Consider the following 288358-nt stretch of genomic DNA (forward strand, 5'->3'; position numbering starts at 1 on the left):
TAACTCTAAAATGAACCTTCATGTAGAAAATGAGAACATTTTGAGCTCGTATGACAAACTTACTAAAAATAGCAAGTTCCCATAAATAGTAACCACCCTGTCTACTAGTCCTTATTAAAATAGAAAAGACTGAAAATAAAATATTTTTGGGTGATGTAAGATTCCTCTTACACCTAAGATGCTCCTGCATCATAATGTCATGTAACAAATATTATAATTTCATCATACATGAAAATATTCATCTTCATAGATTAATAAATGGTATGAATTGATTTGATGAGATCTTATTTAAAAAGATTTGGTAATGAGACCTTATAGTTTACTTAATACATAACTTAACCAAGGCTCATTTTAGAGGGGCGCCTTTATGTTTTATAGACAACTGCCCATTTAATTTGGTTCCCTAGTATAACACAAGACATGCCCTTCGATCTTCCATAATGGGCCCCTTCACACAATCCTGACCCTAGATCAACCTCTCGGGTCACGCGTAAACTTTTCTCAGCATTTCTTTTTGAAATCTTTTGCCTATAGTAGCGATTGCATTAAATAAGTGATTTTATTCGCCCCCTTTTGAATGGTGGTTTGTAAGCTCTGAGGGTCAGTTTTAAGAACATAATTTTTTGGTACTAGGGTAACTTTGACATTTTTTGGAGATTTTTTTCTAATTTACATGTGTTTTTTAAACACAATTTTCGGAGAGCATTTTTGGGCACTCATTTATTTTACCAACTCCATCCTTATTTTTAGGCAATTTGGTTCTTTTTCTAGTGATGTTTTCCGGGTAGAGGATACTTTTCTGGCAAGGTTATTTTTCTAGCATTTTTTTTGCCTCGATGATCATTTGACCATCAAATATGGGCTCGTCACTTGCTGACATCAATGCCTACATCATCATCTAGTTGCTCTTTTGGCTCTATTTGGACCTACCTTCATATTTTTTCTCATATCCCGGGCATACGGAGTTTGTTTTCTGTAAACGAGATATCACTGAAAAGTTAGTTCCAAGCCTATTATAGTAGTACAAATATTTTTCAGTTGTGATGCTTTGTTGTTGGCTTTTTTGCTGTCAAGTCCATGATTTTTTGTTTGCACTCTAGGAGACATATCTTGAATATTTGATCTCCAATTTGGCAATTATTTATATCACTGGAAATATCTTTTATAGCTATTTCTAGTGACGTTGGTTGTTTTTCTAGACTATACTCCAAGCACATTCTATTCATTTTTTGCATTTTTGCATTCTGGTAGATATTTTGGTTTTTTCAAGTTCGGGGATCGATTTTGTTGCTTTAGATGACTTGTCATGGGTTGTACTATCTCTTGTATCAGCCTTATCTCTCTTTTGGTCTTTGTAGACATCTATTGTGTCTATTTTTGCAAATGAGATAAAGTATCATATTGCATCTGTATTTTTTGCTTTAGTTATTTTGTCTTATTATGCCTTCTAATTTGAGTAGTTTCATCTAAGGACATACACACATAGATTATTGTGTTCTTTAGATTCATCATATCTTGCGTCTTGTTATACATGCACTACTCTAATTAAGGTTCCATGGGGGGGTTGATGTTTTGCCTTTGTTTTCCATCTTCCTTTGTCAGTGAATATCCCTTATGTGACATTAGCCTCATGACGTGTCTGAGATTGATCACCTCAGTACACACATATTCTTTTGTGCATCTTGGTCGTGGCTCCTTGACATGTAGTTATTTTGGCTCACTTTTATAGTTGTCTATCACTTCACCCTTGTCTGCATCAGGTGGGATTCTTCTATTGATTCTTATGCTTCCTTGGTTTGATGGAGTGAGCTATGTATTCATTATTTGTTCCTATGTACTAGGCGGATGCAATGGCTGGGTACCTATGCATTTCAGTGAGATGAGCCATTTACCATATAGACACTCTTCTTTTTGTTCCTACTTTAGGATGCAACCTTTCATGTTTTGGTGTTTCATGCCATTTATATCTTTGAGTTTAGTTGTTTGCCTTGTTTGCCTCTTATTCTGAGATAAATCATGTAGATTATAGTCTTCTCTACCTGGTCAGGTTCTATTTCATTGGAGGTTCTTAAAATCAACAAATACTTTTTGACAAAGCTTTACAGATTCTACATGCTTCACTACTGTTCTTCATGATCATCCTTTTGTTCCTATCTTCTAGAACATTCTCTAGTTTGGAGGCTTCTTTAGTCCTTCACTAGTTATTTCAACATTCTTTACATCTCTTCTTGGAGTAGGGTTTTTCCCATGTGGTTTTCTCTATTTCTCCTCTTTTCATAGTTTTGGTTGTGCTTGGGTACCTCATCAGGTCTTGTTGTTGAGATCCAAATTTACTTTCAGTAACAATTCTAGGTTTTTAGCCACTCCCTAAGTTTATCTTAGGGGGGTGTTAGAGTAATAAAGTATTTTCTTACTAACTCTATTCTAATTAAATTAACCTTTAGGCACATAGTAATTAATTCTTTTATTAATTATTATCATGCAACCTAGGTTTTACCTTTTAGGGTTTTAATCTCCTTTTATAAGGATTGATCCCTCTTTGTAATTAACACATTGATTCACTTTTTGATTAATCGAAATTTCTCTTTTTTCTCATCAAGAATGTTTCATATATGGATCTATGAATTCCATCCTCCATAACTTTTGCTTCTCTTTCTATGACAGGTGTTTGCACGCAGGTGACTCTTGGGAGTTGTGGGGTTGATCTTTCCTCAACTTCACACTTTATTTTATGTTTGTCGATTCCAGACTGAATTTTTGTGGTGGTTATTATTATATCACATGTTCTAATTTATCCAAACTTTTTTTCTTAACAGGGACCTATCAGGAATCATCTTCAGAAGGTCACATGTCTTTAAGTTTCGTATGCATAGAGATCTAACTCATTGTTGTTGGATGTCGTGTTCTTTGTTGGCTTATCAGGTGATGTGTGGTAATTTTCTTATACAATGTTTGTCTTTGTTTGTGAGGTTTCATGGATTTTGTGTGGGTTCTTGGATCATGTGTGGACCTATATATAAGGTTGTTAGTTCTTTTAATGCTTAATTATGTATTTTCTCATTTAATGTAAGGGGAACGATCTTATATTGTGTAATATGTTTCCTGGTTTAGAAAATTCTGATCTTTGAGACAACATTCTTGTCTTGATGGCTATTTATGTAATGTAAGATGTATCTTGAGAGGGAGGTGGGGGTAACAATTGTGAGATATAAGGAAGAAGATAAAGATCATCAGGAAGAACCTTGTGAATAGAGTTGGTCAGAAATTGGATTCTTGTATTGGTCATAACCAAGAAGGCCTTACAACCCATCATGTTTGATTTAATTGAATATATTGTTAATAAATACATTATTTTAGTTGTATCTCTTGTTATTTTTGATGTGTGACTCTTCACTAGGGGTTTGGTTAGAGTGAGGAGCAATGGTAGATATGAATTGGTGTCTTGCCATGCCCTAAAATTCTTGGTCACAAGGTTGAAGATAGTGGTTTTGGATCACAATTGTGGAGGACTTGCACAAGTTGGATTTTCGAATCAATTACAAACCTAGTGAGTTGTTTTTTCCTATTGGTGAACATATCACCAAATTTGAGGTAGTTGCACCTAAGATTAAGTATGATGACTAGAAGAATGAATCCTAGGAGGTTTGAATACATGTTTGAGGAATTTAAACTTGAAATGAGAATTGAGATTTGTAATGTCCTAAATGGATTAAGAAGGAATCCTAAGAAAATGGATGAATATGAAGAAGTTGTTGAAGATCTTGAAGTACCTAAATAAGAGATCCTTGTAGAAGAGGAAAGATTATTGCGAGATGTGGCACAAGTTGGTAAGAGTCATAGAATAGATGTTTCAAATTACTTGATTTCATTACATCCCAAGGATTTGATTGATTAGATTGATGATCTTGAAGTTTATTTTGAGCTGGAAGATGTTAGAGATCCACAGAGGGTTAGGTTAGTGCAAATGAAGTCGAAGGGTCATTGCCTTATGGGGGAAATAATTATAGAAGGATAGAGAGGATGATGGTGGACCTAAGATCAGTGGATGGAAAGTTATGGTATCTAGACTTCAAGCTGAATTTATACCTAAAGACTATGAACTTGAACCTAAAGAATATTCTAAGGAAAATGTTTCAAGGTATGTAAATAGGTTGAGACTTAACATTCAAGATTAGTTACGTATGTTGAAGATTGGTTTCGTTGAAGGTGCTTATTAGTATACCTAAATGCAAAAGATAAGTTAAATAGAAAACAAGGTAACCTTAAGGGTAGAGATCAACAATTGGTTAATTTGGATGAAGGAAAGTAAATAACTACAATTGAATCTAATTAGAGAATTCCAAGGAGAAGGCCTGACAGTAAGGTATTAAAGGGTACTTGTTTCAAATGTGGCAATGAAGGACAATGACATGAAGAACTTGGTGGTGCAGGAGGACCAAGTTGTGAAGGAATATGAAGCTGATTTGGCTTAACCATAGACATGAGAATGTCTTATGCTAAGAAGTATCATATTGGCTAAGCATGAAGCAAAACCAATTTAGAGGAGAAAGTTTTTTAGAAGTATTTACAGGTTAGGAGGTAAATATTGTAAAGTCATCATGGATGGTGGTAGTATTGACAACCTTGTATCAGAAGAGATGGTGCATATACTTGGATTGCAGAGATTTGAGCATCCTTGTCCTTATTGTATCAGTTGGCTTGAAGATGATCATTGGGTATAAGTTAGAGAGAAATTTCTGGTTGATTTCAGTATTGGACCTTACAAAGATGAAGTGTTGTGTAATGTAGTTAACATGAGTGCTTGTCATGTTTTTCTTGGTTGACCTTGGAAATATGACAAGGGAGCTATTTGTGATTGTAGAAGGAACATTGTTACCATTGAGAAGGATGACAAGAAGTTTATTCTAATTCTTTTGAAGGACATGGAATGAAGAAGCACAAAGAACTTGAGTTTTTCTATGACTTTCAAAATAAATGTCATAGAGCCTGTAGATGAGATAGTTTCAGATGATAGTCACTCTAATTTTTTTTGCGTATGAAAAAATGACAAAGGTATCTACTACTTATACATTTTATATGAATTCATATCTTGTATACATTGTTACATCTTTTCATACATTGATAGGATTATGCTTTAAAGGAGACAAAAGAAGGTTACCAAAATGGATTTGCTTCATTTAATTGTCCATGGCCATAGGGGGACATTATTGTCATAGGCTCTAGTATGCCTTCTTTAGAAACTTCATGTGCTTGTTTGACAAAACACTTGAGAAAAAGAGGGTTTTAGAGGTAGCATGGAGAAATATAAATGAGTATGGGTGTATGTTTTTTAAAATTTTGAACTTTTACTTACATGATAGTGAGTTGCTTTGACCATCATCCTTATATGTTACCAAGATATCTAACTGATAAGATAGTCCTAATGAAATTGGGAAGGCAACTAATGTATGTGCATGCATGACATTCTACATCTCATAAGAATGGGTTTGAAATCTCCACTCAACATCCCTTGGTAACTAGTAGGTATTCATTCACTTCTTCTACAAAGGCTAAGGCAATGGTAATTGAACTGTATGAGATTAAGCTTAAAAAGTTAAAAATCGAGGGTGATTTTGACTATCAAAGCATGAAGGACAAATTCAAGTGATCTCTTATTCATGTCCAATATATTGAAGATGTATGTATAGATCTCCATGCAAATAATGCCATTAGAAGAATGGATTGTTGTAGGTTATTCCTAGAACAAATCATTGATATGGATCTTGCTAACATTTTAGAAGGAATAAAAGATGACATAGACATGCTAGATCTAGTGTACGAGGTAGTGAAAGTTGCATCTCATGACCTATCCTCAATATAATAGCCATTAAAATAAAATTGTCCCTTAACTGAAAAATTCCAAGCAATAATGGTTAATACTCATGCTTGGCTTAAAATTTATGGTATTAAAATGAGAAGACTTAAATCAGGGTCAAATAATGATACAATTGAACCTTTGGACCATAAATTAGAGGTAAGAGGTAAGAACAAAGATAATACCTCCATCTCTGGAACCATAGCAATGTTAAAGTTCAAATCAAAGAAAAATAAATAAGTGGCGACTCAAGAAATAGAAGATGATCAACAAGAGGAGGAAGTACATGTACTTTTAGAGGCTCTAGTCACACAACCTACCCCTGTTGAAACTACATAGGAATTTGTTCTTGTGGATGTATCTAGTTTCATGATTGATGTTGACATTGACTCATTCTCAACGGTCCTGACTCCAATAGAACCTCTTGCATCTTCTCAAGCTTCTGAACCTATCTAGGATACACCTTGTGAGAACTTAGCTAGTGTAGATATTAGTTTTCTACAATCTATAAGAAATATTTGTTGTATTACTTCTGGTCAAATTGTGTGATAATTTTTGCATCAACGTTTCGGATCACACTCTGTGATCCATCATTAGGATGAAAGAGCTAAAGGAATGATGGATCACAGAGTGTGATCTGAAACGTTGATGCAAAAATTATCACACAATCTGCCCATAAGTAATACAACAAAGATAACTTAGCTAGTGTTTTCTCCTATGGTTCTCATTTGCATTCACCCACATTTCCTTTTGTGGAAGGTTATTCTATACTTAGTGATTTTGATGGGTTCATGGCAAAATCAATGACTAATGCTACTACATGGACTACCCCATTACTGTCCAAATTTTAAACACCAACCATTATTTCTACCACGTAACATGTTCCCAACCCAACTCATTACGTAGTATAGCTAAAGAGCCTATCATTTCCCTATTTGAACCTCCTCCTTGGTTTAGTGTTGCTTCTCCTAAGACAAAGGAATAGGAAGTCTTGCCAAATGACTTCAACTTTGAGAAATTAAAATAGGTTAAGGCCAAGGGTGCTAAAAGAGCCAAAACAATTTCAAGGGTTCAGATAGATAAAAACAAAACCAAATATGTGGAGATAGTTGGACTCCTTACAAGAAAGCCTTGTGATTAGATGCAACTAGTTGATTTCAAAATCATCGGGTTAGACTTGGGAAAACACATACATGCTAGTCTAATTAATGATGCTCGAGGTTCTATTGCATTGCTAGCACAAGAGTGATGAGATTAAAAAGAAGAAAAAACAATTGGAGGCATACAATGACTTGCTCATGGAAGTAATTCAAAATATTACAAGAGTTTTTGAACAAGTTGATCCATTAGCATCCTCTATCACAAATGAGTCTATTAGGCAGGTTAAGAGGGCTAGAGAAATGGTTACAACCATTAACACATGGGTTGATCAAATGATGGCATAGGGGATATAGTTGATAAATAAAGAACTCCATGCACTTACATATGCAAGAATGGTGGTGTCCCATCTGAATGGAGTTATTGAAATGTTTAGTCAGAACTTGGAATCACTTGGAAAAGACTTGGAGATATGGAATAATTTTTCAGCTCTTAAATTGGAGGTGTTGTACGATAATGGGGTAATACCTTCCCATGGAAACTACATTAAATCTAGAGAGATTTTGGTGAATAGATGCCAAGTCATTGAGGGTCTAATTACAAATTTGAAGGTGGACATAAAAACATGTATTGGAAAAGAGAAGGAGGTCAAAATATAATTTATGAAAATTTGGTGGTGTCCCAATTGAATGGAAAGTGGACATAAAGTCAAGAGGTAATGATAAAAGATACCATAGTCTCAAAATTCTTGCTAATGGTCTACTTGGAGATTGAGGCAAAGCACTTCACACTAGCTTCAATTCACAAGATTTCAGATTATCAAACTTCACCCAATCTTCTTCAAACTATACTTGAAGACAATGATGCTATAATTTCTAGATGTTCAGTTAAAATCCTGAAGACAACTATGGTTGCAAAGAACACTATTATGCCAAATCCAAATGAAATCCAAGAGAGTATTAAGAGGTTTTAGGTTTTCATGGTGCTAGATGAAGAAGAGTGAAAAGTGCTTTAAGGAACTCAAATAATTTTTTCATTGCTTTCTAAAATTTTAGATATGCACTTTGTTTTCAACTTTGACAAGTGATATGCAAAGCATAAAATTGCAACTACATATGTAATGACACATGTAAAGTAAAAGTTTACAATTACACATCTTGCTACATGTAATTACATTATAGAGGATTGTAATGTTGAACAAGTCAATTCCAGGTAGTTAGTTTTTCATGTTGTTCTCATAACCTCTCTCCTATAAATACAAGAGGGATATTTATAGATTTTCTTTAAATCTTTATGCATTGCAAGAAAACTTTGGTGAAGTTGTGCAAGTTCAAACTTTGCTTTAATTTATGCGACTTGATTTTTGAATGAATAAAAAACAAGTATTTTCAATATTTGAGTAGAGGAGACTCGTGGAATGCTTTGTGCTATTATAAAGAGTCTCGAATCTGATTTTGTATAGACTTTGTGCTATAATTGTAAATTGGAGTTAGTTAAAAGTGAATGCATAGACTTTGAGTTGTGGTTCATAGTGATTTTAGAAGTAGACAAAAAGTTTCATGTGTTCAAGTCTTTGTGCTTATCATATTGTTGCTTCATAGTTTAAAACATTTTCATGATAATATATAAGTTTGTAAGCTTATATATTCCTTAGTCTATAAACAACTAGTATGCTTATGAATTAATCTTTCAATTAATTTTGTGTTTATTAGTATACTAGCACTTAGATGTGAAATTGTAAAAGGTCATCAATTTACAAAGTACTTTTTTTGTCAAAGTGAAATCCTTCTTGAAGAAAGAGGAAGTGATACGCAACACACCTAGTTTTAGATTAAATTTAAAGTTTCCTGTTAAGTTCTAGTTGAGTTAGTAGCTATAAGAAGGGTGCCTCCCCTAAGTCGAGAGGAGAGATTATTTCTCATACACTGCATCTAAATATCCCATTTTGTAAGTAGTGTGTCCACAACTACTGACAAAATATTTAGGCCGTAATTTACAATAGTTACCTATTTTTGTGGTACAGGATAAGGGCAAGGAGAAAAAAGATCGTAGATAATGATTATTTGGGAGTTTGGGACATAAGTAACTCATTTGAGTCACGTAGCAACAATAGATTTGTTGTTCACAATAAGAGAATGGGGAATTTACTTATTTTTTTATGCTAAAGATTTATGGGCTAAGAATGAACATGGGATTCATGTTTTGAGTCATGTTAGATGTTCATAAGTCCTTATGAAACATCTTCTTGTCACTTTGTGTGTTTGATGCAAGAGCATCCTTGGGTTGTTGGCAATCTTGCATCATAAAAAAAATAGTTTTCTTTATTTTTTGTTTCCCAATTCTAGTCTAAATGTTTGTGGTGGCGATAATTGGATCACTTCGTTTCAATTGATGTGAACTTGGTTTCTAAACCAATGACAAGTAACAAAGATCATCTTCCTAAGGCCAAATGTCTTTATGTTTCATACGCAGGGAGATCTAATTCATTGTCCTTAGACAATGTGTTCTTCATTGACTCATCAGGCGATGTGTGGTAATTTTCTTATGCAATGTTTGACTTTGCTTGCAAGGTTTCGTGGCTTTTTGTGCTAGTTCTTGGATCATGTGTGGATTTACATCTAAGGTCACTAGTTCCTTTATGCTTCATTATGTATTTTCTCATTTAATGTAAGGGGGTCAATCTTATATTGTGTAACATGTTTCTTGGTTTAGGAAATTGTGATACTTAAGACGACCTCTGTGTCTTGATGGCTATCTATGTAATGTACGATGTATCTTGAGAGGAGAGAGGGGGTAGCACTAGTGACATACAAGGAAGAAGACAAACCATTTGAAAGAAGCTCATGGATAGAGTTGATATGTAATTTAGATTCTTCTATTGGTTGTAACCAGAAAGGCCTTACAACCCAACATGTTTGATGTTTAGTTGATGTATTGTTAATAAAGAAGTTATTTCAGTTGTATCTCTTATTGTTATCGTTGTGTGACTCTTCTCTAAAAGTTTGGTCATCTCCTTCGAAGATTCACTAACCTTATACTACATTACGTACAACCTTAAAACAATTTCATTAATTATTTGTATGTACACACCTCAAGTACAATCCAAATTGCTCTAATAATAGGAAAATTGTACTCTTAAAATAGAAATTGCTCGAATAATAGAATACTTGTACTTTTAGAATAGAAGTGACAAAATTCAAATTCCACTCAAACATTTTTATTGGTGCCTCCCTAAGGAGTCCACATGGTAGACTCTAAAAAGACTTTCCTTTACGACAACATTTTAAAAAATAATAATAAATAAAAAAAAATTAACTGCGTTGTTTAGATAAATCGGTTTGAATGGAGGGAGGAGTTGCATCACGGAGGCTCTGTGACGAATGGCTGCAACAGTTCCATCTCCCGCTCTGGGAAGAGGGCAATCAATTTCGCACATTTCCTTAGTGCGTTCTTTTTCTTTTACTCAGGTATGGGGCTTCCATCGATAGTTTTTCTAAACCAAGATTCTCTTCCTTTTGTTTAAAAAGCCTAATCCGGCGAGATGATGAGCTTCATATCATGACAATGCTTGAGCAAATGTGATTTGGGGTACTGTCCTAATAGAACTTATTTAAGAAATTGAAAGAAAGTTTCTCATAGATATTGTTGGTTTAGCAAAATTCGAGAAGCGTGTGAAGCAGGCATTGGTTTACTATCAAACTATTTGAATATGTCTGTAGAGCATTGTCCAGAAAATCGTAAATAACACTTAAGAGTATATGGGGAATTTAGAATTCTGTTCTTTTTGGGAGAACTGTTTTTACATGTATTTTTGTTTTTTTAAACTCCTCTCATTAAGAAAATGTGGGTGGTAATCAGTTCTGCTGAAGCTGCACTTCATTCACATCCAACAACGTCCATTATAATGTCTTTGTGCAAATATTACAGGAAGAATGGAACCCTAGTGGATTCCTTAACTCTTTATCATTTAGTTCCTAAATTGGCATGCATGGCAAAAGTACGCGTCACATTGTGATTTTTGAACAGAGCTAGTGAATTGCAAAGTATTACATTATATCCTCGTGTTTTTAAACGTTCTCGTGTAATGATAACGATCATCAATGCAAACTCTAATTTATCCTCAAATTTCTATGTTTTTTTTTGGGTTTAGATGCGGTTTTCTTCGCTCTGTTGATCATGTTGTAATGTCCTTTTAGAAAAGTGGGATAATAATTTAAAAAAAAAACATTAAAACATCAAGTAAAAATAAAATATAAAATAAAAAAATAATAAAAATATTATGTTTAAAAGATAATATAATTTAAAATTGAATTATTAAACTTTTTTCTAATGATAATAATTTTTTTAAGGGCTCGAAGGAATGTGAAGATTTATAATCATAGGGGGAAAAGGGTATTTAAAAAAAAATAAAACATGGAGAAAGGATCACAGAGAACGATTTTATTATGTGGCTTTTCTCCTTCAGGAGCATGAATTATGGTTCAATTAACCTCAGGATAAAATTCCTCATAGCAGAATTTAAAGGATGAACACCCCTTGATTTCCATTGGAAACACCTGTTCAGCCAGAATCTACTACATTTCAAAGGCATTTAAATAAAGAATGATCACTACAGATCGAAGGAATATTTACAGCAGAGATAAGACTATAAATTTTATCTTTCTGAGAGTGTGCATAGCATTAAATCTGAAATATATAATTAACTGTTAAAACTGCAATCTCTAGGTCAATTGTATACGTTTAGTTAATTTTCCAAACATTATTATGAGTTGCTTTTCATTATTATAGAAAAAAATGAAACTATAAGAAGGAACATTGCAATCAATTCAGAGCTTTGATCTTGCCATCCTGTGGGATAATTCTAACATTTTGGATGCTTCAGCCAAAGAGATTTGAAGCTCCATGAAAAGGAAGAGGGGCATGGATCCTATTCAAGAGTTATTTTGCAAACTTGAGGCCCCAAAATTCTTGACAAGTACCTAAGGTTGTTAAAAGATTTAGAAGCTTATATTCCCCTTGATGAGTATTTTGAGGCACTTGGGTACCAAGATCCCAACAAAAGAGACCTTGGTGACCACATAAGGAGGTCAAACAAGGAAGGAGAACAGCTGATATGCAGTGTTGAAAATGTGCCAGTAAATTCTGATGATTTTTCAGGAAACATCCATCCAATTTTTAGGCTGGGAAGTGATTGAATTGTGTAGTTGTGAACTGTAATGTATGTAAATGATTGGATCATGTGATGATGATGTGCAAGATATTAGCTATGTTGTTGCAAAAAGTGATTTGTCTGAAATTAATTCCTATGAGGAGGAACTGAAAATTTATCAAGAAATTTCCGCGATGATACGTATTGACTACATGAAGGTTGACAAAGAAATACTCAAACTCTTTGGTTTCAAGAGTGCTGAGTTCATTGATGGTTGAGTTTGTAGTCATGCGAAAGAGATTTTTGACTTACACATGATGGGTCTAGCAGAGACCAATGTGGACATTGAAGGATAATGGATACATTCACCAAGTTGTCATTCCACTACACTTAAAGACAAAATGGAGATAGTTGACTTAGAAAGCTTGATCTAAATGAAGTGAAAGATACGACCTGTGGTAAAGGAAGCATAGATCGCTTTACTCAAATACAAAATTGCCTTTGCGTAAAGGATAGGATCCTGGTATTCGCAAGACTTTTGCAATTCATCATGACAGGGGATGCAACATTTTGCTGTTGTTTTGGATGTCAGCAATGACAATCAAGAGTTTGTATTCATTGCCCAGGTTCTGAGGTGAAAATGAAATGAGGGAGCAGAAGATAATGGCAATGTATGAGCTCATTCAACATGATCAGACCAATCTTTTTCTTTTTGGAGGCTAAAATCTACTTAGGAGAATATGTGGCTCTTATAGATGTTTTGTAAAGATAGTTAAAGGGCATACACAATGTTAAATATATGAATGAGCAAATTTTTAATAGCACTCTAGTTAAGCAGAGTATATTGCTTCCTAACATACATCTAACTATTACGAGGTAATTGGTAAATACTTGCTTGTTATTAACAGAGACCGAGAGGTCAATTTATACAAAAGAATGAACGAAGAGAATAGAAACATTCTATTCTAGAGAAAGCAAAAAACAAAAGCAAACTAAAGCTTAAGATATTTACAAGATAACCATTAACTAATAATAGACGACTTATCTATTATTGTAATACCCTCCCTTAATGGTTAATCTATCAAACACACCAAGCGGTCCTCTGAATTTGACAAACTTATCAAGACCAAGAGGCTTGGTGAGAATGTCTGTAGTCCGATCTGAGGTAGGAACATACTACAGATCTATAGTCTCGTCTTCAACCAGCTGTCATATGTAATGACAATGGACATCCACATGCTTGGTTCGTTCATGGAAGATTAGATTCCATGCTAATTTGATAACGCCTTCGTTATCAACAAACAGAGTAGTCGGTCCTGCTGGTGACATCTGCATATCCCCAAGCATCCGACGAAGCCAAACAACTTCACATCCTGCCTTAACAGTACCTTTGTATTCAGCCTCTGTAGAAGAGAGAGAAACTGCCTGTTGCTTCTTGTTGGTCCATGTGACTACACCGGATCCTAAATTGAACACATATCCAAATGTTGACTTTTTCTCATCAACAGAGCCTGCCCAATCTGAATCTGTGAACCCACTGAGTTTAGTATTAGAACTCTGAGAGTACAGAAGTCCATAATCTAAAGTGCCCTTCACATAACGAAGCACACGCTTTGCTGCCATCCAATGATCAGCCTTAGGAGCTGTCATAAAGCGTGAAATATAGATGACTGCGAAGCTGATATCAGGCCTAGTAGCAGAGAGGTAGATGAGGCTGCCTACTAGTTGCCTGTATGTAGTATCATCAATGGAAGGAGAATCAGACTTTGCTGATAACTTGAGACCTTTCTCCATAGGTGTAGATGCAGGTTTGCAATCCTGCATGTGGAATTTGTCTAACAGGGCCTTGGCATATTTGGACCGAGAGATGAATATACCAAAAAATTGTTGCCAAACTTCAACACCTAAGCAATAATGCATGAGCCCAAGGTTAGTCATATCAAAAGATTGGCATAAGTTCTGTTTGATTCCCTGAATCAAAGATGCCGAATTGCCAGTGATGATCGGATCATCCACATAGATAACCAGAAGGATGATGTCATTGTTAGTAGTCTTGATGTACAGATTTGAGTCTGAAAACTCCTCTTCAAGCCTTGATCACTGAGGTACTTATCAATCTTGATATACCATGCCCGAGGGGCCTGCTTCAAACCATAGAGAGCTTTTACCAATCTGAGAACTTGATGGTCTTTACTAGCAACCTTGATTACTAGCAACCTTGAAACCAGGAGGCTATGTCATGTAGACCTCTTCATGGAGATCACCATTTAGGAAAGCACTCTTGACGTCCCTCTGATGGACCTTCCAACCAAACTGTCCTGCCATGGCTAGGACTAATCTGATGGTGCTCATCTTTATAGTAGGAGCAAAGGTCTCCTCATAATCAATGCCCTGATGCTGAGAAAAGCCCTTCGCCACCAAAATTGTGTGTTTTAGCTGACGTTTTGCGGCGCCCTATAGACACAATTTGGAAGAAATCGCGTAGGTATCAGACGTTTGTCCAGTCGTGGGTAGTAGAAAATCGCGCGGGAGACCGCAGTTTTTTTTTGATGCAGGAAATTGCTCGGGATGAAGAAAATCCAGTGGCCGAAGTTGTCTCAAAACAACAGAAAAAACGCGATTTTCCAAAAAAAACTAGATGCAAAAACCCATGTTTTTCAAGAAATGGATGCATAAACTGAAACCCTAGCCATGATTGGGTGTTCAAATTCGAATAACTCCATGCAGAAAAACCCTAGGCGGGTTTTTGAGAAATTGACAGAAATAATTTCGAAAAAATTTAGACAAATAATTTCAAGAAAAAATTATAAAATTTTCCAAAAAAATTCAAGTATTCGCCCTGATACCATATTACGAGGTAATTGGTAAATACTTGCTTGTTATTAATAGACACCGAGAGGTCAATTTATACAAAAGAATGAACGAAGAGAATAGAAACATTCTATTCTAGAGAAAATAAAAACGAAAGCAAACTAAAGCTTAAGATATTTACAAGATAACCATTAACTAATAATAGATGACTTATCTATTATTGTAATACTAACATCAAAGAGACGATGGTGCATGAGAATAGATTTTAGTGATGAGTAACTTGGGAAAGCTCCCTAGCTGCTATAGGAAATGGCAATGACAGAAAATTTACCATCTTAACATGGATCTAATTGGATGGAACCTTTGTAACATCCACCCACAAAACTCACTCTAGTGCACATAAGCTAATGCAAAAGAGGGTGATTAGTTTATAGAATTACAATAAGAACATATTCCCACCACTTACCTATGAAGGGACTCTATTGCAGTGTGGTGATCCTTTTGTCATCAGTGGTAACGAAGAATAATTTATCTTCATGATGATTCCAAGGGAGCTAGTACCATCTGTAGCACATAACTAGAATAATCCTATGTCTTACATTTTGGATAAGTGGGGATGAAGCTAAGCGTTGGCAAAAAAGCACCACATTGTTTCATGCAAGAAGAGTCAATCATTAGCTGATCTGAAATTCACCTACAAGGTTGTTTGAGCAAATAAAAATCAAATGCCAAATATTCGGGCTAATAAAAATAAAATGGAAGCTATTTTTCAGCCTAACTGATCATAATCAACTAATGTCATGAGATTGCAATGGAATCTATAAAGACACCAAGAGAAATTAAGGAAAGTGAATCAAATTTTCATATACAATTCTGTATCTAGACTGATGTTAACTGCCCAATAGACAAATCTTTGTTTGAGTTCAGTTTAAAATTTGGATTTGGAGTTAAGGACATCCATACTATAGTTGATGGAAATATGGTTCTACTTCAAATACCCAGGTTAATTATTTTAAAGAACTATATTTAGAGTCTGGGAATACAACAAACAATATTACCAGAACAAGCAATAATTTTGATGGTAGCCATCCCAGGGATCTTGATTGTTCAATAAAATGAGAGATAAATTTGGGGATATTTTTGGAAACTCTCTAATTGGATCAGTCACCAATGTGAGAACCTCAAAAGTGGACTGAAAGAATATAAAACCGTTTTAGAAAAGGACATTGCATTAAGGTTGTAGAGGTATGTCATGCATCAAATTCTTATCTTAATATATGGAAAGCTCACTTTCTTGCTTTGACTGAGAGATATCCATGGAATCGTATGAAGGTTGGGCCAAACAAATCAGTTAATTGCAGATGCAGTTGGTTTCAAAAAGGAAATTGATCTTCAGATGGATGTTTCCTTCACTCAGTTTCAAACTATGCTATTGCTGTTGGAATTGTAGCATCAGTTGGATATATATTATCAGACTATGACTCGAGATGTGTTTAACAGACTAATATATGAATGCATACATATACTTGTAGATCTACATGTATATCCATCCATCCATCCATCCATCCATATATATATATGCAAACATACATTATTCTGATCGGCTGTCATATTGATTCGATCTGATTTAATCAATACTGATGTGCTGGTAATCCATTACATATTTCAGATTGCATGATCTCTGGATATCCATAATGATCATGTTGATGTTCAGACCACTATCATCATTGGCAAACAGATGTAATTCGGGATCACCGATTGTGATCAATATTGCATGTCTTGGTATTGCCGATCGGGGCAAATGAATATGTTAATGTTGTATTGGTTAAGACACGATTAGTTAAGGGTCATTCATTGTATAGACATGACCCTATGAGCCCAAAGGGCACGTAGAGTCATGTCTATACAATCAGACATGACTCCTTCCAATACTATATATATTGAAAGAGAAGATCGATGGAAAAGCATCAAGTCAATACATGTTATTACCTTCGGTGTGATATATATGCATTCACCTATTACATAAAATAGAGATCAGTATTATTGCTTGAAGTTTCAGAACAATACTATTTGGTTGAAGACTTAGAATCAAAGCCAACATTGAAATCAGAAAAACATTATATATATCTCTGCAACTGATTATAAAAGAAGATTTCATAAGCATCTGAATTCACAGTAAATAAATTATTAGAGCTAAAATAAAACTCTACCTCAGATCCAAGTTCCTTAACATGGTATTAGGGCCTAGTCGGTAGAACAAACCTTTGAACCGAGAACAAACCTTTGAACCGACTGTGATTTTTTCTTCAAGATCACTGAAATACTTCTTTACTCAAATCAATTATGGTGAACAATATCAGAGTTGAGGATAGATTGGAAGGTACCTCCAACTTCGTTTCATAGAAAATCCGAATCACAACAATACTCCAAGAACTTGAATTGGAGTCATTTATAGAGGAAAACAAGGAATTACCTAATGATGAAACTTTTGCCCCAGTTGCCTGGTACACATTTGTCAGATTATACTTGCAATAGCTGCATCCAAAGGTTGGAAAGTACATCAGTGTGATGTAAAGATGACATTCCTGAATGGAGTTATTAATGAAGAAGTATACTTGGAAGAGCTAGAAGGGTTTGTTATCCACAAGATAGAGTCACATGTATGCAAATTGAAGAAAGCCCTTTACGGTCTTAAACAAGCACCCAGGGCCTGGTATGAAAGAATAGATAGCTACCTTACCAAACTAGGGTACTCAAGAAATGAAGCAGATCCCAATATACACTTCAAGAAATCAGAGGGAGATATGTTAATACTAGTTCTCTATGTTGATGTTCTGATTATAGGTGAAGACCATCTCATTATCAAATGTAAGAAAGACCTCATAGCTGAATTTGAAATGAAAGACTTAGGGCTTCTACACTACTTCTTGGGATTCGAAGTAAGGCAAAAGAGAGAATACATCTTCCTAAATCAAGGGAAATATATCGTTGACATATTGAATAGATTTGGCATGATGGACTGGAAATCACTATCCATACCTATGGAGACAAATCTTCATAAACTCAAAACTGAAGCACATGAGTCTGAGGCCGTTGATCCTACATATTATAGACAAATAATTGGATCATTAATGTACTTATTGAACACTCGTCTGGATATTTGTTATGCCACAAATGCACCAAGATAGTTATGTGTGAACCTTAGAAGATTCACCTCATGGCAACAAAACACATCTTGAGGTACACGAGGCACTATTGGACTTGGGCTGAAATATGAAAGAGTTGAGTTACAACTTCATGGATATTCAGATTCTGATTGGGCCGGATGTTCAATTGATCAGAAGAGCACTACAAGATGTTGTTTTAGCCTTGGTCCTACAATGATATCCTGGTTTAGTAAGAAGCAATCTTCTGTTGCTCTAAGTTCCACCGAAGCAGAATACATAGCTGCATCCATCGGAGCACGAGAAGCAGTATGGTTAAGAAAGTTGCTGGTTGGGCTATTTGGGAAGCCTCTAAAACCTATAGTTTTTCTTTGTGATAATCAAATTTGTATCAAACTTTCCTCGAATCCTGTCTTCCATAACAGGTCAAAGCATATAGAGATACCTGTTCACTACATCAGAGATATGGTAGACAGATGTGTCATCAAGTTAGAATACATCAGCACTAAAGAGGAGTCTGTTGACATATTCATCAAACCTCTTGCAAAGTTGAAAGTTGAGTACTTTAGAGGGAAACTTGGTATGACCAAATTGTAATTGTAACTCCTGAGACGAACTCTAAATTGTATGTAATATATATATATATATATATATATATATTTGTGGTTATTATTGAAGAGTTACTAGTGTACATGTGTTTATGAAAGGTGACGATCTTTCACTTTATGAGATGTTAGGTCGCTAGTGTGAGGTGACGACCTCAGCAATAGATTTGCTTGTTATCATAGACTTCATTAAATTGTTGTCCCGGGATGTGCCAGATAGTATGATAACAAAAGTATCATGATTTACTACTCTTATTGTCTTGGAATGAGCTGGAAGCCGTGATACTATTTGTGTTGCTTTGAGTTCTTGAACATTGTCATGGTAAGACCTGTTATCTTGGTCTTTGTCAGTATTCATGACTATGAAATGAATTATGATATACTACCTTAGTCCCAGATTGACCCGGAGATCATGATTCTATGTTACATTAAGATCAAGATGGACATCTGTTATACTATACCCAGCTATTGTCTCGGAATGTGTCAGAGATCAGATGTCTAACATCCTTCTAGGATATATGTGTTGATCAACATTTTTAAAGATTGATAAAACCTAGATCGTCATGTTGTGAGACAGTCATATCCTCCCTCGCTAAGAGGGAGTGTTGAAATTGTAGCATCAGTTGGTTTTATATGATCGAACTATGACTCAAGATGTGTTTAATAGACTAATATATAAATGCATACATATACATGTAGATCTACCTGTATATATATATATATATATATATATATATATATATATATATATATATATATACATGCAAACATACATTACTCTGATCGATTGTCATAATCTGATTTAATCAATACTAATGTATTGATAATCCATTACAATTTCAGATTGCATGATGTCTGAATATCCATAACGATCATGTTGATGTTCAAACCACTATCATCATCGGCAAACAGATGTAATTCAGGATCACCGATTGTGATCAATATTGCATGTCTTGGTATCGCCGATCAGGGCAAATGAATATGTTAATGTTGTATTGGTTAAGACACGATTATTTTAGGGTCATTCATTGTATAGACACGACCCTATGAGCCCAAAGGGCACGTAGAGTCATGTCTATACAATCAGACATGACTCCTTCCAATACTATATATATTGAAAGAGAAGATCGATGGAAAGCATCAAGTCAACACATGTTATCACCTTTGGTCTGATATATATGCATTCACCTTTTACATATAATAGAGATCAGTATTATTGCTTGAAGTTTCAGAACTATACTATTTGGTTGAAGACTCAGAATCAAAGCCAACATTGAAATCAGAAAAAAATTATATATGTCTCTGCAACTGATTACAAAAGAAGATTTCATAAGCATCTGAATTCACAGTAAATAAATTATTAGAGCTAAAATAAAACTCTACCAGATCCAAGTTCATTAACAATTGCAAGGTGTCATTTTGTTTCTTTTCTTTGAGAATGAGACAACTTATCTTAAATTATGGACCTTGCAAATTTCCAGCTCTTGGCTATTATTTTGAGAGTTATTGGGATAACCCACTCTTTGAATTAAAGGCAGAAGATATCTGGGTTCAAGTTCCAAAACTTGTGATGGTACCAAAGTAGCAAAATGGAAGATGAATGGCGAGAAGGTTCTTTATAAAGAATGGCTCTCTAGAAAGGTGGAAGTTGTAGGGACATAGCAATTAATAAAGTTGGGTATGACATAGGAAACTTTATTACTTCATTTCATCAAAGTATCAACTTTTGACAACATTACTTTGCAGATCTATATTAATTTAGCCTGCAGACATCAAAATGAATAATGTTAACTAGTAAAGTAAATGAAAGAGAAATAGCATCCACAGCAGTATACACAAGGATACATCATATTTTCATTTTGGAAACCTGTCAGGATAAAAACACGAAGAGGGTACTCAATATATTTTAGTTAGTTGCAATAATTTTTCAAATGATGGTCACTGCAAGGCTCACCACCGGAGGGCTTATTCCCAATAAGGCTCACTGCCCAACAAAGATAAGTATACAAGAAAATGAACTGTTACAGTTGCATCTCACAAATGCATGAATTTAGTTCCATTGAAGCTCAGACAGATTCTGTACACTTCATTATTTTGCACTTCACATCTGATCTTAGTTGCAATATCTGATTCTGTATCTGTATTAATCTCTATCTATTGAACCACTATGTAGTACCCAAAAGATGTATCATAAATATTAATATATGAATCCAAACATATTTTAGATCTGCTCTGCACACTTTTTTAAAAATCAAATCGACTTCCAAAACGCTTCACATATTTTCTCTCACAACACATTTGATTGAAATAAGGTGACTTAGGCATGATGAAAATTGATGCCAACTGGAAAACACACGCTACAATCAATCCTTAGTCTAACCCCAAAACCACACAACAAAATACAATCTCCTGACAAATTGCTGACCTTTCATTAATTCTAGATTTACTTTGATTAGCTTTGGGTCCAAAACCATTGTTTGTATGACAGTAACCATGGAAAGATCCATAACCATTCATAATCTGACTTCTACATTGATTAGCTTTATGACCGAGTCTTTTAGAAATGAAGCACTTACGATTTTGATTCATCTTGCTTCTACATTTTGCAGCCTCATGTCCAAATCTGTTACAAGAAAAACAGCAACCATTAAAAGAAGGGTAGTTTTCAGTGTTTGGTTGTCCGATTGGTGGTTTCCTTGCTTGACTTTTTTGATTCTGGAGATGCTTCTCTTTGTTCATCTCTTTAGCAATTTGATCAATTTTTATTTTCTCCGCTTGACCAATATTTCCATTGTTGATCTTTTGAATTGAGCATTCACTTGTTTCAAACCCTAATCCATCTTTGCCTTTTGGAGTTTTTTCCATAGCCATCATCTCGTTAAACTTAAGAACACTTTCTCTAAATTTATCTTCCTGTCTCTTCATTTTCTCCAAATCTGATCTCAGGTTTACCACTTCTTGGTCCAGTCTTGTTCATTCCTTTGTTTAACCTTTAGTTATACCATTTAGATATTCCTCATTTTTTTTGTTCTCCTTAACTTGTACTTTAAAACTGACAATCTTTTCATTTGCTTGTTTTAAGTCTATGCTAAACTCCTTATGTCTTTCTCTGAATTTCTTGATGTGTTCCCTTTGTTCTTTGATGCGCTTATTTGCTTCTTTAGTATTTTCTTTCAAATCTTTGTTCTCACTTTCAACACTTCCAGATCTTTAAGAGCAGTTTGCAGTTCTCCGTCCATATGGATTTCTTCAGCATCTTTGTCTGGAGAGGACATTTTCTAGATGCCATCTGTTCAACCTTTGGAATCACCCTTAAGCAGTCAAGCTAAAACAATGGACCAAGCTCTAATACTAATTATTGAACAACCGGAATACTGAGAAAGGGAGGGGGTGAATCAATACTCCCAAAAATTTATAAGTTCATTACTTCACAGATCCATAATAACTTAACTTGCATGCATCAGAATGAAAGATATTAACCAATAAAGTAAATGAAAGAGAAATAACATCCACAACAGTACACACAAGGAGTTAGGGAAAACCATAGAGAGGGTTAACTCCCAATATATTATAACTAGTTATAGTATAATTGAAAAGATGCTCACTGCAAGGCTCATTTTCGGAGGGCTCATTGCCTAGAAAAGATATTAGAAAAGATGCCCACTGCAAGGTTTACTGTCGGAGGGTTCGTTGGCCAGAAAAGATAAGTATACAAAAACTGAACAGTAACAATAGCATCTCACATATGCATTAATTTAGTTCCATTGAAGCTCCAAATTCTGAACACGTCATTACTTTACACTTTATATCTGATCTTAGTCACAATCTCGGATTTTGTATCTATATTGGTTTCTATCTATCACACCACCACACATTACATAAAAGCTTTATCATATATATACCAATCCAAACATGTTTTAGGTCTGCTTCACTTGCTTAATTCAAAATCGAATCAACTTCCAAAACACTTCACACGTTTTCTCTCTAAACATATTTCATTCAAATAAGTCGGCTTAGGCATAATGAAAATTGAAGCAAACTGGAAACACAGACTAAAATCAATCCTTAGTCTTCCCCAGAACCACATGGCAAAATACAATCTCCTGACAAATCGTGGACATCCTGACTAACTTGTTCTATACCAAATATAACTGAGAAATTGCCAGATAGAACTTCTGAACGTTATAACTTCCATGCCATAGAGTCATATCATTTGAAAGCTTGAATGTATGCACTGCTATCATCCATACACATTCTATCAGAACCACAAGGCCATATATGTAGCTAGATAAATGTGGACCCAAAAACAAAAAAACACAGTATGAGTGCAGTTTCGTCATACTATTAATATCAAAGTCAACAACAAACATTTCATCAAGGAGCAACATGTTGACATCAATGAGAACCTTTATGAGTTATGCACAATATTCTTCTTCTCATATCACCAACAAAATTATCAATGACAAACTCCACCATATCTTATTTTGAATATTTTGTCATTTATGTCAAAGGTTGATCAAGGTCATATAAATTTTGGAGGATTACTCAAAGTAAGAATATTGGAATGAAATGCTCATCAAGGTGCTGATTATTTATCAGATCGTCATCAGCTGCATGGTTGTCTGTTTGAGCTACTTCGTTATTTGCTTCAGCTACTTTGTTGTGTGCTTGAGCTGCTTGGTCGTCTACTTGAGCTAGTTGCTTGTTCACTTCACCTACTTGCTGGATTGCCATGTCACTGTCAAATTTTAAAAAGGTCGATTTCTTTATAATTTAAATGTTGCACCTTCTTCAAAATTTTAAATATGATAGCCAAATAAATGAGTATACACTATTTATTTCTACATTTTGGATGTCGTTAGAAATTAAAGCTTGGTGGTTTGTTTTATTCATTTATTCTTTCATCCTTGTTTTGGTTTGATTCCTTTAGATTTTTTTTGTACCCTCTTCCTGAGTGGGGTGGCTTCACATTCTTGTAGCATTTTTTTTTTTGCATTAAAGGGATATTCAGAAGTAAAATGAAATATACTTCTTCAGCTATTGATTCCTGTGAGTTATGGGTGTTAAACATATTATTGGAGCCTTGTATATTATTTGAGTAGAGGATGTTATTGAGAAAACATGATGATATAGATTTGGTGGGTGATTTTTGGTAAGTAGTGTTACTTATTCTTAGTATAACTGGCGGTATGATTTTTTGAGACGGGGATTGTTATTAAGGAGTTATGAGCTGAGTATAAAATATTACGGTAATAGATAAATGTCTATTATTAGTTAATGGTAATCTATTTGTAATCTATTGTAAATATTAGAATGTTTCTAATACTTAGTTAGCTGTAGTTATCTGTCAGCTTTTTTAGCTTTCTTTTAGCTAGGATAGAATGTTTCTATTCTTTACGATTGTTTCCTAAGGAAACATCGCTTTATTCTTTTGTATATATAGACCTCTCGGTCTCTGTAAAAACATGCAAGTATTTTACCAATTACTTCGTACTATGGTATTAGAGTCAATACTTCAATTTTTTTCGAAAATTTTATAATTTCCTTCGAAATTATCTGCTACAAATTTTTGAAACTATTCCAGATTTTTTCTAATGCCGTCTAGGGTTTCGTTTTTTTGAGGAAATCATCTGTGCACACTCAGTTCTTGGCTAGGTCTGAAAATCTTGGTTTTTCTCCATATGATCTCTCTAAATCGTGGCATTAACGGCCGTCTCCAAATTGCAATTTATTGGACATTCTCCTGCAACTCATACAAGTTCAGATCGTTTTTTCCTTGGGCGTTTTTCTGCACATCAAGTTTCTCTACAAATTGCGGCATTCAAACCTTGGAAAAGCTGGTGTTTTTGCTCCGAAATTCGCGATTTTCTAAGGTCCGGCGTCTATTTATTCATGGTGTTTTTTTTTGGATGAAGAAATCTGTCTTTTTGCCTCCTATCTTCATTCTTTCTGCCGCCTCAGATAGATGCCTCTCTTTGCTATAAAAAACGCCCATTTTTTAGCATCTCAAACTCCAAAACATCGCTTTATTCTTTTGTATATATAGACCTCTCGGTCTCTGTTAATGACATGCAATTATTTTACCAATTACTTCGTAATATAAAAATGGGGCAGCATTAAAAGTTATTTTGGTTATTGGCCTTGACTAACAATGGTGGCATTTTTTCTTATCTCATGGTTTAGCAAAGGAGATCATGAGTTGGATATACTCACAAAATTATCTCAACACCTGAGTCTCATTTTGGCATTGCCGTGAATGAAGTAAGCATTGTTGTGCACTAAAATATCTCTCTGTGAAGATTATCTTGGATTGTGAGAAGCTTTTATTTGTGATTGGAAATTTTCTAAATTTTATTGCAAGTGTTTGTTTGGGGGTCAGCTAGTGCATTGTGCGAATTGGTGAATAGAAAAAGGTGAGAGAATATTTCTGGTTCAGTCTGCTGCAAGGTTATATTCATTGATGCCTTTACTGCTAAAAAAATAGGGGTGTCAGGTAATTTTTGGATAGTGATCAAAGTGCTGAGTGGATAGTGGAAGGTGTTATTATAGTTTCAAATTTTTTTGAGTTGATAAAAAGAAACTGAAGTTGATGCTTCAGCTGAACGAAGTTGGTGCTTCAAGGAAGATTAGTGCTCACTTATGTAATTTTGGTTGGTGCCCATTTCGTGAATGAAAGCTGTTGATCTGCTGTGATTTTTTACCTGAAAGGGCTTTCCTCGTGAGACTTCATGGTCTTTTTGTTGATGTTTGTTCTCTCCACTTTAATTCTCTGTTTTATGTGTTTAAAAGTTTCCACATCCTTCAGTATATTCTATGTGCTTTTCCTTATAGTCAAGCAATCTTGGGAAGGGTGGCTTGTAATGTTCCCTTTTTCTTAATGAGATAATAACAATACTAAATATTAAATAATACAAAATTGAAATATCAAGCAAATTTAAAAATAAAAAAATAAAAACAAAAAGATATATTAAAAAATTAAAATAGAAAAGATATATAATTATAAAATATTAAATTTTATATTAAAATTATAATATTTTTTCTCAAAGGTCATGAAGGAATGTGAGTTATGACCCGTGGAGGAAAAGGGTACTTAAAATAAAAAAGAAACCAAGCAAGGAGAATGGATTATAGAGAAACATTTTATTATCTGATTTTACTCCTTGTGGAGCAGGAAGTCTGAGTTCAGTTTTCCTAAAGGAGGAAAGCCCTCATGGCATAACTTAAGAGGATGACAACTCCTTGATTTCCATCCTAAGAGGATGACAACTCCTTAATTTCCAGCCCTAAGTGGAAGAGGTCCCCTGATTCAGTCAGACTGTAAGAGTCAAGACATTTGAAGGCATTTAATAAAGAATGATTGCTGCAGATTGGAGCAATATTTACAGCAGAGGTAAGAGTATAAATTTTATGTTTCTCCGAGATACATGCTAAGCATTAAATTTGAAATATATAAATTTCTGTCAAATCTGATTTCAGGACTTCAAAATTGATTTCACAATATTAAATTTCCAGATCTGCAATATACGAGTGCTTAGATTAATTCTGAAATTCCATTGTGCCTGTCAGTATTAGATTGAGGTTTAGTTTAAATTTCCATTTTCCATTTTCAGTTTCACATAATCAAAAAATACAAAAAGATTGCATATTTTTCCAGTCTTCCTGATTGGGGACTTTACAGTAATCAAAGATGGTCCTTTCTAATATAATATAGGTTCTAGTCTATCATCAACTTCAAACACTTCTATGAGGCGTTTTGGCAAGGATGTTGATAATAAAGGTGATGGACAGTTGTAGAGCCAGGTTTTGTTGTCACGAGTTGGCCTCATTATAAACAATCTTGAAAAAGAAAATTTGTTAAGGAAGAAATGGTTATACAGATCTAGTGCATTGTTGGCAAGGATGTTAACGTTGATGATGATGGGGAGGGATACATGTACAGCCAGATTTTGCTGTGATGTGAGTTGGCATCATTGTAAACAGTCATGAGAAAAACAAAGTCACTGACAAATAAATGCTCTATAGATCTCGTGCAATGTGTGTGATTTATCATGCCCTAACTCATATTAGACTTCAAAGTACAGCTGCATGTACTGTTGTTACCATTGATGACATCTATAACTACACTATCTCCTCAACCATTTTAAACAATCTTGAAAAAATCTCTACAGGTCTCATGAAATGTACTTGGTGTTATTTATTGAAGTTATATTAGACTGCAAAGTACAACTGCATGGACTGCTGTTAGCAGTAATCATATCTATAACTACCTTCTCTAACTGATTGTTGTAAACAATCATAAAAAATACAAAGTCACTAACAAAGAAAAGCCCTACAAATTTCATGCAGTGTACTGAGTTTGATTTGTCTAATCCTAATTTATACTAGACTTCAAAGTACAACTGCATGGACTATTGTTACCAGCAATCATATTGATAACTACCTTCTCTATTTGATGTTAAGGTTGACCTGCCTTAGAGATGAGGTGCATAAGTACTCCAATGATCAGTGAAGACACTCGCATTCCTATACTTTTTTCATAATGCTGATGATTGCATGGAAATACACTGAGATGCTTCTTTTGTTCTACTTATTGGTGAACATTCTGGTTTTGTTCTCATCTCTTATCCCATCTACAATGTCATAGTTCACACAAAATATCTCTCAGTAATTTGTGTTATGTGGTACTTTTATATATGTATTGTTTATATTCTTGTCAATACTCTTAGATAAAATACACATTTTCAACCATGTGGACTGTGGAATTTCTTTAATACTCCTACAAGTGAAATTTGCATAGTTTTGTGTTTGCCATATGTATTTTTCTTGACATTTGTTTGTTTTATTTTGGTGCAAGGTTTCTATCACCCATACTTTATCGATCAAGGGAAGAAGGTATTTAAACTAAGGACATCTCTTACTGATCTCTATTAGTTACATTGTTTAGGTAAACTCAAAATATTTAGATTGATATATGAAAATGAGATCCGAAATATTCTTTGGTACGTTAATTTTTTTGTAGCACAATTTATGGTTTTATATGTTTGTATTATAGAAATGAGATTCGGACTTGGCTCGGATTGGGCAAGGGTATGTTGACTTAGGACTCGACAAAAACTCGACAAGACTCAACAAAATGAAAAACCCAAGAAATTTAGAGATTCTTAAGGATTTAAAACTTGTTTCAGGCACCCTTTATTAAATAATTCTTAAAGATAGAATAGCATCATCAACTGTAGCTAATTTGACCACATACACAAGTATACAATGACCACATAAGTATAAACACAAATTGTAGCTGAAGGAAATAGCAAATGTAGGTATATAAATGTTGTCAAATATATGCAAAACTTGTAGAATATGAAATCATGACACCAAATATTCCAAATATATATCAAAACAAAAACTACAAGTCTATGGCTCAGAGAGTCTGCATCCCTCCTAGGAAGGTGTCTAAGGTAGGTCCTAGATGATTCAATGACCATAGTCTTTTCTTGTGACTCTTTGTTGTGTTCACCAACATCAATTGGACTTGTGTCTACTTGTGCTCTATGCTCCACCTTTTCCATGGCTACATCTTCAACTTCTCTATCTGCTTGGTCAATCCAATCAAGGTCCTTGTCACTAAATACAGGTTCTATAGTCTCAATGATCCACTCAGATTCTAGATTGACCTCCTCCAGTGTGATTATGGTGGAATCATGGTCCAAACCTATCTCTCTTTTGTAAAGTTTTATTATGCTGTGATCTTGATTGGTGTAAATCTCAATTTTTATTAGTCTTGAAAATGCAGACGTTAAGATACTGTTATTAATTTCTGGATGGTTATTGATGATTTTTCTAATTTATTGAAACAAAATATATATCCCTGATTTTTATGTATTATGATCTGCAAGTGTGAGAGTACGTTTACCACTGTGATTGATCTACTTCACACTGCAGATCATAATATATATAAGTATGTGCGCAGTGATAAGCTGTGATGAAAGGTCACGTCCAAAATAATCCAATGACCATGAGTCGGGTCGCGTTGGTTCACGGTGGAAGGCAGATTAGTTTATATTCTTTTTGTTAATGCTTCCACCCATGGTGGTAAGCAAGCACTATAATCGGCAATTATAATTGTGAGTATAATTTGCCATCGACAATATAAGACAATAATAGTCTATGTGTGCATTATATGGCAGAATATAATAATCAGTGCTATCGGTAGTATAAGATAATCATCAGTATTATAAACTGATTACATTACTTAGTCTAATCTTGAATATATATATATATATATATATATAAATATATATAAATACTGAAATCAGTTAATACAAAATTTATTTGAGAATAATCATAAAAATTACAGATTCAATTTCACACAAGCTAACATTCTTAACACTCCCTCTTTAGCAAGGGAAATTGAATTTAACTTACACAATAAGATGTAATCAACATTATGTTTTAAACTGAGGGAGAGAAAGAAGAAGGAAAACATAATGGATTTTCATGGTGTCCGGCTATCGCCCAAAAGACCCATGAAGGTTGTCAATGTGTCCGGCAAAATCAGGCCCAAAGAACAAGGATAACCCAAACTTTCAAAACAATGGGTTTTCATGTGTCCGGCTATCGCCCAAAAGATCCATGAAGGTTATCAATGTGTTCGAAAAAAATCCGGCCCAAAAGATAACAACAATTTCAACCATTATTTTGAAAATAGATCAACTAAAATAAAGTCATCACTTTATCATAGGATTAGAACACACAAAAGGTCATCACCTTTCTCAAGAAAAGTCGTCACTTTTCACAATACAAGCTTGCAAGCAAAAATAAGAAAATAATTTGTATTCATGAATAATAAATGCATTTACAATAATATCATACCAAATTTTTCTCGGAAGCACACAATTTTCAACTACGCAAGAGGTTTGGTGAAAATATCAGCATTCTATTCATTTGTATTGATATAACTCAAATTAATGATATCTCTGCCTGCCATGTCTCTTATGTAGTGATAGGGAGTCTCAATATGCTTTGATCGATTGTGGAAAACTGAATTTTCTGAAAGCTTGATACAACTTTGATTATCACAATGAATCACAGTTGGTTTTAAAGGTTTTCCAAATAGCCCAAATAGAAGTTTTCTTAACCAAACTGCTTCACGTGCTCCCATGGAAGCGGTTACATACTTGGCTTCAGTAGAACTTAAGGCAACAACTGGTTGTTTTCTGCTGAACCAAGATAACATCGCTGACCCAAGATTGAAGCAACAACCTGTGGTGCTCTTGTGGTTAGAGAAACATCCTACCCATCTGAGTCAGTATATCCTTCCAAATTTATCTCAACTTTTTCATACTTTAATCCAAAACCAATAGATCCTCGTAAATATCTTAATATATGTTTTGCAACCATAAGGTGGATCTTCTTAGGTTTACACATAAAATGACTAAGGACATTTGTAGCATAGCATATGTCAGGTCTAGAATTCACAAGATACATAAGAGATCCAATTATTTGTCTGAAGAGTGTAGGGTCAATGTCCTTAGATTTTGATGCTTCTTCTTTCAGCTTGTGTAAATTTGTTTCCATCGGAGTAGATAAGGGCTTACTATCCATCATTCCAAATTTGGTTAGAATATCTTGAGTGTACTTTCCTTGATGCAAGAAAATGTAGTCTTTCTTCTAATTAACTTCTAATCCCAAGAAGTAGTGTAGTAACCCTAAATTTTTCATTTCAAATTCAGCTATCAGATCTTGTTTACATTTTTCAATTAATTTATCATCACCTGTTATTAGCAAGTCATCAACATATAGAACAAGTATTACCATACCATCATCTATGGTTTTGAAGTATATGTTAGAGTCGGCTTCATTTTTTGAGTATCCAAGTTTGGAAAGTTAGTTATCTATCCTTTCATACTAAGCTTGAGGAGCCTATTTGAGACAATAGAGTGCTTTCTTGAGTTTACACACAATTTTTTTTATCTTTTATGGTGAACCCTTCAGGTTGTTCTATGTAGACTTCTTCATTAATGACCCCATTTAGGAAAGCAGTTTTTACATCCATTTGATGAATCTTCCATCCTTTTGATGCTGCAATTGCAATAATTGTTCTTATAGAAGTGTAATGAGCTATTGGTTCAAAGGTTTCTTCATAGTCTATGCCCGCTTTTTGGGAGAATCCTCGAGCAACAAATCTAGCTTTGTGTTTTTCAATACTTCCATCAGCGGCGTATTTGATTTTGTATAACCATTTTGAAGATACAACTGTTTTGTCTTTAGGCCTAGGTACAATGTCCCAAACGTCGTTTTGAATTATGGAATTGTATTATTCTACCATGGCATCTTTCCACTCTTGTGACTTTAGGGCTTCTTCAGCTATAGATGGTTCGATTTTGTTTATCTCAGTTATAAGAGCAGCATAACATGATTGATTTCGAGTTCTCTTGTTTTCTTTTGAGATCTCATCTGGTTCCACATTGTTTTCTTCAAGCATCTTCCTTGCCCATGATGGTCTTTTCTTCCCATTAGTTATATCTGGTTCTCTCTCTTCAAGTGTATGCTCCCTGTGATTTTCAGTTTGTCTAATTTCCTCATCATCTGAGATTGGTTCATCTTCTATGCCGGTTGAAAGTTTTAAAGCAGAATCCTCTTCAAAAATTACATCTCTACTTATTTCAACTGATCTTTGTCCAGGAATGTAAATTCTATAACCCTTGGAATTTTCACAGCATCCTATAAATATACCTTTCTTCCCAGAAGGTTCAAGTTTAGTCCTTTTTTCTTTGGGTATGTGAATGTATACTGGACATCCGAATATTCTAAGATGACTTAGATCTGGTTTGATCCCTGAGAAGACTTCTTCAGGTGTGGTATTCTTTAGAAATGAATGTGGACATCTGTTTTGAATGTATACTGTAGTCTTAGAAGCTTCTGCCCAAAATGAGACATGCATATTTTGATCATGTAACATAGCTTTTGCAGCTTCAATGATGGTTCTGTTTTTCCTTTCTGCGACTCCATTTTGTTGAGGATTATAAGGTACTGTATACTCCCTCTTAATTCCAACAGAATTACAAAAACTTTTGAAGATATCTGATGTATATTCTCCTCCATTGTCTGATCTTAATGTTTTAATCCTTTTACTTGTCTGATTTTCTACCAATGCTCTGAAGGTTTTGAATTTTGATAGAACTTCATTTGATTCTTTGACTTTCAAGAAATAGATCTAGGTCTTCCTAGAAAAATCATCAATGAAGGATATGTAATAAAGAAAACCTCCTAGAGAAGGTGTGGGCATGGGTCCACAAAGATCTGAATGGACTAGATCCAAAACTGATTTTGACTTATGTTCACTAGAGGGAAAAGGTTTTTTTATGATTTTCCCTAGAGCACACCCTTTGCAAGTTCCTTTATGAGATGAGTCTAGTTTAGGAGTACCAGAAGTTATCTTATCTAAATTAGGAAGTGAACTAAACCCAATGTGCCCAAGTCATCTATGCCATAATTCATTAACATTGGATGTTTCAAGACTAAGAGCTTGAGTTTGAATATTGCTTAATCTATATAATGTTCCAAATCTGGACCCTATGATAATAGCATTTTTCATATTTGAGTTATTAGGCCAATATAGTACTTTGCCTTTGTTGAAGGTGACATGTTATCCATCATCGGTTAGACTTGAGATAGAAATTAGGTTTTATGCCTGGTACAAATAAGACATCTTTAAGATTAAGTGTAGTTTCATCCTTCAATTTTATAGAACATGTCCCAATACCTTTTACAGGATAGGTAGAATTGTCTCCAATTGTAACTCCTTCAGTGATATGAGTTCCAAATGTATCAAACATATCTTTGAATCCAGAGATGTGACGGGATGCACCACTGTCTACAATCCAAGCTTCTTTATTTGAATTTACTTCACTTGAAAGTGCGGAATAGTATAGTTGATTTTCATCTTCCTTTGTTTCAATAAGGGAGGCTAGAATATTTTCTCTTTCTGGACAGTTTCTGAAGGTGTGTCCTATTTTCTCACACTTAAAACACTTAACATGAGAAAGAACTTTATTAAACTTATTATTATTATTATTATTATTAAATTTCCGTTTATTGAATTTCCTCTTTCTTTTGTTTGAGACAGTGTGAAGAGCCTGATTTTCTCCCTCTTGATTTGAAGTGATCCCTCTAGAGATTAGCCTTGATTCTTTTGCTATGCATTCATTTTTCAATTGATCAATAGTAGGAATTGAATTTCTGGTTACAACTTGTATGAAAGTATCCCAAGACATTGGAAGCCCTCTTAGAGCTATTAATGAGAGTTCTTGATCTTCGATTTTGTTTCCAATGGAAGATAATTGTTTCTTCATTTCATAAACTTTCTCAAAGTAAGAGTGAATAGAATCTCCTTTTTCCATTTTAGTATTCAGTAATTGGGATTTTAAGGTGATTAGTCTACTTGAGTTATTTGTCTCAAATGTGTTTTTTATTGTCTTGAATACTTCATATGCACTTTTGATCTCTGATATGGAAGGAAGGATGTGATCTTTAACTGAATTAACAATGATTTTCCTTGTTTTATTATTACGTCTTTTCTAGGTGAGTTTTTCGATTTCATCTTGAGGCATTGGGATATCTTTTTCAATGTATTCTTCAAGTTCCAGTTCTTCCAAAATCGTAATGATACGGGTTTTCCAAGAGAAGAAATTTGATGCACCTTCAAGTCTGTCCTCCACCCTGATGTTATTTGCCATTATTTCTTCCTTAAAAATTGAGATTTCTCTACCAATTTGGCTGTGATACCATGTAAAGTTTTATTACGTTGTGATCTTGATTGGTGTAAATCTCAATTTTTATTAGTCTTGAAAATGCAGACGTTAAGATACTGTTATTAATTTCTGGTTGGTTATTGATGATTTTTCTAATTTATTGAAACAAAATATAAATCCCTGATTTTTATGTATTATAATCTGCAAGTGTGAGAGTACAATTACCACTGTGATTGATCTACTTCACATTGCAGATCATAATATATATAAGTTTGTTCGTAGTGATAAGCTGTGATGAAAGGTCACGTCCAAAATAATCCAACGACCATGAGTCGGGTCACATTGGTTCGCGGTGGAAGGCAGATTAGTTTATATTCTTTTGGTTAACGCTTCCACCCATGGTGGTAAGCAAGCACTATAATCGGCGATTATAATTGTGAGTATAATTTGCCATCAACAATATAAGACAATAATAGTCTATGTGTGCATTATATGGCAGAATATAATAATCAGTGCTATTGGTAGTATAAGATAATCATCAGTATTATAAACTGATTACATTACTTAGTCTAATCTTGAATATATATATATATATATATATATATATATATATATATGTCTCATTATTACTATATATATATATATAATATTATATGTATATAAATATATATAATTACTGAAATTAGTTTATACAAAATTTATTTGAGAATAATTACAGATTCAATTTCACACAAGCTAACATTCTTAACATCTTTGAGATGGAGGTTGTAATTATTACGAAGTAATTGGTAAATACTTGCTTGTTATTAACAGAGACCGAAAGGTCATTATATACAAAAGAATAAAATGATGTTTCCCTAGGAAACAATCGTGAAGAATAGAAACATTCTATTCTAGTTGAGAAAGTTAAAAAAACTACAAGTAACTAAAGTTAACTAGATATTTACAATAAATTACCATTAACTAATAATAGACTACTATCTATTATTGTAGTACCCTCCCTTAATGTTTAATCTATCTAGAAAACCAAACTGTTCTTTGAATTTGACAAACTTATCAAGACCAAAAGACTTGGTGAGAATGTCTGCAGTTTGATTAGTGGTAGGAACATACTGCAAGTCTATTGTCTCGTCTTCAACCAATTGGCATATGTAGTGACAATGAACATCCACATGCTTTGTTCGTTCATGGAAGACTGGATTTCGGGCGAACTTGATAACACCTTTGTTATCAACAAATAGAGTAGTCGGTCCTGTTGGTGACATCTGCATATCCCCAAGCATTTGACGAAGCCAAACAACTTCGCATCTTGCCTTGACAATCCCTTTGTATTCGGCCTTTGTAGAGGAGACAGAAACTTCCTGTTGCTTCTTACTCGTCCATGTGACTGCATTAGATCCCAAATTGAACACATCCCAAAGTTGACTTTTTATCATCAACAAAGCTTGCCCAATCTGAATCTGTGAACCCATTGAGTTTAGGATTAGAACTTCTAGAGTATAGAAGTCCATAATCGGAAGTGCCCTTCACATAACGAAGCACACGCTTTGCTGCCATCCAATGATCAGCCTTAGGAGCTGTCGTAAATCGTGAGATAACTGCAAATCTAATATTGGGCCTAGTAGCAGATTGGTAGATGAGGCTACCTACTAGTTGCTTGTATGTAGTATCATCAACGGAAGGAGAATCAGAGTTTGCAGATAACTTGAGACCTTTCTCCATAGGTGTAGATGCAGGCTTGCAATCTTGCATACAAAATTTGTCCAACAAAGCCCTGACATATTTGGACTGAGAGATGAATATACTAGAAGTCTGTTACCAAATCTCAACACCTAGGCAATAATGCATGAGCCCAAGGTCAGTCATATCAAAAGACTGGCAAAATTGTGTTTAATTCCTTGAATCAAAGATGCCGAATTGCCAGTGATGATCAAATCATCCACATAAATAACTAGAAGGATGATGTCACTGTTAATAGTCTTGATGGGCAGATTTGAGCCTAAATAACTCTTGAGGCCTTGATCATTGAGGTACTTATCAATTTTTATATACCATGCCCGAGGGGCCTACTTCAAGCCATAGAGAGCTTTTGCCAATCTGAGAACTTGATGGTCTTTACTAGTAACCTTGAAACCAGGAGGTTGCGTCATGTAGACCTCTTCATGGAGATCACCATTCAGAAAAGCACTCTTGACATCCATCTGATGGACCTTCCAGCCAAATTGTGCTGCTATGGCCAGGACTAATCTGATGGTGCTCATCTTTGTAGTAGTAGAAAAGGTCTTCTCATAATCAATGCCCTGACATTGAGAAAAGCCCTTCGCAACTAAACGAGCTTTGTACTTATCCAAAGTATCATCCGATTTGTATTTGATTTTGTAAACCCATTTGTAGCCAATGGGTTTCTTCCCTGGTGGAAGATTAGAAAGGATCTAGGTGTTGTTCTTCAACAGGCTCTAGTGTTCAGATGTCATGGCCTGTTCCCACTCTGGAATTCCTTTAGCCTTGGAATATGTTTGAGGTTCAAACACATAGTGAATGTTGGCCATGAGAGCAAAGTTAACAGACTTTGTAGGTTTGCTCTTTTTCCGAGCAGTTCTCCCATCAATGAGCTCATCATCATGAAAATCAGCAAGTGTCTTAGCCCACCACTTAGGTCGGAGAGGAGAATGACCAATATTAGTATTAGGAGATGCTTGGTGATCAGGTTCCTCATCAGAAGAATCTGGATCAAACTCAGGTGAAACATCTACAAATCGAGGTGATGCTGTAGGAGAAGCTAGAGGTGTCTGTACAGGTATCACGGGTATAACTGGGGCATCAGGAGCTACTGGAGCCCTCCCATCAGGTGGACCTAATGGAAGCCGAACTCCCAAATCATGAGCCTTCATAGGTTGGTCAGCTGGATCAGGAACAAGAGAAACATGCATGAATGGTCCTCGCTGCTCATCAAAGACTCCATCACGACTGTAGATGAGATGAGATGTCTCAACATCTATCAGACGGTAGGCTTTGTGAAGACTGTTGTATCCAGCAAGCATGAGTTTCTGACTCTTGGCATCCAACTTGGTGCGTGACTCATCAGGGATCCAAACAAAAGCAAGGGAGCTAAAAACTTTCAGCTGACTGATTCTGGGCTTGTGACCTGACAAGGCCTCTTTCGGAGTTTTAGCTTTGACTGCAACTGTGGGTGACCGGTTCAACAGATAAATTGTAGTGTTAATTGCTTCTGCCCAAAACTTCTTTGGAACATGTTTGTGTTCAAGCATGGATCGAGCCATCTGGGTGATTGTCCGGTTCTGACGTTCAACTACACTGTTCTATTGTGGCATGTGGGGTGTGGTGAACTGGCGTTTGATGCCATGTGTATCCAAGAAGCTAGAGAAAACATTAGGACAAAATTCCCCCCATTCTCTGATCTAAGAGTAATAATAGATTTCCCAGACTCTTTCAACTAAAGGTTTAAACTTCTGAAATACAGGAAATGCATCTGATTTCTTTTTAAGGAAATATACCCACATTTTTTTACTGAAATCATCAACAAACACCAGAAAATACCTGGACCCAAGAACAAAAGGAGTGGCCATAGGACCCCAGATATCGGCATGAACAAGCTGAAGTACCTGACAAGCGCGCCATTAAATGCCACTGGTGAAAGGTGTGCGATGTTGCTTCCCAGCCTGGCATGCATCACAAACTCCAAGTTGTTGAGTCTGAATCTCTGGCAATCCAAGAACAAGCTCATCCCGAGCAAGCTATGAGAGATAATGCACATTTAACTACCCATATCACTGATGCCAAAGTGTGCTAACAGAAGACTGTCGAGCAGCCATAGCTAAGTCCCGAGAATTACTAGAATCAGTAAGTTTGAAAAGACCATGATCCTCAAGACCCATTGCAACAGTAGACTAAGTCACTTGATTAGTGATGGTGCACTGATCTGAACTGAAGGTGACATCCAAGTGTGGAGAATATCGCGGTTGCTGACTGACTGAGAGTAGATTTAGTTCCATCTTTGGAATGTAGTACACATCGAGAAAAATGAGATTCCTCCCAACAGACTGAATCTGAATGTTGCCTTTTCCGACAATCGTGTACTCTTCTTCGCCACAAAAAATAAAAGAGTCTGAATAAGGCTGGTAGTCAGTAAACTAGTCTCTGTGGTGAGTGAAATGATGAGATGCACCTGAATCAATGTACCAGGCAGACGACTTCACATGATTTGCAGGTCTTTTAGCCATGAAGGCGTAAAAGGCAGACTCTGTCTGCTCAGTGTGGTCTACACTGTTCGCTTTGGGTTGTAAACCTGATTGCTTAGATTGTGTAGCTAAGCGTTTCCGACATTCAACCTTTATGCGTCCAAACTTGTGGTAGTGTTTGCATTGAATGTTCGCCTTTCGGGAACCATCTGATGCTGGAGCAGAAGACTTCTCCTGAGATGGCTATTGAAACTTGCATTTATCCTTCTAAAAGGATTTAGCAGCAAAGAATTGCTCTGTGGAGGTGGAGGTGGAGCTGCTACTAAACCGTTGTTTCCATTGATCTTGCTGAAGCAGAAATGTGTAGAGATTAGTGAACTTCAAATCCACACCAGAAGACGTGATGTTGAGAGTCTCGATAAAATGCTCATAGGACTTTGGTAAACTCTGAAGAGTGATAACCACAATATCCTCTTCCTCCATCTTGCGATCGATGGCAAGCAACTGATCATGAATTTCCTGAATCTTATTCTGGTGTGCTTGGAGTGAGGTTCGCTCATCCATGACAATAGAAGACAGCGTGTTTTTCAGAAAGAAAGATTTGCTTTTGTCAGAAGTCTCATGAAGACCTTTGAGATGTGTCCAGATCTCGGGAGCTATATTACAGGATGGAATCTGAGAAAGCTCTTTATCAACCATAGAAAATTTGAGAAGCATCACCGCCTCTTGATTATTCGGATCCCATGTATCTTGATTAGGACCAGGAGTAGTCAGACACTTCGTTACACCTAGAACAAGTTAATCGGTGTTCCGATATTCAAAAATTGCAATGACTCGTTGCTTCCAAGAGCCATAATTTCGACCGTTGAATTTGGAGTTGTGCTTGAGCAGAATGTTTGTTAGAGATGCCATTGCACGTTTTTCAATGGAAAAACGTGAAAATCCGTGAAGACACGTTCTTCGAGGCAAAAAATTGACAACCCAGAAAAATTGGAGTGACCTAGAAGAGAGCTCAAAAATCTTAGAAGGAATATGTTGTCATTTTCTGGATCCGTTGGCTCGAAAATCGAGGCACCCAAAAAATCTGACGACAACCTAGTTGAGCTCTTGAAAAAATCAACAAGAATTTGAATTCAAAACAATTTTTCAAGCCCAAAAATTAGGGTTTCAAAGAAAACCCTAGTCGGCAGCAATGGAGGCAAAAAAAACGTTTGTAGGGAAAAAGATGCCCTATATTTTCCAGAATAGAGGTGTTTTTTGCAGGGATGACATAGAGGATGAAGATTTGACACAAAGAAAGGAGAATCTTTACCCTAAAATCACTATTTGTAGTAGATGCGCGACCTCAAAGAAAAACGTCTGAGAAATTGACTAGAAAATGGCAATATGCCATGTTTTGACAGGTAAGCCAAGCCCCAACAACTGCAGCACGAGCAGAGACAAAAACCCTTGATTTCTGAGATTGAAGTCGCGATTTTGCAAAAAAAATCGCGGGTTGCAGACGTGTCTAGTTCTGAGCTAGAAGAAAAAACTTGATTTTGCAGACATTGATTTCTGGAAAACCCTAGCCGATGTCAGGTATTTTGAAGTAGGTAAATTAGGGAAAACTAATTTCAAAAATAAAGATCCGAAAATTTTAATTAAGAAATTATTATTTTTGAAAAAAAATTCAACCACACTTTAATACCATATTAAAAAGTAATTGGTAAATACTTGCTTGTTATTAACAGAGACCGAAAGGTCATTATATATAAAAGAATACAATGATGTTTCCTTAGGAGATGATTGTAAAAAATAGAAACATTCTATTCTAGTTGAGAAAGCTAAAAAAGCTACAACTAACTAAAGCTAAGTAGATATTTACAATAGATTACCATTAACTAATAATAAACGATTATCTATTATCATAATAGTAATGAACAAAGACTAGATCATTCAACCTCTTCATAGACAATCTGTTGTTCCTCTTGGAGCGTATGTGATCAAACATGCTCCACTTTTGCTCACAATCGGAAGCACTACATGGTTGGCTCAAAATACGAATCGTTTATCCTTTGAAGATTTGGTGTTTTGGGATCAAATACTTGCCATCATCTATTTGAGATAAGAAAATGAAAAAAAAACTAGTCTCTTTTCCAACTTTAAGAAGTTATAAAATCAAATTACGCACTTAAAATATATTTTTACCTGGCTTGAAATTTTTAAAGAAATTACATTTTGACGAGAGAAGACCTCCCCTTGTGCACTAGAAAAGGCTTCTATATCATGGATGATAGTGTTGGTATGACCAAGAGACATTGGCTCTATCATTGAGTAGATTGCACCAAGAAACTCCTCATCTGCCTTGAATTCGAGGTGGAAATTGAATGTTAGATTGAGGTAATAAGCGGCTGCATGGATTGGCTTGTGAAGGCGGAGGTGCCACCCTTCCTGTTAATTATCTCTCAAATGGGACTATGGTTACTCTCATCTTCTCCATAGATGGTCCAATGGCCTCCTTGACCCTATCCATGTCCTCATATATGTAGCCAATTGTAGGCTTCTCCCTTTCAACAACTCATAGTAGAACTAGGCTTCGTGAACTGCAAATATTGTAAAACATTAAGAGTCAAGTGTGAATGAAAATAAGTAAAATTGCAAACAAAAGAAAGATATGAATAAAATCAAAAGTAAAACACAATGTAGAATTTATAAAAATAATACCTCCACAATCTTTTCACTAAGGACCCAAAAGATTGGCTCATCAAATACAATATTTGATGAGAAAGTCCACTCCTCCCCAACAAACATGTGCCTCAAACCTGCCTTTGATTGAACCAAGGATCATAATATGATGAAGTTGGTGGCGAATCTAGTGATTCCAACTCCTTCTGCCCTGTATATTGCCTAATTAGGCTAAGGACCCATGCTTGATTGTACACAAGTTTGCAAATGTTTTTGGCTTTGTCTACACATGTCTTGATCCATGGAAGCTTGCCAACATCCTCCAATATGGGGTCAAAGTAATGAGTGACAAATAGATACCAAAATATACTCAAGTGTCTCTGCATCAAAAGTTTACACTCAACAACATAATTTGCTGCATTGTCAGTCATTACTTGAACTACGTTTTCCTCACCTATGTGAAGTATCGCTTTCTCTTTAGCCTCACATAGGTATGTGGCTTTTTTGGGATGTACAAAAGCATCAATGGACATGAGGAATGTTGTGGCACCTGAAAATAAACCAAAATCAATGATTAATTGGTAAATCATAAAATATTTATCACTAAATCAATTCTAACTATTCATTGCCGTTAGGAGAGTAGAATGATTAATCACCTCTAGAAAAAAACAGAAACATTTAGGAGCGTCCTGTTTCTCCTATCACTCTGACCATTAGTCATGACGGTGTAACCCTTTTTGCTCAATAAATCATGCTGGTCTTGTAATTTCACTTTTACATCATCCACCATTTTCATCAAAATCCAGCCACTTAATAACAGTAGGGGCTTTGAACCGTATCCCAAAAATGGTTACATTATCTACCATGCTTTGCCAATATGGAGACCAATGACAAATAGATTAAATAAGATAAGTAGGTATAAAAAACATTCATTAGACAAAGCAAACTATAAAATTTAAAACAGTCAAATAAAAAGTAACTACTTGGCTGGAAAAAATGGATTGGTGCAATAGTAACAAAACTTTCCGATTGTACATCTAGCTGTATCATATAGCCTCTCCTTTTTTGTCCAAAAATATTTAGCATGCTTCCAAGATTTATCATTTTTACCTATGGTTATTTTAGGAGTAGACATTGTGAAAAAATATGAGTTGCAAAAGTTCAAGGCTGCTGCAATAAGACATAATTACAAAAAAAAAATCATTTGTGCACTCTCTTTTATAAACTATTACAAAAAAATGTTAAGTTTGTTCCATAAATAATGTAGGGTTTGTAACTTTCTTAAAGAAAAGTAGGGTTTGTTGATTGTTCTTTCATTCAAGCTTGAATGGAAAAGAACTGAAATGTTCTAAATCTTTATTAAAAAACAACGAAGCTTCTGTTTAGCAAAAAAAATCTAGAAAAATTCAACCCTACCTCTTAGTTAAAAACTTGAAAGAGATGCAACCTCTTCATAATCGCTGGTACAAAGCTTTTGATGCACCAAAATGCGAGTATTAATCTGCTCCAATGTGATTTGTTTATGAGTTTTTGATCTTCCTCCTTGCTGGTTGCCCTTCTATGCATTCATATCTTTCCTTACAAGCCACTATACTCCTTTTCGTCAATACAACGAAATGAACTCAAATTTAGGGTTGTAAAAGCCAATTAGATGAACAAAACAGCTTTGAAACAATGTTTCATATTAATTGCTTTTTATGACTGCCACCGGCCGAGTCTAACTATCCGGACTTGCTGGGACTGCGTTGAGTTTGCAAATCCTCCTTGACACTTGGGAAGTCTTGTCCAAGACATAGATGACCTTGAGCTTGGGCCTTGGGACTTGTCCAGGGTCACTCGACTTAGAACTCACCGAGTCATGGTGAGTCCTAGATCTATGGTTTGTATGTTTTTAGATGAGATCCATAGATTTAAATATTCATGTTTGACTTTGGGTAGAATATGTTTTTGAATTCAAGGCATTGAGGTAATTGTTTTTGAAACATGATGCATGAGTACCTTGGATTCAAAGTGATCTTGCATCAATCAAAAAATATTTTGTGTTTAGTTTTCTTTCTTTGGTATTTTTTCTAGTCTGGTGTAATGGTCCTCTCTATAAAGGCCACAGAAACCCTCAAACTGAACTTAGGAATTTTGTCAAACACTTGGCGTGTAACAGTAACAATATTCAGAATATGGTAATTTCAGATTTGATACTTTCAGAATATAATCACAGAATTACAATATATATAAAGCCATTGAACTATATTTCAATTACAATGCAATAAATTCTGAAATTATTTTTATTACCAATTCTGGACTGATTATTACAATGATTGTATGACATCAAATTTACCCAAAAATTGACATATATTTCAGAATGCAAGAACCTGGTTTGAAGAACTATGGAAGAACACCACGTTTTTGCTGCAGATCGTTGATGAAGACCTCCAACCGCACCCCCAAACTGTCCTTAATTTGCTGCTGCTGCCCAAACTAGCAGGGCCGTACCAGGCCGTACCTGTACAGCTGCTGAAATAAAATAATATTAGGGTTTTGGGACCCCCAAATGCAAGAAAAATGGGCGCCTAGGGTTAGGTAGTAACCCTGTAAAATCATAAAAAAATAACTCCAAGGGGTTGACGAGATATGAGCAATTATGTGGTTCCAAACCCTGCTTTGCCAATTCTGAAAATGCACTTATTCTGTCTTCAAACTCTTGTCAAATGCTTCTCCAATGATAGGGCAAATCTGAAATCCTTATTCCAACCAAAAACAAACCCTAACAACGAATTCTCAATAAGCTCCAATGAGATGGCTGAATACCAACTACAATTATGCAACAATTCAGGTGATATTTCACACCCTCAAAGTCGCCAATCCAAGGGAGTGATTCGTTCCCAAAGATCGAATAATTTGCAGATCCAAAGTCCACAAATGTCTTCACAATGAAGAAGTAGAAGAGTTCTCCAATCCAAGCATGTCCAAATGAGAGGCCCAGCCCTCTATTTATTCACTTTTCTAAGAAGTTGCTAGAACTTCTAGAAACATCCTTTATAATTTCTTATAATGCACTTTTTTTACAATAAAGTAATTTTATAAAATAAAAAGTGCAACTCAAATTAAAATTATAACATGTGGGCCCCAATATCACATAATGATAAAATATAACCTCTTAACACTTCTTCAAGAGCAAAATATGACTATCTGATCCGCAGAATTGACTCTCTTTCCACACCATTTGCCTACGAGAGTCCGGAATAGGCAAATCCATGATCAATGCCATGTCGAACTAAAGAGGGGACATTACATCTGGCGATAGTTTCAGCGATACTTTGTTGGATCAAGTCAACACTAAGTCTGATCTAGACCTAGTGTGGTTCCTATTCCTAGGTTCGCAACTCTTTTGGATCTTTGTTGCTCAATTTATGTTTCCTCTTCTCCCGGGTAGCATGTTCTTGCCCATTTTCATGTGTGTTGGTGGATTATGATTTTGCGATGGAAATCTACAATCGTGGATCTTTGGTGGCGCATTTGGCGATGCTTTTGGATCATGTGAGGATCTAAATTTGGGACTGCAAGCCTTCAAACATTTTATGCCACTTGTTCCTTATGATTTGGGATTGGACCTATTTGTTGTAATACATTTCCTATTCTTGGGGAATGTTCTAGATCTCAAAGTCGACCTGCATTTTGCCATGCCTATATATCATAATGCAATGTATCTCGTGAGGGATCAGTTCATGATATCAAGATTGTAATTGAATCTAAAGTCTTTGACCAAAGATTGTAAGCAAACAGTCATTTATGAGCCTAACATGTAAGAAGAGAATTGCCAAAGCTATGTACATCTGTTTATTCGTTAATGAATGCTGATCTTCATTGGTTCTCTTCGAATTCTTGTTGATTCCATTGTGTTTACTGTTGCTGCATGATTGGACTGATCTCCTTGAGTTCTCCTTGATCTGGGACTGTATAAAGTGGTATCAAAGTGAAGGTGTTGTTCCTTGTAAACTTTTGTTGCAAATGCAAAGTTATGAAGCCCTAATTGAGTTAGGTTGCAAGGTGGCAGAGTTGAGATATAACCTACAAATATAGAGGTCCACAAAGATGGTTTGATGAAGGAGAGATGCAGATCCAACAATAATGGATGCTGCGACAAATTTCGGCTAGACTTAAAGGGGTAGAGACTACCCAAAGAAGAGGAAGACCTATTGATGATGTGAGTAATGAGGAAGCTTAGGAAGCCATTGCAGTAAATGATGAACCTATATTGGACAAAGGAATAAAAGATTTCTAAGAACCCTAACTAGAGTGCATGCTAGACCACATTTCAATTTACCAGACTATGATGGCAAGCTAGATTATGACAAATTGCTTGATTGGGTTACCTAGATGGAAAACTATTTCTAAAATGATAGGACAAATGCAAATAAGAAGGTGAAAATTGCTAGCACTAAGTTGAAAGGACATGCATCATTATGGTGGGAACATTTGCAAATCGACAGCCAAAGAACAATAAAAGGAAAGATCAAATCTTGGGATAAGATGGTGAACAAGTTGAAAGGAAAGTTATTAGCTGGTGACTATCAGGTTAGTTTGTTGTGGAAAATGCAATATTTGAAGCAAAAGGAATCTTCTGTGAAGGAATATACCAAAGAATTGTATAGGTTGGATATTAGATCCAAAACTATGGATGATGAGGTGGAAAGAATTGCAAGATATCTAAATGGCTTGAGGATATATATTTAGGATGAGATTAGTTTGGTGAAAATAGAAAGTATTGAGGAAGCTTAATAGGTTGCCCTAAAGGCTGAAGAGAAATTGAAAAAAATATAGGAACATAGACAAAGAGGAAGAGAGGTGGCAAATTTCAAAGAGGTAGAACATTTACTAGAGGTGGAAGATCTTATTCAGATTTGAATAAAGGCAAATTAGAACGGAAAGAAGAAAATTCATACCAAGGAAGAGGAGGAGGTTACCCTAGAGGTAATTGTTTTAAAAGAAAAGATAATATTACGAAGTAATTGGAAAATATTTGCTTGTTATTAGCAGAGATTGAGAGGACCAAAACTTCTTCAAAACATGTCTGTGTTGAGCATAGAGCAAGCCATCTCGGTGATTGTTCTGTTCTAACATTCAACTACACTGTTCTGTTGTGGTGTGTGGCGTGTGGTTGATTGGCGTTTGATGCCATAAATATCCAAGAAGCTAGAGAATACATTAGAACAAAACTCCCCCCATTTTTTCACCTACGAGTAATAATAGATTTCCTAGACTCTTTTTCAACTAAAGGTTTAAACTTCTGAAAGACAGGAAATGCATTTGATTTCCTTTTAAGAAAATATACCCACATTTTTCTACTGAAATCATCAACGAACAACAAAAAATACCTAGACCCAAGAACAAAAGGAGTGGCCATAGGGCCGTAGATTTTGGCATGAATAAGCTGAAGTACCCAAGAAGCTTGCCATGAATCGCCACTGGTGAAAGGAGTGTGATGTTGCTTCCCATCCTGGCATGCATCACAAACTCCAAGTTGTTGAGTCTAAATCTCTGGCAAACTGAGGACAAGCTCTTCCGGAGCAAGTTGAGAGAGATAATGCACATTTAAGTGCTCGTACCGCTAATGCCAAAGTGTGCTAACAGAAGACCATTGAGCAGCCATAGCTAAGTCCTGAGAATCACCAAAATCAGTAAGTCGGAAAAGACCATGATCCTCAAGACCCACTGCAACAATAGACTGAGTTGCCCTATCAGCGATGGTACACTGATGTGAACTAAAGGTGACATCCAACTGTGGAGAATGTCGCAACAAATGACCGATTCAGAGTAGATTTAGTTCCATCCCTGGAACGTAGTAAACATCGAGGAAAATGAGATTCCTCCCAGTAAATTGAATCTGAATGTTGCTTTTACCGACAACGGTTTTCTCTTCACCACCAAAGATAACATAATTTGAATAAGGCTAGTAGTCAGTGAACCAGTCTCTGTAGTGGGTTAAATGATGAGAGGTACCTGAATCAATGTACCAGGCATACGACTTCACATGATCTGCAGGTCTTTTAGGCATCAAGGCGTAAAAGGCAGATTCCGTTTGCTTAGTGTGCTTTGCACTATTCGCTTTGGGTTGCGAACCTAATTGCTTAGATTGGACAACTAAGCATTTTTAATGTTCAACCTTCATGCAACCAAACTTGTGGCAATAGTTGCATTGAATGTTCTTCCAGGAGCCTTTTGAATCTAAAGCAGAGAATTTCTACTGAGACTTGCCTTTATCCTTATAAAAGGATTTCGCAACAAAGGCTTTCTCTGAGGAGGTGGAGCTGGAATTGCTACCGAACTGTTGTTTTCACCCATCTTGTTGAAGCAGGAGTGTGTAGAGGTCTATGAATTTCAAATCAACACCAGATGAGTTGATGTTGAGAGTCTCGATAAAATGCTCATAGGACTTGGGTAAACTTCCAAGAGTGATGATCACAATGTCCTCTTCCTCCATCTTGCGACCAATGGTAAGCAATTGATTACGGATTTCCTGAATCCTATTCAAGTGAGCTTGGAGCGATGTTTGCTCATCCATGATAATAGAAAACAGAGTGTTCTTCAAAAAGAAAGCTTTGCTTTTGTTAGAAGTCTCATGAAGATTTTTGAGATGTACTCATATCTCGATAGCAGTCTTGCCAGATGGAATCTGAGAGAGCTGACCATCAACTACGGATAATTTGAGAAGCATCACCGCCTCTCGAATATTCGGATCCCTCATATCCTGATCAGTACTAGGGGCAGTCGGATGCTGTGTAACACCCAGAACAATTTGATCAGTATTTCGATAGTCTAAAATTGCTATTATCCGTTGCTTCCAAGTGCCATAATTCCGACCATTGAATTTTGAATTGCTCTTGAGCAAAATATTAGTCAAAGATGCCATAGCATGTTTCTCAATGAAAAAGCATGAAAATTTGTGAAGGCACTTACTTTGAGGCAAAAAAATGGAAGACCTAGAAAATTTGAAGGGGAACCCAGAAGAGAGCTCAAGAAACCTAGAAAAACTATGTCAGTTTTTGGATCCGCTAGCTCGAAAATTGAGGCACAAAAATCAAGGCACCCAAAAAAAAAACAGATCACAACCCAGTTGAGATCTCGAAAAACCTACCAAGAATCTATAAATATTATTGATTTGGTGCAGAAAATTAGGGTTTTGAACAAAAATGACCTTGCTGCTAAAAAACACAAAAAATAGCTAAAATGTGCAGAAAAAACAGATGACAGTTGCAGAAAATTGGCCGTAAGAAGCAGATATCACAAAAAATAATTTTGAAAAATATTGCTCTAATAATTTCAAACAAGAAAAAATATTTTTCAAAAAAATTCAAAGAATATGCTCCGATACCATATTAGAAGTAATTGGAAAATATTTGCTTGTTATTAACAGAGACCTAGAGGTCAATATATATAAAAGAATTGAACGATGTTTCCTTAGGAATTGATCGTAAAGAATAGGAACATTCTATTCTAGCTAAAAGAAAGCTAAAGAAAGCTAACAAATAACTACAGGCTATCTAATATTAGAAACATTTACAATAGATTACAAATAGATAACCATTAACTAATAATAGAAGCTTATCTATTATCATAATAGATAGGAGTTTGTTTAAAGGCACTTGTTTTAAATGTGGAGAGAAAGGACATAGAGCATTTGAATGCATACATGGAAGTTCAAGGCAGTTGTGGAGAAAAATTACCTGAATCCTTGAGTCGACCAAAAACGGAGAAAACATGGTTATGGGAAGAGCATTATGTAATGAAGAATCTGATAAAAAACCAGTATTGAGGAAATGTATATTCAAAACCAGATGTAAAGTTATAGGAAAATGTTGCAAATTCATTATTGATAGTGGAAGTTCAAATAATTTGGCATCAAAAGAGTTAGTTATTAAGTTGTAGTTAGCAAGGTTGAAGCATTCAAAGCCCTAGCAGATTCCATGGATAGGGGATGATCATAAGGTATTGGCAAGTGAGCAATGTGTTGTAAAATGTAAGATTGGATCTTGTCATGATGAAGTTCTTTGTGATATTATGTCAATGGGGGGTTGTCATATCTTATTGGGAAGACCTTTGTAGTATGATAGACAAGCTATACATGATGGTAGATGGAATAGGTATACTTTAGTGGGAAATGAGATGAAGCAAGTATTCTTACCTCTTATTGGAGATTCTAAAAGTGAGAATTGCACCATAGTAATGATTTGTGTTGGGTAAGGTGGGAATTCTAAAATGCTATAAAGAAAGAAAGTATGTGGTGTGCATTAATTCCAATGAAACTTGATTTGGGTATAACTAAAGGTCATCTTGAGGAAATAACAGTTACTGATAGAGCTTGAGGTTATCATTTCAGATAATGTGCTTGATAGATTACCACCGGTTAGGAGTTTCAGTCATTGTATGGGTTTAGTTGTGGGAGTAAGTTTATTGAACAAAGTGCCACGCCGAATGACACCAACAGAGAATGAGGAATTGAATAGAAAAGTAGAAGATTTGTTAAGAAAGGGTCTAATCAGAAAAAGTTTGAGTCATGTGCACTACCTTCAGTATTAGCACCTAAGAAGAATGGAGAATGGCGAATGTGTACTAATTCTAGAGCTATCAACAAGATCACTATGAGGTATAGATTTCTTTTGCCTAGAATGAATGAATTAATGGACTGTTTGAATGGAACAAATTATTTGACCACGATTGATTTAAAGAGGGTGTATCATTAGATCAGAATTAGGGAAGGAGATGAACAGAAGACTGCATTTAAGACTAAGGAGAGTTTGTATGAATGGTTAGTCATGCCTTTTGGTTTTATTATTGTCCCTAGTACTTTCATGAGATTGATGAATGTGGTATTGAAGAAATTCTTGGGTAAATTTGTGATTGTGTACACGGATGACATTCTAATTTTCAGTAAGAGTAAAGAGGAATGTGTGTTGCATCTGAGACAACTATTGCAAAGATTGCAGGAAGCAACGTTGTCGATCAATATCAACAAATGTTATTTTATGAGAGAAGAAATAGTGTATTTGGGATTTCAATTTAAGGTTTGACGATGGATTTCGAAAAAGGTAAAGGTAATCTTGGAATGGCCTACACCAAAGAATGTTGGAGAAGTTAGATCATTTAATGAATTGGCCAGTTTTTATTGGAAGTTTATCAGAAATTTCAATTCAGTTTGTGATATTATGACAAAGACTATGAGAGGTGATCAGAAGAATTTCAAGTGGACACATGGAGCTGACTAGAGTTTTGAGTTATTGAATTAGAAAGTGGTTGAACAACTAGTTTTGGCCTTACTAGACTTTAATAAGGTATTTCAAGTGGGAATGCAGTTGAAGTTGTCTTAAGTTAAGAAGGTAGACCTATTGCTTTTTATAGTGAGAAATTGAATGATGCTATAAGAGGAAACATACGTTTATGATCAAGGGTTCTATGCCATAGTTCAAGCTTTGAAGAAGTGGAGACATTACTTGTTGCTAGAGGAATTTGTATTGTATACTAATTATAAAACATAGCAATATTTGACTAATAAAGGTTAGTTTAATCACAAACATGTGAGATTGGTTGAGTTCTTTCTGAATTATACTTTTATGTTGAAGCATTGAAGTGGACAGACAAATAGGGTAGCTGATGAACTGAGTAGGAGGAATTTATAGAAATGAGGATAAAAGTGTTTGGATTGATGAATTGAAGATTTTGTATGTGACAGATCCTAATTTTGCAGATGCATGGAAAGCTTGTAAGGAACTAATAGCAGTTGACTGAAGCAAATGGTTGGATTATTTTATTTAGGATGCCATGTTGTTCAAAGGAGTTTCGATATGCATACCTAGAGGATCAATAAGGGATAATTTGATTAAGGAGAAGCACCATGGAGAACTTGCCGGACATGTTGGTATTGACAAGACAATAAATTTGATAACTAAAAGGTATTACTGGCTAGAAATTCATAAGGATGTCGGGGAATTTGTTCAAAATAGCAGAATTTGTGAAGTTGCTAAAGAAAGTAGCCAAAATGTGGGATTGTATATTTCTTGTACCTAATAGACCTTGGGAGGACATTAATATGGATTTTGTTCATGGATTACCTAAGACACAAAGACTTATTCTTTAAATTATATGATTGCATGGGTTACCGAGGAGTATAGTTTCAGAAACTATACCGAGGAGTATAGTTTCTAGGATCATCTATCATGAGTGTACTTTCTACTTTGGTGTAGTTTTACGCCTTTCTCTGCTTTATGAGTGATTGCTTTTGCATAATGTACATGGGTACCTAACATAGCCTAGTAGCTGGGACCATCTTGCATTTTGTGAGGTTAAGTGCATTCCCCTAAGTTGCACTTAAGGGTGGGTGCTGGTATAATTAAATATTCACTAATTACACTTAAGTTTTCTTAGGATAATGCATTTTTTCATTAGTTATGTAGAAACATAGGAGTTTTCACTTCATTTTGTTTAGCCCATGGGTGAACAAGAAAGAAACATATACTTAATGCAAAATAGTATTCATTTATCAAATGCTTTCTGTACCCAACAATGATATTTCATACAATAGTAATGATGCCCAAATACATAACTGTTCGCGACATTTATAATGTCCGAAATGGTGCCAATGAAACGACACAACCGTGTCCACACCGATAACTGTCTAACTACCCTTTTTGTCAGACAACATCATCCCCCCCAAAAAAGAAAAGTCGCCTCTTGGCGACTCAAAAAACTAACAAAATTAGGAGACAACAAACATACAAACATAGAACAATTTAGACTAGGGAGGAGGTTGTGTCCCTGGAGTGCTCTGCTGTTGGCGCAACTCATAAACTTGGTCCATGCGGATGCGTAAATCCTTCTACATCCGTGTGTTAACCTCCATTGCCTCCTTCAGAAGAAGTGCTGCATCCATGGCCTCGGCCTTAGCTATCTGCAATTCTTGTTCGGCATTCTCCTTATCTCGCAAGAGTGCTGCGCGCTGGGCTGCCCATGCTGTCTGCTGACTAACAAGTTCAGCAACTAACTTCTCTCTAGTTTCCCTCTCAACTGTCACAGACCTCTCAGTTGCAATCCTCTCTGATGCCCTATCCACCTCCACACGCTTATGAGCATAACAGACACCTTTATATACCCCCGCAATCTAGTGTGCCAACTTCTCCATAGGAGTGTTGCACGGTCCAGGCTCTATAGCCCAATCAGCCAACATCTCTGGTGTTTCCACTGTTGGCCATCCTCTGGCCTCAAAGTAGGAGCGGAAACACTCAAGACAGACCCCCCGAATGTAAGCTCAGATCAAGTTTAGCTCCTTCCTATGAGTCAAAGCCTGATATGCAACGATGCGTCCTTTCTCCATCACAACCTGCATAGCTTTGATGTATGTCTTGCTTCTATCTTCATCCAACCCATAATCCTCTTTTCCCACATTGTCGATATTCCACTCCCCATCATTATCCATCTCTGTGCCTCCTGTGGTAGCCACGCCTCCTCTTCGGGTGCATCCTCGGATTGTGGTACTCCCACCTCCTGTGGCTTTAATATAGTAGCTGCTCTTGGGGATACCTCAACATGCCTCAGGGATTGAATGGAGGGATCGACCTCTGCAAGAATGAGTTGGAACTGTTGTCGTAGGAATGCACTGGCTCTGTCCATCACCTCAATCTTCTCAGGCTATGCTACCTGTGTCGGCTTAATGCTCTCAATTGGTTGTGTTGGCTGGGCTGGCTGGGCCTCGGCCAACAAGGAGGAAGATATGGTGACCACAACATCAAGGCCAATCACATCTAATAGAAACCGAGGTTCGAGCTCTGGCACTGACATCTCTACTATCTTTGTTGCTGGTGTTGTTGGTGCAACTGAATTTGGTGAAATACTTTGTGGAGTCATCACATTTGTCGTAGTTGTTTGTGGAGTCATAACATCTGTCGTGGCCGTCGGTGGAGTCATGACATCTGTCGTGGCCGTTGGTGGAGTGATGATAACTAGCGCATGTCGCTAGCCAAACGGAGGAATGAGCGAGGTAGTGGCTATCAAGTGTGCCGAAGTTGGCAACTGGGGAGGGCTCAAAAATGTGGACCTGTCGACCGTTGCGTCGCTGCCAACTTCTGCCGAGGTACTATCTTTCTCGGAATTGGCCCCATTGCTCTCTATAGTTTCCTCTCTTTCGCTGTCTGTGTCTCCTTATGCCTCCAATCCTTGCAATACTTTCTTCTGACCAGCCGGGGTTCCACCCTTATCTAAATGTCTCTAGTAGAATACTAGGGGTTCTCCTGGCACCAACTTCCCCCTCCATGGAACTTCAAAGTCGTCGACTGGAACTTGATGAAGGGCTGCTTCCAGAAAGAAGCCGATGGCATGATGTGGCATTAAAAATGTCCGATGCTGTAATGTCATAAACTCCATCCTATCGGTGAGGATCATGGCCCAATCATACACGGTACCATTCATGATGCCGTTCATGAATGCAATTTGTGGCAAGGGTTATATCTGAGGCCCTACTTGCCCCTGTCAACCTGCTTTTAATTACATCCATAATACATCTCCAATGGCCCTCTCGAATGAAATCTCTTCATAGTCCTCGGCTCTTGGCACCCTTCACCATAGACTCCATTTCTTCTTTTGTGAGATCGCTCCCCACCAATTTCACCCAATACTCCTTACGTTCTTGTGACAACTTGTGATTCTTGGCCTCCACTTTACGACTCCCTTGGCTAGGAATGCCAAAAATCCTACTGAAATCTCGCGGTTTGAAAGAGACTGTCATGTAGTGCTTCTTGTAAACAAATGTACTTGTTCTACTATTCTTGTTGTATGTTTCTATCATAGTTCTTAAGATTGATTCAAATAGCCGAATGGAAAATACCGGAAGTTGTATTGCCCAATGTACTTGTGCTCGTATCAGAATTTGTTTGATTAAATCTGCATCTGCAGTCTCTTGCCACCATTTCTGACACTTATTGCCATTCGGCCCTTCAAATTGAACTGTAAGGTGTGACTTGTCAACTGAATAGGTATGCCATACCATGTAATGATTTGTTCATACAAGAACTTAGTCGTATTGATTACAGAATTATCTGCTAGTGCTCATGCCTCTACCCACTTTGTTAAATGCTTCGTCGCTACCACTATGTATCAACAACGTCGGGCCCTACTCGCCTTTAGTGGACCGACGAAGTCTAGTTCCCAACGTTCAAACAACTCCTAGGCGTGGGATGGGTTTAATGGCATGAAGTCCCTCTTGAGTGGTTTGCTAGCTCTTTGGCATGTATTGCAACTCAACACCCATTCCCTTGCATTGTTGTAAAGTGTGGGCCACCATAACCTAGCAAATAGAACCTTCTGTGTTGTTGTGTCGGGTCCCATGTGACCACTTGCCGGACCTTCATGTGCTTCCCTTAGAACACTTTGCACTTCTTCCTCCATTATGTACTTGATCAGGACCCATCTTATAGAGAAGACCATTTATTAGTTGAAAAGTACGGCTTCTTAAAACTAGCTTCCGCCGTTTGCTTGGCGGCATCTCTCTCAGAAATTGAGATGTTGATAGATACTCACCTATAGACTTGTACCATTTTGGAAGAACGACGATTCTGAATAAATGCGCATCCGGAAAATCATCATTGACCCCTTCCGGCAGCTCCTCAGACCTGATTCGGGATAGCTGGTCGGCAATGACATGACTCTTCCTGGGTTGCACAATGATGGTGAAGGTGAATTCCTATCGTAGCAACAAACATCTACTAATTCTGCCTTGGATGATTGGTTTGTTCACCAGGTACATCAACGCCTGGTGATCCACGTAAAAGGTAAATGGTGTAGCCAATAGGTAATGTCTGAACTTTTGTATTGAGTACACCATCCCAAGGGCCTCCCTTTCAGTGGTGCTATAATTCCTCTCAGCTTTTGACAGTAGCCGACTTGCGAAATACACTTAGTGATCGAGACCATGATCACCAGTCTGTGCCAATGTTGCACCTATAGCGAAGTTCGATGCATCCATGTGGACATGGAACTCCCTGTCCCAGTTTGGATATGCCAATATGGGCATTCCCAACAATCTATTCTTCAATTCTGCAAAGGCGGTCTCCTACTTGGAAGTCCAGGTGTATGGTTCTTTTCGTGTCAACTTGTCCAGGGGCAGAGTAATTCGGGCATAGTTCTTTATAAACCATCTATAGTACCCAATGTGCCTGAGAAAGGACTTGACTCCATATACGTCCTTTGGGGCTTCCATTTCTACTATCACCCTTACTTTATCGAGGTCGATCTTTAATCTTGTCTTGCAAACAATATGCCCAAGTAGTTTTCCTTGAGGAACCATGAACCGACATTTCTTTAGATTCAATACCAGCCTCGTCCGTCGACACCTCTCCATACATTCCTGAAGTGCCTTCAAGTGGTTGTCTTGTCCACTGAAAATGGACTAATCATCCAGAAATGCATGGAAGTTGCCTATCGACATTTTGTCAAATATGTGCAAGATGATCCTCTGAAACGTGGCAGGTGCGTTACATAATTTGAAAGGCATTCGGTTATACACGTACACTCCATCCTCCACCACAAAAGTCGTTTTTAGTTTGTCTTCCTCAGCAACGAAGCTCTGGTTGTAGCCAAAAAATCCATCCATGAAGGAATACATCTTGTGTTCGGCCACTTCTTCCAGAATCAAGTCGGTGAACAGAATTGGGAAGGGATCTTTTACTGTGACCGTGTTGAGGCACCGGAAATCCACACATATCCGGATTTGGATCCTATCCTTCTTCATCGATATCACAATTGGTGATGCTTACTCACTTGTTTGAACTTTGAATATTATGCCGGCTTCCAACATTCGTTGTATTTCTTCATCTACGCAGGCTGCGTAGTTTTTGTTCATTCTGTACGGATGCTTCCACACAGGTATGGCTCCAGGTACCAATTGTATACGGTGGACACACATCTTCGGTGGGATTCCCTTTAAATCCTTGTAAGTCCATGCAAATGCATCTTTGTACTCCAAAAAGATTTTGAATGCCGCGGCCTTCAGTACCGTGTTCTAGTCATCTCCTATGAGTATGTTCCTCGGATTCTCTGCGTCTCCAAGATTAGTAACTTTTACAGACGACTTTTTTGTATATTATCTCTTTTCCTTCAAAGCAATGGTCAGGACTCTCATTGATCTCCGTGTTTCCTTCTCTGTATTCCACGAACTATGGTGGGAATACCTCCTCATCTTTGGGTTCCTCGACGCCAAGCATGCACGTATGGAAGAGTTCATAGTCTTCCATCTGCCAATGAAAAAGTCCATTTAGTGAATTGGTCTCGTCCTCTAAACACTCCTCCAATTCTAAAACGCCTTCGTTGTTCGGATTCATTATTCCTTCATCTCTTAGGTGCTCTCCGTTTGACTCAGACTCCGACGACGATGCCATTTTTTCACTTACCATTTGAGTTTGGAGATCAATCGCAAACTTCCACCCTCCACTTTCCATCAACAGGATGATTTACTTTTGCGGCCACCAACCACCCTCTTCCAAGAATGGCATCATATCCCTTTTTCTTCAAGGGGATAACTGCAAAATTCAACACAAATGGCTACGTCCCGACAGTTACTTGTTGAGCCACCAGGGTCCCCAAGGGTTTTATTCCCTGCTGGTCGACGCCGAGTAGGTTGAATGTGGACGGCCATAGGATAGGCTTTCCCAATTTCTTCCACATCTCCTCGGGAAGAACATTTACCCTGGACCCACCATCCACGATAGTGTTCGTTAGGATGGTTTTGAGGATTCCCATCTTGACCATTGCCGGATGTTGGCCATTGCTTACTATCAGCAACATGGGATCTATCGTGGATCCTCTTGGTACGGTTGGTTGTCCTTTCATCTTTGAAGTGTGTGCGTGGGTATAGTAATGCCATCCTTAGTTGTGGTACTGCTTGTAATAGGTCTTGAACTTTGACGAGCACCTCCATTTGTAGGATTTGATTGACCAAGTTGTTCTCTCCCTCCAATCGCTGAGGAATAGCATCTTTCATATCCTTCATAGCCTTCATTGCTTTTTCTACATCCTCCCGTGCCTCTCGTAGCCTTTGCTTCTCCATGTGAGGGTCAGCATAGGTGGCCTGCTTAGCTTGGTTGTGGGTGACAACCATAACTATTTCTTCGTTGATGTTAATGAGATTTACTCGTTTCGGGCAATTAGCATCTTCGTGGTTCCCTAGACCACACCATCGACATAATTTTTATGGAGTGTCGTTCTTTGGATACTCTCTGGCGAAGTGGCCCCATTGGTTACATGCTCGGCATTGGATTATGGGCCTTCCCTTGGAATCGTATTGTATTTGATTTCTATTGTCATTCCTGTCCTGTCCTCCTCGACGGTTGTTCCGGTAGCCGTCAGATGTGGCATTATTGTTGCCCTATGTCTCATTGTTTGTGCCAGAAGTGGATGGTTGTTTCTGTGTGAACAATATTTGTTGGCTTCTAGTCTTTATGTTGAACGAACATTCCTTTGTAGAATGACCTAGGACTTGACAGATATCACACATTGCCTTTTGGGGGCATGCTCCCTTTGAATGACCTTTTTCTTTGCAATCCGTACACCAGATTTCTCCTTCCTCCGTGTGGCCAGTGGTTCCCATCATGGATTTGAATTCCTTTCTCATCCGCTCTAAGTCTTTTTGAAGTGCTTGTACTTTCTTGCTAGGCCCCTCCCCGGTATCTACACTGCTTCCCTCGTTGGAGGATTCATCGCTCTCAAAGGAAGATGAAGATTTACTTCTTTTCTTCTTCTTCTTCTTCTTTGTTGTTTTGCTTTCACTTTTTAGATTTAGGGCACAGTCGTATGCATCAGTGTATGATGTGGGCGGAACTATCTTCATTTTTCTTCTCAATGCCCCACGGAGGCCTTCCACAAACCAACGTTTCTTTAGTTCATCTGCCGGTTGAGTACCTATCCAGCTAAGAAGATCTTTAAGCTTTTGATTGTAGGCTCGAACAGTGTCCTTCTTCCCTTGTTTATAGGTGTAGATTTTTGCTACAACCTTGTTGTCATCCTGGAGCAATCAAAATTCTGCTTGGAATTCTTTCTTCAGATTATCCCATGTGGAGATCTTTGCCTTGTCCATGTCAGAGAACCAATCCGGCCCCTCCCCGCTATCTACACTGCTTCCCTCGTTGGAGGATTCATCGCTCTCAGAGGAAGATGAAGATTTACTTCTCTTCTTCTTCTTCTTCTTCTTCTTTGCTGTTTTGCTTTCACTTTTTAGATTTAGGGCATAGTCGTATGCATCAGTGTATGATGTGGGCGGAACTATCTTCATTTTTCTTCTCAATGCCCCACGGAGGCCTTCCACAAACCAACGTTTCTTTAGTTCATCCGCCGGTTGAGTACCCATCCGGCTAAGAAGATCTTTAAGCTTTTGATTGTAGGCTCGAACAGTGCCCTTCTTCCTTTGTTTATAGTTGTAGATTTTTGCTACAACCTTGTTGTCATCCTGGAGCAATCAAAATTCTGCTTGGAATTCTTTCTTCAGATTATCCCATGTGGAGATCTTTGCCTTGTCCATGTTAGAGAACCAATCCACCGCCACTCCCCGTAGGCTGGTGAGAAATTGGTTCAACCATTCATCCGCATCTGTGACTGAGTTGGCGGTCCATATCGTTTCACAGTACGACAATGCCGCATGTGATCTTCCTTCTTGTCGCCTGTGAACTTCGGGAGTTTTTGCTTTTGAGACATTGTGCTTCTTGCCCGTTGATTACCACTAGATCATGTCGCTGAACTATTCGAAGTTGGTCTCAGCGGGTTACTCTAACCACTGTGCAATGTCGTTCTGGCACTTCCTCTTGCCCCAATGTCTTCTATTGGCCTCGCCTCCTCTCCTACTTCTTCACAGGTTCCGCCTCGTAGTGGTGTACATGATGAATGTAAAAATTGCTCCTTTGTCTCCTCAAGCACTGCTAATCTATGACATGTTTCCTCGAGCAACTCCTCATTGCTCCATCCTTGCCGTTGTGACGAACTGTGGCACCCTTCATTGGTTCCTGTGAACCTCGCTATGACCACCACACTAGGTGATTCCTCCGGCTGCCCCTCAGTTCGTTCCTCGGCAAGTTGTCTTATTCTCTGCTCTCTTTCGACTTCGCCACGCATAATTTGTGATTTGTCTATTTCTTCCCTCAAATTCCTATTCTTATTTAAAAGATTGGGCATTTGGCATATAGTACCATTATAAAACAAAATTAAAACAGAACACTCTTTTATTTATTTATTTCGTATACATCATGTGTCAACTTATGAGACAATTACAGATTTCTGAGTGCCCTTGACACCACGGCGCAATAGCTCATGGTTCAATTTTCTAACGCTATGTGACTCTTTCCTCATAGAGTTTCTTGAGGGTCTCTTGACGGTGTTCCTCGGGTTCTACTTCCTCCCGGCATCTCTTCTGTGCCATGTAGGCTTGTGTGATCAAACAGGGAAGTTGATCCAAAAATTTGTTCGTGGTTGGGCTTGCGTGCATAGCATCCCACGCATTGTCTGTCGTAACCCCGTTCTCAACGACTTCTCTCCGTACGAAAGTTTCTAGACCTACGCGAGACAAAATGTGAAAGTTCTATACTGCCTTGTGCTCTCCTTCAAAAAATTCTGTTTCGCCATCGTCATTCATCTTCTAGTTGTCTTGTAATGTTATTCTCATCTATCTCCGTCCTTCCATGCTACTCCGAATTCGAACTAGCAACGACGCCAAATGTTCAGCCTGTGGGTGAACAGGAAAGAAACATATACTCAATGCAAAATAGTATTCATTTATCAAATGCTTTCCATACACAACAATGATATTTCATACAATGGTAATAATGCCCAAATACATAAGTGTTCACGACATTTATAATGTCCGAAACGGTGCCAATGAAACGACACAACCGTGTTCATATTGGTAACTGTCTAACTACCCTTTTTGCCGGACAACACATTTTAGCACATGGTGTTGGAGAAATCCACTTGAGGTGGAGTTGGTTGTCATCTCATACCTCTTTGTGGGTGATCCACTTTTAGTGCTCCATCACGTTATCATCCTCTCATTGTTGCACATACTCTATTGTACAATGGAGGATGATCCACCGCTCGTGGGACATGTGATTACACCTTGTCTAGTTGATAGGTTATCATTTGCATATCTGCTAGTTATCATGCATTGCCTATAATAATATATTCGGGCATATTTGAAAATGAATGTGCATCTTATTCATTGTATTGTTGATCATTATTGACTTAATCAATTGATCATATGATTTTGCCTATCTCTCTTGTGCTATAATTTGAATTTCTAGATCTTGGCATTTTCATTCTTTCCCTTAGGAAAATTCTTACAAAGTAATTGCTTATTTTGTTCGATTTATCTCAAAAAATTGATCTGTATTAAAACTTGTGGAGGCTGTGGTGCCTAAAATATTCTATATATATTTCATTGTTTATTAGATATGCACTATACAAAACCATATTTCTTGTATTTTTTGTCAAAGGGTCGGGATGATGAGAGAGGGGGAAGGATGTAATGTAAAAGCATTGAATTTTACGAGAAAAGTAGTTAGATTTACTATTGGATATGTACTAGGTGCTTGGGTTTCTCACTATGCCCTTGATTATTATTTGGTACTTCATAGACAGATATATGGTGATCCGAAATGTGTCTGAAAGTCATGTGAACCATTGAGGTCATCTTGTTCATGCTTGTTGAAGTGCCATCCAAAAGCTAAGAAGAGGAATTCGTCATCATATTAGGAGCTGGGATTATGACTAAGGATGATCAAGAATGAATTGGGACACCTCCATGGAGTCTTTGTTCAAAGTTTGTAGACCTCTATTGCCCCAGAAAATTTATTTTGGCACGTTTGCCACTTGTAATGGGAGGCAAGCATGCTCACCATTGGAATTTGGAACACACTCACAACCGACGAAGTCTTCTCTATGCATACACACTCTATACAAACAAAAAAGCAGAACTCTGAATGTTTGGGCTTTTGATTTTCAATTTGGTTGTTTGATTTTCCATTTTGCATGTTTGGGAAGTTAGAAAGGTGTTAAGTTGTGTCTCCATGTTTGAAGAAGGGTTAGTTCTACATTAAATGGTGGTAGAAGTTCATTTTTGTGATAGTTACAAGTGCAAATGTTGCATTTTTTAAGTATGTTGGAAGTTCTGTATATGCTGTGTAAGTTACAAGTGCAAATGTTGCATTTTAAAAGTGTATTGGAAGTTCTGTACATGCTGTGTGAGCTCTTTGAAGCCATCTGTGCATTTTAAACATCTGTACCAGTCCCTTTGATAGAGGACTATATGCTATATTGCTCTCTGGAGCTGAAGTTTTCCACATACATGTCTGAACTCTGAGGACCTTGGTATTTTCTTAATTCACATCATTCCTTTTGTGTGACAAACCATGTCAGTGTTTTAAGAATGTTGATGTGTTTTGAATAGTTCTTTGCATTCAATTCTGTTTACTTGTAGTAGAGAAAGGTATAACCTCCTTGTTTATGGATCAAGTGGTATCAAAGAAGTTGTTTGCTTTTGTAAATTTGTATTTACAGGTTGTGCATCGATTTGCCAACTACAAATCAATTGGCAATAGATATTTGTTACCTCTTGAACCCAAAATTGGATTGAGAGAGTGGTTGGGTAGAACACAAATGGGAAGAGAAGATTATGGGGAAGTTAGGTTCAAGAAGCTTGAAGAATATGTTATTTGAAATTTTAATGTTGAGGAGAAGGTGGACAAGATATAAAGCATGGTGCTGGTTCTAATCTCTAAATTGGGAATTTTGATGAATTCACATAAGAAAAAGATTTAAAACAAATCCTCTAAGGGAAGGCTCCTCAAATCAGAGGAAAAAATTTATAGGCAACCATATATTGACAAGAATGGCATCAATAAGTTTGACCGATTGGTGCCTCTAATGGAGATATACTCTAATGACTAATCTTCATCAGCTGTCACCCACAGGTTATAACTTTTCGGGTATGCTCTTGCTTGGTATGAGAACTATGAACATTTGTTGTAAACAAGGAAAGTGCCTCCGATTTTGAAGCAGTTCACGAAGCTACCACATAAACAAATTTTATCCTATATGCTATGAAGGCGAGTGATGCAATCACATTGATTTAGACAAAAGGACAAATTGTCAAGCCTACACAAGCAAGTTTAGAAAGAGGTTAGTTGAAATGGACAAAAGTTGAGAAGTGCTCATGAAATATGTTGGTGGTATATTTGGTCACTTGAAGAGGCATGTTCTCATTGCCCAAGATATAGGCGAGCCATCTGCTTATGTGTACTACTTTGAGCTGGACAAAGAGGGGAAATCTGTTACTAAGAACAAGCATGATAATGAGAAACAGATTGGTAGTATGAAAAGTAAGCTAGTTGACAAAGGGATGAGAAAGAACAATGCCATGCCACTTAAAGGGAATAAGTAAGAGCTCATTCTGTTGCTCAAAAATTGCCATTCGGATGAGATGGTTTGGAAGTTACATCCCATGTCTCCCTTTTAACGAGTAGAAGGATAAAGATAAGGTGCTATGTACATGGAAAACGGCATAGGAGTCAACAAGAATTTCTTGGGTGAAGATTATCACCTATCTTCTACCATGTTCATGAAGGGAGTTTCCACAATAAAGCTCTACTAAATAAAGGGATATATTAAGCTGGAAACTGCAAGCATGAAATGAACCTATAATGCAAACACTAATGCTTCATAGAGATTTTGTATTAGCCATCAGATGTAAATATGACAATTATAAAATTCCTTATCTTATCTATCTTTGGAGGCTGTTATGTGAAAGAATCAAGGAAAATTCATCCAAATAGACTTCTGAACTTCTTTTATGTTAATATTTCATATGAATAGAAAACCTATACCGTTGACATCCTTTTTATTTGGTTTTATATGAACAGGAAATTTTTGAAATGTGCAGTTAGTGGAGGAGCAGAGAAATCCCTCCAAAGCACCATTGAAATGGATAGGTTGATAGATAAGCTAAGGACAGCTGATGACCGCAAGGTTTGTGGCAATATAGTCCACTTCTTTGCTCTTGAAAGTTGAAACTACCCTCCAATTGAAGTTTTCTAATTAGATCCACTAGAAATTGTATTGTACAATATCTATTGACCCTCCTTTGCTTTTCAAATTTTGAAAAACTAGATGCTGCTTGACTGTAGTAAATAGTGAGAGATTTATTCTTATGTTTCATTTTTTTTGAATAATGAATATTAGTTTTCATTCCATTAGCAAACATTGTAAGCATATAAGAAATGTAAATGAAACAATAGAAAGTCAGGTCTGGCAACAAGCAAAAATGTGGGGAGGTAGATGAGCTTATGTGAATCACATTTAATAGATATTGAAATACTACAGTAACAAGTTTTTGTTCTTACATAGGGACATGCAGGTGTGTGTTTGTGTTTAAAGTTATGTTTTTTTTTCTTCTACCAGATTCCTGAGATTGTTGCAGAAAACATTCTGGCTTTTAATTCAGCATTTTGGATGAGACTTGCAGCAAGAACTGAAATCTGCGAGTCCCAGGATGATCAGGTATATTTCTAATCTTAATAGAGTGATTTAATGAAATAAATTAAATCTTGGAAATCCCAACTAAGTACTATATTCATTTTTTTGGATATAAGAATTTTCTTGAGCAGGGACAACAAATGATACAAAAGTGTTTTAATGAGTATGCAGGATGATTTTAAGGATTTGGCATCCTCCCTTATGAGCATTGTGGACAGTGTTGTTCAGAAAACAGAGGTGTGCATACTTCACTTTATTCTATTGTGGAAGATTTTAAAGAAACTGTTTATTGTGGTTAGCAGTGGTCTGATGAATAATTACAGGAAATTTATTGGTCATAACTTTAATAAGTAAATTATTTTACAGCCATGACGATGTAGGGCAGTGCTAAATGGGCTCTGGGGGGCAGGGCAATGGCGGTACAGTGGAAAAATAGTCTCAATTGGCTATGGCGGGTCTTGGTACTTGAAATGCTAGTCATGAAAAGATGTATAACAGAAGTAAAATAGAAAAATTGCAAATGTTAAATACTAAATACTTGAACATTGAACAATGAGCAATGAGGCATCAAATATTGAATCACTAATTAGAATACTAAACAAAGTTGTCGAATTGGCTTATGGATGATTTATTTTATATAAAAAATATCATAAAGATGATTATGATGAGTAACATGATGCCAAAATAAGTACAAGATGTAGTAAATAGAGGCCTCTAATCATCCCCGAAGGCAAATTCCCACTAGAACTCAATAAAGTGGGTATAAAAACATCAACTTGGTTTGACGTGATTTCCCCATCAATTTCTTTTGTTTTTTAATTCAAAAGTGAGGGTTTGGAATCGACAAACCCAATGGGATTTGCTGATGAGGGATGTGCCAATGTCCACAAGATGGTTAAGGGACACTTGGGCAACCCAACATCCATTCGATGGACATTGTGCCATCTTGGTGACTTAGTGGTCGTAGAAAGGTAGTTGTGGGGGGAATCCATTGTTGTGATGTGGAGCCTAATCAGACTCGGAGGTTCATTTTTTCCCACTTCATTTGGTGCAGCTTCCCCCCATATTTTACTACAGGTGTTTGGGGGCAGTGCCCCTTGCGGGGTCTTGGGGTCAGCCGGTTCTCTCTCTTTGTTTGTTATAGAAGCATTCTTGTGTATACTTGTATATATAGATCATTCATGATCTCTATTTAATAAAACATTCATTATTTCGCCAATATATTGGGGATGTCATTCCCAAGTCTCTAGCTGTGCCACCCGTTAGTAGCCGATCACCTCTTGAGGGATGGTTAGGGGCCTCCTTCTCTACATTTTGACATTTTGTACTTGTTTTGATGTCATGCCACTCTATTTAGTATTACTTCTTAAAATTCTTATACATCTGTTCATAACTAGCATTTTAAGTACCTCACATATAGTATATTATATGGTATGTACACCCCTACTCATCGCTAGAATTGGCTTCTCTAGATTTTGCATCTTCATACTACTTGCATATGTAGATAGTGAAAACTCCTCATGGGTTATGAATTTGAATTAAGAATATTGGCATTGTGAATATTTCTGTTTGTACAAACTCACAGTCCATTAATACTACATTACAATGAGTCATCTTATTGGTATTATATTGTTTGTTTGAGACATACTGCACCATTGTGTGAGATCACGCGCAAACTCTCTAGGATGTTTGCTTTAACTGTTATTTCTATATATCCACTTTATACATTTTCCTCTTATGTAGTTGTCATATTAAATTTGTCATTCTTTTCATTGTACCTTTGACATTGATAGTATCTCTACTTAGTTTGTTCGTGCTCGTAAGTCCCTTTGGCATCAATGCTAATTCTTCCATCACATATATGCCATCATATGAGAGGGTGCCGATTTAACCTAGGAAGTACAAGGATTGAGACAAATTGGAATTATTTCCATGAACACTTAAGTGCTCTATAGGGTGTAAAAATGATAGTAAAAAGAAAAAGCTTACAAGAATCAAAGCTCAAAATCAAGAGTAAGAGGCGAATATTACAAAGAGTAAACCAACAAAATTCCTTATATAGGACAAGCCTGGTAATAAGAAAGGATCATTAAAAGTTTCGATAGACCAATAAAATGTGATATTCGTCATACTTAGCATCTAAGTTGCTGAATCAGATGTAGATGCAAGAATCGGGTGCATGGATGTGCGGATTTTTTTGGGGGGGGTTTTAGATGCGTGTGTGTACATGTGTGTGTGTGTGTGTGTGTGTATACAAATTACATGTATGCAAAGAAATGCAAGAAATATGCAAAACTAAATCATTTGATTGTATGATACTTCACCATTGATCAAGATATCTATTGTTTGATGGTTTACAAATATTCAAATTGAATAACTAATAAGCCATATCATATACGTCTATGTTCACGATTTCAATGCAAATCAGAAAATCATTACAATTACAAAATCAAAATTTAGTTCATGATTTAATGTTCATCAATCAAGATTCAAGATTCACTAATCAGATTCAAAATCATAATGATTCTCAAGATACTTCACATCCTCATCATCTACAAATGCTTATCTTAGATGCTTAATCATCCTTTGTGGAAACTCAATAGATACCCTACGAATGATCCTCTTTAAAACTAATGACCTTGCTTTCAAAATGCCACAATGGAGACCAAATGAGAAGAGATCCCAGCGGCAATGAATGGCCTCTTTTAGGGCCATTTTAGTGTTGTGAGGCAAATAGGAGAAAAAATGTAATTAAAAAAACCTATTAAAACACATGTTTTAATAAGTCACTTGAATGATTGGGCACTCAAAATAACTGGATGCTCATAGGATACGTTTGGATGCCAACCGATTCTCTCGAGATGCTCCCAAGCATCCCACGCACATCCACAGGAGGGAAGCATGATTCTTGGCAGCTTCCACGACGCATCCTACTGCCTCCGAGCATTAGAACGCATCTGCACCCGCATCTACCTTATTCCCAAAAGCATCGGTAACTTAGATGAAATCAATCCCAATATTCATAGAGTCAACTTCATCGATAGCCAACAACTCACACAACCAACAGATAGTACCCTTGTCCTCCTGATGACTATTGATTCAAATGCTCAACATGACTTAAAATTGTTCTAGCAGGCATAGCCTCCAATTAACAACTATTAATTGCCTCGATGAATATCAACATGTCGGAAAATCTTCAAGCTCTAAAGATTTGTCTTTGAAAGAGACTTCCACAAATTTGATGAACTCTAATAGTTTGAATCCACTATGAGTCCTTTGAATGAAAGATTCAACCATTGGTTGCGATAGATTAGTCTCACTACTGAATATAGCATACTTAGGGGTTTTTGTTCTAGAGTTTTCAGCTCCAAGAAGCTCTTCGAATCCCAAAAGGAAGAAAAATAATCAAGCCAATGAGAATGAGCCTTTGAAGAACCTTTTATAGCAATCATTGGAAGCCTTTAAAATTTTTTAAATTCTCACAGTTTTAATATTTTAATTAAACTTGGGAAATAAATTGACTGTATAATATCCTTTAATATTCCACTTATGTCACTTACTAAAGTTTATTAAACTAACTAAATAATATTACACATATATGTACATTTTCGGATAAAATTAATTATTCCTTTTTATTTGACTTTAGCCCATGAGAATCAAATAAGCCAATTAGTTGTTCTAGATTACTTTGCAGAAAAGTGACATTGAAGAACTCCCTTACCTAGATTGCTTGCCTCCAAGCAATTGCAAATTAGGATGTTGACAAATCTATTCACCCTCCTAGTGGCATCCTCCATAGGCAAGTCTCCATTTGATAAGATACTCCTTGAATGCTCTGCTCTTAAACATCCTATATCTCATTAGGCACCTAAACCAATCTTCCCTGCTCATCCAAAGGTGCAAGCTCTAATGATGATGTAATATGCTGCCCCAATGCCTTTTAGAGTCGCAATACATGAAACACAGTATGGATTATGCTATTCTTTGGCAGCTCAAGCTCATATTAGAAGCATATCTTTAACTTTTCTAGAAGTGAGTTTTTCTAAACTTTTCTAGATATGAGTTTTTATCTTTTCTACACCGCTGATCTTCAGGGAAGATTGCTTGTATGCTTGTAGGTGTAAGAAAGCCAAGTCTCTCCCCTCAAAGCTTTGCTCAACCTTTTGTTCATCTACGTAAATTTTCTACTGGTTATGGACACTTTGTAGATTACCCATAAGTGTCTTAAGTATCGTTGACTTTTCTCGATCCAATCCTTAGCTTTGTGAGACCTATTATCACCAAAAGTTAGAACTAAACATTATGAAGCGTCATATTAGTATAAGGTTGTGAAAGGAGTCATTCCAATTTACATGTACTAGGTGGAGTTGTAGCAGTGTTTGCCTAATCGCAACCACACTATCCAAGCCTTTTGCCGCCCCACTACATAGTTGCACAAAATACCTCTCAAACCATTTGTTCACAATTTGTCTGTCCATTTGTTTAAAGGTCTTAATTAGTGCTGTGGGTCAACTTGGTGTTAGCCATCCCAAATAGCTTCTACCAAAATCCATTGAGAAACCTGCCATCCTTGTCGCTGACTATATTATTATTTCTTAGAAACCTGTGGAGTTTGAACATTGCCCTGAAAAAACAGCTCTGCAATCTACAATGCCTTGTACTACAATGAGATGGCGAAGAATTGTGCAAAACTGGTCAATTAATGAACCACCACAGGAATACAATCTTTGCCTTTGACCTTTGGTAGACCAGTAATGAAATAAATAGGCATAGTCTCCCTATGCAACTCTGGAATAGGCAATGGTCAGAGTAGTCCAGTTGGGAAAGTATGTTATAACTTGTTCTATTGACAAGTCATCCATTTTAAACACGTCACAAGACATTTCCCTTGAGGCCCTTTCATGAGAATCTCTCTTGAACTTGCCTATAAGTTCCAAAATTTATTGGATGTCTTTCCGATTGTGTATTGTGGATGGCTCTCAATATCCTACTGAGCTTAGTGTTAGGAGCCAATTAAATTCTGTTATTGTAGGAAATAATATCACCTACTACCTTGTATCTATCATCCTGAGTTTTTTGGTCAACTGATCAACCACCACGAAAACACAGCCTCTTCCCTGTACTTTTGGTAGACCAGTAGTGAAGTCCATAGCCACTCCCATTTTTTTTCTTTTGAATAGGCAATGGCAGAAGTAGTCTGACGGGGAAAGAATGTTCTTACTTGTTTTGCTAACAAGTCATGCATTCGCAAACATGTCTCGAGACATCATCTATAATATCCCCAAATAGGGATAATATAAAACATCTCAAAAAATAGGGGACAAAAAATCTTGAATTTTTATTTGCATATGATAAATTCTTTAACAAGTTTAAATTTGCATTCAGATTATGGAACTGATCTTTTTGCTAATATAAATAAAATTTAGGATTTTAGAAGTACAGAAAATCACTCTAAATCTGCCTAGAAACATTAGAAATAATTCACATTGACTTGCTTTTATTTTCTTGAGATGAAGGTAATTAACACTATGTAGATTTAGACAGAAATATCTTAGAAATGTTTTGAAGCCCTAGCTGTCCTTGCCATAACTCTCAGAAATCAGAGCCAGGTTTATTTAACATGTTTCCACTTGTTCCTCCTTGTTGCTATTTTCAATGAAGCTTAGTAATATGGAGATGCTTTTTTGTAGTTAACCTAAATCCAAAACCGATGCTTGTATTTCACCTTCAAAAAATTGACTCCAAACCTGATATGGAATTTCTGCTCTAAAATCATGTGTTAGGGCATCATTGACTAAAGCCTTTCTATTGAAACACACCCTTTTGACCTGGGAGAGCCTATATGCCTCTATGAAACTAGGAATATTTTAGACATAATCAGTAGGAGATGGGGGTACTTGCAGACACTAGAGATTGGTATTGGTACGATATGGGTTATTTCTTAAAGTAGGCAGGGTAATTGGAAATGCCATTTTTTTAATATAGTTTAATAATTTCCAATCAATATCATAACATAAAATTTTGAAAACAAGAACAATGGCAAAGTTCAAAATTAACTTTAAAATTGAACAAAAATTGAAATTAAAATTGCTTATTCTACTGGTAAGATAATATAGGTGTTGATGCATTCAATATTGTTGGTTAAATAGTAAAGGAAATTTGTCTTTAGACCATTATAATGATAGGAAATTAGTCTAAAACTATTTATGCCCCACTCAAAAAGTCTACATTGTCAATAGATCCAATCACTATAAATTTGCATGGACTTTTTGTCTTCATGCAGTGGGGTTTCCATATTTCCCTTCAATTTTTATAGGTTTATCTAATTTATTTGCCTTCATTTTTTAACATATTGTGTTTTGAGATGTTGATTTTTTGGTTGCGAGACTTCATAGACAACAACCAAAAGCACCCTGTGCATTGGGATGTTTTTGGAGACATCTTCGATACCAGGCACATGTCTCAAGGGGAAGGAAATGTGTCTCTTGGTAATCACAGTATTAGACCTCAAGCCAAAGATTACAACAATAATAGATGAAAGAGTAATAACATAATGAGTCCAAAAAGATCTCTAGAATACTAAATAATAACTCCTCAAAAGTGTTAAGTTTGTAGTTACAGTCGGATTGATTCGATCATGAGATACATTGTTGATGGTAAATCATCATTAGATAAATATTCTTATATATTATATTGTATATATATTACATATATTATATTATATATATATATTATACATATGGTTATTTATATAATTAATATATTAACTAATGATGATTAACTATAGAGACATGTCTCTTCATGTCTCCTTGACTCATATTTAGGAGTCTTCAAATCGGCATTTGGAAGACATCAATTACAATGGTCATGTTAGTACATTTGCAGAAAATGATCCATGTTACTTCAACATGGTATCAGAGCAGGGCTGCAAATGTGAGAAAGAATAGAAATGATATGGAGAAGCATGCGTACAGGGAAAAGTAAATAAATCAGTTTATAGAGATATCAGTGAAAGATTATTATAAAATAATGTGGAAAATGGATTTCCAGTCAAGCTTGAAAGATATACACCCAAGATCTCATATGTCTTTGGCAAGTATGCAAATGGATCATCAATAGTGGATGAGCACATAAGAACATAGGATTCAGAAAATGTTTGAATCTATGAGCGATAGAAACAAATGAAACAAATAAAGCATATTAAGCAGGTTCATTTTTATCAAAAGACTACATTCGGGCAGAGGATATTTTGTCAGACATGAGCTTGTAAGGGCAAGAACAAATTGAAGAAGGCGAAACTACAAAATTCATTTCAATTTGAAATATATATATTTTGTCTGAGAAAACCTTAACTTCATCAAAATTTTTGGAGCAATATTAGCCCTGCCTGCATGGATATCGCCTAGTCAACTGAACAACATTCACAAGACGAGATAAGTAAATTGGGACAATACTACATTCGTTCCCCAGACTGCAACATTCGGTTCAAGGCCATTGTTGTCTCCAGTTGTTGACAGCTCAGAGAAAGCACCCTAGATAATGTCTGTATTTGACAAAGATGCATTAATAACAATAAACAAGAAAGATCTGTGTTGATCCCTTCAAATTTTACACTTATGGTAATAGAACCAGCGATGATAATTTTCTTTAAGAGGATAAAAACAAGTTATACATATAATGAGCAGTAGTGATCTATAACGCACAATAGCGATTCAACATATGAAAGATATGAAATTGTTACAATTGAGGATAAGAGAGTTCATGAATAATGATTCATTGTTAAAATTCCACAAATTATTTACCATAATACGCAGTGAAGTAATAAAAGGAACAGTATAGATTTTGCAAATACATGTACAGTGGGTTTCCATAAAGACAAATGTGAAAGTGAATGGTCAAAGCATATTAGAGAACCTTCAATGGTAGAGTTAAATCTATCGAAGATACTGCGGGGACTGTGGTATTTATAAATGAATCTGGGTGTCATTACTGAGACTGGTACTGGGCATGTAGACCTTGAATATACAAACAAATGTAATCAATCGATTCAGAATTGGTTGGAATTTATAAGAGAACCAAATGACTGAAAGAGGTAGTAGAGATCAAAGTTTATTATTCTGAGCAAAATCGCTATAGTTCGATGCAATACCTCGATGATTCCTCATTGACCATCATGATAATTACATTACAGAAAAAGAGAGGGCAGTTTATCTAAACACAATAATACTCAAATCCACGGGCCATGATAATATAGCTATTGCTTGAGTAGATTGCCACAACCGCTGTTTTCATCTAATAATGTTCTCTGATACAGTGATTGCAGACCTTAGAGAATATTACCCATAAGAGAATTCTGCAGATGGCTAACGGGTGAGAGACAATATGTTCCTTTGCAAAGGAAGATTGGGCATCTCCCATAAAATTTTGTCCATCCATAGCTGTTCTAGGAATTGTGTTTGGCCAAGCCATGAAGGAATCAGACCTCTCATTATACTGATAACAATTTCATCGGCCAAAATTCATGAATTTCTATCAAAGTGTACAAATTTGGTTTACCAGATTTCTCTGTTAACTACTTAACCAATGAATACCCAATCATCTTAGACATCTAACCCAACTACAAAATCTGGGTGTATTTGGAAATCATGTCTTTGGTACACCTGTGATCATCTCCAACCTGACTCAAATATTGAAGAGGCTTGTGACTTATCAAGCATATCCTTCTAGCTGTATCTAGACAATATATTTAGCAAAAACGTGCGTGCCTGCTGAATTCTATGACAACTTGCCTAACGTGTCAGCCTTGACTTTTGAAGCTACATCAAACACAAATCTTGTATTCTACATGAAGCTTTATAATCCACCTTAAAGCTTTGGCATATACATGCAAGGTTTAGAACAGATGATGATGTTTGCTAGAAAGAACTTCATTATTTTTTATATGATCGATGAAGGCTCTTCGTGGGTTCATCTTAAAACTAGTACTGTATTCCTAGATGTGATCCTACACAGATTTGAAGGTGCAGAAAGATAAACTAATAAAATAGCTTTGCAGTTGTATCTAGGGTAAGTTTAACTTCAAAAGTTGTTGGGTTAAAGACTAGCTGACCTCACACATGCCTCTTACAGAGCTGATAATAACATCATTGCGACATATGTAAGACAATGAAAACTGAGATTTTGCATCTGTTAAATAATGATCTGCAAAAGATGAGAGTTCAGACTAGTCAAATATTGTTATATTGGATGCATTTGCTGATAGCTAAAGATGCCAAATAACAAATCTATGTTATCATTCAAACCTGTTATAGTGGGGGTTGATATCCTTTAGAGATGAACCAGTTAGGGAAATTGACATATCAAACATTGGTGCCAATGATGCACAATATATATTGAAACAATATAGAATAAGAGTCAAGAGGGCAAGGACATGTCTATTTCCAAAGAGAACAAGGACTCTCAAGAAGGATGATTGTGTAACCTCAACAAATAAAGATCACATCCTCTTATTCTAATTGAAGGTCAATGTATCTATTAGAGAGTCTTGCAGATTATTTAGAGATACAAATTTAAGCATATGAAGTTAAATTAATCAAGAGGCAATCCAAGTCTTCTTCTTACACAAAAATCTAGGTAGTCTTGGTGACTAATTTTGTGTGCATGGATATCTACATTTGAAGCAATCCTTGATAATAATGAATAGTTGATTCACCATATGTCATCAATCAAAAGTGGAAACTTCACATTGTGGGGGGGAAATGATAAACAATGTTCCATTCCCACTTGAAACATCTTTAGAAAGGAGATGTTCCATCCTCAAATGTCTATGAACCATCATGTGCAGATAAGTATTCTTATCTTTCGCATTTATCTACTCATTGTTGTCTCTCAACTATTTGTAATTCTATACATGCTATAAGAGTTATATGCCTTGATTTTTTCCTTTATGTCTAAGGATGCTTTTGCAGGAAAAGAAGATTGGTACTTCACACATGCTACAAATATTGTGCAGACTCAATCTTATGATAGTAGCTCCAAAGATGCTAATGATCAAGATGGATAAAGTGAGGGTTTTGAAGCAAATATCTTTGATGATTGAGATTATGAGATCCTTTTACATTAAGAGAGAGTATGACACTTCTTCTAAGGCAATGCAGGAGCTTAGAAGATTGATACTTAGAGCAAGTCTAGAAATACATGTGTGTTATTGCTTGATTTTGATGGGCCTATTCCAATGTATATCATGAGGAAACAATGACTTATCACTAGAAAGTCAAAAGATTGATATAAGATTTATAGGGAGTTCGAAAGGAATCCTTGGGCGAAGAGAGCTTCTAATGGAGTAACTAAAGGACTTGACTTTCGAGGATCATTGTTCAGAGGGAGAATTTTGAGGTGCAATCCTTTGTGAATGATATCTTCTCTATGAGGAGAAGTTCTAAGTGAAATTTCTTGTAATGCATTCTTCTTTATGAGAGAGAATTGAGGTGAAAGCCTTTGTACCACCCTCAGAATTGGTTCACGGTGGTTACTATTTCGCATATGATATGTAATGAAAGGTGACAATCTTTCATTGACATATATAAACAGAAGGTAACCATTGTAAGGTAACGATCTTATAAATGGTAGACCTGTTATCATTACAAACTTCATTAAGTTGTTGTCCCAGAGTGCTGGAAGTCATGATAATGAACGTATCATGATCAGACAGACTGTAACCATCGTAGGGTGACAATATTATAAATGGTGGACTTGTTATCATGACATACTTCATTGAGTTGTTGTCCTAGAGTGCTGGAAGTCATGATAACGAACATATCATGATCAAACTTCATTAAGTTGTCTTGGAGTGCCGGAAATCAGATAACTCATATCCTTCTAGGATATAACATATTCTTTTGGTAGGTGTTGGTTCCCAAAACCGCAGATTGGAAATCCAAGAGCCTACAACTTCTTCGATAGGATTCCGCAATCAGTTCTGGCCAACGAACGGGAATACTTCTCGATTCCGCTGCACTTCAGGCTCCGCTACACCCAGGCGGGTAAACCTTCACCTCAAACGCTGACTATCTGGTTCAAGGCTTTTCTATAGCGAATTTAAACTTTTGGAGTTCTTCGGTTGGCAAGGTCCTCGAACTCAATTAAAATGAAAATTGAATAATGGTTGGATGTTTTGTATAATATTTGTAAATAATGGATTTGATGCTTGTAGAAGGAATATATAGATTTTTTGACTTCAATAATAAAAGACCAGTGCCTTTGCTCATTCGGGCAATAGAGTCAACTTCAGTGAATTTTCATGTACAACTTAATGAAGTTCTTATGCACTTATACTGCTAACAATTAAATAATCAAGATGCGACAGATCAAATATTTATGCAATCTTAAATTAGTCTAGATTGAATTTTAACTCCTCTGGGAGGGAGAGAAACTGGACACAGACGTGGAAACAATTATCTATTTCACAATATCTGTGATGATCAAATTTAAAATGCTAAATGACCATGTCCACTTATTCGACTTTTAAATTGTATACAAAATTCTAGAAAATAATTACAAAGGACGATTCGCCTGCAGTTTAATCTCCACACCTTTAATAATAAACAAAGAACATTTTATTTTATTATAAAAATAAAATAATTGAGTTTACATTATAAAGTCATAATATACTCCTTATCCCTCCGTTCAAGTAATATAAAAATACTTCTTCTGAGAATATGGATGTGTATGTTCGAATATGTCTTCCCTCTTTGGTTTGGTTTCTAACCTTATTTATATCTTAACGTTTAAAGGAACATGACTTTTCAAATTTAAAAGTCATTTCTTTTTACAAATATATCACACCCTTTTGATTTAACAAATGACATATCCTTTCTTAATCCCATATGGCATTACTTCATAAATAAAACAATTTAGCCAATAATCTTTCGAAATACTATATGATTTATTGTGCCATTGTATAAGGTGATTTGACAAAGATTTGCCCCTATTTCCCTTTGAAGATGTCTTTTGCAGTGTGCCAAGCTGCTCCCGATGCCATAGGAAGATTTATTGATAATCGATGGGGGCAATTTTTGCATTCTGCTGCCTTTGATTCCATCGCACGAACACACTGGAACGCCTGACTCACACGTAATCCACACGGGTATCTATAGATGGCGGTTATTGAATTTGGAGACCATTTGACCATATGCATTCCTGTAGTAGGCTTTAGATTCGTGTCATAGCAGTCACTTCTTCTGGCTTGCTGTAGCATCCGTAATCATCAAGAGTATGCAAACTCTTTGGCTATCATTCCAATATCCTTTTGCCCTTTATTATCGATGCTTCCCAGAACATTCCTTCTAAAGTCGAATTCATACTCTTTCAAAATGATGAGATTTCCACCGCTTGTGATAGGGGATTGAGTTCATACATTCCAATTGCAACCAAAGTTCTCTTTCCTGCAATAATTTTGGTGGAGCATCATCGGCATAGATTTGATTGATATATCCATCACTTTATAGTTGGAACTTTTCCTTGCCAAAATATGCACAGTGCATGTGAAAAACCTTCAAGGCATACATGCTTATGCGTTTCATCTTGATGTAGTAGGTTTGAGTTTGCATAAACATGCTCCTTCATTTGACTGAATATTGTGTTGTTCCATACATATGCGTGAGAACAGGGTCTCGATGAAATTACTGAGCCACACATGCCATTAAGTCTGCATTTATTTTTCTTGACAATCTTCAATTCTTAGTATGCTTCCATCTTATCTGTAGAATTTGTCCTGCATCTGCATATATCTCTGAGAGATTGCATTAGAGGTTGAATATGAACAGAGGACTGCAATAGATTGATGATAGTTGTTTTTCTCTTAGATTTACAATTTGAACATTGCTGTGAACTTATAATTTGTTGGAAAATGAAAATGGAAGGTATTGGTATGTTGTAATATGTTTTGGCTCAATAACTCAAAGATTTCAGAATAAACCATGTATATCATCTGACTTATCAAATGTCTCTTGAGACAACAAAAAAAATTCAGGATAATGCATCAATGGAGACCCAAAATTTTGGGCTCCATTAGTAGGCATCAAGGATTTGATGCCTGTGCACATACCAAAAGAATATACGTATGATGAATATCATATGATTGATATTTCTTGTTGAATCATACTTTAGATTATATTAAAAGATAACATCTAAGTTGATGGATTTATGTTGATATTCTTATTATGCCATTCCAAGAATATCATATTGAGATGATATCTCTTTATATGCATAATGTGTTCTATATCAATCCTCCCTAACTAAGAGGGAGTGTTAAGTTTGTAGTTGTAGTCAGATTGATTCGATCATGAGATACATTGTTGATGGTAAATCATAATTAGATAAATATTCTTATATATATATAATTACATATATTATATTATATATATAATAATATATATATATTATACATATGGTTATTTATATAATTAATATATTAACTAATGATTATTAACTATAGAGACACATCTCTTCATGAGACATGTCTCCTCTCATATTTATGGGTCTTCAAATCTGCATTTGGAAGACATCAATTACAATGGTCATGTTAGTACATTTGTAGAAAATGATCCATGTTACTTCAACAAAAAGATAATCCACTCCAAACTCAATCTATTGTTTTGCATTAAAACCTAAAAAATGAGCCAATAATCTCTTTTAAAACGAATGCCCTCTTGGCCATATTGTCACCTTCTTATTAAAGTTATGTAGACTACATGTAAAGGGGATAGCTTAAGTCTTTAGGCTATGAGTTACATAAAAAGATTTGCCCACAACTTAAGAATAGAGTAGAGTCCAAGCCAAAGACTTCACACTTACCTAATATTGTTCTTCGTCCTCTTCCTCTTGGGTAATTCAAGGAAAGGACAACCAATGCATTGTTAATCCTAAGGGTGTGAGTTGGGGACATCACATTATCCTGGAGGTCCTTCCATGAGAACCTTTGTTTGAGCCTGCTTGTAAGATTCAAAATATCTTGGATGTTTGCTAGTGGTGTATCGTTGGTGGTTATCAAAATCTTTTCCTTAGGATTAGACTTAAGAATCAAGTAAATTTTGCCCTTGTAGTATATAACATCATCTAATACCTTGTATCTATCGTCTCAAGTTTTCCCTTTCTTGATATCGCACACAAATGTTTTTCGGAATATTCTGCTAAAAAATGAGCCTTCCAAGCAGCTGAAATTTCTGCTAAGAAAGAAATAGCGGGCTTTGGGAAAGAGCATCAGCAACAGCATTCTTTTTACCCTTACTATATGCCTAAGTCATGTATTTGAAACTTGCTAACTCGCTTCTATGGTCTCTTGTTCAAATCTTTCTACTTTAAGAAGTGTTTCAACTTCAAGCTATCATGTAATAATTACCTCAAACTTCTCACCTAGCAAATACTGTCTAAATTTTTGAATGCAGGCATGATGGTTAACATTTCCTTATTGCGGATCGAATAGAACCTCTCTATGTCTTTCAGCTTCCGAGTGTCATAGGCGACGGGGTGCATGTTCTGCATTAAGACTGCTACTATCCTTCCAACCGAATCATCATTTTCTATCACAAAAGATTGAGTAAAGTTTGGTAGAAGTAACATGGGACAAAAGCTCGTCACGTCCTTAGGTTCATTAAATGGTTTTTGAACCTCATCCATCTAAAAGCCCCTTTGTTGGTAAGATATGTTACAAGTGCACTTAACCTTGAATGCCCCGTAACAAGCCGCCTGTAATAGCTACACAAACCAAAGAAACCCCACAACCATGTACGTGTCCTTGAGGGTGGCCAACTTGAAATTGCTCGTATCTTTTCTTGATGTACTTGAACACCTTGAGCATTGATCACATGACCAAAGTAGAGAATCTTTCATTGAAAACTCACATTTGGAACCCTTAGCTTGTAAAGATTGTGCCATGATTCCTAGATGCTCATCAGGATGTCTGAAGTGTTCCTCCCAAATCCTGCTGTATATGATTATGTCATTGAAAAATGCCGAAAGAAACTTTTGCTACTGTTCTTAAAATATATGGCTCATACAGAATTGGAAGGTGGTGGGAGCATTAGTCAAACAAAATGGCATGACTAGAAACTCGTATTGCCCATAGTGACATGTGAATATTGTCCTACAAATGTCCTGATCCTCAATCTGATCTGATGATACCCCAATTAAAGATCAATGTTTGAGAAGTACACTGCATTGTGCAACTCATCCAACAACTTATTGATCTTGAGAATGTGTTATTTATTACTAATGATTTTTTTGTGTAAGGCACGGTAATCTATACACATACTCCTAGTCCCATCTTTCACGAGGAGAACTGAAGAAGCAAAGGGACTCGAAGTAGGTCTAAGGTACCTCATATCTACTAACTCCTTAATGTATTTATCTTTCTCTTCAAACTTCTTAGGATGCTTGTAAGTAGTGATGACAAGTTTCGAGCTTTCCTCTAATTCAATAGTATACTCAGACCCTCTATTTAATTTTCTTCCTTGAGGAAACTCAATATCAAGTTGTGTTTGTCCCACATTGTTTGAATGCCTGCATGTTGTTGATCACTATCAACTTTAGGAACATTAGATGAAATCAAACACTGTGAAGCTCATGCTACATCACCATGTCTAAAGATACTTTCAGTTCTTTCCTCCAACTCAATAGTATGCTCAAACTCTCTATGCAACATTCTCACTTGAGGAAACTCACTAAATACCAATTTGTGTTTATCCATCATTGTTTGAATATCTGCATATTATTGATCATTATCAATTTTAGGAACATTGGATGAAATCAAACATTTTGAAGCCCATGCTACATCACCACATCTAAAGATACTTTCCATTCTTTCCTCCAACTCAATAGTTTGCTCAAACCCTCTATTCAATGTTCTCCCCTGAGGAAACTTAATATAAGTTGTGTTTGGCCAACATTGTTTGAATGTCTGCATGTTATTGATCACTATCAACACTAGGAACATTAGATGAATTCAAACGCTGTGAAGCTTATGCTACGCCAGTCACCATGTCTATAGACACTTTCCATTCTTTTTGTTGACACAACGCAAGGAGCACTTTTGGACATACCCCTTAACACAACCCCACAAACTTCTTTCCATCCACTCTGAATTGAAGCTCCATAGTCTGAAAATTTTAGTGAGTATTCCCCTATGGAATGAAGCCATTGTATGCCCAAAATCGTCTTAGCATTATCTCAGAGCACCATATAGAATTTATTAGTAACAGCATACCTACCAAGTGCAATACTCAACTGAGGTACCTGCTGGGTGCATGCCATATGAATTCCATTTGCTACCATAACATTGAATTCTTCAAAATCTTCCGTCTGCAAATCCCTCTTTGCTGCTACTGTTGAGTCTTATATTATTGGTTGCCCACAGTCTACCTAAACTGTCACTTGCTGGCCTTGTAAGAGTCCACACACACTAAAAGAATCAAACCTTGGTGTACTAGAGATGGTAACAATGGTTCCACTTGTCACTCCCTTAGATGCATGTTCCTCATTTCTCAACTACTTATCATCAGAATCTCTATGCTTGCTGCCTGGAGTTTGCTCTGCGCTCTCTTCTTCCTCATCGTCAAAGACCACCTCAATATAATGCATCTTACTTCTCCCTAACCTAGTTCTCAGGACTCCTTGAAGCTGACACACAATTTTTCTTTGTGCAATTCATTACGAGCGTCATCACCAATTTGTCCTTTTTGAGCCAGTCCTAAAAAGTTTTCTTATATTTATATTTCTTATGTGAGAAACTTCTAAAGTGTAATTTACTTTCTTGCAGTTGAGGATTCCATGTCCCTAACCTTTTTAATGATGTCTTGTAGTGTGGGTGGTAAGTCCCTTCATCCTTCCTCTCAACTGATCTGATAACCCATCCATTATGTAAGCTTGCTTTTAGTGCCTGAGTTTTTAAACTACGCAAATTGGTCCCGTGGAGAAATTGTTTCAGTTTCTTGTGAGTTTTATTACTAACGGTGCCTTTGTAAAGTTTGACCTATAAAGAATCAGTGTTCGAGGATTGTGTTGAACTTGAAGTTGAACCTCAAAGTTCAAGGTTCGAAGGTTCAGATGCATGGTTCGGGCTCCAGATTCAAAGTTCAAAGCTCGGATACTCATGGTTCAATGTTCAAAATTCGGAAAGCAATTCATTGTTTCAAGGATTCAGGTTTATAGTGACCCCATCATTGATTAAGATCTCAAAGTTCATATATTTAGAGGCGCGCATCGAAGTTCAGTTTTCAGGTTCAAGTGCTTCAAATTCAAATCCAAAACATTAAGTTTGGGTGTATAAACAGAGCAATCCGGCCATGTGATCTAATTGGTTAATGAAGAGAAAAGTTTCCTAATCAGTCAGCAACAACATGGTTATATATGGAACAGTAGAAAATCTAAATGCCTTGCTTTCGGTGTTACTAAAAGTAACTGTTGGTGCCATGTCTTATTACTTCACACCTCTAAAACACCTTGTGGGTATAAATAGGGAGATGTTAAAAGGGGCTTCCGACATCAGTCATCTTCTTTCATTCTACGTCCTCATATATCAGGAGGAAGTTTCCTACTCTAGGGAGCATTAGGTGATGTATTCAAAGTGAATGGTATCATATGGAAAGTTCAGACATAACACTGGATGTGATCTACAAGGGTTTCCAAGCCCTCAAATAGTTCCCCATGATCACTATATATTGATGAATGGGTCATGAATGGTAGCCACTCACTCATAAGTGCATAAGAATTCAGCTTGGGAGTATAGACAATGCATGTGATGCATTCAACTTGAATGCAAAGGAACAACAATGAAATCACAAGCGCCGATAGAAATGGTCAGCATATTGCCGAAGAGGTTTCAAAGCCGTTGTTGGTATAAATAGTCAGGGCATTGTTTGAACCCGAGCCCTTGATATGTAATTACATTGATCGTTGCTAGCTACTCTAGGCCTAGTACTCAATCGGACCTCATCCTTTAAAGGATTTCTTCGATATTCACTTATTCAAAAGCAAGCAAATGTTCGAATCACAAAACATAGGAAGCATAATGTGAACTGTTTGTCAGAATGCTCGAATACACCATGATAGTCTATGAAGGAGGATGAGCAATTAGAACAGATGGAGGCTGCAGACCAACACATTGGATCATGTCACAAAACCCATATGCAAATTAGAGGTGTATCTTCGATGGAACCATGTGGAAAAAAGATTGATAAGTAAAAGACCCGATTCCTCATCAAAGTTAAAAAAATATAAAATTCATGGGAGCGATTACTTGAATGGAGTATGAGGTGAAGATTTGTGGCTTTGACGGTCTTGAGAATGGGGATATTTCACAACTTGGTGCCATATATTCCCAGTACAAGTTTCCATGTAATGGAGCCCGTGACACTCTGTGATTGGGTGACTACTGAAAAGGGATTTCCTCACACCTTAATTGGGGCCTATGCATGGAGTCTTTAGTAAGTGCTGAGCCAGATTGACTGTGAGGGTCGCCACCTACTTTTTTTTCCTTAGTGGATTTGAATGTCAAATATGGAAGAGACATGACCATGAGACCAAGTTGGGTCACACATATGATAGCATGGCAAAAAAATTGGCATCTGCTGCAACTAAATAACAAGAAAGGCCAACCAAATCACAAAGTCGTCTTCATCTCAGTCATATCCTGAAATGGATATAAGTCTTGGGTGTGAAGAATATGAAGATTGTGATGCACAAGGATGTATGTGAAATGCTTGACAAAATGTCCGCAACAATTGGAGTAGAACATGTTTTGGTGACACTGATATGAGCATTTCGAGTGCGTGCTAAGCTCAATTTTGAACACAAATTCAACTTGGTTACAATGAAGGTAATGAATCGATTGGTACCCTCTACCACTGACCTCACAAGGAACCCATTTACATGAATGATCGAGTCAAATGGTAGAAGAAATGTGGTGATGCAAGCTCTGATGAAAGTATGAAGAGTTGGGAATCCACATTCACCATTCAAATTTCACACCCTTGTCGAGCATGAAGAGTGTGAACCGAATGTTTGATAGAATGCTCGAAGACATTCCCGAATATCTAGAGGTATAATGGTTAGTACAGGCATGGGTTAAAATAAAGTATCAAACACTCCAATAATATAGTAAGAGGCGAGTCCAAATACACAGTTGGGTTGCGCATCCAATCAGGGATCTTACATCTAATGGCTTGAAATACATAGCCCCTTCCTATTATCCTTGTTCGCAATAGACACATTTGGAAGGCAAAAAGACCCTAAGGTGTTCATGATTCAAATTCGAGGAAGATAATTGGGTGACAGCCGCATTGCTAACTATTTTACAAAATGCCAACGCAACAATAGTTTGACACATGAGAGTTATAAAGTTTCTCCAAATTCTGCTATAAATCAAACTGATATAATGCCTTTTTGATTGCTGAAGATGGTCTTGAATATATAGACCTGTATATGAAGTGTTAGATGAAGTATAATAATTATTCTGAAAATGTTTTTATCCCTGCTATAAAAAACGCATAAGGCAATAATGCTAGAGAAGCAGACTTAATTGCATTTTTTGTGTGTCCTTTATCCACATTCTTACCTTCCTTTATAGTAAACCCAAGGGACATGTCCTTACAAAGGACATGACCCTTTTTAGGTCAGCCCTCCATAAGACATTATTATGCCAAGATCAACGTCTCCATTTGCTGACTAATAGTTAGTTAAAATATCTACATTTAGTGTTCACAAAGGATTGCGGTTTGTATTATAGTTTAGTATATCTTAAAGGCTAATGCTATAAAGGAAATTCATGCTTAATCAGATCTGAATGATTTGTAGAATTAGACCAGTATGATGTCAGAGTTAGATAAATAACACTCCCTCTTAACTTGATAATCATACCGAGAGATAACATATCTAGTACCATCAATTAAGATGAATAGGCATAGATTGATACTCTATATCTATCTGAATCTTCTAACCGTGTGGTATCATTGAACACATGATACTATGTCATATGACTTATACATTTGATAACAGTATTGCACGAAATGCAATATACAAGATAAAATCCGGAGAATGTTTAAATTCATCATTTATCCAAGTTGTGACTCATAGGTATTGGCAGGCCTATATCACAATATGATCTTGAGTTAAGATCTACCAGTACACAGGATAAAATCTGGAGACTGATTAAATTCTACCTTTTTCCAAGTTGTGACTCATAGGCATAGAAATGTCTATATTACAATGTGGTCTTGAACTCATCTAGATCTGACAGTAGTTCTCCACTGTTTAGTACATTATCTTAGAGATCGTCATCTCTCATAATGTCTTTTATACAAGTGTTCATTATCTTAGAGACCGTCACCTCTTAGATAATGAATACAAATGGTGAAGCCCATCATAGTCAATAGCCTGACAATAATAATTTTAACTCAAAAGTTATTTTATTAATAATTAAGGAATACAAATGTATTATAATTCAACCATACCAAGTTTTTTTCTGAAGTGATCTATCTTCACTCGAGAGAAAGGTTTGGTTAGAATATCTACTGTCTGATCTGTAGTGCAAATGTATTCTAATTTTATAGTATTCCTGTCCAGTGTCTACAATATCTCTTCCATAATGGTAAGGAATTTCAATATGCTTGGACCTATCATGAAAAAACGGATTCATAGAAAGCTTGATGGAACTCTGATTATCACAGTGAATAATAGTAGGATTCATGGGTTGATCAAACAATCCCACAAGTAACTTTCTCAGCCAAACTGCCTCCTGAGAGGCCATTGCTGCTGCAATGTATTCAGCTTCTATGGAACTTTGTACTATTGATGCTTGCTTTCTACATATCCATGATACATTGCTGAGCCTAAACTGAAACAACATCCTGAAGTGCTTTTCCTATTAGTAACACTTCTGGCCCAATCTGAGTCTATGAAACCATGCAAGTCCAAGTCAACTTTCTCATACTTGAGCCCAAGGTTAAGAGTGCCTTGTAAGTATCTCATAATGTGTTTGACTACAACTAGTTGAATTTCCTTTGGCTCACACACAAACTGACTTAAAGTATTAACATCATAGCAAATATCTGGTCTTGTATTTACCAAGTACATAAGAGACCCAATCATCTGTCTGTAAAGAGTAGAATATATGGAGGATGATTTTTTTGCTACTTCCTTAAGTTTGTGTAGATTAGTCTCCATAGGAGAAGACATAGGTATGCAGTTCCACATTCCAAATCTCTTCAAGATGTCTAATGTCTATTTTCCTTGATTAAGTATGATGTTGTCAGAGCTCTGCTGGTTTGAAATATTGAAATCCTCATTTTCATTATCATCGGGTGCCTTTAGAGCAAACAAGCACATTGAAAAACATAATTTGGAAAACAACATTTCAAGTCCCTGCCTATTGCAAAATTTTGGCAAATCGCAATAACCACCTTTCGTGAAACGACGTGTCCACTTTAAGCTCAAATACCCACATCATGATTTGAATCATATTAATAATTCTTGCAATAGCGAAAGGGAATTTGTGTTGAATCTATATCAAGTCTAGTTCAACCTCATAGCATTTATATTATGGTATTCAGTGATGTTCGGAATGTCCTATAAGACCCGTACAATGTCTGGTTCATTGGCAAAGATCCATGTCATACTTTGGGAAATATTATTAATACTGATACATTGTAATAGCTAGCGAAAAGATCCATATAAAACTTGTATCATATTTGGCCAAAGAATATAATGTTCGGTGATATTGATATTAGGATCTAGTAGTCACGATTCTGTCAAGACCTTGCTTGCTTTACATTCTTATGGTCTTTGCCTTCGTCTAGTGGAAATTGCTGAGATTAGAATTTACGGCAACAGTATTCCTGTTCGACTAAAGGAACATATTCTGACTGATATCTATACTGGATCCATACTTCTTTACACATTTAAGTTTTCATTGTACAAGTCAACACATTCTTTCAACCTTCCACTAACCTATTAGAACTCTCGGTTCCGTCCAGTAGGAAGATATTTGTCTAGCTTTAGTAATAATACATAGGCATTGAAAATTTTAACTGCTACAGTCTATACATCACATCTAGTCAGCGCATAATTTAACACTTCCATTTGAAGCAATGTAACCCAAAGACTTGCACCCCCCTCCCAAACCTTGAAGTACTCGTCCTCAAGACATCCCTGCACTGGGTACTTGAGTACCTAGGCACCCCACCTTTGCCATTCCGCAACCATGCCGCCGCTGGGATGTGTACTTGAATTTCTATTTGAATTTTGATTTTTGAATGTTACTATTGGGTATGTAATACGTTACTATATTAAATGTCAATGGTTCTAATCCATGTTGCAATTTTTTCTACGTTCAAGTATTTTAATTTGGTATGTTCTATTGTACTAGTGAAACATCATTTCATAACTAGCATTTCAAGTTCTATATGTATACTATACAACACCTCTCTCTAGCCCGTCCTCCCCTGGCTAGCCATCCCCTGGCCATCCCCCTGCCGTCCCGAAAATGAGGCCCATTTTCTCCACCTCCCAGAAACTCGCTCCGGCGTCTCGACGTCCCGAAGTAACCTCGTACTGGTGTAACCGACGCAAGGAGGAATGGAATAACGAGGGCCTAAAGCACACCCAGCTATCCAGATCAACTTGCGAGAGTCAACACAGTGGAAAACACAACACCAATACAGCACCAAGGAGAGAGAACAAGTTATTTTATTGATTTAACAAGTAAACAACATACATGCCCAACTGTAAGGCCTTCTGGGTTATGCACAGGAAAGATCCAATTACAAACTTCGATGATCCTACTTCGCCTTCTCCTCTTCTAAAACTCAATCCTAGACCTCCTTAAACACTTGCGAAAATGGCTTACAAAAGATTCCAGAACATAGGAAAGCCACAAGTTGGCTCACAACAGATATTAACTACCTATACCAAAATTAAATGCGAGCAAAGTCGGCCCAAACTGGAACCAGACATAGAGAACTTGACAAATGAAAGCTTTTTCAAACTGGCACTCGGCATCAATACGAGCTCAGCATCCAAAGTTATCATTCGGCAACAATTGGGAACTCGACATCCAAAGAAATGACTCGGCATATAAAGAAGTCACTCAGCAGCCAAAGGAACTCGGCAACCAGATGAATTGACTAGGCATCCAAAGAAATCACTCAGCAACCAAAGGAACTCGGCAACCAAAGGGAATCGTTCGACACCCAAAGGATCACTCGTTATCAACTTAAGAACTCAACAACAACTGACAGAATGAACAAAAGTGCAGGATTGCAAGGAAACCCGGGATGCTCCTGCATTGGATAACCAAGGTTGGAGAAAAATGATTCTCCTGAATCATGTGAGTGTCACAACCTGAGCTGAATCCAACTCAGATTGAGAAATTCATGTGGCATCTTCAATAGGATTGTTCTTCCACTTTACCAAATATTCATAGTAATCTTTTCATCTTATGCTCTTACCAACTCTCTGATCCAATATCTGTTCAACTTCTTCAATTTGCTTTTGAGGATAATCTTCTGATACAACAACTTCATCATTTGACTCATGATACGTATACAAATAAGCAATATTGAATATAGGAGATATATCCATGTCATTAGGTAACTCAACTTCATAAGCATTACCATCGTCAAACTTTTTCAAGAACTTACAAGGGCCAAATTTCTTCACTTTAGCTTACTGTATGTTCCCTTAGGAAATCTTCCTTTCTTTAAGTGAACCATCAGCTCATCACCAACTTCAAAAACATGATGTCTTCTAGACTTATCAGCATTCTTCTTATACTTCTGATTACTTTGTTCCAACCTCAACTTCACTTCCTTATGCAAAGACTCCATAAAATCAGCAAATTCTTCTATTGCAACGCTTCTCTTTTCTTCACCAGCAACATCTCTCAAATCTGATATACCTCTAGGCTGCATTTCAGTAACAATCTCAAAAGGTGTTTTCCCTGTACTCCTATTCATAGAATTGTTAGATGCAAATTCAGCTTGTGCCAACACTACTTCCCAATTACTTGGCTTATCTCCAACTAAACATCTCAGCAAATTACGCAAACTTGTATTCACAATCTCTGTCTGTCCATCTGTTTGTGGATGAAATGTAGAACTAAACTTCAACTCAGTACCCATCTTCTTCCACAAAGTCTTCCAAAAATAACCAACAAACTTACTATCTCTGTCAGAAATAATACTTCTTGGTAATCCATGCAATCTCACAATCTCTTTAAAGAAAAGTTCAACAACATGCTTAGCATCTGATGTCTTCTTACATCGTATGAAATGAGCCATCTTAGAAAATCTGTCCACTACAACAAATATAGAATCATACCCCTTCATTGTCTTAGGTAATCCAAGAACAAAATCCATATTGATGTCATTCCAAGGTTTATCAGGAACAGTAATAGGTGTATACAAAGCAGTATTTTGACTTACTCCTTTTGCAATTTGACAAACTTCACAACTCTTTACAAATTTTTGAACATCATTATACATTTGTGGCCAATAATACGTTTCTTTCAACAAATTCCATGTCTTATCAATTCCAAAATGTCCAGCCAATCCACCACTATGCTTTTCCTTAATTACATTCAACCTCATAGAACTTCTAGGAATACACAACTGAATGCCTTTGAACAACATACCTTCTTGAATGAAATACTCATAATACTTGCTTCTGTGACCTGTCAGATTTGGTGCTTTGCACTCTCTCCATGCCTCAGAAAAATTAGGATCGACATCATACAACACTTTCATTTCATCAAAACCAAGAACTTCAACCTTCATTTCAGTCAACAAAGAACATCTTCTACTCAATGCATCAGCAACTTTGTTAGTAACTCCACTCTTACGCTTAATAACAAATGTAAAATTCTGAAAGTACTCAACCCACTTCATATGTCTCTGATTCAATTTATGTTAACTTCCCAAGTATTGTAAAGCTTTATGATTAGTATACAACACAAATTCCTTAGGAATCAAATAATGTCTCCACTTCTTCAATGCTTGGACAATAGCATAAAACTCTTGATCATACACATAATACTTCCTTTTAACATCATTCAACTTCTCACTAAAGAAAGCAACAGGTTTACCTTCTTGAGTTAATACAACTCCTATTGCACTACCTCTTGCATCACATTCAACTTGAAATACCTTATTGAAATAAGGTAAAACCAATACAAGTAATTCGACAACCTTTTGTTTCAAAGTCTCAAAACTCTTATCAGCTCCATGTGTCCACTTGAATTCCTTTTTATCTCCTCTCATTGTCTTAGTCATAGCATTACAAACAGAACTGAAATTCCTAATGAACTTTCTGTAAAAACTAGCCAAACGATGAAATGATCTTACCTCACCCACATTCTCAGGTGTAGGCCACTCCAAAATTGCTTTAACCTTCTCAAAATCCATCTTAAATCCATCAGCTGAAATCAAAAATCTCAAATACACAATCTCCTCTTGCATAAAAGAACACTTTTTCAGATTAATCAACAACTTTTTCTCTTTCAACCTCTGCAATATTTGTCTAATATGCTCAAGATGTTCTTCCTTAGTCTTACTGAATATCATAACATCATCCAAATAAACAATCACAAACTTACCCAAAAATCTTTTGAAAACTTCATTCATCAACTTCATGAAAGTACTAGGTGCATTAGTCAAACCAAAAGGCATAACTAACAATTCATACAAACCATCTTTTGTTTTGCAAGCAGTCTTCCATTCATCATCTTCTCTAATTCTGATCTAATGATAGCCACTCTTCAAATCAATCTTGGTAAAATACTTTGCTCCACTCAAACAATCCATTATGTCATCCATCCTCGGCATAGAAAACCTATATTTCACTGATATCTTGTTAATAGCTCTAAAATCAGTACACATTCTCCATTCTTTTTAGGTGCCAATACAACAGGTACATCACATGGACTCGAACTTTCTCTGATCAAACTTTTCTGCAACAACTCATGCACTTGTTTGTTAAGTTCTTCATTCTCTGAAGGTGTCAATCTATATGGTGCTTTGTTCGGCAAACTAGCTCCAAGAATCAGATCCATACAATGACTTATACTTCTCATTGGTGGTAAACCATCAGGAATATCCTCAGCAACAATATCCTTATTGAAGTATTCTGTAATTTCTACTGGTACTCGACTATCACATCTGCTGTCACTCGGTCATTACCAGCTTCTGCTGCTCGGTCATTATTACCAACACTCGGTCTTGTAGGAACTATGGCAAAACAGATCTGATTCTTCTTCACTTCCTTTTCAAATTGTTTCCCATTAACTATGCAAACTTTTATTGTAGTGCAACTAACCTCATCTGGACTTTCAATCAAAGGCAACAATATTTGCTTCTTCCCATTCACCCAAAGAGTATATTGATTCAATCTTCCATCATGCGTAGCATATTTATAATATTGCCAAGGTCTACCCAACAGAATATGACAACAATCCATAGGCATAATAACACACAAAACTTCATCAAAGTAATGTCCAATCTTGAACTTCACAAGGCATTGCGCACTTACCAATATCTTATGCTCATCTTTGTTCCATGAAACATGATAGGGTTTAGGATGCTTCAGCCTTTGCAATTGCAACTTTGTAACTAGCTCTTATGATGCCAAATTTGTAGAACTTCTATTGTTAATGATCACTTTGCAGCATTTTCTAGCCATCTTACATCTTGTATTGAAAAGACTTCTCCTTAAAACAGGTTCCTCATCACTTCCCCTTATTACATAAAGTTCTTCTCACCATCAGATTTTCTCCAGTCTCAGGTCCGCTTGGTGAACCCTCATCATCTCCTTGAATTACAGCATTTCTGTTACCTTGCCCACTTTCAGAGGATCTACATTCAAAAGATCTATGTCCCTCTTTACCACATCTAGAACAATTACCATGAAATCGACCTCTAGAATAAGAATTACCTCTTTCTCGGTAAGAATTAGTACCTCCTCAGTAAGAATTACCGCTTTTCCATTTGGTCTTGCCTTTGTCATCATTCTTCTATTTAGATTTGCCTTTTCTCTTACACAAAACTTTCAGATCTGCCACCTTCACCATAAGATCTACCTCTGCCTCTTTGGAAGCTATCACCTCTACCTCTTTGTCTTTGTTTATGCTTGTTTGTCAATATCTCAGCTTTCAAGGCATATTGGTATGCTTCTTCCACACTTTCCAACTTCACAAAACTTATTTCATCTTGAATTCTAGATCTTAATCCATTTATTTACTTTGCAATTTTCTCAACATCATCATCCACATGTCCATATTTGGTGTCCAATCTAGAGAATTCTTCAGTATACTCTTTCACAGTCATGCCCTTTCGTTTCAAATTTTTCATCTTTCTCAACAAGCTAAATTGGTAATCAACAGGAAGGAATTTGTTCTTTACCTTGTTCACCATCTTTGGCCAAGTTCTGATCTTCTTCTTTCCTCTCCTTTGTCTATTAGTTTGCAAATGTTCCCACCATAGTGATGCATGGCCTTTTAGCCTAGTAACTGCAATCTTCACCTTTCTATTATCAGGAGTGTTTTCGTACTCAAAGAACTTCTCCTTTTCAGAGATCCAATCCAACACAACATTGGTATCCAACTTTCCATCATAAGGAACAACTTCTACAACAGGCTTTGAATTTGCCTTAGACAACACTCGCAACAATCTTTCGTTATCTTGATCTTCTTCAGGTCTTGCATTATGGTTTGGTGTTACTACTTCATGATCACTTACATCATCAAGATGTGCTCCTTTCCTCTGGGCTATCTCAACAACATCTAATCTGGCTGCAATTTGTCTCAACTGATCCAATATGACATTATCAACATTTCCTCTACGACGAACCATCTTTACAAATTAGGTTCCTGCAAGATCGTAACCCTCTGCAAGTTATAGGTCAAATCTGCGGATCTGCCACCCTACAACTAAATCTGAATTAGGGTTGTACACAATGCAATCTCCACAAGGATGAACCTCAAGCTCTGATACCACTTGACGTAGGGAGGAACGAAATAATCAGGGCCTAAGGCACACCCAGCTATCCAGATTAACTTGCGAGATTCAACATAGCAGAAAACACAACACCAATACAACACCATGCAGAGAGAACAAGTTATTTTATTGATTCAACAAGTAAACATCATACATGCCCAGCTGTAAGGCCTTCTGGGTTACGGCCAGGAAAGATTCAATTACAAACTTCGATGATCCTACTTCGCCTTCTCCTCCCCTAAAACTTAATCCTAGTGATAGAAGATTCCAGAACATAAAAAAGCCACAAGTCGGCTCACAACAAATATTAACTACCTATACCAAAATTAAATGCAAGCAAAGTCAGCCCAAATTGGAACCAGACACAGAGAACTCGGCAAATGAAAGCTTTTCCAAATTGGCACTCGGCATCCATACGAGCTCGACATCCAAAGGAATCAGTCAGCAACAACTCGGAACTCAGCATCCAAAGAAATGACTCGACATCCAAAGAAGTCACTTGGCAACCAGATGAATTGACTCGGCATCCAAAGAAATCACTCGGCAACCAAAGGAACTCGGCAACCAAAGGAACTCGGCAACCAAAGGGAATCGCTCGACACCCAGAGGATCACTCAGCAGCCAAATGCTCGGTATCAACTTAAGAACTCGGCAACAATTGACAGAATGAACAAAAGTGCAGGAATCGCAGGGAAACTCAGGATGCTCTTGCATCAGTAACACTGGTTTGAAGTTAATGCCCTTGCTATGTGATTATTGCCACATTTTGTGAATCACTCTGCCAAACTTTTTGTCTTTGACATTGCCAAGATTTCTCCACGAAGAAGAGATATAGATTAAAACATTTTCCATTCATTTGGTAGCCTCTGAATATAAAGGCATAGTTACATTTGTTCGATTTTGCCCATGAATTTGAATAGATCTACCTTCAAGCGGTTAAGCTTCCCATGAAGGAACTAGGCTCTGATACCATGTAAATTTTCTGCAAATTCTGCTATAATTCAAACTGATATAATGCCTTTCTAAATGCTGAAGATGGTCTTGAATATACAGACCTGTATATGAAGTGTTACATGAAGTATAATAATTATTCTGAAAATGTTTTTATCCCTGCTATAAAAATCACATAAGGCAGTAATGTTAGAGGAGCAGACTTAATTGTATTTTTACTGTGTCCTCTATCTACATTCTTACCTTCCTTTATAGTAAACCTAAGGGACATGTCCTTGCAAAGGAGATGACCCTTTCTAGGTCGACCCTCCATAAGACATTATTATGCCAAGATCAGCGTCTCCATTTGCTGACTAATAGTTAGTTAAACTAACTACATTTAGTGTTCACAAAGGATTGCGATTGGTTTTATAGTTAGTATATCTTAAAGGCTAATGCTATAAAGAAAATTCATGCTTTATCAGATATGAACGATCTGTAGAATTAGACCACTATGATGTCAGAGTTACAAAATTAACAAGAGTAATTACTCGAGTGGAGCATGAGACGAAGAATTGTGGCTTTGTTGGTCTCAATGCAATATTTTATAAACTTGGTGCAATTCCTTCCAATTAGGTCCACAGGTGTGTTGACTGACCAAACTATAGGGTTGTGGCTCCATGATTGTTGCACAATGCACAATATTGAAACCAGTCCATCAGAAATATCTAATTGATAGCATTGACATTGCCAGCATCGCATAGCGACGTTCAATCCCCATTAGAGCTGGTTATAGACACTGTTAGCAGCAATGATACCTGGTATCACAAGAGATGATTGATTATAAATTAATGGACCAAGGACATAGAAGTAGTTCAAATCTTAAAGTTGAAAGGATATACTTGAAGACACACTCAGTTGTGGCCTTAATATGCCTAGAGGAATTCGTTGCTCAATCCAACTTTATCAACAAAGTCAGTTGATGAATTGGAGTTCTTGATAAGGATTAGAATGCCACCTGTTCAAAAGTGCATAGACTTGAACCCGACAAATATCCTTAATATTATGTTAATTAAACATTGAAACCCCGTAAAGTGATTAAGTGGGATAGCTGTAAAGAGTAAATAAAGAATTAGTTATTTTAACTGAAAATACCCATCGGGATTAAAGCCCAAGGTATGGTTCTTGCATCCAAATGGGTGTTGAAAGCATTATGGGGAGATGAGCCATGGAAAATTCTTTTTAGGAATAACCTTTTGAAATCTGTCATTAGGAAAGGCAAGAATTGGAAGGATGTTCCAGTGATTGACATTGTTTTAGGGGAGTTTAAGATGAGACTGTTTGGGTCAAAAATTTTTCAAACTTTTTGGAGGGCTTGGATTCAGGTGAGGAAGTTTATATAGGAAAGAGAAGTTGCAAGAGGACCTCCTTATTTCCTTGTGAGGGATAGATCCATTTGGTGGGGGCTTTCATATAATAATAAAGCGTTGGCCCTTACTTAGAGCTATTCTGCCAAAGCTTGGAACTTGAAGGGGATTTCATTGATTCAAGATATCTTGATAGGTGGGAGGAGTTAAACAACAGATTTAATATTCCGGATTCACAGAAAAAGATTTTCACTTTGATTAAGAAAGCGATCAAATTTAATAGCCCTTGTGATATTATTGATTCAAAGGTCTTTCTTGATAAAGCTAAATGGGTTGATGGTGTTTTGTTGAAAGATACTACTACTAAAGGACTATATCTGTGTATGAAGAATTATTCTGCTCTCATTGCTAGAACGGTCCAGTGCTGGGGGCAAATTAACCCATTCTTTGATTGGTCTTTCTTTTTTGATTTTCTTTGGAAGGGTAAAGTTGAGCCTAAAAAGATTTGTTTTAAATGGTTGTTGTTGTTAAAAAAGTTAGCTTTGGGTCAAATTCTTTCTTCTATTGGTTTATCCCTTGTGTCTTGTAGTTTGTGTAATGTGACTGAATCTTTTGAGCATTTATTTTTTGATTGTGTTTATGCCTATAAGTTGTGGTCTATTTTTCTTGGTTCCTTTAGTGTATGGAATTGTGCTGGTAGTGTCTCCTGGAGTGAAACTCTTGCTGGTTATGTAGAGAGATTTGATTCTAAACTTAACACCTTTTGGTTTGCTCTTTCTACTGAGATTTTATGGACTCTTTGGAAGGACAGGAACAAAGAAATCTTTCAGGAAGAGAGAAGGTTACTTACCGAGTTTAATTTTAACTCACCCATTTTCACGTTATGTCTCAGGTTGCTTTGGTGCTTCGTATCTCCAGGAGTGATTTCATGCTACTTATGCAAGAAGGCAGCTTGCTGATCAACAAAGATAATGTGCATTCAGCAAACTATATTGCTGAATACTAGAGTTTCTTAGCTCCTTCAGAGGCAGCAGAGTTAAACAATATAAGTAATGTGTTGTAAAGTAACAATGCAGCCAGTCAGGAGGAGGCAAATGCTGACGTGATTAAGAATCCTAATGAAGTTCTAGGGGCTCAACCCGATCTTGACAACCAGAATGATGGCTGGAGCTAGCTTGTTCCTTCATCTTGTTTTTTGTTTTGATAAATATATATAAAGATGTAATCAGTGTATGTAAATATAAAAGCTGACAGTACTTCGATCTTTTAAGGTTTTGTTTTCACGCCTCAAAATTTTTGTAACTGTATATGTATTTGGGGGTGTGATCTGCTGTTTTATCTCAGACTCTTGGATATACTTGTAAATGTTTAACCTATCTTAATAGAAAAAAAAATTCCCATCGGGGAATCAAGAATTTCATAGGGAGCTATTAAAGGTAGGGGTTTTAATGAAAAAGGGTTCTTCTTTCAGTAGTCCAGAGACTACCGGGGAGGACATATTTTAAGTGCTGATTGTAATAGGGGAGAGGGAGTTTTGTTTTATTTTCTGTACTCCATTTGTAATCGTGGGGATAGTTCATCATATGGTTTTCTGTTATGTGTTCATGCTAAAGATATGTTTATCAGATCTTGTGGTTGGATGATGTAATTTTTGGATCGTTGTTAATCGTATGGTCACTTCTTTCTTGTTTTGAACCCAGTCTTGTGGTTATTTTTAGTTGCAGAATAAAATAATGTTTTTCTCCATTTATCTGTGATGTAAAGAGGATTGAATGATTCGTCGTATGAATATTATCTATTCTTTCTCTCTTTATTCTATTCGTAAACCTTGTAATCGCATTCATTCCATGTTGATGGGTGAATGTTAGTAAACCTTCATGTCTTGAGGTTAAAGACAATCAATTTATTTATTTCATTGAATATCTTTTTATGAGGGAGTTGAACCTCTCAATTCAGAGGAGAGTTATCAATCAATGATAACTTTTCCAACTGTTAGTAGCTTTTTGTTCTTCTATTTGGGTGTTTTGAGTCATATTTTGCAATTCTTTTCGAAGGACAAATCTGCTTAATAACACATTAAAAGTACCATTAATCTCTTCGAATGTCAATGATCAAAATTGTAGTATTTGGAAAACAACATTGAGTGCGTCCTTTGAATTCCACTGTTTATGTTGCGCCAACTTCTTGAAATAAAGATGAAATTTCTTTTTTATTGAATCTATCAATAAGTTTCTTGGTGAACTTTGCATAAGGATTAATCTGATCATGGCCCAATGTGACCATTCTGTGATGCCACCATTCATGAGCACTACCATTTAGGTGAATTGCTGCATGCTTGATAGCTTCATCTTTTGGCATTGGGTTAAGTTGAAAACAAATGTCTAACATTTGTACTCACGCTCTACGCATGGCCTTCCCATGCAAATCATTGCTATATGGTTTACCACCCTTGTGAGGTTTATGTTTTAATATGAGATCCAATTGGTCATGGATAGACATTTTGGCTTTGAAATATGCACAGTGCACCTAAATCTCTTCAATCTTTTAAAATTTGATCCTGCAACTCTGTTGTGTAGGTTCATTTTCAGTTTGTGGATTCTGCCTAGGAGGAAAGTTGGCATAAGAGGCTTAGAGTCAGCTGTTCCAGCCATAGCACGTTCATTTGCAGCCTTCATCTTAACTTATCTATCTCCATAACCATTGTTTCCACCATTGTTATTATTATTATTATTTTTGTGAATATGTTGAGCCATCATGTTATGCATTTGAGCAATGTTTTTCTGTGACTCACGTTGTTCTCTAGCCGAATCATCAAGATTGTCTTTTGTGCTAGGTTTCTGTTGGTTTCTATGCTCCCTATCTTTGTGTTCTCCATCACACATGTTTACTTCTTTGTCACCTTTTGCAAATGGATTAGTTACCAGTGTCTCTTCGGCATTTGGGTTTGTTCTGAGGTTGTAATGGAGTGTATAAGGAAAGCATGTCTATAGATGCATTTCTCATAACCGATTCATGTCAACTATATATTTACACCATAGTTACACCGCCCTAGGGGACAAGTTTCCGGGACTGGGGGACAAAGGGGCCTCAATTTGGGGACGGTTGGGGGATGGCGGGGGAACGATGGTGAGGGACCGAGAGGGGGTTGTGTATATTGTACATATGGTACTTAAAATGCTAGTTATGAAAAGATGTATTTCAATATAAGATATAAAGATGTAAAAGAATAAATACTTGAACATTGCATTGAATTGGAATATCGAATATTGAACATAAATAGTCAAATCAGCATATAGTCAACACTGAGATGTTCCCCATCCTCGTTGGAGGTGGCGGAATTTGGTGGTGCCGCTGGGGATGGGGGACCGGTGCTCCCAAGTCCTTGGTGCGTCCAAGTCTCTAGAACGTGGGGCAAAAAGAGGGGGATGCATCCCCGTGTTACTATGATTTATGCTGAAGTTTGAACCATCCAGGCTGGTAGGATACACTGCTTTGATACGACTATAAAGTACCCTATGGGGTTTGACCCTGTTTTTTCCTTTCAATGCAGTTTGCTTGATAGTATGAATGTGTTGCCTTAGGATTTGCAGAAATAATGAATAGGATTGATGCTTATGAGCAGATGTATGTGTAGAGAGAAATAAGAAGGCACCTGTTGTATGATTAATGACAATTAACCTCTTTCCACGCAAGTAATTTGAAACAAGAGTATTTTTTATTGGAACAGCTAATAAAGCTTATAAGAGCCAAGGTATATTGTTGACCTTTATTATGGTATAAATCTGAATGTTACAACAGCAAATCCATATTCCAATCTGAATCATACAACATCATCTATGATCTAGAACAAACCTTCAAATAATTCTCTAAACCTGTTCATGTCCAGGTAAGAGATACTGGACCTTCCCACAAAGCCTTCACAACTCTAATCACTCAAGGAAAAGAGCCCACAAGGAGCACTAAAATCACCCCAAACTGTTCCTTTATCTTTGCACTCGGATTTTGAAGAAATATAGGAGAAAATTCTGCCTTGTAAGACCACGACCTGATCATAGTGCCGCACGCCTGTATTGAAGGATACTCACACAGTTATAGGTTAAACACATGCCATACCATAACCTCAAGCATAATTCAAACATAGAACTTACCCCAATAATCACAGAGTCCAACTTTAGTAGCAACCAACAAATCATAGGGCCAATAAATATTACCTATGTTCTCTCAATGGCTGTTGATTCAAAGTTCAAATACCCAACATAACCTCCAATCATTCCAACAAGCATAACCTCTAGTTAACAATTATTAGTGTTGTGATGTGGAGCCTAATCAAACTCGGAGGTCAAATTTCCCTACTTTGTTCGGCTTGTTTTCCTCCCATATTTTACTAAGAGGGTTTTGGGGCCCATGCTCTAGGGGTCAAGGGGCAACGCGCCTTGCGGGTACTTGTGTTCAACGACCCCAGGCAGGCTCCTTGTCACGATACAGGGCAAGGTTAAGGGATAGTGCCCTCGAAGCCAAAAATGAATTTACTATGGTAAAAGTCGTCAAAAGTTATTTTTTTCTATTGGTCGGCTTATTCTAGCCTTGATTTATAAGTGGCAAAAAGCTTGTATAAAATGGCTTAGGGTTAGGGATTTCATAATGTATGATGAGATTGTAGCTTCTTGCAGTGGTATTGAACTGCAGGGGATTATAGATTGTAATCACCGGATAATAAGAATATTGGACTCGCTATTTGGTGGACGTAGACCAGGGATTGGGTGAACCACGTTAAATCTTTGTGTCTTGTGTTAGTGTGACTTATTATTTTCTAATATTGGTTATATTTGAATGTAATTGTTATTTCTGTCTCATTAATCCTAACTATTGGTCGCTCAAATGATTATCAATACATTGATAAATCTTCAAGCTCTAAATGTCTTTGTAAGGCACTTTACAAATTTGATAAACTATAATAGTTTGAATCCACTATGAGACCTCTAAACTAAATCTCCAACCATTTGCTAGGATAGATTAGTCTCACTACCTAATCAAGCACCTTTATTGTGTTTGTCCAAGGGTTTCCAGCTCTGAGAAGCTCACCAAATCCCAAAAGGAAGGAAAATAATCCAAGTTTGTGAAAATTAGGCTCAAAATATCCTTTTATAACAACCCTTGGAAGCCTCTAGAAGAACTTTTCAAAGACCCGCTCTTTTAATAGTTTAATTGAACATGAAAAATAAAGTAACTTTATTAATCTCCTTTAATATTCCACTTAAATCACTTTTTAAAGCTTATTTAACTAATTAAATAATATTTCCCATAAAATATACTTTGTTGGATATTATTGAATAATTAATTTAAATTCTTCTCTTTTGTTTGACTATAGCCCTCCCTCAGGGGGGCATGTACGGGCTTCCTCGATTCTTGGACGTGACATATTATCTACCCTTCCCTAAGACTAGGTCAATCTTTGACACCGGTAACTGCAAGACCATCGTGATTGGGGACACCTTTGCCAAACTTTATGTCATTATGTTGAACACCATTTTATCCAAACTGCTTGATCGACTACACTACCAAGCCAGAGACCAGGCTGGCTTTAATGAGTCAGTTGTTGGCAACCATTGTTCCACTCACTCCTTTGTTTAGGGTTTTGCAGAGGTTCGAAAGAAAACTAAGGGACGAAATGACAAATTTTCTCCATTACCAATTCTGTGGCGACCTTTATTTCTTCCTAGAATCAACCCTGCTTCTAATTGATTCGACAATTTCATGAGATTTTCTTGGGTTTTACAACAATTTGTCACGTGTTTTCTTTCATTTTTTAGGGATTTAAAAATGATTTAAATGGCTTTAAATGCAAAAAGTCATTGAAAATTGGTTCAACAATTGGTCAATGGTTTTTCACAGATCGAGATTTTTTTAAGGGAAAAAGATGGTTGGCTTCAAGATTCACGATTAATTGGGTATAATCATGGTGTTTTACAAACTATTGCTTCTCTAGTTGAAATTAACAATTCAAGACTTTACTCAAATACCCAAATGGATGATTTTGGATAAACATTGTAGTGTAATAATGAACTATATATGTCTACTAGTTTGTCTCCAATACCAGTTGAAATCGATGAAGAGAGGACATTCAATTAGTTAGTTGTGCAAAAGATTGTCATTATTCAAGCAGTGTAAAAATTGCTAGCTGGGTGGTGCGGGGCACCCCTTTCTTTTTGGTTTTTTGAGTTGTTAAGGGTCAGTTAAGAGGTTGTGTGTGTTTAATAAGTTCCAATGGTCCTTGAAATTGAACTAGTCCCAATATGTTTGTAAAAGAGCCAAAATTGCTCATTAGGTCCTAGAGTTGTCAAAAGTTGCTCAATAGGTCCAAAGTTGCTAGGGATGGGCAACTAAGGTATTTGGGTAACTAATAGGTCCTAGGAATCCTAACTAGGGTTCTAGAATAGTCCTAGATGGACCCATTTGATCAAAAGATATAAAGAGCAAAAATTGCTCAAAAAGTTGCTTGAGCAAACTTTGCAATTTTTGCAAAAAGTTGCAAATGATAGTTTGGGAAGTTTTAACAACCCATGCTCAGGTATTTGAGCATGGGAAGCATATTTTGGAAGGTGAGAATGTTTCCAGTCAGATTACACACGTGTGAACTTGTTGTACGGACAATTTACTATCTTTTTCATTGTTTTTGTAGAGTTTAATGCCCTAGTACGGCTGTGTACGGATTGGGATAGATGATCCGTCTTCTGGTTTTTGTAGAGTAGTGTTTCATCTTTCTTTTGCATATACAAACTTAGTGTGAAGTTACAAGGTTGGTGAGTTGTGGAAGTTTTATTGGTGACTGGTCTGTGGTTTCCATTCATAGGGCTGCTGTCACATTAATGGCTCTAACCTGATCAGCCATAGTGGAAAATGTTTGAAACCTTGTGGGATGATAGGTTAGACTCTGTGCATATGGTTTTTGCTTTCCTTTGCATTTTTTTGACTGGTTTTCAAGTTATCAAGTGATGGCCTAGGATGACTGCTAGGAGTAGGTGAGCTAGGACAATGTGAAGATGTTGCTGCAGAGCACACCCATGATCAGACCAGGCCAATCGAATGGCATGTTGAAAAGCCCTAGGAAGTTACCTTGATAGAACAAGTGGTTGGAAAGGTTGATTTGAAGTTTGAAAGGATCTAGAGGTCTTTTGGTGAAAACTGGTCCAGAGGCCTAAAAGATAGCCTACAAACTAGGGCTTGAGGGTGAACAGGGTTGTGGGTGTTTTGAGGTTCTGTAAATTTGGATTCTAGAAGTGCTAGATGATAGCTTTCAGAATCCTAAGGTCTTTCATGGGGCTATTTGGAAGAATATGAAGAAATGGAATAAAATAGTGTTACTAGACCTAAAGCAAATAGGCCTAATTAGCCCTATTTGAAGATAGTGATTTTTAATGGTTGTTGATGTGACTAGAGGTGTTAGGCTAGGTCAAGAAGGATATGAAGGGTATCTACAACTTTAGTATAAACCAAGGAAGTGAAAGAAAGATCCTAAGCAAGGGTTAGGGTTCTGAAGGAAGGAAGGGCTAGTAGGACTAGTGCCTTAATAAGGGAGATTAAGTCTACACCAACCCAACTATACCTAGGAGGCAATTTGGGGTAAGAGTCTTGGAGGCTAAGATTGGTGGAAAGATCAAGAAAACAGGAGCCATTGGATGGTTCAAGAATTAGATCCTTAATTAGGAGTGGTTACGTGTTAGAGCCCTAGTCCCTCTGCATCACTGGGCCAATTCAAATGTTCAAGCCTGCATATTTTTTTGAGCTTGAATGATACCAGCAAGCAAATCTGTTCCATAAAATGAAAAAATTATCATTATAGAAAATAGAGCAATAATTAATTAGAATTGACCTTGACAAGCTTATAGCCGCTGTTACAAATGTGAGCTAAGAAATACATTCAAATTTAAAGCCCAATAAATGAACTTGGGTAATATTAAAATTTAAACCTAATGTAGTTTCTAATGATAAGTTGGACCATGCATGATCATGTATAGGAAAATGTGAACCTGCTAGAATTTTTTGGCATACACTCCAATAAGAATGATTTGAATGGTTTCAGAGCTTCTAAGGTTTATTTTAATTACTAGAATAAAATCTTATTTATTAACATGTGCATTGGAGTTTGTAACTTTTTTCTTCTTTAAATCCATTCAAATAGCCAATTTCATTGCAGAAAGCAGTCTTGTTGGCATAACCTTTAGATTAGGAGGACATTACAAGGATGTACTTTCTTTCTTGATTTGGTATTAACTATTTCTATCGTTGTTTTCCATAGGAATCTTTTTAATTTAATTTGCTTATGCAATCAGAATGATTTTGCTCAATTTCTTATTCTCTAAATTTTTTGGCAAAGTGCAACTTTTTGTGCAACCAAATGTAGTACAAAAATGGGCCTCACCGTTCCCCCTTATTGTGATTACCTCACCCCGATCATTACTTCCAAGATAGTGCCCTTGTATGATGACAGAATGTGTGTATTTTTACCTATAATTTCAAAGATAACCTGGATAAAGATTGAGAAAACAAATTAGTTATGTGGATATATGAAGCTTTGTGCAAACTAGACAAAATACTATATATGATTTAAAAGCATTTTAAGTGGATTTATTATATTTTTTCAGGAGAAAATAGAGTCAGCGACTGATGTTTTGAAGGCAATTCTAAAACCTATAACCAAAGGAGATGAAGAGATTGTTTGGCCTCCAAAGGACCCAGAAAGTATAATTTTGATGAAAAAGGTAGGCTTCAGGAGATGTACAAATATTGGACATTTAGTGGCATATAATTTTTTATGAAAAAGCTACAGAACAATGCATTTTACAGTAGCAATATTACTGGACACTTTGGGTATACTTTGCTTTTTTGGAAATATTCAAATAGGTAATTGTAATGTCTGATACTTAAATTTTATTTTCTAGTTTGAAATAATTTGATACAGTCCAACGAAGAATGACCAGATTTAATGTTGACTTCAATTAGTAAAAGTATATCAAAAATTCTGAAGACTATTCCTAAACTGATTTTCAATTTGTAATAATCAGCCTACTTTTGTTTGGAGATTTAACAACTAAAATAAAATACAGTTCAATATCCTTATCACTTTCTAATCACCCAGTTCTCAAGATGGGCAAGCTGAGGCCGTTCGGTATATAGGATCCCACTGTCTACAATGAAATAACACAAATGAAATATACTTGGCAGCAATCCTGACAAAAACATTAGTTATTTAGGGGTACGTGCTATGCAAGTACTAAAAGGAAAACACTTTTACACTTATTTAGCGGATTGCACAATTACAATGAGCATGAACACTTCACACTTATTCAACATAGTGCAATTACAATGCAAAAATACTTTTTGCTTATTTAGTGGAGTGTAATTATAAAGCACATACAGGTGTTATTTATTTAATAGAGTTCAGTTATAAAGCACAAGCACTGCACGCTTGTCAAGTGGAGTGCAATCACAAAACACAGTCACTTCTACTTGTTTAGTGCTAAGTGCCTTACAACAAGAACCAAAGTTGAGACCATTGGCGATACTGCCATCTTGGGTATTACAAGATTAGATCAAATGCATTACAAACATCATATAGAAACACTAACTGCCAAAGTGTTTTCCCATACCTTGTGCACTGATATGGAATGTTGGTGCAGGTCTGACTGCACTTTGTTGCTTCTGACAAACTGCCAAATCAGAACTGAATCCACTCAGAGCACACTATAAACCATTGAAGACAATACCTAGAAGCACCCAACACAAATTAGAATTGAAATATATGATAAATGAGAAAAACAACCCAAAATGACAAGGGACATGTTCCAAATACTTGTTAATACTGGATAATGGCTGGTAGCCATCATAAGATCATCCAAAATTTGCATTGTAACTCCTAAAGCTCTGAAACCCATCTCAAAAATCATGAAACTATATACATGAAATATAGCTTAAAATATAAGGAAGTAAATGTCCAGATGTAAATTTTACTTATAGTTGAATGATTATTTCATCCCTAAACATAAGACATCTCAATATAGAGTGATAGTCATATTGAAGTATGTGCATGTTTGAAACAACGTTTCACTGTTTGGCAGAACAAGTACAGTAACATGTAGAGCCCTTTCTTGAGCATGCAAACACCAAAAGATTTGGCTCAAATATGATAGGAATGAGAGTGCCTCGGTTGGCTGCCACCCAAGAGTCAATAGAATTAATTGTATGTATGGCCCTGAATTTAATAATATCTTCAAGGCCCTTTTTATTAAATAATTTAGTTTTAATCTTTTACGTTGTGTCCGCTCGTTTGTAACCCTTTGGGAAACTTGTTGGAACCTATTTATAAGGCAAGTTTGGCATTGTAGCAGGCATTGAGAATTTTTTGTTTCCTTTGTATTTGTGATTCCAGTTGAATTCTGCATTGCTCGCCATCCCGGAGGTAAGAGATCCTTCCTATTTTGACATTCACAGTTTTGCCGGGAGTCACTCCACACCCTATTCTTCCTGTTGGTCTAAATCTATGGTGTTTTCAGTTAATAACATACTTGATGTAAACCTAAGAAATATCTCCATAATCCGAGAATGCAATTATTTTGTTCCTGGTGATTGCATCCATCATTGAAGCATTTTTGTCTATTGCATGTGTTTAAGTCTTATCTATATAACACATAATACACAATAATTTATGTGCGATACCATTAAAGTGAGATAGTTAGTAACTTCTTTGCTTATCTTTTGACATTGTGAGCCTATACGAGCCACTTTTATGGAACAAAACAATCAACTTCATTACCCTTTTAAACAATTTGTATAACTTTTCAAAATGCCTGATTTGCTATGTCCATAGCAAAGTTTACTTGCTTTTTCAGAGTTTCCAACAGTTATCATGACTTTCCAATATCATCGATTGACATTACTAGAATTGGCTTCTTTGCAATCTTATAGAGATACTTGCATGAGCTCTCTTAATGTCCAGTCTTATCGGGTTTTTGAAAAAATACAATAACTTCTGCAATACACTGATGACAATTTTGCATTGGCCTCCTCATATTCTATCACCAGTTTCAGATACTTTTGAAATTTTTTAACTTGCCCAATATTGGCCAACTTTTGATCGCTCCATTTCATTTGGAATTTCCATCGAAGATTTTGAAAGCTTTCCTAAATCACCAAGCAAACTTATAATACTGTAAAAACCCCTAGCCGGCTCCAAATTTAATAAATGAATGCAGGGACTTTTATTTGCAAAATTTAGTTGTTCTCCAATTGATTTTTGAATTCTCCCAGGTTGAAAAGAGATAACAATTACAAGAAGTTTGGAAAAATGTTATAAATTCAGACTATATCTGGAATGAGATTCTTTGCATTTGATGAAAATCACAAATCAGAAATATATGTATTAATCATAGCACCGGGTTGCAGGTATTTTGCTAATTTATTAAGTTAAGACAAAGAGCAATTGCATATATATATTCTTAATACAATTCCAATTAGCAAACTGAACCTGGCTTGACTGGTTGTGGCAATGGCCGTCCCTGCTCGTATATGCTCACGGCTGAGAATGTGGATGCACAATCACCTACAGCAAAAGGGTGGTTCCAACTGAATTTCAATCAGCTGCTGTCAACAATTAAAAAGTCCACACATACCCACGGCCATGGCCCTCTGAAATACATGACGAACCAGTCTCCTGCAAACTCCAGGCAAGATGTGTTACTATTATTCTGAGTGCCACAGCTCAACGCAAAGGTGTAAAGGCTGATAACTTCACTAGGATATTGTCTTCTTTACACTCTACTGCTTACTTCCACCCACGTCTGTCAACATACAACGAAATTCACAGTCTCCAGCTAGCAATACGTCTAGCAACACAAATGTAGACTTTCAGCAATAAATCATAAGCCCACACTTTCCAAATCTCCAAGCCACAGGATTCACAGCAGGAGATTTCAACAAACATCAGATCCACTATACTTCAGCAGTGGAATAAAAACACTTCTCAGATACAGTGATGAATAGTAGAGAAGTTAGGCAATCTTAGCTATACCTCAGCAGCTAAATTGCAAGTGCAATTCTTAGAATTTCCAACCCTTATACATCAGCAAGGGCATACAGTTAAGAACCTAGGAAAAAGCCACAAAGGCACAAAATCAAATATATAATCAAGTGTGTCTTTCCCAATGAATGAGCTCTTATTTATAAGCTTTTTTTGGCCAAAAGTTTCCATAAAACTCCACTTCCGAAATCGTGGAAGTTTCCCAAAAGAACTCAACACTAGAAACTTTCCAACTTGCTTTTTAGAAATATCACTTAAAGTCATTATTATAATAATATAAACATTATTATAATAATGCAACTCAATGAATAATAAATAATTAAGAGCTTGTGCAATCATTAACCTGATTAACTGCAGGTGACGACCAAATGCCAAGCCATCCACTGCGTTGCCAAAAATAGTAAATCCACAATTAAGACCCCCAAAACACCCTGTCAGCTCACAAGGATCGCTATGGTGAACTAACTTGGCCAACTGCAAGAATCTACTAAAAATGGGGACATTACAGATAAACACTTCTTCATTCAATATTTCAGTATTGCATGAAGCTTGCTGAATCTCCCAATAAGCCTATATTTTGATCTTTGGAAGTCTTTTGATTCAAAATTATATGTTAAGATATGGTAGTGTCGATTAGGATTCAGGATAGACCTGGCAACTGCATGTGTGTGTGTGTGCATATCAATTCACATGGTGAACTGATATAGGTACATATCTACAGACATAACCTTTTTACTTGCCACCATCCTTGAAATTACCTACTGCCCATATTTTACTAAGGTGAAGACTGAACCTTCTCTTGAATCAAACATTGTAAGTTGTCTTTAATTCATTGTGCATTAAGATTTTGATTACGATCCTTGCAATATTAAGATCGGCGTCTAGAGTTATTTGTTAAACTAACTCAGATTAAGATCTGTGCTTATATTAGTTAGTTAAGTTTAACATATAACAACTGATTAGGATCAGGTTCTTAAAAATATAAACTGATCTTGCAATGGTATCTCTTCAGACCGAATAGACATATCCTCTCCTGATTGTCTATGGGCAAGTATATTTATGAGATCAAAATCAAGAGATATGAGCCATTGAAATGAATCAATAGTTCTCTCTTCTCACAGTCATCAGATCAAGTATCAGGAAAATCATAGAAACACTTGTCTCCACATTAGATTGTTATCTGATTAATATTTGCAGTGATTCATTATTACCTGGAAAATAAAATACAGATCAGTACTACTGCAGTCTAATATAAATATAGGTCAGAAATAACACAGTCTGATATAAGTTTACCAGTCTTTTATATGATATCAGAGCCAAGTTCGGAAATTCTAAGTTAAACTCGAGAAATCAGACTACCTAACTTGATAAGTATTGTCACACTTCCATCATTTAGAATGACAAATCCAATCAGATTTGAGGATTGCCTTGAGGGTACCAACAACTTCATAGCATGGAAATTGAATCGTGATGATATTAGATGAGAACAAAGTAGATTCATATGTATAAGATAAAAGGACAGAACTTGAGGATGAGCTGGAAAAATCCCAATGGATTGAAAATAACAAGAAAGCTATGAAATTGATAGTGGATTCTATGAGAGACCACATAGTACCTATACTAGCAAAGTAGACAACTGCATACCTCATGTTACAATCTCTAGAGAACAGCTTTGAGATAAATAATATAGGCATAACCCTTGCACTCAAAACACAGTTGAATCACGTAAGTATGAACAAAGGAGAATTTGTGAATGCCTTCTTTATGAGAATAATAGAATTAAGGTATCAATTATCAAACGTTGGGTATGAGATAGAAAACAAAGAATTATCCTTAATAGCTCTAAGAGGACTACCCAACTCATGGGAATCATTCAAACAAGGCATAAGTGCAAGGTCAAAACTCCCAAAATTAGACTGCCTAAGATCCGATTGTCTACAAGAAGTTAGTTAGTTACCAAAAGGAATCAAACAAATGTTCTCAAATGAAGACCTTGATGTTCTGAATACCAACCATCATAAGAAAGGAAAGAACTTTAAAAGGAAAAGAAATTTTTACAGAAAGGGCAAGCAAAGGAAAGACGCTTCACAAGTCCAATGTTTTAGATGTGATGAATATGGACATTATGCTACCAAATGCCCTGATAGACTTAAGAAACAAGTATCCTATGCTAAAGTTAGAAAAATAAACATAGAAGAGGATTCTAAGAAGTTCCTATTCTATTCAACACTATCAAATCACATTTCAAATAAATTCAATACTTGTGTGATTGATAGTCTATCATCTAGACATATCACCGGATTCCGAGAACATCTAGATACTATGGTTGAAGAAATTGAGGATGAGGTAACCATTGGAGATGACTCCGTACATCCTGTAAAAGGAGTGGGAACTTGTAACATAAAATTAGATTCATGCATCACTATTCAACTACAAGATGTACTATTTGTACCTGGAATCAAAAGAAACCTTGTATCTATATCGTCCCTAGAAGATAATGGATATAGAGTCAACTTCATGGATGGAAAAGTCTTGGCATGGCCAAAGAATGCTACATTGAAGAAAGCCAAAACTATAGGTGGAAGACATGGATACTTATACAAACTCTGCATGCAGTCAAAACAAGCACTCATTCATGAAACCTATGACTCCAATGAAATTGGGCATAGAAGATTAGGGCACATACACTTTCGAGCTCTAAAATGTATGGAAAAATCAATGACAAGACTTCCCAAACTAAACCCAATCCATAATGGGACATGCAAGGGATGTGCTTTAGGGAAAAACACTTAGGGATCATTTCAAAATAGTTTGAGCACAACCAAAAATGTATTGGAACTAGTCCACTTAGACTTTTGTGGACCTATGTCTACCCCCTCCATGGGAGGTTCCCTATACTATGTATTTTTTGTGGATGATTTTCTAGAAAGACTTGGATCTACTTCCTCAGATGTAAAGAGTCATAAGAGATTCTTAAGAGATTCAAAGAATTCAAAGCCCTAACAGAGAACCCATCTAGAAGGAAAATTAAAACCCTGAGAATTGACAATGGGAATGAATTCACTTCAGAAAGCTTTAAATAATATTGTATTAAGCCAAGACTAAGGGGGGGTTACTGCACCCTATATTCCTCAACAAAATGGAGTCGCTGAAAGGAAAAAAAAAACCATAGTCAAGGCTGCAAAGTCAATGATGTATGACCAAAACCTTGATACTTCATTTTGGGCAGAAGCGTCAAGAACAACCATCTCCATAGAAAATAGATGTCCCCATTCACATGTTGAAAATAAAACATCAGAAGAGGCTTTTATGGGGATAAAACTTGATATAAGTCATCTAAGGATATTTGGGTGTCCAATATACATACATGTACCTAAAAGAGAAAATGACAGAATTAGAATCTTATGGTAGAAAAGAAATTTTAGTAGGTTATAGTGAAACTTCTAAAGCCTGCAAAATATACCTTCTTGAATAAGGCCAAGTAGAGTTGAGCAAAGATGTTATCTTCAAGGAAAACATTGCCTACAAAAGATTAAAAAGTCTTAATTACTAGATTCTTCCTATATAGGCTGGATCTGGATCTGGATTCGTGCTTGGATCCTTGAGGATTCAAGTAGGATCCTTGATTCTGCCTGTGGATTTATCAAGATCCATGGCTTGCGGATCCAAATGGATCCACAGGCACAATCAAGGATCATGCCCGGATCCTCAAGGATCCACACCACAGCCCAAGGATCCTCAAGGATCATAATTTCATTTTTGTAATTCAATAATTCAATTTGAATGCGTTGATTTTCTTTATAATTGTGAAAATAAATCAATTATCAAGTATACTAGATTCGTAGATTCATGCTAGAATCATAGATTCATACTATGAAATGATGTAGTTTTATAATTATGTATATTTCTCTTATTTTTTAGTATATATATTTATATACACATGAATCATAATTAGGGAAAAAATCCCAAATCCACCGATCTGATTCACGTGCCCGAATCGAATTCGTTTTACGAATTGACAACTAAGCAAAAAACTCAAATGTGCTAAATTCAGAACTTACCTAAAAACATGGAGGAAGAACCTAATTTTTAGTCTCAGAGGGAGCAACCAGGAGAAACCTCTAATGAAATCCAAACTGATCTTGAGATTTAGAGGAAGCATTAAAAGGAAAATCAAAATATTAACAAGAGGAAACAACCACTTTGGGCCTAGAAGGTTGTTGAGGAAGCTGGAAACTTTGCGGCAGCCAAAGGCAATTTTAGAGAGAGCAAGAAGCCTAAATATTATCAAACTATGTGGCTCTAATGAACGATATTATAAACTTTGAACCCACGAGTGTAACTAAAGCCTTTAAACATCAATTATGGAAAGATGCCATGACAGAAGAGTATCAATCCATTCTGAAGAATGATGTATGAGATATAGTACCTAGACCTGAAGGGAAATCTATTGTCTCCTTTAAGTGGCTATTCAAAATTAACCATGCCACAGACAACAGTATAGAAAAACATAAGGCATGGTTTTTTGCAAGAGGATTTTCATAAAATGAAGGAATTGACTGAGAGGACATATTCGCACATGTTGCCAGATATACTTTCATTAGAGCACTTATAGCCATTGCTATAGCTAAGGGTTGGAAGGTACACCAGATGGAATGGGACTATCGAAGAGGAAGTCTACCTAGAACAACATGATGGTTTTGTGATTCATAGTGCAACATCCCATGTATGTAAACTAAAGAAAGCCCTTTACACACTCAAACAGGCTTCCAAAGCCTGGTATGAGAGAATTGACAATTATCTTATTGGGCTAGGCTTCTCTAAGAATGATGCAGATCCAAATCTCTACTTTAAATTTTTTAAAGGTGATATGTTAATATTAATCCAATATGTTGATGACCTATTGATTATAGGTGAAGATCACCTCAGTGTTTAATGCAAGAAATATTTGGCTTTAGAATTTGACATGAAGGACTTGGGTATTTTACACCACTTACTAGGAATGGAAGCTTGGCAGAAACCTGATAGTACTCTTCAGAGTCAAGGAAAATACATTGTTGATATTCTGAAAAGACTTGGAATGCTAAATTGCAGGCCTATGTCCACACCCATGGAAACAAACTTGCATAAGTTACTAGAGGCAGCAATAGAATCCAGATTTGTAAATCCTACCCTCTATAGATAGACTATCGGATCTTTGATGTACTTGGTTAACACACAACCTAACATTTGCTATGCAGTGAATGCATTAAGTCAGTTTATGTGTGGACCACGAGAGATACACCTTCTTGTTGCTAAACACATATTGAGGTACCTATAGCCTACATGGTACTATTGGATATGGGCTCAAATATAAGAATGTTGATTTAGGCTTACATGGATAGTCAGACTCAGATTGGGCTGGAATGTGACTGATTGAAAAAGCACGTTTGGGTATTGTTTCATCTTGGGATCAGTTGTGATTTCTTGGATAAGCAAGAAGCAATCTTCCGTATCACAAAGTTTTATTGAAGAGGAATATATTACAGCTGCCATGGGAACTAGAGAAGTGATATGGCTTTGACTGTTGATTGTGGGATTATTTGGGGAATCCCTGAGACCTACTACTGTCCACTGTGACAATCAAAATTGCGTCAAGCTCTCAGTGAATCTTGTTTTCTATGATCGACCCGAGCATATAGAGATCCCTTATCACTATGTGAGGGATATGGTTGGAAGGAAAGTAATCTCGTTGGAATATATTTGTACAAATGATCAAACAACTAACATTCTTACCAAGTCTCGCTCCAGAGTTGAAGTGGAGCACTTTAGAATGAAACTTGGTATGGTTGAAATGTGATTCATTGAGACTAAATATCAAGATTTGTTCTATTTGTACTAATATATATATATATATATATATATATTGAAGATGTTTAATGTGTAAACTCTTTTGTCATGTGTGTGACTCTGACTTTATGGGCCTTCCTTGTGTATATTACGGAAAGGTAACAATCTTTTTGATAATATGCTCTTGTATCCAACACTGTAAGGTGATGACCTTACGATGTTTACTATCATGACGAATATCATGGTGACTTGATACTCATGGAAATGTCTTGATAGTTAATATCTCCTGGACTAATTGATTGATATCATGGTGACTTGATATCTGTTGTGAATCAATATGCTCTTAATGAGATAATCATGGTGGACGTTATGTGACGTAATGTCTTTGGACATGCCATGACATGTTATGGTAGACATCATGTGAAGTGGTGTTAGTACAAATATTATAACTAGGATATGTAAATATCATGATGACTCGATACTTTGTATACTCCTTGATATCTCATTCTAGCTGATATCTAAACTGGTTCTCACATAGTTACCTTCCCTAGCTAAGAGGGAGTGTTAAGACACGGTAGCATTGGTCACGATTCAGGATAGACATGGCAACTGTATGTGTGTGTCCATATCAATTCACATGATGAACAAATATGCACACATATCTACAGACATAACCTTTATATTTGCCACCATCCTTGAAATTACCTACTGTCCATATTTTACTGAGTTGAAGACTGAACCTTCTCTTGAATCAAACATTATAGCTTTTCTTTAATTGATCATGCATTAAGAACGTTATTATGATCCTTGCAATAATAAGATCAACGTCTAGAGTTATCTGTTAAACTAACCCAGATTAAGATCTGTGCTTATATTAGTTTGTTAAGTTTAACATATAACGACCAATTAGGATCGGGTTCTTGGAAATATAAACTAATCTTGCAATGGTGTCTCTTTAGACTGAATAGACATATCCGCTCTTCATTGTCTATTGGCAAGTATATTTATGAGATCAAAATCAAGAGATATGAACCCTTGAAATCAATTAATAGTTCTATCTCTTCTCACAATCACCAGATCAAGTATCAAGGAAAATCACAGAAACACTTGTCTCCACATTGGATTGTTATCTAATTAATATTTGTAGTGATTGATTATTACCTGCAAAATAAAATACTTACCAGTACTAGTGCAGTCTAATATAAATATAGATAAGAATCAACACAGTCTGATAGGTGCCAGCTATTAGACAGACAAAATGCACTAAAAGTAAAAAAAAATTCTTCAAATTTCCAAAAATACAGTTATTTTTTCTCAATTTTTTTTGCTGTTTTCAATTACAAAACATACAAATCACAAATGCTGAAAATTTCGGGGAAATCTGTTGTGTTTACGATTTTTTCAATTTTTGTTAAAGGTGCATTTTGTCTGGAGGATAGTCGTGTCCCAGTCTGATATAAGTTTATCGGTCTTTTACATTATGAAACCTCCATTACTGATAGTGTCTTCTGTGGGTCACCTTCGTGTCATAATAATTGTCACCCTTTAGATTATCAACTTCTCCAAAAACTTCCACAACTTTACTATGCTTTTGATCAATGAAAACACATCCTTTGGTGATTTTGGGTACTTACTCAATTCTTAAAAGTTTTTGACAACATGGTGATTCTAAGTCTTATCGACATTTTAAGAGGTGACCCAAACATAGTATGTTTTGGAATAAGGGTACAAAATGAAAGTTCAAATTTTGGCTATTTCAGAATTGGGGCCAACAAGTTTGTACAATTGTTGAAGGATTTCATGAATGAATGTGAACCTGCAAACTTGAAAACTGGTGAAATCTAGATGATGATGTTACAACAGGTTATTGGTGGTATTTTATTAGATGAGTAACAAAATCTTGTTTATAGATTCAAAGTTGAGGAGATTTTGCATGATGACATGGTAAAGTCATGCAAGAAAAGTTGAAGCAGGTATTAGTTGGTAGTTGTAGAAATGACAGAGGCTGGAGCACTTATTACGGTAAGATTGACCAAACCGAAGGTTGTGGAATCAGTATAGTAAGATACCCGATGATGGAATGTATTCTTCTATATTTTTGGATTTGTAGATTCAATACAGTCCTTGTTCTTTTGATGAAGAAGACAAGTGGGTCAAGAATGAGGATCGGGTTTACGTTTCGAATCCTTTCAGATGCTCGTAAATTCGTTTTATGGAACATATTCTATTCTCTTGGGGTGTCTGATGTAGGTGCATCGTTTGGTCACTAGCAAACTTTTATCACCCAAAAAAGTTTCATTTCTGTTTATCTGTTTATTGTTCATTTGGACAATTTTTCTATTGATTTAGCTTGCGATCAATTTAGTTGGATTGCTTTCTTTGTTAATTCCATATAACTCTAATAATCATGACTGGTCTGAATTACAGATCATCAGATCTAGTAAAGTATGGAGATCCTTAGAAAGGATTGGTCTCTTGAATACATTATTTATATGACCTAATCGATGTCTTTAATGGGGCACTTATTATGTTTTATTTTGCATAGTATAGTTAGTACATTTACTTACTAATCATAATCTCCTTTAGACGCCAATCTTGGCAAGATAAATTAAGAGTTTACAGAGGGCCGACTTGGTAAGAGTCATGTCTTTTCTAAGGACATGCCTCTTTGTAACAACTGGATTTTCTACTAACTATTTTCATCATTATGCTAACTGATTTATATTTCATATTCACATGACATATAATTCAAAAATAACGATTTAAAAACTAAAATTAAGTCTACATTGCTTTTCTATTCGAACAAGTTTAACATTAACTATTAATTGATATAATCAGCCGAAAATAAATCTAAACTAATTATAGATTACTGGAAATGAAAATCTAATTAATATGCTCTTGAAAACAACTCACTAGATTTTCAGATAATTTCTAACCTTTCAGTAAAAGAACTACAGCTTGAAATAAAAATTACTAATTTTTCAGTTAAGAAAGAACATATTGCTTTTAGTTGAGAATCCTTCTAATTGGTTGTCCAAGCTTTAACTTTGGTGAGAGGAGAAGCATTATCATAGGCTTAACCTCCCAACTGCATACCTTTTTACTTATCCCCACAAGTTCTAATTAAATAGAACGGCCCTCCCTACCCCAAGGTCAAGCATGGGACGTTCATTGATCCAACCATCGGAGTATTCAAGTGGGTTGAGGTCCTAACAGTCATTTGGAGAATAACTAAAGCATCAGGACAACAACATGATCAATTTGCTGTGGCAAGTATGCCTTTTTCCACCCTGGCCAAAGATTTCAAGATGTGGGTTTATAACCCGATCTCCACCACTCAAGCTTGACAACTAATTTTGAAAGTGGATTTTGCATGAGCTAATTTCATTAGATTTTATTTATATAAAAAAAAATAGTTGCTGATTTCATTCATGTGTTTTCTTTTACAGATTCATCAACACCTCCTCACCATGATCAGGCCATCGGGCCGGTGACTCTTTGGTGCCTGAACATTTATCTTTATTTGCATATCCAACACCTTCATCACCTCATTCTGGCATTAGCCGGGTGATATCCTTGGTGTTCTCATTACTGATTATCAGCTATTGAATCATATCTTTCGGAGATTAATAGTATAGTTTTCAAATGAAGAATTCTTTAGGTATTATTGATAAAGATTGGTAAATTTAATTGTATTCTGCTCCTACAAGATATTCAACTGAATGAGACTGCTTGATAGATGACTAAACTTAAATAAAGTACTTGCTCGGTTTTCATTTCATGTAAGTGTAAATTCAGATTTTAAAGAAAAAGGGTTACAGACTTTCAATTGAGGACTACATGATTGTCACATAGCATGGAAAAGGTTAAATTATGATCTGATTTCGACTCATAGCTTGGAAAAGATTTTATCAAGGTTGATTCCATACAAAACATGGAAAGAATAGAAGTCGACTCAACATTTTGCATGATAAGATTTTATTAAAGTCGATTCAATACAAAACATGGAAAGAATAGAAGTTGATTCAGCATTTTGCATGATAAGATTTTATTATAGTCGATTCATTATATAGCATGAAAGAATAAAAAGCCGACTCTGCACTTTGCATGGAAAGATTTTAAAAAAATAGACTCATTTGTGCAAAGTATAAAGGAAAGAAGAATTTGAGGAACACCATCTTACATGACACACACTTGTTTTGCAGTTGTTTATGCTGTGACTGACCCAATGCTTCCTTCCTAGACTTCCACGGCTGTGTCACTGACTTTGGGATGCAAAATGATACTTTTCTGAGTGTTGTGGGCACCGTATCAAGCAAGGAGCTCAATGAAAAACTTGCAAGGAAATGAAGTTGGATGACGGAAAGAATGGTATCTCAGATCACGACAAGGCTTACATAGATATATTACTAGCTAACCTTACGGCTTCCTTGCCATTACAAGAATTCATTCGAATTCTTTTATCATTCAGTTTAAAAATATGAAATATGAAAAGAGGGAAAAATTGAAACGAAAAGGAAGATGAAAAGTTTATTATTTAATATTATTTTATCATCTTGGTTAAGTTATAAATACGTATTTGCTAGGTGGCATTATTGGATTAATAAGTCCAATGTAATAGTGCCACTTTGTATTTATTTATTTATGATTTTAATTCGAGAGAGTAAAATAATATTAAGTGATATTATTATTTATTAAATTCAATAAAGGTAAGAACTTTGTTTATTTAATAATTATGTTGTTTTTAATTTTTAATTTTAGCTCATGCGACTTCCACTAAGAAATTTATTGTCAAGCCCTAATAACCTTGCCATGGCGATTTTTAGGTCAAACCTGTCTTTCATGATGACTGAATCATATAATCATCCCATTTTGATGACCTTGTTTCGTAATGCTTCCCCTCTCTCTCCGGTCTTCATCCTGCAAACAATTTTAAAAAACATTCTTGCCAAAACATCAATTCAAGATTCATAATTTGTTAAGCAAAACCTTCAAGTGATCATTAGGAAATTCACTGTTTAATGGCTAGAATTAACTAATTCCATTTCACATGAACACAATGACTAGATTTAACTGATAATCAAATCGATGCAACAACTATAATAAACTGATTCAATTTCACATGAACATGAAGAATAAATAACGATTATAACTAACATGATATAACAACTATAATAAACTAATTCAATTTCACATGAACATGAAGAATGAATAACGATTATAACTAACATGATATAACAACGGCTATAATAAACTAACTGGATTTCACATGAACATGAAAATTTGGTTCAACAACTATAAACAACTTAAAAAATTTTAGGGCAAAAATTGGGATGTAACGCTCTTGATTGCCTTATAAATAAGGGTTAATAATGTGGATAAAGGACACATGAAAATTATATGGTCTGCTCCTTTAGCATCACTACCCTATCTGATTTGCAGCAAGTATAAAACATTTTGCAGAATAATTATTATACTTCAGATAACACTTCTTATACAGGTATGATATATTCAAGCTCATCTTCAGCAAGTAGAGAAAGGCATTATATCAGTTGTTTAGAATTTACAGAAACTTTACATGGTATCAGAGCTCTGGTAGTCGAACCTAGGCTCTGCAAATTGACAATTAGATTTAAAATATCTAGCAACTCCTTCTACCTTCAATGGCTAGCACAATCAGACCTGAAGATAGGTTTGATGGAAAAGAACACTTCGTTGATTGGAAATTCAGAATTTTGATGATTCTTGAAGACAATGATGTAATACAGTTTGTTGATAAAGAATCTAAGTGACCTAATGCTGATCCTCATGAAACTATCCGGATTAAAGGAAACAAGAAAGCCATGCAAATCATATTAGATAGGGTTAAAAATGAAATAGTGCCTATGCTAATGAAACATCAAACAACATTTAATATGATGAGTGCATTATTAAATGCATATGAGGTTAACTATGCGACTAAAACCCGTGCACTAAAAAGGCAACTAAATCATATACAAATAGAGAAAGGAGAATCTATGAATTCATACTTCCTAAGGGTGGCTAGTCTAAGAGATGAACTTCCAAGTATAGGGACAATAATTGAAGACAAAGAGCTAACACTTATGGCTATAAATGGGTTACCAGATTCATGGGAAACATTCTCTCAAGTAGTAAGTGCTAGAGACAATCTTCCAAACTTCAATACACTTAAAAGAGATTGCCTTCAAGAAGAATCTAGGAAACTTAAGAAAGGAGGAAAATTGGAAATTGAAGATGAAGAACTTCATGTTTTCAACACAAATTCCTATAAAAGTAAGAAGAAGCACTTCAAGAAGAAGGGTAATCAAAGAAATGACAAACCTAAGAAAGATTTATCCAAAATAAAATGCTTCAAATGTGAAAAATTTGGACACTATAGATCTAATTGCCCTGAGAATACAAAGCAACAAGTAAATTGCACAAACGTTACTAGGAATGAAGAAAACTATGATCCTCAGAAACTTGTATTGTATTCTGCACTAACAAATTAAGTATCAAGCATAGCATGGGTAATTGATAGTGGAACATCGTGACACATTACAGGATACAAAGAAGTACTAGACTCAATATCAAAAGAAGTTAATGGCGAAGTTACCATTGGTGATAATTCCAATCATTCAATCAAAGGAATTGGGAATTGCACCTTGAAACTGAAGTTAGGTATTTCTCTCCATCTCAAAAGAGTACTCTATGTACCAAGAATAAAGAGGAATCTAATCTTTGTTATAGCACTTGAAGATGATGGACATAATGTTGCATTCATGGACAGTAAAGTAATGACCTGGTCTAAGAACTCTTCATTTAAGAAATCAAAGTTGATTGGTTAAAGAAACAAATACTTGTATGAATTAAACATAGAACCTATTCAAGCCTTAATTCATGAAGCTGCTGATATAAACGAAATGTGGCGTAGAAGGTTAGAGCATATAAACTTCAAAGCCTTATCGATTATGGCGAAGATGGTTACTGGTTTACCTAAGTTGAATAAAGATCATTCAAGCATATGCAAAGGATGCACTCTAGGTAAGAACACCAAAAGTCCATTTCATGATAGCAGTAGAAAAACTAACAATGTTTTTGGAATTAGTCCACTTAGATTTATGTGGACCTATGTCTGTTCCTTCTCTTGGAGGATTTTGGTACTATATACTTTTTCTAGATGATTTCTCTAAGAAAATATGGATTTACTTCTTAAAATGTAAAGAATCAAAAGAAATCCTTAAGAGATTTAAAGAATTCAAAACCTTAACTGAAAACTTATCAGGACACAAAATTAAAACTCTTAGGATTGATAATGGAGGGGAATATACTTCAGACTTGTTTAAAGATATTTGTAAAGAAGCAGGAATTAAGAGGGAGTATATTATTCCTTATAAACCTCAACAAAACAGGGTAGCAGAAAGGAAGAATAGAACAATTATAGAAGCAACAAGAGCTATGATATTTTGATCAAAATTTAGAATATTATCTTTGGGCAGAAACCTCTTGTACTGCTGTTTATATTCAAAACAGAAGCCCTTACTCCCACCTTAGAGATAAAACTCTTGAAGAAGTCTTTTCTAAAGTTAAACCAAATATAAGCCATCTTAGGATATTTGGGTGCCCAATATACATACATGTTCCAAAAGAAAAGAGAACTAAGTTAGAACCCTTCGGGAGGAAAGGTATTTTTGTCAAGTATAGTGAAACGTCTAAGGCATATAGAGTTTTCATACCTGGTCAGAAGATTTAGCATTCAATAGAGCCCTTAGTTCTGAAGAAAATCATGAATCTGAGTTTCAGAGGGAGAACATTGAAGAAATTGAAGATGAAATTCAAAATCTTAATCTTGAGGAAACCCAAAATCTTAAGAAAAGACCACTTTGGGCTATTAAGACTGTAGAGGAAGCACAAGACTTTGCTGCACTATCTGAAACCTTCAGAGAAAGCAAAAGATCCAAAAGATTTTCTAGTTATGCAACAAACATGAGTGATTTATCTAAATCAAAACCAAACAATGTTTTAGTAGCTATTAAACATACAGTTTGGAAGGATGCTATGATGGAAGAATACCAATCCATAATTAAGAATGATGTTTGGGAAATTGTTCCAAGGCTTAAAGGAAAATCTTTTGTTTCTTCTAAGAGGATATTTAAAATCAAGCATGTTGCTGACGGTAGCATTGAAAAATATAAAGCTAGATTTGTAGCCAGGGGATTCTCTCAGAAGGAGGGATTTGATTATGAAGAAACCTTTGCTCCAGTTGTCAGATACACCTCTTTAAGGGCAGTCCTAGCTATTGCAGCATCAAAGGGATGGAAAATACATCAGATGGATATGAAAACAACATTTTTGAATGGAAAAATTACAGAAGAGGTATATTTGGAACAATTTGAAGGATTTGAAACTCATAACCCTAAAGTCTTTGTTTGCAAGCTCAAGAAAGCTCTCTATGGGCTTAAACAGGCTCCAAGGGCATGGTATGAAAGAATTGATAAGTATCTCTCCATTTTAGGATTTTCCAAGAATTAAGCTGATCCAAATCTCTATTATAAAAAGGATAAAGATGATATGATAATTTTGATACTATATGTTGATGATTTACTAATAACAGTTGATGATCATCTTATAGATCAATGCAAGAAAGATCTAATTAGAGAATTTGAAATGAAAGATTTAAGACTCCTTCATTACTTCCTAGGATTGGAAGTATGGCAAAACTTTGACAACATCATACTTAATCAAGGAAAGTATACATTAGACATCTTGACGAGATTTGGAATGTAGAATTGCAGACCTATGTCTTCTCCTATGGAGACTAATTTACATAAACTTAAGGAAGCAACAACAGAATCACCCTCCATAGATTCTACTCTTTACAAACAGATGATTGGGTCTCTTATGTATTTGGTAAACACAAGACCTGATATTTGCTATGTTGTAAATGCTTTGAGTCAGTTATGTGTGAGCCAAAGGAGATTCACCTAGTTGCAGTCAAACATATCATGAGATACTTACATGACACTCTTAACCTTCGGCTCAAGTATGAGAAAGTTGACTTGGACTTACATGGGTACACAGACTCAGATAGTGTTACTAATAGGAAACGCACTTCAGGATGTTTCAGTTTAAGCTCATCGATGATATCATGGATATGTAGAAAGCAGGCATCAGTAGCATAGAGTTCCACAGAAGTTGAATACATTGCCGCAACAATGACCTCTCGAGAAGCAGTTTGGCTTAGAAAGTTACTTGTGGGATTATTTGGTCAACCCATGAATCCTACTATTATCCATTGTGATAATTAGAGATCCATCAAGCTTTCTGTGAATCCATTTTTTCATGACAGGTGCAAGCATATTGAAATTTCTTACCATTATGTAAGAGATATGGTAGACAGGAATACTGTAAAATTAGAATAAATCTGTACTGTAGATTAGACAACAGATGTTCTTACAAAACCTTTCTCTCGAGTGAAGATAGATCACTTCAAGAAAAGACTTGGTATGGTTGAATTATAATACATTTGTATTCTTTAATTATTTATGAAATAATTTTGAATTATACTTCAGCAAGTAGAGAAAGGCATTATATCAGTTTGGTTGTTCAAAATTTGTAGAAACTTTACATTGTCATCCCTATGGCATGGTTGAGGCATGGTGGAGTTCCTATATCTCGCTTCGCATTGTGTTCCGATGTTTCCAAATGAAGTCAACTTAAGATTGTTTTGGTCCTATATTGGCTTTCCTGTTCAAACAGTTAGGGTGCTGAGTTGTGGCTTGCGGCGAAGATTACCGACATGCGATGCGAATTGACACATTGTGCTCTATTGTTACACGTTTGATTGACCGTCTTGTATGTTTGCATGATGAGATGCATTCATTTGGAGTTGTTCTTATGGTTTGGGTAATAACCTATTTGTTTGTAATAAGATTCGTTTGTCTTTGAAATTAATGATCGGATAAGGCAACTTGTGGCTGCCGATCTTGTATATATGCAGGGTACTAGTTCTTGTTTAGTAGTGCTAACTTGCTAAGTATGGCAAGAATGTTAGATGATTATGAGGTTGGCATTGGTTCGGATAAGAGATTGGGATAATTGGTGTCTGTTTGTCATTTCTTAATTTTGTGGATGATCAGCTGCCTAAGGCTGGAACATCTTATGACAGTTGTATATTAACAAGGGTGATGTAATATCTGCATGATAATACAATAATCTTTCTTCCATTTTGTCTTCCTTCTTGTAAGTTTGTTTGGGCATTTCTGTCGTGGTCTAATTTAGCTGTAAGGTCAGACATCTCCTTTGGGAATTCACTCTCCTTGACTGTGTCACCTAGTAATATCTTCATGAGACAAATCTGCTACAGTAACTTCCTCTTCAATTTCCAGTCATTCTGGTATATCATTTGGCCTTCTCGCAAAGTAACAGTTATGAGAACCACCTGGCTGCATCATAAATTCCTGCAACAAAAAAGTCTCAAATATCCATAGGTTACTAGGATACCCTGCTTTGATAATATTGTAACTACTACCCCAAATTTTTAAAACAATTTAGTGCAAGTTTGATAAGCTTTGGTGCACAGACATTTTGTTAAATGGTTTCGTTCCAGCTGTTCTGAGATTTGTTTAGTTGTTTTGGAAAGGAGATTGCAAATAACTATCATATAGAATTTACATATCAAAGTTATAATCTTAGAATTGCTGACGTGGACCATGAAAACATCAAAATCCAATCAGCAACCTTTTTTTCAACTTCATTGGTGCTCTATTTTTTCCTCCATATTCTGACACCCTATGTGAATGGTACAATAAATTACAAAATCAGAATGTAACATTCCTTAGGCTATGATACTCCTAATATGGATTCACCTCATTTAATGAAATTTTCCAAAGTTTGCGATGGGTGTTGGGGGGTCTTTGGGACCCCACATTATCCTTCACTCCTCCTTTAGTAGCTAGCACAGTTTCTTTTGAGATTTTAATAAGCATGGTTTCCTTGGGAAATATCAAGTGGGTATGGCTGGCTATTAACTCAGTAATATAATTTTTTTATTTCTTTTTTAACTAAACACACTGCGCATAATTTATAATCTTCCACTTTTGCACACACAATACTGTAATTTCTGGCTTTCACCTTTTGCACCCACCACAATAACAAAGTAATTATTTGTGGGCAAATCTCAATTAACTTGTGTCTTAAAAATTGAAATTGAATACTGAAAGCAAATTCTTGTTTCTCCAATCAATCCCAAATGAATCACGAACGAGTCCACCATATATCTGACAAGGAGGAAATCTTTCATCTCCAAAGCCAAATGCCACTAAGACTTTTGTCTTAGGGTTTGAAGTTGAACTCGTACTCTAAACTTGTAAATGAGAGAATCAAATGTCAAGGATCTGTAAATGAGTCTTTCATGCATCTTTTGTTACTTACCTGAGAACTTTTAATTTTAAATTCACCTTTAATAAAATGGTCATCTTTTGGCTCCATAAAATGACTTTATTTAAGCATTGTTAATGTTATATTTTGTCGGATAAATTATATTATATATATGAGATATATAAATAATATATGGCAAATATTATATAGGGAATAAATATTTTTGTTAAGAGTGTGTATATATATATATAAATATATATGTATGTATGTATGTATGTATGTATGTATATCTTGTTATATAACCATTATAATATATTGAGGATATATTACTTGTGTTATAACTATAATTAATGTAAGTTAGTATATATTAAAGATACATGTCTCTTCAAGAGACATGCCTCTTTATATCATATATATATTCATTCTTATAGTAACTTGGAAAACACATAAAATATCCACAAGTGCTATTACAAGTTGCAGAATAGATTAATGGATCCTATCATTAACATGGTATCAGAGCAAGTTTCAATCTTAGGGAAGAAATTTGACTGTAGAGTTCAGAGATTTGCATTCACCATATTTGCACTCACCATATCTCCAGCAGTCCTTCAGACTGACCAATAAATAATGATTGAAGGCATGAAGCCTAATCTGATTGTAATTGAATCTAGCACAACATTGTTTCTTTACAAATTGTGGATGCTCATCAACAGTCTTACACTGAAGCCTGTGATCTAATACGTAGTCCTGTTCCACTGTCGTTGAACCCTCCAACCACCCTTTGGTGATTCATCATGGCAGATTCAACGCAGATGCGAGAAGAGAGAAAACCCAACACTGCAGGAAATCTACAACAAGGTTGACATTGAGCAAGTTGAGAATTTTGTTGTGGGGGAGCTTACAACCACAATATGACTACCTCACCTGCTACGACTATCCACATGGACACCACATGATAGGGAAGAATCACTAGTGTATGCATCCCAAGTCACCACCCTTAATTATGTATCAATTGGGTGAAACAAAAATGAAGGTGATATATTATTAACAAATAAGAAAATACATAAACATGCAAAGTTAAGACCACCATTTGTTATATAGACCATTCATACATATTAAATATGGACGATGCATATGGATACAAGAGGTTGAGTCATCAGACACTAAGTATAGATAAGATAATGATATTAATGCTTGACAAAAGACCAAAAAGAGGTCTATGGGACTGCAAGATTACAAAAGTGAGGCTAACACTAGTAGGAACACACAAAGGTGTCTGAAAGAACAAGATAAAACCAAAACAACAAGCAAAGAAGAGAGATAGAAAGAACACTAAGAGAGACTAGTAGTCTTTCTTAGGTGAAAAGAAATCAGTCATAGAATGTTGTCTTTGGCTACTTGCGGAGGAGTGTCGCTGGAGCAAATAACCGAACAGCGATCTGACACATCTGGAAGGCCTGGTAGATCTAGTGGAGCTAGAAGGCCTTTTCACATCACGCAAAGGAGATAATGGTGTAAAGAAGGTAGTGATAGGCTGAGTAGACGATTGCCGGCGAGGAAGCAGTGATTGGATCATGCTTTCATGAAGCATAGTGGCCTCATGAAGATAAAGTGCAAGACATCGCTGATCATAATAGCTGAAGAAGTCATAGATAGAGAAGCACTCCCGAAATAGACAGAAAAATCTGCCTCTGATCTCATAATAAATAGGGCATCGGAAAAAGAAATGAGCCTCAGACTCCACCTCCCCTAAAGTGCAGAGCATACAGAGCTGCTCCTCCCTATCAATATGGTGATCAGTCTGAGCCCGAAGGTGGTGAGAGCCAAATCTAAAAGAACCCAAAGAGATGCGTAGGGCATGAGACCACCGCCGGGAGAGGTAGCTAGGTCGAACAATAATCCCATTAGAGATCTCCAAAAAGTGCTTCGCATAAAAGGACATCCGTTGGCATAACCCTCCAGGAGGATTAACCCAGGTAGTGGCAATGTATCGTCTATAAATGTTAACTTGGACATGCTCATTCAACTGCTAACGAGAGGGGAGAAGATGAACCGGAGCATCCAATGAGAATTGAAAAGGGGGGAGACGATCAATGTCAATCCCAATCAAACCCAGCAAAGAAGCCTGTGCATACCAACATCGTGCACGAGAACCAGACTCAACACTCGCAGTGGAGACAGATGAACAATATGCTAAATAGGAGTAACGGTCACGACCACCCGCATTGTCCACAAAACCCCGAAGTCGATGGAGGAATCACACCAAATCAAAAATGACCGCGAGACTAAAAGGATGAGCACCGAACTCAGCAAGAATGATACTCTGAGGAGTGAACCTATGACATTTGATGATGCGTCTTAAGAACAAAGTCTAAACCCGCTCTTTCGAGGCCCAATCAGAGCTAAGAAGAGAAGGACCCCAAACCACAGACCCATAAAGAACAGTTGGCCGCACAAGGGAGTCAAAAAGAGATAACTTGGACAAGGTATCCTGGAAGTGATGTTTGAAACACTGTTTCTCAAGCAGAGCAAGAGAACCCATACCCTTATTAACTCTGGGTTGAATAGCTGGTCTCATACTGAAATGTGGACCGGAAAACATAATCCCCAGATACGTGTAAGATGAAGTGATCTCAATCTCCTGGCCCTAGAAAATAAAGTGAAGATGAAAAGTCTTTAAACAATTAAAGACCATGACTCGAGTCTTACCTAGGTTAACCACAACCTATCGCAGATCGCAAAAGGAAGCTAAGCCATCAAGAAGTCTCTGTAATCTGTCTAGAGAGGAAGCAAGGAGAACCACATCGTCCGCAAAAAAAAGGATGGAGATCAAAACCTGGTGAAGATAGCATCCATCCTCAGGGAGCGAAGACTTCAGGAGGAAGTCCTCAAGCTCATTAATATATAACCCGAACAAAGTAGGGGAGAGAGGGCATCCCTGCTTAACCCCAATGGTACTATGAAATTCGAGAAACCCTCAGGAGTCTTGAATCTGCCAAACATAGTCTCATAAAGTCTCATAATAGTGGTATGCAACATCTTAGAAATACCAACCTCTCTAAGTCTCTCAAACAGGGCCACCCTAGGAACAGAATCCAAAGCTTTGCGAAAGTCAACAAAGCAACATTAGACCTTCTCCGATCTGTGCTTGTCCTCGTCAATAATAGCCCATAAGGTGAAGATGTGATCCATAGTCTGATAATCTGCCTGAAAACCAGCCTGTTCTCTAGGCCTACAACCTATCCTGTCCAGCTCCTCAGAGAGCATAGCATAGAGGTAAGTTGTATAATTTACGATGTGATTCTTAGGTGGGAATGAATGTCTCTGTTGGACAATGTCTATTCTCAGGCAAGACCATTTATTATGAGGCTTAGAACTTCGTACAACAAATAGAGATTAAAGTTTCTTGTGGCATATAGTACCATCTTCGATGACAATACAAATATATAGAACATGAAAAGAATCGCAGCGAAAGGTGGCTAAGGTCTATGAACCATCGACAATCACCATATATTCCATCTTGAGCAACATTCAAAGGAGAATACACAAGAAAGGAATTACTGGTGATCAATATACTTTTCAAGTGTTGTGAGTGGTATTTCGGCATCAAAACTTAAGGGACTATAACCCCTTACATAGATGAATATCACTAGAGTTGGAGTGATTCATCAAAGGGTTGTTGATTATTAATGTCGTATCTCTTACTGGGCATCAAGAAACCTATCTATTAATTTTATTGGTTGAATCTACATATCCCGTGAATGCTATCTCAACAGTTCTTTGGTGACAGATAAGTTTCTCCAGGTCATAAATTTAACTGTTTACTGGGTGCGCAAATTCCTATGTCTGCGAATGAGAGAACTGATAAACCTACTGTGGGAATGGTGAGATGCTTGAAGACTCCCAAATGTTCATATCCAGAGAAAATTTATTGGTTCCTATTTAGGAGATGGTATATCATGCGAGTGAGAAGGGTGAAAACTTGTTGCCTTGAGAGTGTGTTTAAGGGATGTAGCATGAAAATCATATGAATAGGCCCTTCCCAAAATGATATCTAAGAAGTGGAAGTTTCTAGTGGTGTCATGTCATCGAATCTATAGAGGTTTGACTAAAATCAAAAGAGCTCAAGACTGCATGTACGTTGCACTATACAATGTTGTTGTGCTTAACATTATTTGAATTTGTTATTGAAACTTAAAGTAGCGATGACTCTTGAAAATTTAGAAGATCAAAAGGAGGAAATTATATGAAGTTAAGGGTTTAGATAGGGTATAATAACATAATATATACTACCAACCACAATTACAATAGGGATGATATTAGAAAAGCTCACACAACAAAGGTAGATATGGTTGAACAAGGAATGAACAATAGTTTAGATTAATATACAATCTACTATTACTAGAATGGGAAAAGCATGAAGATTAAATTACAATCTACTATTTTGAATAACCATTGAAAGTTCTTAGTGCCATCGAAGATTATAGAGAAGATAACAGGTGACAATATAATGGAGCATTTTTTATAGAGCAGCTAGCGAGCATGTAGATGAAATTCAACCATTAGATATACCCAATGGTCTCCTTGCTATAGAGGACACTGAGGAAATTCTTTAGACGATGGTTTATAAAGCCTCCTCAAGGCACAATGTACAAATATGTGAATCAGACTTAAGGAAGCAACAAATCATTGATTAGACATAATAGAGAAGAAAATTGTAACAGATTGGATGTACCAGAGGGTAGAATACATTCTCCTAGATTATTGGTCGATAGCAACATACACATGTTTTTAAGTTAATTAGACCAAGGAGATGCATTTAAAAGAGTGTCATTCCATATTAACTAATCAAGCTAAAATCAACCCAGAAGGAGGGATAGAAAACCTTGTATGTTTATCATTGGTATATCCGTGTGGGATAGTTAGTTGAACTATTTGAAATCTCTCTGAAATGCCTTTAAGATGGATCGAGAAGCATAAGAGATTGCATTAAAGAAAGAACTTGATAATTTCTACTATGAGACTTGAGTTTATGACTAACATAGTTAGAAGGTGATATCATTCATACATGACTGTCTCTCATTGAACTTGATAGTGACTGGCAAATGGAGAAAGTGGGAATTTTACATTGTAGGGGGGAATATAACCAATGTAGCCTTCCCATTGTTTGACAAATTCTTATATGAAGGCATTTTCTTATTGGAGAAACTTGTATCAAGGAAGTTGATGTGTAAGCTAAGTATTTTTATCCTTGAGTATTACTTTAGTCTCTATCTTATTTGTATTTCTATATGTACTATACGAAGCTATTTGCCTTGATCTTTTATGTTTTCTCTTGGATGTTCTTGTAGGAAAAGAAGATTGAAGCACTTGTCATTTAATGATCATGCTAGATAAAGTGAGGCTCCCTGAAGTGAATATATTTGATTATTGAGATTATGAGTAACCTTCTATATCAAGAGGGAGTTTTGGCAATTTGTTAGAGGCTATCTTGGACAAAGAGAGGGAGCAGATAGAAAGTATGCTTCAGTCAGAAGACCTTATGCTATTAGGACACCTCTTGAACTAGGAAAGCATGACATGACTTGTTGCTAGACGGTTAGAAGGATGATAACATGTTCAAAGGAACTCTAAAAAGTTGATATCAGGGGTCATAAGGTTAATATTTCTTTGTGAAGAAGAAGTTCCAAGTGCAATCCCTTGTAATACACTCTTATCTATGAGAGATAAGTTTAAGGTTAAAACCTTATTCTCTGATATGGTTCATGGTGGATGTTATGATAACACCACATGATAATATCCGTGGTGACTTCATGTGAACTTTTCTTGTAATGTGTGTATGGGCCTGCCCCCTGTGTACATCATGAGGAAGTGATGACTTTCAAATGATGTTAGTTGTATTTGGAGAAGTTATTGAGAGGTGACGACCTTACAAAAACTTGTATCATGATATACATTTTGTTTAAATGTTGAAATAAATCATGAAAGGCTTTATCGTATAAATCAACAACTAGGTGTTAGATGTCATTAATTTGACTATCTACAAGTTGTTTGTATAGATATATTTTAGGTACTTGGTGAATATCTTGCCTTGATATTCTGATAGGCCATTACCACATTGAGTACTTGGTGAATATCATTTGGTTGATGTTCTGATGGGCCATTACTCAGAGTACTTGGTGAATATCATTTGATTGATGTTCTGATAGGCCAATGCTTATGTTACCTAATATGATATCAAATAGTAATTGGTGAATATCATGTGTTGATATTTTGATAGGTCAATACTTATATGATATCATTTTCTAGAAATCTTCTGATCAAAGATTTCCTATATGTATTATTCTTGAAATATTACTTATGGTGTAATATCTATGTATTTTATCCTTTTTCATTAAGAGGGAGTGTTAATGTTATAATTCTATCATATAAATTAAATTATATATATGAGATATATAAGTAATATATGGAAAATATTATATATGGAATAAATATTTGTGTTAGGAGTGTATATATATATATATATATATCTTGTTATATAACCATTATAATATATTGAGGATATATTACTTGTGTTATAACTAATGTAAGTTAATATATATTAAAGATACATGTCTCTTCAAGAGACATGCCTCTTTATATCACATATATATTCATTTGTATAGTAACTTGGAAAACACATAAAATATCCATAAGTGCTATTACAAGTTGCAGAACAGATTAATGGATCCTATCATTAACAAGCCTTTTAACTCATTGTTGGAAAACTCTCACTCTGCTGAGTTGCCAAGTCCCCGCAAAAAAAATTGGGAAAAACTCGTTTAGGTTTTCAAACAAACTCCGGAACCTAGAAAACCGTTTAAATTAAATTAAAAATACATTTTTTTGCAAAATTCAATGAGAAGATGCATGTAACGAGTTAATTAAGAGAACACAAAAGAAACAAGCAGAGTATATATATATATATAGGGGGTTCAAAATCGCATTCTCATGTGGAATGCTGATGGCAGGAAGCAAAATAATAAATAGTTAGTGTCAAACTAGAAGTAAATACATCTTTACAATCACATCTTCCTCTTCCCAGCTCTACTATCATACTGTAATTCTCATTTTATATAATAATAATAATACAAATAGGCTTTTTGCCTTTTTTTTTTTAACAATTTGTTTTTTTTTAAAACTCAAATTATTCCCTTAATTCTGCAAATTAGCCTATGGCAATCAAATAGGCTAATGACATTTTTCCAAACATTTAAGACCGAAAAGGGGAACATTACAATTACATATCTAGTGCTATTAAGTTTTTAGACTGACCTCTAAACTTATTTGGAAAGAGATCATCATAAATTCAATTCCCATACCTTGAGTACAATAATGTGATGGAAATTTGATCCTAATTAAAAGAGCGGTCTATAAATTAAATTGCTTTATGGGAATCTGAGATTAAATTGAGAGAAGTTTATATAACTTGGATGAGATTGACACATTTGTTTTAAAATGTAAACATTGTGAGATTTCTATGATGTATTAGAAACATTATTTTCAATCAAGGGTAGAGCTCAACTTGAAATTAATTTTTCTTAATGAGCTTAAGTTTCAGAACTGCTATTTACGGTCAATAGCCTTATTTTGGGCTAAAGGTAGACAACAAATGTCAAAAACTGCTCTAGTCTGAAATTAAGTTGCAATAGAACTTGGTCAAAGTAGATTGTGGTCAATTTTCTCTGCTGCTGCTGATGAAAGCTAGCTAGGATGATAGTGTGGAATATATAAATATATATGATTTGTAACAAGATTTGCATTTAACCGAACTTCTGTTTTGATTTAACTGTTTTGGCCATAATTAATGTGTTTAGCTTCAACGGTTTTAAAAAATAATCTTGTTTCTCTGACTCCTGGTTGATAGGAATTAGTTGAGAGGGACCAAGAAGGACAGTTGGATGAAACTTTTCTTTCAGAGGTCAATGCGCAACTAGGACAGGTAAGTTCATTAATGGAATCATTTCTGAAACATAAATTTTATTTTCTGAATGTTATTGCACAGTTTATTGTTATATTCGTTTCACAAACATATTTTTATTGTAAATTATTAAAAAATAGATTCTATTGTCAGATAATCTACCATTAAAAGTTGTAATGTTGATAAAGATTAATAGGGAATGACATTGTTTAGATTCTAGAATCTGATGACTGATTTTTACATTTGAGTTATTTGATCACTTAAACAGTAAATTGTTAAACACAACAAATTGCAGCCCTCCTACTAAGTGTAAGTGCTTTTTAGTTTCCCTTTTAAAATTGTACTTATTAGTTTATTTACACCATAATTCATTTATTTACATTTATTTATATTGATACGAAAATTTTACATTTAGCTGATATATGTCAAGCTTTGGGCTAAATTAAACCATCCCATAGTATATAGCAAGTTGAAATGTCGGGAGTGGGAAACACAGTTCACGCTCTAGTAAGAGTGACAGAAAAATTTGAACCATAGCCAATGACAAAATTACTTTTTATGCCTGGGCAATAATCTTGCTCAAAACTTTGCCGTATCTCCTCTGTGCCTTAAGTTGTGTAGGGATCATTATCTGAGAATGACTGTACCAAAACCAAAATGGACAAGTAATTTGCGACGTTAATAGCTGTAGATAGAAGGGAAACATGATTTGGAAGTATTTTGTGACGAGTACCTCTTTACCCTATTCAACCATTTGCTTTCTAGAAGGATCATCTGAGGCAAGCCCAACTCTAACAGCAACAAGAGCATTAAAAAATATCAGGAAAATAAAAGACTATTAGCACTGTCATGAAACTATTAATTATTTATATACCTAATACTGCAAAGGTATGTCCCATGATACAAATACCTCTTAAGAATCCTAATAACAATACCCTATATGTTGCTATAACATTATTGTGTACATTTTTAAATATTGAATAAAATACATGTTTTCTTCTATATGAAATATATCAGAGAAGAATTAATCCAGCCACTGTTTTGCAGCAATGTAGAAATCATCCTGCTGCATATGAAATCTTAAACCAGTCATTCAAAAAATCGGAATTGCAACAAGCCAATAATGATCCATGGCTTACACAATTTCCTTTTTTTGTGAAGATGAAGAAAATCACCATGGCTGATTAAGTGCATTTGTCAAGGCTGAACAGGGGAGGTTGTATTCAAATTATCAAGTTAAACATGGCCTATGAAACTCGCAGATAGATTAGGTGAGAAAGGCCTGTTACTGCATTCTTGAGCTGTAGGTCTTATGGCTGTCATCTAGTTGGCTGTTTGGTACAATATTCTGATGAATACCAAAAATCTAGTATATCAGTTTGGCAGGGGCATACTTTTGTAACTCCAGCTCAAGGTGATCCTTTTCAGAAAGTGTTGAAATCTCAGGCTGTACGCAACATGATTCAAGGGTGTTGATTTCATCTGTAAGTGTCTCATCCTTAAAAATGGCAATGAAAGGCCTGAAATTTTCACAAAGCAGAAGTCTAATTTTTATAGAAGATTTACTAAAACCAACAAAGCATTTTGATGAGTTTCATGTCAGGACAAATGTTCTCAACTTCTTAGGCAAGAAATTGTCATATGGTGCTTCAACTCAAGTTGGATAACTTTAATTTCTATTTCTAGAAAATCTTATTTCTTGTTAGAAATAGCTAACGAGGAATTATAATGCAGAAGAAATTGTAAAAGCGAATAGACAAAAGAGATGAATCTAGTAGCTTTGCATCTCTTCTCAGAGACTGCTGCCAATGTCATACTAATCAGAGAGTTGGTAGCTTCACATCTCTTAAATTCTGCCACCTTTTGTACAGACCAGAGAATAATGATTGAGATCTATTCTTGGAGACAGTTGTACACAATTCTCAAATTGAGGAATCAGTCATCCAAATAATAAAACAATAAATCTGAATCTCCGATGAACTCCCACAATATCTCCCGCAGTGATCTTTCCGCCTGCCGTGACCATCTTCGCTCCTGCGTGTTTACATTTGGTGTTGCAGGCTATGCATGGCTCCTTCTCTGATCTCTCTTCCCCTCCACACTCGGATGCCCTTCGTGCCCTTCGTCCTCTATCTTCTGTCTTTCTTATTTCTCGTTGGAGCTTGATCTATTCTTCATGGGATCAGGCATCTCTCACGAGTTCAAACTGTTCTCTCATCGGGCTGGTGGTGTTTGCTGCATATGATAGAGCTCAACGTCGTTGGTATATCTACTATGCCTCTCGTTTGTGCTCGGACTGGAGATTGTTCTCACATTTCTTTGTTTGTTATTCTCCATTCCCCGTGTGTGATCGTTTCCAGGCTTTGTCAGGTTGCTTGGTTCTGATTCCCACTGTTCACGTGATCATCTTTTATTTGCTTCGACCTTACTCTGTTGGGCCTGCATGTTTCTGCCTCATATCAACTCAGGTTTGTTGTGTGTGCTCTCTTACGTCCAAGGTATAAGGGCATATTGCTTCATTCTTAGATTTGTTGTGTGTGTTCTCTGTTCTGCCTCACATCGACTCAGGTTTTTTGTTTGTACTCTCTGCTACGTCCAGGGAATAAGGGTTTGCTTGGTTTTATACATACACAACTCCAAATTTTGGTTTAACTAGTTGTTGCAATGACCACAGGCGATAACTATCCTCCACAGAATCAACCTCTAACCTACCAGAGGTTATGTGATCGAGTGCTTACACTGGAGACTGACAACACTTTTCTTAGAGAACAGGTTGGTGCATTGACAGTAGAAATTTCAGAGCTCAAACAGTCTACAGAACTGAACACCTCACATTTCAAACAATTTTCCGATACATTCATCTCTAAAACAACAGGACTAAAATCCAATTTAGAAGCTGTTATTGAACAATTGGATGGGCTGGAAAAATCAAGGGACAACAAACCGATATGGCTACAATACACTCTTCTCTGATTGCGGAAACTAAATAGAAGGTGAAATCATGGGCCTCTCTTTGCACTAACACAGATACTACTGCACCCCGGCTGAACTTAAACAACATTGTCTAGGGAAAGATTGATGATGAGCGTGTGCGACACGCATGTGAGCTCAACTTGCGTGTTTGTGGTCTCTCACCCACTTCTGACCCTCTTGCTGCTGGACATTCTTTTCTCTCTGACTAGCTCAGTATCTTCGATATCAACTTGGTAAGTGTTGGTTTGGTATGGGAGATACCCTTTTCATCAGGTTTTTCTCTTTTTCTTATAGGCTTCGTGCCCTTAGAGCGAAGAGAAAGTTGTTCTCTCTGCCCTCTAAAATTTATCTGAATGAAGATCTCACGAAGGCATAGGTCATAGAGCTGAAGCATGCTCGGGGAATTGTGGCAATTGCTAGGCGGGCTGGAAAGTGGGCTGTTATTAGGAATCTTAGAGTTATGGTTCGTGATTCTCCTCCTACTAGATGGGTAGCGAGGACGACCTCCAAAACCGCATGACGGTTTCGACAGAAGTCTAACAAGAGGAAGTCCCCTTCTCTTCTTGTCAATTGCTGGAATGGTAATGGCTCTTTATGGTCATTACTTGGTCTCTTTCACGATGCGATGGGGTCCACCGATATTTTGGCCATCACAAAGAGTACTGTTGTCACATAGGTTTGCACCCTTGTCCATGGCCTATGCGCGAGGACAACCTAGTGAAACATGGAAACAACCTCCAAGCTGTGGGACTTGAACTGCGAGGTTGAGTCTCCGGAGAAAGCCGGCTTCCTCTTATTGTCATGGCGCACCTATCTATTCTCAGAAGGGAAAGGGAGAAAGAGAGCACTAAAGAAAATCTACCTAGTCTAATCTAAGGCGGTGATGCACCAAAACAGAGTGTTCAGGCTCATTTCTGCCCATATATGCACTACGGAACTAGGGTAACATTCAAGGTCATACATTCATTCAGACTTATATCGACCAATAACCACATACAGATCAGGAGACCAATTGAATAACACCAGGAACAGAAGATTTCACTTGTATATTATTCCATAGGCCAAAGATAAATACAGTATGCAGACCACTGATCTCAACAATACATCAATGAGAGGCAAAATGCTACACATAAATGTTGATGGCTGAAAGAGATGATACAGGATGTTTTATCTAGCTCAGAGACAAAGGGATTTTTACACTGCAAGTCTGCAAGCAGCAACAGAGAAAATCAGGAAGAGTCGACCTTAAGAACAGACACCAAATTTCCTTTATAGATTAGGCATCACTGAAGATTTTTGCATTACATTCACTTCTCACCTACTGGCATTAACTTTCTATCCTGAGAATCCAATCAAAGATCTGATTGAACATGGCCTGCATACCAAGAAATCTGATATCCCTTTGAGAAAGAGCCTGGAGAAGACAGGAACGGCGCCACAACATTCTCTGACATGGTAGATGGATCTCCCGGATGGATGGAGTGTCTTCTTGCGCTTGGCATTCATTCCGAGTTGGTAGCAATTAATCCCACTATCAGATTGTGGCAAAACCCGGATTTCTCATCACTCATGATTTGTGTACCCATCAGAATCGATCAGTCAAACAGGCTCGACGAGCCAATTGGGCCATGCAGGCCAATCACACCTTTGATCTCGCCACCCTGGCAGTCTCTTATGTTTGACTGGGCGCTTACCACCTTTTCCGTGCGACTGGGCGCTATGTCGCTATCGGAAAAGTCTTCGAAGATCTCGATAGCGCCATAGTGCCTAAGGGTTTCATCCTTACTGCGCCACCTTTCATCATCTTGCCGTAACCTTACGTTAACCGTCACGTCGACTGCGACGATTGCAATGACTGCCAACCGCCAACCGCCAACCGTTCTACTTACTGAGCTTCCAAATCCAGGCCCACGAGGACACGCGGCACACGGGCGCTAACCCGCTATCATAAAACTCGCGGAGCTTCTCCATGGCGAGATAGCGCCCGCCGCTGATCTCCGTAGATCTGACGGTCACAAAACTTGACCTCCCGCGACCCTCTATTGATTCGCCGGGCCTGCTGATACGTGGCGTCTCCTTGTTGTTCTGTTGGTCACTTAAATCTGACTGCACCGGCGGCATGAAATGTGGCCCCGCTAGGACACGTGGCGCACGGGCGCTATGTCGCCGACATTAACTCCCGGGCAGTTCTCGATAGCAAGACAACGCCAGTCGTAGATCCCTGCGGATCCGACGATCGTGAAGACTCGCCATTCGTGCTGAGACTACTGGGCCCGCTGTACGCTATGCACTGACTCATACACATGGCACCTCCCTGTTTGGTTCGACGAAACACTAGCTGGCAACCCAAGACCTGATCCGCAGAGCGACCACGTGTCAGCTAGGCGCCATGTCGCTATGCGGAAATCGAGACCAAATTCCCATAGCGCCATAGCTCCCACTGACAGCATGCTCTGAGATTTACACGTGTCCCCATCTGATTCGCCACGTCGATTGCGCTTGCACGGCACCCGCTGGGACCTATCCGTCTGATCATTCCTCGCCACGGTGAACTTTCCGTTTGGGCGCTATGTCGCCATCGGAAAACGCATGGGTTTTCCGTTGGCGCCATGGCGCCTCGCCGTTTTTTGAAACCTCCGGGCCATGAAACTTGTTTGCCCGCCGCCATGAAACTTCTGACCTGCCGTACTCTGCGATTTGCGACCGGACCCATCCCACTCGGCGCCATATCTGTGACTGCACCACACTTTGGATGACACCTGGCAATCCTTGGTGAGACTTGGTCCTGTCGATCCATGTGGCGGATGGTCGCTATGTCGCCATGATAAAATCCGTGCATCTCCGCCATAGCGAGATGGCGCCATCCGTTGATGCGACCCAATCCGACGATCGTGAGGACTCGTCGTACCTCGTGCTTCCGCCCCCCATGTCAATACACCTGGCATCACCTTGAGACACGGCCCCACCTGACACGTGTCACCAGGGCACGATGTCGCTATCATAACCCTTGCACAACTCCTCCATAGCGCGATGGCGCTTACCGTTGATCCGAGCTGATTCGACGGTGGTGAACGTAAGCCCCGACTGTGTTAGCCGTGCCGACAGGAACTCTGACCTGGCACACGTGGTTCCTTCTGATTTGTCGCTGCAACACCTGATTCTGCCGGTCATTGAAACTCGCCGCCGTGACTATTTCCGCCGGGTGCTATGTCACTATGGAGATTTTCCGGCCGATATGCGATAGCGACATAGTGCCAAGGGCGTGAAGAACCTTTTCCGATCCGTCGAACGTCGGACGCACCCCTGCAATGTGTCGTCAGGGCGTCATCGCGCTATAATAAATATTGTGCATTTCCCTTATAGCGCGATGGCCCCAACCGTCGATACCGCTTAGATCTGACGGCCAGAAACTTGCAGGTCGAAACATTAAAATACTAATTCGGGACTAACCGTTGCACGAGCCCCGCTTTCAAAATTTAAATCCTTGGCGGTAAAACCAGAGGTAACACTTCTGGCGACTCGCAGGGGGCATGAGCTTGCTCAATGCATGACCAATGCCTGAGAATGATCCATTGGGCCATGGAGTTGGAAAGGAGGGCTTGGAAGGTACGAAACTGAGAGTTGCAAGAAACCCTAACCCCTAATGAGGAAATCAAAACATTAAAGAACCCTTGAACTCTGGCTCTGTCTCTGCGACTTGGAAACAAAAACAGGACCTCCTCAGCAACCCGAGACTTGTCAAAACTTCGAGAACTGGCGACTCAAGAAGTGAGCCATATGCACGCGCACTTATTGCAAAACAGGAACAAACAGGAAGCAACTAAACTAACTATGTACATGTATTCACAACTTTTTTCAGAAACAGGGTTTCAGGTGGATCCCATTGACTGGAACGGGCAGAATTTCACCATTTGGCCTGCTTAGCTGGAACGCATTGGCCTGTTTGCAACTGGAGATCAGATAAGGGCCACTCCATAGTGGATCAAATTTGGAGTGCCTTCCTGGTTTTTCTCTGTCTGAGTCCCACTTGAGAACTAAATCTCCCTCTCTGAAGATTCTGGCCCTTGCCTTTTTATCAAAACTCTTCTTCATCTGCTGCTGGTGTATCTCCAGGGTTTGCATAGCTTTGTTTTTCTTTTCTTCCAGTTCAATCAACTCTGCCATTCTTACTGACATGGAACTATTTTCAACCAATTCCAGCTGATGAGCCAACTCCAAGGATGGGAATTCCAACGAGATTGGAAGTCTGGCCTCCCTACCATATACCAGCACAAAAGGTGAATTCCCAATAGATCTCTTGGGTGTTATCCTATCAGCCCACAGAGGAGTCCTTAATTTTTTATGCCAGACCCTCTAATTGTCTTCTATTGTTCTCCTTATGATTCTGATCAGATTTTTGTTGGAAGATTCAGCTGAACCATTACCCTGGGGGTAGTAATTTGATGATGTGCTCAGATAAATATTGTGACTCATTGCCCATGCACAAATCTGGGTTCCAACAAAAGATTTGGCATTATCTGAGATGATAGTAGAAGGAGCTCCAAACCTAGATACAATTCCATCAAGGAATTCAACAACTGATGGCTCTGTAGCATCCTTCAAGGCAACTGCCTCTGTCCACCTAGTGAAATAATCAGTGGCAGCCAAGATCCATTTATGACCTGCACTAGATGGAGGATTAATGGGGCCTATAAAATCCAACCCCCACTGAGTGAAGGGCTGATCCACCTGAATAGGATGAAGAGGAAGAGCTGCAAGTCTCTGTTTGCCTGAGAAAAAAGCACATTTCTCACATTTTCTCACATACCTATAACAATCATGGAACAGAGATGGCCAATAATATCCAGCCCTCATGATCTTCATGGCGGTTGTTCTTGCAGAGAAGTGGCCACCATCAGGGCCATCATGAAGTTCTTTAATCATCCTCTCAACCTTATCCTCTTCAATACATCTCAACAGGGTCCCATTAAAATCCCTCCTGAATAGGATATCATCAATCACAACATAGGGAATGCACTGCAGTCTATATTGTCTTCTTTTAGCTCTGTCCAATCCCTGAGGGTATCCATTCCCTGATAAAAAGTTCCTCATGTCATCCATCCAGCTCCTTGGGGCATTAACATTTCTTTCCTCCTGCTGCTCTGCAATTACCATAGCAGTCCCTTTATCTGAATCCTGACCTGATAACATTTCTTTGCATAATCCTCTCCCTCTTACCAATTTGGTAATCTGAATATCAACATCATATTCCATTTTCCTAGTGATCCATCCAGCTCTCTTTTCATTGATGTCCTTGCTTAACAGAAAGTCTTTTACACTCGCATGGGGCACCAACAAATGGATCCTATTGTGGGATAAGAGGTGTCTAAATTTCTTCAAGGCTCTAATGACTGCAAGGGCTTGCTTCTCAACAAAGCTATACTTATCTTCATATTCCTTGAGTCCTTCCCTAAAGAAGGCTATGGGCTGCTCCTCATTCTTGTCATTTGTCTGAGTCAATACAGCAGAAACACTTGACTCACCACCTAAAGTGTAGAGGATGAAATCTTTCTCAAAATTTGGGTTCATGAGAGTGGGGGCTGAGGCTATGGCTGCCTTGATTTCTTCAAAACTCCCCTTCCCCTCCTTGGTCCATGAGAAGACCATATCTTTCTTAAGCATGGCTGTGAGGGGTTTCACCATGATGGCAAGATTAGGAATAAACCTTCTTACAAAATTTATCATACCAAGGAAACTTTGCAGCCCTTTCTTGTGTTTAGGGAGAGGAAGGGCAAGTATTGCTTTTGTTCTTTCTGGATCAATGGTCAACCCATCCTTAGATACAATGTGTCCCAGTAAGTTTCCTTGGCTTGTAGCAAAGACACACTTGGCTGGGTTGAGGGAAACCCCAAACTCTCTACATCTTAGAAATACCTGTCTCAAATGATCAAGATGATCTTTTACATTCTCGGAATATACAGTTATATCATCAAGGTATACTAAGACAAACTTGTCGATTAATCTATTGAAAGCCACCTCCATTGCCTTTTGGAATGTGGCACCTGCATTTGTTAGTCCAAATGGCATCTTGCAATAAGCATAGGTGCCCCATTTAGTAGTAAATGCTGTCTTATATCTGTCAGATTCTTTAACCAACACTTGGTTATAACCAGAAAATCCATCAAGAAAAGAGAACCTCCTTGACCCACTGACCTTGGACAGAATTTGCTCCATAGAAGGGAGAGGATGGTGATCCTTAAGGGAAGCTTGATTAAGATCCCTAAAGTCCACACACAATCTGATTTCTCCATTCTTCTTCCTTACAGGGACAAGGTTAGCCACCCATGATGAGTGTTTGATAGGAAAGATTATGTTAGCTTCAATCAACTTGGATAGTTCCTTCCTCATTAAGGGTTCAATCTTGGGATTCACTGGCCTCTGTTTTTGCCTTACTGGTTTGACCCTATCAACTAAATCTATGGTATGCTGAAACAAACTAGGGTCAAACCCCTTTAAGTCATCATATGTCCAAGCAAACACATCATTAAATTCTTGACATAGATGAATGAAATTTTCTTGCTCAGCCTCAGAACATACCTTCCCCATGTTAAGAGATTTTCCATCAGCAATTCTAACTGGGGCATGATCATCTTTTTCTGCAGCTAGATTCATTCCTTTGCCTCTTGACTGATCATCAGGATTAAAGACACTCTCCAAGGTAATCAGACCCTTGGGCAACTTGTTGGAACTGAGGTGAATGATCTGATCAACCATACTGATCTTGTAGTCTTGACTGATTTTTTTCTGAAAATTCTGCTTCATTCTGGTTTTTCGTTGGACATTAATATTATTATCTTATCTTATCTTATCTATCACTATGCTACGATTGTTGTAATGAATTACTTCTGATTATAATGCTTCTAAGTTCTAACAATTAATTGCATCATCCACTGGAGTTAAGATTAAATCTAAAGTAGGCTATGGAGAAACCACACCATGTTCAATGTGTTATAGAAACAATGATTGACTGATGGGAAAGCTTGAAAGAGTTGCAAGGGTTCCTATTGAACAATGTATGGAAGATTTATGGAATTTAAACTTCAAGATAAAAGCTTGCAAACATGTAACTGCATCAAAGGGGAGTTGTTGAGCAGTAACGGCCCTCTGGTTTACAAGTTCAAAGTCTGTTGAATATTTGGGGTTGAGAGGAAGGTCGAAATGCTATGAAATATGGTCCTTTGTTCAGAGCTTCAAAGCAGGCCACTATGGAGGTAAAGATGTGTAGTAGGAAGGATCTAACCTTTGGATGAGCAGTTGATTGCTTTGCTTATCTCAAGATGAGTTTCAAACCATCTTTCGGGTCATTTTGTTGCAAACCCTCTCCTCAAGCATTTGGCACAGATCAGTTCATTGATGGCCTCCTTTGAGAAAGGAATAGACAAAATATTGGCATACAGTGTTTAAAAATGCAGCATGAAATCTGAAGTATGATCACAGAATTGTTCCAGACATAAAGTGACAGAAGTCCAAATCAAAATGTAATCCTGTAGCAGCATTAAAGACCTGAGTTCTTGATGAGCACAATCTATATAATACTCAATAAGCAGTCTCATAGCACAAAGGACTGTCTTCAAAGGTGTCAAAAGTAAGATCAAGGTAATGCCACCGAAGAATCATGTAGACAAGTTCACAGAAGAGGAAGACAAAGTAGAGATTAGAACTTCAAGAAAATAACAACGTTCAATAATGCAAACACGGTAAGCAATAGTACAAAATAATGAAATGACTCTGATGGTAGAGATGACAGTGACCATTCAAAGATACAAGGATTCCTGAAATAGGCATGCATATAGATCAAAGAAAAATGGGATCACTGACATAAAGAGACAATGAAGAACCGTGTAAATGAGTCACTGTAGAACAAAATGTAATGACAATGAGGAAGTGAAGAGCTGACATGCTGAAGAGATTAGAGAGGATAATGCTCCCATAAAGAGAAGATATTATCAATGTAATGAACAGTCAAGGCATGGGTGTTATAAAGACATTAGATATCATAAGTACTGCTATGTAAAGCAGAAGTTTGATTAGATTGCATGTTAGAAACACAATAGAAAAGCACAAAACAGTGGTATACAAAAAATAAAGAGAAATTGAAACACGATGATGGCAGATACAATACTTCATCGTGACAACTTGATATATATTAGAATCAAGAAGAGTTACAAATATGTGACATTCATGGTCGCAGTGATCTGTAAAGACAAAACACTAAATGATGAGAAGATTAACAATAAAAAAGGATAATATAGATGAAAAAGAACAGTGACAAGGTATAAATGATCAGTCACTGCTTGCAGAGCTTGCAGCACAGCAACAAGCTATTAAGGACGAGTCACTGTTCTCAAAACAGTTGTGACTAACCAAGGAACTGTCCTATTTCATAAGTGATCAAATCACAGTGGTGTGTTCAAGAAATACCAGCAGTAAAACAAGAACAAAAGAAAAGTGCATTCCTTGGAGTGAAAAGTATTACATATCAAAACATTGGGGACATATAAAACCAAGGTCTGTGTTCATGTTTTGAAGATAGTGTTCATGTGGTGAAGATAGTGTTTCGGGGCATTAAAAACAGTGACCAATTCGTGACTTTAAATTTGCATGTCATAAGCAAGTATCAGAGATGCTGCCAAAACAGAGGTGTAGCATGATCAGAATAGTGAAGATCAAAAGGTTTTTGCATCAATGCTTTCAGAAGAATAATGAGAAATGATAACTGCGTTCTTCTGCCAAAGTCAAGGACAGAGACAATGTTCTGAACAGTGTTGAAGTAGAAAACATGTGGTCACTGTCACAAAGAATGCATGAAGATATAATCAACAATGATATAAGATCATAATCAGGGGTAATAATATGATCAAAACAGTCTTTTCGAGATGTTTCTATTCATTAGGCACTTAGCTTTATAACCTATGTTACCCCAGGTTTCTGGGAGGGATTTGTTTCTTCCCAGAGCGAGGAACGACTATATATATAGGGAAATCTGAAATCTGAAATATTCATGAATAGTATAACATTGTTACAACCACTATAGCAACGTAATAACATTGATAAATCAGAAATCAATGATCATTCATCCAATCATCATTGAACATAGCATAAAATGAATCAAACAAGGGCATTGTTTGGGCAATTCCTAAGATGGATCCATAGTGTATCCATGCCATGTCCCTGACATGAAGAATACCTAAGAAAACATCATTTATCAGAAACTCGTCCTATTTATAAGACCTTGCGATTTTTTGAGAATAGTGACCCAGGAAATTAGGAATGCATTTTGTGCTGCAATATCAAAGGACATTGCACACGCACAGACATCTATATGTCTTGTAGCTTGTTTGATATCTGTAATAAGAAGAAACATATGGTGGAACAATGATAGATGGCTTGATAGAAGGTATGGCATATAGTAGTTACGGCTTCCAGAGGATAGGTGCAACGATAGTTAGTAGGGCTGATATTTCTGCGAAAAATAAGGGTGAGACTAGGTATTTCTGTTATAGGGCGTCCTCACAAAAATTGGTAACATGATATGGAAAGGACCAATGTTAAAGATATTATTAATTTATTTACATTCAGCATTACCAAATATTTGAGGAAGTTGATTCGATTAAAGGCTATTATCGACAATTAAGTAAAATTTACCGGCAACTCAAACTAGATCATGATTAAAATACTTTACAAATAAATTGTAAAAATTGATTTGCTTTATGCTTCCTGCTGCCGGGAAAGGTTGTCTGTCCCCAGCTATCCAGGGGACGGGCAACAGTTTCTGGGACTAGTCCTAACCTTTTTGAGTTTCTGAGATGATTCCTGAATTAGTTTGTTTTGAAGACAAAATGCAATGTCAACAAGGCAGTCTTTGTAGAACAAAATGGAATGACTATGAATGCTATTGAAATGAATATTTGTTATGATGATTAACATTGTATGGTACTGCTAATACTCTCTGCAAATGATATGAGTACTTGCCAATATGACAAAAGCATTTGGCTGCCAATTTGTCAAGTCCTTCGTTGATATGTCATGGAGGAGGAAGTCTGAAGTGTACTTCGGGAAGCACATGAAGGTCCCGCAGGAGGACACATGGGACTAGACACAACGTCTCGAAAGGTGTTATTGGCCAGATTGTGGTGGCTAACGGTCTACAATGATGCACAAGAGTGGGTAGTAAGTTGTAATACGTGTCAGACAGAAGGGAAGCCTTTGAAATGAGACTTTATGCCTTTGAACCCTTCCCATGCATAGGAATTGTTTGAATGATGGGGATCGGACTTTGTGGGGCTGCTCAAGGCAAGTAGAGAATGATAGTGTACGTACATTTACGTAGCGACAAAGTGCCATACGAAGTGGGTTGAAGCCCGAGCTTTACCAGATCACTCGGCCTTGAGTACATCAATATTCCTAAGTTGCCGATTCGGGTTCGGGGACGGGTTCGGGTTCGGGGTTCGGTTCGTGGATTCGAGCAATTTTTTATTTCCCCATTTGGGTTCGTGGGTGGGTTCGTGAGTGTGTGTATATATATATATATAGACACACACACACACACACACAAGAGAAACATGCATAGTTGCAAAAAAAAGTCATTTCACAATATGAACAATTGTTGCTTGATCATTGATCAATGCCAAATGCCAAAGGGTTTCAAGTCCCTTCAAAACCTGTTTTTACCTGAATCTAAAAGCATTAAATACTCGCTCATTAATCTATCTTCATGATTGTAAAGAAAATTATACATTGAATTACTAAATTGCAAAACATAGACTAGTTCATCAAATAATACATTGAATTGCTAAATTGCAAAAGAAAGACTAGTTCATCAAGTAATAAAGATTGAAACATGATGATAGATGACAAGTTTTTAGTAGTTTATCAATAATCATAGTATCAAATGCCCTTCAAGGTTCAAATGGATCATCACAAAATGAGGGATCAATGGCTTCATCCCCAACTGCAACTATATCTAGATCTTCATCATTGGAACCCAAACAGGTTCCGCTAGTCCCATAAGCTGCTATATCATCGTCCTCCTCCTTGACATAAGGGATTAGATGAGTGAAATGTTTTTTATTAAATTCCTTTGAGAGTTGCATAAGAAAACAATTTAAAAAAACACTCTTTTATGTTGTTTTAGCCTTGGGTTCGCTGTGGGTTCATCTGGGTTCGCTTCAGCAAGGACCCAGACGAATCCACAGTCAAAACTAAGGACCCTGCCCGGACCCGAACCGAACCCAGGGACGAACCCGGACCCGTATGGACCCGAACCCGAATCCAGGCAGCAAGGGACGAATCCGGCAACTAAGCAAAATTCATATATGAACAGATAATCACGCAATATGACATCCCCATCCAAATTACAAGTGATTGAGAGGGAACATTTTGTCAACCATGTGATCAAACCGCTCACCACACAATTTAAGATTTTTCAATCTTTTTTGAGTCCGTACCACCCAAGAGCAAATGGCCAAGCCAAAGCCACCAACAAGATTTTGGTGTCCGTGATATACAGGTCATGTGAGGGGAGGAGGATTGGGAAGAAAAGTTGTCATCTATATTGTGGGCCTATCAAACTACTTATAAGGTCACTACGGGACACATCTCCTTTCGGTTGATATACAGATAGGAGGTTGTCGTACCAATTGAATTCATGGTCCCAAGTCTGTGGACCCCCATTGACTAGAAGTTGGGAGATATGGAGAGCTTGAGAGAAAGATTGTATAATCTCAACACATTAGACAAATGACGACTTTGCCATCAAATAAAAACCCTACCCAAATATAAGCTTGGGTAGAAAATTCTTAAACTTCTCCACCATATCGAACGATGTTTTCCTATGGATGCTTATGCAAACAATAATTATCTCCACCATTAATTATTGCCGCCCACAAATATGGAGTGTCGTTTAAAAAAAAAACCCACACACAAAATACATGCTTGGCTCAAATAAATATTTAGTCTCCAAACGTTAATGTGCTAGTTATTTAAACTATTTAAATCACTTCGTACAATACAAAATCCGTTTCCAATATTATTTTCTTGATCAAATATTTAATCCATCAAATGCTCCGATTGTTTACCGAATTGGGTAAAGAAATCAATGCGTACAGACAATAGATGAGAACAACAGAACTTCTTCCTTTATTCACATATGCCAAAACATTACATTATGCTTGATAAGATGATTACAATGCTTTTCGAAGGGGGTATATATTCTCACCGAAGGGCCTTTCGGAAGGTTCCCGAAGGAACCCGTCAGGCACAAGTCGGCTACATAAAAAATAATTCATACTAACCTACTCGTTAGCTCATTTACATTATTGACCGACTACATCATCCACCATAAAAAGAACAGTCTTCTCCGGACGACAATACAACAAAATTTGACCTTAAGCCAGAAACAAGATAGTAGGGAGGGGGACAGGTCCATGCTTTGAGATCGCTCAGCTCAGCCTGAAGCTTGTAGACCTGCTCCTTCCAAACCTTCAACTCGGCCTCCGCTTCAATCTGAAGGTCCAATGCGGACTGCATCATCGCTCCAACTTCTCGCATTTCTTTCTCGTTTTCTGTTGCTGCTTGCACCTTCTCTGCTGCCAATTGACTTTGTTTGCCTAATAGGGCTTCCCTCTCGGATTGCCAAGCCGCCCTCCTAGATTCCCAGGCTGCCCTCTCTGAAGCCAACCTGGCAGCTGACTCCTCCCGAGCTCTCTCAGCTGCTACCTGATTCGCCTAACCCCTCTGAAGAGTGTAGTATGCCTCCCTGTGCAACTTCACTATCTCCTGGAGTAGAACCTCAACTCGGCTGTCCACACAAAAATCTGCCGTGGTGGCCTAGTCCTGACGCATCTCATCGGTCTCTACCTCTGGCCATCCCTGCTCCTCAAAATAGACTGTGAAGGCAGCTGGGCATCCTAGTCGCATAAACGAGATGACTCCCTCCAGCTCCTTCACAATCAAATCCAATGCTTGAGTCTCTGTCAAATCCAACACATGGCGAGCCTAGGATGCTAGAGCTGTGAAGTTGGCAAGAAATGCCTCCTTCATTCCTGTCCCCTGTGCTAATGGGTGTTCTTGCCCACCCATAGCCATCTCCACGGCGTCCGCCATACGCTCTACAATACTGTGCAACGGTCCAATGTCCTGAGCTGGCTCTGTTATCTGTGCTTGAGTGTCTATCTCTAGAATATCATCTCGTGTAGGAGTCTGCAAATAGGCCATCCGGGGAGCCGGAGCACAACGGAACCGCGTGCTTAAAAAAGTACTGACCTCCTGAACTCGACTCTCCCTATCATGCTTAAGTGATATCAAAAGTGCAGCATCCACCGTCACCACTGCATCAGATCCTACAACATCCAAGTGAACACCCGACGTACTCTGTCTCTCGGGTACTGGGAGGTTAGGTACCTCCATGGCCGTCTCCTCTCCTCCGTCTGGTACGCTTTCTTCTGTCAGTACCTCAACTCTTGCTGGTTGAGCCACGACAACTTCCTCCGCTGGCTGTGCTTCGGCAACTCCCACTGCTGGCTGTGCTACAACAACTCCTGCTGCTGACTGTGCTATGGAAGGGGCTGGCAAAGTCTCTCGGCGGATGGGTGCTGTCGCTCGTGCAAACCCTACAGCAAACCCAACTTCCGGTCAGACAGGAGAAGGCCTTATCCTGTGCTGCTACTGTAACTGCTTGCTGTGGTGCACTGGTCATTAGTATCGGCTACCTTGTTTGTCCAAAGCCTAGAATGTGAGCCATGTGCAAACCTACTGGCACCAAACAGGGAGTAACGGGTAGTGTAGTGCGCGGAAACAGCAAGGGGGTACCTGTGACAATCTGAACCTCCTCATCATCATCTTCTTCCCCTTCTTCGTCCCCCACACTGTTCTCCTCCGAAGATGTCTCCTGTCGGCCGCTGTCTGTATCATCTCTCGTGTCCATCCGAGGTCTCTTCTGCCCTGTAGAACCCTTCTGGCCAGTGGCTATATCCAAGTGCTTCCACTGCATGATAGGAGGTTCCCCGGGAGCAAGTGGTCTAGGTTTTGCCTCCAAGTTGTCTTCTGGGATCATTTGTGCTGCTGCATCGAGGAAGAGACCAATGGTGTAGTGTGGCATATAGAATGTCTTATGCTGGAGAGTCATGAACTCATGCATACGCTCAACCAGCGCAGACACGCAATTATACACTTTTTCGTTCATTATTCCATTCATCAAAGACACCTGCGAAAATGAGATATCGGATGCCCTAGATGATCCCGTAAGCCTGCTCTTGACCAAGTCCATCAGGCATCGCCATGGTCCTTCCTGAATGTCAATTTTCTTTAAACCTCTTCCCTTCGATGTCTCAGCCAATGCCACCTGCTCTGCTTTAGTCATATCTCCACATACCAATCTAATAAAAAATAGCTTTACCTCCTTAGCAATTTTCTTAGGTTGACCCTTTTTGCCCTGTGGCCCTGGTATGCCAAAGACTCGTGTGAAATCAGCTGCCTTGAATGAAACCACCAAGTCTCTGTCCAAGTACTCAAATGTGCTCCTCTGAGAAGCTCTGCCATAGGTCTCAATCATGGCGCGCAGGAAACCTTCATAATCCTGAATGCAAAAAACAGGTATCCGAATGGCCCATTCCACCTGTGCTCTTCTGATACTTGCTTTTATTGGATGCGTATCAGGGGTTTCTTGCCACCATTTTCTGCAGTCCATTCCACTCAACCCCTCGAATTGTATAGTTTGTGGTGTGATTTCAGCTGTTTCAGGTGTCAGAGGCTTATGGTTCTGCTTGCTGTTGGTGCCTTCATTCTGATTTCCTACACTAGACATGTTCATGCCCTACTCAACTTCAGACTGTTCTAGTTGCTTTTTCCACTTACGTTTTCCTGTAGACTCCATATACCATTAGGGCAGTTATTATACTTTCCTTGTCCCTTCCTAATGGCCGTACGAATCCGTACAGCTACCAGGCTATAGGAGAAGTGGACGTATCAATTATTCCTCACAACTTGAAGCCTTAATCAATACTTTAATCAGTCCATACAACAAGCAATCTCTTCTTCAAAATTTTAATCTTGTATAGCAATAACTTGAAATGTTATTAAATCTGAATGCCATATCCTATAGAAGCCGTACACCCAGACCTGTACAATCCATACACCATAAAAACCTGTGCAACATTTTATGCAAAACTCAAACCCCACGGGGCAAAATCCGTATAGCAAAATATTTCAAGCATATAATGAAATCTGTACACCAAATTTTGGAAGGCTCTTCCTTACGCCAAGCCCTGAGAATATTAAAATAGAACTTTAATCTTTCAATTTCGTATGCCAAGTCTTTCAGTCTTCAAAAATCCGTACACAATTCCCTTCTGCAAAATTCGTACGCAACTGGAAGCTTTAAATTTGCAAATTCATACTGAAGCACATAGGGGACTTATCCATTGAAATCCATATTGTGGCAATATCCTTCCTCATCCTTCAAAATCCGTACGTCTGCAATCATATAATGAAAACCTATTAAATTTCAATCGAAATCTATACGGCTTCAATGTTTCAGCCCACACCCAAAATCGGTACCCTCTCAAAGCTTAGTAAGAATTCCATACAGTGACCATAAAAGAAACCTACAAAAACCATACGCCAAGTGAAATTAAAGGAATCCGTACAGTGCAGGTTCTAATATCTTCAATAATCTGTAGTCAGCTTTCAAATCTATACAATGCATATTTTATTGAAATCCGTACGGTACTTAGGCTTAAGAAGCCGTACGGTGGTGCTAGAAGAATTTAAGACCATATGGGAAACACTATATCCTCTTGAATCCGTACACCAACTCTCATTATGCAAGAAAATTAATTACTAAAATCCGTACACTGAGAGATTACTATTTTCTGGAACTTTGTTTGAAATCCGTACTTGTTGCTCTGCAAAGGAAAAGCCGTACGGTGTGTGTTCCTTAGAAATGTTGTACGGTGAGTAGCCTTTAAGAATCCATACGGTGGTTGGGCTTCAAAAATCCGTACGGTGACTTTGTTCTTTTTTTTTTTCAAAAAATATACAATAGACTTAATTTTCCACCCAGACTTCGCCATCCTGCAACGACGGAGGGGTCGTTCAAACTTCATTCTGTGATGAGGTAGTCTTTCGGCCATGGTATATCTTCAATTTCAAGCCGTTCACTGCTTGAGGCACTTCTTGTGCATCCAAAGTCCACAATTTTATTGCTCCATTGTCCCCTATCTCGCGGATCTGATATGGCCCAACCCATCTGACTTTGAATTTGCCTAGTTTAACTTCGTTCCTTCCGTCATATTTCAACACCCACTGACCTGGTTGGAACCTGTTCAGTTTCAGGTGTTTATCGTGCCACGCCTTATGCCTGTTCTGTGTTACCTCTGTCGCCCACTGTGCCAACATCGCTTCTCCTCGAGCTTGTTCAATTTATACAGCTGCTCCCTTAATCTTTCCATGTTGCCTAGCTTGTTTTCCAGTGCTATCCTAAGGCTTAGAATCATGAATTTCGTTGGTACTTCTGCCTCCTGGCCGAACATCAATTGAAACAGTGTGTGCCTCGTTGTCACCTTGTATGCCGTGTGGTAAGCCCAAAGAGCAGAGGGTAATTTTTCTTCGCAATGCTCCCCTTCGACAGCACAAGATTTGTAGATAATGGACACCAAGATTTTGTTGGTAGCCTTGGCCTGTCTGTTCGCTCTTGGATAGAACGTGCTTAATAATAAATGATAAATCTTGAATTCCGTGGTGAGCAGTCGGATAACATGGTTTACAAAATGTCCACCTCTATTACTTGTTAACTGCAACGAAATACTGTACTTGGTAATAATTTGCTCATAAATAAATTTTGCTATGCTTACCGCCGAGTTATCTGGTAGTGCGTGTGCCTCCACCCATTTGGTTAGGTACTCTGTCGCTACGATAATGTATCAACACCTCCTAATTCTGCTCACCTTCAGAGTTTCGATGAAATCCAGCCCCCATCTTTCAAAAAGTTCTTGAGCGTGGGATGGGTACAGTGGCATGAAGTCTCTCTTGAGCAGCTTCCCGGCCTGTTGGCAAGTGTCACACGAGACGACCCATTCCCATGCATTGTTGTACACTGTTGGCCACCACAGTCCTGCGAGCAATATCTTTCGCGCGGGGATATCAGGTCCCATGTGTCCTCCTGTTGGACCCTCATGTGCTTCCTTTAGTACTCGTGGTATTTCTTCTTCTAATACACATCGTCGTAGAATGTGATCCAGCCCCATTTTGTAGAGTAATCCATTGATCAACTGGAAGGTACGGCTCCTGATTATCAACTTACGCCTTTCATTTGGTGGCATTTCACTTGGGAACTGGCTTGTCGAAAGGTACTCTCCAATGCTTTTGTACCATTTCGGCAGTACCGCAATCTAAGACAGCTGTGCATCAGGAAAGTCATCGTTCATTCCTTCCGCCGGTTCCCCTGTTTTGATTCTCGACAAGTGGTCTGGGCTGACATGTTTCTTCTCCGGCCGGAGAATGATCTTGAAGGTAAACTCCTGGAACAAAAGTAACCAGCGGCTGATTCTTCCCTAGATGACAAGTTTATTTATCATATATAGTAGAGCTTGATGGTCGACATAGAACACGAACAGAGTGACCAGCAAGTAATGACGGAATTTCTGCACTGCGTAGACCATTCCCAGAGCTTCCCGTTTAGTCGTACTATAATTCTGTTCGGCTTTTGATAGCAGGCGACTGGCAAAGTAGATCGGGTGATCCAGCCCGTGGGTACCTATCTGCGTCAAGGTTGCTCCAATTGCATAGTTCGACGCATCGAATTGTACATGAAACTCTTTGTTCCAATCCGGATACACCAAAATGGGTGCCGTAGCCAATCGTACTTTGAGCCCTTCAAATGCTTTATCCTGTTCCTTCTCCCATCGGAACGATTCTCCTTTGCATGTTAACTTGTCCAGCGGGTATGCTATCTTGGCAAAATTTTTGATGAAGCGTCTGTAATAGCCTATATGCTCGAGGAAAGATTTTACCTCCGATACATTGGTGGACGGCTGCATCTCCAATATGACTCTCACCTTATCCGGATCTGTCTTCAATCCCTCCTTATAGACTATGTGTCTGAGCAACCTTCCTTGCAGAACCATAAATCTGCACTTCTTCGGGTTCAGGGCTAGGCATGCACGTCGGCATCTTTCCATACACTCACCCAGAGTTGCTAGATGTTTGTCCTCGGCACTGAATATCGACCAGTCATCCAGAAATGCCTTGAAGTTTCCGATGGACATCTTGTCAAAGATGTGTAGTATGATCCGCTGGAATGTCGCAAGCGCATTGCACAGGCCGAACGGTGTTCGGTTATATGCGTATACTCCATCTTCTACGACAAATGTTGTCTTTAGTTTATCCTCCTCTACGATTGAAATTTGTTTGTATCCGGATAATCCATCCATGAATGAGTAGATCTCGTGTCTGGCTACCTCCTCCAAGATGCTGTCTGTAAATGGAATTGGAAACGGATCCTTGATGTTGACTGCATTTAGGCATATAAAATCGATGCATATCCGGATCTGGGTGGTGTCCTTCAATGAGATTACTATAGGCGACACCCATTCACTGGTCTGTACCTTGAAGATAATGTTGGCCTCCAGCATCCGGTTGATTTCCTTCGTAACTCGTGCCGCGTAGTTCTTGTTCATCATGCAGGGTTGCTTCCATACAGGTACTGCTCCTTCGATTAACGGGATGCGGTGCACACACAACTCCGGGGGTACTTCTTTTAGGTCCTTGTATGTCCATGCAAACACATCCTTATATTCCAAAAATATCTTGAATGTTGCCGCCTTCAATACTGGGTCCCAGTTATCTCCCACCAGTATGTTTTGTTGTTCGGCTTCGTCTCCCAAATTCATAGTTTGCAGCGTGGCTTCATTATATTTGATGGGTTCCCCCTCAATGAACGTATGAGTGGGTGTCAGATCAAGTGGTGCATCCCCTTCCTTTAACTCCGTGAATTCCCTTGGAAATTCTTTTGGGCTTCGTCCTTCCTCAATTGTCAAGACGTTGCAATTCTAGAACAGCTCGTAGTCCTCCATCTGCCAATGGTAGAGACCGCTCACCGAATCCAAGTTGTCGTTTGTTGATCCCCCTTCCAATCGCAGGACTCCCTCCTGATCTGGTTCCAGACATTGCCTTGCTTCATCCTCTTCACCTTTGGAGTCTGATGACAGAGCTTCTTCCCCGACCATTTGAGTGTGCAGATCAATGACGAATTTCCGCCCTTTGCTTTCAAGTGATAAGGTATTCATCTTCCAATTGTGTTTCACCTTGGCTTGTATCAGCCAACCCTGGCCCAGAATAGCATCATATCCTTTTTGCTTCAGTGGAATCACGACAAAGTCGAGCAAGAACAACTGTGTTCCGATAGTAACTGGTTGTGCTGTTAGGACTCCCAATGGTTTGATTCCATGTTGATCAGTCGTTAGCAGCTAGAATGTAGGTGGCCATAATGTTGGCTGTCCCAACCTTTTCTAGGTATCTCTGGTAGCATGTTGACACTAGAGCCTTCGTCCACAATCGTGTCCATCAGCACGGTCCTGAGAATGCCCATTTCGACAACTGCCGGATGGTGTTCAGATGAAAGTGCTAATAGCATCGGATCTTCCGTAGTTGCGCAACCTTCCTTCTCCCTTCTTTGCTCAGCTAGTTGCTTAGCAATTGGAGCTATATTCGTGAGTGCTGTACGCAGTTGAGTAATAGTGAGCAACAAATCATTTATCCTGATGGGTACCTTAGTTTGTAAAATTTGCCGTACGATGTTTTGTTCTGCGCAGTTCCGTGCAGAGGTACTAGTCGTGTCCTTCAGGCGTGTCGTCTCTGCCTGCATTGCTTTCTGGATCTCTACCTACGCTTCCTCTAGTCTCTTCTTTTCCTCCGTTGGGTTAGGGTATACTTTCGCTTGCTTCTGAGTGATTGCCAGAACTTGTTCTTCGTCCGTCCCGATGGTGATCAAGTTTACTCCCGACTTCGGGCACTTAGCATCTTCATGATCGCTGGGTCTGCACCATCTGCATAACAATTTTGGTGTGTTCGCCATTGTGCACTCTTGGGCGAAGTGGTCCCACAAATTGCATGCGCGGCATTGAACTATCGGCCGACCGTTTGCATCATACTGAATTCGACTCCTCCCGCCATTATTGTTGTTGCCACTGTTGTTGTTGTTGTTGCTATTTTGACCGCGTCGATTATTTCTGTATCCTCCCGACGTGGCACCCTTCGTACTGGTGTTTCTGCTTCCTCTTGAAGCAGACGCCTCTTGCTTAAAGAACATTTGCTGCGGTGCTCTTGTTTTCAGGTTGAAAGGGCATTCCTTTATCGAATGTCCCATAATCTGGCAAATCTCACAAAATTGACCTTTCGGGCAAGATCCCTTCATATGGCCTTCTTTCTTGCACTCCGTGCACCATAGCTCATTGCCCTTAGTCTCCTTGTGCATGTTCTTGAACTCTTTCATCATCCCAATCATGTCCTTTTGGAGGGCGCGAACCTTCTTGCTGCTGCCTTCATCATTGCTGCTATCTTCTTCTGAAGGTGCGTTGTCATCTGAATCAGATGAACTATTCTCCTTCTTTTTGGTCTTCTGTTCACTTTCTCGATTCATTGCCTGGTTGTACGCTTCAGTGTATGTTGATGGTGGCACGATCTTCATCTTCTTTCGCAGCTTCGGGTGAAGGCCTTCAATGAACCATCGTTTCTAAAGCCCATCAATTGGCTTATTCTCCATTTTATTGATCAGGTCCTTCAACCGCCTGGCCAAGACTCAAACTGTTTCATTCTTCTCTTGCTTAGTATTGAATATCTTCGCTACAATCTCATTATCGTTGCGCAGTAGTTGAAATTCTGCGATAAACTCCTTTTTAATGGTATCCCAACTGTTTAACTTTTGTGGATCTGTATCGGTGAACCAATCAATCGCAACACCTCGTAGGGTAGCCCAAAATTGTCGGACCCATTCATTTGTATCTGTTATGCCATTCGCCCTCCAGATTGTTTCACATGTTTTATAATGTCGAATCGGATCGGTGGTTTCATCACCATCAAATTTAGGCAACTTTTCTTTTGGTCCTGCCATTATTTGTGGGTTTTGTTGTGTACCTGCGTTGTTTTGCACTCCCACACTGTTTTGCACACCCACGTTGTTCTAAATACCTGCGTTGTTTTGCACACCCGTGCTGTTTTCAACATTCGCTTTGGTGAAGAAGCGTTTTCGTCAACTGAAGCTATTTGTTCCGGAAGTATATCTTGGACAAAGAGTTCACTCCACGCTCATGCTCCCTCGGCACTTCGAGCCGTGTGAGTCGATCCCCTTCCATCTGGATTCTCTTCCCTTGGCGTATGCAAGTTTAGAAACTCCTCCCTTGCTTCTTCCACCAAATCGAGCAGCTATCGAGTCTCTTCCAACAATTTTTCAGTGCTTCTGTATCCGTCGGTAACTTGCTGAAATCTCCGTCTGCGTTCAGCTTGTTGTGCCAAAATTAAATTTTCCTACACGGCGTGTATTTTGTCTTTTTCCTTCAGCTTATTCTTGTTCAACTGATTTGGCATTTAGTCTTCATTTGCCTGCCTTTGTACCAGGTCCATCGGGCAACGATGCCAAATGTTTACCGTACTGGGTAAAGAAATCAATGCATATAGACAATAGATGAGAACAACAGAACTTCTTCCTTTATTCGCATATGCCAAAACATTACATTATGCTTGATAAGATGATTACAATGCTTCCCGAAGGGGGTATATAAATACTCACCGAAGGACCTTTTGGAAGGTTCTCGAAGAAACCCGTCGGGCACAAGTCGGCTACATAACAAATAATTCATACTAACCTACCCATCAGCTCATTTACATTATTTACCAACTACACCCATTATTTCCCAAATGCTTCTGACAATGAGAAGGATACTTTGCGGTAACTGTGGTTGGGTTCGGCTCTTTTAATATGAATATCGCTGGTAACTATTGATGCCAAATAAATATAAACTTTTGTTTAGTGGATATTATATTTTTGAGTATTATAATTTTGTTAACAGACAAGGAATATATTTCGACTTCGAAACAAGCTATTGATCCTTCTTAATTTTTCCCTTTCGAATCTCATAGATTGATTGGCAGGAGAACTTGCTCTGGTGCCATGTTTTTTATGCGCTTGTTTAACCATGGGCAATGATTTTCCCTCCCTACCTCCAACAATACATGATTGTCTCCTGTGAGCACTGCTTCTTCTCAATTAGTAGATTGTATGTATTCATTTCGTATCTGAGAGAGGAAGATGCATTCTTCCTTTGTACCAATCAGAGGTGCTCCTTCACCAAGGACGTGACTTTTCCAAGATGGCCAAATATATAAAGCACAAACCACTGTCATTTTTTCTTTTGCTGTCCAATTATAAAGCTTTCTTTTCTGATTTCATCTTCTTGTTTAAAACTGAGTTTCCACATTGCCAAAAGGGGTCTCTATTACTAAATGTACGTTTATTTTCAAAAGGCCATGACTGTCAATGAAAAAGCATGACTCTTTAATTAGCATTGGCAAAACTTAACTACTTTTAGCCTATAAAAGGTGCTTCCATATGAACTTACATGCTCTTTGGTGAAACTTATGTTCTATTTTTAATAGGCATGCACTTACATGTGCAGATGCATGTTTCCAAAACTTTAATTTGTGATCACCTTTATTTGATGTGTGCTAGATAACTGCAACCTTTTGACTTTGAAAATTCATCTTCACAATCAAAGACATGCACTTAGCATATGAAATAGCGAATTTCATCTTTTGGAAAAATTTGCTCCGTTGTTATGAGGTGCAAGACGCAATGGTTGCCAAGAGGAATACAATTGTCAACTAGGCGATGCTTATAGCTACCCAGTGTTAACAAACACTTCATACGCAGTCAAAAAACCAATATTATTGAAACATAATAATAACTACTATACACTAAATACACGATGAAGAATCAAGTTGAGTGCCATTCAAATGATGACAAACCTAACAAAAGGTAGTACGAAAGTTGAGTATGGGTACAATAAATACCTAAGTTACTGGATTCGTGCATCTGCCTGTGGGCCGAATCTGAGTTTGCATCAGGCTTAAATTTGTGAACTGGTACATACCAGATTCTTGCAGGGTATGCAAATGACCATGTGGATTTGCGGTCCATGAATCCAGACAGATCCACGGGGTCATTTATGGACTCTGCTCGGATCTGACATGGAGCTGGGGTGAATCTGCACGGATCCGGGCAAATCCAACGTGGACCTAGGTGAATCTGCATGGACCCACAGACCAAGTAAGTCTATAAGTATTTTCATGAATTCGATATGATGATTTTCTTTTGAATCATAATGTTTATTTTTGACATTTAGCATTGATCAATGGTCAAGCATTGTAGATTCATAGTATGAAATGATTTAGTTTTACAATTATGTATATTTCTCTTATTGTTTGAATATACACACACACTCATGAATCATAATGGGATTTTTTTCACGAATCGACTAATCCGATCCTCGGATGCGAATCTGTCCGCAAGCCTGAATCGAGAACTTCGATAAATACTGATAGAGCAATAGCATTTAGTAAGTTTAACAGGAAATTCTTCTTACTGGATTCAGAATGCTTTCTACATTCCAAATTGCATTTTGACACATCTCCACCATTTGAATTATGGATCAATGGAACGTGGCAAATTTCCACATTAGCTTAAAATCTCACAAAATCATATTACTGACCAGACTCTGATAATAATAGATCTATTTTAATGACTGGTAAACTATCTTTCAAGTTTCAAAAGATGTGACATGATTACCAAGGATTTTATCAGCTCATCCTGCAATGAGGGTATGAAAACAGTCTATTCGAACCTATCAAATTGCTACATCGTTAACCTACGGTATGCATAGAGACACGTTGCTGACTTGTGGGTAGCATAAACCTTAATTAAGCTATTAGATCATTTATACAGTCATGTATAGGTAGTTAGGTTTTCCTAGGTGGCATCCATCACATAAGTATGGTATATATAGGAGGCAGTGGTTATTTTCATATCATATGGTGTATTCTTTTCTTATTGAAGACTACTGTAGATAAGCCCCTCAAAGTGACTTTTATTATCAATTATTTGCTTCATATTTCCTATTATTCTCTTCTCTTGTGCAAGTGATTTCATTACACGTGTTTGCTGGTAAAATAGTAAAATTACAAAAAAATGCCTTGTATAAGAATATTTAAGACATCATTTAAGGTCTTGCAGATCTGAAACAAGAGGAAACAAAATTAACCTAGACAATAGCTGATAATCAGAAAACAAAGAGAATTTGTGGAGCCAATAACCAAGAATTCTTAAATTCGCAGAACGAAAATAAAACACAAAGTTCTTTAGAAGAAATTATCACATAGACCTAAATCGACAAGAAACAAAGTTAACCTAGAAGATAGCAAGAAAAAAAAGAAAGACTTCATGGTGCCAAAATTTAAGATTTCTAAGATTGGCAAAATGCAAATGAAACACAATATCCTTTTGTAGGAGTGCATTCAAGCAGAACTGTAATGCCCCCACTACTAGGGTCAGCAAAATAATTGTTAGAATCATAATAATAACAAAACTAATTATATTATTTTACCTTCTATCCTAACCCCAACCTTAAAGATGTCTTTAGATTGGGTTTCCTAAACCTTAGTTATTCGACCGTCTTCTCCAAAGTGCATCCCTTAGGTTCACATATGCATATCTTGACATCGTTAGAATATTCTGGCCATTATCTAATTCTCATCTAAGCATTCATACAGGGTTACTCATCTCTTGCACTGGCACGATGGCCATTCATACAAGGATCTCGCTTCCTGTACTAGCACTATGAGGTTCCTTTTATTACTCATCTAGCCATTCATACAGGGTTGTACTAATGTCTTGCACTGACACCATAGCCATTCATACAAGGATTGTACTAACCTATCGCATTGGCACTATGTGATTCCATCTAGCCATTCATATAAGGACATCTTCAAACCCTACACTGACACAAAGCCATTCATATAGAGATGAATGTGGCCCCTATATTGGCACTGTAGAAGTTTAACCCATTACTTAGATCCATAAAGAAATATCTCATAACAATATACTAAATGTGGATTTAAATGAATATTTATTTCAGATATAATAATACATGTAAATACAAATATATATATAATTATCATATTCTTATATAATAATGTATATCAAATATTGAAGAGAGTATTTAACATAGTATACGTCATAACCTTACCTTAATAGAATCGAGTGGGGGCGATTGGTGTGTTTGCCTTTCTAGGTTGCTTTGTATATTGCACCTGCCAAGTGTACGTGGCTCTCCTCCTTTTGCAAATTCTAATAATTGTTTGATCCTTCCTTTAAACTTCACCCGATCCTTTAATTTTGTTGTTTCCTATCCTTGTGAACTCCTCTCAACCCGGGGATGGGTGCTATTTGCATCAGGTTTTGATCTCCATTCTCCTTTTTGCTGATGATGTGGTTCTCTTAGCCTCTTCTCTCGATAGCTTGTAGAGACTTTTGGATGGTCTGGCTTCTTTTTGTGATCAGCGACAGCTTGTGGTCAATTTATCAAAGACTCAGGTTATGGTCTTTAACTATTTAAAGACCTCTCATCTTCATTTCTTCTTTCAGGGTCATGAGGTTGAGATGACTTCCTCTTATATGTATCTCGGTGTGAAGTTTTTAGGGCCGCGCTTTAGCTTGACACCAGCTATTCAGTCTAGAGTTAATAAGGGCATGGGTTCTCTGGCTTTGCTAGAAAGATAGTGCTTCAGGTATCATTTCCAGGATATTTCGTCCAAGTTGTCCCTTTTTGATTCCTTGGTTCATCCGACAGTTCTCTATGGCTCGGTGGTGCGGAGGTCTTCTCTTATTGCTTTATTGCTTCTAATTGGGCTTCTATAGAGAGGGTTTAGACATTGATGTTACGATGTATCATTAGAGGCCACAAACTCATCCCTCATAGCATTGTTTTAGCCGAGTTTGGAGCTCATCCTCTCACACTTGCCACCATTTTTGACTTGATTTGGTTCCTTCATTGGCTTCGTGGTTTTATGGATTCGGGTGTTGACCGACACAGATACTCTCATTTGACATATTGTTCTTTGTTGAGATTTTGAGATCTGACACCTCTATTAGGTCTTGTTGTTGGTACACCCATGCTAGCTCTTTGTTGAGTTCGATTGGAATTGATATAGATCGTCTTCCTCCATACCAATTTTCACTTGATGGTTTTTGTCATCTTCTCCCCTCACGTCAGGATTTGAATGAGCATGTTAGATAGGATATTTACAGACAATACATTACCACTACCTGGAGTAATCCCTTGGGAGGTCTGCGACCTAGGATGGCCTTCTATGCTGAGCATTTTCTTGTGATTCAGGATGGTATTATTGTTCACCCTGCTTATCTCTATTGGCGCTGGAATCATGCCTTACATTTTTCTTTAGGCTCATTCAGAGTTGGTTCTCACTGCTTCAGGGCTCAGACTGATCACCATATGGATCGGGCTGATAGGGTTTGTCAGTTGTGTACTTTGGCAGAGGTTGAGACTAGGATCCACTTCATATTTCAATGTCCTCTTTACTATGAGATCAGAGGGTGATTTTACTGCCTTTTCAGAGAGTGTTCTTCTCTTTCGATGTTCTTCAACTATATTGATCAGCGATGTCTTGCACTTTATCTTTAGGAGGCCACCCATCTTCGAGAGATTACCCTATAGTCTTTTATACCTCAGGGGCGTACTTCGGACCAGCTCATTATTGCCTTTTTCTCTCCCTTGTCTCCTCCACAGGGTTTGAAAAGGCCTTCCAGTACTTCTCATTCTAGATCGGTTAGACACTACACCAGTCTCTTTGTAGCGATAGTTTTATAGCGGTTCTACATGGCATTCTAAGACTATGGATAGTTCATGGGTTTACCCGTCTATTACTGATTTCTTTGTGACAAGGAAGGACCATTAGTCCTTTCGTTGTCTTCTTTCTTGTTTTTTGTATTGCTTTCGTTTCTTCTTTGCCACCGTTTGGTGCTTCTGCTTTGGCCGGCTCTTCTGTTTGTATGCTCATTCCCATAAACCTTGTTGGTTTTTTGTGGATATTAATATTATCTTATCTTATCTTATCTATGCATGCATGTGGTGGGGTCCTTGCTTAGGTTACAGGTAAGTTAGGACTGTTCGCTCGGTCTCTTTTTATATTCGTCCCTCTTTATTCCTCCGATTTAGATCTTGTTTGTATACTTTGTCTAGCAATGGAAAGTCCAGTCCCTCCTACGCGATGTCTAGCTTTGGATCCACGCGGCGGTTTATCGATCTTGGCGCAAGGTGTACATTAGCAAGGATAAGGTGAATATGTAAACAATAAGTGTACAAAAGCACGATGCTCTCCTACTTGCTTCCTCACTCATTTTTATGAGTGGGTCCCAGTGGTCGTGTTTGTTCATTGGATTTAGTAATCTGAGGGGTCCTTTAATTACTTGGTTATTTTTTTAAATTTGTTTCGCCCTTTTTAAAAGTCTTATTCAATTTATCTATATTAGTTGGATAATTAATATTATATTGACATAGTTCATTTAATTACTTTGTCTGATATTTGATAAGGTATTATTATAGTTTATTTAATGGTTGTTCTATCACTTATGGATAATCATAAATTCATAATAATATGCATATGTTCTTGACTTATTAAATAATGTAATATATTATGTTAGAGACTCAAATTTGAGAATAGTATTTAGAATAATGTACATACATATGTATTTGAAGTATAATATATCGTTCAGACGTCAATTTGGGCTCATGCCAAGAACCAACACAACTATGCCATTAGTAGTCTTATCGAAGAACCTTGTGTTTCATTTTCTAATATAGAGAGAGTTTGAAGATTAAATGAGATTACATTGGTTTGAGTGCATCCCTTGAGAGTCAGGTCCTCCAAGACTTTATATAATTGGGTACGTGGGATCTGAAATCCAAAGTAGTGAACCATGTGCTCTCTATCAGGCGGACTACAGATAGGTATTTCTGGTTTTTGTAGTACTTGAAAATAGATCACACTGCTCTATATGATACATGAATTTTAGCAACTTTTAATCTAAGTTACCGATCTGGGTTCAGGGACGGATTCGGATATGAGAACTCAGCTGATGGATTCATGATTTTTTTTCATTATGGTTCGTATGGGCTAGCGTGTGTGATAACCCCAACCGGTTATAACTTTGTCAAAGACAAATTCTTTTCTAATTCACTTGTTTTGCAAGCAAGAGATGTATTGAATAGTTAAATTCCTTTGTTACCCCGAGTTTCTGGTACGGGGATGACTAGACAGGTTTTCGAGACAATAATTTTTTTTGGCGATTTTGGGGATGGGGGAGACAACAAATAGGGACGACTATATATATATATATATAGGGAAATTTTAAAATATAAATTGAAATTTGCAAATATACATGTCATTCATATGAAAGTAAGCACAAAGCATGTCATTTAAACATTATAGAACCATAACATACAACATTTGAATGCCATCTAGGAAATAATATCCGATTTTAGTACCTGATTGTCAAAATGCATATCAATATCAGTGAATATTAACAATATCATAATGTCATAATAATAAACATGATAAATCTTAAAATCAAAATCAAAATATGCGGAAAACTATACTCCCAAAGGCTAGAGGGCTGCCATAAAGTAATAAGTATTAATGTATCATAATCATGTTCATGTTCAACATAAAAAAAATAGAAAAATGAAGCAGACTGCTGCTCCTATTCTGCGTCTACCGCCATGGCATCAAAATCAGAGTCCTCACTATAATCCTCCACAAGAAGCGTAGTCTCATCTAATGGAACCCCAACCAATCCTAGTGCTGTGTCATCCTCATCTATCTGGGCCACATCCTCAGGTTCAATATCCCACCGCAAAGTTGGTGTCTGCTTATACTCTGGAGTGTAACGATTCGCAAATTGAAGAGCATGATGCGCTGTCACTAACTTCTTCGCTCTTTTAGAGGTAAGTTTGTTCCTCTTGATAGAGTTGATATACGAGTATGTGGACCAATTCCTCTCTACAGTTGAGGAACTAGCAACCTATGCAAGGAGGCGACTGACAAGTATTTTTAACTCAGGTGTATCTCTCCCATGCCAGGTCCACCATCCAATAGGATTTCTTTGTGCCAAAACATTTCTATCCAACCTTGCTTGTGGCTTACCCAAGTTTGGGCCACGAAGATTGGTGAAGGCAAGAAACTGTGCACGCAGAGTAGAGGCATCTTGAGTTGAATACATCTTATCAATTGCTCTTGTGAAGCCATGCAATAGCTTAGGATCAGCACACGGGAGGCCCCTTCCACCTAACTGTGCATACCATTTGGGATTTAGAGCAAAGGCTGCCATATGAAGTAAGGTATTCATCATGTTCCACCTCCGTGTCAGAATAGGCCTAATATGCTCCTCATAAAATCCCAATGTAGGATCCTTTGCTACAACAATTCTCTTCATCTTCCCCAACATTGTGTCAACAATCTCATAGATCTCTTCCAAACTAGGATTGTCAATATGAACATATCTAATGACATCTACAATGGGTGCTATGACAGAACAAATATATCTACAAGATGGAAACAAAAATTAAAATCAGAATTAGAATTTAAGAATTTTAAGACTGTTAGTAGGAAAATCATCAAGCAAAAGACTAATATTAAATTTAAAAATCAGCAACTTAGCTCATTGTGGACCACCAACTCTCATCAAGGATCCTTTGCTTCACTGCTTTTCCTTCAGAGGACTTAGAATTAGCTCAGCGTTCCCACTTTGGATTCACCACCATCAATTGAAGGGCCTCATACATCTCAATCATCCTCTCCATCAAGATGAAATATGTGGAATACGTATAGCAACAATTATAATTTATAATTAAAAGCATCACATGTAAGTTTGTAACCCTTATAAATATTTATTTTTAAATAACTTAAAGTTAAAACAAACTAAAAGTAAACTATAATTAAAATTGACATTCCTTGTCTCAGTTGGTTTGAGGAACTTCTTCTTAGAGAAGGACTTGAATAGAGCAAGTGAAGTGTGGTGGTTGCAAATAAATATTTGCACTTCTCTAGCTTCTAGCACCGCCTGTTTCACCCATTCAATCTTTCCTAAGTCCTTCAATGCATTGTTCAAGGAATGAACACAACAAGGGGTCCAAAAGATGTGCCTATAAGCACCCTCTATCATCATAGTAGTTGATTTGCACACAGGTGCAAAATTTGTGATAACCTATACAACACTAAACGACCCAATCTCCTCTATGGCATCTCTCAAAATGGTGAACTAGAATTCTGCATCCTTCTTCTTTCTTGAGCAATCTATGGCTTTCAAAAAATAAGAGCCAGCAGGGGATGTGACAATGATATTGATGATTGGCTGATGTCTAACATCGGTCCACTCATCCATCACAATAGAGCATCCTGTTCTAACCCAAGTGCGTTTCATATCCTCAAATAGCAAAGCAACCTTTGAGTACTCTTCATCTAGGATGTTGGTTCGTATCTTATGCTCACTAGGGGGTACAAATGAGGAATTCATACTTAATATATCTTTCACCATTTGTTTATAATAAGTGAAACGGGCTGCATGATATGGGATACCATTAGCAACAAAGAATCTACCAATGGATGCCTCACACGTTTCCTTTGCTTGTGCATTAAACATACTTTATACTGAGCCCTTCTCACCACTTCTCATCTTTCTCTTCCCTCTAGAATCAATAGGGTTGCCACTAGTACCAATGGTGGATGACATATGCCTAGATGATTGTGAGGTAATAGATGGTGATGTCACTATCAAATTGTGCCCCTCCATTTCAGCCTTTAAGTGCAATCTTTGGCATTCTAATTTTTATTCATTAGTCAAGTTAGGACAAAGTTTGACTCCGGGCATGAAAGACCTAAAAGGTGCGACTTCACCCTTATATAGCTGCCCCTAAAATCATCAAGACAAACATGGCAACCTCACACCCTCGTCCCTCTTGAATTCTTTTTATCTTTTGCCCTAGGTAAGACATATTGGAGAAGAGGTTTTTTCTATTGAAAGGACCCTTTGCAAAATTCTTCATAATGGTGGAAGGGCATTTAAATAAATCAGATTTAGGATCGGCTCTTTTTCTAATCCCACTACTAGCAACATCAACCCTAACCACATTTTCTTCCTCATCACTACTACTAATAGTACTTCCACTGTTGCTCATTGGGCTTTGTTTTGAGGTTTAAATATGAAATAGATATATAAGCTAAAACAATGAAAAATAAATTTCAAAAATTAGACTTTTTAAGCTGCAAATCTATTTTAAAAATCATAGATGGAAGCATAAAGAGTTCCATTCTTACTTGGTGCACAAAATTGAAGATCAATCCCTTGGTCAAGCTCTTGGAAGCAAAAATATCATCTCTTCTTCTTGCAAAATGAAAACTCCAGCCAGCTGCAACACAAAATGAAAACCAAACAAATGACAAAACAACTAAAATGTGGTGAGTTTAAACCTTTTAGGGCATTTTGAGGGGTGGGGCCCACTTGGGCGACCTAGTTGGGAGGCTTAAAAATGTTTTTTAATGTTCACTTTTTTAATTTTTTGCATACAAAAAAAGGGGGACGGTTGGCCATACCCGGTACGGTCAGGGGGCATCTACAAGGTATAGCCGGCCATCCCCCCTTTTTTCCCCAAGTGTCCCCAATTTTCGGAGACATCCCCTACAAATTTGCCTTTTTTGGGGATGGTTTGGGGATGTCCTCGTCTTGGAAACTTCTGCATTTTGGTCGGGTACGCATCCTTGGGGAACATAGCTAAATTCTGATTGCTTTCTAAATGCCAAACTTTAATAAATATGCTTGCAAAGAACTATAAAACATCTAACAATGAAGATGCAAATGTTTTTGTATAACATTGACTACAAATAGGAAAATATGCATCTACATCAATAAGACATTAGGGCAACAAATCTTGATATAAAACTCTGATATAAATAAGATTACAATAGATTTTAAAAAACCCCTACCAATGCCCTAAATATCTACTCTCAAACAATGCAAAATGTAGTAGATAAAAACCTGGAATTGTTCCAAAAATTTGAATTTTATTGTAGCAACGACATTGTAGCGACAACACTGTAGCAATATCCAACTTATTCCTTACTCCACAAATCTGGCCCTTTATGCAAATCAATGGGAGTGTCTGTTCCCAACAATCAATGTAGCAATTGTAGAAACCCTTGGCTCCACAAGTTATCTAGAAGAGTAGATGGCAACACATTCGATGATCAACAATGAGGCTGTCTGCCCTATTTATTCTTTTCCTTCAATAGATGGACCTCCTTCTAGAAGAAATAAGATAATATTTAATCCCTCCTAGAAGATTCTTTTAATTTATTTAATTAACTTTAGTCACTTTTAATTAAATTAATTAAATATTAAGTTGCCTTTTAATTTAAATTTATTTAATGACTTTATAAGAATTTAATTTAATCAATTTCCCCTTATTCCTTCACTTAGCCTTCGGAGAATGTAAAGGCTAAGAACTCAATTAAGAGGCTAAAATGATGGGGACATTATGGTGTGTGCGTGCGCGCGTGTGCATTATATATATATATACACACACAGACACACACACATACATACATACATATATACATACTTGTAAAACTTAATCATTTCAGAGTATTTATGATGCTTGATCATTTATTTGTGCCAAATGTCAAGACTCAAAGATAAACATTAAAAATTTAAATACTTGATCATTGATCTATGCTCATAGACTCTAAAGAAAATTGTCACATTGAATTACTGAATTACAAAATGAAAATTCAAAATATAGTACATTAAAATTTGAAACATGATTCAATGATCATGAATTAGGAAAGTGTTCATCACCAATATAATATACATTATCAAAAAAATCTGAATTAAAATAATAACAAAAAAATCATTTTAAAGTGAGTTTGGGCCTACTTTATTTCACTTTGGGCTGTGTGGCCATAGGGTCCGTACGGATCTGAATAGGATTTCCCCAGGTCTGGACGGGATCCCTCTGGGTCTGTGAATCCAAGCCCAGTTTGCACCCAGACCTGGTTCAAGGATCTAAGGTGCAAATCCAATAACATAACATAATTCATTTTGTTGGTTCATTCATTTCAAATGAGGCACAAATTAATCATTTCTATGTGTTTATTTATATTATTTGAATTTCCTCATTCGTAACAAGTCCAACCTGTAGCATCAAATAGGACAAAATATATTTAATCTCTTCTACTTTTAGCAATAAGAATGAAAGTTTAAGAACTGAAAGAAATGCACTGACTCCTGAGTAATTAAGGCCAATTAAAGTACTGAAATTTTGTAGCAAGTAGTGCTCTATAACTTATTTCCAAAAATCAAAGCATTAAATTTAAATTTTATTTTATAAAGGACTAAATTCTCTCTTTTGATTTGTGCATGTTTGGGTTTTATACATACATATAAATTAACAAGGTGAGTGAAATCCAAATATATTGTAGAGAGTTATGTTCTTGTTCTAACTCTGGTATTGTGTGCACATGCACTGTATAAGTCCATCCAGATCGGCAGTGGTGCAAACCTGGACGGACCCACATGTCCAAAATGGACCCTGGACGAATCTATCACGGACCGGTCCGTGAATCCAAACCTGATTCACACCCAAAGCCCGTTCCAGGGTCCAGGGTGCGAATCCAATATCATATCTATTAATTCTTTTTGTTGGTTCATTCATTTCAAATGAGGCACAAATTAATCATTTCTATCTGTTCATTATTTGAATTTCCTTATTTGTAACAAGTTCAACCTGTAGAATCAAATAGGACAATATATAAATAATCTCTTGTACTTTTAGCAATAAGAATGAAAATTTAAAAAATGAAAGCAATGTTACTGACTCCTGAGCACTCTAATGCCAATCAAAGTAACAAATTTTTGTAGCAAATAGTGCTCTGTAACTTATAAATAGAAATTATATGTATAATTATAACTTACAAAGGACTAAATTCTCTCTTTTAATTTGTGCATTGTTGGATTTTATACTATACCAAATCATAACACTTGTATTTGTTTGAGAAATAAATTACCAAGGTGAGTGAAATCCAAGTACATTGCAGAGAGTTATGTCCTTGTTCCAACTCTGGTTTTTGTGCGCACATGCACTCTATAAGTACCTAGATTTCTGAATATTCTTCATATGTCAGCCAAGAAAACCCTTGTATTATAAGATTAGCTAAGGGATGTTTCATTTCATAGTATATTCATTTGATTTTGCTTGCATGAAGGAAAAATTAATTTGCAATTCAATTTACAAGAAAAAATATAAAATCTATACAACTATTATGGAGAATTTGCCAAAGACAATTAATTTACTACGTAGATTCTCATTTATAGGTGTTTCTCAAGTGAATCTTGAATATTCTGAATATGTTTGTATAACTGTGGCTTATACGAAATATATGCAGGCAAAAATTGATAATGATAAGCCTGGTCTAGTAGCAATGTTGCAAAAAGTCTTACAGCTTTATGCTTCAAGGGTTCTCTCACAACGAAGCTATGCTAAGAAAGGTATTTAAATCAGACCAAATCTGAAAAAATACATATTTTACTCCATACACACACTTTTGCACATCCACTCATACACATAACAATGTATGCTATATTCTTAATTGTTTAATGAAAACAATACATTTTGGAATAGAATACTAGCATCTCTTTCTTATAAATACTCTCTTAAAACTCCATCCAGTTAGTATTCATTTTTGTTTTTGGTCATTGGTCTCCTGAAATTCGTAGTCATTTGTGGTTCTTCATCTTTGCTTGGGAACAACACAAGAATATTTTGTTGTAGACTATTAGTAACTAGCAATAGTTTCATTGACTGGTGCATGTCATTTCAGATTCAATACAGGCTTTCTCGTCAAAACTATTTGTCATGCATGTAACATTCCGTTGTTGAATGAGTCAATTTTTAGTCATCAAAATCATCTTGGTCCCGTATGAGCATTTTTCCTCCAATGCGTAGCACTCTCCTTAATACTTGGATCTTGAAGTGACTGAAGCTCAGCTTTGAAAGGATAGTCATTGAGAGGAGAACTTCCAAATAAATTCAAGAATCGGGCATGATGGGAACTAGGCTTTGGAAGGATAATGTTTTCTAAGATCCAACCTGCATTTATTCAAGAGGACATGACACATGTATTTATCTCTCAGCTATATAATTACAATCCACTCCTCAATGGTTCTAGACGAAGCTCCCTTTGGTTTCATATCAACTCGTGCTGAATTATTGAAAAAAAATGGAAATATATGATTGAGATTGCATAGCTTTTGAACTACCCCTTTTTTAATCACGATAACATTCTAAAAAAAGAGACCAAAGAATATCGATGCCTCTAAATCCTCCAAAAGCACTTACAAAAAGACCTTTTCTAGTTATTCTAGTTTTAAGAGAATTATAGTTGAAGATCTCAACCTCAACAATTACTTGGTTGACCCAAAACTTTTAAAAACTTGGAGAAAATTCAAAAAACTACATGCTTTTGTAATAAATACTCTTCAAAAACATACTAAAAAATATGTGAATAATTTTACCAATTTCCTTCATTTTTATTTAAAATTGGAGTTTAGTACACAACATAGACAATAATGCAATCCAAACTAGCAGCAAATATTGATATAGGACTCGAATGTTGTAAAAAATAAATGCAGATATAGAATGGGAGGTTAAAACAATAAACTAAACAAATGAAATACAAAGTCATGTGAGTATTTTGAAAAACTCAAGACCTATTTTTTCCTATGATTACTTGTTTATGGTTTCACTTTAAGAGTACTTTAGCTTTTTCAACTGTCGACCCAATATAAAATTTGTTTGTCGTCACTAAGAGTTCTCTCGTAAAGCAGAATAACATTTTCTTTTTTTAGTTGAGAAAAACACTTATCATTTTTTCGTTGGGGGCATTAAGGCCATTACACCATAGTAAGACGGGGACGCGTCCCCCCCCTTTTTTCTTGACGTCTCGGAGACTTCAACGCAATAGAGACTTAGGGACTCCGTCTCTCCGTCCCCAGCGGTGCCACTAGATTTCGCCACCTCCACCAAGGATGAGGGACATCTTGCTATTCACTATTTGCAGATTCAACTATTTATGTTTAATGTTCGATATTCCAATTCAATGCAATGTTCAAGTATTCACTCTTTTACATCTTAAATCCTATATTGCAATACATATTTTTATAACTAGCATTTTTAAGTACCATATGCATAGATATATTCATCCCTCTTGTCCCCCGTCACCGTCACCCTGCCATCCCCAAATTAAGGCCTCTCTGTCCCCCCGTCCCAAAAACTTGTTCCCTGGTTCTGCCGTCCCCTCGTCCCCCAGGGCGGTGTAACTATGCATTACACAAAAGGAAATTTGTGGTTGAGAGGGAGGGAATTACCCCCTCCTATTGTAGTCAAACTATATACAAGAAGTTTTACTCTTCTATTTATTTCACTTATCCTTTCTAGACAATAAAGAGGTACAAATAGATGTTGTAGGCGATGACTTTTAGGAAGACTTCCTCTACTAACATAATTTGAAGTTGTTTTGTTTTTCGAGAGAAAAAGCTTTAATACGACCTCTATTTTGACAAGAGAAACATTTATACCAAGCCTTCCATTTCTACTTTCTTGATCTACTTTCCTTCTTTTGAACAAATATTAACTAACTTGAGAACAGGCTTTTAAGATATATTTAACATATGTTGAAGCATTCTAGCTAAGGCATCCCCTCTTGACATTATTATCTAAACTCAAAAACTTGTGTGGATGATTGCCCATTTTGTTAAGAATTATTTTTTCCTATTATTATGCATAATCTAAGCCAAATAGTGTTTTCCCAACTTACAACTAGTAGGATGAAAATTAAGAACCCAACTCAAAGAAACATTTTCATATTGCAGCCATTCTTTTTTATATATTAGTAGCAGTAAAACAAGGGTGTTGTCCCATATTACAACTATCCAAAAAGATTATCAATAGATTACCATTGACAACACATTATCAATTAGTAGATAAGAACAAAATGACAACCTATACTTACCTCTATAAAAAAACAACCCAACGATTAGGAAAAAATAGATACCAATATCAAGAGTACTAATTAAACTATAAGAGTTCAGATACAAATAAAAATCTTTAAACTTTGCCATGCAGGGCTAACTAACCGAAAGACCAACCAAAAGTTTTCAAAATATAACTATCAAAGCAACAATTTAAACTAATGCCCAACAGACTGATAGAAAACCAAAAAATACCACAAAGCTACTAACAAGCATTAGGAATTCTTCACAGGAGTTATCTTGGACAACGACACCTTGGCCCATTCTTCATTCAGGGACTTTGAAAGGTTCCTTGTAGTTCTCGTCCTCCATCTTCTTACTGCCCTTCACTTGCTCCTGCAATAGGTAAAGAGTGGTTGTTGAGATTTGCATGACCTTAAGGGTGAAAGAGCTCACTTCCTAGAGTCTTCTCTTGAAACCTCCAACCTCATCCTTCAAGCTCTACAAACGTTCATTAAAACCTACAATATTAGTTCTACCATAAACCTTGGGAGCACTAGTCGTCACATCTATTGGGACCTCTTCCACAATAATTTTGTCGTTAATAGGTAGAGGAGAGAGAGGAGCCAATTTTTCATCAACATTAGGCTCAAGGGAAGGGGTATCATTTTTCAAGCTCTTAGAGACATGAATTATGAGTCAACATTATCAGATTTATCCTCATTGCTCTTAGTGTCATGCGATTCCTCAGAGCTCCACTCAACAATACATTTTTTTCCCTTTGCTCTTAGATTTGGCAACAATTTTGGTCGAGCAAAAGGGGTATTTGCCTCCTTTGTGATCTCAACATTGGAATTTAGTTGATAGGCGTTGATTTTAACCTACGATGAGGGGTATTGACCTCCTTCGTGATCTGAACATCGAAATCCACTTGATAGGTGTTAATTTTAACCTTTTATTTAGCTTAATATCTAGGTTATGGTTATTGAGTTTTTCCTTCTTGGACATATTGACAAACTCAACAGTGGGGGAAGTGTTCTAGGAGCCCTTTAGAGCTTTAAGACTTGGGGTTTTAAGGTAATGTTTCCTACCAGGATCAGTAGTTGGTAAATTGTTGGCTTTGGGTGAAGGGACAACTAAGGACGGGGAAGGGGTAGTATAGGAAGGCTAAACTGAAATAGTTTTAGGAGGGAGGAGCTCAAGATGAAACTTATCAAGATAGTGTATCAAGCCCTGGTGGAGGATTAGTGCAGTTCTTCCCACTATTTTCACCCTTAATAATTTTTTTTTACATTACTCCCTCAAGAGTGGAACAAATAGAAAGAAACAGAAATAAGGTCTCGATTGTGTAGGTTATTAAGAAGTGGCCAACGTGAGTCTTGGTCAGATTGAGTCATCGTCACTTCATGGAAGGATACGATTGAACTATCTAGGGACACATCTTTTATGTGAAAGACATATATAAGGCATTGATCAACATAGATGGAAAAAGAACTCTCATAGGGTGGTCAATAAGGATTATCTTCCTTGAATCATAACTTACACAATGAGAACAATACACAAATATATGTACACCACGCTTTCAGTACCAATCAAAGGAGTGGTTAGAGTTCCTACATGGATAAACAAGGAATTCAAACAAAGGATTGTATATCTTCATCGATCAATACAATACGAGGTGCATAGACCCTTTCCTATATCTTTACCATCTGACTGAAATGATGATGAAAAAGAAGATATGTGAGAAGTAGAAGGAATATCAGTGTTTCTCTTTTGGAGGAGAGCTGTCAAATTTGAAACCTGTTTGGCATAGCCATCTAACTTCTTCTCATAGAAACGTGTCTCATAATGATTAAGTTTATTACAATAAGTGCACTTTGGTATTTCTGTCTTTGGTTGACCCCCTTAGGAGGAGGTGGCCTTGATGAACTGTGAGTGCTAGAATCAATCTGAGACTCTCTAGAATGAGATTTCTGTGTCTTCTCCTTTGTCCCTAAAGATGGTCGAGTTACCAATGCATAAGTCTATGAGCCTGTGAGAGAATCCAACTGAAAGAGCTTAGCTTGCTCTCAAGTCAAATGATCACAAAAAACCTCAAAGGATGGAATGGTACATCTATTACCCAAAGCATCTTTGGTGGAATAGAAGGTAGAAGCAAAAATCTAAAAGTTTCCATGAAGCTTAGAACGAATAATATAAATGCACTTAGTGTCAGTCTTGGTCTTCCCACAACCCTGCAATAAAGATCTTTGTTGATTGAACTTAATCAAGAAGTGCTCAATGGAAGGAAAATAATTTGGTATAAGAGAGGTAATCTCTGCCTCAATTTGAAGTGCTCTAAACTCATTCTCTTTACTAAACAAGCTTTCAAGCTTGTTCCACATAGCTAGAGGGGTATTGCTCCCATCAAGATGAAGCTGCAGACTGTCATATACCTGTAAAGCAATCAATCCTGTTGCCTCATCTATCTTGTTCCTATGTTGCATGACCTCGAAAGGCCTTTGTAAAATTGGTTGCACTGCATTAAACAAGACCACAACCATTTTGACCAAAGAAGTTCTGTCATTAAGGTCTTCCATGTGTGATAGTTATGAGGGGTCAGAAGTTCTAGACAAGAAAAGGTCTTAGCCATTGTTTTAGAAGGTTTTGGATTGTTTTTGAAAAAGTTCTAGTTTACTAATGTAAATAACATAAACAATAATACAAAACACCCTCTCACAATACAAAAAACCGAACCCTAGCTGCTAAAAGGAATGCATAAACAAGAAGAGAGAGAAAATACTTCAGTTTAGAAGCACATGTAACTTTGAGGAATACTGATGAGAAAAGAAGAGAATCTGAATAGCGCTTGAGAAGAGCTTTCCGGTGCTTTTTCCAGATCGAAAAATATAGCTATAATGACGAAGTTAGGCCTCCAAAAGATAGAAGTCATCAACGGACTTAAAGCACAAAAACAAGTACCAAACTAGAAAAACTTCAAAAAATACTTGCTCCATTGTCTCCGTCTTTGAACCAACTTTCCGATGCTTCTTTCATATAAAAAAAAAACCCCTGTATGCTCAAGATATCATGAGAAAACCAACAGGGCCCCTAGAAGCAATATAAATTTTTCTTTTTAAAAGAAAAAATCACCGCTGGCTGTGGTGGCCAGCGGAGTGGCAAGCAGGTGGAACCGCTACCAGTTGCTGGGAGCCGTAACAGTTACGGAGACCACTGGCGGTTACTAGGACCATTAGTGGTTTCGATGACCGCTAGCCAATTTTGATAACCACAGTGGCAAAAAATCAACATTTGTTTGATTTTTTTGCATCTCAGATTGTGTGTAGACACCGTACGAACTTGGTATGCTTTTTTCTTTTGCCTCCTAGCTCAAAGTTGTCTAAAATCAACAAACTTTATATGAAAATGGGGGTTTGGATGCCTTCTGAATCCAACCATTAGGTCTATTTGGCCTTTTAAAATTGGAAACAGGCAGCCATAGGCAAAGCTCTGATACCATGTGGGATTTGATGATGAAAAAATTCATAGACCCTGGATATCTTTGATGCAAATAACCTGTTACAAGGAAGAAGGAAAATAAGAGAGAGAGAGAAGGGTTTTCTCAACAAACAAGAAAATTATATTTGCTTGTGCAAAACAAAATGAATAAAATTACAACCGATCAATCCTTATGATGGAGATCAAAAACCTAGAAGGGGTAACCTAAAAGGTAAAAGACATTTAATAATTACTAATTAATTATTTAATGGAAATGCAAGGTGGATGAAGTGAAATCTTAAAAAGAGAGAAAAGGTAATTTAATAAATGAAATGAAATGAACATTTTTCTCTAATAAAAACTTTGTTGAATGTTGTTGATTTTTAAACTAAGCCCGTGAGCACAAAGAAGTTTATATTGTGTTCATAGTCTTTGGCCCATTTGGCTTCTAACAATTTAGTCCATGATAGTAAGAATCCCTTGACTCTTCCAAGATATTCGAGATGTTGGAGAATGTTGAGAAAACATATATCTCAAACTTGCAAATATTTTCTAGTTAGTTCCAAAAGTGGTTGGGAAGTTGTCAACATGTAAGTGCCTTGGAAAAGTTAAAATGAGTTGTCAAAAGATGCTTTGTCCATAGTATAATATAAGAGGGTCATTTTTAGATGTTATATGTCATTTTTTAGGGTAAAAAATAGAGGATAAGAGTTTGGATTGATGATATTATTTTAAACTTGATTCATGCATATTTTGGGCAACACAAGTAATGCATGTACAACATGTGTCAAGGAGGTTTTCCACATGGTATTGTAAAAGCACAAGTTATTTCCAAGTTGTGAAAAGCCTATAAATGGAGGGCTTTGGGAGGAGTTTAAGCATTGAATTGTGTTTGCAACATCAAGTGCTAGAAGGATGCTTGTGAAGTTCCTCTTGGATTGAGCTAAGGTGATGCTCTTGTAAGAACTTGCATTTCAAGTGTGTTGGAATCTCAATTGATTTGATAAAACATTGTACAGGGCTTACAGTGTGGGGGTTTTCTCTCGTAAAGGTTTCCGTACGATAAATCATTGTGGTATGTGTTTGTTGTTGTTTCATTTATGCTCTTGTTTGTATCTTGAAATATCTATAATAGTTAAGTTGATATTTTCATAATCATTTTGTCAAGATTAGCGTAGGAAGCAATTCTGCTTACCTTTGCTTCCTTACAACCCCTTGTCACGTAGTGGAAGCGATGGTTATTCCCTTAGCAACACTAGGGACACACTTCACTTCATGAGGAGTAATCGCCGACAGGGACTAGGTGATTTGTTTATGCAATGAATACATCAACACAACCTAGATATCAAGATCCACAACTAGAATGTGTCCCAAGCCAAACAAATTTTTTCTAGAGTTTTGACGTGAGCCATATTTGTTTAGGCCATCAACAAAACAACGGTAGCATCTATAGGCATAGGGCAAAGAGTATTGCAGATCTATGAAAAACAACAATAAATAACAATAGGTCCAAGTTATGGAAGCTCACAAGAAAAGAGTGCATAGAAGGAACAACCTTATCACAATCACTGATCTACCCACACAAATGGTTGATGCAAAAATTTGTCACAAGCATAGAGGTATCCAAACCTCTATTAATGATTTGATGAGTAAAGGGTTGTGTTGTGCACAAACCCTTTGGTAACCAAAATCGAGCTACTGTAAAAGGTAGAAAGGGAAAATAACAAAAAAACAAATCCACCATTATGAATACGTTGACATCTACATAAAACCAACCTAAACACACTACAACTAAAAAACATTCCCAACTGTCTAGATCACGATCATGCACATTATCATCTACCAAAGATGAAACCCAAGCACCCACATAGACCAAAGAAGTCTGAATCAATGCCCACACATAGAAGCATGATTGAGGCAAAGTAAACTACCAACAAATAATAGACCCCCTTGACCCCACTAGGATAGTCATTTTCATTAGCATCCTACCCCTTTGCAAATTTTGTTTTTGAAAGTCTTATTCTTCTCCCATCATGATACGAAAGTTTTGAACATTAGTTGTAATTGTTTGCAATATGGTTAGATAAATGTCTTGATGGTCGTTATTTATGGCAACATGTATTCAGCATTTCGTTTATGCATTTAGATATAGAAATTTGTCTAAGTGTGAGATAGTTTGAAACAACACAAAAAATAGATCTTAAGAGTACGGACGACTCGTTGAGAGTTAGCTTATGCCCAGTTAAGGGCAGCTTCACAACATTGTCATGATGATGTGTTTAAGTGCACAGATGTGTACGGATAGTACGAGGCAAGTTATAATTAAAATATTAGAGTGGGTATTTAACAGAGCATATCAGTAAATACAGTCATGATGAGTCAACTATGCAGATAATAATCCATAAGTTATTTTATATTATGTCAAGTGTGTGAAGACATGAAAGCCGACTATTTAGTAATTTGTGAATGTGCAAAGTATAAGTAAAGATCTTATATTGCACAATTATTTAGAAGTCGTGAGATGTTGTAGATGTGATGCGAACTATTATGCGAGCCTTATGTGATGCAAGCTCTTATGTATGATTGGAGTAAGTGCGAGTTACAATAGTAAAGCAAGTATTGTATGTATACCTATCTTCTGAAGAACTGAATTGTATAATTGCATGTTAGGGTAGTGGGCTCTTCTTTCATACATTATAATTATTCTACCAACTCCTAACAGGGTTGAGGCTTCTAACAAGGCCTAGTGCTCTGCAAGGTCTCAAGACACTATATGTATTGGATAGATCCCTAACAGGGTCAATATCCTTAACATGATCCTATTGTTTAGTGAATCATCTTGTGGATATCATCTCCACCAAAGTTTTCTGTTGGCCAAGGTTTCCCTAGTTAACAAATAATGGTGTTATGAGTTCTCTATGTGTACGATTATATTTATTGTTTATCATTGTTGGTTTACTTTCATATGCAAGTTATAAAGTAAGTAACAATATTCAGTTGTTGACAAAAGTTTGTAGAATATTGATTCACCCCCTTGCTTGCTATTATCTATTTCTAACAATGGTATCAAAGCACAATTACCTTGAATAGGCTTAACAAGTTAAGTAAGATCCCTGGGAATATGAAACAATTGAAGAGAAATCTGGAAGAAGCTCTTGAATAGATTGATAGATAGATACAAAGATTCAAAAGTGTACATTGGCAAACTGAAAGATGAGATTGATCATCTAAAATCTGGCAAGTAACCATTTGCGCAAACTAGTGACAATGATGATATAGAAAATCTGAAGAAAGAGAATGAGATCTTGAAACATGAGCTGAAAATTGTTGAACTAAAGTTGAGTCTGAAGACTAGTGGCAGTAAAAGTGAACTTGGTCTAAAATCTGAGAATGCATACCTTAGATCCTAGTTGAGTAAATTGACATCTGAATTAGATTCTATTAAGATAGAACATGTTGAGTTAGAGAAGTACAATGTTATTGTGAAAGGAGAGTTGACACAAGGAAACCAATAGTTAGAGAAACTTTACACAAGTTTTGAGAAGATTGATGAACAAATATTTCTCCAGAGACCATCTTATGACAAGATAGGTCTTGGATACCTTATTGGAGAAAAGTTAGCTAAGAAAGTTGAGATTAGGAAAGATCTTAATCCTATTGAAGAAAACCCTCAGCAAACTGATTAGAATGTGATGCAGTCATCTAAAGAAGTTGAGATAGTTGATTTGTTTGAGAAATCTGAAGAACCTAAGAAAATAGAGCAAGTTGATGAACCAAAGAAGTAAGACATGAATTCAGAGGTAGATGTTTCATATGCAATGAAGTTGGACATATGAATAGAGATTGCATAGGTAAGTCTTTTAAACCTATTACAAATTTCTATTGTTATAATTGTCATGGTTATGGACATAAAGCAGTAGATTGTAAGAAACCTAAATTTGATGGTAATAATGAGAATAGTAGAATGTATAGGAATACTTACCCTGGGCGTAATGGAAAAGGTAGATCTCAAAGCAAATCTAATGATGGAGGAAAAAAACCTGATGGTGAAAGGAAGCAGTTTGTTTGTTACAAATGTAACAATCCTAGACATATTGGCAGGAATTGCAGAGCACTTGGAAGTCAGACTGGAACCAATCAAATGACGAATGCACCTATATGTCATTTATGCAATAACTTTGGACACATAGCAAGCTAATGTAGAATGGACAGAAGGAACTTTAACATGATTCCTAATCATAAAAGGAACAAAAACAGTGATAACATAAGGAATGAGAATGTAAGTGATAATAGTCAGAAATAAGCGGTTAAGGAAGATGTTGTTGAGTTTGAGGAAGCATTTATGAAAGCTTGTAATCCAGAGTGTTCATATACAATATTGGAATAACAATATTTGATGTACTTGATGGAAAGTTGAAGTCACAGATTGATTGTAGCTCATCCTACTTGAATTAAGTAGTTCTAGCAAAGACAGAGCATTAGTTGGTCAGACTGATGTTAGAGAGCGAGTTAGAGGTTGTGCAGTCAACATAAGGTAGAAGACATAGAGAGGAAGCTATGGTCGAGTGCGCAAGTCTTGATATGATCGCAGTAAGTGGAAATTGTGAAAACAAGGTCACTGGTAAACAAAGACAATATTTTGAATTTGTGGTAGATACACATATAATGCGTAGTCAGATTTGAAATGACTTTAGGACCGAGAGCAAGATTGAGTGTACCATTTGTTCATGCAAAGTGTCTTGAGCAAATTGAAGAGCGATTTGACAATGAATTGAAGTGCGAAGTAAAGTTCGAGAAGTCGAAAGTTGTAGAAGCCCTAAATCGCGAATTTGAAGTATTTTACGAAATATTGAGTCCATTTTATTCCAATATTTACAGATTATAGAGCAATGACTAGTCAAAGAGTTTATGATGTTAGTAATAGACCGAGGTATGAGTTCAAGAAACACCCAGTTGTTTCTTGGTTGGATGATCTGTTAGACACATTTTTGCAAGTCTCAGAAAATGTGTTGCACATAGAAGATATTAGAAATTATATACACTGTAAGATTGAGAGCATTGGTGATGATGAAATTCATAGAGACTTAGGTGATATGTGTAATAATGATTTATCCTTGAAATCTAAGTATGCGCACCTGGAGGAATGAATTAAGTGAAGTATATGTTTTAGACGGAATTCGACAATCATGAATGGACCCAAATCATATTGAGTAGGGTACATGATGATATGTTTTGGTTAGGTGATGCACAGGTTGTCATTGACAATGACCTAATTCACAAGGTCACGGGATTAAGCAATGAAGGTTGTAATCTTGCTAATGAGAAGAATGTAAGGAAACTGGTTCAGACAAACATAAAGACAAAGTTTGTCGGAAGAAATATGAAGGTTGAACCTATTCAGAATAAAGGAGTTAAGTTGTTAACTAAGATATTAGGGTACAGGTTGAACCATGGATCAAGGGTTAACTCTGTACCAGCTAGATTTCTTCATGTGACATATGTGATGGTTGTTGAAGGATGAAAAGTGATTTTTGTGACATGATCAGAATATAATTATTGGAGAACATTGCAAAGATGAAGAGAACATAGAGTGCAATGTTTAGATTTGAGTCTCTATTGACTCATTTATTCTTTATATAACAAGGAAGTTTCATGGACTGATTAATTGGGATAGCGGTGAGTGTGCAATGAAGTTAGTGACTCAATGCTACAAATCCAAGCCTGAGAATGTCAGAGATAATAACATATAAAGAATGATGAAGAGTTTCCAATTAGAGATGAAACTGAGGATAGGATACCTCTTTCTATAGTGGAGAAATATAAGGATGATTTATGCTTCATGGTGGAGACTAACACCTGCATGGAAGCAATCATTCCCATAGTGAAATTCATTGAGCCTATGGGCTATGAGATGAGCGCAGAGCTAATAGAAGGGTATGCGCAGATCATACTCGAATTTGAGCAGGATACAAAATGTCATAGATGGGGAACCTATGATGAGAGATTAAGGATAGTTGAATCTAAACTTCATGGCAAAGAGAGCAAGAAAAAGGTAGAAAAGAAGATGGATTCCATCCTCAAGGAATATGGTATGTCGAGGCAAGAATTCAATGAGCTTAAATGAATTGCGCTAGAGATGAAGGCCAATGGACAGATTGAAGTGTTGGCTGCAACACCCACTACAGTAGCAGGCCCTTCAGAGGGAGTAACAGTGGCACAACCCTGTGTACGAGCTCCTATTGCACCTTATGCAATAGTTGCACAAGTGCAACCAGTAAGAGCAAGATTTGAACAGATAAGGAGACAACCAGAGGTCGAAGTACATACTACACAAAGGAAGTCTGGTAGATTGGTGAAGGTTAAGAAAGAACCTGCACCACAAGCAAATAAAAGGGTGAAGCAGACCACCAACAGATCTGGAAAGAGAAGAAAGACTATGCAGATAAGTAGTTTTGAGAATTCAGAGGGTGATGCTAAAGATAAACCTGTTGAACAAGATGTGCAAGAAGCAAGGAGAGCAGCAGGCAAGAAATCATGGAAATCAAAGCTAGAAAATCTGAATACGCAGATTATAAATGATGACAATTTTGTTTAGTTAAACAAATTGTATAGCTTGTATAATAGTATGGATAGGAGGCTATTAGAGAACGCCATCTTTAGAAACATGATTTTGAGGAATAAGAGGTTTGAAAGTATACAAAATAAGATCCCTGAAGGCCTATAGAATAGGTTGGTTAATAGGAAGAAACAGGTATTAGAAGAAGATCTAAACATGAGGATCACATCAATAAATAAGTTATGTGATGTTGGATCAGAAGGAGAGTCGGACAAAGTTTTGAAGGGTATTGAGCCCTTGCTGAGGAACAAAAGAAGAGCAATTCTTCTAATGGGAGGCAATAATGAGGAAGTTAGGCAAGAGACAGAGGAGGCTATAATAAAATATATGTCCTCGGTACCTAATGTAAGTGCGCAATCTAAGGCTAATAGTCCAGTGTATGTATAGGCAGATACACCTTCCACTGATGAGGAAAAAGAAGAGGGGACGCAACAGGCACTTTCACCACCTCACATTGTTATCGGTACTAAATCCATGCAAGTGGATAGTACAGACATAACTGTGCATGCAAAGGAGGATCCTTTTGCAGGATATGGAGCAAATGTTGTTGGCAATATCAGCAATATCACTCCTTATACCAGCTCAGATGATGAGGGAGAAGATAAGAAGAAGAAGGAAGAACAAGAAAAGAGGAAACAAGAAGCAAAGGAAAAGAAAAGAAGAGAAGATGAACAAAAGAAAAAGATAGAAGAAGAAGAGAAGAAGAAGAAAGAAGAAGAGGAGAAGAAGAGAAAAGAAGAAGAGGAAAAGAGAGGAAAAGAGAAGAAGAAGAAAGAAAAGGAAGAACAAAAGAAGAACAAAGAAGAAGAAAAAAGAGGAAACGAAGGTAAAGGCTATTGTACCTTTAGTAGTATCAGCATCTGAAAGATCAACAACAATACCTATTCCTTCTGATGATGAAGATCAGAAAGAGCTAATCGGCACCATGAGCAAATTGTTTGAGAAAAACAAATCTGCAAAGTCTTTGGAGAAGACTCTTGCTGAACTCTTGGAGTGGATGCAGAAGATAGTTTCCATAGCTGTAGCAAATCTAGATTTGCAGGTTAAGGCAAAAGAGTTGGTGAAGACCTTTGATGAGTAGTTCACAACTTTAGTTGAAGTAGCAGCAACGCAAGCGTAGACAAAGCATGATGCATCATTGTTTGATGCAATATTCACAAATGTTAGGAATGACATGAAAACCTTAGATGTATGTATAAAAGGAGCTAAGGACAGTGCGCAATGTCTTACAATAACTTATCAAATTTTGATGCAAAGATCAAAGGCCATATGAGTGAGCTTCAGATACTCACTACTAGATTGCAACAACCAAAGGTTAGAATTGAAGATTCTGAAACTGAAATTGAGAAGATTCAAAATGACATTAGAGACATTGAGTTTGACAAGGAGAGGGTATTTAGGAGATTCTTTCTTCTCAGAGAATGTTTGACACCCAAAGTTGTCATTTTGCAAAGGCAATTGGAGGAATGTTTTGCAACGAAGATATCCTATGACAAATTTGCCTATACTAACTTGAGCACAATTGAAGTGGCATCTTATGCACTTTGCGCACTCATCGGTACATTAGATTTAGTCAAAGGCAACTGGAAAAAGTACATAGATAGGCCAAAGATTGATTTTGCAGATTGTATATCTAGAATGAAGAGCTAATCGTTAGCAGGCAACAAGTTTTGTGATACAGCTCTTGACACCTTTGTCATTGATGTCAAAGGGGCAGTATTATGTAGAGAAAAGTGTATAGATGTAAATGTATATGTAATGGGGAGCTTATGTATGTATCAATGTAAAGGAGTGATAAGGAATGTAATGATCCATCAAAACATGAATAAAATTGTTATGTTTTGAAGGCAATTTTTGTGTAGTTACTTTTCTGTGTTTTTGTTATGTATGACATCATTTTGGGACTTAGCCAATTTTTCCAAATGTTGCCATCAATGCCAAAGGGGGAGATTGTTGGCAATATGGTCAGATAGATGTCTTGATAGTTGTAATTTATGGCAACATGTATTCAACATTTGATTTATGCATTTAGAGATAGAAAATTGTCTAAGTGTTAGATAGTTTGCACCAGTACAGAGAACAAATCTTAAGAGTACGGATGACTCGTTGAGAGTTAGCTTATGCGCAGTTAAGGGAAGCTTCGCAACACTATCATGATGATGTGGTTAAGTGTGCAGATGTGTACGGAAAGTACGACACAAGTTATGCTTAAAATACTAGTGCGAGTATTTAACAAAGCAGAACAGAGCATATCAGTAAACAAAGTTGTATGGCTCAAGGAATTATATTGGTCACAGAATAATTACTAAGTCATGATGAGCTGACTATGTGGATATTAAGCCATAAGTTATTTTATATTATGTCAAGCGTGTGAAGACATGAAAGTCGATTGTGTAGTAATTTGTGAATGTGCAAGGTATAAATAAAGATCTTATATTGCGTAGTTGTTTAGAAGTCGTGAGATGTTGTAGATGTGATACGAATTATTATGCGAGCCTTATGTGATGCAAGATCTAATGTATGATTAGAGCAAGTGCGAGTTACAATAGTAAAGCAAGTATTGTATGTATACATATCTTGTGAAGAACTGAATTGTATAATTGCATGTTAGGGCAGTGGGCTCTTCTTGCATACATTTTAATTATTCTACCAACTCTTAACATTGTCAATATCTTTAACAAGATCCTATTGTGGGTATCATCCCCTTCGATTCGGTCTATCTTAGGGCTTAATTAGAGTTGGCAATCAAAAGATATGGCCATTTTAGTGTCGAAAAGGTGGACTCTCCAGATCCAATTGCATGATTTAAAAAATCATGTAATATTTTAATGCTGACATTCACTTTTTGAAAAATATAACATAAAATCACTTTATGTTATGTTTTTAAGTTACTTTATCATTTAAATTTATCACTTAAAGTAAATATAAAACACTTTATGGTTTATTTTGTAGTTGAGTTGATTTTTTAATTTTTCACTTAAATGACTTTATTAACTATATAGTTTGATTTATTTTTGAGAAACTTTATGTTTTATTTCAAACATATAAGATAAATATTACTTTTTGAAATGATATATGCACATAATATGTTAATTCTATCATGTAAATGTTATTTTTGACCCAATTAAGTGATATTTCTTGAAAAATCAATTAGACATGTGCTTAATTGATCATTTAAATCGTGCATATACATGTTTTTCATCCTATTTATATGTTTACATGCAAATGCCTCTAGAGACCACGTTTTTGGCATATCCATGCCAAAACATCCGTTCAATGCTCATCAACATCCATCACTTGCAAAGTTGAAGGAGTCAATATAGTTGTTCGTGGATTCAAATTTGGAGGAAAGTCAATCATTCAAACCTATTAATCCTGCATATTTGGCTCTTTGATCTCCAAGTAAGTAGACATTTTCAACTTTGCTTGTCAATTCATACTTATCTTGCTATTTAATTGCATCTTTCCATTCATTCTTGAACATTTGTCTCAAGATGTGCCATTAAAAGCGCATTTTTTCTTTAAATAAGAAAACTTCCATTTTTTAGTGTTTAGAATTTCCCCAAGTTCTTAATTCGAATTTGCATAAAAGAGCAACTTTGTTCTTGTCATGTTTGAGTCAAAAATTAAAATTATGATTTCGTTTTATGTTTAGTTTTTTGGTGGTTTGTTTGCTGATTTGTTTTTGAAGAAGTTGCAAGTTCTTTCCCAAGTACACAAGATCCATTACACTTCATTCCACTTTTCACCTTTCCATTCAGATGCATTGTTTCATTCCACGTCCATCATTACATGTCATAACACATTGCATCTCATTCTCCATATGTGTTTGCATGTAATCTCATCCCTCATCCCCACTTACATGTAATATCATTCTTCATCCGCTTTTACAAGTGTTTCCATTCTCTGAACCTAATTGCATCTTCATATAAAAATAGTGATAACATGTAAATCACTTTACATGTAATTGCATCCAGAGAACTTGATTTTGGCTAAAGGTCACTCTTTAAAAGTCAAAATTCTCATTTGCATGCATTCACATGTTCCTAATCTTCATTCCTCAAATCATTTACATAGGGACCCATACTTCACCTACATGTATTCCATTTGTTTGAATCTTATTTGATCCCTTTGCCTATGCTTACCATTTCCATTCAAAGTCATTACATAAAAACTTTGAATGCATACTCCAAACATATTATCCCTCATAGATCCTTTGTTGTTGGTGAAGAATCAACATCTTTATGGAATCAATATTCTCTGATGATGTGTTCACAATTTGGAATTTTTATGGTTTTGCAAAACATATGCCCTCATCCACAAAATCCAAAGGAAAGATGAAGTACCAATAAGACAAAGAGTTAGCTCATGCAACGACATCTCAGGTTTCATCACCTCTAGATAATGTATTTGACACAAAGGTCGGGCACGTTGGCATAGCTGATTTCATACAAAGGGTTGAAGCTCCTTCAAATCATGAAATCATACGCATTAAGAAGAGTAATATTCATTTGGTGTCTACTTTACCTATGGCTGCCTTGGAACCATAATTTGTCTTTGGATGTGCATAGAATTTTAGTCCAAAAACCAAATCAATCAAAGATGCAAATGGAAAGGTCAACATTAGCCTTGACCCAGAGGTTATTAAATAGATCTGTCAAGTTCCTCAAAATGTAGAATGTGTGGATTTGTCAAAAGAGACATCTTTGGAGTTGTGGAATGAGAAGAGGGCAAATTATTAAAAGTATATAAATGCATATTGCTTGAAGGGTAGAAGAATTTTTTTTTACAAGATGGCCCAAAACCATTCATAGATCTAACTTTAATCCAGAATGCAAGGACTTGAGTACTTTTCTTAGCCGAAGATGCGATCTCAAAGATTCTATCGACTTTGAGCCATGGATGTACAAATTCTTTTTCCAGATCTTTGATAATAAAGAATCTATCTTCTGGGGAGAGCTTATCAGGACCACATTTTGTGAACAATTGCTCAATTAGGGAACATAAACACCATTTTACATGAACTCCTACTTGGTCTACATTGTTGCATCAATGGGATCTTTCTCAAGGATTTCAACCAAAGGAGATCGACTTCAAGTTCTTATTTGGGAATATTATGATTAAATCACCTTGTCACATAGCAAAAGTCGTTGTAGGAGAGTCCAAGATGCATTTTTTGGACATTTCAGGTATCAGTTTGATAAACAGCTGGTAATCAAGAGAGTGTTAGATGAAGCTTGGAATAAGGCAAACCAATTTGGTGCTATCTTTTTGCAATTTCTAACTTTCACTTATTTGAGAGTTGGCTATTTCAAAGGAGAACCATATACTCTACCAAGATATGCTACTGATAAAATTATACTAATGGAATTAGCCAGACAACTCATGGAAGTGTTGTCATATCGAGATACTCAACATAGGTCAGGATTTGGTATCACCACAGTTAAGCCCTTGGTATTAGATCAATATATGATCAATTTGGTGTACAAGGCATAAAATACGGAGGCAAAACTTTAGCTTATAACATTGAAGAAGTTCAAAGCTAGGTATGATTCTGATTATCGAGGAATGCACTCAATGATCAAAAGAGCATTCACCCATGTTCATCGCAAGAGGATATATGTATTGACTTGTACACGGAGTTGGACATCATTAGGATGGGCTACTGTAGGCTCACACTGCATCAAATCATTGATCTTACCATACTCGAGATCCCATCCAATCTCCAGATTGAATATGATGGCAATATTCTTGATCCAGAATACCATCGTGTTGGTTTTGACTAGTAGTGCCCTTTTACCATATAGTGGCATCAAAAAGAAGGCGTATCTATTTTTCACAAATTTCAGTCTATATTGGCAAGTACCAGCAAATGGTTAAAGATCAAAGGGCTAAAGAGCATGAATCCTAAGATTGGGGTAGATTGTGGTAGTTTTGGACCACCTAGAAGGAAATCGTAGCTGAATATTTCAAGCGATGATGGTGCATCTTCCTCCATTTTAGCTAAATCCCTTAAGTTTAAGTTGAAAGGTGGAAAGGGGTCTAAATCACATCCGAAGCCCTAACAAGCATCTGTGCAAGCTCAAGAACCTGACGAGGAGGAATCTAGAGAAGAACTTGATGACGAGGATGAAGAGGAAGGAGAGGTTATGATCATCTCCCTTCCATGACTGATAAATCAGCAAGGTCTATCCATTCAGGAAACACCTTTTCTGGATGTCATAGATGATGATGTGGATTCATTCTCAACTATTTTCACATCTATCATCCCTGCCTCAGAAGTAAACACATTGGTGCATCCTATCTCTTCAACAACAACTCCTATTCTCACAGCTGAGTAGTGCAAGAATTTGGGGAATATGTTTAAAGATTTCCCAACACTCATTCCCATCTTGATACTTCAATGATTGGTTTTGAAGCATTCATGACAAAATCTTCTCGTCAAATACCTCTCGGTACAACTTTGCAAACTGGAGCATGCTTAGTCGCAACAAAAATACAATCAAGATCAATGTCAATGGTTGCAACTTTACCTGATTCAACAGATGAAGGTTTTTGTTTCCCTGCATGGTTGGGCAAGATCACTATGAAGAGAAGGAAGGTTTTGCTGCCCCCAAATAATCTTCCTATCAAGAAAACTATGTCTAAATCTTTGAAAGACAAGATTGTTTCAAGAATTGTAGTAGATTCTGAAAAGACCAAGTTAGTAGAGGTTGCTAAACCATTGGTGGACAAACCAGCAGAAGAACTTAATTGTTCAAATTACAAGTTCACCAAAATTGGACTTGGTAAGAAATCACGATTGGGTTGTCTACAAGATGCTCATGATGCACTTGCTAATGTATCAAAGAGCAATCATGAGTTATGGGAGAACAAGAATCAACTCCAGTAGGAGATTGCTTGCCTAAATGAGGTTATTCAACAACATGCAATCACTACATCTCAGACACCTTGAGAGAAACGAACAATGGAAGTGACAAAGACTTGGTTTGGAGAAGTCTTTGTGAAGGAGATCATGACATTACATATGTAGTTAAAATCCGTGAGCGTATCAGAGGTATTGAAGAGATGTTGCATGACCTGATTGCATCTTTGAATGAAGAAGCTAACACCTTAAAGAAAATCTTGTGTGATTGGGATGTGATCACCAATTCTAATTTGGATAGTCTGGTTGCATATGATTATGTCCCATCTTGCAAAATGTTCTACAAATGTCATTGACTCATGGGTTACAAGGAAGAGACATTGAGAAAACTCATAACAAAGTTGTTGACAACTTTAGAAGACTATCACTCAATTGAAACTGAGGTCATGTGCAACCTGGAACAAATGGGACGCCAAGTTCTTACGGAGCATGACAACTTGGTCACAATAAAGGAGATAATTAAGAATATACATTCAGAATTAATGCTGATTTGGATTTTGAAGATTTTGGTTCTCATACAATGAGTAGGTTTGCTTTGTATAAATCATTAGCAAAGCACCTACACCATTCTATCGCGGCAAATTGCAAAGTTGTAAAATGAGCATATGCTAATGTAGTCAGAATGAAGACAATATCAAAGACAATGGAAAAATGAGATCTTCCTATAGTGTGTGATGTCATCATCAAGTCTAAGGCACTTAAGAACAATCCTTAGGATTGATTCAACTCTTTTTTGTCTTCTTCTTTCTTTAGTTTTCATGTTGTAGATTGGAAAGGATGCATTGCATAAAATTGTGTAATTACATGTAATATGATTTGCATATCCTTCTGACATGTAATCCAATAATTTCTTTGGTTTTCTAGACTGGGTCAAAGTTGGTTGAGTTGCTCCCACTTTTTCCTGCTTTTTGTCAATTCCTTTGCCTATATAAAGGAGTCCCCCCTCATTGTAAAAATCATCTTTTGTTGTATGCAAAAAAGCTCTAGAGAAATTGGGCAAGCATAACTTTGATTGTTTATTTCTATTTTGAAAGAAAAGTGAATACAAAGAGACAATTGAAGTTGAGCTTTGATTGAGTGCAATTGTGATTAACGTAAGTTGGAAGCTTTGACTATGATTTGCATTTGTTATCTTTGATTCATGTGTTTTTTGGGTTCTTGATAATTGAGTATAAAGAGTTAAGAAGCAATCGGAGTGAAAGCTTTGACTAGGAGCGGTTGTGGTGATACGTAGACTAGGAGCTTTGATTGTAGCTTGTATCTCCTTTTAATTCACAAAAATACTTAGAATTCTATACTTCTAGAAGTCTTTATGCCCCAACAGTAAAGGTTATTATTATAGCATAGATTAAGACCAAACTTAGAGTCAAATTGGTATGCTTTCAGCTAGCCTTTGAGTTAGTGTTGGTTTATTGGCATCACTATTTACAACTTTAGATAGAATTGTAGGTAGAGGTTTCATCTTGCCCATTACTCGCTCCATTGGTAAGTGGATTTTTTTTCTGAAAGTTAGGAAAGAATATTGGTAATACCCTTTCAAAATCTCTCAACTTCTTTCTTAACTTGAGTTGATCCAAGGAATGATAAAAAGGGGGAGCTTTTCCTTTAAGGTAGTAGAGACTATGTCTAACACATTGAGTCTGGTCTACCTATTTTGTGACTAAATTTTACCCAAACAGTTGGTTGCAAAATATCCACCCAACACAACCAAGTAAGATCCTACATTTAATGAAGAGGTTGGGAAATCCTAAATGAGGTTTTGGATTGTCATGACCATCCTTATTATTTAGACATATTGATTGCAAATGTATGGGCATTGACTTCCTCTGAACATATATAATCATAGACCTTGGAGGCTCTAGAGTTTTGTATTCCCAAACCCTGTTTTGTATTACTTATGAAAAATGAGTGTAGATATATGTATTCTAAGACTAAAAAAATTGGCAATATCAGAGTTACTGATAACATTTAATCTTTATTTATGTCTTATAATTGATATTTGGACTTTGTTTCTCTTTGTACATGTTATGTGGCATGAAATAACATTTGCAAAATAAAATAGTGTTTTTAAAACTATTTTGTGATATTCTATTTTAAAATGTTATCATTTTAAATATGTAACACTTTCAATTGTATCATGTTCATGTAAATGTTATGTTCCTATTATTGAGACTAAACCATAATCAAGACAAGCAATAAACTGAAAATCACAATTATTTAGTCCAAACCCTAATCGGGTTAAGTGGCATAATTTTAATATGGTTTAGGCCAAACCGTAATCAAGACACACAACTAATATTCATTAAGAACATGAAATTTTACAAAAATCAATATTTCTCCCATCCATCTCCACGTGTAAGCTTACATAAAATGTAAGAATAAGTCTAAAATATTGGGTCACATAATAACATAGTAAAAATAGTAATTTTAAAATACTTGAGAGTGGTACAAAGTTGAAATTAATATGGAAATATTTTATTAGCATAAATAATTATTAAAAAACATAGATGCAAACAATATATCTCAATTAGATGATTATAATGATATTAAAATAAATTAAATAAGTAATAATTAAATAGATTCACATATAAATTAGCTAATCCTTAAAGACGTAATCTAATCACACAAAAAACAACTCATGATCATGAAATATGAAGGCTCACAAGTGTTAGAATTGAAGTCACAACTCTCACAAATGAAAATTTTCAAGTCTTTATATCAAACACTAAAATATGTTTAGTAAAATGTTCATGCAATACATGATGGTTTATATTATACCCCACATGATACAAAAAAAACACCCACAATGTCGTCAAAAACTCACATATTTCCAATACTAAGTCCAAGCAAGTTCCAATATACAAACTAGCTTGAAAGGAAAAAGTTTTCCTTTATAAATTAGTTTACACCAATAAGATGAAATCCAAATCATTGGTAAGGAGATTAGTTTAACAATTTTGTTTAAATATCTATAAACAAAATAAATGGCATATATTGTTATGAATTAATTTACATAAGCACTAGTATTAATCCTTTTTTAATTAGTGGTTAGGCTCAATTCATCCAAAATAGTTGTCAAAAGAAACCATAATCTTCCAACTTAAAACATAAGTGAGCTTTATATTTAAGGAAATTAAAGGGATTAGGGAAGCTTAATTTAGAGAATGAACACTATAAAATTGTATTTATTGCTACATGAGAGCATATAACTCAACAAAATTATATTACCTTTATTTGAAAGATGATGAAAAACTTGAATACTAAGTGTTAATATTTGTCAAGTTTAAGGAGTTCAAATAGTAGAAAAATATTTGTTACAAACCTTTTTTCAGTTAGTACTAAACTCTTTTGACTAAAGGTATTAACTCCCCAGACTACATATGAGGGACCTCATCTCCAACATACTAGCAATAACACCCTAGTAGGGGCTTGAATGAATCAATCTTTATTGAAAATGGTTATATATAAAAAATGTCAAATGGTGGGATTGTATGAATCAGTCTTTATGTGTCAAATGTACAAGTGTTTTGGAGAGATACTCAAGAAGAAATTACCAAATACAAAATTACTTTACCATGATCAATATAAGTAGGTGGGCTAATATGAGAATTGAATCTATCTTATATAAGAATGTAAAGAATTGACAACTTGTGTTTCACCTAGGGCACTCGTGTCCTCCTTGGTCCTGTTTATTCTATTTGATTTTCTTTTGTATGATTTGTGTGGGGGTGTTGGTTGCTATACACTAGGTGTTGACAATTAGGGACAAGGTATTAAGATAATATCTTATACTTTCTATAACAGTCAACTACTTGTCTGTAGTTCGTCTTTCAGTCTAGATAGGAATGTTCCCTATCTTGTCTTTAGTTTTGTTTCTAATTCTGTCTTCAGTCTACATTGTTGCTTTTAGAAACAACGTCCTTGTAATTCTTTATAAGGAACACATTTGTTCCTCTGTTAATCAATCAATCATTCGGAAATCTGTTAATCTGCCAATTCTTGAATCTTGTAACATGGTATCAGAGCCATTAAAAGGAACTTTTCGAAAAATTTATAATTTCTTTCGAAATTATCTGCTAAATTTTTTGAAATTATTTCTAAGGATTTCTCTATAGCCCCTCCAGGATTTCTACTTCTTTGAGAAATTTCTCTGTGCACATCTGAGTTTCGGCTAGAGTTTCTAAGACTTGATTTCTGGCCACCCGCGTTTTTTAGTCTGGTCCTTTCACGCCTGGAAAACACAGTTTTTGTTTTTTACTTTGAAAATAACATTTCAAACACTTGTGTTTGTCGTTAATCTCCAGCCCGCGTCAAGATTCTTGGTTGTGGTCTTGGTCGTGCAACACAAATGCGACCTCCAGTTCCTATAGTGACCTCCTATCTATGAAAAAAATGATTGTTTTGGTCCCTTTTTTTGTGCCTGCGTTTTTGGTTTTCAACATCAAACAGATAACTCACGTGCCCTAAAAGACCCTAATTTCTTGCACACCAGTATCGTTTTTGCATATTCTGGCCATTGCTGCCTCTCTTTGCCTCAAGTATGACTGATTGTTGCCTTTAAACCACCATTTTCTGTTGCTTTGACCTCCATGGCTGTCGACTGGATTTGTTGCCTGAAACCCTAATTTTTGCTCTTGATTTTTTCTTTTTTTTGATTGTAGATTCTTGGTGGGTTTTTCGAGACCTCATTTGGGTCTTCATTAGAATTTTTTGGGTACCTCATTTTTCGTGCGTCGATTTTTGGGCTGTCGGATTTACATTGTGACTGTAGATTCCTTCTGGGTTTTTCGTCTACTCTTCTAGGCACTTGTTATTTATTTCTGGATCAGCCTCAACATTGCCTCGAACTTCATGCAAGTGGCATCTTTGACTAATCTGATGTTGGAGGGCAGTCTACGATTCAATGGGCACAATTATAATCACTGGAAGCAGTGCATGTTAACCATCTTCAAATATTATCGTTTGGATGAGCTTGTTATAGGCACAAAGACTCGTCCGACCTTTGACCAAGTAGAACAGGACAAGTTTGATGATTGCAATCGAGAGGCAGTTATGCTTCTTAAGCTCTTTGTTATCGATGATTAGCTACCGCAAATTCCTTTAGGCAAGTCAGCTGCAGAAATCTGGAAATATTTGAAGGAGTTGCATGAAACATTTGACAAAAGTGTTTTTTAGTGTGGAGTCTGATCAGTCCCCAAGTGGGAGATTGTTAGTTTGTGGTGACTGATCAGGAAAGTACTTTAGATACTTCATAAATTTTTGGGCCATGGCTGGCGTTGTGGTCGACATATGGCGGACATATGGCTGACATGTTGTAACCCTAAAGCAATATAAAATTACTTGTATAAAAGGGCTTAGGCTTATGTATTTTTTATTAAGTTGTGATGCAAAATTGGTTCTTGAGGCGGTATTGAGCTATAAGGGATTACAGATTGTAATCAGGTTAAAATCACTGGATCGTAATAATATCAGACTTGCTATTTGGTGGATGTAGCCCAGTGTTTGGGTGAACCACATTAAATCTTGGTGTCTTGTTTTCTTTTCTATGTGATCTATTATTTTCTATTATTGGTTATATTTGCATGTAGTTTTTATTTCTGTCTGTGGTTTAATCTTAACAAAAAGTCGGGCATTCTTTCTGAAGAATCAATTGCTCTCCATTATGATGGATGAACCTATGTCCTTACAAGAGCATCTGACAAAGATTAAGGACATCCGCGATCAGCTCAAAGCTATTGGTCGAAAAATGGAGTAAGAGGATGTGGTAGTCATCACTTTGAAAAGTCTACCATCATCCTATGAGCACTTCATAGAAACACTCAACATTACGTCGACTAATGTTGATCTGAAGTTTCCAGAATTATGCACCAAACTTCTACAGCAGGATCGTTGGGAACAACAGTTTGGCAGCAGTGCTTCTACAACCTCCTCAGAACAGGCATTTGTTGCGAAATCCTTTTGAACAGAACATCGGCAACCATCAGTCTTCTTAGCCTTTCCAGCATCAACCTTCTGCTCAATCCCTGGATGGCTCTATGAAGCAAAATGTATAGTGTAATTACTGTCACAAGTTTGGCCATATGAAGTTCGAGTGCTGGAAACATTTGGTTGCCCAAGCAAGGCAAAATGCTTCCTAGCCAACAACACAAGTTGTTGAGCTTCTTGATCAAGGCAAAGTTGCATTTTTCGCCTTCTGAATTTGTTTCTTTTTTTCTAGGTTTGTTCATTTACTCCTTAAAAATCATTTCATGTTGTCTTTAATACGCGAGGTTGCATGAGATTCTAGGTTTTACTATTTTTTCCACAAAAATGAAGTTTTGTAATTGCACTTTGTTTTGAGTCAGAGCACTCTTCTGGCAAAGCTTCTTGGTTTTAGCATTTTGTAGATCCAAGGAGGGTCTCAGTTATCCCAGAATGTTCCGACATCCATATGTTGACCATTAAGGGAGGGTATTAAGATAATATCTTATACTTTCTATAACGGTCAACTACTTGTCTGTAGTTGGTCTTTTAGTCTAGATGGGAATGTTTCCTATCCTGTTTTCAATTTTGTTTCTAATTCCATCTTCAGTCTACGTTGTTTCTTTTAGAAACAACGTCCTTGTAATTCTTTGTAAGGAACACATTTGTTCCTTTGTTAATCAATCAATCATCCGAAAATCCGTTAATCTGCCAATTCTTCAATCTTGTAACACAAGGATCCACTGATATGGTTACAAACCTTTGCATGTATATAAAAGAATTTTTAGTTTGTAATTTGGAGGTGTGGATTGGTGGTTTGTTTGTTGGTGCATGAGGGGATAGTTCATATTTCTTGTATTTTTGTGGCTACCATTAAGAGCATTTGGGGAGGTGGCAGTGCGGTACTTATAGAATCAATTTTGTGGGTCTCCTTATGTGTTTCATTTATGTGGTTCTACTTCCCTTTAGCTTTTCATTTAGTCTTTGGAGTTGGCTTGACCTTTTGGTGGGTTTTTTTCCTTGTGTGTATTTGCATGGCTATGAGAGGTGGGTCTTTTGGTGGTTCTTTCATTACAAACTTCCCTTCTGGCTTGTTGAACTATTATTTCAACTACACTATACAACAACCACTTAGCTAATACTGCAATGATCAAAGCGTACAATCTCACACTCAAATGCATACATTGAATGACATAGAAATTTTGTGTGTGGAAACCCTTAATAAGAGGATGAAAACCATGGTGGGAGTAATATACCCACTAGCGTTTTATTGCAGATAAAAGGTTGTTCGGTTAGAGGCTTACAATTGTTCTTTTGGAACACACCCGATTAAGGATGATAGTAACTTGTTAGGATTACAAAAGTATTTCAAAGATACCTTGTTAAAGCATTTACAACACTCCATCTAGGAGGTACCTGGTTAAAGGATTCACAATATGCTTTCTGTTGAAGCATGCCTTGTTAAGAGCTTACGAAGTGATTACAAAGGTAAGAAAGGAATCAAAGGTTGATCTAAATAGAATGACACACCTTGCCTTGTAGATATCATGTGTATACGTCCAAGATCGCTTGAGGTTTTCTTGTTGTCTTGGCTTGCCTCGTGAACTGTTGTGCCACATTTCTTTCTTCTCTTTAAAGCTTCATCAGGTTGCCAATCTATTGCACCTCGTCTCTCTAGTTTTATTTGTTCACTCTATCTGCAATATTCAACAACTCCAACCTCTCCAACTTCAGTAACAATAACCACTCCTTCGAAAGTGAGGTTCTCTAAGATATATACTCTTAGAAGTCTAGGTGCCAAAACTCGAAAATTATCCCGCTCAAAGTCAATCGATTCAAATTTAGAATTGTGTACATGAGTTGATCATAGAAAACTCGTGACACATAGACGTAGCTATTTATACTGGTAGCCCTGCCAATCCATTTGTGAGTCTATAACTAGCTTTTGTCATTGCATCCTTTCGCCACTTAGGCTGCATGATTGTCACATCAAAGTGTGGCCTGCGTACCTCTATCATGTGATATCAATGGTGACTCACCAACTTGGTTTGCTACCTACAACTCATCTCTTTGCATGTGTGTTTGTGCCTTCATATTCACAACCCTCTCCTGATTTGACTGTTGTAGAAGTCTATCGATGGTCATTGAGAGTCCTTGGCCTTGCCTTCCTCATACTTATCGTTTGCCAATCAATGACAACATCTAGTTATGCTAAATTTTAGCATCACCAATCTTCAATTTTCCTACCATTGGGACTTGTCAGTCCAATAATCTCCCACTTTGGCATTGATTGCAAAACCTTTGACCATCCCTCACCATCCTAGGTCTTTCAACCTCTATGTTATACATTCCTTCGATTATACTTGTGGACAGCTCTTCGTTGGTGTGTGGACTTGGTTAAAATTTTAGTGAGACTCCTTTGAGGGTCCTGCTCCCCCTTTGTTCTATTCTTCCTTCTACTTCTTTTCTCTTCCTCTGTTGGTGTTTGCATTTCTCTACCCCTTTTTGTCTCTTGTACTTCATGTATTCTCTCCCTCTATTTCTTCTAAATTTCTCCCCGTTTTTCCTTAATTCTCTTCCTCTTTTGCCAGTAGTGGGAAAGGGTGTGGATGTTTAATATCATTGAATAATCCCTTTATATCGTTCTCGTGCACTGTCTAGTTGTGCTTGCCAAGCATCTTTGAGTTGTGTGATTGAAAGTTCCTCAATCCCATCCAACGTATTCATGGGTTTTTTGGTAGTTTGTATCTCAATATCCTTTATGTGTTCTTGTATAATGTCATGAATACTTTCATGAATCTTTGTTGTGTAATTTGGTGTTGAACTAGTCACCACATCAAATGTACATTGCATTTGCTTGAGTTCTTTTTGAGCTTTCCTCATAGCGTCATTTAACCCAAACATATATTCTGAATATTTGGCTTCTGTTAGTGATGTCTTTCTCTACTGAACTAGATTCATAAGTTTTTCTTTCTATTTCTCAAACACTTTCTCTATTGTAAACTTCTCCATATCTATATTATTGATGCAGGAGCATCCAATGGTGTAAGGGCAATCCTGTATCACCCAAAAATATGCTTAGAGATAGTTTTTGTTTAATGTCATTTTATTTCTGGATACCCATTTGGGTCAAATAAAGGTTCCAACTCTTACAGTTCCACTATTAGTTTTTTGGGTTAGAGTTTTTAAGCACCTTGGGATACGTGTAAATCCAGAAAAAGGGTTATTTTGTAATTAAGCCAAAATTATGATGAGTTAGAGGGTGTAAGTTGGAGGGATGATTATATTTGTAATTTGAAGCGCTCTAGAAAAAGAATAAGGTCAAAAGGCTTTACGGTTAGAATGTTATTGCAGTTTTAATTTTCTTGGAGATCTCCTAAGAGTGCTTCAAAATCAGATTTGGGTCACTAAACAACCTCGTACAAGGCCGAAAAATGGGGGATGAGCAAAGCTGGTCCATGGGATTGTAGAGCACTTCGAGAGCTTTCCAAAAATGTAAATTGTTCGTCAATCAGAGTCCTGGTTCAAAAGTTATGCCTCATGGAAGTTGGACTACCGTTTTTGGATTCTTCTAATTTTACACCGACTTCTAACATGACTTCTGGAACCTTTTGTTTTGGCGGTGGATGCCAACTGGCATATTCTAGAATGTATTCCTAACCCTAAACCATTTGGGGCTTATTTAGGAACACTTCTGGCATTGTAAAGGTAGTTCTTAGTGGAGTTAGAGAGAAGGTACTATGTGCAGGATTTCTTTCTCCAGAATATTAATATTGTAAGCCCGTAGGGCATTTTTCATTGATAATAATATTTCCCTTTTCCTATGTGTTCATTTTGGCATTTGGTTGTGTCTCCATCAAGTGGTATCAGAGCAGGTTTTCCTGAGTGCGTAGATAGAGCGCCGACTGTGAGGCAGTTTGCACCAGGACTATGTGGTTGTGGGTTTGAGACAAGAAGATGCCTCCACGAAGAGAACATGGTGGAAGGGTCGGAGTTGTTGCTCCTGAGGTTAGAGCCCTCGAGAGACAAGTTCAACCATTGTAGGAGGAGATCCACAGAGGACTGAATGTTGCTGCAGGCTACAAAAGTGAGGAAGAAAATGAAGAAGAAGAAAATATTGGACAGGAAGGGGAAGGTGACAGAGAAGTCCTAAATTAGGCAAAGGAAAGGCTTTTTAGGGCCATTTCTAAGCTTGGAAAAAGACCTAAAATTGATGTGGATATGTTTTCAGGAAATCTAAACTCGGATGAGTTGATCGACTAGATCAATGAACTAGAGGAGTATTTTAAGTACGAGGATATTAGGGACCTAGATAGGGTTAAGTTTGGGAAGGCCAAAATGAAAGGCCATGCCAAAATCTGGTGGTAAGATATTCAGTTGGAAAGAAATAGAAGAGGAAAGGAGAAAATCACAAGATGGGATCGCATGATGGACAAACTAAAGAAGCACTTCATTCTTGTTGATTATGAGGTTGATTTGTTCAAAAAAATGCAAGGGTTAAAGCAAGCAAGAAAATCTATCCAGGAATATATAGAGGAATTTTATCGACTTCTTATTAGGGCAGGGCATGCAGAAGCTAATAAGGAGAAGGTTGCCCATTACCTCAAATGGTTACGACCTAGCATTCAGGAGGAGTTAAGTCTGGTTAGAATGACTAACATTGAAGAGACATACCAGTTTGCCCTGCGAGTTGAAGAAAAGATAAACAAAAGGTTTGACGGAAGGCAAAGAGTGCGTGGTCAAGGAGGAAGGGGCGGTGGTAGGTCATTTGGAGGCCAAAATGAGACCCTGAAGAAAAATGAAGATGTGGGTACTAGCGAGAACTAGAGCAACAAGGGTTTCAATCGTTCCTGTGATCAAAACTTTTGAGATCAAACAGAAAGAGGTAGAGGATGTGGATAAGGTTCAAGAAGAGGAGGCTTCCGTGGTAGTTGTTTTCATTGCAATGAAGAAGGTCATCGTGCATTTGAATGCCCTCAACGACAAGGAATGACATATAGGAGAGTTGATGGTCAAGCAAGGGTTGCTCGTGTGGATGAGGATGCATAGTCATCACATTCTGAGGATGCAGAAAGAGGAGGGGTTCTCGTAAATGAAAGGATCTTACTTAGTGGTGAGACTGAACCAGGACAAAGGAGGAGTTTTTTTTTGTACCAAGTGTGAGTGTGAGGATAAGTGTTGTGATGTGATTGTTGATGGTGGAAGCACTGACAACTTGGTGTCTGAGGAGATGGTGTCTAAGCTAAAGCTCAAGAGGGAGAAACACCCCCAACCCTATCGGATTGCTTGGGTGAAGGATGATCATAAGGTCCTGGTCAGTGAACACTGTTTAGTGAAGTTCAAGATTTGGAGTTACCATGATGAAATTCTCTGTAACATTATTCGAATGGATGTCTGCCATTTGTTGTTGGGAAGACCGTGGCAATTTGATAGGCATGCCGTACATGGTGGTCATGCAAATACATACTCTCTGACAAAGGATGGAGTTCGCCGCGAACTGAAGCCCTTGATAAAGGAAGGTGAAAAGGTATGTAGTAGTGCTAGGATATGTCTTGTTGATGAAAGATTTTTTTTGGATGGTATGAAACATCAGTGTATGTGTTATGCTTTGATTCCTAGAAGAGATAAGGAACGTAGCAGTGAAATTCCACTTGAAGTTTCAGGCCTATTGAGTGAGTGTGGAGATGTCATCTTTGATAATCTTCCAGAAAGGTTTCCACCAGTAAGGCAGATCAATCATCAGATAGATTTAATCCCTAGAGCTAGTTTTCCTAAGAAGGTTGCTCATAGGATGACTCCTACTGAAATTGAGGAGCTAAACAGACAAGTTCAGGAGCTATTGAGGAAGGGTTTGATTCGAGAGAGCCTGAGTCCATGTGCAGTACCTGTAGTAATGGCACCAAAGAAGGATGGAGAGTGGAGAATAACCATCAAGTATCGGTTCCCTTTGCCAAGAATAGATGATCTTATGAACTGCTTGAGTGGAGCTCAGTACTTCACAAAGATAGATCTCAAGAGTGGCTATCACTAGATATAGATACGAGAGGGAGATGAGTGGGAGACTGCATTCAAGACCAAGGAGGGTCTATATGAGTGGTTAGTCATGCCCTTTGGACTAACCAATGCGCCAAGCACCTTCATGCGGCTTATGAATGAAGTACTAAAGAAATTCTTGGGAAAATTTGTTATTGTCTATTTGGATGATATTTTAATTTTCAGCAAGACTTTGGATGAACATTTATTGCACATACGTAGTGTCCTTGAAAGGTCGAGGGACGAGAAAATGTTGATTAATTTGAAGAAATGTAGCTTTGTAAAAAACATAGTTAGTCTACTTGGGGTTTGTTGTATCCTCTAAAGGTCTCAAAATGGATGCAAAGAAGGTAAAGGCCATCTTGGAATGGCCTACTCCAAGGTTTGCTACTGAGGTGAGATCATTTCATGGTCTGGTTAGTTTTTACAGGAAGTTCATTATGAATTTTAGTGGCATATGTGCATCCCTGACTGAAACAATAAGGATGGATAGAAAAGAGTTCAAATGGAGTACAACAGCTACAAGGAGTTTTTAATTGTTGAAGAAGAAAGTGACATAACAACCTATGTTGGCACTTCCTGATTTCAGTAAAGTATTCCAGGTAGATTGTGATGCTAGTGGCAGTGCTATTGGGTCTGTATTGAGCAAAGAAGGTAAGCTTATTACATATTTTAGTGAAAAATTGAATGATGCAAAGAAGAAGTATACTGTTTATGATTAGGAGTTCTATTCAATCGTTCAAGCCTTAAAGAAATGAAGGCATTATTTATTGCCAAAAGAATTTGTCTTGTATATTGATCACCAAGGATTGCAGTACCTTAATAGCCAAGGTAAATTGAACCAGAGACATTTGAAGTGGGTAGAGTTCATGCAGAGCTATACATTTGTGTTGAAACATAGAAGTGGAAGGTCTAATAAGTTTGTAACTGCATTGAGTAGGAGACAATTGTTGCTTATAGTAATGCAGGTTGAAGTGGTTGGGTTTGATGAACTCAAGAATCTGTACCCGGAGGATCCTAATTTTGCTGAAGCGTTGAAGGCTTGTAAAGAACCTGTTACTGTAGACAAAACCAGGTGGCTAGATTATTTGATTCAATATGGTATGTTGTTCAAGGGTAGTCAATTATGCATTCCAAGGAGTTCCGTAAGGGAAAACTTGATCAAGGAGAAACACAGTGGGGGGATGGCAGGTCACTTTGGTCGAGGTAAGACCATTGCCATTCTTAGAGAACATTATTTCTGGCCTTTAATGTCACAAGATGTGAAGAAGTTTGTACAGAGTTGTCAAGTATGTCAAGCAGCCAAAGGATTTAGTCACAATACTGGACTCTATCAGCCATTGCATGTTCTCTCAAAGCCTTGGGAGGACATAAGTATGGATTTTGTTTTTGGATTGCCGAGGACACAAAGGGGTAATGACTCAATGTTTGTGGTGGTTGATAGGTTCTCCAACATGGGACATTTCATCCCATGCCACAAGACTCATGATGCTGTACATATTGCAGATTTGTTTTTCAAAGAGGTGGTGAGACTACATGACCTCCCAAAGAGTATTGTTTCTGATAGAGATACTAAATTTGTGGAGTATTTCTGAAGGACTTTATGGAAGAAGTTGAGGACAAAATTGAAGTTCAGTTCTACACATCATCCACTGATTGACGGACAGATAGAAGTGGTAAATAGAAGTCTTGGCAATTTGCTGAGGTGTTTTGTGGGAGATAAGCCCAAGGGATAGGATTTGATTTTACCACAAGCATAATTTGCTTACAATAATTCTGTAAATAGGAGTACTGGTAGATCACCTTTCCAAATTGTGTATGGAAGTAGCCCAAGGACTGCACCAAAACTAAGAACGATGGAGCAAGGGGAGAGGACAAGTGTCGAGGCAGAAGAATTTGCTGAACATGTCAAGAGCCTACATGAGGAGGTCCATGCACACATTACCAAGATGAATCAACAGTATAAAGATAGGGTAAATCAAAGGAGGAGACATAAGGAGTTCCAAGTAGGGAATCTGGTTATGGTACACTTATGAAAGGAACAGTTTCCAGTGGGTACTTACAACAAATTGAAGATGAAATTTGGCCCTTGCTAAATTTTAAACAAACATGACTCGAGAAATGCATATGAGGTGGAGTTGCTAGATGGGATTCACATTTCTCCTATGAGGTGGAGTTGCTAGATGTGTTTTTATTTTTGGATACCCATTTGGGTCAAATAAAGGTTCCAACTCTCACAGTTCCACTATTAGTTTTCTGGGTTGGAGTTTTTAAGCACCTTGGGATACGTGTAAATGCAAAAAAAGGGTTATGTTGTAATTAAGCCAAAATTATGATGAGTTAGAGGGTGTAAGTTGGAGGTATGAGTATACTTGTAATTTAAAGCGCTCCAGAAAAAGAATCAGGTCAAAAGGCTTTACGGTTAGAAAGTTATTACAGTTTTAATTTTTCTGGAGACCTCCTAAGAGCACTTCAAAGTCAGATTTGGGGCACTACATGGCCTCGTACGGGGCCGAAAAATGAAGGACGAGCAAAGCTGGTCCATAGGGTTGTAGAGCACTTCGAGAGCTTTCTGAAAATGTAAACAGTTCGTCAATTGAAGTCCCAATTCAAAAGTTATGCCTCACGAAAGTTGGACTACCGTTTCTGGATTCTCTAATTTTACACTGACTTCTAACGTGACTTCTGGAACCTTCTGTTTTGGCGGTGGATGCCAACTAGCATATTCTAGAATGTATTCCTAACCCTAAACCATTTGGGGCTTATTTAAGAACACTTCTAGCATTGTAAAGGTAGTTCTCAGTGGAGTTAGAGAGAAGGTACTTTGTGGAGGATTTCTTTCTCTAGAATCATACTATTGTAAGCCCATAGGGCATTTTTCATTGATAATAATATTTCCCTTTTCCTGCTTGTTCATTCTGGTCTTTAGTTGTGTCTCCATCAATTATCAACAATTTGTTCTAGTTGACTAACATATTTATCATCTTCACTAGAGTTTGTGCTATGTTCTGTCTTTTGTTAGATTGCATGAGGAGGCTTTGTTGATGAAGCAATTTATGATAATGACTTACTTCCTTTTTATTTAATTTAGCTTGTTTCCCCTTCTTTTTGTCAATTTCTTCTCTTTGTTTTGTGTTGGGGTATGTCCTTCTTGAGTGCCCATTTTTCCTAATTCGGTAACACTTCTTGTAGTGTTTCCTTCAGCATTTAGTACAACTTGTGTCTTGTTCAGATACTTTTATTTTTTGAGGTAGAGTTATTTTTTTCAGTGTTAAGTCGTGGCTCTTTAGTTGCCTTCCCTATCTCAGGTTTTTGTATGAGTTTAAGGAATTTCTCTTGTACATGTATATATTGTTGTTGTGCCTATATGTTCCTTTCTTCTTTATTGCGGGCATTCTCCTCTAGCGCCTTGGTTACATGTGTCTGTGTCTCTTCGTTGTGTGTTTCAACTTCTTATTTTGGAGTCTTTTGCTCAATGTTTTCAGTTTTCTTGACAATATTCACTTGTTCTTGTTGAGTTTCCTGGATAGGTGAGGTATCTCTTACTAGACAATCTTCCCTTAATTTGTAGCATTGATCTAACCTTTGAGGCTTTCTTGGATGTCTCCTCCTTTCCTTTAGTTGTATTTTCCTTGGATGAAGTGTAGTCCATTTCGGATGACTTTTCTTCAAAGATTTTCTTTGGTTTGTCCTTGGCCATATCCCTTGGTGGATTTATCAATTCTAGTAATTTCTCTCTTTAAAGGGCTTTGCACTTGTAGAGGGGTGGTGTGATCTTCTCTTCTTGGTGATGTGAGAGGATTGAAGTTGACTGGAATTTCTGGTAGTTGTTCAACACGTCCCTCCTCTTCATCTCTACTTGATCCTATTACTCTTATCTTCTTTTTCTTCTTTGGTTGCATCGGACTTTTTCCTTTGGGATGAAATTGTGCAAATGTCTAAGCTTTTGCTTGTTATTCCTTCTTTTTCATGTTGAATTCCTCTAATTGTTCTATAATACTGTTGCATCATCCTATAGCTTGTTCCAATGCATCATTTTCTCTTCTTGTTATTACCAATGCTATGTTTGCATCTATGGTGAAGTCTTCTTTGTATGTCTCTACAAATATGTTCCTTTCTAATGGTGGATATTCTGGCCTAACTTTAACTAGTACATCTTCTAGTAATGCGTTGAATTTTACAATTCCAGCTTGCCATTTCTTTTGTATGACTGATGCTTACCCATTTAGCAATTCGTTTCTTTTATGTCCTGGTGTTCTATTGTTGGTTATCAGACTAAGTAGAGAAACACTAAAGACTTTGTTCCTATCTTCCTCATTGAGTTTTGAATATCTATTTGTCAACATATTGTAATTTCCAATTTCCATTTTGTATAATGTCATTCTGATTACCTCCACTTTCGGTTTTGTGTCTGATAGATCTTCTTTTCTGAGGATTGGTTAGGGTGACTCTTCCTTTGTCCCTTGTTTTTCACTCCATTTTATCTTATAACTTCCTACTCTTACTGGTTGGGTTGAACTTGTAACCTTCTTTCATGTGTCATTTACTATCCTTTTTGGTTCATGTGATGCTTCTGGAACGTTCACATGTGGTTGAGAGCTTGGTGATGCTTCATTGGTGATTCCGAAGTGTTCTTTAATGTTTATTTCTTCGGTCTCCTTTGTTTCAATTGTTTTTGGGTTCATCTTCTTACTGAACTTCTTTGCATTCTTCTTTGTTGATATTGCACTGTCCTGTTGTGCCTTAAGTGTACTTTTTATCATAGAGCTAGTGCCAAACTTGGGCAATTTTGGGTCTACTAAGTAGCGAGCAACCAATTAAGTAGCGAGCAACCAAACAATTCATTCTTATGCTCTTCGACCAAATTGAAAGGAATCCTCTCCCTTTTGTGCATGTCATCTTGGAACTTGTTGATATATGACCATAGGATTTTATCTCATTACTCTCCCAATTTCCTACACATTTTGTTCATCTATGTCTTGGTAGGTATATCCTTTTGCAAATTGAAGGATGGAAACTATTGAAATTCTCTTCTAAAATAGAAGAACATAGTTAATAGCATTGTCCCTAATTTTAGAATATAAATTTCATAATTGTCCTTGATCTTTCTCAAATTGATCAGTACTTGCTCATCAAGCCACCCACTTTGGTCAAGTGGGGCTTGTTTGTTGATAATCAAGTACGCGCCATATGCAACACCACTTGGCATGATGCTCTCCCTGCTTGATTAGTAGATTCGAAAATAAATCACCATTGTTGTGAAGCTCATTTTCAGATTGGGAATTTCATCCATTGTGCAAGCTCGTCCATCTTTGCGTCCTTTTGTCAGCTTAATTGCTTTGGGGACTGGGATAGTGTCGGTGGTTAATTTCACTCTAGCGCCACTGAATTTTGTTACCCTTCTTATCACATCTTTAGTATTCTTATATGGCTTGTCCAACCACATGTACAAGTCATGTACTATGCTTAATACAAACCTTGCCCAATCTTCATGGAAGAAGTCTAAGATGTCCATATCATGGTGCAGTGTGGTCCTTACTAGATGTTTGTGGTCCTCCTTCAAAACCCGATTTTCATAGAACAAATTAAATAAGTTGTGAATATCTTGATCGCTAAGTTCCTGGATTCACTCCTTGAGGTATGTGCTTATATTTTTTGTATGCAGGATGGTTGTTGGCATCGATGACAATGCTTCAATCATGTCCTTCTCATTTGCCTTCAACAAAAGAATATTGTGTTGTGTATGTTTGACTTCCTTCAAGTCAACCAACTAAACTCTGTCGATTTCTTCTTCCATTTAAGATTACAACTGGTAGGTGGTAGGATGGATTTTATCCAATAATCGTACTTTCCACTATCCTACACTACTCCTTTTGCTGACGTAGAATATTATTCTCTTTGTGGAATGATTGCGTAGAGTAAGCTAGGTGTTTGTAAATACAAAACTCAAGAGTTTGAATTCACAAAGTGGTAAATGACTCTTTCGATAGCCGTTTTATAGCTTGTAATGGTAATGTTAGGGTAATATTAACATTCCATTTGCAAACGAAAAATTTACCTACCACTTAGCCTGTCATTAGTACTTATGATCCATATTAAATTGGTCATATCCTTTCAAAAGTTTCGTAATATCACAACATATGACTTATCGGCTTAGATAAGGAACCAGTTTAATTTATTTTTTTGTGCATGTAACCCCCTAAGTTATACTAGCTTAGTTTGTCTCAGGAGTCTCACCACTAACCCATGAGGTCGCTACCTCATCAAGGTTGGTCTCCAAAACGTCATCTCTGTTCTTCGTTGATGACTAGTAGAAGTCATGTTTGACTTCTTCTTTGTTTATGATCTTGTTCCTACCTTTAGTGTCAGGGTTTAGACATTTGGACTCGTGTCGATATCTACAATCTCTAGCAAGATGTCCAATCTTGTTATAGTTGTAACATGTCATGCATGTACCTCTCTAGGGTTTTGATTTGTTCCTCTAACCAATCCTTAACTTGCAGTACTTTGCAAGACATCTGTTGTTGCCATAGGTTGAGCATACCGGTGTAGTGAACTTTTCCTTTCCTCTAGGACTTGATACTTTTGGAGGTAATTGATTTGATCTTGCCTTGTATCTATAGATTGCAACCTTATGTATGTACTTGTTTCAAAAGTAACAATATCCTTCAAATCGTTTCTCATTCAAGTGAGATCGATATTCTTGTGCAATGTGACCATACCAAGGGGAGTTGTGGCAATACCCATTGAAGGTGTTTTGAACAACAGGTGAACCCTATTAATGCCAAGACATATTTGAATTATGTCTTATTTTACCACAACAACAACAAACGGTTTTCTTTGGCTTCATACCTTTAATAGATGTCTTCCCTTGGTTTTTGAGGTTGTGATCCTGGCTTCCAGAGGACGCACCTTCCTTGGTCTTGTTGTTGCCTTCATATCCAAGAGTGGTGGTACTCTTGGTCTTTCTTTGGACTTAGAGTTGCTCATCAATCTTCTCTAAACTCTCTTTAGAAGTTTTCAGCTTTTTCTTTCTTTCATTGGTGGAGTTCAACTCTTAAGTTAGTTTGTGGATTTGTTCATCCTTTTGTCTTGCATCTTCCTCAACCTCTAGCTTGGCCTTTAGTGCTTTTTCAGTGCTTCTTTTGCTTACTCTTTTGCTAGAACAACATCGTATTTCTCATCTTGAGCTTGACTCAGTTTTATAACACTTTCCTCGTTTTCTTTCTTCATTTGTGCAATTATTTTTATCAACTTCTGATTATCAGTCATGAGATCAATGATGGTGTCATCAGATTCATTTGATCTGCTTTGTTCCTCAAGTTGTTCATTGAGTTCATTACTCGCACTCAACTTCTTCATCAGTTTCTTTCTTTTTGGTAGGGAAGTCCTTAACTTGTCATTCAAGTATTCAACCTTGGTAGGGGTGTCTTCAAGCTCCTTATGAAGTTTGAAAGTTTCCATTAGATCTTCCCTCAAGCTATCAATTTTGTTGTTGTTACGGTTTGTGCTTTGAACTAATTGTTGGTCCCAATCGGTATTAAGAGGCGGGGGGGGGGGGGGGAACGAATCAATAGAAACTCTCTTTTAGTCTATTGAACTATTATTTCAAATGTGCTAGACAACAACTACTTAACTAATACCACAATGTTGAAAGTGGTAAGATAAAGCATAGAATCTCACACACAAATGCATACATCAAATGGCATAGAGATTTTGTAGGTGGAAACCCTCAATGAGAAGGTGAAAACCACAATAGGAGTAATATACCCACTAGCCTTTTACTGCAGATTTTAATGTGGTATCAAGCATGGATGGGAAGAGGGGAGGTAATATTACACTTGATCATTTAGTAGATCTTTTGAGGAATAATATTATTTTTTTCAAGTTAATTGATGTTAAACACACTAATGGATTGTTTACTTGGAATAATAGAAGATGTGGAGCAAAGGCAATTGTTGAGAGATTAGGCAATCTGTAGAATCTTGGTATTGGATGCGTGATAACTTAGTTACTAGTTCAAAGATTTTAGGTTGGAGAGGATCTGACCATAAGCTTATCAATTTTTTTTCTACTAAGCTTTGAGTGTTAAAGAATCTTTTTAAATTTAAGAATGTGTGGCTTCGAGACCCTTCCCTTCATGAGCTTATGCTACATTGGTGGAGGGAAAGCCTACATTTGGTATGACTACATTTTTGTGAAGCGATTGCAATACACAAAGTATAAGTTTAAAAAAGTGGAATAACGCAATATCTTCTTGGCAAAAAGGAGTGCCCACGCTTGGGTTGATGTTATCACCCATGAAATTAGAGATTGAGGTTTATAAGAGGATTTATATAAAGAGGAGTATATTGCAGTGAAGCAATTGGAGGAATGAGAGATTCATGAGATATATTGGAAGAAAATTTTACAGGGTGATTGGCTCAAAGAATGTGAGAGAAACATAAAGTTTTTATGGCACTATCTAAGGAGAAGGTTGTGTTCATTAAGTTGGATATGGTTTGAAGCCTATGCTACAGTCAAATAAAACTTCCTGTATAAGGTTCTTACAACCTTTTTTTATTATGGAGTGGCTTAATTGGCTGATGAGTTATATTACTTCCTCTTCTTATTTTTATTCTTATCAATAGTGAGCCCACAAATCTATTTGGTGCTTCTAGATGTCTTTGGCAAGGGGATCCCTTTTCTCGACATATGTTTGTTTTGTTAGTTGGATTTGGAAGATTCATTAATTCTCGTATTAAGAAAGGATTGATTTACAGATGGAATTGGAGTCATGGTCTTCCCCTTTATTCTCATTGACAATTTGTAGATGATACTACTTTGATGGGTGCCACAAAAATCAATGAGGTTGCCAAATTCTAGAAAAGCTTTCGATATTTATTTAAAACCTTCAAGACAAAAGATTAAAGAAGAGAAATATTTTATATTCTTATTCAATACCCCTACTCATTGAAGATAAAATCGCCAAGATCTTGATGTTTCAAATCAACTTTGTTTTTTTCTCTACCTCGGGAGATCCTTTCTCACTTTGTTGTTTGCCTAGGGGACTTTGGCAAGCTGTTTTGGATAAGTTGCATTGAAGGGTTAGCCATTGTGCTAATAGATGGTTGTTAACAGTTGGAAGAGTGATAGTTTTGAAGGTTGTGGTTCAAGCCAAATCTTACAAGTTATATTGAGGAATTTGATGCCTATTCTAGGAGATTCTCATGGATAAGTAATGTACTCTTGTCAAAGTGGAATTTTGTTAAATATGACTTTATTTTGGCTAGTGCAATATGGTGGGATTGGTTTGCCTCAATCAAGCATGTATCGTTGTGTTCTACGTCTTTATAATAGTTTTATTGAAGTTGGTTGGTGTAGAGTTAAGGGATTTTTAGGTTACTTTTAATTTGGGGCAAGGAGAAGTGGCTATATGGAAAGGGCCACACGAGTGTCCTTTGAGAGGATTCCTAAAAGCTAGGGAGGATCTTTCTTGGATGTTGGTAGGAAGATTATGTAACTCTCTAAATGATGCACTTGCAGCCCTAATTTGAAGGAAAGGTTCTCAGTTGTTTTAGGTTATTTGATGTTTGATAGAGCAACCTTTGGCAAGGTGAATATTCCTTGGTGGAAGTAGGTTTGGAATAGATTGTCTTGCCCTAAATTTAATTATTTCATGTGATTAGTTATGTTGATTAGATGCCTCACTTAGGAAAATATTCGAAAAAGAGGGTTTCAAGGGGCCTTTTGTTTGAGTTTTTTGAATAATAATGATGACAAAACTTCTCATATTTTCTTCCAATGTTCTTTCATAGGGGAGATTTAGCATACGTGGTGGAGAGTTTGGAGGTGTAAAGATTAACGCAGATTTCTTTGATAGTGCTGATAAATGTATGGTTTTTTTGTTTCAGGTTCAATCTTTGCTAATGAAGGGCCTGTTATGCTCCACAATATGTATATTGACAATGCAAAGATATGATAAAAGTTTCTTCAAATTTGATATCTGTATTACCTCCGATCTGCATGCATTAATTGATTTTGATGCTTGCAATATCGGGTGATACCAACATATAGACAAGGGTGGTCAGGTATATGGGTGAATGGGCATGTCTCCAAGTGGAGACATGATCATTCATCGATATAATCGATTGGTGGTTAGATTACACCCAATGTTTAGTTATAACAAAACTAATTGTTCCAAAGACTTAACAAAGCCCAATGCAATTGGTAAGGATAAGAATGGAATGCGATCATTATTGAGATCAATCTCGGATATAAACAAAACATATATATGCACAATCAGTTCTAAATATAGTGATCATCATGAATAATGCAAATTATATTCATGGATATATAGATATCAATATTCAAATCGTACACACACACACACACGCACACACACACACACACACACACACGAATATATTCTCATTCGATCAGAGATATTGTCTGGACCGAAGCTACATGTTTTAACACTCCCTCTTAGCTAGGCAAGACAAAGTGCATATGAATTCTTCTTGTTATAAGAAGTAATATCCCCTAGATATTTTAAGAAAATCAAGTCTCGTGATAATCGTTCAATTTTGTGTGTACACAAATATCAAGTCTCATGACATCCTCCATAAAAGATAATGGCATATCTATAGATATTAAGTCACATAATATCCACCATGAGTTTAAACATATTGATCTTCAATAGAATTCAAGTCACATGATGTCCATCAACATGCTCTTTTAACTATTATGATTTTCAAGAATATCACGTCACATGTTATTCATCATAATAGTAATCTAATAATTTAAAGTCATCACCTTATATTATTAGAGTCAACGTTTCAATATAAAAGATTGTCTTATTTTAATACTGAACATAGGGTAGGCCCATGAGTCATAGAGTCACACATATGACAAAAGAGTTTACACTTTAAACATCTTTATTAAATAAAACAAAATTTCAAAGTTATGAGACTCAATCTCATTAACTTACATTTCAACCAAGCCAAGTTTCTTTCTAAAATGATCAACCTTCACTTTAGGAAGTGCCTTGGTAAGAATGTGATGTAGGAGCATCCAGAGGTATAAGGGCAATCCTGTGTCACCCAAAAAAAATGTACTTAGACTTAGTTTCTGTTTCATGTGTTTTTATTTTTGGATACCCATTTAGGCCAAATAAAGGTTCCAACTCTCACAGTTCCACTATCAGTGTGCTAGAAAATCTCGAAAAAATAGGAGCATGTAATTGGGCCGTCATTTTGGTGAACTAGGTGTGAATTGGCCAGATGAATGTAATTGTAATTTAGAGCATTCCAGAAAAAGAATTAGGTCAAAAGACCCCACGGTTTGAAAGTTATTGCAGTTTTTCGGGTTTTGGAGACCTCCTAAGAATGCTTCAAAGTCAGGTTAGGGGCATTAAATGACCTCGAAAAGGCCCAAAAAATGGGGGACGAGCGAAGCTGGTCCATAGGGCTATAGAGCGCTTCGAAAGCTTTCCGAAAATGTAAACGGTTCGTCAATCGGAGCGACGGTTCAAAAGTTATGCCTCCCGGAAGTTCGGTTACCGTTTCTGGATTCTTCTAGATTTGCGGCGACCTCTACCACAGCTTCCGAAACCTTCTATTTGGTCGGTGGATGCCTACTAGCACTTTCTAGAATGTACTCGTAGTCCTTAACCCTTCGGGGTCTATTTAAGGAGATTTCTGGCATTGTAAAAGGCAGTTCGGAGTGGAGTTTGAGAGGAGGTACTGAAAGGAGAAATTATCTCCAGATTTATGCTATTGTAAGCCCTTAGGGCATGTTTTGAAGTTTATTTTCTCTGTACTGTTTGTATTAGCTTATTTTCTCAGTTAATACAATTTCCCTTTTCTGTTGTGTCCATTCTGTTCCTGAGTTGTGTCCCCATCAGAATGTGAGCTGTTTGATCACCTGTATTGATATATTCCAACTGAATAACTCTTCTTTCCACTATGTGTCTTACATAGTGGTAATGAATTTCTATATGCTTAGATCTATCATGAATTAGCGGATTCAAAGATAACTTGATACAACTTTGGTTATCACAGTGAATAGTGGTAGGTTTCACAGGCTCACCACATAAGTTAGAAAGCAACTTCCAAAGCCATACTGCTTCTCTAGCTCCTATTGCTGCTGCAATATACTCTGCCTCAGTAAAACTTTGAGCAACTGAAGCTTGCTTTCTGCAGATCCAAAAAATCATAGCTGATCCTAAACTAAAACATCTTGATGTGCTTTTTCAGTCTTTCACTCTTTTGGCTCAATCAGAATCAATATATCCATGTAACTCCTAGCTGAAATTCTCATATTTATTTTCATACCCAATAGTACCTTGGAGATACCTTAATATATGTTTCAAAGCAACAAGATGAATCTCACGAGGTTCACACATGAATTGACTCAATGCATTTGCAACATAGCAGATTTTAGTTCGAGTATTTACAAGATACATCAGGGACCCAATTATCTGTTTGTATAAAGTAGGATCAACTAGTCTACATTAATTGATTTTGATGCTTGCAATATCGGACGGTACCAACATATATACAAGGGTGGTCGGGTATATGGGTGAATGGGCATGTCTCCAAGTGGAGACATGATCATTCACCGATATAATCGATCTGTGGTTTGATTACACCCGATGTTTAGTAATAACAAAACTAATTGTTTCAAATACTTAACAAAGCCCAATGTAATCGATAATGATCAAAATGGAATGTGATCATTACAAAGATCAATCTTGGATATAAACAAAATATATATATGCACAAGGTTGTGAATACAATGATCATCATGAATAATGCAGATTATATCCGTGCATATATGCATATCAATATTCAAATCATATTGATATACACACACGCGCGTGTGCGCACATGCACACACACACACACACACACACACACACACACACACACACACACACACACACACACACACACACACATACATGAATATATTCTCATATGATCAAAAATATTGTCTGAACCAAAGCTACATGTTTTAACACTCCCTCTTAGCTAGGGAAGACAAAGTGCATATGAATCTTTCTCATTATAAGAAGTAATATACCCTAGATATTTTAAGAAAATCAAGTCTCGTGATAATCTTTCAATTTTGTGTGTACACAAATATCAAGTCTCATGACATCCTCCATAAAAGACAATGGCATATCCATAGATATTAAGTCACATAATATCCACCATGAGTTTAAACATATTGATCTTCAATAGAAATCAAGTCACATGATGTCCATCAACATGGACTTTTAACTATTATGATTTTCAAGAATATCAAGTCACATGTTATTCATCATAATAGTAATCTAATAATTTGAAGTCATCACCTTATATTATTAGAGTTAACATTTCAATATAAAAGATTGTCTCCTTTTAATACTGAACATAGGGTAGGCCCATGAGTCATAGAGTCACACATATGACAAAAGAGTTTACACTTTAAAATCTTTATTAAATAAAACAAATTTACAAAGTTATGAGACTCAATCTCATTAACTTACATTTCAACCAAGCCAAGTTTCTTTCTAAAATGATCAACCTTCACTTTAGGAATTGCCTTGGTAAGAATGCGAGTTGTTTGATCACCTGTATTGATATATTCCAACTAAATAGCTCTTCTTTCCACTATGTATCTTACATAGTGGTAAGGAATTTCTATATGCTTGGATCTATCATGAAATACCGGATTCAAAGATAACTTGATACAACTTTGGTTATCACAGTGAATAGTGGTAGGTTTCATAGGCTCACGAAACAAGTTAAAAATAAACTTCCAAAGCGACACTACTTCTCTAGCTCCCATTGCTGCTGCAATATACTCTACCTCGGTAGAACTTTGAGCAACCGAAGCTTGCGTTCTGCAGATCCAAGAAATCATAGCTGATCCTAAACTAAAACAACATCTTGATGTGCTTTTTCAGTCTGTCACACTTCTGGCCCAATTAGAATTAGTATATCCATGTAACTCCTAGCTAGAATTCTCATTTTTAAGTTCATACCCAATAGTACCTTGGAGATACCTTAATATATGTTTTAAAGCAACAAGATGAATCTCATGAGTTCACACATGAACTGACTCAATGCACTCACAACATAGCAGATGTCAGGTCGAGTATTTACAAGATACATCAAGGACACAATTATCTATTTGTATAAAGTAGGATCAACTTCTGGATTCAACACTTGCTTCTTTTAGTTTGTGTAAGTTGGTTTCCATAAGTGTAGACATAGGTCGACAGTCCCACATTCCAAATCTTTTCAAAATATCAACAATATACTTCTTTTGATGTAGAAAGATATTCCCAGACTTCTGACGTACTTCCAATCCAAGAAAGTAATGAAGAATTCCTAAGTCCATTTCAAATTCAAAAGTTAATTCTTTCTTACCCTGATTAATGAGATTTTCTTCCCTTGTAATTAGAAGGTCATCAACATAAAGATTTGGATCAGCTACATTCTTGGTGAATCTGAGACTTAAAATGTATTTGTCAATCCTTTCATACCAGGCTTGGGGAGCCAGTTTGAGTCCATATAGAGCCCTCTTCAATTTACATACATAAGAGGCAACATCATGTGTCACAAACCCTTTAGGTTGTTGTAGGTATACTTCTTCCTCGATTTTTCCATTTAAAAAAGCAATTTTTACATCCTTTTGATGGATTTTCCAACCTTTGGTTGTTGAAATGGCTATTACAGCTCTAACAGAGGTGTACCTAACAACTGGTGCAAAAGTTTCTTTAAAGTCGATTCCTTCCTTTTGAGAAAACCCTCTATCCACAAAACAAGCTTTTTGTTTTTCAATGTTACCATCTGCAACATACTTACCTTTGAAGAGCCATTTTGAAGACACAATAGATTTTCCCTTAGGTCTAGGAACTATGTCCCAAACATCATTTTTTAGTATAGATTAATATTCTTCCACCATTGCATATTTCCAAGCTTGATGTTTTAGTGCTTTAGAAGTACTTGAAGGTTCAGGGTTTGGGCTCTCGCACATGAAAGCATTGTATGTCAATTTTCTAGGCCTCTTGCTTTCTCGGAAAGTACCTAAAGGTGCTACAAATCCATCTCCATCCTGTATAATTTTCCTTGCCTAAAGCGACCTTTTAGAATGATCAAGACTCTCTTCTTGAGTCTCGGGAAGAATCTCATTTTTATTTGAAGTCTCTTCTGGGTACTCCCTCTGAATCTCAGGAGCAGGAGCCTCTTCTTGGGATGCATCAAATGCATCTAGTTCATTAGAAGTTTTGGCTCTTCTAAAATCAATTTCTTCCTCAAAAATGACATCTCTGGTTAGTTCTATTTGTTTCTGTCCAGGTATGTAGACTATGTATCCTTATAATGTTTCACTAAAACCAATAAGGATACCTTTTCTTCCAAAAGGTTCTAACTTTGTCCTCTTCTCCTTAGGTACATAAACATACAGAGGACATCCAAATATCCATAAGTGACTGATGTCAGGTTTCTTTCCAGAAAATGCTTTTTTAGGGGTCTTATTGTCCAAAAATGAGTGAGGACATCTATTTTGAATATAGACTGTTGTGTTAGATGCTTCAGACCAGAAAGGCATACTCAAGTTTTAATAAAAAATCATAGCCCTAGTAGCTTCTACAATAGCTATGTTCTTCCTTTCAATAACTCAATTTTGTTGAGGATTGTAGGGGACTGTGAAATCCCTCTTAATTCTAGCAAGTTTACGGAACTCTTTAAATATTTCAGAAGTGTACTCTTTTCCATTATCTGTTCTTAGAACTTTAATTTTCTTCCCGGAGGAGTTCTCAGTGATTGTTTTGAATTCTTTAAACTTAGAGAGAATATCTTTAGATTCTTTGCACTTAAGGAAGTATATCCATGTCTTCCTTGAAAAATCATCAACAAATATCACATAGTACAAGAACTTTCCTATCGATGGTAAAGACATAGGTCCACATAGATCAGAGTGTACTAGTTCCAACACATCTTTAGTTTTGCTCAAACTATGAGGAAATGACCTTTTAGTGTTTTTCCATAGGGCACAACCTTTGCAGGTTCATTGTGAATATGGCTTAATTTGGGCATTCTAGTTACTAACTTCTCCATTGATGTTAGGGCACGAAAGTTGATATGACCTAATCTTCTAGGCCATATTTCATTTGAATTTGAGGTCTCATGTACAAGTGCAAGGTTTTTCTTAGTGCATAGCTCATGTAAAAGTCCTTGTCATACTCCTATTGTTAGAGCCTTCGTGACAGTTGAATTCTTAGGCCAAGCTAGTAGTTTACCTTCCATGAATGTAATTCTATAACCATCATTTTCTTGTGCAGATATAGATATTAAATTCCTTTTAATACCTGGAACATAAAGAACTCCAGAAAGTTGAATAAAACTTCTAGATTTCAATTTTATGGTGCAAGTCCCAATTCTTTTAACAAAATGTGCAAAATCATCACTAGTCGTAACTTCTTTATATGCTTCTATTTGCATGCTTTCTAGGTTATCCTGATATCCAGTAATGTGTCTTGAAGATCCGCTGTTAACTAACCATGTATTAGATTTGGTTGTAATCTGGCTAGACAATGTTGAATAGAAGGCATATTTCTCAGATTTGTGATCGTTTGATTTATTAGATTTTGCAAATGATGCTTGAGGTTTAGATCAATCAGGACAATTTATCGCATAATGTCCATATAGATCACATCTGAAACATTGAATTTTGGACAAGTCTTTCTTTTGTTTAGATTGTCATTTTCTATGAAAGTTTATTTTCCTTTTGTTGTTCTTCTTCTTTCCCTTCTTATGGGAGTTTTTGTTAAGAATTTGAATGTCTTCATCTAAGGTTTTGTGTTTCCCTTTAATCATTAATCTTGATTCTTCTTGAAGACAATCTGATCTTCAACAATCTAGTTTTGGGATTTTAGACCTAGTACTTATTCCTTGTACAAAAGATTCCTAGGAGTTTGGAAGTCCTCCTAATGCTATTAAGGATAATTCTTGATTGTCAATCTCATAACCAAGTGCAGATAATTGATCTTTGAAATCTATGATTCTCATGAAGAAGGCATTTATGGTTTCTCCTTTATTCATGCTAACATTATTCATTTTCCTTTTAAGAGCAAGTTTTTTGCCAGTATTATTGATTATGAATGCATTTTCAAGAACTCAAAACATACAATGTGTTGTATGTTTTTCCACAATAGGTACTTATTGGTCTCGAACACCATCCACAATTATCTTCATGGCCTTTGCATTATTCTCAATCCATACTGATTTCTCAGGATCATCTTTAGGTTCCTCTTTATCCTCTCTTACAAAAAATTCCAATTTGTTTTCTTCCAATAATATCATTATACGAAGTTTCCAGGATTCAAAGTTATCAACACTTGCTCGGTGATGTTCAAATCTCAATACATTTGTCATCTTGGTAGAGAGAATGGACTAAGAATTTAAAGTGAAAATTGATACCATGTAAAATTTAAAACAAATTTCTTTGCTAGTGTTGATGAATGTATGGATTTTTTGTTTCAAGTTCAATCTCTACTAATGAAGGACCTATTATGCTCCACAATATGTATATTGGCAATGCAAAGATATGATAAACGTTTCTTCAAACTTGATATTTGTATTACCTCAGATCTGCATGCATTAATTGATTTCAATGCTTGCAATATCGGGTGGTAACAACATATATACAAGGGTGGTTGGGTATATGGGTGAATCGGCATGTCTCCGAGTGGAGACATGATCATTCACCGATATACCCGATCGGTGGTTTGATTACACCTAATGTTTAGTTATAACAAAACTAATTGTTTCAAAGACTTAACAAAGCCCAATGCAGTCGATAATGATCATAATGGAATGCGATCATTACTAAGATTAATCTCAAATATAAACTCTGTGTATGTGTGCGTGTGCGTGTGCGTGTGCAGTCGATTTTGAATACAATGATTATCATGAATAATGCAAATTATATTCGTGCATATATGCATATCAATATTCAAATCTGACACACACACGCACACACGCACACACGCAGGCATGCACGCACACACACACGCACGCACGCACACACACAATATTCAAATCTCACACACACACAGACACAGACAGACACACAAATACACACACACACACACACACATACACAGACACACACACACACACACATGCACACATATAGACACACACGCATGCGCACACACACACACACACGCACGCATGCATGCACACACGCACACACACGCGCACGCACGCACACATGCACGCACGCACACACGCACACACCCAATAATCAAATCTCTCTCTCTCACACACACACACACACACCCGTACACACACGCACGCGCGCGCGCACACACACACCCCTACACACGGACGCACGCACGCACGCGCGCACACACACACACAGAATATTCAAATTTCACACACACACACACACACAGACACACAGACACACACACGCACACACAGAGAAACACGCACACATGCATGCACACACACGCACGCACGCATGCACACACGTATACACACGCACGTGCAGACACACTCACGGACGGACGCGCACGCGCGCACGCACGCACACGCACGCTCTCACACGCACACACACGCGCACACGTACGCACGCATACACCCACCCACACACACACACACACAGATACATATATGAATATAATCAAAGATATTGTCTGAACTGAAGCTATATGTTTGAACAAGAGGCATTGTTGTGTTTATGTTGATTCTTTGATTGAATTTTGGAATAGTCTTGACATTTAATTCTCTGCTAAGACTTCCTTTCTGTTTGTTATGTGGGATATTGGGCCTTGTTTTATTATTTGGCAATTATGGTTAGAAAGAAATCGTTACAATTTTCAAGATAATGAGATGTTAATGTCACAAGTGTGGGTGCAAGTTATTCATGTGATCCAAATTACTTCGATGGCTATGTGTGATCTTTTGTTGATTTGAATCTTGGTGATTTGCATATTGTTTAGAACTTTATTATTAGTGAAGATTCTAAAGATTCCATTAGGAGATGACAAGCTAAATATTGTCATACTAAAAAGAAGGCTTAAGGAAATAGTAAGTGTTCCTCCTTGCTTTAAGGAGTCCTTAAGATCAAGACCAATAGTTTTTTTAGAGGAATTCATGGCCATCTAGTTGGAGGAATTGGTAGGGATAGTATGGAAAATGTGATTTTATGTTTTCTTGTGTACAAGGGGCGAAAAACCAATAACTACATGGAGGACCTTGTTATTTTTCACTAAAAAAAGCATGTGCTCTTGGATGGAGTAATATTATTTGTGAATCTGATTATTAAGTCGTGGATATGTGTTAGAATCTGATAAGATTAATAACCTAGAAAACTAGTGCAAAGAGTAAATATCTAAACTATGAATGCAGATGATACAAAATCAAAATAGCATCATAGAGTTAGTCTCCAAGAGAGTAATGCAAATGCTGGAAGCAAAATAGCATTAAGAAGATGCAAAAACAAGCCAGGTAGCATGCTTATATAGGCTACGAAGAGGGAGGAGGTGGCAACACCAACCAATGAGGAGCAACCATTTATTGGACTAAAGATAGCAAAGTATCTTCCCAAGATAGCTAATGGATGCTCACATGTAGGAAGGTGACACCTCACAACCATTCACCTAATAAGACATGCTTTATTAACCTAAGCGAGATTATTAAAAGTGTAGGAAAAACCTATCAAAATAGGCAAAATAAAAAACTACACTAACACCCCCCCATAAGCGAAACTTAGGTGGATGTAGAAATGGGTGCCGGCAAGTCAAGCCTGATGAGGTACCAATGTACATAAAATTCCCCCAAAAGAGAGAGAAAAGAGACTTCCAAAAGAAAATTAGGACTCCAAGTGAGAGGAAGAGGCCCCCCCAAAAGATGAAGCATCCTGCACTTCCAGCAAAGCTTGCAAATTTTGTCTGGTTGATCCACTTACATCGAACAAGTTTTCCTCCCTTAGGAGAAGGGACAAGATCCCAAGTGTGGTTTCTCATCAAGGAACTATACACTTCCTGCATAGCTATATTCCACTCAGAAATACCAGAAGCCTCATGAAAGGACTGTGGATTTGAGACAGTAGCAATGAAGATATGTAGAGCATCTTGGAATTGTGAATGAGTCTGCTTGGTGTCTGATGGATCCCCAACCCAATCACCTGCAAACTGCAAGGTCTGTCTAGCCCAAAGTGGACCAGAAGATGGAGAATCTAGAAGAGAATCATCAACCTGTAAATGATGACTAGGAGAGGAAGGAGGTGAGTCCTCTGAATCACTCTCCACATCAGAAGTGGAGGTAGAAGACTGCTCAAGTGAATCTGACCCATTAGAAGATCTATCATGTATTCCAAGTGACTCCAATGTCAAAGTAGAAGGCAACCCTGTGACCATGCTCTGCTGGTTAAGCTGATGCAAGTAGTTGAAGTTAAGATGGCCAAACCGCTAATGCCATAATCTGCTCGCATCATTAGAGTGAGTGAGTGAAACAGTCAAAGGAGGATTAGGAACAAAGTGAGAAAACATATAGAGTCGTGATTGATGATCTGCTCTCCTAACTGCAATTGTAGAATCATTGTGCAACTCACATATCTCCACTGAATCAGGAGTGAACTCAACCCGCTTGCCTAAACTTGTGTGAGTGATCTGGTGTACCGATAGGAGATTAGTTGACAATGAGGGTACATAAGGAACATCATGGAATGTGCCATCCCCCACATCAACAGACCCTCTCCCACACACCTCAACAAGAGTGTTATCACCCATCAAAATAGAAGGCATAATACACGGCTCCAAGGATGTAAGTTCTTCCTTAGATGACGCCATGTGGTGTGAAGCACCCGAATTAAGAACCCAAGTGGATGGTGAAGAAGCAACTGCAAAAAGGGCCTTGCCCTTTCCTTTCACCTTGCTATTTTCTTTTTCTTTGTTAGACCCTTCATTAGAACTTTGTTTGATAGACTCAGGAACACTGATATTATTCTTCTCAAGAATGTATGTCAAGTGATCAAGTTGTTTCTGCAAACATTTATGTTCATCATGACCAGGTCTTTTACAATAGGCACATTTGACCTTTTCTTTCTTAGGCTTATCACCCTTGGAAGATGGTGTATCAATAGTTGCTTTTGAAGAAACCAGCATCTGATCCTTCCTCTCCTCGCTATTCTTTTGTTTCTTGTCCTTACTATTGTTGTTACTACTTTGTCCTTGTTGTTCTTTTGTGCCTTGGTTGGCAGCCAAGACATGTGACTTAGAGGACTTAGGAATGCCCATCTGGATTAGCTTGTCCTGTTCTCGAGTGAGATTGACAGCAAAATCATCTAAAGATGGCATGGTGAATTGAGTACCAAGTGCACCCTTAGTAGCATAGAAGGTAGAGACAAACACAGAATATTCTGAACTTAGCTTAGAGAGAATACTAAGAATCAGTTGTTCATCTTTTTTTTCAATTCCACATTGTTTTAACTGCAGCCTTAGTGATTTCAATTTGGTGAAGAAATATTGGATTGTGTTGAAATTGCCTGGACTCAAACTAATTAATTCATTTTCCAACATATGACCCCTCATTGAATCTTGTGTGCCAAATAGTGTTTCTAGCTTTGTCCATACTTCATTTGGTGTATCCAAAGACTCAATGTGAAATAGCAAGTCGGGAGAAACAGACAAACACAATGTTCCAAATGCCTCATCACATTTTTTAAAGAACTTAGGTTTATCTTCATCTTTACCAGGTTCAGTTTCAAGTCCCATAGTTATCCTATTTAATCCAGCTTTCCTTAAGTGTATTGTCATGCGTGATTTCCACTCAAAGTAATTGTATGGAGTTAGGATGGGCATATTTGTTTGATCCATGATGAAGAAATGCAGAGAAGAAATGCTAGAAAGAAGAGAACCCAGCCACGACAATGCCCTCCCCTCTTTACTCAATCAAAGAACCCCCCCAAAGAAATATGATTTGGCACTTTATTTTAGTGCATTTACAAGTACCACTAGAAATAAATACTTAGTGGTTTTGATTTCAATGCATTACAAACCCTCATGAAGAGCATATGCTAAAAGTGAAACTTGGGCACAATAATCAAGGAAACAAATAGCACCACTGCAATCTACTCGAAAAATCATGCACTTTCAAAAAAAGAATCGCCTCGATACGAGGTCGTATGAGAAAGTTATGATCCTCCGAAGTTTCCAAAACGAGAACTGTGCACAGTCACGGCTGTGAATCTGCAATTTCTGAAGAACTCATGCATGAAAATCAAAAAACAACTCCACTAGTGGATAGAGCACGAAAAAATAGCCATGTTCATAACAAGAATCATCAAAATCGGAGTCCGTATGAGCAAGAACGAGATATTTGAAAACTGCATTCAAATCTGCGACTGCCAACGGAGAGGGGTATGGCTGTAGCTTTGCATGCTCGATTCTGCAAAATATACAGCTTGCATGCAAAATCTAAAAGATACTCAGATAGTTTTTGAGGGCTGTGAACAAAACCCAGAAAACGTTTTTCTTTTTGATGTATAGAAAATGTTGCTGTAGTGTAAATTAGACTCCTTTAATAGTAAAAAACGGCTCGAAAAATCAAAACACGACCCCAACAATCAGAATATGACATACAAATGCTGCATCAGCTTCCTAAGTCCATCAATGGCATGCCGGAACCTGCAATACTAATTGAAAACTCCAAATATGCAAGTTGGTTGTCAGATTTGAGATTGGAACCCCAGAGAAAAACCGTTTTTGTCAAAACTTTTTTGATTCTCAGGATCATCCAAAGATGCAAGAGAAGAGCATACTTCGTTTTTCAAAAAACTACAATAAAGTTTATTAGCCCCCCCGAATCTCTCAAATCAGGAAACTAAAATCTACTCTTGCACATAGAAAAGCTCTGATACCATGTCAGAATCTGATAAAATTAATAACACAGAAAACTAGTGCAAAGAGTAAATATCTAAACTATGAATGCAGATGATACAAAATCAAAATAGCATCATAGAGTTAGTCTCCAAGAGAGTAATGCAAATGCTGGAAGCAAAATAGCATTAAGAGGATGCAAAAACGAGAGATGCAAATACAAGCGAGGTAGCATGCTTATATAGGCTAGGAAGAGGGAGGAGGTGGCAACACCAACCAATGAGGAGCAACCATCTATTGGACTAAAGATAGCAAAGTATCTTCCCAAGATAGCTAATGGATGCTCACATGTAAGAAGGTGACACCTCACAACCATTTACCTAATAAGACATGCTTTATTAACCTAAGTGAGATTATTAAAAGTGTAGGAAAAACCTATCAAAATAGGAAAAATAAAAAACTACACTAACAATATGGATAAACAGAAGGTGGATGTTGTGGAGTGGCAGTTGGCTTTGGCGTATAGATAGATTCTAAGTCTAAGGGTGGTATAGGAGCATTTAGGGTATAAGAGCAATGACCACAATAAAAGCAATAAAAATAAAAACTTATCTTGTTTTCAATAAGGGTTATTTTAGGCAGGGTTACTAGTTTTAGTAGGTTTTTTTATTTAACAAAGATTGTTCCAATTAGTTCCTTAGACGTTCATTTTGTATTTATAAGCATGTCAGTAAAGTTTCATGGCAAGATCAAATCTAGTTTTTGGCAAGATGGTACGAAAAATTTGAATTCATTTTTGAAGGCTTCGAAACGGGGGCCAATTTTGCTCGAGATATTGCTACATTGCCCAAGTTGTAGAGCGCTGCGATAGGTTTTTGAAAAGTGGTTATAATAGCCAATCAAGCACACTAATCACAAGATATGACCTCTAGAAGTTGTGATACTTTAGGAGGAAAAATAAGATCCCTTCAAGTACTCCAACGAGTGTTGAAAACCATATGGGGGCATATTCTCAGCACATTCTAATGTAAGAAAAATAATATAAAGGGGTTCAACCTTAAAAAAGGGATTATAATCTCTAAAACCTTCTAGGATAGTCAGAGGACTTATAAGGGTTGGTAGGACATTTATCATGGTGCATATGGTGGCTCTGGCTTGAAGATTATTGTAATTAAATTGTGCATGTGGCAATATTATGTTATTTTCAGAATATTGTGTTGTCAATTCATTGAAGATAATAGAAAGAAATTGTTCTTGTTCTTGAAATTTTCTATAAATTTTTATGTTATGTTGTGTGCACTTAGGTTAGTAAGTGGAGTACCCTTTAACAAAGGGAATCCTAGGAATTAGATTCCCTTTTTATGCCCCTTGGGAGTGGAATGAAGTAGTAAACTATTTAGTAATCAGGCCTCTAAGTAGTTGGATGGTTGGAACATTAGAAAGTGGGGTCACTTCCCTAGGAGTATGCTCAATATATATTTTGAGAATATTATTATGGATGACGTGATAGATTAGTTGTGACCCATTAGGGGTCACTCTTTTGTCATTGTTTATGGTTATGCTCTCTTTTTGGGCATGTTGTCGCTTTGCTTTATATTGTTATTTATGATTAATTAAATTTGTACCCCTCTTTTTTTGAAATGTTAGTGATAAAATTTGAAGTATGATTAGACAAGAGATAAAATTTTGTTATTGCAACAAATATAAAATTATTATGGGAAGAACCTTATGTTTTATAAATGAGAATGTCTTGGAATTAACAATGATGGTTTATTTATTCTGTTTCTAATTATATTCAACAACACCATTGGTAGTATTAATAGTAGTGAATTAAAATTGAATAAGACATTTTTTGACAAAAAGAGGGGTAAAAATTTATTAAGACAGAAAGGAATACAACAAGGAGAGCTCAACAAGGAGCTCGATCCTGAGCAACAAGATCATCAAATTCTTGCACCATCTCAAAGGACAGTTGCCTCCTATCCCTAATATTCCAACCCGGATAATGACTAGAAGCCCATTTGGCTAAACAATCAGCAGTTCTATTCCATTCACGAGGAATATACGTGAATCTAATGAACTGAAAAGAGGAAGAGAAGAAAAGAATCTGCTTAACAACAGTGGCCAGCTACCAACTAACATCCTCAAACTCTTGCGAAGAAAGCATGTTCACCACCACCTGTGAATCAGACTCACAGATAATTTTACTCCATCCCCGCAAGCAACACTGTTCCACAACATATCAAATAGCCTGAGCTTCCATGAGATTGTTAGTATAATCACCCTTATGAACTGAGAATAAAAATTTAACATCCCCAGAACTACAACGAGCCACTCCGCCAATACTAGCCGGACCAGGATTCCCACGGGAAGAACCATCAGTGTTAATTTTCAGAACTCCACAGGGAGGAGGAGTCCAGTGCCCATCCCAGTTAACCCGACCCTTCCTCTGATGGTGAAGCTGCCTGGACATAGAAGGAAACCTATGAGCTGCAGCCCCATCCTGCAGATGAAAATTGAGGCGATTACAGATAGCAAGATCAACCGGATCCATACCCCCATCAAGCTCACAGTCTACAAGAATAGTTTCCTAAAGAGAATGTGATATTTTCCACCAAAGATGCAAAAGACCAAGCCGAACATCTTGGATTATGCGACGATTCCTCTCCAACTAGATATGCCAAAGCATGAAAGATGGGCCAGCAATCCAAGTAGCATGGAGAGAAGAAGACTTGGAGGGAGCACTACCCAACCGGGCCCAGAACTCAGGCAAAGAGGAAGCATGCCGACAAGAGCAACTCCAAGCGCTCCACCAAAGGTGCCATATCTGAGTAGAATAGGAGCAATGGAAGAACAGATGGGAGACAAACTTCTCTCCATTACCACACAAAACACAATAAGAGGGGCCCTGAAATCCACGTTTACAAAGATTATCCCAGGTAAGACAACGGTTGTGAGCCACTAGCCACATGAAAAAATAGCACTTGGACCAAGAAACTTTATTCCAAACTTGCTTCCACCAAGGGACCTCAATATCCCCAAATAATTGTCTAGTTATCTCCTGATACCCAGCAGAGACATGATATTTACCAGACAAGGTACCGCCCCAAGGCAAAACATCTGGACCAAGCAAAGAAGAACACTCTCTAGAGGCCAGAATTTGAGAAAGCTCCTGACGATCCATGTCTGTACCTCCAGGAGGCCAATCAAAAGAATGCTTCCATCTGTAACCAACAATAGGTCCCAATTGATAAGGAGTCTTGTAATGAGGCACTTTATCCCATCCAGCGGCAAGAAAAGAGTCACAAAGAGGCTGAAGATGAGGGTATATGGATAAAATGGAAGGGAATCCATACCAAGCATCAGACCAAAACAAAGCCTGAGAACCTCCTTTACATATCCAGAACAGACCCCTCTTCACCAACATTGCACCTGTCTTCAAAGTATGCCAAACCATTGAGCCACGACCTTCAAGAGGAAGTGCAAAAACAAAGCAAGGATCAACACCATGAAAATATTTATGAGTGATCATACGAGCCCAAAGTTGATGTTGTCCAGAGCACCATCGCCAATAAAGTTTAGCAGCCAAAGCTTGACTACTCAATAGAGCAGATGGAAGACCAAGACCACCCTCCCTTTTTAGGCCTACAAACAGTTGCCCAATTAACCAAGCTCCATTTAGTACTACACAAATTACCACTCCAAAGGAATTGTTGAGAAAGAGCATCAAACTCCTTGAGAAAGTAAATAGGTGCAGCGTGAACCATGCTTCTATAAGTAGGAAGAGCTTGGATAACAGCTTGAAGAAGAGTCACCCGGGCAGCAGTAGAAAGCCATCTATGAGTCCAATGATTTACCTTATCCTGAAGCTTGGTAATCAAATTTTGCCAGAAGAGACGTTGCTGCCTGGAAACAGCAATAGGAATGCCAAGATAAGTCAAAGGAAGTGATCCTATCTGAAACCGTAGGATACCAACAATCCTGTGCTGAATAGAATCAGGAGTGTTAAAAAAGTAAATGGAAGATTTGTGCTCATTAACTTTCTGGCCTGAAGCTGCCAAATAAACGTCCAAAGCATGTCGAAAGGCTTCAGCTTCCTTGATCCTAGCAAGACCGACAAGAGCAGAATCATCAACAAATTGAAGATGGGAAAGAGAAGGTAAGCCATTACCCCACTGCCAGCCTTGAATAGAATTCTGGGACACCTGATGCTTAATGAATCTGCCCAAGCCTTCAGCCATGATGATGAATAGATATGGGGAGAGAGGGTCACCCTAGCGGAGGCCTCTAGAAGCACCAAATAGTGGAGAAGGTTGACCATTAATAAGAACAGAAAAAGAGGCAGAAGTAACACAACTCATAATCCAACTCACCCAGTCAGAGCTAAATCCAAAAGAAAGAAGAATACTCCTTAGGAAGCTCCATTTAACTCTATCGTAGGCCTTAGCCATATCCAGCTTAACAAACATGGCTCTCTCCCTTGAAGTAGTCATAGAGTGAATAGCCTCAGTAGCAATAACCACCCCATCCAAAATTTGTCTGCCAGCAACAAAACCACCTTGTTCTTCTTAGATAATAATGGGAAGCCACCTTTTCAGTCTCTCAGCAATCAACTTAGTAATAACTTTGTAAACCACATTACATAAGGCAATTGGTCTAAAAAACTCCAATTGATTAGCACCCTCTCTCTTAGGAATAAGAGTCAAGAATGTAGAGTTCAAAGCTCGAAGCATCTGCTTGCTAGCATAGGATTCTTTAACCACCTCCAACAAATCATGATTAATGATGTCCCAAAATTCCTGAAAGAATTCAACTGGAAAGCCATCAGGACTAGGAGCCTTCCCCTTAGGCATGCCAAAGACCACCTCCTCCAGCTCTTCCAAAGAGATAGGACGCATGAGATAATCATTCATTTCCTGAGTGATAAGGGAAGGAATACAAGACAAAATAAGATTTTCTTCATTATCAACAGGAGGAGAGTCCTCAGAGAAGAGGGTAGAGAAGTACCAAATAGCCTCCTGGAACAAAGCTGGCAAGGAATTCAGTTGGATACCTTGATAATTAACCAAAGAAGAGATAGTGCTATGATTTCGGCGAGATTGCACTGTTTTAAGGAAAAAGGCAGTGTTTCGATCGCCAACCTGGAGCCAATCAACTCTAGCCTTTTGCTTCCAAAAAATTTCCTCTCGAAGTTCCCATTCTTCTAGAGCTCTAGAAGCAAGGGATTCAGCCTTGCCAAGATCCTCTGAGAAACCTCGATCTCTAATCTCCCTTGTGATGACATCAAGATCTTCTTGAGCGAGCCTCTTCATAAAGTGAAGGTTCCCAAAGCATTCCCTATTCCATATCTTGAGCTGCCTTTCGAGATATTGAAGCCTTTTAGAAAATGAGAACATTGCAGTACCATATGCAAGAGCACCATCTTTCCACCAACAAAAAACAAAATCATGAAGAGAGGAGTCACGAAGCCACATCAACTAGAACTTAAAAGGAGGATGCTTCGGAACATAAGCCCCTATAGCGGAAAATTTGATTGGCCAATGATCTGAACCCCTCCAATCAAGGATTTCTGAAGAGATAGTAAGGGTGCCACTAACCCAGAAGCAAGAAACAAGAAATCTATCCAGACATTCTGAGATACCAGCAACACCAGTCCTGCGATTATTCCAGGTATAGAGACCATTAGAAGGCTTAACATCAGAGAGATGCAAAAGAGATATGTGTTGCCGAAGAAGAGCAGAAGAAGGCCCCAATCTAGCCAAACCACCATGCTTTTCCTCCAGACTTAAAACTGAATTGAAGTCCCCTGCTAACACCCAAGGATGATAAGGATGACAATTTCTAACATATTGAATATGTTCCCAAAGTTCCTCCTTTCCCACAAGATCAACAGGGGCATACACATTAGTAACCATGATTACCCCTCCTGAGTCTAGAGCAGAAGCTACCATAGAGAGAGCTGAGTGAGAAGACATCCAGCCAAGAGGAGAAATTTTTTGAGGATCCCAGAATATAGCTAAACCACCCGCACTGCCTGTTGCCACAACACACTGGCATTGGCCACGAGACCAAATACTATAGGCATGTTGGACCATAGACTCCACAGAGAGCTTAGTCTCTTGGATACAAAAAACATTAGGACTACGATCAACCACCAAGTTATGAATAGCCTTTTGTCTAGGGATGCTATTCAACCCCCTTACATTCCATGAGAGAATAATCATCATTGGGTAGAATTGGGAAAATGAGAATCCAAAGGTTTCACTGAACCAGACTCAATCAATATATCTCCTGTGAGTTTAATCTTCTCTTGGTCTGTTTTGCGCCCACTCCTTAGAGGGGGAGTAGAAGAAGCTCGCTTAAAGGGTCGAGACATCAACCCCAAGGGGAGAGGAGATCCCTTGCCCTTACCTGATGGTAGCACATCCTTAACCAAGTCAGCTAAAACAACATCATTATCCTCCAATACTGCAAGAGTCACCAGAGCCTCTGTCACAGGAGCTACAGGGACCTCACAGTTCCGATATACTACAACTTGGGATGCCGCACAAGCATCATTAGGAACAGATCTCTCATTTGGGCAAACTGGATCAGAAGAGATAGGAGGAGGAATACCCTCCTCTAGAACCATACTATCCAGCAGCTCAAAGCGGTTAAAACTTGAATCAGATAATCTTTCTTTCAAAGGCCTCTTTTGACCACGTCCCTTAGCTCGAGGGCGAACAGGGGTAAATCCATCCTTATCCTGCATTTGAGCCTTACCCTTACCTGTAGCATCATGCGGATTCATCCCCTTGGTAGTATTAGCCATTTGAGATTGTCCTTTCCCTGTAGTATCTGCCAAACCACCAGCATTGCTAGCTGTAGAACCATCCACTCTTTTGAAACTCGAGTTATGGGGGCACTGACACTGTAAATGACCATACTCATGACAAATCCGGCAACGGAAAGGGAGGGATTCATAATCTAACTGCTGCACCCAAGAAGAATCCCCCATACAAATTTCCAAAGAATTTGGTAATGGGTTATTCAAATTAATTTCAACACAAATTCTAGCATAACAAATAACCTTTTTATCGAGGGATTGATGTGCGATCGCAGCCGGCTTCCCCAACAAAGCAGCAATTTGTTGAAGGATGTCTTCACGCCAAAATTATAAGGGAAGACGAGGCAAGCGAACCCAAACTGGCACTGTTGAAGGGAGATCCTCAGCAGAATTAAAACCTGAATGCCAAGGTTTGACAAATAACCCCACATGGTTGTAGAAATAAGGGCCTCCTTCAAAAACACTATCTCGATCAAACATGCAAGAGAATACAACAAAAAAATAACTATTCCCTGCCAACATAATCTCCATATCGCCTTCCACCTGCCATGAGCGGCGGATCCATGCCTCAAGAGCGGATAGAGAAATCCGGATTCCAAGAAATTTGCATATCAAAGCATCCTTGGTCCAATAATCAATGTCCTCCATTACAGTCGTTGGAGGAATAACCAGAACAGGGCGATCAGGGCTATGCGGAAAACAACCATTAACTTTTTTCAGCTTGGAGCTCTCCCCTGAATAAAACGATTCAGATCGCATTGCATGCATAGTTGGAGAAGAACCATCTGTTCTCACCAATGGAGAAGCAATCCCAGGCCCTGCCATGCAAACAATAAAACCCCAATCCAAAATTGACTGCAGAAGATTTCCAAAAACACCGACCAAGTAAATAAACAAAGGTCTAAAAGCCCTCTATAGATTGTCGAGGAGCAGCCAAAAGGATAGATCAAAGAAAGGTCAACTGTGAAAGGGAAAATAAGTCCCAATCTTCCCTGAGGGACATAAACACTTGATGCAAGGGCATCCTAGGTATAAGAGAAATCTTGCAGCACCCAAAAATATTTCCTTTTTGTTTCTTGAATAAGGGATGTCTCAATGCAGAGTTGTTTATGGAGGGTTGCTACTTAGTAGGTCCTCTCAGTCTAGAGTTTTTTTTCGTAGGCTTGCTACTTAGTAAGTCAATCATACGAGCTCAGGATGTCCTAATTTTAGATGTGGATGTTAATTATTTTTATATTAGCCTACAAATTGAGGCTCAGTTCCATATATTGAGTATTTGTGGGTTTATTGTGGATTTTTGGTGTGCAATTTTGGTATAAAAACTTTAGACTCATCGTGGAAGACCTTAGAGGCCCTGAATGGGCTCCGAAATGGGGTCAACTAGAGGTTGCACAAGTTGAGCCCAATTGATCAGAAGCTGAGGATTCTGAAAAGTGGCTATAATAGCCAAGTAGATCAATGATTTGAAAGTTATGGCCTTGCAAAGTTGGGATATCAAACTTTCAAAAATAAGTGTCAAAGGTGTATCAGGCCGACTCTATATGTAATTTTAGAGTTAGTCGATATCGAGGGTTAGGGTTTGATGTTTAGAAACTTCCCAAATGGTGCAAGAAGTTCATTTAAGGAATGCTCGTACATTGTCTAGCACAACTCTGGGCGATAGTTCACAGCTTTGTGTTGCAGATTATTGTAATGAAGTTGTCCATGTGGGTTTGCATATTGTATTTCAAAATTCTGTAATTCTGCATTTGTGGCGATAATAAGAAGCCCATATTTTTTTCTCGCAAGTTTGTTGTTATTTCTTTGTTTATGTTATGTGTTTGTGGTATTAAGGGGAGCTCCCTTCAATTCTCAACCTAATTAAACAAGGAAAACATTAGGGTATTTTTTTACCTCCCTTCTTATGAGAGCTAAGATTCATATCAAGGTGAGGAGAGGATTTCTTACGGTGTTTTCCAGTATTTGGGATTCACCCTTCCGACCAATGAGACTGTCGCTCGTGAATCCATAATAAGCAAATTTGCCTCAAAGAAGCAGCAGAAGAGACATTGGCAGATCCAACAACAACAATTCCAGAAAGAGGGAACAATAGCAGCAGAACTGGCACTAGCAAGGGCCTCAACCCAAACAACCTCTATCATCGCAGGGGAAAGAGCAACCAAACCAGCCACCTCACTACCCACAAAAACACAAGTAACAACAATTAGAATAGGAACAGTGACATGACCAATAGGAGAAGTAGGCTCTGCAAAGGGGTAAGCTTGAGCAAGCTTCTTAGGAACGTTATAGTGATTAGAAGAAGCCCTCTTCCACCAAAAAGAAGCCTTATTAGTCTTTGGACTTTGAAAACCTCAATGAACTGCCAAATTCCTTGTATTTTAGCATTTTCTACATCTAAAGGGAATACCTTCATAATCTAGTGTTTCGATCCAACTGCCCCTATTAGGAAGCCCTACTTTAAATCTCTCAAGTTAGGGAGTCGAACCCAATGATTAAGTAGCAGGGGAGAAATTAGGATACCATGGTTTCACCATCAACGGGTGTTGATTCGACTAGGCGAAAGAAGGGCTACCAAGGATCATATTTTGATCCCTTGTTTCATCAAACCTAACAATGAAGAACCCCATGGCCATGGGGAAAAGGTGGATGAAACTAGATAACATTGGTTCCCATACTCTTGCAATCCAAGCATGTAACTCTGAAAGACTCAGTCAATGACCTTGAAAGCTACAAACCACATTATGATTAGAAAGGGTGTCAATCTCCTCTATAATATCTTGCACCACATCCTTCTCCAGCCTTAGAAATAAATGGGAACAAACATAACAGGGACCCTTACCCTTTGAGGGAATCAATGACCTAACTACAACTTTGGCAACATAAGAAGGCCCGCCTAAAGCCCCATCATTACCTTGAACAGATCTACATGTAACCATACACGCAGCAAAAGCCACCAAACCCTTATTTGCCTCATTAAGCATTGTCACAGTTGTTGATGAAGGCAGTAAGGAGGAAGTCTCAATCTCGCAGATACCCTTCAGGATGGGAGCATAAACTCCCTTGATAGTAGTTGAAAAAGAAAGGGAGGATGAAGCATTCCCACCGAAAGTAGCACCTGCCACGATAGCCAACAATAGAGATGTCGTGGCAAGAGCACTAACGTGTGTGACGATGACATGAGACATATTGTGGTAGCTTATAGTTATTGATAGTTACATACGATAAGACCTTTTTTAATGTTATTGATAATGAGAATATGAAAATTCCATGCAAAATTACTTCTTTACATGCTTTTAAATATAATTCAAAATTGAATCAATTTGAGATATGAGATATCAAGCATATTGGTAGGAAAACATTATCAACAATCAATGTACTAGTGTTTGCCAATAAATATGAATAAGTAATAATAAACATAATTGTCTAAGTAATCATCTTTACTCAAATAAAAAATCAACATAGGCATTGAAATTATGACAATTATTTTCTAGGCATATTATAATGAAACCAAACACAAATGTGGGAAACTCACACCTAACCTTCTACACTTTTTTGAAAAAATAGTCTACATTTTGTGTAATTTCTAACAATCCTTTCTTGAAGATGAGTTGTTACATTGCTTAAATGTGGATAGAGAAAATTGATGAACATATTGATTTTTTAACAAATTGAATGACTTGTATATTGCTACTCATCTTTCTATAAAAGATTTCAAGTCCTCTTTAGGTTGTTCTTTCTCATGCTAATCATACAACATAGACACTCTTTTGTTCTAGCATAATATTGATTTAGTGAAAGTCGCCTTTTGCTCATATAAATATAGGTTGCTCAAAAAGACATTAAACATATCTCTACAAGAGAACTATCCACCACTATTTCATCAACAAATTTAGGATTAGAGAAACAATTTAGATTATATAGGTAACTATTGTATGAACACCATATTTGATCCAACCCAAAACATAGGGTTTAAGGTATTGGAAAGTTTCAAAGTCATTGTCAATACAATTTGAACAATTAAAATTGGTTTGAAAGCATTAATCAAGATCAACTATAGTATTTACTATAAATATTATGATGTTAAACAATATCGATTTTTGTCAACAAACCAACCTTTTCAATAATGTGAGAACTCGAGAGTGCATTTAATTACAATATCCTTAATAACCACCACCTTTTTTTCATACATTAAGAGCATAGAGTTTTTAATTACCCTTTTCACCCGTTATATGAAGGTTGTTTTCAAGATGCAACTTCCAACAAGAAGACTCCTTGTGACCATCCTTCTACAATAATTACATGGGACATATTTCTTTTCATAAATTCTTTTTTATTTTTGGTGTTTGTTCCACCTAGATTTATGAGGAGGACACAAAACCATCTATTTTAAGATAATAAACATAACCACTTGTTTCATTTATATTTATCAATATTACCATAAATTCTTATATAATTTTATTGAAACCTCTTCATCAAATATTACTAAATTCTTTTGGAGCAAAAGGTCTATAGACCTGATAATTATATTAATTTAGAAGTGAAAGATAAAAGTTATAGAAGCAAAATGCATGCAGGTTGATAGATCTAAACAATTATATAAATTATATATAAAATTTGTGACACATTTTAATTGGAAGGCCCTAACATAAAGCACAATCAGATAATCGAATATTATTAGTATTAATATTAAAAGTAGTAATAATAATAAGATTAATTTAGCATCACTTAAATCAAAATGGAAAAATCTTGAATTTTAGAACTGCCTACATATGCTCTTGTTAATATATAATAGATTAGCAATCTAATTTTACTCTAGTATGCTTTTAAAATACTTTTGAGGGAGTAAGAGTTGTGTCTTCCATTGATTTTATAAAAATGTTTTTTTGATGTATACCCTAGAATTTTGAGAAAGTAGTGTCTTTTTTATTCATTTTAAAGATGTTTATCTCTGCATATTTTTTTATTAGAAATAATTAATGGTTACTATCTAATGAATTAGATATTCAAATTTGTTTTTCTTGCTAGGTACAAAAATAATCAACGCAGAAGAGTTTCTCGAGACAATAATCAAAGGTATTTTCAGTAAGAAATAAGATCTATGGACACTTATGTTGTATGTTTGTGCAAACTAGGTACATTTGATTACGAATAATAACAAAAAAAATAAAATATGTGCACTATTTTATATTACATATATCATAAAAATATGGAATTTGGTTAATTCTTAATTCGATGATATGAAAAAAATTACGGTGATGGATGTTGTTGGTGTAAGGCTTTATTTATCTTAGTGAGTATATTTTTAAGAATAATAAATGAAATGAAAATAATATTAAATGCTGAAATCAAGTTCAAATGATATATGTGATTTGTATATCAAGCAAATTAGTAGATTTGCTTGTGTTTGATGAATTGTAAATAAAAAATCGAATTTAGTTAAGAATAGGTTTATTATTCAATGATAATTAGTTAACAAAATATAATGATTATGCTATAATAATTTAATTGGTTTTGCGATGTTAGAGTGAACTAGCTACATTGAATTAATGATAAAAGTTAGTGAAAATTAGGATGGGAGAATTAAGTGTATTAGTTTCATGAATGTCTTGTTGTTAAGCTTTATGCTTATTATGGCTGTCTATAGGTGATGAGGAAGATTGGAATCAATTATTGATTAATGGATTGATTCTTGGCGGGGAACCAATCACAATAGATGAGCTTAATGGTGTTATTGAAAAGCGAATAGAGCGAACATTGATGCGAACTGTAAGATAAGATATTGTTGCAAAGTGATTTTAGAGCAAACTCTAATATTGTGTTTAATTTTTATTATAGTATGAGAATTATATATATTTTAAATAGTTTATAAATTTCTAACCAAACAATACATAAAAATTGAATATAACTTGTGTTGTTTCCATTGACAGCTAAGTGGGTCTTATCAGCAAAGGGTCCTTTGTGAATATTTGAAAGAGATAAACTCAAGGGCTGAGAAATTGATCCAAGAATTTCAAAAGAGACAACCTTCATAAAGACAATGGAAAATTTGTATGTATAATCAGTCGATATACATTTTGTTTATTTTTTTACTTATTTTTTTGAAAAGAAAATTGGCCCACAATGAATTGCTAGACTTGAAAATTCTTCAAAAATTATTAGTTTAATATTAATTGTCTAAAGATCTTAGAATTTAGGGAAGGAATAAGATAGGATGGACTTTTCAAACTTAAACTGAAATATTTATTAAGTTGCTATTAAAATAGGAAGATCATTTCAAATGACTTTCTTTTTTACATGATTAGGCAACTTATTGCTTCAAAAATAAATAGCAATAGAATAAAAAGAAGAAATAAAAGAATATTTTAGGATTTTTTTTAATTATCAAGATAACAAATAAATATTATTAATCTTATGTGTGAACTAGAGTTCAATATCAATTTTGCTTACAAAAAGTATGCATTATCTAAATAATATATTAAATAAAAGGTCTTCCTTGTATCTTCAACAATGAAAAAAATATTTGATGACACTAACAAATCAAAATTCTACAACATTAAAATATTAAGATGAAAATTTGAGTGGAGTGACATGACTTTTTATGGATAGAACTTTAAAAACATTTTGTTCAAAATGTGAAGACTTGTATGCTTTGAAAAAATAGAAGACTAACATTGCATAGAGAAGTTCAAAAAATGAGCGCTTGTATGTTCTCAAAAAGTAGAAGACTAACATTGCATAGAGAAGGTGGGGAGGTGTGGAAGACTTACATTGCATAGAGAGGGTGGGGAGGTAGTAATTAAGAATGAATGAATTGGAGGTTTTTGTGATTGATAGTATATAACAATTTTAACTTACATAAGCATTAATAATCGAGAAGTAAGAATTACAAGTATAATTTATCAATGAAGAATGGATAATGTTGCAAGGAGAAACTACATTAAATGTAGGAACTGGACAATTGAGCAATCTAAATGACTGGAAATGTTTTTAAAGTTTTGGTTTTCTTCCAGTGTTTGAATGGATTGATTTGATATTATTGTTATTTCCAATGACTTATTATCTCATTTTTAATATGGACTTTGTAGCTTGAAGATGTCATTATTGTTTTGGTAATCCTATTGTTTACATGGTGAGAAAGAAGATAGTCTTCGTCATTTTTAGATTATATATCATATTGTGTCAAAGAGATCAACTAGCAATGAAGGAATTAACTAGATGGGTATTGGTAAATATAAAGCTTCTATTTCAGCTTTATCTGATTTATTCGTATTTACTCAAAAAAACATTCTTAGCACATAGGTGCAAACAAATGGGGAGAGAGCACAAGAAGCCATAGAGGGCTTAGAAGACAAGAAATAGTGAGCATATCTAGATAATAATAATAATTGCATGATTTGATGAATGCACATGGAGATTTAAATAAGAGTAAAAAGAAAGTAGCATAGGAATGACAAGAACACAGATACATAGGAAATTTAAACAAAATGTGGAGGAATGTATGATGGGATAGAGGAAATAAGAGAAGATGAGGTGAAAAGAAAATAGAGAATGAGCAACTAAAGAGGGATAGTGTTGGGCACTTAATATGTTTGATAACTGCTCTAAATATATAGGAGGAATTTGAGATTAAAATGTGTAGGAGACATGAAGGAAGGGAGAATGGAATTGAAGAGAAGTAGTGTATTTGGTATGAGCACATAAGCAAAGCAAGAATAGGAATTGTAAATAAATAGAGAAAGGCCTAGTTGAATGTAATAGTTGAGTATTTGTTGCCATGGGTAAATAAAGTAGAACAAGCACACTCTTATTTGGCTAAGATGTAGATTTGAATTCATTTTTGTTCATTAGATTTGAATTATATATATATATATATATATATATATATATATATATATATATATATATATATATATATATATATATATATATATATATATATAAGTTTATTATTAATTTATCTACGAATTTGTTGAAGTGAGATTATAATAAACATTCAATACAAACATTGTCTGTTGATTTGACAATTACTTGGGCATATCCCTAATCTCCTCTCCAAAAATAGCAGAGTATTTTTTTCATAAAGATATTGAGAGGGGGTACCAAATGCTGAAAATGGGTTAGGATTATCCAATTTTCTTTTAATTTAATTCCTTCCAAACATGGGACGATTCTTGTAATTATAAATGTGTAAATTTAGATATGTGACTTTCTTGTTTTTTAATATTAATAACAATTATTTCTAACAGTGAATTACATCAGTAGTTGTATACTTTTGTAATAGTATTTGATGATAAAATTATTTTTTTAAATAGAATCTCATATAATAAATTAAATTATAAATATATTTTTATTTCAATAAAATAATATTTTTAAAGATTCTTTTAAATAGAGTAAGAAATTTTATTTATTTATATTCAATTTGTCATATTTAAATAAAGTAATCTTTTTAAAAAAAATTAGGAGAATTTTTTTTTTAAATTAAAAAATAAATCTATTGTCTTCCCCTAATTTAAATCATGTGTTGGCGGATGAGGTGTTCCTACTCTCATAGTGGTGGGATGTACTCTTTTGCTGAGGTGTCACATTTTGTTCTCCCAATTTCTCTCAAGGTGTATCTTTTCTTTTATGATGGAGGTTATTATTTGTTGTGGTGTCTCTATTTTCATTTTGGAGGGATTGTGCGACTAGCTGGGAGTGGTTTTGTTCGGAGCTGTGTTTAGTTTACGAATCTTCCTTATGGTTGGGATTGTCTCTTTGGGATATCCAGCTACTTCATTACTCCAATACAATGGTAATGGCTCATGTAGGTTGTTGAAGGGATTGTTCTAATATACCATATTTCATATTCGCGAGTGTGCTCCTTGGTATTGCATCATGTCCAGATTATTTTGGGAGATTGCATTTCTCTCTCACATCAAATTTGCTTCTATTTTTGCATCATAGTTGGTCGGAAGGATTGATTGTTCTTGCTTCTTTGTTTTGTGGCTATCATTTCGTTCTCTGTTGAATATTGCCCATCTCATTTTGGAGTCCTATATCTTATAGGTTTGTGGATTCCTGATTCCCCTTTTTTTCATCTCCCCATTTTGGTTGTTTGGGTTGAGATTTTTGTGGGGGGGTTGTTTGGGTTGATTTTTGTTGGGGGGGGGGGTGTTGATTCTCTTATGTAAATTTCTTTATATTTTAATGTAAGTATAGATCACCTAGCCTTGTATAATAATTTAAAATAATCTCCACCAAAAGTCTCAAACTTTAAGCAACTTTACAATTCAATTAGTAATAGTGCAAAAACTTGAGATTGATTCCAGTACCTCTCAGTATCAAATAACACAACCATCCTTATGCAGGACTCATTGGAAAAATCTTCAGAGGAATATGTATCGAAAGAGATCTCAATGCTCTAAAGCAAGAAGCAAGATTGTCCAATCTTCCCAAAAATATAAATTCATTATGTCCACCCCCTAGGCATCTAGGTTGAGTGTCATAGACATTTAATTCAAAATCAACTATTTCATCAACATAGCATCCAAGCTCTTCTGCCAAAACATAGGATCCAAAGTAGATGAGTATTATGATTACACTACAAGAAAAATAAAAATAAGTCCTTTGTTTGGGGGCCAAGGATGGATAACTTGAAAAAAAACTACTTTCATCAATGTTGCTTCTATCTAACATCCTTACATAACCATTTCCTTTTCATTACCTTTCTTGATCCATTTGTTCCTCATTGCTTACTCTTTCTATGCTAAAAAACCAACTTCCTTGCATTGACTAAAAGTGGAAAAAAGAAAGAGACTAATAGAAAAATAGACAAACATGCAACAACAAAGAATGATGAGACTTTCTTGGGGAAGGGGGAAAAATATTTTCCTCATCAAACACAGAACAAAGATTTGCTTCAATTTGTGATGCAAGAACTATGATGAATAGCTTTGTTGATAGAAGATTCTAACAACAAATGGAAAGCCTCATATTTGAGTCTAACTCATTACATAATGTCAAACTTTAAATAAGAACTTTAATTGTTGGTATAAAAAGGAGCCAATAATATAATTCAAATCAGTCCAATAGAAAATAAAAATTCCTACATTTGGCGTTCCAATTGATCCACATTATATGTACCTTAACATATTTACAAATTAAATTGCATTAATTATTTAAAGCCTTCATTTATATGCAGACAAATACTTACTTGTAAAGAGTTGCTTGATCTCCTGAGAAATAAGAGGTTGCTTGCTATATTGTGTGCTTTCTTGGCTAAGGATTAGACTCCTTGAAAAATATGGGAGGCTAGAAATCTACAAACAAATAGTTGAAAAATTTAGTGGGTTGGAAAAGCATTAGAAATGGTGATTATAAACTCAAATTTATGTTTAGTTTACAAAATCTTACTTCAATTTTAAGAGTGCATAGCTCATTTTGAAGACATGTTACATTAAGACCAATGATGTCTTTTTTCATTTTGAGAAATAACATTGGCACCAAAATTTAACTCTCATTTGTGATTGTAAGCCTTTGTTTCAAGAAGAATGAAGAACAAAGCCTTGAATAAATTATGATTAAGGTCAAGTAAGCAGTACACGAATAAGAAAGCATTGAAGGAACTTTGTAATGCCTACCCCTAGTTGACTTTTCAGATTGTATTGTCAGATTCTTTTAGGTCACTTTGATGATTAGCAGTACTTGGTTACTGGATTTGATTAGATGTTATTTCATACTCAGTTGATTTATTTGATGAGCTACTTGATACTTGGTTATTTCATGTGTTCAATATAATTTCAATGATGATACATGTATGTTAATGTAGTGATTTCAGTTATTTCATGACGTTAGTTAAAGGAATGATTTATATGTAGTTTCTATGGATACTTACCCCATACTTGCATGTGTATGATGTACTTGTATGTTTTACTTTATGTTTGATGTCTTTGATGTGGTTAAAGGAGGGAGTCGTAGTCACTTGCTAGTTAAGATCTACACGATGTACCACTTCCTGTTATTACTTGTTTAGTTTAGATTATATGTGTATGTACATGTGTGGATTTTATGTAGATTGCAGGTATCGAGCATCGACTTCCTTAAATTGCCAGGATAAGTGTGCCCAATCGTAGTATCTCAATGTTAAAAGTGGGGAGATACTCTTTCAGTGCAAACCCTAACCTAAGGAAATTGCCCTATAAAGTAGGACAATTATCTGAGTTGTTTACTCATCTGAATTCGTCAAGTGACGTGAATTCGTTATTTTTGACCCTAGAGTTTGATTTAGTATTTTGTACTTTATGATGGGTTTTCGTAGTTCGTCTTGTGAGTCTATTGTGATTTCAATTATAATTAAACCAAATTAAAAGATAATTTAATAAAAAAATTATAAAGAAAAATTAATATTTAATTATATTTAATTAATTGAGAAATTAATTAAATTTAAAGATTTTATTAAAGTTCTAATTTTGGCGTAATCATATTTATTTAATTTAATAATACATTATTTAGGTGTTTCGTTTTTATAATAAACTCTAAATAATATTATTAGTTAAATCAATAAATATCTTATTAAAAATGTCTCGTGAATTAATAAAAGAGAAAAAGGAATTGATTTTAAAAAGTTTATTTTAATTAAATTGCATAAAGTTTGTGCATGAATTTTAAAATATAATAAAGTAATTAAGGAAGAGGGGTTTCGCGTGATTGCACAATCAAATCCCTAATTTGGGGAAAAGCTCTTTGTTAGGAAATTAGAGTTGATTTTTGCATACCGAAGTTTGGAGGAGCCAATTTTCGAGAAGAGGGTTTTCGAAAGAAAAATAATTTGTTTGCGAGCTCCATGCATCCGTTGTTTATTATCAGATCTATGTAGGATCTTGTGGGTTTTGCGTAATAGATTCGTCCTTTCAAATTTTTGTTTTCTTTATGTCTTCTTATGAATCTATTTTCAATATTTCATTTGGGTTGAAACCCTTGTTGCAAAGTTCATTGTTCCTTGTTTCGAAATCATTTGTATATGAGTTACGAATTAGAAACCTACGTTTCTAAATTTTTAGTAGGTTTTTATTTCAACAAGAAAGTTTTTATTTTTAGTAGGTTTAAGTTTTTGGAAAGTTGCCATTTTTAGCAGGTTTGTGATTTTGGAAAGTTTTCGTTTGTAGTAGCTTTCCATTTTTGGAAATTTTCCATTTTTAGCAAGTTTCTATTTTTGGAAGGTTTCTATTTTTGGAATGTTTATGTTTTTAGTAGGTTTTCATTTTTAGCAAGTTTTCATTTTTGCAAAGTTTCTATTTTTGGCAAATTTCTATTTTTGGAAAATTCTAATTTTTGGAAAGTTTCCATTTTTAGTAGGTTTCTATTTCGGGAAAGTTTTCCCAAAGTTTAATAAATATAAAATTATTTTGTTAATAATTGATAATAATAATAATTATTAATTTTAATAAGTATTGTTAAAAATCTAAATTTAATTATTTGAAAATTTGATTTATTACTTTATCATTTAAATATAATTTTAAAGTAAATTGAAAATAAAAAAAATTTGGGAGAATTAATGTTTTCTTTTATAAGCTTGGATGTGTTTATGAAAATGATTTGTAATACTAGGAAAATTTTATTATTCAAAAACCTTGGTAATTATAATACTTTGAGAAGACAAAAACATGAACCCTAATTGTAATCGAAAACTCTATCAACTATAATACTTGGAAATGAGAACTGAAACCCTATTTGTATATTGAACTCTTATATTTGAAGAAAACCTAACAAATTATGAAAACAAATGTTTAAAAGACTCTAATGAGAGGTGTGTGGTTTTACATTTGGGGTTTTATGTTTAAACAACTTTTTATGATTTGTTGAGTGTTGAGAGTCATGTGGACTTGAGAATTTAGTGAAAATTGAACTTTTGTGTTCTCAAAACCTAATGAATTATGAAAGTTACCTTTGTATGTATTGTATGCGGTGTGTGGTTTACTGGGGTTGGGGTTTCGGGTTTTGACATAGTTATTGATCTATTAGGATGTTTTACAAGAGGCTTGGGGGTTGTGTTTGTTTTGTGATGATGTTATGTATACGATATTTTATACCTGACCATGGTAATGTGTCATGTGTTTCTATGATGAGTTATGATCAACGCTTGTTTATGCTTTCTAGTTTCTTGTATAGAATTGAGGTGAATGGTTTGTTTTCCTGATGTAACCTTTGAGTTTTCGATTAGTTGTCTTTTGGATGCTTTCCAATTTCTTGTATAGAAGTGAAGTGAATGGTGCGACTTTTTTGGTGTTTGAGTCTTTGATCAGTTATCTTTCGATGCTTTCTAGTTGCTTGTATAGGACTGAGGTGATTATTGTGTTTTATTGATGCTTTCCATTTGGTTATATAGGACTGAGGTGATTATTGTGATTGGTTTGTAGCTGCTTTCTAATTCCTTGTAAAGGACTGAGGTGATTATTATGTTTTATCTATAGGCTCTTTGCAGATGCTTGTAAAGGGTTGAGGTGAAACTGTGATTTTATGAGTTGTACTTTTTATGAGCCTAGGGTAGGTAATCTATGTGTACTTTGGGAAGTGGCTTGCAATGGAGGTCGGAGCCCAAAGTGGTTGCCTAGGTAACCCTTTGTAAGTTGTGTCAATAAGTGATAACATTTCATTAAATGGGGATAAAATGAATTAATAAAATTCAGTGTTTTCCTCGCCCATGTCTCGAGTTCTAGTACAAGCTGCGATGGGAGTAGAGAGGATGCTTAGTTGCGACTTTGCTTCATTAGTATGCCTTGTTTGTACGAAAGGATATTGGTGCCACATAGAGACACTAGGGGGCCGAAGTCTAGAGAGGCTGCCAGGGTAACCTTAGAGTTGGCTCATATAATGACACTTGCCCACTTACATAGTAGATTTCTTACGTGTCATTGTTGCCTCTGGGATTAGATGATAGTTATGTCTTGGTACCTTTGAGATAGTTTTCTTTCAGGTGTTTCCTTGACCTAGATGTTGATTTTGACTTGTGTTTTGATATTCGTATAAGACTTGATTTTATCTTTGATTTTATTTTTAGGATCTAGGACTATTACAGAGAACGCTAACCAATTACATAAAGTTAATTTTAAAGCTTTAATAAAGCAAAATTAACGTAATTGCAAATAAGAAAACACAGAATGAGATGATAGAAAGAGAGATAGAGACACAACACATTTGATTTCGGAGTTCGTCCGGGAAGGACTACGTCTCGGGTCCAGCTCCAATAGGGGGACCAATCCGATTAACTCCAATAAATCAATACAAGTGATTTGTGACAATTCACTTCAAGCACACACAACAAAATTTCTCTATGTGTAGGAAAAATCACTAAGTCTCCACATAGACAAACTCTCTCTCACCATTTGCATAATTTCTCCTTTCATTTTCCATGCCTTCAAAAGACATCCTACCCCCCTTTTTATACAAAATAATTTGCCTAAATTGGTTCAAAACCAATTAATTTAATAAAACAAAACACCCTCTTTGAATAACCCCCTTTGCCATTTTTACATTTTGGCATTTATTCAATTTTGGGGGTTAAATAATTAACCATATAACCTCAAAAGGCTATTTTAAGGTGGGTACGACATTTGGTTATGGGTTAAATAAAAATCCATGCAACTTGTAGTTAAAGCCACTCACGTGGCGTGATGGCAAAAGCGGATTTTGTGACAATGGAGGTCGGTGGTTCGAACCCCCACACCGACCTCTTGTCTTTTAACTCAAACTAGCACTTGTTTAAACGATATATACAACATTCTTTAAATAGTTCTCAAAGGCCGCCGACAGTGTAACGGCCACCGGCCGGATTTTAGGGACCGGTGGTCGAGGGTTCAAAACTCGACACCACTCTCAATTATTTTTTAAAAATTTTTTTAATTTTTATTTTTAAATTTATTATTATTATTGCCGCCTCATTATCTCAAACTTCGATTGGACATATCTTTCAAATATGAACTCCATTTTTGACGAAACGAACGTCGCTGGAAAGCTCTTGACGAGATCTTCAATTTGAATTCCATTATTGACCACTTTTGAGATGATTTTATTTTCACCTTTTGATGACCTTTGTATCTGGTTTGACCAAACTTTGACTGGCTATAACTTTTGCGTACGATCTCCTTTTTTGCCCGTTCAAATTACATTGGGTGCAGAATTTTGAAGACTTTAAAATAATGTTGATTGTTGGAGTTTTGGAGATACTTCAATTTTTGGTGAAAATATCCCCCAGATCAAGCCTCCCCACTGAGAAGCTTTCAGACCACCGAAAGTTTGGTTTACTTGGAAAGAAGGTGAGGGTATTTCTCCCTCACTTTACCAATCTCCATCCATCTTGCCTTGCTTGGATGCATCCCCTTCAATCCCACTCGGAGGTATTCAACTAGTCCTCTTCGTGAACTTCTGACATTCTTGTCTAGGATGACATCTTCTGGCAATTCTGTCATATACTCTGGTGAAAGATCATCAACTGATGGAACTTGAACACTGATGTCCTCATCCAAGATCATTGGAGGCTCATACAACTTCAGATTCTCAACATTGACAACTGAGTAAATTTGCATGTATGGAGGAAGATTAAGGCAAAAGGTATTAGTACCAATCTTTTCTAGGATTTCAAAAGGACCATACCTAATAGGTTTGAGCTTCCTTCCTTCACCTTGCATTCTTTCCTTACTGATATGTAACCAAACTCTATCACCAACTTGGAATTGATGATCAATGCGATGCTTATCATGGCGAGCCTTGTATTTTGCTTGGCTCTGCTCCAATTGTGCTTCTACTGCCTGATGTATTGCTTGGACCATCTGGATGAACTTCAAAGCCCTTTCTGCATCATGGCATCCATCGATGATATTGTCCTTTCCAAAAGCAAAATCCATCGGTGTTTTTGGCAAATAAGCGAAGCAAGTCTCAAAAGGAGACCTCTTTGTAGAAGAGTGTGCTGCATGGTTGTAAGCGTGTTGCACATAGTGAAGGCTTTCATCCCACAACTTAGGATGCTTGCTGTAATAACCTCTAAGCAGATGCACAACTGTCCTATTCACTACCTCTGTCTGTGGATGGAAGGTTGTACTCTTCTTCAGCTTGGTATCCATGAGTCCCCAGAAAGATGACCAAAATTCCCTTAAGAATCGAGAATCTCGATTCGATACAATAGAAATGGGTAACCCAAAATGAACCCATACATTTTGAAAGTACAAATGAGCAGTTAGTTCAATAGTAACTTGCTTTTTACAAGGCATTAAAATACACATTTTGCTGAATCGATCAACTACTACATACAAAAAATTGTGACCCTTCTTGGACATAGGTAAACCCCCACAAAGTCCATAGACACACTTTCCCATGGATGGGATGGTACAAGTAATGGCGTGTACAAACCCAATTTCCTGTTACTTGGTTTGCTAGTTGCATACATTACACATCCTTTTATATACTTGGTGACAGTTTCCTGCATACAAGGCCAATAACAATATTTCTGCAATTGAGCTAATGTCTTGCTTACCTCGAAATGCCCTGCAATCAAAGAGGTGTTTGCTTCACAGATTACATGTGCTTGTTCATCTTTAGGAATGCATAGTTTGCCCAAGTGGTACAACAAATTATCCTGCACATAGTAATCTTTCTCTTCCACATGTTTACCCTCGATTAAAGCTGCATAGATATCCTTAAAGTCCTCATCATTAGCATATTGTTCCTGAAAACTTTCATGAACCGTAGAACTATTCTGAAGGATTATTAAAGTGTTCTTAACAGGAGGCCTAGAGAGCATATCTGCTACTTTGTTATGGGAACCCTTTTTATACTTAATTACCAAATGAAATTGTTGTAGAAAAGCCATCCACCTAAAGTGCCTACTTTGTTGCAACTTAGATTGTGAGTGCAAATATTGTAGCAGCTGGTGATCAGTGTGGATTACAGTTTCCTTTCCCATTAAGTAGTGCTTCCATTTTTTAACACTTTGAACTAAAGCATAAAGTTCCTTATCATAAGTAGGATAGTTACTTACTGCTCCCGAAAAAGTTTCATAGTGGTAGTAGACTGGTTTACCTCTTTGCATGAGTATAGCTCCCATGGCAAACCCGCTTGCATTTGTCTCAATCTCAAATGGTTGATGTAAATCTGGTAAAGCCAGAACTAGTGCGGTGCTCAACTTTTCCTTCAAAGTGTTGAAAGCCTTCTGTTGTGGACCTCCCCATCGAAAAGAGTCCTTGGTACTAGTTAATGCATGCAACAGCGATGCAATATAAGAGAAGTTTGCAATGAACTTTCTCCAGTACTGGACTGCACCTAAAAAGCTCCTGACTTCTATAATTGTACTTGGCTTAGGCCATTTTACAATATATTCAACCTTCATAGGGTCTACTTTCAATTGACCATTTCCTATGACATAGCCTAAGTACACTAAGGATGTCTTTGCAAATTCACATTTTGACATCTTTACATAGAGTTTTTCTTTTTTCAATACATCAAGTACTTTTTTTACATGAATTACATGGTCATCCCAAGACTTACTAAATACAACAATATCATCTAGATAGACAATGACAAAATCATCAATAAAAGGACGAAAGACATCATTCATGACTCTCATGAATGTAGCTGGTGCATTACAAAGCCCAAATGGCATAACCGACCACTCATAAAGTCCCTATTTTGTCTTAAAAGCAGTTTTCCAAATATCATTTTCTGCTATTCTTATCTGATGATATCTACTACATAAGTCTAGCTTAGTAAAATAAATTGCATGTTTCAACTGATCAAGCAAATCATCAATTCTGGGAAGAGGGTACCTATTCTTTACCATTATCTTGTTCAAAGCCCTATAGTCAATGCACATTCTCCAAGTCCCATCCTTCTTTGGAATCGACACAATAGGAGAACCACATGGAGAAGTACTAGGACGAATAACTCCTTTCTTGACGAGCTCTTGAACTTGCTTCTTGATTTCTTCATTCTGCAAGACTGATAAGCAGTACATGCCGATATTAGGAAGTGGCGCTTCTGGCTGTAATTGAATTTCATGTTGTATCTCTCTTTTAGGAGGCAATCCCTTCGCTTCCTGAAACAAGTCATCCTAGGCGGAAACAACTTTGACTACTTCATCTTTATGTTTTGGATCACATCCCTTAAATGCCTCAAATGTTTCATCTTCTTTGGCTTTTATAATCATCAACATAAAATTCTTACTAGAGTTAACTAACCTTTTCATCTTACCAGCGTTAACTAATGCCAGATTAGTCTTAACCTTATGTGCCCGTACAATGTATTCAATTTTATCTTTAAATAGATGATACTTATTTTCCCCCCTATAGAAGATAGCCTGTCGATCATATAAATAGGGACTCCCAAGTACAAGACCACAAATATCTAGAGGGACTACATAAGCTTCTACCTCATCTACAAAGTTTGTAGTGATAGCAAATCTTAACTTACATTGCTTGGTTACCTGTAATTGTGCATCATTGCAAATCCATCCAAGAGGATATGGCTTTGGATGAGGTGTTGTAGCTAGATTAAGCTTCTTAACAATTTCCTCAGATATCAAGTTAACTTGAGAACCCATATCAAATAATGTATCAACCTTATTTTTCTTGATGACAACTCGAATGTGAAACAATTCATTCCTTTTCCTATCATTCTTTGGAGAAGAATCTTCACTTATACTTGCACTTATGCTAGAAGAACTGGTAGCTGATGAAAGAGAAATACCTTTTCCTTTACCTTGGATCCCGGTAGCAACGATCTTTGTTTCATCTCCGGAGTCAGATCCAAGATCCTGTTGAGCTACAACAACAGTCTTTTGTTTGCCTTTATTTCCACCAAATTGCTTCGGCCTCTTTTCAGGATGCAGCTTCCAGCACTTAGAATCATCATGCTCTTCTTTCTTGCAATGCAAGCATGTGGTTTTCTCACCCTCTTTCTTTACTGTAGCTGTCTTTTTACCCTTCCCTTTGCCTTTGGACTTTTCCCCAGACGCAGATGACTTTTTGTCAGACTTATCAATGAAGGTACCCTTACCTCTTGACTCTAAATGGGTTGCCTGGACACATACTTCATCCAAATTACAAGGATTCAGGACGAGAATAGAGTGCCTTAGGTAAGAATGAAGACCACCTACATACTTGAGTAAAGTCTCTTGGGTATACAATGGAACATTTAATGAAATAGTCCTTTTACGAAACTCATGGGTGTACTCTTGGACAGTTTGACCTTTCCCTTGCCTAAAATGTTGCCAGCTCATCATTAATTGCTACATATGGCCTAGGGGATAGAATTGCTTCTTTAAAGCACTAACAAATTCTGACCGAGACATATTTAACTTACCATGTCGTGAAGTTTCATGCTGGGTCCTACTCTCCCACCAAGTTAGAGCTACACCGCTTAATCGAAGAGTGGCTAACTGAATTCTATCAACATCATCTACAAGGTTTTGGACTCTACAGTAGACTTCTACTTGCTAAATCCAATCATCTAATTTCTCAGCATTTAACTCCCCACAATATTTTGGCAAGTCAAATTTTACATCCAACTTTATTCGAGGCTTATGTCCACCCTTAAAAATATTAGAAGACTCAGAATATGTAGAAGAAGGAGAAGAAGGGGGAGAAGGAGAAGAGGGAGGAGATGGAGGCTCACGATCAGGATCATCATCAACGCCTTTCTTTTTCCCTTTGTCATCACGAGTTGCACGCCTTCGCATCTTCTCTTCTCTTTCTCGTAACAAAACTTCTACCATTATTTGCAAACTCTGGAGAGTCTTCTGGACATTTTGATCTACCGAACCTTGTCCACCACCTTTATCTTCCATCTGAAACGGTGGATTAGCTCTTTGTTTTCCAATCTCAGGATTATATTCTTCAAGATCACCTTTGCCTTGATTCAACCTGGATCTTGTTAACATTCAAATCTGCAATACTAGTCCAACAAAGCTTTGATACCAAATTTGATCTGATTTTTAGGATCTAGGACTATTACAAAGAACGCTAACCAATTACATAAAGTTAATTTTAAAGCTTTAATAAAGCAAAATTAACGTAATTGCAAATAAGAAAGCACAGAATGAGATGATAGAAAGAGAGATAGAGACAACACATTTGATTTCGGAGTTCGTCCAAGAAGGACTACGTCTCCGGGTCCAGCTCCAATAGGGGGACCAATCCGATTAACTCCAATAAATCAATACAAGTGATTTGTGACAATTCCCTTCAAGCACATGCAACAAAATTCCTCTATGTGCAGGAAAAATCACTAAGTCTCCACATAGACAAACTCTCTCTCACCATTTCCATAATTTCTCCCTTCATTTTCCATGCCTTCAAAAGACATCCTACCCCCCTTTTTATACAAAATAATTTGCCTAAATTGGTTCAAAACCAATTAATTTAATAAAACAAAACACCCCCTTCGAATAACCCCCTTTTCCATTTTTACATTTTGGCATTTATTCAATTTTGGGGGTTAAATAATTAACCATATAACCTCAAAAGACTATTTTAAGGTGGGTACGACATTTGGTTATGGGTTAAATAAAAATCCATGCAACTTGTAGTTAAAGCCACTCACATGGCGTGATGGCAAAAGCGGATTTTGTGACAGCGGAGGTCGATGGTTCCAACCCCCACACCTCTTGTCTTTTAACTCAAACTAGCACTTGTTTAAACGATATATACAACATTCTTTAAATAGTTCTCAAAGGCCGCCGGCAGTGTAACGGCCATCGGCTGGATTTTAGGGACTGGTGGTCGAGGGTTGAAAACCCGACACCACTCTCAATTATTTTTTTTATTTTTTTATTTCATTTTTTAAATTTATTATTATTATTTCCACCTCATCATCTCAAACTTCAATTGGACATATCTTTCACATACGAACTCCATTTTTGACGAAACGAACGTCGCTGGAAAGCTCTTGACGAGATCTTCAATTTGAAATCCATTGTTGACCACTTTTGAGATGATTTTATTTTCACCTTTTGATGACCTCTGTACCTGGTTTGACCAAATGTTGACTGGCTATAACTTGTGTACGATCTCCTTTTTTGCCCCTTCAAATTGCGTTGGGTGCAGAATTTTGAAGACTTTAAAATGATATTGATTGTTGGATTTTTGGAGATACTTCAATTTTTGGTGAAAATATCCCCCAGATCAATCTCCTCGGTGTGGTGTGAGTGGGCCATTTAGGTTTCATGAAGTCGGGGTGGTAGTGCATTTATATTATACCATTGAGATCCGACAGTTTAATGTCGTTGTTGTAGTTCCTTGTTTTGTTTTACCTTTCATTATGTTCTTGTGTACTATGACGGATGGTTATACTCTAATTGTATTGTATTTGATTTGATAGATCTTATGAGTTGATGTAATCTATTTTATAGTGTATATTATTTCAGCCTTTCATTCCCTGTGACTTGTACAATGGATGATTGTGCATTCTGATTATCGCCAAGTGGCATCTTGTAGTTGTATATTATTTATATGGATTCATAGTTGTAGTTATTCTTTGATGTGGATTTGTTATATATTGGAGTTGATATTAATTAAACTTAAATGTGATTCAATATCATGGAACCCTAGAGATTTAATTTGTTTAGATGGTTGTATGTATGTAAGTTATTGCTTCCGCTATATTTTATCTATTGTTGTTTAATTATTATCATTTTTTTTTTTAGTTTGACAAACTTAGTGAAACTTTAGGTTAATTTCTTTTGGCTTCCCTAGCAGGGTGTTACATTGTCAAACCAGAGTTGCTTGTAATTGTTATTAATTACCAGTTTGTCCTAGTAAATTATAGGAGAGATAAGGGTTGACATATGGTCGAGTCTAGTGTTGTCTCAAGTAAAGATACATGGAAGGGTGAAGTACTTGATCTTAGGGTCTCTTGAGCAGTCATTTGGCAGGATGCTAACAACATAAATTCTCACGAATCTTTCTCTTGAAAAGTTGATCAATGACCAACTCCAAGGTTCCAGGTGGTTTTTTTCAACCTATTTAGTAGCTCAATCGAAGATAAATGTGAATGTTTACAAGGAGGCCTTTGCTGGTATCTATCAATTCTGCACAACTTTGAGGAAATATAACCACAAAACTAATGTATTTTGTATTTTTCCATATTATTATGAATACAATTTATAATCAATTCAATTATATGAATTCATATTTTAACGACATGTTTGAAAAGAAAATAACGAAGATAGAGTAATGAGAGATTAAAGCATATTACTGAAAGGGAAATTCCTAACAAACATAAGTCAAAGTAACAACACATTTGCAAATTAAATTATCAAAAGGATCTGGTAGGAAACCAATGAAATTAGGAGTAGCACTTCCTCAACTCCATTGATGCAATCGTCGATGAGAACTTTAATAAAAACTAAAAGATGCTTCACGATTCATCAAATTATGCAGCTATGGAAAGTGCATGCACACGAGATAAAACGTTATGTGTGAACAATAGTGATCCTTTCTCCAATTCATCACAACAATGGAATCTATCAACATGAGGCAAATGCCAAAACTCAAAGATCGCACAATTATCATACCACAATAAAAATCCATTACTATTCATGAACGTAAATTCATAAAAATAACACACTCTAGCAAGATTTACCACACTTAGAATGACAACACCAATTGCATTTATTATTGCATCAAAATATCGGTTTGGAATACACATTACATTCATGTATTTATAAGAAACCCTCTCCTTGTTTTGTGTCAGGAGTGAGTTTTTCTAATGCAAACACTATGCTAAAAACTAATAAATAAGCTAATTATATACAAACTGACTCTCTAAATGGTGCTAAGTAGGTTTCCACCCTTGTTTATATCAATTAATGGGTGCATGAGCCTTTATATGACTAAAAATAATAAAAGGAGGTGAAGATAAGAAGAGAGAAGCCTTTAGATGATCAAAGAGTCGCTGGAGTTTTTTAAAATGCAAGGTCGGCCTTCTCTAGGCATTTTTATGGGTTGAACTACCATCAAAATGTGCTCTTAGTGCATGGAGTGCTCAAAAATCAGAATTGGTAATAAACTGTCAAAACGTTGCAACTAATCCAAAAACTGTCTATGCACCTTGGTGTTTGGTGCACCTTGTGAGAAGTACACCTCTATGTTTGGCGCACCTTATGAAAAGCGCACCTTTTGGTGTCATGACCAAAATTGACAGAATTTTTTAAGTCCACAATTTTACAAAAGTGACAAAATTTTTTCTAAGTCCGCAATTTTCCAAAAGTGACAAGATTTTTCAAAGTCCACAATTTTACAAAAGTGATAAGATTTTTCTAAGTCCACAATTTTCCAAAAGTGACAAGATTTTTCTAACTCCACAATTTTCAGTTTCCAGTATCTGAGTGATGGTTGGATGTTCTCCTTTGAAGTTTTGGATGGCGGAGGTGATTTCTTGAGGATCTAACAAGTCTAAAACTTTGTACTTTTCCCTCACTTCCCTGGAAATCATGAACTTATTGCCTTACTTTTGCAAAATCATCCAGCTTAGAGGGAATGCGTTTGACATCATGCTTAGCGGATACTGCTTCAAATGATGCTTGAATTGTTGTACTTCTATTTTCACTGTGCATAGTTGTGTTCTGCAGTCGTTATAAAAAATCTCTAATCTGGTTGCACTATAGTATTTATCCACTTCTAATAGTTGGGCATCTGTTCTCTACATATCTTGGATATCTTCATACATAGATAACATGACCTTATTGCTGGCATATGCATTATCAATCGCATCATTGATCTTATCCAGTTCTTCTCTTGTATAACATTTAGCAGCATTCTGTATCACTCACTTCTGAGCACAAATCCATGAACTATGACTTCTTGGTGCAGGAGCACCCACTCCACCATCATCAAACAATCAATGAGTTTGCACTAAAGTGATTAGGACCTCTAACCATGCTTAGGAATATTAGATTGCTCATTGGATCACATTGTAAGACCATAGTTCCAAGATTGGCAATTATAAGCCCTTGGCTAGCTATTGGTCATAAATGATGCCATATCTTAGGAATAGGTATTTGCATGGTTATTTCTCTTTTTTTTCATGTTTAGATCCATTAAGGATCTTAAAATTAGGCCTAGGACAAAATTTGTTTGATAAATATGCATTATTGCAAAATTTGTCAAAAGTTGGTCAAAGTTGCTATATGGTGTAGGAGCACCCACTCCACCATCATCAAACAATGAATGGATTTGCACTAAGATCATTAGGACCTCTAACCATGCTTAGGAATATTAGGTTGGTCATTGGATCACATTGTAAGACGATACTTCCAGGATTAGCAATTTATAAGCCGTTGGTTAGCTATTGGTCATAAATGATCCCATATCTTAGGAATAGGGTTTTGCATGGTTATTTCTCATGTTTTTCATGTTTAGATCCATTAAGGATCTTAAAATTGGGCCTAGGACAAAATTTGGTTGATAAATATGCATTATTGCAAAAATTGTCAATAGTGCTCAAAAAGTTGTTATGCAACTTTGAGCAACTTTTCAAAAACTTGTAAAACCTTCCTCCAAACGACTAGTTGGTTTAAACCAACCATATAACCATTGGAGAACCCTATAAATAGCCCTCATAGGCAAGTGATAGGGAGATGTGCTTGTTTTGGCAAAAAAATTAATAAAATAAATTGTTTTTCCTGCAATTTCATGAGTTTTAGGGTGATGTACGGACGAATGAGCGTGTGTCTGTGACTTCAGAAGGTAGAGGGTTGAATCAACTTTCATATGCAAGTGGTCTCATGCTTTTATCCTTTATAGTTTTGAAGTTATTTAAGTTTTGTTGAAAGGTGTCTAGAAATCAGCATTTAACAAGGGTTCACCTAGGGCATTGTTGTTTTGGCACTTTCCACCACGGGATTTTGATGCCCTTTGGTGGAATCAAAGCTTTGTCAATGTACTTTCATATTTTGCATGTTTCAAAGATGGAGAAGCAATGGTTCGGGTTAGCCACCATACCCTAGGTGTATGTCACCATACATACATCATATAGCAATTTGCAACAGTCATCGTAACTTGAGTTTGGGAGCAATCCAAAGCTTGAAACATTGGACTTAGACCATGTTTGCATGCCCCAACATGTTCCAACAGCCACTTGGTGATTTGGCACATGGGAAGAGGCACTTATAGTGCAAGAACAACCTAATTAGGCTTATTAGTACAACCAAAATGTGGTTACAGCAGGGGTTTGTATTAAACTTCTGTTTGTGTGGGTTGGATATGTTTTGTATGTCCATAAAGGGTGTCTGAATATCAATCTAAACTTGGTCTTCATGTAGAATTATTCCTTGTTATGCCTAGTTTTCAGTTTGAAGGGCTACTAGCCAAGGTACGACAATATGTTGAATTGTCATGTTTTTCTTGTTTGGAACCAAATGAATCATTGAATTTGTTGTCATTAGAGCTAAATAGGTCATAGAAAAGTTCATAGTTCAATCCATAGTTTTTGCATTCATTTTATTAAAGTTGGGTGTTTGTCCTCTAATAGGCATTTTTGGGGAATCCTTGCATATTGGTGTTTTGGACTTTGGCAAACCTAGTGATTAGATTCCTTGCCTCTTTGGGGTTGTGATAACATGTTTGAGTCCAATTGTTTATATTTGTGATAAGTGTCTTAGTGTTGAACCCTCTCTTTGGCATATTGAAGGATTCTAGCCTTATCTAGTTGCCTAGTTTCCTGCCTGTTGAAGGCTTCCATTGTGCATTGCTGCATCAAGTGGTATTAGAGCCATGTCTAAACCTTAGAATGAGGAGATCCCTGCAAGGGTTACAAACTGAGTTAGCAAATATGGTGAGAAATAAAAGGCTGCAAATAAGGCCTTGACTTAGAGGCTTCAAGAGCTTGAGAAAAAGCTTGAAGGAAAATACAAAGAAGAATCTGAAATAGAAGGAGGGAGTGAAGAAGAGGAGGATGATGTTGCTCAAAACATCCCTGCAAATCAGAGACCTTTCATAGATGCTTTAAAATATATGGGAAGGAGGACCATGGAGGAGAAGATGGATTTGTTGGTTTTCAATGACAAGATGAATGTTGATATAGCTTTGGATTAGATAGAGGCATTAACCACATTCTTTGAATGTGAAGACATCCCTAAGAAGCAAAGGGTAAAGATTGCAAGATCCAAGTTGAAGGGAGTAGCCCTAACTTGGTGGAACTTCATCCAGACAAAGAGGGTGAAGAATGGAAAGAGCATGTTCAGTTCTTGGAATAAAATGATAGCATTGGTCAAGGAGACATATGTACTAGAGGACTATGGGGTACAACTCCATAGGAGGAAGCAAAGTTTGAAACAAAAGGACATGGATGTGGCCTCATACACTGAGGAGTTCTTGAAACTATGTATGAAGACCAATATTGTTGAAGATGAAGAAGAGAAGTTAGCAAGGTACATGCATGGGCTGAAAATACCCATCCAAGAAGAATTAAGTCTACACTACCCTACCACAGTCAGCAAGTGCTACCAAAAGGCACTCAAGGTAGAAGAAAAGTGGAAGAGGAAGCAAGACTCTGGAAAAGGCAAGAACAATGATAGTGGGAGGAGTTATAGAGGCAAAAACAACTTTTGGAACAAGGGACAAAGCAACAGTAGCAACAGCAAGAACCATGACCAAGGAGATAAGGAGAATAGTGACTCCAATTCAAGAGGAAACTATAGAGGAAGAAGGTCTTTCAATAGAGGAAGGACAAATTTGGGAAGAGGTAATGGACAGCTAAGATGTTACTATAGCAATCAATTTGGACATCATGCAGGAAGATGCCTTGAGAAGAGGAACAATAACCAAGGTGAGAGGAGAGCACAACTTATCCAAGAGGATAAGCAAGAAGACAATAATTCTGCTAGAGAATTGGAACTAGAAGAAGGAGCATGTCTAATGATGAGGCAAGTCTTCCTTCAAGTGCCACAAAGCCAAGAACCTCCACAAATGAAGAATCTCTTTAGGACAAAGATCAAATGCCATGGTAAGGTATGCAATCTCCTTATTGATTCAGGTGCAACTAAAAATCTTGTGTCTTCTGAAATGGTTCAGAAATTAAACTTGCCTAAGTAGCCACACCCTTACCCATATCATGTTTCATGGTTAACAAAAGGCCAACAAACTCTAGTTACAGAACAAGCTTGGGTAGAATTCTCTATTTTTGATTTCAAGGATAAAGTTTTGTGTGATGTTGTTGAGATGGATTTAGCCCATATTCTTCTAGGTAGGCCTTGGCAATTTAATGTTGATGCCACCCACCATTGTAGGAAGAACACCTCCTCCATTACTAAAGATGGGAAAACCTATACCATGAAGCCCTTACTGGATAGCAAGGCTAAAAAAGAAACTACTGTAATTATCATAGGAGAAAAGGAGATGTTAAAAACTTTGAAAGAATTTGATAATGAACCATTTATCTTGATTCCAAAGCCCAAGGATAACACCAAAACTGATAAAAAGGAGCCCATACAAAATGAAGTCCAAAAATTGCTACAAAAGTACAAAGATATCACTGCTAGTGACCTATTCACTAGCCTCTCTCCCATTAGGGACATAAGCCATCAAATAAACCTTATACTGGGTTATTCCCTACCTAATATAGCCCCATATAAGATGGCACCATTGCAGCATGCAGAGATTGCAAAACAGGTCACTCAATTATTGGAAAGAGGACTCGTTCAAAAGAGTCTTAGTCCTTGTGCATTACCTGCAGTTTTGGCCCCTAAAAATGATGGCAAATGGAGATTATGTACAGATAGCAGGGCTCTAAATAAGATCACAATAAGGTACAGGTTTACCATGCCAAGAATTGAAGATCTATTGGATCAACTAGGAGGTGCTTGCTACTTCACCAAGATAGACTTAAAAGTCTAGCTACCACCAAATTAGGATCAAGCCTAGAGATGAATGGAAAACAACATTCAAGACTACTAAAGGTTTTTTTGAATGGTTAGTAATGCCTTTTGGTTTGAGCAATGCTCCTAGCACTTTTATGAGGCTTATGAATGAGATATTCATATATTTTATTAGAAAATTTGTTTTTATTTACATTGATGACATACTAATATTCAGTCATAGCAAGGAGGAACATCTTGATCATATAGAACAAGTACTAAGAAGAATCCATTAGCACAAGTTGGTGATCAACTTGGAAAAGTGCATGTTTATGAAAAGGGAACTTGTATTCCTAGGCTTTGTCATTTCACAAGGTACCCTCAAGATGGATCCTAAGAAGGTAAATGCAATCATTAACTGGCCTCCACCTGAGAATCAAAGTGATGTAAGAAGCTTCCATGGACTTGCAACATTTTACAGAAAGTTCATCAAAAATTTCAGTCATGTGTGTGCACCAATGCTTGAAACAATCAAAGGTGGAAGAAGACTAAGTTTGCATGGACAAATGAAGCAATGATGCATTCCAGTACCTAAAGAATAGAGTCTCTTAATATCCTATCTTGGTTCTCCCTGATATCAACAAGGTTTCCACAGTGGAAACAGATGCAAGTAATGTGGCCAAAGGAGTAGTCCTAAGCCAAGAAGGCAAGCTAGTTGCTTTCTTTTCAGAGACATTGAATGAAGTCAAGAGGAAGTATTCCACATATGACCTAGAGCTTTATGCCATGGTCCAAGCCCTCAAGAAATGAAGGCACTACTTGATTCCAAAGGAGTTCGTAGTCTATACTGACAATCATACACTAAGCTTCCTAGATTCACAAGAGAAACTTTCAGTCAGGCATCTCAAATGGGTAGAATAATTGCAGGTCTATATCTTCACCGTTCAACGTAAAAAGGGTGTAGCAAACAAATTTGTTGATGCTCGTAGTAGGAGGATTGGTCTAGTTGAAGAGGTGCAACTATAAAGTGTGGGAATTGAGTCCCTTAAGCACCTACACCCAGATGATTCTGATTTTTCTTATATATATCATATTTGTACAAATATGGAAGGCAGATATCATACTGATTTCTCTTAATATCTTATCCAGAATAGTCTACTATTCAAGGGAGCACAACTATCCATACCAAAGTGCTCAATGAGAGAAAATATAATCAAAGAAAAGCATTGTGGCAGCCTAGGTGGACATTTTGGCATTGACAAAACAATAGAGATGGTAAGAAGTTATTTTTGACCTAAGTTGAATAATGATGTTAGGAAGTTTATTGAGTCTTGTACTATTTGCCAACAAGCAAAAGGGATGAGAAAAAATCAAGGACTCTACCAACCTCTACCAATTCCTTCAAGACCTTGGGAATCTATTTCAATGGATTTTGTCATGGGACTACCAAAAAAAAAGCAAGGATTTGACAATGTGTTTGTCATAGTGGATAGGTTCAGCAAAATGGCTCATTTTGTGCCATGCAAGAGTACCTATGATGCATCCCATGTAGCTCATCTCTTCTTCAAAGAAGTAGTAAGAATTCATGGCTTACCTCAAACAATTGTCTTGGATAGAGATGTCAGGTTTCAAGGCCATTTTTGGAGGACATTTTTCAAGAAGTTAGGCACAAATCTCACCTATAGTTCAGCCTATCACCCTCAAACAGATGGGCAGATCGAGGTGGTAAATTGGTCCCTAGGCAATCTTTTAAGATGTCTAACCAAGAAATATTCACAAAGTTGGGATACCATACTACCCCAAGTAGAGTTTTCTTTCAATGATTCCATCAATAGATCTACTGGTACAACTCCTTTCCAAGAAGTGTATGGTTTGCATCCCAAGGGACCATTTGATCTAAGGGAACTTCCAACTAATTTCAAAATCAGTGCACAAGGCCAAAATTAGCAGAGCTGATTAGTAAAGTGCAGCAACAAGTAAAGGATACATTGCAAAAATCTGCCTTGAAGTATAAAGAAAATGTTGATAAGAAGAGGAAAGAGGTACTCCTCAAGATTGGAGACAAAGTTTGGGCATTCTTAAGGAAGGAAAGACTACCTAAGGATAAGTATTCCAAGTTGCAAATGAAAAAGGTATGACCTTGCAGCATATAGAATAAAATTGGTGATAATGTGTATGAGATATCACTTCCTCCAACTTTGCAAATCTCTCCAATTTTCAACATTGCAGACCTTACACCATACAAGGTTATAGCAAATTTAAACAATGAGCAAGAAGATGAGGACTATATCACAAACCTTCCACAAAGCAAACTGGTGGAGATTGAAGCCATTCTAGATTCTAAGGTATTCAAGCAAACCAGATCAAGGAAGTACATGTAGTACTTAGTCAAATGGAAGGGCCTCCTAAATATTGATGCTACATGGCTTACTGAGGAGCAAATACAACAGAATGGCACTTCACTGGAATATCTACTCTCAAGTAGGAACTTGAGTTTTAATCATCCAAGGGAGTATGATGCAGGAGCACCCACTCCACCATCATCAAAAAATCAATGAGTTTGCACTAAGGTCATTAGGACCTCTAATCATGCTTAGGAATATTAGATTGGTCATTGGATCACATTGTAAGACCATACTTCCAAGATTGGCAATTTATAAGCCCTTGGCTAGCTATTAGTCATAAATGATCCCATATCTTAGGAATAGGTATTTGCATGGTTATTTCTCATGTTTTTCATGTTTAGATCCATGAAGGATCTTAAAATTAGTCCTAGGACAAAATTTGGTTGATAAATATGCATCATTGCAAAAATTGTCAAAAGTGCTCAAAAAGTTGTTATGCAACTTTGAGCAACTTTTCAAAAACTTGTTTAAAACTTCCTTCAAACGGCTAGTTGGTTTAAACCAACCATATAACCATTTGAGAACCCTATAAATAGCCCTCATAGGCAAGTGATAGGGAGATGTGCTTGTTTTGGCAAAAAAATTAATAAAATAAATTATTTTTCCTGTAATTTCGTGAGTTTTAGGGTGTTGTACAGACCTATATGGATGTATGAGCATGTGTCAGTGACTCCGACAAGTAGAGGGTTGAATCAGATTTCATATGCAAGTGGCCTCATGCTTTTATCCTTTAGAGTTTGCAAGTTATTCAAGTTTTGCTAAAAGGTGTCTAGAAATCAGCATTTAACATGGGTTCACCTAGGGCGTTGTTGTTTTGGCACTTTCCACCATGGGATTTTGATGCCCCTTGGTGGAATCAAAGCTTTTTCAATGTACTTTCATATTTTGCAGGTTTCAAATATGGAGAAGCAGTGGTTCGGGTTTGCCACCATACCCTAGGTGTATGGCATCATACATACACCATATAGCAATTTGCAACAGTCATCATAACTTGAGTTTGGGAGCAATCCAAAGCTTGAGACTTTGGAATTAGACCATGTTTGCATGCCCCAACATGTTCCAATAGCCACTTGGTGATTTGGCACGTGGGAAGAGGCACTTATAGTGCAACAACAACCTAATTAGGCTTATTAGTACAACCAAAATGTGGTTACAGCAGGGGTTTGTATTAAACTTCTATTTGTGTGGGTTGGATATGTTTTGTATGTCCATAAAGGGTGTCTAAATATCAATCTAAACTTGGTCTTCATGTGGAATTATTCCTTGTTATGCCTAGTTTTCAGTTTGAAGGGCTACTAGCCAAGGTACGACAATATGTTGAATTGTCATGTTTGGGCTATTTGCAACCAAAAGAATCATTGTATTTGTTGTCATCAGACCTAAATAGGTCAAAGAAGTGTTCATAATTCAATCCATGGTCTTTGCATTCATTTTATTGAAGTTGGATGTTTGTCTTCTAATAGGCATTTTTGGGGAATCCTTGCATATTGGTGTTTTGGACTTTGGCAAACCTAGTGATTAGGTTCCTTGCCTCTTTGGGTTGTAATAACCTATTTGAGTCCAGCTTTTTATACTTGTGATAAGTGTCTTAGTGTTGAACCCTCTCTTTGGGATATTGAAGGATTCTAACCTTATCTAGTTTCCTAGCTTCCTGCCTGTTGAAGGCTTCTATTGTGCACTGTTGCATCACTTCTTGGGCATTCCTTGGAACATAAAAGTGATGGGTTTGAATGTGATCTTAGGTGTTGTAGAAGAAGAGGAATTTGTGGTAATCTTGGGTACCTCGGGATGTTTTGGATATGTACACTAGCGCACCTTCAAACTTAGCACATTTTCGCACCTTTGGAGATAAAATGATTTTCTCAAAAACTTCAAAAGTGCACCTCTGCACATTTGCAGGTAAAATGATTTCCTCAAAAACTTCAAAAGTGCACCTTTGCACTTAGCACACCAAAGGCACTAGCGCGAGATGCTCAATTTGCCAAAAAATCAAAGTGTCCATATTTGAAAATGATTTATGGGTTTTGCTCAAATGAGATCTAAGAGCACTCTTGTGTACTTATTCTTGATGTTTTTGATGATTTATGCCCTCTTTATTGTCCAACATTTCCATGGACTTGAAATCTTTATGCTTCTTGTATATGAAATCTTAAGGCACATGTGTTGAATATGCATATGCAATACCATGGGAAACTTCATTGCTACGGATGATGAGGATGCCATGATGACCTATACAAAATGGTGCTAGGGGATAAAAATGATGCTTAATGGCTAGACTCAATTGATAAAATAATTGACAAAAATAGCTCAAAACTGATAAAAAATACAACTATGCACTAGCGCACCTATGTAGGTGCACTAACTAGGTCAAGTGTCATGGTTTGTGCACCTAGAAAGGGGTGCACCTTGGGAAGGTGTGCAAGGTGCACATGCAAAATAAGTCGAGGCAGTGTACATGGTGCACCTTGTTAGGGTGTGCATCTGTGATGGGTGCACTTGTGCACACATTTGGCATTTATGCAGAACTTAATCTTCTCGACTGGTAGATTTTGAAAGACCCTAACTGACGAGACTCTTAAACCTAAACTATAAAAGTTTTTCTTCCTGAGGCACCTTGAAAGGTACCCTATTATGAGGAATGAGCTTCTAGGAGTCAAATTTAAAAAGGGTGTCCCCATTTCCAAAGTAAAAAATGAGGCGTGTGTTGTGGAACCACAACAAATAGCCACGACAAAAGGAAGAAATGGCAAAGGCATTTCTTTATCAGCAAATAATTTTCAAACCCGTATCAAGTTTGCAACTTGATTCCAGATGTCACTAGTGTCTTTTGAGAACTTCAAACAAGAAACACAAACTTTACTATTTTCACGCTCAGTGTGTGTTCAGTGTCTTAATTCCCTTGCATTCCTAAGTGCCAACCACCACAAGTGCCCAACAACATAGTAATAATCTTTCACCGACTAGTGAGAGTTTGAAAAATCTCCATCAAGAAATTTTTAATCATTATATGACCAAATGTGAGAATCCATTCTTAATGAGTCATTAATTACTTGTCTTTTTTTAATTTTTGGTGATCCATTTGTCAACTTCGCAAAACTCATGTTTTTACACTTGATTCTTCTTTGAAACTTTTGTTCGTTTGAAGTGAACCAACGATTATATTGTGCTAGCTCCACTTAATCACCTTGTTTTGTTCATACTAAGTTTTGGAGTCCTATTTGATGACACCTTTTTTTCTCTTGACAACGATTAAACTGTGTGGTCAAGGTGTTGGTGTTCCTTTTTTATGGACCTTTTCCAGTCTAGTGACTCTTATGTTCCTCTTTTAATGAACTTTGGGAAACTCACATGCCAACAAGTGATTTTGATAAGCCCCTAGGGAAATCTTCTATTCAAACTGGAAAGTTTTGGACTATCCCGTAGCCATTGTCCACCAAGGTTTAAAGCAACATGGATGATCGACTCTTTAAATTTGAAAAGTGTTGAGAGCGATCGATCTAGAATTCAAGTAAAGGATGAAAGTCTTTTCTTGCTTGCAAATGATACATGTATTTAAGTTTTACAAGAAAAAAAAGTTATTCAAATGCTTTGATGATGAAGTACCTCTGCCAAAAATTAGAACTAGCTGGGATGGACTACATGCCGAGAACAACCCCAAAAAAATACCCTCACTCACTGAATCAAAAACTAAAAAGAAAAAGAAGCAAAAATATGCAAAAACCTAAATAAAATAGACTTTAAACAAAGAAAACCAACTCCTAAGTAAAAAAAAAATTAAAATAAAAACTTCTATACAGAAAGCCTTTAACAATAAGAACATGGGTTGGTTGTTAGTAGATTTCTCATTATGTGCAATAGTAATAACCCAATCCATATAGTTCTAAAAAAATTTGACTTGTCTTTGTGCTTAGAAAAAATAAAATTGGACAATCTTTGTTCAAATTGTAGGCACAAATTACAGAAAATCAAATGTTGTGGTAGCTCTCCATGGTTATGATAAATCCACAAACAAGTTTTCTTACCTTTAGCATCGTATTTAAACTAAAAATTATCAAACCGAGAGGGATAGTGGAAAGATATCACCTTATTTAGCGAGTCACCCCCATAGGGGTACACTCACACATTGTAATTTATCTTTTTGGTGGTCTTATCTCATGGTACACAACTCCATGTGCACATGGAAATATTAGCGTTGATGATGTAATATAGCTATCAAAACAAAACCTAAAAGATAGAACATTGTATTTATGATCATTATTACCATCATTAGCCCTAAACCATGAATTGTCACATTTAGGGTCCTTGGGACTAGCAAACTCAATCATAAGCCTTCCTTTCGAGTTGTAGGGTTCATTAATATCATTAATCAAGGTGTTTCCTCCCTTGTATATCAAAGAAGCGTGTTCAAAATTATACTTACCTTCCATGGCAATCTCCCAAGCGAATAAGAAATCAGGAAAACTTACTTCTGAATAAAACACAAAGGGATGAACTCTGCATGAATTTGTTATTGCATAGTTTGATATATATGCATAGAATACCCATAAATAGACATTTCCTCAATTAAACTTGTGACCAAATTAAGCACTCTATCTATCTTGTATGATGAAATATTTTGTTCTGAGGGAGGTATCTTATCATTATCCAATGGGAGATCCACAATAGGAAGCATTGGTGTCTTCTTGATGACTTCCTCATTAAAAAATCTCAGCAACCTCGAGATCTCCTACACTTCCAATGTGAGTGGGTCAAGCCTAGGTGTCCCTTTATCGTTGTGAGCCTTGCAAAAATGACTAAGTCCCAGGAACTCTTGCTTGTTGAGCGAAGTCCTCAATGCTTGCTGAAAGGGAGATGCTCGGTCAAGATATTCTAGTTTATACACCTCTGGGGAAGAACATTATGGATCTTGGAACACCTATGCAAAATCACACCTTCTGACGATGCACCTTGGTGAAAAGTGCACCTTTTGACAGAAGCACCTTAATTAAAGGTGCACCTTCTGACAGATGCACCTTATGACTGTTAACCGATTGTCGAAATAGAACTGTGAATTTTGTAGAATGGTTTTCAGGCCTCCTTCTAGTGCCACTTCTGTTGAGCGTATGTTTGGCACAATGCTAATGGTAGAAATTCTCACGATTCTCTCTCTTGAAAAGTTGATCAATGACCAATTCCAAGGTTCTAGATGGTTGGTTTTCTATCCGCTAGGTAGCTCAATTTGAAGATAAATGTGAATGTTCACAAGGAGGCCTTTGCTTGTCTCTGTCAATTCTGCACAACTTTGAGGAAATGTAACAACAAAACCAATAGATTTTATATTTTTCCATTTTATGATGAATGAAATTTCTAATAAATTCAACTATATGAATTCCTATTTAACCACACATTTGAAAAGCAAATAACGAATATAGAGTAATGAGAGATTAAAGCAAATTACTAAAAGGGAAATTCCTAATGGACATAAGCTAAAGCAACAACACGTCTGCAAAATAAATTATCAAAAGGAATTGGTAGGAAACCAATAAAATTAGGAGCAATGATTCCTCAACTCCACTGATGCAATCATCGATGGAACTTTAATAAAAACTGAAATATGTTTCACAATTCATCAAATTGTGCAACCACAAAAAGTGTGTGCACACGAAATAAAACGTTATGCATGAACAATAGTGATCATTTCTCCAATTAGTCACAACAGAATTTGTTAACATAAGGAAAACACTAGAACTAAAAGACGCATAATTATATAACACAATAAAACCATTGGCTCCATTACTATTCACAAACGTAAATTCATAAAAAAATAACACAATCTGGTAAGATTTACTACACTCAGAATGAGAGCACCAATAAGATTTATTACTGCATCAAGATATCAGTCTAGAGTACATATTACATCCATGTATTTATACGAAACCATCTCCTTATTTTGTGTTAGTTGTGAGAGCTCTTCTAATACAAACACTATGCTAAAAACTAATAAAATAAAGCTAATTATATACAAACTCACGCTCTAAATGGTGCTAAGTAGGTCTCCACCCTTGTTTATGTCAATTAATGGGTGCATGAGCCTTTGCATGACTAAAAACAATAAAAGGAGAAGAAGATAAGAAGAGAGAAGCCAAGAGATGACCTGGGAGTCACTTGAGCTTCAAATAATGAAATCTTGGCCTTCTCTAGGGATTTCTACGAGTTAAATTATCGTCAAAAAACTCTCTCAGTGCATGGAATGCTCAAAAATTGGAACTAGTAGCTAAGTATTGGCACACCACAACTTATCCAAAAATTGGAACAGGTAGTTAACTATCAGCACACCACAACTTATGCAAAAATTGTCAACGTACCTTTGTGTTTGGAGCACTTTGTGAGAAGTCCACCTCTATGTTTGGCACATCTTATGAAAAGCGCACCTTTGGGTGACAGGACCAAAATCGACGAAAAATTTCTAATTCCACAATTTTCCAAAACTAACATAATTTTTCTAAGTCCACAATTTTCCAAAAGTAACATAATTTTTCTAAGTCCACAATTTTCCAAAAGTGACAATATTTTTCCAAGTCCACAATTTTGAGTTTCTAGTATCTAGTTTTTGTTGACCTTCAACCAAAATGAAGTTTGGATGTTTCCCTTTAAACTTTTGGATGGCAGAGGTGATTTCTTGAGGATCTCATTGTAGACACCTAAATCTGATTACATCACTTAAGTAATCTTATTTAGTCATCTCCTAAGGCATCACTAATTAAGTATTTAATATTTAATTAATCTATTGTCATCTCCTAGTTAATTAGTTAATTTAATTAACTATAGTCCAATTGATAAAATTAAAAGATCACCCAAAATCAATTTATCAATTAAATCCCTATTCCTCTATTAAATTGAATTAATCCTCAAATCTATTCAATTTAATTCTATATCCCCATTTTATCAAATATATCATTTAATAAAATATCTAAAATCCTAAAAGCCTCCCTAAACCCTATCCTAACCCATAATCCAACCCATTCACACATACTAACCTCACTTAGCCACCTAACTAACCCATCCCATCAAATCTAAGCCACTTGCCCCCAATCCCCCTCTAATCCAAGCCTAATCCTCACTCTAACCATGTGCACAACCTTAATCCTAGATTAAGCATTCCTAACCTAAGCCAAAGTCAAGACTTCCACCCACCTCCCATTTTAATATTCAAAACAAAGACTTCATCCCCCATTTTAAAGTCACAACTTCCACCAACCAACCATTTTAATATTCAAACAAAGACTTTATCCTCCATTTTAATATTCAAACAAATACTTAACATCCTCTTATAATATATTCAAATAAAGACTTGACCTACCCAAACCACTTGCCTCTTAATCTCATCCTAAGCTAAGCCTAATACCTTCCTTAAGCATGTGCACAACTTTAACCAAGGGTTAAGAAAGTCTTAAACCAAACCAAAGTCAAAGTTCCACCCTTAAAGTCTTGCATTCCTATTCAAGAGCCTTAAAGGCTCTTTAAAGACTTTTTACATCTATTTTCCACACTCATCCTCCCTTTTCTTCCCTCATAACTCCCTCTAACCACTTATCTTGACCATCTTCCCCATCCAACCCCTTTGTGACACTTGTCACAAGGCTAGAGCTTTGAAGAAGCACAATCCATGTGCTCTCTTCTCCTTGCATCCTAGCCCTCCTTAACCAATTCCCCTTCCTTGCATCCTAACCCTCCATCTCACTACCCCTTGGCCTATAAATGAAACCCTCTACCTTCACAAATATCATCCACTTCTATGCTAATGTTATAATACTATTTTGAGAGACTAAGGATTATCAAAATACCATCATAATGGCAAAATCCATCCACAAATCCATTTTGAATCATTTCCTCCATTGAAGATTGAGCAACATCATTGAGCACACATCACATCTTACGGACACATCTACACATCAAAGGGAAGATTGCTTGGTTTAACAGGTTTGTACATTTTTAGGCTACTTTGGTATTTTAATTCTCTTTTGTCTAATCATATATGTGAGTTAAATCTATTGTTTTGAATGTTTTGATTCTTCATTATATTGCTTTAAGCACTAGTCTTACAACTTTACATTTTGGCACGCCCGATGGGACCCCCACAATCACAAGGTGAAATTTATTTATTTTTATAATTTTTTTAAAATTAAAAAACATTAAAAAATTAAAAAAATCCCCCCTTTTCTTTTCTTCAAATTTTCTTTAATATATATATATATATATATATCTCATCCTCTCTTCAAATTTTCTTTAAAAATAATAATAATAATATATATATTTTTTTTTTTGAGTACACCTTTTTTTTAATTTGAAAGTTTGGTAAAAAAATGCATATTCATATATACATGTTTTTAAAAAAAATAAAAAAATTCAAAAAAGTGTAAAATACGTGCCATGTTAACAGGTCTTTTTTTTTTTTTGCCTATGACAGCCATATGGCCATGAAATTTAAACTTGCACTTTGATGATGTCAGCACAACATCATTTCTACATGCCTTTTTAAGCCTTGAGAAACAACATTTGGTGTTTTGCTCAAAACTTGAGCATACAGACTCTGTTTTCAAAAAATGAAATATTGTTGAAAAGCTGGTTCCAAGTCCGTCATGATGGTATTGGTTTTTATCATATTTTGCAGCCTTTTAAATACTTATTTTCACTATCAATGACTGAAATTTGGTGATTTTTGTAGGGATATTTGCTAACTCATGCATTGTCGGTTGAAGACTTCTATGAAACCACTAACCATGTTTCTTGTAGGTTCTGCTTACATGGTTTAATGCTCTTGAAAAATGAACTTGAATGTTTAAACACTTGTCTTTGAATGCATGTTGCTAAAATGAAATCTTGAATGTTTAAACACTTGTCTTTGAATGTATGTTGCTAAAATCAAATATTGAATGCCATGGATTAAAATATAACATTTTCATTGGAATGCATGATCAACACAATCTTGGATGCTAAAGGTTAAAAAGAATGAATACGGTGAACATTTGATTTTGGATATTAAAGAACATTGCAAATCAACACACTTCAACTTTGGTGCTTAAAATGAACTTCATTCAATCTTGAATGCTCTAAAGTGAAAATGTTCTTATTCCCTCCTTTTTAAAAGCTTTCACGCGCGCGATTTACTTTTGTTAACTTGATTTTACTTTTGTTGGTGACGTTGTCAAGTTGGAATGAACATCTGAATGCTAATCATTGTGTCTTCAAGTTGTACGATAGAAAATCTAAAAGCTTCACAAATAGAATGAATCAAGTGTGTTGCGTGTATTGAGGTTGTGCCTTTTAGCGCATCTTAGACTTCTCTCTTTTCATGCAAAGTAAAACCATTAAAATACGTGACACATGTACTGAAAGTTGTTAGCAAGATCATCTGCAACAACCTAAGAGTGCTTCTAGTGAGTTCATCCACCTTTGGGAAGCGCATCCCCTTTGGTGAGAAGCTCAAACTAGTAAATAGTTTGGTCAGTATATAAATGAGGGGAACAGTAAACCTTCTCACTCCATCTCTTCAGTTCGGGCGGCATGTTTCTGGGGGTAGCCTAAGGTTAGAAAACTTTTCCACGATTTTAGCATGTCCGAAATAGACCCTTAAGTGGATCACAGCCAGTAACAACCGTTGCGGAGACTCCATAGACCCATTTACAACCCTCTTAGTCTAAAGTATCTCACTTTTCTTTCATGGTATGTTATTCACAGTGCAACGGAAACAACATCCCTCAAGATTACTCATCATTGTGCTCCCTTGGTAGAGGCATAAGGCCACTTGGGTTTCATCTACAAGAGTCGTTCCCGCGGAAGGGGAACTTCTATTTGTCATGCCTTGAAGGTTCTCTAATGTCTATCCTTTGTCAATTGACTCTTGTACCGACTCACCTCTTCGATTAGAGGGAAATATTGCACTAGAACTAGGAGACATCAAGCTGTGGGCCGTTGAATAGCATATGACAACCAAATTCTGACTGTAGGGATAAAGTGTGTGTTTGAGCTGTCTTAAATTGTGCTCAAGACCTGTGAAAAACATTTGTTGAACAAACACAATTCAATGGTTACTATAAAAAAAAAATCCTTTTTCTAAAGAGATCAACTATTTGTATTTCTCAAAGTTGCTTTGTCCTTTGAGAAAGTGTTTGCTCATTTATCTCTGTATCAGCAAAGAGAAAGTTTCACCTTTGTCATCTCAAAACAACAGTTGTTAGCAAGTCCATTCACAACAACTGCTTGTCTCGCTGGTCCTATTTGTCCATTTATCTCAAAACGATCGACTTATTCCCTCAAAAACACAAGAATCACTAAGCAGAACCTAAGTTATAAATCCTTTGTTGGCCCAAAGTCTTGCTCTTTTTCAAAAATACTTTTCCATTTACCCTACCTGACCGAAAATATCACAAATTTTATTTTTGAGAGACCTCGCCTTCATATATAAGAAACGGTTGTTAGCAAGCACGCTCGCAACACCGTACTTTTAGTTTACCTTTTCCCTACACTTATTACCTAGAAAATACCCCACAAAAGTCTAGTTACCAACAAACCCCTTTGCTCTAAAAAGATCCAAAAGTTGCTCTTTTCAAAATACCTTTTTGCTACCAATCTACTTGACCGAAACTGACACATTTTTATTCCTTGCCTAGAAGATAGTTAGCCAAATTAATACTAAAAGAATCCAAAACTTGCTATTTCTCAATTGATTTATGTTCCAACCCAAGCTCTAGAAGGCATACTTAGCGTAGTCACTACCTCCAAAACCCCACAGTTGTGATCAAAATCCCTTGGAAATATCTCATGTCAGGCCAACCTAAGGCTAAGTTCAAAAAGGCTAAACTTCCACAAATACCAGTTTACATGGAGATAGAAGTAGAACATCAAAAACATACCCCCAACCCAAGGATTACCAAGCTAGACCAAATTAAGAAAGACGGAGCAGACGTTGCATTACAAATCGAGTGAGATTACAAGATTCAGAACCTAACTCTCCAACGAGGTGTCAACCATAGCCTTATCAATAACTCTTGTGTTAACTACTTTGATTAGATCCATCTTTTTCCACACACACTTATGCACTTGTCTCCTTGTAGGTTTAGTCTCTCTGTTAATTCTTCATCCCATCTAAACATTTGGTATAATCATCTCCTCCACTTTTTGTCATCAAACCTTAGATTTTTAGAAATCCTCCAAATCAAGCATCATTAAACCCTAGAATCCTCCATTAGTTGCTCCATACTTAGAAACATTTTTCACATCACCTCATTAAGCTTTGTCTCCCTAAAGAAATCTCCATCCATCTCACCATCATAGTTGTCCTTAAACTAAGCATTGTTTAAGATAAATTGTCTCTTGTGTCCCACATCACCTTAAGCAAAAGGTTGGGTTGCACACTTGATCCCATTTGTCTTCCCAATGGTCACAAGGCTACCTTAGGGTTTGATATCACTACCACATATTCAAGTTCACACTTAAGGGAAACACAATCTCCTCCACGTAGCACCATATCATCTAGATTCCTAAAAGTATCATATACACTTAGCATCATCCCTCTTTGCATTTTCATCATTAGGAAAGTCATCCTTTCATGCCATCCACCACTCGTTTTGGTAAGAACACAAGGAAAAAGGACATGGATCCTAGTCATAGTAATAACACATCTTGAGCTCAACCATACCCTGTAGTTTCCATGATGCCACCAGATCCACCACCACAAATCCCCGAAGAAACAAGTTCCTCCATAGACATTGATGCTTTCATGAACCAACCTGGTCATGCCACCATTGTTAATGCCATCATAGACCAAAACAAGGAAACCATCATGGAAAATTTCTTAAGGGATAGTGTTGGTTCCTTTGAATTTGGGCGTCCACCACCTATCGACATTTCAGATCCTACACACCCTCTGTTTGGGTGGCAACCACCAGTTGCAGAGTCATTTGTCCTTACCGATCCTTTCTCTTCACTGAACAAAGGATATCAACCATGTCAGACAGAACTTGCAGACCTGAATATACCCTCAACCTAGGTGCCTGCTCCTATTCCACAAAACACCTATCCCATCCTCACTCAACCCTTAGTACATACTACATCCCAACCAACCTCATGTGTATCATCTGCCTCTGCTTCAACCACTCATTTCCCTACTCCACAAAATCCTTCGTTTACATCCAACAACACTACCTTTTCACTTCCACCTCACAACACACCTAGTCTATTTACTCCTCAAATGCCACCACTAGGGTCAAATACCTCACCTTCCATCCCACCCAACATCACTATCAACCCCTTTATAGCTAGTCAAAGCTCTTTAGCCTCATATCCTTTGGGACCTTGGAATGTTTCTATAGCACAAGGGCCTATCACTAGTCTTCCCCCTAGCAATGCAGCCATGTCTGCCCCTCAGGCACTTTCATCCACTGCTTCACATTGTTATTCACTACCACCCCTTACCAACTATTTCTCCATGCCACCTTTGGGAAATAGCCAAACCACCTTGCCAGTGCAATTCCCTATGATGAATACTCTACCGCAGATTAATTACCTTGCACCTATTCATAATCAATCATACTCTCAAGTAGGAGCACAACCCACATATATTGGACATGGTATGTATTCCCAAAGCATGGCACGAGCATTACCCACCTTAAAACCCTTTCAGCCGCAGTCTTCACGCCAGCAGTATGCTCAAGCACCCACACAAAGATATCTCGTAGGGCAGCAACCTCATACTTATCTTCCCCACCAAAAAACTTCTTAAACGATGCAATTGTATACCCAAAACACATTCCAACAACCCATAACATCCATCCCACCAGTTGTGCAACCTATTTTTCCATAGACGCCATATGGCAACCGGGGTTTTCCATATCAACCTTCAGATCTTGGCATGTATCCTACAATGGGGGCACTTGCTCCCCCACCTATAAACTCTGAATGGGGAGAGATGAAAAATTCTCTCAAAGCCCTCAAAGATGGGATAGACTCCAAAACTTTCAAGTTTGAGAATGACTACCCATATCCGTTTGACAAAACCATCACGATGACACCGTTTCCTAAACATTTTGAGATCCCCAAGTTTGACAAATTTAGGGGAAAAAGTGATCCAGTCACACATGTTAAGGAATTCTATATGCATTGTCAGGAGGTAGCCTATAATGATGTGTTCCTCATGCGGCTCTTTCCCAAAAGTTTAGGAGGCCCAGCCTTAGAATGGTTTTGTCATATCCCTCAAGGCACTATTAAAACTTTTGTTAATTTTTCTGAAGCCTTTGTGGCTCAATACACCCATCTTATTGAAACTGAATTATTTGTCGTGGACCTAGTTCATACTAAGAAAAAAGGGGGAGAAAGCCTTGTAGAATACTTGCAACATTGGAAAATACTCACAACCATGATTTCTTGTACCATCCCTGAGCGCCATCTTGTCAAAATGTTCATAAACAATGCACACCCTAGTCTCACCCATCATATGGTCATGAACTGTTTACAAACATACAAAGACATTAAGGAAAAGGGGATGGGACTTGAACAAGGCCTCATTAAGGATGGTGTTATTAGACTTTACAAGGAAAACACCCAGGACCGAGGACCAAACAATGGCAAAACCCAATACTGGAACAAAAACAAAAACACGGTGACAGATGGTGCCACCGACACCCAACAAGTTCATATCATTGGGGCAGCTACCAATGTTCTTGCCATGTTTTGTCAGCAACAACCCTATCAATAGCAACCCCCTATGTATTACTCACCACCCATACAGAACAATCAACAAATACCTTCTCATCATAATCAAACCAATGCTATCACACTTTCGACAGGTACTAAACCCCGTGTTCAGAGACAACCTCGTGTATACACCCCATTGGGGGAACCTCTTGATGTAATCTTTGGAAAACTAGCTAAGGATAATCTTATTCGACATCCACCAACAAAACCCTTGGAACCAAACCAATCTAGGGCATCCTAGTATAAAGATAATGAGTTTTGCAAATTCCATCGTGTCAAAGGACATACCACCCTCCAATGCATGCAACTCAAGGATTATGTCCAAGACCTAATTGATCAAAAGGAAATCACAGTGGGGGCACAAACTTCACCTAATGCAGGATTAATGATGTATCAAAATGCTTTCCCTCCTCATAACACAAACCTAGGAAAAGCACCTGCAAACCCTCTTGTCAAAAAACCAAACAATACTCAAGGCAAACAAGGAGATAACTGAGACAAGTCTCAAAACTATACCTCAGCATATTTAGACAATGGAAGCCTTATCGGTTGCATATCATAGGTTGAGCCATCCATCAACGTCATTAACATTAAGGGCCCAAATACCCAATGTGCAGTTGCTACTCGTCGGACTCGACTCAATATAGCTAGCCCACCTATTTCTACACCATCAAGACCACCTCCATCTAGAGCATCTCCATCGGAATCATCCTCATTAGGGCCACAATATAACATCTTGGAACACCTTGGAAACACACCAGCCCAGATCTCCATCTTGGATCTCTTACGAACAAGCCCACTTTATCAAGAGATCTTCAACAGTACTCTACACAAGTCACGTGTCCCCTCTGACATAAATGCCACCGAGTTTCGCAACTTGGTTGGCCATCTTTCAGCATCATGTGCCTTATCCTTCAAAACCACTGATATCCCAGTAGTGGAACCAGATCATATCCTTCCACTCCGCATAGCCATCATGGTTTTCGACTTTGTTGTTAAACAGGTCATGATAGATAATGGATTGGCTTTAAATCTATGTACTTTAAAGTCCATCAAACAGGCAGGATACACTCTGGCATATATCATTAATGAAGTAATCACCATCAAGACATCTGACAATTTGGTGCGCACCACTGAAGGAACCATCTTGCTCCCTATAAGAGTTGGCCCAACCACTCAAGAAACATTTTGCCATGTAGTTGATCTTAACCTTCCATACAACATCCTCCTCAGTCGCCCATGGATTCATGCCATGAAGGTCGTTCCATCCACATATCATCAGTGTATCAAATTTTCGCATAATGGCACTGAGATAACCATCCATGTAGATCTTGAACCCTTTTCTTATTGCAATGTGGTTGAAGCTTCATACACCAATCATTGTCCGAGGATCGAAGTTGGCCACACCATGGCCAATTCCTCTGGCACCTGCCACGATCCAGACACCATTTTAGCCTCCACTCTTTTCACGGTTAAGGTCAACTACCAAGGTTGTGGTGAGTATAGTCTTACAGATGCTTTTGTTGTCGGCGCTCTACCACTTGATCCCTATACTGAAGGACGCTCGACACATCAAGGGCCTAGACCAGAAACCACCTCTCGACTCCAACAAATGGGCCCTACCACATTTATTACCAAGGGTATTCTTGATGGAGAGGAGAATGCACCAAACATTAACACATGGCTATACAAGGAGCCACCTCCTAAAAGTGAAGCACTTCTTGATCACTTTAAACAAAAATATCCTCGGTCACATCGCCTGGCCATGGAGCAATGGGATTATCAAGGAGGTGGTTTGGGCCATTTGGAATCAGGTATGAAAAAACCTATAGAGGCACACCAAGGACAGAAAACCAAAGGCTTAGGCTATGGACTCCCCGCAATTGGGGGCACTACGAAGGAAGGCCATGCCTTCACAAACATCCAAAACAACTTTGTTGAGGTCGAAGACATTCTTGAGGAACTAGAAAAGAAAGCCTATGACAATATATTCCTTGACAAAATAATCTTAGGAGCCTCTGTGCTCTGCCAACTATCCCTAAATCTCATAGACCTACCCCTCACTCACCTTGGACTCATAGATTGGGACCGACCAAGTGTCATTCATGTTGACAAATTCTCTATCGAGCATGCACTCCTTAAATTCATGGGGGCAGAAACACCACATAAACGACCGCCACCACCATCGGCATATGTCTACAAGCTAGATCCCGCAGGTTACTTCGGGGAGGAGGAAATCTCCAGTCGCAAAATAGAAATAAAAAAGGAAACAAAAAAGCAAAAAATCAATGGAAAAATGTCCTTTGGTGAAAACTCCTCTTGAGCATCATTAGATAACTCAAAAAACAAAATAAAAATAAATGATGTATCTGATGGTGAAAACCTCTCTTAGGCACCTGAAGATGGAGATTTCATCCTTCCCTCGCAAGAGCATAGGCCTCTTATATCTTTGATTTTGACAGAAGAAACTCAGCCAGTAAATATTAGTTTGACAAAGACACCACATATCACATACATTTCAGCTTCTCTACCACCTGAGTAGGTAGATCTTCTCATTGAGGTCCTTTGCGAGAATGTGGTTCTTTTTGCATGGTCATATCAAGACATACCGGGGTTGGACCCCAAGCTAGTGGTACACCATTTGGTCGTAGATCCAAAGGCCAAACTTGTTAAGCAAAAGCTCCGTAAGATGCACCCCAAAGTTTCTCAGCCTAATAGATTATTCTGGTGGATTTCTAACATGTTACCTGTTACCAAGCCTTCTGGTGATATCAGAATTTGCACTGATTTTAGGGATCTTAATAAAGCTTGTCCGAAGGATGATTTTCCATTACCAAATATCGACATGATTGTGGATCTCACTGCAGGTCATGAACTCTTGTCACTAATGGATGGTTTCTCTGGATATAATCAGATTCATATAGCAGAGGAAGATCAGCATAAGACAACGTTTACTACACCTTGGGGCACATTCTGCTACAATATGATGCCATTTGGGCTAAAGAATGTCAGGGCAACCTATCAGCGCGCCATGACAGTCATCTTCCATTACCTAATCCATAAGATTCTTGAGGATTATGTGGATGATATTTTAGTAAAGTCTTTCAATGCTCTTGATCACTTATTTCACTTCGAAGAAGTGTATAATAGATTGGCAAAATATCGTCTCATGCTGAATCCAAAGAAATGTGTCTTCGGTGTCACCTCAGGAAAGCTCCTGGGATTCATTGTGTCATGGCGTGGTATCGAGATTGACCCTAAAAAGGTCAAAGCCATCATAGAAATGTCTCCTCCTAGGACACTCAGACACCTTTGTTCTCTATAGGACAAACTCCAATCAGTCAAATGGTTCATTTCCCAGCTTGCTGATAAATGTCAGCCATTCACACACCTACTCAAGAAGGATCAGAACTTTAGATGGGACCCTGCTTGCTAGCATAACTTCGAGCTCATCAAGGAATACTTGGCTAATCCGCCTATTTTGGTTCCTCCAGTTGCGGGGCGTCCACTCATATTGTACATCATAGCTACTCCCACTGCATTAGGTGCTCTTCTAGCGCAACTTGATGATGTAGGGAAAGAAAGGGCTATTTATTACATTAGTCGAACACTAGTGGGATATGAGCTCAACTACACGCCAATGGAGAAGACTTGCTTAGTAGTGGTTTTTGCCACCCAAAAGCTACGCCATTACATGTTGAGTCATACTGTGCAGCTAATCTTGAAAATTGATCCATTAAAATATATGCTTTCTCGCATAGTACTCACAGGATGCTTGGCAAAATGGGTTATGCTTCTTAGTGAGTTCGGCATCCAATATATTGACAAAAAGGCCATCAAAGGCTAGGCTATTGCATATCACTTGGCAGATGCACCCTTGGTTGCCGACCACCCCCTCATTATGGAGTTCCCAGATGAACACCTCTGTTTGACACAAGAACCATCCTGGAAGCTATATTTTGATGGCTCCTATACATCTAATGGCTCCAGTGCAGGCATACTCTTGGTCACACCTCAAGGCAATTATATTCCTAAATCTTTCAAGCTGCAGTTTTGGTGTACCAATAACATTGCAGAGTATGAAGCCCTTGTTGCAGGGCTCAAAATTGCCATTGAATGGAATATCCCACAGCTACAAGTCTACGGTGATTCTCAGCTTATCATCAAACAAGCCTTAAATGAATATCAAACCAAGGATGATAAGCTACTACCTTACAAGGAATTGGTTGATCAATTAAAAGAGCATTTTACTCAGCTCTAATTCATACAGGTACCTAGACTCCAAAATAAAGCAGCAGATACCATGGCTACTATTGGTACCCTCTTCGAAATACCGCGCGAAGCTATGCAATATGAATTCTCGATCGAGCAACTGCATGAACCCGCATATGAGAATGATGATTCAACACGAGTCTGCATCTTGGTTGGTCCCCAATCCCCATGGTACCACAAAATTCACACTTACCTACTAAATGGTATCATATCTCCTCACCCCACACAAACCCAACGCCAAAACCTTATTCGCAGAGCTTCTCGCTACACTATCATTGCCCAAACCCTATATCGTCGTGGTTATCATGATACTCTCTCTCGATGTTTAGATCAAAATGAGGCTACAATGGCTCTGAAGGAGGTAAATGTTGGACTTTGTGGTGCTCACACGAGCGGGATAGTGCTAGCAGAGAAAATCCTTCGAGCGGGGTATTATTGGCCTACTCTAGAACATGATGCATGTGAGTTTGTGAAATGATGTTTACCTTGTCAACAACATGCTAATCTGATCCGAGCGCCAGCTCAGGACTTGCAACCCATTGCACCACCATGGCCTTTTGCTTGTTGGGGGTTTGATATTGTCGGTCTTATTGCACCACTTTCTTCCGAAGGACACAAATGGATAATCATCGCCACTGATTGCTTCACTAAGTGGGTCAAAGCAGTTCCCCTTGTCACTGCTATAGGAGTTCAAGTGTCCAATTTTATCCTATATCATATCATATGTCGCTTCGGCATCCCAGCTACTATTTTCACTGACCATGGAGGTAATTTTGAAAACCTAACTATGGAGGAATTGTGCACTTCCCTTCATATCCATCACCATTTTTCTAGCCCATACTTCCCACAAGGTAACGGTTAGGCAGAGGCAACTAATAAAACCCTACTCAAAATCCTAAAGAAAGTTGTCAATGATTTTGGCCGCGATTGGCATTTACAAATCAACCCCGCCTTATGGGCCTATCGCACCCCATTCTGTACATTTACAGGCACAACCCCATACTCCTTGATTTATGGTGCTGAAGCAATATTACCTATTGAGGTTGAACTCCCATCCTTGCGCATTTCTTTGCGAGGCCAGATATCAGATGAGGATTACAGAGTGGTTAGACTCACCCAACTATATTTACTTGATGAAAAAAGGCAACATGCCTATGACCACCTCATGGTCTACCAGAATCACCTCAAGCACAACTTCAACAAGAAAGTCCATTCACGCCAATTTCAAGAAGGAGACATGGTCCTCAAAGAAAACATGAAAGTCCAAGTTGACCTAGAAAAGAAAGGCAAGTTTGAGCCCACATGGCTTGGTCTTTACGTGGTCACAACATCTTTTGGCTCAGGGGCCTATCAGTTATCCACACTTGAAGGTGAGGTCATGAATGATCCCACTAACATCAACCACCTCAAGAAATTCTATGCCTAAAAAAAGATAAAAAATAAAAAATAAAAAATTTGTAAATGGTGAATACTTGGCAATTCAAGCACCTTGGATCGATTCCCTGGTGAAAACTTAACAATTAGGCAACAAGTGTACTTAGCCTATTCATTATCTATCAATGACCTACATACCAGTATCACCCCTCTACATCTCATCGCCCATCTCCCCATTTTCCAAGATATTCCAAGAGTTCCCTCCTCACACTCCAACAACTCACGACACTAGCTTGGAAAGCCTACCTAGATCTCATATTCTACCATGGTTAGCATATCTATTCCATCCTTGTACCTTACCACATGTATCATATCAGGTGTATTTTATCCTTAAAACCATGTCTTTATATCATATACGTGTACCAAGTGACAATATTCTATATACCACATCCTTGTCATGTAACCAATAATTATGTGTATCATACCCATGTAACAATAACCATATTGCATCAATGTTATTTCCTCGTCCTGAGCTTTTTCCTATCATATGCACATCCGCTACTATATTCTATCCTACATTCCTAAGTCATCCACCCATTTCCTATTCATGCTTGTATATTTTTTAGCCTTACAGCAAAATCCCGCATCACTATCTCACTCACATCCTAGTTCCAATTCAAAAATTGCCAAAAAAATTATCAAAAATATTCATAAATCATCCACACAAAAAAAAAAAAAAAAACGAAGAGCTTCCTTCTCTCACAAACCTTTTACACACACCTTACTTTCCACAATAAAGACCTTGACATGAGACAAAAACCTTTCATAGACCCTACACAATGAGAAACCAATAGACTTACAACCCTTTCACCTAGACCTCTCAAAGAGAATCTTTTTGGAGTTGTAACCATTTCCAAGGCCCATGCCAGTTGACTCACACCACAAAAGGAGAACCAACCTCGTCACTCCTCTACCGACCATCGATACATATAGAAAATGAAGCCAAACTCGCTCTTCAATGTCCTCCATCGGATCCTCAGAGGATTATTCACAAACCACCCCAAAATCAAACCCACAAGGATGGAGGGAAAGACAATGCTGATAGTCGACACAATGACGAGAATCAGCAGGGCAATAGCTTGCCTGTTTGCAGCATGCAGAGAAACTACCCAAAAATACCAAAAAAAAAATCAAAAATCACCCAAACTTACCAAAAAAAACTATTAAAAAAAAAAATCACCCAAACTTACCTAAAAAAATTTTAAATACCTTAAAAATTCAAAAATTGCCCAAAAAATATGAAAAAAATTCAAATTTTTTTCTAAAAATATCAAAAAATAAAATAATAAAATAAAATTCCAAAGCATTCAAAAGGGGGTCATAATTGCCAAATATGGCCATAAAAGCTTGAAACATTAAAACACCACCCCAAAATTCCTCTCAACTTACGATATTAAGAAGAAGCATAGTAATGTCTTGAAACATAATTCCAGGCTTAGGAAAACCCAGCACAACACGAATAGCCGAAGAGATGCCGCAAAGCCGATCGTCCCCTTGCTTCCATGCAACCATTATTAATGTGAATCAAGAAGGATTTTTAGTCTTATTTAAGTTGTAGTGGCCACGATTCGTCTAAACCACCTTCAACGAATATATCAATACTATCTCGAAAGACCAGATATCCGTCAGACTCTTTCATCCTCATATAACTGGGGGCACAGAATAAGTAGGCGTAAGCGTGAGAGTTTGGCTCCCCACTGTAGTGCCTTTTTAGGCCTTAAGTGAATTTTTTCAAGGCCCAAGTGTCCTTTTTAGACCACTCTAGTGCCTTTTTAGGCCTTAAATGCTTTTTCAAGGCCCAAGTGTCCTTTTTGGACCACTCTAGTGCCTTTTTAGGCCTTAAATACCTTTTTCAAGGTACAAATGTCCTTTTTGGCCCCCAAAGTGCCTTTTTAGGCCACTCAAATATTTTTTTTAAAGGCCCAAGTGTCCTTTTTGAACCACTCTAGCGCCTTTTTAGGCCTTAAATGCTTTTTCAAGGCCCAAGTTTCCTTTTTGGACCCTTCAAGCACCTTTTAAGGCCTTAAACGTTCTTTTCCAAGGCCCAAGTGTCCTTTTTCGACCACTCTATCGCCTTTTTAGGCCTTAAACACCTTTTTCAAACCCCCCAAAGTGCCTTTTTTAGGCTAAAACACCTTTTTTTTGGGCCCTTGAAACACCTTTATAGGCCTAAGTGCCTTTTTCAGGGCCCCAAAATGCCTTTTTAGGCCCAAACGCCTTTTTCAAGGCCCTATTTTGACCTTTTCAAGCCCCAGAAATGCCTTTATAAGCCCAAGCACCTTTTCCAGGCCCCCAAACTGCCTTTTTAGGCCCAAACAACTTTTTCAAAGCCCTATTTTGACCTTTTCAGGCCCTCGAAACACCTTTATAGGCCCAAGCGCCTTTTTCAGGCCCCCGAAATGCCTTTTTAGGCCTAAACATTTTTTTTCAAGGCCCTATTTTGACCTTTTCAGGCCCCCAAGATGCCTTTTTAGGCTCAAGCACCTTTTTTAGGCCCCTGAGACATCTTTTTAGGCCCAAACACCTTTTTTAAGGCCCTCTTTTGGCCTTTTCAAGACCCTACTTGAACTCTTTTGGCCATCACAAGCCTTGGATAGGTCCCAAAGCCTTTTCCACGCCTCATAAACATTCGTCTCATCATACACCTAGAGAAACGTCCCCACATTTTGTCTTATTATTATTATTCATACTTGCTAAATCTACACAGACATTCTCGCCTACGAGTCATGGTTACCCTTACTCTACAGATTGTATTGTTCTCACTTTTACAAGAGTCAAACTATTTCATTATTTATCACAAAAACATTCAAATATATATCAACCATCCCAAAAACATTTAAATATCTGACAAAAACACAAAAACATCCATATATCTTCCATAAAATTCCAACAACAAAACATGAGATTGCATTACACACAACATTTGTTGTCCCTTTGATTGCTACAACAACAAGCACAAACTTTTTATTCTCCTATGGCATCAACAACAACATTTCATTTAACTAATAATGTTTGGCCGATTATTTATTCTAGCTTCCCTAGGGGAGCTGGCAAGATAGGGTATCCAATCAATGGCATTCCTTCAGACCCAATCCCAGATGATGATGCCCCTGGAGTCATCCTCACACCTACCCAAAGTGTATCCATTGGGATCGAGATGTTACCACGCCTCAAGAGTGTGTTTATCTACTCCATAAAATGTTTCTCAGAGTATACAACTCGTCTCCTTTGCTCCAAAGGGACCACTTGGTGATATAATCCCATGTAGTATGATGCCTCTCGCACAACCCTCACTGATTGCTCCATGACATCTTTCATTTATGCCCGTAGTCTTTCTGCTCCTGGAATAGTTGTCCTTTGGGCAATATCGCATTCTCTTTCATATCTATTTGCTAGCATTTTCATTGACTCCCTCTCATATTTCACTGTATTCAATTGATTCTGGTACCACGTAATGCACACATTACTTGCATTTAGCTGCTCTTGTGACCTCCGTGCTAAACTATTGGTCTGCACTGCTGACTCCCTGAATGCTTCTGCTTGCGACCGCAGGAGCACTAATTCATTTTCACATCTCTCCATTGCCGCTCTCTCAGCTGCCAAAGTTGCCTCCATAGTCTCCACTCTTGTTTGCTCCATCATTAACATCATCCCTAGGCGATCATCTTTCGTCCGTGCACCATCCTCTTGCGCTCTTTCAATCAGGCCTTGAAAGAAATTCGCATCTTTCTCCGCTTGGTCAGCCTGTTCTTTTTCCACTGCCAATGCTTTCTCCATCACCACCACTGCATCATGAGCCACTTGTACTGCAGAATCAGATTGCAATGCTCGAAATGGCCGAAATGCAGACAATACTGGGTCACCCTTTTGTTCCCCAAAGCTCTGCATCATATCCTCTAAATTGCTTTTTCCCTTCTTCCATAAGATTGTTGTTGGTCGCATCACAAATCTTTGTTCCTCTTTTGGAAGAGTCTCTTCTAAAGATGGTTGATCTTCTACACTTGCTCCCTCTAGCAACACTCCCACACATGGTAAGTTTGTCTCCTTCTCTTTTTCCCTCAACTCTGTTTGTTGCATCACACCTTCTACTAATAGCTGCAGCAAGGTCAGATCTTCTTCTTCCTCTTTTGGCTGATTTTGAGCTGGATTAATTTTGCTAGCCTCCACCACTCTCCGATCACAATGCCGCACACATCGACGTGGCAAGATTTCTCTTCCTTCTTGTTGGCTCCGCTTTATGCCCCGCTTCTGCCCCCGCAACCATTTCCTTTGTCCTTGGCTTTCATTTTCCTCCTCACTCCATCCCCCCGTTCCTCCTTCTATCGCCTCTAGCATTTTTTTCTCTGCTCTTGTGAATCGGCCATTGGTATTTCACTCACAACTTAATTCTTCGCTCACACTTTTCTTATGCTTCAGCTAACACTTCTTGTTGTTGGGCTTTCATCAAATTCACTCACCTTTTATAGAACAAACAACATTCTCCATAGCTTCCATTAAACGCTATCAATATCTTCAGCAACAAGCTTCAATACTTGCCATCATAATAGTCAAGTTGGCAATCACCTCTGTCCTTTCCACACCTCACCTCCCCTATAGTAACAGTATGCTATATCCTATCTCTTTCCACTATCTTCTCATCCCACACTTTTTATCGCACTATCTCCTCATCCCTAGATTTTCTTCTGCTAACCTTCTCATCTTTATCTTTCCCACCACTATCCTATCACGCTGAGCTTTTGTATGGTACTCCCTTGTAAATACTTTTTTTTTCTAAACTTTTACATTCTTGCATGTCAGTCCTTCGCTTGGTATCATTGTATATCTCTCATCTCTTCGTGTCCATTCATGCTTGATCAAAAAATAAAATAGAAATAAAAATTTGTAGTTCTCTTGGTTAGGTGCTTTAGCGAATCCTCAAACAAGATCCCTTGTCATCAAAATTTTGTCCTAAATAGTTCTAATTTCCCATTTGATCCTAGTCCTTGATATTACCGATAGATCCTTGTAGGATGCATCCTTCCTCTCGTCTGATCTTGGTCCCTCAGTATCTAGTCCTACCGATCTCTTTGGCAAAAGGTTACTTTTTCATGGATTTACATTTTCTTACGATTTATTTTCTTTTCAAGATTTCACATTTGGTTCTTAAAGTATCTCTTCCGAGTGATTTGGGTTGTTCCCTCCTCATGGTCGCCATGATCTTTTATATCATGGTGCACTATGAATGGGACAATTCAAGAGCAAGGTTTTGATCAAGTCTTTTTCATTTTCTTTTCTGCTTGTGAGTCAGTCGGATATGACCCTTGCATAGTCCAAACATGTGATCAATGTGGTTACATGGTGCACTTGGGAAATATTGTTTGCTTGTGGGTTATCCAGTATCATTTCCACTTTGATTCTTTCAGGATTCATGTGTGATGCTGGGGCAATCCTTGCGTGTTTGTTTCTCGTTAGTCCAATGTAATATTGGTCAAAAGGCTTTGATGTTCTTAGTAACCTTGGCATATTCCCAATATTCCTATATCAAAATAAGTGATCAACTATATGGTGGTGCTCCCCTTTGGAACACCCACACACTCAAGCTTCAATGGATTACTTAATACTCCCATCTTATCAAAACATTCCATCCTATTCAAGCATCCCATCCAATCAGTCTTACAATCATGATCTAACAGTTTTATCCATTTCACAATCATATCTCCTCTCAATTCCATGGTATCTAATCCTGTATCAATCATCATCATATCACCTTCATCAATCATAATCTTAGCTCCTTCATCAATCATAATCATAGCTACTTCATCAATCCTAAATCATATCTCCTTCATCACTCACAATCATAGCTCCTACATCAATCATAGTCATAGCTCCTTTATCAATCATAATCATAGCTATTTCATCAATCCTAAATCATATCTCCTTCATCACTCATAATAATAACTCCTGCATCAATCATAATCATAGCTCCTTTATCAATCATAATCATAGCTACTTATCAATCATAAATCATATCTCCTTCGTCACTCCTAATCATAGCTCCTGCATCAATCATAATCATAGATCCTTTATCAATCATAATCATAGCTACTTCATCAATCATAAATCATATCTCCTTCATCACTCATAATCATATCTCCTGCATCAATCATCATCATAGCTCTTGCATCAATCGAAATCCTAGTCATCACCAATCATAAATCCTCGAATCATAATCTCCCCAACTCTCCCATCTTCCAAATCACTTCCTTGGGTTCAATTTAGAAAACCAATCACCCACCCCCCTCTCCTTGTAGCCAGTCTTCTTACCCATTGGTTATCCTTGCACCCAAAGTTTTCCTTGGTACCATTCTCCCATAGTGAGAGTATGTGCTTCCTTACACCACCTCTCTTAGCCACTCTCAGTCCTCCTGTTCGCCCTAGATTCTTATACCTTTCAAAAAGCTGTCAGGCCTCACCTTCTCTCCCTGCCATCTTCTTGAGGGCGCATCACACAGTCCACTCTCTCCTCTTCTATTCAATACTGGGGCAATCATGTTGCTTTCAAATTTTTCTTCATATCATCTATCTTCAAACTTCTTTGAAATAGTATTGTTCCAACACTATCTCAAAGAGGGGCAAAATGTAGACACGTAAATCTGATTATATCACTTAAGTAATCCTATTTAGACATCTCCTAAGGCATCATTAATTAAATATTTAATATTTAATTAATCTATTGTGATCCCCTAGTTAATTAGTTAATTTAATTAACTATAGTCCAATTGATAAAATTAAAAGATCACCCAAAATCAATTTATCAATTAAATTCCTATTCCTCTATTAAATTGAATTAATCCTCAAATCTATTCAATTTAATTCTATATCCCCATTTTAATAAATAAATCGTTTAATAAAATATCTAAAATTTTAAAAGCCTCCCTAAACCCTATCCTAACCCCTAATCCAACCCATTCACACATACTAACCTCACTTAGCCACCTAACTAACCCATCCCATCAAATCTAAGCCACTTGCCCCCTAATCCCCCTCTAATCCAAGCCTAATCCTCACTCTAACCATGTGCACAACCTTAATCCTAGATTAAGAATTCCTAACCTAAGCCAAAGTCGAGACTTCCAGCCACCTCCCATTTTAATATTCAAAACAAAGACTTCATCCCCCATTTTAAAGTCACAACTTCCACCCACCAACCATTTTAATATTCAAACAAAGACTTTATCCTCCATTTTAATATTCAAACAAATACTTAACATCCTCTTATAATATATTCAAATAAAGACTTGACCTACCCAAACCACTTGCCTCTTAATCTCATCCTAAGCTAAGCCTAATACCTTCCTTAAGCATGTGCACAACTTTAACCAAGGGTTAAGAAAGTCTTAAACTGAACCAAAGTCAAAGTTCCACCCTTAAAGTCTTGCATTCCTATTCAAGAGCCTTAAAGGCTCTTTAATGACTTTTTACACCTATTTTTCACACTCATCCTCCCTTTTCTTCCCTCATAACTTTCTCTAACCACCTATCTTGACCATCTTCCCTATCCAATCCCTCTTTGAAGAAGCACAATCCATGTGCTCTCTTCTCCTTGCATCCTAGCCCTCCTTAACCAATTCTCCTTCCTTGCATCCTAACCCTCCATCTTACTACCCCTTGGCCTATAAATGAAACCCTCTACCTTCACAAATATCATTCACTTCTATGCTAATGTTATAATACTATTTTGAGAGACTAAGGACTATCAAAATACCATCATAATGGAAAAATCCATCCACAAATCCATTTTGAATCATATCCTCCATTAAAGATTGAGCAACGTCATTGAGCATGCATCACATCTTACGGACACATCTACACATCAAAGGGAAGATTGCTTGGTTTAAGAGGTTTGCACGTTCTTAAGCTACTTTGGTATTTTAATTCTCTTTTGTCTAATCATATATGTAGTTAAATCTATTGTTTTGAATGTTTTGATTCTTCATTATATTCCTTTAAGCAGTAGTTTTACAGCGCTACACTCATAAGTCTAAAGATTCATACTTTTCCCTCACTTCCCTATGGAAATCATGAACTTATTGTCTTACTACTACAAAATCATCTAGCTTAGAGTCCAACTCCCTTAGTCTCTCAGTTTTGAAAATTCACCTGACATCATCCTTGCAGGACATTGCTTCAAATGATACTTGAATTGTTGTACAACTATTTTCACTGACCATAGTTGTATTCTAAAGTCACCATCAAAAATCTCTAAGTTGGTTGCATTATAGTATTTATCCACTTCTAATAGTTGAGCATGTGTTCTCTACATATGTTGCATATCTTCATACATAGATAACATGACCTTATTACGAGCATGTACATTCTCAATCACATCATTGAACTTATCCAATTCTTTTCTTGTATAAAATTTAGCAACATTTTGGTATCACCCGCTTTCGAGTGCAAATCCATGAAGTGTGACTTCTTGGGCACTTCTTGGAACTTAAAAGTCATGGGTTTGAGTGTGATCTTAGATGTTGCAGAAGACAAGGAAGCCATGCTAATTTTGGAGACCTCAAGGACCTATGAATGTTTTAGATATGTACACAAGTGCACCTTCATACTTAGCACACCTTCCCACCTTAACACCTTTGGAGGTAAAATGATTTCCTCAAAAACTTCAAAAGGCATCTTCACACCTTTGGAGGTAAAATGATTTCCTCAAAAACTTCAAAAGTGCACCTTCCCTCTAGCTCAAGGTGCTCAATTTGCCAAAAAGTCAAAGTTCCCATATTTGAAAATGATTTATGGGTTTTGCTCAAATGAGGTCTAGGACCTCTCTCGTGTATTTATTCTTGATCTTTTTAATGATTTATGTCCTCTTTATAGTCCAACAATTTCATGGACTTGAACTCTTTCTACTACTATCTAAAATCCTAAGGCACCTGTGTTGAATATGCACATGCAATACCATGGTAATCTTCATTGCTACGATGATGAGGATGTCATAATGACCTACACAAAAGATAAACATCAATATATTGGTGCTAGGGGGTAAAAATGACGCTTAACGACTAGACCCAACCAACGAAAATTTACAAAAATTGGTTAAAACTAACAAAAGCCACAACTACACACTAGCGCACCTACATAGATGCGCTAACTGGGTCAAGTGTCACGGTATGCACACCTGGAAAGGTGTGGATGTGCCCAAGGTGGGCCTGTACGCATCAATAAAATAAATCAAGGTAATGTACATAGTGCATCTTGTTAGGGTGCACTTGTGCATACCTTTGGTCTTTATGCAAAACTGATCTTCCCAAGTGGTAGATTTTGAACGACCCTAACTGACCAAACTCCTAAACTTGAACTACAGAAGTTACAGTCCTCGAGGAACCTTAGAAGATACCCTATTCTGAGGAGTGAGCTTCTCAGAGTCAAATTAAAAAAGGGG

General features: G+C 36.9%; 1 protein-coding gene across 4 annotated transcripts; it reads left to right on the forward strand.

Annotated features, from left to right (window-relative positions):
* Nucleotides 1-10266: 10266 nt before the first annotated feature.
* On the forward strand, nucleotides 10267-235550 carry LOC149555771 (uncharacterized). Of its 4 annotated transcripts, XM_089829927.1 has the most exons (12): nucleotides 10323-10419; nucleotides 27142-27286; nucleotides 27536-27573; nucleotides 62230-62335; nucleotides 62768-62866; nucleotides 63014-63079; nucleotides 101819-101935; nucleotides 130364-130438; nucleotides 167990-168092; nucleotides 234298-234345; nucleotides 234917-235038; nucleotides 235200-235550. In XM_089829927.1, exons 2-12 carry the CDS (start codon nucleotides 27221-27223, stop codon nucleotides 235302-235304), a joined length of 945 nt encoding a protein of 314 aa, XP_089686053.1. In that variant the 5' UTR covers nucleotides 10323-10419; nucleotides 27142-27220; the 3' UTR covers nucleotides 235305-235550. The 4 variants fall into 4 exon arrangements, with proteins under 4 accessions (XP_089686052.1, XP_089686055.1, XP_089686053.1 ...); XM_089829926.1 differs by lacking the exon at nucleotides 27142-27286 and having other exon boundaries at nucleotides 10267-10419; XM_089829929.1 differs by lacking the exon at nucleotides 27142-27286 and having other exon boundaries at nucleotides 10310-10419; nucleotides 62250-62335.
* The last annotated feature ends 52808 nt before the right edge of the window (nucleotides 235551-288358 follow it).

The sequence above is a fragment of the Cupressus sempervirens genome, chromosome 5, assembly GCF_028749045.1.
Source record: "Cupressus sempervirens isolate cs-2001-9-10 chromosome 5, ASM2874904v1, whole genome shotgun sequence".
Lineage (NCBI taxonomy): Eukaryota > Viridiplantae > Streptophyta > Pinopsida > Cupressales > Cupressaceae > Cupressus > Cupressus sempervirens.

Bases quoted from the DNA above. Each gene is read 5' to 3' on its own strand.
- LOC149555771 (XM_089829926.1), top strand. From the start codon at position 10,333: ATGGCTGCAACAGTTCCATCTCCCGCTCTGGGAAGAGGGCAATCAATT. The intron at 130,439-167,989 runs GTAAGTTCATTA...AAATATATGCAG, and splicing joins TCAATGCGCAACTAGGACAG to GCAAAAATTGATAATGATAA. The intron at 234,346-234,916 runs GTATTTTCAGTA...GGCTGTCTATAG, and splicing joins TCTCGAGACAATAATCAAAG to GTGATGAGGAAGATTGGAAT.